Raw genomic sequence first — 259,590 nt, 5'->3', positions numbered from 1 at the left:
AATAACTGTGCCAGTGATCAGCGGGTGACACTGTCACTGTGGGCTGTAGACCTATCGTTAAGAGAAGAGATTGCTTTGGAGTGGAAGTTTTTTATTTGTAATATCTCTAGGATGAAGAAAGTTGCTCATGAAGCTGGCTGGGGAAGCAGGTGGTCTCTGGCATGGCTGTCCTCTGCACCCATTGGGGGTTGTGCCCCATGTACCAAAGCAGGAGCCAGGGACACTCCATGGAGGGTGGTTTGGGACTGAAGAGCATCCTAAATATTTGTGTCATGCTAGCAACCTGTGCTAAGGAAATGTCCTGGTCACAGTGAGGTGTTCCATCTGGGTCATTGGGTCTCTGTTTTCATGGGGAGGGGAAAGAGAGTTCGCAACAGTGCTATCTTACTCTTAAAAGTGTGACTTGTAGAGCTCATGCATGGCAAACTCTACTCACACCAGCTTCTCTGCACAGGCTCAGAAACATCAAGGGATGAAGGGCGGTGTCCAGGACCCTACAGAAAGTGTCTGCCTGGCTTATACAGGCAATGGGGAGGAGAAGGGGTTGAATACAGCCTGAACAACAGTACTGCAACACTCCTGCGCATGGCAGGAGCAGAAGTGCTCTGAGTCACTCCTGTGAGCCACCCACGGTGGCTCCAAAGCACCTGGGAAGGAGCTGCCCATGCAATTTGAGCCTGCAGAAGGTTAGGCATGAGTCTACATGGTTCCCCTTGAAAGAAGACATGCCTTCTCCATGTTGTGTCTTGCAAAGAGGCAGCCTGAGCTTGCTGGGGGAGCTTGCGCTGGAAAGGTCATTAAGCTTGTAAGATGGGAGCTTCTGCTCGAAGATCGGGTCTCGGTTAAACACAAATCTCTGTGCAAAGGTTGAGGTGGGGGAAAGGCGGTGATGCCATGTGGGTTCTGCAGAGCACCTGCAAGACCAGGGTGAATGGGTTTCTAACAGCCCGTAGCTGAGCTGGATCACTCCCAGGGCACCTGTGCGAACAGCATGCGACCCTGGTGTCATGGGACATCTTGGGTGGGAGCTAGTGACAGCTTAGCTCAAAAAGCTCTGACACCCAGCGGCTCACCCTGCTTGTCTCCCCCTCCTATCCAGCCAGTGGAAACTGCTCACATGAAATCTAAAGCAAATGCTGCAATACTTGTCTTTTTGTTGTGAATAATGTCAGGCCTTTTTTTCTGTGTGCTATTGAAGCAGCAGCTGTATTTCAACCAGCTGGCAGCGCTCTGGGAGGAGATCAAGTGTTCTTAGCAAAGTTGGGCCAGATCTATGGCTGATAGAAATCAACATAATTCTGTTTGACCTCAGCACTGAGCTGCTTTATACCAACTTTGAACTGGGCTCCCAGACCGACGCTTTGGGGGATTTTTGGGGGAGGAGAAGTGCTCTTTGTAGAGGTGAAATAGTCATGCATGCTGTTAGCGGTGTCTGTTGGAGCAAGAGGGTGAGGAGCTCGGCTGTGCAGTCAGGCAGTGGCTGCTGCTGGACAGGATTTTGGTTGCGTGGGGAGGTCTCTGGGCACTTGCTCTTGGATTGTCCTCTTCCGAAGCATAAAAAAAAAAAAAAAAGACGACTCTGTGTCCGGGGCACTTGCAGCTGTGTATGTGTAGACTGCTACACTCCGCCCGTGCATGCTGCAAGAACAGAGCACCAGCCCTGCCAAAACATCCAGCCCTTCTGGGAAGAATCCACAGCACCGTGTGCTTGTGCCACAGGATATGCTGTGCCTCCCCCTGACAGATACCATGGGGCAGGCACCAGCCCTTCCTCTGGGCTCAGGAACAGCTTGTTTTGAACGTCGGTGGCAGAGAAAGCAGAGAAAGCAGGAGCAGATGTGCCTTTGGGCACCGCTGGCCCCTCTCCCTGGCATGGGCAGGAGTCATTCCTGTGGCACTGGTGCCTGCAGGCACCTGCCCCTGTGCTGCTGACCCCCAGGACATGCCGGACCCCCCTGTACCAGCACTGCCCCGTGCTCTCAGCCAGACCCCTGTCCTTTGCACAGAAGGTCTTGGGCAGCAAAGCTGCTCTGTGTGCTGGATTAATTAAAATAGTGTCTCAATGCTCCGCTCAACCCTCCCATCCCTCTGCTCTGTCTATCCACTAATGGGAGCTCAGTGTGGAAGTGGGTTGAGAAGGATGTGGGGGGCTGGAGGAGGCTGGGAGGAGTTGGAGGGGAAGGAACATGCTCAGATGAGAAGTTGTTTTTGGTTTTGTTTGTGGCTTTTGTTTTTTTGTTTTTGTTTTTTTTTCCTTTGGGCCATTTGTTATATTCTGGTAAGACAAAACATGCAACCTTTCTTGGTAAAAAAACCCTGATTTCTTTTTTTTTGGCTGCACCCATATCCTTGTCAGAGCCCTTTTCTGTTATATTCAGAGATTTGTTCTTAGTCCTGAGGAACTGAAAGGACCTTTGCTGTCAGAGGCACTGTGTCCATCATCCTGCTACTATCAGAGATTTCCCTCTGCTTTGCACCTCCCTCTGCCCCTCACTGAAAGAACAAATGTCTGTCCCAGCCGTGCCAGTCCCAGTACTTGTGCTGGCTAGCTCCAGCTTGCCATATCCATGGGGACTGAGGTTGCTGTTCCAGAGCAGCTGGATGTGCCCTCAACACAGCAGCAAGTGGAAATAGCAGTGACAGGAGCAGTGGGGGTGAGAGGAAGGTACTGAATAAATTATGCCTGTGGATGGCTTTTTCTGCCTGACTTGGTTTCTCTTTACTAGGAGCTGTGCAGGGTTTATTGCACTGCACACTTCTGCTCCATCTCTTGGTTTGGTTGGGTGTGCTGGGCTCATGACTCATTTGCACGGGTGCACTTTTGCGGCTCTGGTGACATCTGCTGATCTCAGATTGCTTTCTAACCATTAAACCCTATGTGGCAAGAGAGAATTGAAGGAGGGGGAGACACCTCATTAATTTTTACTCCACCCTGCATCCTTCCCATCTCTTTTCTCTTGCAGAGACAGGGAGGAATATTGTTTTGCTCACCCTAGGGGGAAATGAGATGCTATTTAATTGCCTGCCATCACGTAGCATGGCTGTTGGAGTCAGGGGCTAAAGGATACTGTGCTTGGCTATCACTGCATGGCACTTCAGGCAGGATGGTGCATCCTGAACTTCAGCCTAGCCTGTGTCGAGGCTGCTCTTCTGATTGAAGCAGAGTGGCATTCAGGCAAGGTGTGTTCCTCCTGCTGCCTGGATTACTATCCTGAGCAGCTGAGTCCCTGGTGTTGGTCACAGTGAGCCCTGGCTCCTGTTTCTGCCTTTGCTACCAGAGTCATCTAACCAGCCTTCTGGGCAGGCTCCCAGTTCAACCTCCTGCCTGCCTTGGTCCTGTGCCTTGTGGGATGCTCGCACAGGGGCCAGCCTGGTCCCTGCTCCGGGTGGCTGCGGGTCCCCGCAGGGGTGGCTGGGCACAGGGAGGTTCCCAGAGGAGGAGGACCGGGAAGCGCTGAGTAATAAGGCCAGGCAAAGGGCAAGCTTGCTTCTGCAGCCTGTCGTCAGCGGGAGCGATGAAATGATTAACTTGGTGGGGAGGTCAGGGAAGTGTGGCTGCCTGGAAGAAGTCTCTCGCCCACTGCTGGAGTGAGCGCTTGTGAGCAACTGGCTGTACGCTGTGGTTTTAACCCCGGCCAGCACACAGTGTTCAGCCCTTGCTTCGGCTCCTCCTAACTACTCATCTCCAAGTCAGCGGCAACCCTTGCCTCCTAATGCCCAGCTGTGTGCAAGGCGGGCTGAGCCCTAGGCATCCCCCCTGCTTCCAGTTGCAGTTCCAGAAATCAGCCTCCACAGGGTAAATTGTGCCCTAGCAAGGCCATGCCCCTTGGGGTTTTGGGGTTTTTTTTTTAGTCCGGTGCTATGCAGGTGGCATAGCAGAACACTGCTCTGCAAAGCAGCTCTGTATTTAAAAGCAAAAGTGAGGCATAGGACACGTGTTTTTAGCATCCCAAACATATTGAGATCAAAGGCAGTTTGCAAGGAAAATTATGATTACTGCTACCTCCCAAAGTGCCAGCACAGCCTGGGATCTGAACAGCCACATGGTGCACAACCCTGCTGGGTCCCAGCTTGGCTCCTGCTGCTCTCCTGGGCATGGGACAGGGATGGGTACAGCCAGGAGCTGGCTACCTCAGGAGCTCATTCTGGTGGGGGAGGCATGAGCTTCCATCGTAGCCCAGCTCACAGTTTCCAAACTGCCTGGCAGTGCAGAGAGCAGCCGAGCAAGACTTGGGCAGCAAAGTCCTCCACTGATGGGCATCTACTTTCCTTTTCAATGCCCCCAGCTGATGTTTTATAGGAGCTGCAGATGTTTAATATCCAAGGGCATTTTTTTTTTTTCCAGGGTGGGCTTCTTCTAAGCAGGGAGTTGAGAGCACAAAAAAAGCACATAATGCTATTCTAAAACTGGTCATATTTTGCTGTAGCTAAATCTAGCCCTTGTGCGGGAGATTTACTTCTCAATGAGATCATCTGCAGGAAGACAGATTGTGCTTTCTGAGCAGTAGTAACGTTGTGGCTGCTGGGCTGGTTTCAGGTGATGGGCAAGGCAGCGTTTGTCAGGAGAGGTAGTACTGCTGTTAGATGCATTGGATTGCTGGAAGAAAAACAGGCAACCCGCTGGCACAAGGGAAAGAAAACAAGAAATGTGTAAGCAGACATGTGGCCAGCTTCAAACTAGGTATGTGGGCTAACTCTGTTCCTGGTTTGTCCTTGGTTTGAAGATTTCTTGCTCCATCTCAGACCTAAGATGGATTTGAGCCAGCATCTCTTTGAGGTTTTCCTAGCTGTCTCACTAGAAGATAATTCCTTTTCCTACAAACTTTAAGGACTTGACACCTGTAGTTTATCCGTCTTAACTTTCCTGTGTAAACCAGGCTGAAAGAGAGAAGATAAAATGCGTACGGTGCTTTTCAGAGCTTCCCACCCCATGGCGCTGGGGAAGGGGTGCACTGGGTGGGAGGTGAGCCTGGCTCTTGGGGAGACAGGCAGAGATGGGGATGGGAGTCTGCTCCAGGAAGGATTAATGCAAACACCTGGCAAAGCAGATAGCAGCTGAATCCTGCCTTGATCGCTCCTGGCTCCCCTACTCCGCCCCTGGGTTGGTGTCTGGGGAAAGTGGGGGGGTGATGAACTCAACCCTGCTGTGGTGATGCAGCATCCGGGAAACGCAGCTGGAAGTTTTCTGTGGAAAGATGACTCCACCTCATAGGTGTCACACCAGGGCTGGGGTGAAGCAGCAAGCGGGCAGGAGAAACAAAGATGCCTTTGTCACAGTTCCCCTGCCCTGCAGAGCTGCCTGGCCCTGTACCAGCAAGGTGCCTGGCTTGCTACCAAGATGAGAGGTTTGGGGGAGGCTGGCTGAGCAGCCGCAAGCTTCCTAGAGCTGAAATTTGGTGGTAGTTGCTCTCTCACCTGGAGATGCAGCCTCCCTCCCAGCAGCAGCATAATGGGGCTTGGATGGGGTAACCCCTGAAACTGCTGATGGGGCCAGCACCTTCCCTTCGCAGCCTGCCTCGATACAGCAGAGATGCTTATAGCGGGATGGTGGCCCCTCAAGGTACATCTGTGCAATGCCTGGGGTGGCCTTGGCGGGCAGGGGGATGCAGGCATGCCTGTGTAGTGCGGAGCGAGTGGGCGCAGGCAGGCTGCCTCCAGGAACGGGGTGAGCGTCAGTGCGTGGGTCTGTGGCGGGTGGGTGTGTTGCCAGCTCGGCGCTGCCTCTAATCACTGGCGCTCTGACCTCAGCCAGAGATGCCCTTGCTCCTGCCTGTGCCAAACCAACCTCTGCCACGCAGAACCACCCCCTCACCAGGCTGAAGGGAAAGCTCAGGGACCCACGTGCGTGGGTGTCAGGACTGTATCCTTTGCTCTGGAAGGGGAGGAGATGAGTCCCTCCAGGTCTAGGATTTACCCTTAAAAATGCCAAATTCTACCCAGGGGATGGAAAAATTCCCTGGGATCTCCAAGCAGCTTGTTCCACCAGCATGAAACCCATTTAAAATTCATCCCCTTTTTGGGGGTAGGAGAGGATGCATCCATCCTCATGTACATGTTTTTTCTCTGGTTCATTGCTGCAGGGCGGGTGGGAAGCAAGATTTGCTTGTATCTCCCCCTTCCGCACGATGCCGTTCGTATTGCACGTTGCTCCTCCTGTTTTGGAAAGCCCCTGGGACTGTGAGAGTTAATTCTTCATCCCAGCTGCTTTCCTCCTAGAGCTCAGCAGGAAGAGGGATTGTGCTAGGCAAGGGGCACCACTGCGTAGGGGGAGGAGGGAAAAAAAAAAAAAGTGTTCAGACCTTTTACCTAATTTCCAAAGGTTCAGACCTGAGGGCCATAGCAACCGGAGCTGCCGTCGGCGTGATTGGAGGTGGTGGGCTGTGCCGGACTGCCCTTCCCAGCCAGCATCCTCGCTGATGGGACACCTCTGCCTCAACCAGTATCCTCACTGATGGGACACTGCCAGCGTCGAGGCCGGCGTTGTTGGCTTTCTGCCTCCCCTTCCCCTCGTCCACGGGATGAGCTCGAGGCATGTGGTTGTGGGGTTTTTTTTTCATTGTCTTTGCTCATTTCAAGTGCATTTTCCCTGGTTTCTGTGAGTTGTTTAAAAAGTTTCTGGCACTTGTGAAATCAGGTGGCATCCAGGAAGGACTGGTCTCATTTCTCTAGAAATTAATAGGGTGGTAAAAACCCAGACAGTTGTCGTATATATTTGTATAACCATGTAGAAGTGAGAGGTGGTGGCACTCTGCAGCGAGAGAACAGAGTTTGGCCCAAAGGAGCTTGAGTCCAGCAATACTTTCCTTTTACCAAGGTCAAATAAGCCTTTGCAAAAATACCAGGGATTCCTGCAAAGCGAAAGCAAAGATGTGACTTTGGGCAATAAAGACTGAGACGGCAAAATGTTCTTGTTATGCCTATAGCTTGCTAATTCTCCTTTAGGATTTATTAGTGTCCTTTAACTATCAAGTTCATCTCCAAGTGCAGCCCATCCTGGAGAAACATCACACAGTCTCTGTGGGGAAAAGGCCCGATGAAGTTTGGATCTGCTCCCTGTGGGTTTTCTGAGCAACAACCGCTTGCTTTGGTGGCACTGTCCCCTTTTACTCCTTGGTAGCACTGCAGAGCTGATGCAGCTGTGGGCTCAATTTCTGCGCATCATTGAGATCAAATCACCTGCAACACTTCCACGGCTGCTCTTCGGAGCAGAATTGCATTTTAATCTGAGGATGGGGGCATTTCTGACAGTGCCGAATCCGTCACAGCAGCAAGTCACCGGAGAAGGAAGCAATGTAAATGGTTAAAAGCAATAGCGCTTGCTAGGGAAAAGATGGGGATTGTAGGAGCAACTGAGCTGATTTAAATAGAGCTAACCTGTGTTCCCCAGATCTTCAGGATCACTCAAAGCTTCATCAGGGTAGATAAGTTTGATTGCATCTGTATTACGGTTTTCTTGTGCAGCAGGCGGCACCTTCCTTCGATCCTTGTTCCTCAATGAGCCACAAGTTTAGCAAAGCATATGCTTTGCCTTTGCTCACTGAATCCTCTTAGTTCTCCTTACACTGGCACCAAGTTCCCTTTGTCACGGGGAAAAGTTTTTCAACACAAAGCTGGCTGCATTTCTGCTCTTCCTAGCTTGTGCATGGCAGCCTGTGTTTACAGTTCCTTTCCTAGAGAGAAGCACGTATTTCTGTGCATGTTACATATTTATCTTCAAGTCAGAATTAGTTTGTAAGAATAAAGAAGGTTGACATACTCCAGACAAAGCTACCTTTTGTGTTTTCTGGAGACTTGCTGTGCTCAAAAGCTTTCTGTGCAACCCTGCAGCATTTGAGCCCTGCCACAGAGCAGTGAAACACAGTTCATCCCTAGGGAGCTGTGTGCAGAGACGATCAGCTTCCCCTGGATTTTAATAAGCCACAGAATTGGGTATTCAGCTGTTCACATTATTCTAGTACTCTAATTTGTGTATAAAAAAATTTGCCATTTTTAGTCCATTCATCTTAAAGAAGATCTATTGTGATATTTCTATTATTAGATGCCCTTTGAAAGTAAGGTTGTCTCTTCAGTGACATCCTACTCCAGTGCTTACCAGCCAGCTAATGGTCACATACAGCAGCTCTGAACAAATCCAGAGGTCTGGATTTGGGGCTGAATAGCTTTTTGGGGGAAGCAGTTGGAGGAGAGCTGCTGTATGAAATGACCTTGTGTCACGTTATGTAGGAGCATTTCCCCACCATTCCCTGTGCCTTCCACCTCATTTAAAGGGTACTTCTCATGTACCACTGGGTTTGTGCAGAAGAGCCTTGAAAGCTTGGAGCATCTCTCTTTTCCCAGGTGTCTGAGGCATATTTCCCCTTGCAGGCACTGAGCAGTCAAGAGCTGGATTGCTCACTTGCATTCAACTTTCTGTTCTTAAGGAATCATTGGAATATGAATAGGATCCTTATCAAACCAGGTTCATCCAAAGGACAAGGCCATATTAATTGTTTGCAGAACTCCGGCAAATAAACAGCATTCCTCCTGATTCCTTATTTGCCTGCTTTAACTCCAATGGCCAACTCAAGCAGAGACCACAGAGCTCAGCAGCGGGGGGGTGACAGCCTTTGGCAAGTATTGGACTGTGCCCAGCTTCTCAGGTGGTATGATCAAGCACTATGGAAACAACTTCTGGGTGGAGCTTTTGAATTATGTATTTGGGAGAAAAAAAGAGTGCCCATTGCATCTGGGAGTGTAAATGTGGAGGAGAGACCTGCTGTGAACAAAGCTTTTTTCCTTGAAGCTGTTACCGTGCTCTGGAGTAAGGTGGGGAAAATGGATAGCAATAACAGTGATAAAATAGAAGTGTGGGGCTTAGCTCCCTTCCCAGGCAAGGACTGACATCCTAAAGCTTAAGGGCCGGAGTGCAAGAGGCCAAAAGCTCTAAAAGCTTTCTGTGCCCTAGTAAAAAAGCAGGTGACACAGGGCATGGCCAGAGCTCTCAAGGCCTGACATCTCCACTGCTTCTGGAGAGTCCTCTGTGGTCAAGCTGGTCATCTGCCTAAAAAGGAGAGAAAAATTTGTAAGCATCTTCCTTTGTCTCAGTGCGGACTTGATGGCCCAAACCCCTTGTTATTCTGACCAGGCTGCCTTGTCCAGCCATTGCTGCTCTCCAGAGCATGTCTGGGTGGTTTCTTTGCTGATGGACAGCCAGGGGTCTGCCCCACAAAGCACGTCACTGCTGGGGCTGGAGGCTTGGAGGCTGAGCACATGGGAATGGAAGGGTGCTTGCTCTGCACACTGCATGGCAAAAGCTAGTGTTGATGCTGGCTCACCAGAAGGGCTCATGTCTGCAAAATTTCAATCTAGGGCTAAATTTAAACACCAAAATGCAGCGTTTAGAAGCCCAGAAAATAGCCCAGCCCTCGTCTCCAGTGGCTGCCTCTAGCCAGCCCTCCCTTTGGCAAGGAAGAAGCTTTTGTTTTCCCTGGACTCCAGACCAGCTTGGAATAATAATACCAGCAAAACCCTCCCTGCCCCAGCACAATGAAGCAGCGCTCTCAATTCCCCAATGTGCAGGAGGGAAGTGCCCAGCATGCCTCCTCCTGATGCTTCCCTTCCAGATGTGGAGTGGCAGGGAGCCAGAGGCAGCCTGCCGCCGGCTGGGAAGAGGGCTGGGGAGTGGGCAGTGGAGTTTTCCTCTGGAAACCCTCTGGATCTCACTGCTTGTGGCCAGGGGAAGCGGTTTGGGCTGCCCTGCCAGCTATTCAGCTGGTTTGCAACAGCTTGAGCGGGCTCCTGTGCTGCAGCGAGGAAGTGTCCCTCCGGCAAAGGTGAGGATGTCTTCCCTCCCAGACATATCTTCATCCTCAAAGAGCCCTCAGTCCCCATCTTCTCCTCAAACAGCCCTCGGTCCCCATCTTCTCCTCCTGAGCAACACCAGCGAGACTGGACTCTATTAAAACCCCTGCAGGCAACTTGATGGGATAAAGACCCATCACCAGGAGACCCATCACTCTGCTCAGTCCTCATGTCCCAAAACAGAAGTCAATGTGAAACCCTCTCATGCGTGAAGCCTCGTGCCAAGATCATGTCGGGTGAGTCCCAAATGAGCTAGTGGCCCTGCAGGATGAATTTGGAGGCTGGAGCCTGTTCCCCTGGGATGAGATGGGGGGTGTTTCAGCTTCAACTGGCCCATGAAGGGTGCCTTTTTTGACAATGCCCTGGGCAGAGGGATTCAGGGAGCGTAGGAAGGTGCTGCTCACGGGTACGGCTGCCTCTCAGTGCCGGCAGGCAATGCAAGCCAGGGCCCCGCATCGTGTGACCTGGTTTGGCTGTACCTACCCGGTGGAAAATTCCTGCCCATGGGCAACGTCCTTCTGCCTTTATTTTTAAGCAGTTCGCTAAGGACACAGCTAATGCACGGAGATAATAGGTGCTGACAGGAGCCTGGCTGTTAATTGGGTTTTTGCCTGGGCTTACACGATGTTTGTAATTAAAGGAAGGTGGGAGAGGGGTTTGGTGGAAGAAGGGGACAAAAACATACAGATGTGATGGGAGAAACTGAGCTTACAGAAGTGCTGAGGCTCTCCAAGGAGGCCGCTGGAAGGGATGCTTATGCTAAAAGTCAGTGTCGAGATTACTCATATCCATGGCATCAGCGTGGGTTCCCTCCCAAATTGTCGGTATGTCGAGGAGGCTGGGGACAGGGTGTTCTCGCGTGTGGGATGGAGATCCAGATCCCGCATGGTGTCAGAGTTGATCCATGCCCTTGTGGCAACAGTGCTGAGCATTGGGAGAGGTCACCTTAAATTTGGGCGTGCTCACGGCATTTCCCTTAAGCTCTTCAGAGGATTTCTGCTCTTCCTTTTCACATCCTTCCCTTCCCTTTCTCTTTTCCCCTTATTTTTATGCAGCAGTACTGACCACCCATGATCCCAGAGCCCACCCAGTTGGGGTGGATGCTGTGCTGACCCTTTTGAAATCCAACCATTTATTTCCAAATCTTTTTTTTCCCAAATTGAATTTTCCACTGGGTAGCAAAGGTGCTTTTTTTGGCTCTTTGTTTACAAGGGAAAAATGCACACCAGAAAAAAGCCGGTAAGTGTAGGTTAACATTCATCTTGAAGCTGTTTCACTTGCCATGAAGGAATGGTGCAGGTGTCTCAAGTCAAACACATGCATGAGTCTTTGCAAGATTAGATCTTGTAGTTTGTCTTCCTGAATGTGTAAATATATCCGAGGGAAACCTTTGTGCTGGTGGCAACTCAGGATAGTTTCCAGCCTATCTCAAAAAGAAATCTTGAATAAAAATAGAAATATTTAGACACACAAAACCCTCCAAAAGACATAAACAATCTGTCTTAAGAAGGGATGTATTTAAAGCAGATCGGTGAGCAAGCAATATCAGGAGCCCTATGGAGATGCTGGACGTCTGAAATCTCATGCTGGAAGATGTTACGCAAATAAGGGTGATTCAGGTGGAGCACCAGGTAAAGCCTAGCTATAGGTGAAGCTGTTCCAAAAAGGGAGGGAGAATAAATGCTTTATACCAGGCTGTAAAGCCAGGGCTGTCCTCCTGACTGTGGAGCTGCTTGTTTCTTGATGCTGGATATGCAGTCCCTGTCCAGAATGGCTCATGTGCAAACAGGGTATACAGGCTGAGGAGTGCTTTGAACCAGCATCTGTAAGCACTCAATTCCCTCTGCCCTGCACCGCTGGCATCAGGGGCACAGAGGGACTCGGGGAAGGGGGAATGTGAGCAGGCTAGTGGCGAGCTGTGTCCTCTGCATGCCTGTGAGTGCTGAGGTGGATCTCAAAACAGAGGTACAGTTCCCAGCTGGGCCAATCTTTCCCATTTCTCAAGGGTGTCACTGGGATGTTAACGGGCTGGCTGGGAGAAATCCAAGCAGTTGCTTTTCCCAGGCTGCCCAGCAGCGATGTGTCTGCCCAGTCCCAGCCCTTCTGCTCAGTGTCCCATCGCGCTGCAGTGGCATCCAGCGAGAAGACAATCCCCAGCGAAGCAGTATTGCCAAGAGGTGGGTGGCAGCCTCGAGGCACCCTGCCATCTCGACGAGTTGGCTGGCCCAGATATGAAAGGACAACAGAGCTGGGACCTATCGACCCAGGAGCTTCTACCCCAAAATCTGATGGCAGGGAGAAGACATGTTGGTAGGGCTGCAGAAACAGCCTCTCCTCCATCTGAGAGGATGCCTTCAGGTGCCACGCAGGGAAGATTTCCAGGCTGAGTTTCTGCGTAGCAGTGTGGTGTCTGAGGTGTGCAGTGTGTCTGTGCATAGTCCAGGGGAGGCAGGAAAATCTTCCTGCTCTGCCTCCATCCCTGTCTGCCACATGGAGGGAAGGTGTTGCAGCATCCTCAAACCCCAGTGCCCTGTGGCTGGAGGCTGCTGTCCTAGCACCTGGGTTTGCAAGTGATCCTCAGGATTTGTGACTGACTCAAACCCTGTTTCCCTGCATGGGTAAAGGGTTTATACACCACTTAGAGAGGCTGGACTCCAGGTTTTTATTCATATCAGAGTGGCTGGCTGGGGCTCTGGTGTCACCTGAGCAGCCCGATGGCACAGGGCGGAAGAAACTCCAGATTTAACCATCCCATGAGAGGTCTGGAGACCTCTGGCATCTCCAGCAGGGCCACCACCTCTGCTTTAAGTTAAGAGACAGGAAAAGTTAAACAGAGTTAAGACAAGAGGAAAAAGAATAAAAAAAGGGATGGGGCTAGTCCTGTGCTGGAGAGAGGAGGCGTGCGGCCAGGGGAGGAGGAGGAGAGCGAGGAAGGGGGTGGCTGCTCCCTACCAGCTGGTTGGGTAATATCGCGGCAGTCACATGCAGGGATCTGCTTTCGGCATAGCCCATATGTTTGTGCAGCACGGGGAGGGGGTCCGAAATCAGCTCCTGCTTCCAGGAATCCTCCCAGCACAGGATATGCGGCAGGGAGCTGGTAAACATGATACAACCGCTGGCCTGTAACTCAATCGGCTCCCTGCATTAGCCGCTCCCTGTGCAGGGACCTCACTAGCGTGATGGCTTCTCTGGGTGTCAAGGCACAGGACGGTGTGTCCCGGACCACACAGCATTGCCGTCAGGGGGTCAGGACTGATGGGAACAGCGGGGGGAGCTTGCACTGAGGGTCTGGGGACAGGGCAGCTTCTCCAGTCCAGGAGGGTGGATATTCCTCGGGTGCAGCCCAGGTCCAGCTGCTGCTTGCAAACCCTTTCCAGCCTCGGCCGCAGGCTCCCGAAGTCAGAAATAGCCACTTGGCTGAGGAGCAAACATCTTCCCCGACCTCCCCTTCCCCACCTCCCTGTCCCAGTGGCGGTGGGGCTGCGGGTAACAGCCTGCACCCATTCACAGATAACACCGGCTCTCCTGCACCAGCTGCCAGCATGCCTCAAGCTGCTCCTAATCTGCCTGCTCACAAAAATACATCTCAGTTGCGCTTTTTGACCCCCTCCCTCCCGTGCCGCTCGGAAGAGCTTGTTTATTGCTGGGCGCAAGGAAACCGTGACCTCCGCTGCCTGCCATCCCCTTTGGCTCCCCATCCCCGGGAGCAGCGGCGGGCTGGCGTGCCAGCTGGGGACATGTGAGGGGATATGCAAGAGGACACCTGCTGCTGCACGGGGGCAAAGGCAGGGCGCCTGGGTCCTGATTTCACTGTGTCCCCCGGCTGCGAGAGGACCAGGGTGGGAAAGTGCTTTCGCAATCACAAGTTGCATTAATTAGATCACTGCCGGGCTTACGGATGGTTTCTGCTGACAACCTCAACACAGGGCCTGAGTATTGATGAGACCAAGCATAAGACCTGGGGAGGTAGGAAATGGGGTGAAATTAGTTAATACACGGCATAAAGCCACGCAGGTGAGGATGGGGAAGATGAGCTCCTGCTGGTGCTTCGGAGCTTGTCTGAAGTGGCAGAGGAGGAGATGACTGGGGACAGGGTCACCATGAGGGTGAGATGCTCTTGGTGGGTGGGGACAGGCTCCCCATGGCATGGGGGACCACTGTGTCCCCTGCACCCAGCGTGGCCTGCCTGCAGCAGACAGTTTTGGATGAGAGGGTCAACGGGGTGGTCAGAGGGATGGGAGAGCCCAGGAGAGACAGGAAGAGCTTGGCTGGTCTGGCTTAGCAAACAGGGAGCGTGAGGGGGACACAGAGCCTGTCTCCTCCTGACCCCACGCCCAGGTCTTCAGCAAATTGGCCCCAGTCGATTTCTAAATATATTCTTCAGCTGAAACCAGGGAAGAACAGGATCTGGCCTTTTGGTTTTTTAGCCCTCAGTTTGATTTGTTTCACAAAGGAGGGCACAGCCAGGGGAGGCAGGGCCTGGCCAAGCAGTCCTCTGTGGGAAATGGGGTGGGTTTCTTGCCACCCGCTGGTTTATTTGTATTTTTAGAGCACGCCACAGGCACGAGGTCACCAAAGTGAGTGAAATTCCACCCTGGAGCCCAGAGCAGCTCCCCTTCCCCATCCCTCTCCTCATGGACGGGCTGGAGTCAACAGCTGAGCCACAGCTCAAGTGTCCCAGCCGTGGCAGTGCCTGGCTGAGGCGAGGGGTATCTGGGTGGGTGGGTGCTGAGGCTCCATGTGGAAGAGCTGGGGACCAGCAAGGCGTTGGGCAGAGGACAGCCCTCCTGCTATTATCACTCCTAGAAGAGCCCCTGGGAGTGAGGGTCTGACCGTGCCATGCTGGAGACCTTGTCCCAGGGTGGCACAGGGTGCCTGAGGGCTCTCAGTGCAAGTGAGCTCAGCGGGGGATTTGTTTGGTAGGACAATGGGTACCCTGCCCCAAGGGAGCTGGGGGCATGGGGATGCTGAGATGAGGCTGGGACAAACTGGGGAGGTGGAAGGAGCTTGAATACCTCGAGGAGGAGGCCAGGGCGTACCATGCTTGCTCAATGTAGTGATGAGTTTGGCAATGTGGTGAATCAAAAGCTGAGGAAGGGGGAAAAACCTAGTAAACAGGAATGTGTGGGGGCTTAAAATGGCACAGAACATATTCTTGGGACACATCTTGGGTCTCTTCATCATCTCCAGCAACAAGTGATGCAAAGCATTTCGCTGGGCTTTGGCTCAACAGTGAGTGAGTCAGGAGGGCGGGAGTCCCACCTTTGAATCACCGCTGGCAGCACTGCCAGATGCAGCCCTTGGTCCTGGGACTTCTCTCTGCCTGCTTTCACTTGCAAGGGGTGAGGGAGTCACAGCCCCCATGGGATGGCTGCAGGGGAAAATTGTCACTTTATGGGCTAAACCTGAAATAAAGAGAGAAACTGTCCCCTGGGATGCTGACCCAACCAGAAAGTGTAGCAAGAGATGATCCCAGGAAGAGCAGAAAGTGTCAGATCCTCGCTTTAAGGCAAGCAATTTGCCTAGCAATTTGGACAATCAAAACGTGCTGAGAGTCGCTGTTTGAGAGCTGCTCCTCGCAAGGTGTGAAACATCTTCCTCTGCTTTTTCTGATGATCTTTTGATCATGGTTTGATGGTTTTCCCTGCTTGAGCTACCCAAATGCTTGGCATCACCCAGTTCAGGTGGCCCGAGCACCCAGCAGTGTTCACATATGCAGTGGGCCAGTTGCTTTCATCCAGAGATACATACACTGGTGGGAGTCAGTAGAACCAACATTCAAACCATGGCTTGAACCTCAGAGGTAGTGACGAGGAGCCCTGCAAGAGGGAGCTGAACCCCAGGAGAAGGGGCTGCAAAACACTGTTGTTATTGCTAGAAACACAGCGCAGCCTTTGGCTGCCAGGGCTGCTGTGTGGCACTTTGTGGGCTTGTATCAGGGAATAACATACCCTGTTAGGCATGGCCTGTCGTTTCATTAGCCTGCCCCCACTGCCCTTTTGATCTCAGACTTGGGGACTGGGATCTCTTTTCTGAGCCATCCTTCCCTGGTGTGGTGGCACAGGATGATGTGATGGGGAGAGGATGACTGGCTCTGCAGGGCAGTAGAGTGGGCAGGGGATGCCCCAGGGGCATGCTGAGTCCTTCCTGCCTGTCCATGCTGAGAGCAAAGGCTCCCCTCCACTCTGTGCCCACATCTCGCCTGCAATGCGCTACAGTTTTGGGGTGATTTTTTTTCCTCTCTAATACACAACCCAGTGCCTGCCTGCACCGCCCAGGTGTCATACTGCCAGTCTGTGTCTCTGCTCCAGGGCATCCCCTCTGGTTTTTTTTTTCCAGGCCTTTTTCTCAAAGATTCATCCCTTTTTTTCCAAAGCAGGCGGTTTCCCCTAATAGCAAGCACCCAGCCGCCAGCAGCTGAAGGCTCAGTTGCTTTGCCTTATGCACAAAACTTTCCACTTGTGCTTTCCATCTTTCCAGCCAAGGGAAGCGCCTGCTTTCCCCAGCCTCTTGCCTGCAGAAGCGTGCGGGAAACGTCTGCCCTCCTGTGTTCAAAGTCCCCTCCAAAGAGAATCCAAGGGTGCACTGACCTCATAGGGTAAATATTTTCCATGACATCTCCTTCTGACATCTCCTTCCAACATCTTTTGGGCTCTGTACCTATAGCTGACCCAGCTCCAGGTTTGCAGCCAGCCTGCCTGAGCTCTGCTGGTGCGGGGAACGGGGTTGGATTCTGCCCTCTCCTTGTTTCCCTACATGTCCCCATGAAATGTGACTACCTGAAGGTTTCAGTGACCTCTCTGCACCCCCCCTCCAGGGACTCTGCTGGCAAATGAGGTGGCTCGTGGGCCAGTGCTGCTCCCTGTAGACACTGAATGCTGCCGGCTTGCTGTGATGGTTTCTCCAACAGCTCCCCTTGCCCGCTCACAGCTATAACACACTTGTGGTTATGGGCTGCTGCCAAGCCAGCTGGGATGCTGGAGGCAGCAGCCTTAGAGCAGGCGTGAAGCATCCATGGGCCAGAGGTGGGATGCAGGGTGGTTGTTTTGAAGTGGGAGCAACTTGTCACCAGGCGAAGGGCACTTATTGACTCCATATCCTTGCTGCTCACTCAGCTGAATGAGAAGGGATGAATGATCCAACAGCTATTTTCCACCTCCAGCCTCTTACTGCTCTTGCTGTGTTGTTCCCCTACACACTCCTTCCCCTGAGAGTGCTCTTCTCAAGGGGACAGTCACATCTGGTGCTGATCCATGATGGGTCTCAGCAGCTGGATTTACAACGCAGGTACTGCAGAGCCCAGGGCTCTTCATGGATGAGGTCTATTTTATTTGCTTTCCCCCACCATTGGTTTGCTAAGAGGAGGCGACCGTTGGTTTGCTAAGAGGAGATGCTGTGGTTATTCTCCTCCTGGGGCTTTTCAGACCATGTGCTGGTTCCCAGGCAGTCTCCCAAGGGGGACTGGGGCATTTCATGCCACTGAATATAAGATTGGATCCCTTAAGGAGTGGATCCCTACTACCTCCCCTCTTGTGGAACAGGGAGAAAACACAATATGCTGCCAGAAATAATGCCAAGCATGAGGCATACACCAGGAGGTGTCAAAAGATACCTCGTGTCGCCCCCCGCCCCCCAGGCAGCCCTGTGCCTTCTGCTTTGGTCATGTAGGGAAAATTACCCAAGCAATTTGCTGTGGGTGTTTCAGAGCCCTTTATTTCTAGGGCCAGGTCTCACCTACAGCAAAAGTGCCTCTGCAGGCCAGGTGAGAAGAATAGCTATGCCCTTCCCCCTGGCAGCTCCTCCCCAGTTTCTACAAGAGATACCAGTGTCCCAGTTCTTCTGCATGGGAGAAGTGCCGTTCTTATCTATAGGGTTATTAGTGCTAGAGAGAAAATGAGTGTTAGACTTCTATTAACCTGGGTGGTTTTAGGCGTTCTTTTTTGGCTTTTTAGCAAGCTTTTTATTTGAGCAGATCTCTTTTTGGCAGCCAGGGAAGTGCTCTCCACTTGCCCCACAGCTTGCCTGGTGGTAGCTTCATGGGAGTGCTTAAGGATGCAGTGGGGTGCTTGGCTGGACCAGCCTGTGACTTCCAGATGTTGTTGTTCACCTGCTGCAGAGCAAATGATGGACCTCCACCCTCCACCTGTGCTCTTGAAGAAATGTGTGTGTATGTGTGTGGTGCCCAGCACTCCCCTACGGCTACAAACCTCAGTGCTCTCATGCTGAAGCATCAAATGCGCAGGCTGCTTTCGATGAGCTGGAAAAGAGGGTGAGCTCACTTGCCCGTGCACAGGAGGTGCATGTGTCGCTGGCACGTTCTTGAACCTATTTTTGTCTGCTCCTTGCTGTATTCTTGCTGTTAAGCAAGTGCTGTGCTCCTCCTTGCAAATATCAGGGTGGATATCTGCTCCTGGGAGGACGTGAAGGCTGTTATGGTGCATCCCACCTGAAGGTGACATCTCAGTGTTGGGGCAAGTGGCTCTCTGCTGGGAGTAGTCTGCCCGTTGGACATGGCAGGCTTTTGGGGGGGGGGGGGGGGGGCATGTTGCATCATATGTTGGATGTTGACACTTAGCTGGATGTATAAATCTTGGCTTTCCCAGAGGCCTGGGTCTTCCCTGGGGCTGCTGCTCTGTCTTCTCGCATTTCTGGGGAGAGGAAGCTGTGGCTAACCTCACTGCAAACACAAATTACTTGTTTTTTGTTGCTTTTCAGGTTGGGTTTTTTTGTGTGTGTTCAGTTTGAACAATAAAACATCTGTTCCTGAGCCCAGCAGCTGGACCAAAATGAAATGACGTTAGCATCAATTATCCTCCGGGATGGGGAGGCTGACGGCAGAATGGTGCACATTTCCTTAACACTGAATAACAAATGAGAACAACAGCTTGGCTAGGTGGCTCGTGTTCCCGGAGAGTCTCCAAACAACCTGCCTGCTCCAGCCCTTGCGTTTGGGCGCCTGCTGTTGCGCATCACTGCTCTGGGTACCAAGTATCAGCTGTGGGGTGAGTGGGGGATATACTTTTGCAGCCATTGGAGAATAAGACCCATTTTTGGTGGAAGGGTTTGTGGATACTGTGGTGGCAGAGATTCTTCTGAATGCACTAACGCAATACAAATACCCTGGTACAAAAATTAAAGTGGTTTTTTGTGGGGGCTGCAGGGTTGAAGGTGCGCCTACCTCCTGTGGGGCCAGCCAGGACAACTACTGCGGAGGGCAGGGGCAGCCAGCCTGGAGCAGAGCTGGGGTTCGCAGAGGGATGGGATGATGCAGAATCACGTTCCCTGGGTACAGAAAGGGGCTATTAATGGGGAGGAAGCGGGGGGAGCAGTGGAGCACAATGGGTCTGATTTGTTGGCAGTTGTGACCTACAGTCCCTGGCAGCACCTCAAAGCAGCTGTGAAGTGCCAGTCGGTGGCGATGCTTCGGCGCGTGATGCAGGCGCCTGACCTTGGGACATGGGCTGCCCTGTTGGGAGGGCACAGACCCAGCTTCATCTCCCTGGGGCCCCGCAGAGGAAACCCAAGTGTGCTTGTGATGGGCTGAGCGCTCCAGGGACATGGTGGCTTTGCTTTCCAGGGCTCTTTCCAAACCAATCTGTCCTACTAGCCATGCCTGGATAAACTTTACCTCTTACAAGACTGCACACACAAAAAAAAGTCCTCTCATCTCATCCTGAACAAGCTCACTAGAAGGAGGTTATTTCCTCACATCCTGGTAGCAGAGAAAAAACATGACTGTGGGAAAACTCAAGGAAATTATCACAGAGCAGCGTTTTTATGAGCGAGCTGCTTTATACCTGCGCAGCCAGGTGCCTGAATAACTTAATGCAGGCTTCAGGAAATAATTTGGGCTGCTGCAATTTTGAAGTCTCTAAAATAGCTTTCCTGCTCCCCGGGGAGCTGTGAATTTTTAGGCCTGACAGCTTCCAGTGCCCCACAGGTGAGGTACAGATGCTCATCGCAGACAGGCTGTGGGGCAGGGCTGGGAGAAAATGGGGCTTGTAGGGCTCACTAACTCACGTGATGCTCATTGCGATTTTTGGAAGGAAAGTGAGTGTTTGGGGTGAGCAGCAGGAGAGAAAGGGCCTGTTTGAGAATAACAGCTTGCTCCGAACACCCGACATCATCAAGCACCCATTTTGTCTGGCTTCTTCCTTGAATGCTGCGGGCACCACCGTGGGACAGCGTGTCCGTGACCGGTGCGTGCCCTGGGCTCTGTTGCTGTACATCTGCACACCTGGGTGCCCTTCAACCCTATGGCCCTCGCAGGAGCATCACACATATCACCCAGCAAAGACACTACTGAGAAAACCCCCTTGCTGGCTTGCACAAGCTCTTTTACTCTCATCTCTTATTGCCTTTGGCCTCCAGCCTCGGTTATATCAACAAGCCACACTGGGCCAAAACCGCCCTAGCTGTCACGTCTGACGTTCATCGCCTCTCTGCTCGGAGCCTGGGCTCTGTGGGCACTCCTGCCCTGGCCTCTCCTACCAGAAAATGGAGTCCAGCTGGGAAAATCCCCAAAATCCTTACTCAGAAGACACTTGGCAGAATCAGGAGCAAAAGTAAAGGAAGCTTTGGCTTTAAAAAAATAAAAAATCACATTGTCCCAAAGCGACCAAACTTACCCCAGTATGTCTATTTGTTGTTATTTTACGTACTGTACTTCAGCCTGTTTTCTCAAGCCTTACAAAAGTGAGTGTGTCGTCATTCTGTTTGCCTGTCCCTTCCCTCAGTAACACGCTGAACTGGCTGATTTTGTGTAGGTCTGGCAAAAATTCCTCACCAATATTCAGGTCTTTCTGGCTGCAGGAAAATACATGCCAGTGCTGGAGGCCGGGCTGATCTCTTGCAGAGAAAGGCTTGTTGGATTCCCGGTTTCCCGAAAACTCCCAGCTGGTGGTGAACCCATCAGCTGGATCATCGGGCAGCCGGGGAGGTGTCCAAGTTGGGACGCAGCAGCCTGGACAGGAAAGGGAGCAATCCAGGATGCCCTGTGCAGGACGGGGGTGGGCGATGGATTAATAATAAAAGTTTCCCCCCCTGCAAGGCTGGATTAGGGAAGAGTTCGTCAGCCAGATGCAAAATTTGGTAATCCCTTTGTGCCGCGGTGAGGAGGGCTGTGCTGAGACGCTGGGGGATGCATGTGGGATGGGGCTGCCCTGACTCCAGGCATCTCTTCCCTCCTAGCCTGGCAGCAGAAACAGCCTGGAGAGACCCTCTGGTGCATTGGGATCTGGAGGGATGGAGACGAGATAAAGTCTGAGGTCCCTGCACCCTGCCTGATTCTCTGGTGATCCATCCGTGGTCTTTCTCTTTCTTCTTTTGACCCAGTTTGCAGTGGCCTGTTTTTCCCAACCTGCTTTGTAATCCTAAGTAATAGGAGGCAGATACCTAAATGACTCTTGAGGAGCTGGACCTTAATCCTGGTCTAGGATCTACAGCTGGACCTGCAGCGCTGGTGCTCTGGCTCCCTGTAAGCCATCTCACGTCTGCAAGGACTGGGCCTCCCATTCATCACCCTCCCCTATCCAGGGCAAAACATGCCCTGAGGAGCATGGAGCAGTGGGAAACAGGGTTTTGTGGTCACCGGGCGAGGAGCCAGCGGGGCAGGGCTGGAATATGCAGCAGCCACCTATGGATCATCACCCGGAGGAGGCTTCAGAGAGCTGGATGGGACAGAAAATCCCAGCACAAGGCGTGTGCAATGCAGCCGCCTGCCTAGAAAAAAGGAGGTGAGGTAGGGGAAGAAGGGGAAAAGCAAGGAAGGAGCAGCATGCTGTCTGCCACACAATGTCCGAGACGCTGGTGGGATGGTCTGCGTGGGCAGTGACCGCGCAAGGGATGCACGGCTCTGCCTTGTCCGGGTGGCTCTGCTATGCGGCTCTGGAGCTCTTCCTGCTGCCAGGATAGGTCATAGTCTCAGGCTGGGGCTAAAAATGTAATAACATCTGCATCCCAGCTCGGTGGGGGCTGCATGCTCTGCAGGGCTCCTGTTCAGCCCTGCTTGCCTGGGGGCTGCCTCCACCCCCAACCCAGACTCAGCATCACTGCCTCAGGCAGCTCTGGGGGGGCTGCAGGGCCGGGAGCTCTCCTCCCCCCGGTCCCCCTCACCCCTTCATTTCAACACACCCCTCCACCTCTGGCTTGTTTGCACAGCTCAAAATGTTCCGAGCATTATCAGTGTTTGCACTTTTGCCACTGTTTGTGCTAGTTGCACTTTAAAGGCAATAAAGTTAAGCTTTGTTTGCTTACAAGGAAACTGTATTTTTTTTCCCTCATTAGACAAACCAGCTCTTGCCCTCAAACACAGTACCAACCTCCCCTGTAAGCCCTGGGCCTGCTTGGGCTCCTGGGGACGATGTCCCCGGAGGAAAACGGGGTTTTATCTGTGCAAACACGCTGGGCTCACACCATGCATCACCCCATGGCTCTACCTGCCCGGCTTTACACTTCCCGGGGGGGGCTGAAGCCAGCATCCCCCCACCTTTCACCTTTTGGCTGGTCCCCTGAAGCTGGTGCCGAGGTATCCTGGGTCACACAGCCCCAGGAGGCCCTTTTCCAAGTGAACCAGCATTACTCCCGGCAAAGCCGCTTCACCCTAAGTCCCAGGGCTTAGAGGAGCAGTGTGTGAGCCGGCTGCTGCTGATGACACGGGGCAATGCAGGTCCCACCGGTGCGGGGAAGCGACCTCGCATGTGCCCAGCCACCTGCTGCCGTCCCCGCACGCTCCCGCTGCCTCCCGCCCGCTGCCTCCAACATGCTGTCCCCATCCAGTGGGTTAAACATTAACAGGCTGGGGCCAGCGCAAGACCAGATGAGCCTCAGAAGTGACTCAGGGAAGGATGTTGTTTCTGGAGAAAGCAATGCTAAGAAAGTGCCCTCCACTGTGCTGCTCAGTCACCCTCTCCCATCCGGCTGCTCCTCCATCCCTGCTCATGGAAAACCTTCCTCCACTATCCTCCTCAGCTCCCCACCTGCTTTCTCCATCTCTCATTCTAGTCAAGCAGGGGCTTGCTGAGCTGCTCAGCACATGGCTCCGTGGGCAGGGTATTTCACGCCCTGCCTAAGGTTGCGCTGGTCAAGGAGGAACTGCTGGGGTGTGTGCTAAGCCTCTTGGGGTGATGCCAGCTCTGCTGCTGGCCCCACTGCCCCCCCCCCAAGCCCTTGGTACCACTCCAGCACCCTCAAGATGGGGCAGACCCCATTGCAAACCCTGCTCTCGGCAGCCCCTGGGGCTAGGTGGCTGGAAGGCAACTGCAGCTGCCCATTTTTCCTGGAAGGGCAACACTTCTTGCCACTGATGTCGATTAACGTAAGGTATTTTCTTCACCCCACCGGGGCACACAGCACCTCTCAAAAGAGCAGCCACGAAGGCTCAGCACCAGGAACACGGTGTAAACAAGGTGACTGCTGGCCCCCTGCTCTGCAGGGACAGCCTGGGGCTGGAAGGGGCCAGAAAAGGCACAAAATGTACAGCTACAAAGTGGGGTTTAAGCTCCCAAAAAAAGAAGGGCTGTTGAAAAAGCAACACTCTCTCTTGGCTGGAAACAATGGCAGCGGCCGGGTCCCCGTGTCCCCAATATATCGGTGCTGTGCTGCAGTGCGTGGCGGCTAACCCTGCCCTCTCCTGGACACCAGCTCGCTGGCAGCCAGCCCCCTTTGGGAAATTTCCTGAATTTTGAAATGCCCCCTGAGAAATGCAGCTGTTTGAGGGGTGTAGCTCACACAGGCCTGTTGGGTCAGAGAGGCTGGGGGAGGATGGTGGCATCTCGGAGTGGATTTAGGATGTGAGCTGCACTCCTTGGAAAAGCAAGAAGGATATGCAAGAATGCTGTCTGCAAACCAGGACTGAAGCACAGGGCTTCCCTGAGGGGGACCAGGGTACACAGAGAAGCCCCACAAGCTACTCGGTGGGGACCAGAGTGGGGATGAGATCCTGCGGCTGTGGGACACAGCCACGGGGGCAGGATGCGCCCGACCGAATCAGCATAACCCCTCTGGTGTGCCAGTGGCACTGATCTAGGGACACCTCTCGCTTTCCTGCAGCAGTCACGTATTCCTGTTCAATGCCTGGTTCCATACCCCTAGGACCAGACTGGGGGTGTTTTCCACCCCTGCTGCCCAGGGAGGAGTCAGTGCTGCTGGCACAGCGGTGCAGGGAGCCTTGGGAAGGTGACTGCTGTCCCACCACGCTTTGGCCCTACAGCTGTTTTTGCCTGGTGTTTCATTTATTTTTTTATGACTGCTGGTGTTACCTATAAAGAAAGCAAACAGTGTGCCTGAGTCAGCTTTAAATCCATGTGCTGTATTTACTGAGATGGCCATGAAATTTGGGCGGGGATGACTAATGGGAAGCACAGCTGGGACAGGGAAAGGTACATCACTTTTTGATGCATTGTCCTGATGCCTCCTTGGCAAGTGAGCACCAGTGGCTCCCTGAATTCCCCATTTTTTTCATGGAGACCATTTTCCAGACCAGGAATGAACAGTCTGCCATGTTGTGACTTCCAGCTGCGTTATCCATCTCGGAGGGGATGGACGATGCAAAGCAGAGCAAGGCTGCAGCAAAGCCTGGCTGCCTGCAAACCCAGCACTGCAGGCTCCGGCCTCTTAGTCATGCTTGGGGAGTTATTTTGCAAGCCAGGGTGTACGCGACTTGTTCTGGGGAGGAGGCAGCTGCTGCGGCTGTAATTCACAGGTCTGGAAAGCGGCCTGGAACGTGCCTGGTGCTGCTTGCTCCCACCCAGCGTGGGCTGAGCCGTGCAGGTGGGCACAGGATGCCTGGCACACGCTGGCGCTCGGGGAGCTCGTCCTTGCCCAGCGCAGCCTTGGCTGCAGCTCCTGTTTCCATCCTGCCTCCCCGGACCATCTTTACCCCACCTCCTGCCTCTGCTGCCAGCTTTCCCCCTCTCGTAGGTCCAGACCAGCACCCCTTGGAGTCTTCCAGGGTCTGCCAGTGCTAATTTCCCTAAGAAACTGTTATGCCAACATGTTGCAGGCCCTGCAGTGTGGTGCAAGCTCATGGGACTAACCCTGCCTTAGCCCAAACCCAGGGACTGCAGCATGGGGTGAGTTTGGGTAGGAGACACGCTCTCGTCCCTGTAACACAGCCCAAGCAGGGAGCATGGAGTGACACGAACATACCCATGGTGCTAACTGCTGCCTGTAACCCCAGGATTATGCTTTACTGCTTGTTATATCCCTCTTACGGCTCCCAGCTCTGTTCCCTACCCCAGGCCAAACCAGAGCACAGCAGGCCTTGGGATCCTCCTAATTAAATGCTATTATTTTTTTTTTTTTACATTGTATTTTTTAATGCAGTTTAAAACACATGACATAAAGACACAGAGACCCACATCTTTTTGCCTCCCAGCCGCCAGCACACACAGCGTGTCCCTTGGGATTAGTGACTGCGTGGTCTGGACCCCCCCGAGCCCCATCACCTGGGATGGATATAAAGAAAGGGCCCTTTTTTGGGGTGCATCTTGAACTGCTTGGGTCCATCCTGCAGCGCTGGGCAGAGCAAAACAAACCCCCACTCACACTCATCCCAGACAGAGCAGCCGTCTGCGGCATCTGTCAACATGCAGGCACCTCCTTGGGAATGGCCGTATTTCATCTCTGGATCCAGAGCTGTTTATGAAATTATCAGGGCTAGACGAATGGCGATTTTTGTTTCAGCAGACACTTTGTGCGCCACGCACCTTGCAGGAGATAAATCTCTGACCCAGTAATCATATTTCTCCTCCTTCCTCCCTCCCTGGCTTCAAATAAATGGGTTTAAACTGGTCCCAGCTCCCTGGAGAGGTGGTGCTGAGAGGTGGGAAGAAAGGAGAGGGAAAGGGCAGCAGAAGGCTCTCCCAGCCCAGCGTCTGGAAGGTCCTGAGGGCCTCCTGAGCAGTTTCACCTTGAACCCAGGTGCCTCTAAGATGCTGCAAGGGACTGTGTCTGCTCATGCTCTTCCCTCCTTCCCACCTCCATGACAGAACACCATCGAGATGGTCTGCTGAGGTCAGGGAGGTGGAACTGGACGAAACCTCTCACCAACTCTTGCTGCTCTTCTGCAAACGCCTTTCTGGCACCAGCAACAGCAGCCGTGCTGTAGCTTTTCTGCCTGTAGCTTTCTTGCTTTATTTGACTTTACCAGCTCTGGTTTTACTGGACATTTTTGCGTGTTATGTGTCCCAGTTCTCAGAGCAGCTCATTTGGGAGGATGCTTGGTCCATGCAGATCTCCATGGATCGTATAAAAGCAGAGGATAAGGGAACTTGGCTTATGTAAGTGAGAGAGAAGTGGGAGGATTTGATTTAGACTCATGCTGTGGGCAAGATTTTAGGACCTGCTCAATACAGGCTTGCAGCTTTTAAAAGGCTTTTGAGGGTGTCTTGCTTGCAGGTCAAGAGTCCTTTTGAGCTTTGTTTTCAACAGCAAAGAACCCATTGGGAATCTGCAATGCGAAGCCATACATATACCTGCCTAGAGTAGGGCTTAAATAGTGGGATTTTTGTACACAGCTTTGTGTTTTCCTGCCTGTCTGAACACTTGGCAATAGACTGTTTGGTCCATGGAAGTTTTGTCCATAAGAAAGCAAACTGGTTATGTTTGCAGAGGTTTACTGAAGAAGCATGAGATCAAGGACAAGCGATCACTTCATGGCAACGGCTGCCTGCCTTGGTGCTTCCTTGGTTTGGCCATGCTGGTTAACTTCTCAAATTATGAAAGTTTTAGGAAGCACTTCTCTTAAAAAAATAAAAAATCCATACATTGGTATCTTTTGCATAGCAGTCGATGGACATAAGCATCAGTTTTCAGCTCAGAAAGGCCGTCAGGGTGCGTCTCTTCTCCCTCTTCCTCCACATGACAAAAATTATTCGAATTCTTCTCATCTAATAGCCAGCTAGCGGTCTTGCACTGTGTCGGCTGAAGAGCAGATGCAGCTCTGGCAGGCAGTCAGAAAAACACTAAATGAGCAAGTTTTTCTTCTGCTTCTCACATCCGTACCATTCCTCAGTGCTTGCAAGTGCGTGGTGTAATCATCCTCAGTTTGTTTTTATGGCTTCAGCTCCAGAATAGATGAGAACAGAAGCTACAGTAAACTCTGCTTCTCTGCCGGCAGCCACGAGAAAAATGGGGACGAGTAGGGTGCAGTTATTACTCTGCGCACTTGAGCTTCCTCTGTTAAGCACTTAATAACTGAGATACCCCAAATCAAGCCTAGCAGGTGCCAAATGGCAAAGGTGCCTCTAGATAAACCATGGAAAACACAGAGATTTGCTATGATCTGAATATCCATGAGCTCAGCCTGCTTCTCTGGCTGATTTACTTCACCAGCTAAAATGTATCACCCTTCCCGACTTCCCATCAGCTGGAGAAGGGAAAGCAAGCTGTATTTGCCCTTATGCAGAGCACTATACCCTAAGCAGCCTGGGAGCATTGGTGAGGCTGTCGGACACCAACCCTACACCCCGAAAACACAGACCTGGGACAGCACAACATGCAGAAGCACAAAGTAAAAGGTTTCTTGCATGGAAAGGAAAAAACCCCAACACTTCTTGCACTAGGGATTGGAAAATGCTTGAGGAAAAAACTTGTATTTTTTCTTTTTAGAAGATGTACGTAGTTCCCCTGGTAACTGTGCAGTGATGGAGAGTGTTGGTGCAACCCAGGCACTGAGGACACGGTGCAAATATTGCATGAGCAGAAGGCGGAGGGGCTCTCCACTCTTACCTTTGCACACCCTGCTCCCTCTCTCCGGGTACCACCACACTGCTGCGGACTGGCTCTTTGGGCTAACTCTCCATCACCTTCCCACCAGGACAAGGATAGCATGGGGGTTTGCTCATCCTCCCACACCAACTGTGTTACCTGCCCAGCACAGCCACACTTTGCAGGCGCTCTTGGCATGCCAAAAGCGAGCTGTCTGCAAACACACACAGCCAATTTCCTCATCTTCCAGTGATTTATCTGCAGAAAGAGAAGCTAAGCTCAGCCTTGATGTCCTGCTGGTTTTTTCTACTCAGTTTTCTAGCCAGGTGATCCAGGGCCCTAGGAGTTCTATGAGTGTGGCTGACGCCAGACCACAAATCAGGGCTCAGTCAGCCCAGGCGTGCGGGAGCCTCCCAGCTCAACCTCCCAGCTGGGGACTCCTCCAAGTGATTTATTTTTTGCTTGCTGTTTCCTTATTTTTAGTGCATGTGCTTGAGTTCCTCGTTAATTCCAAAGAGCTTATTTGGAACTCCCTGTCCCCATGCTGCAGGGTCAGTCGTAGCCTTGCAGGGCAGTCTGGTCCCTGCCATGCACTGTGGAGTGGGGCTGGAGGATGCCCAGGGTCTCCAAGCGATGGAGGTGCCTTTGCTCTTCTGACTGCCATCCCTAAGCAGCCAGACACCAAGGAAAGAGCTGGGTTTTCCTTTGCATTGCCCACAGCAAAAGCCCCCAGCATCACCCCAGAGCCACCTTTTAGCTCTGTCAGACCACATCCCTCCCCGGCACTCAGGGAGCAGCCACAGCTCCAGTGTTTCAAGCCTCCTGCTTGTTCATTGGGGTGTTGGGATGGGATGGCTCTTGGGTTTTTCTCCCCTCCAGCAGCAAGCACCAGGTCGGGCTGGTGCCATGGTGCATGGACTGAACACAGGAGCACAGCATTGCAAGGAGGTGAGCAGCCAAAAGCCCAAGAGGGTGGAGAGAAGCTCCACATGCTTGTGGGACCAGGGTCTTTGCCTTGACCATTGCACAGCCTGAGCCTTCAGGTGATTCATTTTGCCCATCCTTGCCTCCAGGCAGGTTTATTTTGAAAAGGTTCACCTTTGGGACAGGGGCTGCCCAGCACAGATACAGCTCTGACCATGCACTAACACCTAACGACCAGCAGCAGCAGTTCATAACGCCGCGTTACTCCAAGCACAGCTCCACCACAGCCTTTGCATGGGAGCACAGTTAATTTTAGCTCATCTGAACGTGTGGCGTGGTTGCAGAGCCCAGATCTACTGCAGTTAAAAAGCTCAATTTCTTAACACTTTTCATCATCCTTAAGTCCAGCTAACAAGGAGCTTTTTGAGTGCACCCTCAGAGACATCCTCTGGACTCGAAAAAGATGGACACAAAGAAGATGGTGTCTTGACAAGCAAGACCTGCGCAAATTGGAGGTTGACATTTAGCTGGGTGTTGGTCCATACCCAGTGCTGCTCATTATGGGTGAACAAGCATCAGAGGGAGATCATTCTCTGGGTCCACACAAATACCCCCAGGCCGAGTCAGGATGAGCAATGGGGTTGCCTCGCTCCCTGCAAGGGCAGAAAGGCTGGCACCCAGTGTTGGCAGGGTGGCCCTAGGACACAGGCTGTGTCGCAGCCGTGGGGCTGACGCCAGCGCTGGACTTTAGCCAGCTGCGGGAAGGTGTTTACTGCTGCCATAATAATGGCAGCTAAACAGCCAGCTGCTTCCACGGAGCCAGCACCCCTCCTGCCTGCTGGGCTGCTGGGGGGGGACAGGGACCCCGATGGACAGAGCCTGCAGTGGGGGAAGGTGGAGAGGTGGCTTTGGGGAGGTTGGCGGGGCCCTGGGGTGCCCTCAGGGTGCTGGGGCAGGGAGCTATGCTTGCAATAGGGCTGGGGTGTGCATGGGGGGCTTCTGCACCAGCTTGTGCAAACCCAGGGTGTGTGGCAAAGCTCGTCTTGGTTCTTGAATGCAGCTTTCCTTGTGATACATGCTCTGGGGTGGTACCGAAATGCCCCAGCATTGCCAAAAGTGCAGAGCGCCTGCCTTGCTGGATGAACAGAAAGGCTGGTGGTGCACAGATCTAGCAGGGACAGCAGCCTGGCCTATGATAAACGGCATCCCCCAGTCACTGAACCTACAGGGCTCCAGCTCCAGAGACAGCCAAGATGTTATAAGGCAGTTTAAAGATTTCTTTTTCCAGTTCCTAGGCTTGCAGGGACTGACGACTGTGTGAACTGCCCCCTCTTCAGACAGAAGGGTTTAAGACCTTCTCCCCAGCCCCATTCCCCCAAATCAGAAGATTTCAGTACACTACACTGCTATCAAACACAATTTGAGGTGTGGGAGGTGGGGTTTCTATTTGTGGTGCCAAAATTCTGCCCTGCAGCAAAGAGCCACCATGGTCCCCTGGAAGTGCTGGTACCGATGGGTGATGCTCAGCAGGACTAACGCTGCTTTATCTGGGGTTACTTTGACCTACAGGGCCCATGGCTGGAGCCCTTAAAGTTGTAACTTGATTCTGCAGCCCTATAAATATGACTAGTGCACCCTATAAATATGACAGGTGCAAAACAGTAACAGTAACTGCAGTAACAGTCTTCTAATCTGGTTAAATATAATGACTATTATCCAGCAGATTAGCTCAGCCTGGATGGGGAGTCATAGGGACCCCAGGAGGAGTCTCTGCCCAGTGCTGGCTGTACAGTGGGCAAGAAGGAATGCCAGCCAGCTCTTTGCTGATGTGAAAACACACCAATGATGAATAGTTTCGCAGCAGTGGAGATGGCGTGTGGCCATGCAATGGTCTAGTTCCTAGAGAGGGCCATGAGGAATTTGCTATGTCCTTTTAGGTCAGCTCCATGTTGCAGCACAGAGGTTGCTCCATACCTGTTAGGAGCATAGTCCATGTCTGGCGGTCATTGGAGACTGACCTCTCTCTGAAGCTACCGTGCCCTGCCACGTTACCAGTCAGAAGCTCATTAGCTGCCTGGGAGCTGCACAAAATGCTCAGTTGGTGCCTCCCTGGCATGATCCACCCATCCCATGGTATTTACACTAGGTTTTACACTGTTTCTTCCCTTTATGTAACCCACCTAAGCATGGATTTCTACACCAGTGATCAGGTGACACCAGGATGAGGACAAAGGGGTTGCAAACAGATGTTTCAAAGCCGCCTCCTTTTTTTTTTTTTGCAAGAAACAGGAGGCTTGTAGCCACAGGCAGAGAGAAGCAGCAGAGACACCTCCAACAGCAGGTGTTTTCCAGCCAGAATTGTCCCTCTGTCACTTATCTCCCTCTTAAGATCCCTGCTTGCCCCTTTCTTCTGGGTTAGTTGGTGCTAAGGTTTCAACAGCCTGTGAGGAGACATAACCCTTCATCTGAGACAGAACAACAGACCCTAAGATGCCACAGCCCCATAACACTGACACAAAACAACCTGGTTTAGGGTGTAGGAGATGACTGCCAATGGCTCCCTCCTCCCTTTATAGCTCAACTTTCTGCCCCTTATTGCCCACCCTTGGCAGCATCACCAGACAGGAACTGGCAATGGCCGCTATTGCCTTGCTGTGATTTTTGCATCGGAGACTCAAACTTGATGAGGAATTGCTCTGCACAGCAATGGCAAGGTGTTTGTCCTATGGAGGCTGAGCATCCAGGCTGTCTTAGAGTGCAAGCATAGGCAGGTGAGCCTGAGAACCAGTGTTTGAAAGCCCGTGCTCTGAATTGCATTGACTATTTGGGAGCTTTGAGTCTTTCTTTGGGGGCACTGAGAGTGGAGATCAGTGAACGAGACTTGGACCAGAGCAGGGCTCTCATGCATGCATCATGGTGGAGATCACAGGACCATCTGTTTGGAGCTAATGTTGGTGAGGAATCAGAGGGAGGGTAAGTGTCATCTGCTTCTCCAGTGGCTGGAGAAGACCAACCTGGAGGTTGTCAGAAGGGCCCCATGTTGCAGGGTGCTCCCTGGCCTCCCCCAGGCATTGCCCATTGGCAAGAGGTCTGGGCGCAACTGGGAATGAATGGGGACCAGGGGGACGCAGGGGCTTTGCCATACCTACCTGAATAGGTACCTGCATGCTTCCAGGGAAGAGGAGCACGTGGGGTAAAGCCGTAGGGCATGGACATTTCCCAGTTGCAGCACAAACCACATTTTCCCTTTTTTATGACTGTAGAAAACTTAATTCAGAAGAAAATATTAGAGCACATTGCCTGGCTGGCTCTGCAGAATGTGGAAAACAAACAGGAGGGATAGGAGCAGCAGGGAGGAGTGGGCAGACCAGAGGAAAACCTCCCCCCAGGCAGAACGGTGCAAGGGCTGGGGAGAAACTCTCTGCATGCTGTTTGCCAGAGTCATCTTTGCAGTCCTGGAAACAAGCGCCAGGTCCTGGAAACGCTGCTGGATGAGAGGCTGTACCATGAATTTAGAATGTAAGGCAGCCCCGAAGAGGCAATAAATATGTTTGCATGCACATCCACATGCCAACCTTCTTGCCTCTTCCCACTTTAACACCCAGACATGGTATCTGACCTCTGGGATACACCCTGCCCCATTACCAGAGGCCCGACCTGAGTCCTGTCCAGCATGTCATTCCCAAAGTTCACCCTCCTGTTGATCTTATTTCCCTCTCTGATCCTCCTGCCCTGCCCAGGTTGGCTCATGTCTGAGTGTCCAGGGCAAAAGATGGCAATCAGGAGGGCATGGGAATCATGGGGCTGATAGCAGTAATTTATAGCTCATACTGCAGTGGATCTGAGTTCAAGGGGGGTGGCTGGAAGGGCAGTTTAATGACGTGCAAAGGAATGGGCAGCATGAGATACTGAAGGTGGAAAAAATACCAGCCTACTACTAACTAATTTCCTTCTGACTAGACATGTCCAGCAGTCTCTAAATCCTTCTTCCAAAGGATTTAATAAATCCCCTGCTTTCCCCATGCCCCCCAAACTAGACACTCCTGTGTGGAAGGTGGATCCATCCCCCCCTCGTGTCTTCCACAGTCCACAGCAAATAGATGGGAGCTGGCCCTAGGGTCATCCTGGTGAGTCCATCATACTGTTAGCCAAGGAGGAGCAGGGAGCAATGTCCCAGCAAGGTCATGGGGCATGGGGATGGAGATGGGGAGAGCCGCTTGTCCAGCTTCTGAGTTGTTTTGCAAGAGAACTGGGATGGAGATGAGAAGCTGGTGCAATGAAGGCACAGCAGATACCATATGCACCTTTGATCCCATCTTGCTTCCAGTTCCTGGAGGCAAATGGTCTAGCAGACACTGATGGGATCCCCCTCTGCCGATCAGCTTCTTCCGATCCTGCCTAGCCCATAAATTAGACTCAATGTCATAGCTGTGGGCAGCAGTTTCCAGGCCAATGGGGCAGATCCAGCATCCTTATTCTGACCTTTCTTTGTGCCTGTGTTGGAAGGAAGGAAATGTGAGTGGCTCCTTTCCCCATATGCACTGAACGGGGAGGTTGTGCAACGTCGTGGGACAGTGGTGGTCTCAGCAATGCCCCTTAAAAGCCTGAGCAAACTGGAGGCCCTTCGGGGCAAGCACCCGGGGCACTACTGTCAGTAGACACAGCCCAACGCAGGCAGCGCTGCTCCTGCTGCTCGCTCCTTGCCACTGCCTTGCTTTATGCCTTGAATGGATTTCAAAGCCCTTGGCACCACCTCTGAAGAGCCACAAAGGCTCAGCCCTGGAACAGGGCTGTGGCTAGAAAAGCAGATGCTATATCACTCCTCTTTGCTGAAGAACGACTGGGAAGAGGAGGCCCAGGAAATGAGGGTGTATTTCATGTTGACTTTGCTATTTGGTGCAATGCCAGAGTATTCGGCAGTGGGGGAGGAGGGGAAGATTATCTTTTCTGAAGAGAAAACTGAGTTGCTCTGCCAGGGAAATCTCCTCTGAGATTTAAAAACCGATGGGACAGTTGCTCCAGACTGGTGTGGTGTGTCCTGCTGCAAGGTCGCTGCCCCGCAGTAGGTACAGCTCAAATCACCGGCAGTGGGGGGAACTACCATAACCCCAGGTCCATGCTGCAGCTAACACCCTCCTGAACATGTTTTCCCTCCCATAACCCTGATGCAAAGCTGGGTGTCCTCCCCTTGCCCACTCCCTGCCACCCCTTTCCCATCCTCCGGGCATAAAAGGCTGAGCTCGAGCCCAACCGGCCCCTACCTTAGTTGCCTCATGGACACCGGGCTGCCCTGTAGGGAGGGACCCTCATCCTACTGCTAAGCCCATCCATAGCCCTAAACTGAGTCGGGGAGGGAATGAAACCACCCCCTTCCCTCTTTTCTTTGGACTTGGACAAAACCAGCCCATTTCCTACCACTGCAGCTCTTGCAACATCTGATATGAAATCCAGCTCTTGAGCTGTTAGTTTGGCTGATGTTTTCTACAGTGAGCTGTAGACCATGTCTGTATCCTATACCATGATACCATATAGGATATCCTATATATTGTGCCTGCATCCTACCTCTCACTCAAGCCTGAGTCTGAGTGAGCAGGTGCCTGGGAGGACCAGTTTGCCCAGTGGATACCATAACCAGCCCTCTCCCTGGCTTTGCACCCATGGGTGACCAGAGCAGTGAGTTTGCTGGATGAACCTCTATCCTGCCTATGATCAAGTCCACCAGAAGACTGTATCTGTCCTTCATCCGTCTGACACCAGCCATCCTCCCAGCTCCATTTTCCAATCTGTCCTCGCTGGCAGGGCCCCAGCTCCTCTTCCATTACCTTGCAGGGATCGTATCCATGGGTGTAATTCAGAAGGGCTGTAAGGCTTAAAGCTTGGGGCTTTAAATCTTCCAGCGCTCCTTCTCTGGCTGTGTGCTGGAGGTGTGCAGAGCCAGGAAGTGATGGTGGTGCTGGTTATCCATGCAAGATGTGTGATTTTCAGGCCAGATAGTCTATGTCCTGAGACAATTCAGTGGCGTCAATGAGAAGGGCAGATGCTGAGAAACAGATCAGGGAAGCAGGGCACGGGAGAAAAAGATTCTGAAGCCTTTTTAAGAAATAACACCTATTTATTGATATAGACCTCACTAGTGCTGCCTGCCCCATCCCTGCAGAGGGAAGATCCCACATGGCTGAGCTGGTCCCGCTCACCCAGCAATGCCCTCACTCCCTTGGGAGCTGTAATTCGCAGTGTTTCCTGCAGGCAGATGCAGCACGATCCCTGCCCAGCTCTGGCAGCTGTTGCAGGAGAGCTGCCACGGGACATCCTGAGCTGCTCCATGCCCCCAGGCACTGGCTTTCCTCACCCTATGCAAACAGTTTGTGCAAGAAGCCCTGGGCTCAGCCTCTCCCTAAGGTGGAGCAGCACCAGCACAGGGACATGTTGCCCTCACCAGCCTCTCCCAGCCACCCCCCAAAGACTGGCACAATTTTGCCTGCCGTTCCCTGGGATGTCTGCAGTCCAAGCTCTGTTCCTGCAGTTTACCCAATTGCTGCACACAGTGCCTGCAGGATCTGGCCTGCCTGCTCTCCATTTGTGCCTAGGGCACCAGCTTGCCACAGTTGTCGTTTTCTCCCCAGCCATTTAGGCCCCTGAAGCCAGGAGGATGTTTGTCCCGTCCTCCTTTCAGCCAATGCTGTGTCACAACACCCAGAATGACCAGGAGAGCGTGACATTCCTTGGGAGGTGGCTGCAAAATGTTTAGATGTCAGGACAATCCCATCTGGCTGGTAATATCACTGGCAGCAATTTCCCCGCAAGACATCTAAGCTGTGTGGTTACTCAGCTTGCTGCTTTCCACCCTTTGCAACAAGGCCACTACCTTCAGGCTCTCAATTTGTTGAGTTCCCACCAGAATTTGGTTGCATTAAGCCACTACACCCCTTCCTGGGCCAGGGCTTCAGCAGGATGCAAATCAACAGAGCATCACTGCCATCGACTCAGTGGCGCTTCTCCAACTCTGCAGAAGAGCAGCCATCCATGAGCTGGCCTCTGCCTCTCATCAGGCATTGCTGCGTCCCAGCACAACTGTGCAACCCAGTAGGCAACACAGGACACGTTATCCTGCCTGCCCTGCTGGTCCCAGGTCCAAACAGCCATCCCTTATGTCAGGGATGGACACTGGGATCATGGACATCCCCAATACCGCTGCGCTTTTAAGCGCACCTTGGCAAGCTTTTCATAAGGTGCTGAACCTTGGCAAGCTTGTCATAACGTGCTCCCCCATGGACATGCCAGAAAAGACCAAAATGTGTTTATTATTTTGCACCTTGGCAAGCTTGTCATAACATGCTGCCCCACGAACATGCCAGAAAAGACCAAAATGTGTTTAATTATTATTTTGTGCCCAGTAATTGTGTGGCTGCTAAGCCCAAAGGACCTGCAAAAAGTCCTGATGCATGGAGGAGGCACAGGGACCAGCAGCTCCCCTGCAAGGCAGATGAAGTCATAGACTCATAGAATCATTTAGCTGGAAAAGACCTTTAAGATCATTGAGTCCAACCATAAAGTCTTTCAGTTAAATCTCCTGAAACCCAGTGTATTCAGTGTTTTAATCCCTGCACCTAGTCCAGCTGCTTCCCAGGGAGTTTTGGAGGGCAGGAGGCTGGAGCCCCCTCAGCGACTGCTATCTATCACCCCCCCGCAGTGCCCCAGGACCGCTGGATTTACACCAGCCCAGCCTCCTGCTCTGCAAACACTGCAGCTGCTGCAAGCATGGAGTCGGAGATGAGGCAAAACAGCAAAGAGGAGGGGAAAAAAAACCCCTTGGAGCAGGCAGGAAAGCCTGAAAAGATCTGGTTGGACCTGGGGAGGACAAAGCCTGGTTTTCCTTGCTCTGCCCCCCCCTCCTTTCTCTTTTGTCCCACCCCCAAAAAACCCGCTGATCTGCCTGCGATTATAAACAAGGCTTCCTTGAGCAGCAATGGAATCTCATCTTATTTTTTTTTTTGGGGGGGGGGGTAGGCTGTGTTCCTGGGAAAGGATGGGGGCTGCCTCCAAGCTCCGACCCACGCCTCCCCTCCGGCCCTGAATTAAAAAACAAGCGGCTTCGGAGGAAGAAGGGGAGAAGGAAAACATGCCGTTCCCTGCAACTCTACCAGCTCCTGCCCCTCGCATCTCGGCAGCGGAGGCCCTGGCCTGTTGGCAGCGTGCGGATTGGCCGTGGGGGGGGGTGGGAAAGGGAGCCCAGTTTGGTGTTACTGGGCAGACTTGGAGATTTTGGGGGGATGGAGGGAGGGGACACACACACACACGCGCCTGCGTCGGGAGGGAAGCGTGCACAGGGCTTGTTTTGTGATGCTGGATTCCAGTTCGCCTCCGCCAGCGCGCTGGGACACGGCGTCAGCTGCTTTCTGTCTCACGCTGCTATTTGGGAGTTGGTGATAGGGGGGACGGGGATGGCGGGGGGGTCTCTGGCTCTGGGGTGGTGCTGGGCTACGTGGTGCCCGCCTGAATGTCCCCATTGTGCTGCTGGTGAGGGAGCAGGAAGCGCTGGCATCGCCCTTCTGCATGCCTTGGCACCTCCCCGGCACCCTGCCAGGACAGGGGGACCCCGAGAAAGGGGCCGTGCCCCCAGGGGGATATTTGGGGGAGGGAGGGGGAAATAGGAGGGGAAAGAGAAGGGGGGGGGGGGTGGGGAACAACAGGGTTTGGAAGTGGAAAATGTCACCGTGCAGAAAGGGGATTGAAAGGAAAGGGAAAAACACAGTCCACCACTTTTGCCTGCTACACTTCAGCATTCAAAATGGCATTTTTCAGAGGAATGGTAAAAAAATCCCCCTGCCACTGCCCCAAAATGCTAATTTCATCCCAAAAGCTGGGTTTGCGTAGGTGGCTGGTCATGTGTGGGGCTAAACTGATGCCAGCAGAGAATACATCGAGATGTTTCACCTGGGTATTTGTGGTCCCAAATGCCACCACTGACTGGTCCCTGGAGCCACCCCTGTGCTTCACCTCTGGGGCTCTCCCCATTTCCTAGCCCCAGCCACCCACACTGCCCCCTCTCCCTCCCTGCTGGCAAGATGGGTGCCAGCCAGGGGCACCCTGGGTGCCTACACCTATCTTGGTCCTGTGCAGGTGTAGCTGAGCTGAAGAGCCTGGGTTCACCTGGATGACATCTCCGCTGTCACCAGCACAGGCTGAGAAACTCCAAAGCTGCTCAGCAATCCCACGCAGCTTGACAGCACAAAATTAAGCCCGAAAGCAGGAAACAAAAACTTAAATGGCAGCAGGAAAGGATTTTCTTTTTTCTTTCTTAAAACATGTGAAAGCCAATTGATTTCTCTAGGCCAGAGCCCAAATGCAAAAGTAAAATCCTTTCCCAGCTCGCCGTGCCAGATGCCTGCTTCATCCTCCTGCACAAGGGTCTCGGGTACCTCTGGACAAAGTCTGCTGCGCTGAAGGAAGGATGCAGGAGTCAAGGCTGGATGCATGGAACCGACAGGGGCTTTTGCCCCCCAAAAGCTGCCTAAACAATCTTAGAAAAAAATAAGAGATTTTGGAGTGACGTTTTGAAGAGCATCTACGTGGCTTCAGGGCCCTGGTGCTGTGTCAAGGGGTAACACAGGCTGGTAGGACCTTCTTGTTGGCCTTCAAGTGACAAGTTGTGTGGCTGGCACCCATTCAGCTTTCTTTATAGCTTAATTTTGCTTGCTTACTAGCGTGCAAACCAGAAAGTCCACCACCCCATCCTGAGCAGAGGGAATATAAATAGGCCCACAGGGCTGGCACCATGGAAGCAAACAGGACTCGTTCCATGTGAACGACAGGGGAATCCATCCTGGTTCCAGTTTCCTGGCACTTACTACATAACCTTTGCGTTAATTAATGGGCTTTGACATTGGGAGGAGCAGACACTCATTCATTAGAGTAGCACCTGCAGTTACAGCACTGGTGGGGAACGCCACACATGAAATAACGTGCCTGCACATCACAGGCAAGCACACGGATAGCAACTTCCACCCAGGGAAGACCAACCAGGGCCCACCACATCCCCCTGAGGGGGTATCTCACCCTCCAAGGACTTTGCTTATCCATGCCACAGTCATAAACATGCAGGGCCACTGCAGGTCCACCTTCCTGGTGGCCATCAGAGAGAAGATGGGGTAGGTGACAGCAGCTTGGAGCCAGCCTGGAAGATGCAGCCCTGGGCACCTCTGAAAGCCAAGCAAAGCCCAAGCCAAAAGCATTTGGAGAGCCACGCTCATTAAAGAAGAGGGTGAGGTGTTTTTCACTCGTGTGATGTGAGCTTGTATTCATGGTTCCTCATTAGGACTCAAACGACCTGTGGACCTATCCCAACTTTTGGTTGGCAGTATCTACGCTCCTATCAGCTTGCAATTGTCCATCGGGCAGGCCACTTGAGCGGGCGGGGGCGGGGGGAAGCCCATGCAATTATAAACCAGGTCCTTCCTTGTGTTCAGCCTCAGCTCGGTGGACACTCTCCTAGGGTGACCCAAGACACTGACCTGGGCCTTCTGCCCTCCTCCCATTCACTCCACAGTCTGGCCAAGGCCAGTACCAAGGGATTTTAATTAAAACTTCTTTCCAGCCACAGTGGTGGGCATTTTGTCTGTTAATTGCAGAACAGACAGCCTCTCAGCAAACCAAAAGACTCTCCAGTTGGCCAGCGTACACTTTCCAAGCCAAGAGTTGGGAACATTAGCACAGAGCACAAGAACAGTCTTTCATAGTAAGGACACATACAAAACAACAAGTAAATGGTCATCATCATCATCATTAGGAGGCAAAAATAAGAACATTTTCTTCTGCTGGGTAGGGGTAGAAACTGGGCTCAGAGCCATCTTTGCCATGTTGAAAAACCAAGATGGGAGAAGGACAACCACATCTGACCTTCACGCCTATTTCACCCTTGGAGCAACCAGGACAGTTGATTTGCTTTGCACTTGCTCCACTCTGACTTCTTCTAGGGAAAGGATGATCAGATTTGTGCCCACTGTTCCAGTGGAGGTCTTGGTGGCTCTTGCCCCAAAGGTTTTAAGGTCAATGGAGAGGCCTTCTCATCAGAGTCCTCTAAAGGTGCATCTGCATTTTGCATGACAGCATTCAGGCAGTGGCTCAGAGGTACTATGTGAGATCAGTGGGTAGTCCAAAGCCCTTCTCTGTTGCCTCCAGAAAATGTGAAGTCCTATCTTATCATATGTTGCTGCTCCTCAAGCTCAAAGACTTTGTTTTATACTGCTGAGCTCCATGTTGTTGTTGTTGCTCCTGTCTTCCAGGTCATCCAATTTTCTTTTTATAATACCTATAACTTCCTATACTATTGGTACCCCCTCAGCTCTGCCTCTTTCACAGATCTCAACATTGCTCTTCTACTTTTTTGGGTCATTCACAGAAATATGAAATAAGACAAGCCCTAAGGCTGACATCTGGGTAGCTTCAGGGGAAACCTCCCCTTCTGCCTGACGCTTCCCCTTGTAACACCAGCTGTGGCCACCTGATGTGCAGTCAGCCCAGATCCACCTTCATCCCATTCTCCAACCATATACAGATAATTTATTTCTTCAAAATCCATTGGAGATCTTGCAGCCTTCCCTGAGGGAGAACAATTTGGCTTCTCCACTGCAGTCCAACCATCCACAGCAAGGATGGGCATCCTCTGCATCAGAGGACAAGATTTCGAGGGGATGTCAGAGATGAAAGGAAACCTTCCAGCTATGGCATTTCTCTGAAAACAACCCGAGGCACACATGTGGTAGACTTGGGCTGTGCTTGTTGACGCAGCATCCAGTTCCTGCAGTGTGGAGCAGCATGCAGGCAACCCACACCACCCTTGTCAGGAAAGAGCGTAACATCACTCACCGTAACCGCCCACCTGGGCTGGACACCACCCAGCTGCCAAACCCACTTCCCTTGAGCTGTCCCCTCATTAGGCTGATTATAATTACCTGCCAACCTAATTGCACCCTTTCCTTCGGGATAAGCTCAAGAGATACTGCTCCTAGAGAGCAGCAGAGATTTGGCAGCATGCTGGGAAGCTACTGGTAATTAGAGGGATATTTTTATAACCTATACTGAGTGCCTTAAATCAAGAGAGTGGATCTAGGCATGCAAAAAGCTGTGGTGTGTATCAGTGTGCTGCTCACGCTCTTCATGATTAAACATCATCATTAGCACGATTCGCTTAGCACACAGGAAAAACCCAGCTTCTGCCTTCATGCTCTGCAAGGGCTATAGCTTCAAATGTGACATGATTTCAAGGGTGTCCTCATTGGTTTGCTTGCTTAGAGTTTAAGCCTGGCTTTGCCTATAGCGGGTAGCACAGAAAAAAGATGTGTTCTTTACTGACAGCACAAAAAAAATTCACCTTGAAGATAAAAAGATCCCTCCTCTCCATTTCTAAGCATGGCATATGCTTCAGGAGGCCATATCTTGGTCTTTCTGCCCTAAAATCATCACCAGCTTTCCCCTAGAAAACAATACAACTGTATTTGTAATTGAAGGATGTTGAGCGGAGGATGAAAACAAGCTGGTAAGGAAAGTTTTCACTTTCAAATGCTACAGCTTTGCTGTTTGGAAACTTTCTCTATTTCATGTTCTCCTTTCCAGCCAAATCACATTTTGTTTCAATCTTTACAGCCCCAGCCAGGCACTTCTGTGCAGAGCTGTTGTTAGTGTGTCATGGATAGCAACACATACCTAAGAGAAGGAGTCAACGTTTGCTGGAAACGGGCCTGGCTGAACTCCCTTTCCCCCTTCCTAATCCAAATGGCCCCCAGCTTTGGAAAAGTTTGCCTCCAACTCTGAACTCGCTTGGCCCCAACTGCTATAAATAGTTGGAACAAAACCTCCCGGGCCAAATGCCCTGAGTGTTTAGAAAGCTTTGATCCTGCACTGCTTTTTGAGAACTTGAGCCTTTTCAACTTGTGCAGCTTGAGTCCATATTGTGGTTCAAAGTGGGGCCAGGGAGACCTGACTGGCAGGCTGGGAAGCAGGAGGGTGTCAAGCCCTGTGCGCATGCCGAGTGCGGACCCTCCTTGTCTCTCCCATGGTGAAACAGCATCAGTGCAAGACCACAGGACAAGGCGCCAAATCGGAGCCACGATACCCGCGTCAAGTCCATGGACCTCCCCAAGGAGAGCCGTCCCTCGGCCAGAGCCGGCAAGCAAACCCTCCTTGCTCCCAGCCACCGTGTTTGTTTTCTGTCCCCGTTTTCCTGCGGGTTGAGGGTGCTTTGCTCCTCCCTCTGGGTGTGCCTGGCTCTTGTGTCTTGGCACCGCTCGCCTTGGCCAGAGACGGAAGTGGAAAGACACAAACATCAGGGAAAAAAAAAAAAAAAACAACAGAAAAAGGGCTGCTCTTGCAGTATTTCCAACCCATCAAACCCAGAGTGGGAATCCTATGAGAAAGCTGGCTCTCACAACTTACAAAATCCCAGGCCAAGAGTTTTGGATAAGCGGTCCCAGGGTTTGCGTACCCCACCACCAAGATCCTGATGGTCTCGGAGGAGCACAGCTCAGCTCCACCAGCGCATACAGCAGTGCTCAGCACCCACAAACTGGCAGCCAGAGCAGGCACCTCGGCATCCTGCTCCTCAAGCCTCCCTTGCCCAAGGCTGGTGTGGCTGCACAGGGAGGCAGCCCCTCATACCTCCTCAGCCTTCACCAACCCCAGCCTTTGTACAGCTCCAGCCACCAGCTTGTTCTTCCCATCTGGGCACAAGAAAGGGACCCTGAAGGCCACCCCAGCCCAGCTTTCCAGGCTCAGCACTGCAGCGGGCAGCACCTGCCTTTCCTACCTCTGCATTTCCAATGGGTTTTTACGTGTGCAGCTCAGAGCCCCCCAGATCCCAGACAGGAAAACAGCTTTCTGCCCAGGTGGCTTTTTCCCTGCCTAAGCTCTTCCTTTTGGGAGCAGAAGTCAGCAATGCCACTGCATGCAGTGGCACGAGGAGCGTGGCAGGGCTGGGACAGGGCAGCTTGGGATAACTCATGGGCAGCGCCTTGGAGGAGAGGGGACTTTGCTGCCCACCATGGCCAGCAGGACAGACAAGCAGGATAGGGGTACAGCACCTAACCACCCTCCCTTTGTGTTGCTTTAGCAGTGATAGCATTTCCTAGTAGTTTTGCTGCAGCCTCACACTTGGCCAATGGTTTTCCCCAACCAAGTGACTTCAAGGTAGTTACAGGACACTTTGCTCCGGAGCAAATCCCACTTGAAACTCTTGGAACTGTTTTAAACCCCAGTTTGCTCCCTGCTTTCTCACCTTGCCCTGCACCAGGCTGGCAGTGGTGAAATCCGTGTCTCTGTGGAAATGCAGGGGAGCTGGCATGGGCTTGGGCTGGCAGGGGACCAGCCCCATAGCTGCATCTCTGGGGAGCCAGATTAGCTAATACTGCGTTGGAAGAGGGCTGAGGTCAGCCCCATCACCCTCTGTCACTAGCAGGCATCTAACGTGGGGGCAAGAGAGCCTGGAAATTACTCCTTAGGGGAAGTTATAAATAAAGCAGCCCAGCTTTAAGTGAGCAGTGAAACCCCATGTACAGAGCCCATTACAGAGAGAGGACTGGCATTCAACCCCCTCCTTGCCCCGCTGCATTCCATGGTGCATCAGATGGCGCTCGGTCCCACTGCCTGGGACTGCACCTTGTGGGGCAGCCAGGTCATAGCAAAAGCCTTGCAGGGTACACCCAGCCCAGCTGGTGTCCGCACAGTGTCCAGCCTGGAGTCACTTCTGGAGCACCCATCCTCAGCTCTCTGAGGCCAGGGGTCTTGCTGCCTGAGCCCTGCCAGGGAGCTTTGTCCCCTTTTTCCTGCTTGCTGCTCACCAACGCCATGGGGCAACCCTCACCCAGCCACAAAAATGGCTGCGGCACCCTGAAACCCCCCTGGGTGGGATTCCATAACCTCCCTGCATCCCAGGCTGCAGCACCCCGGATGGGGTGGCTGCTCCCCAGGGAGCACACCGGGAACAGGCCGCCCCGCAGGGTGGTTGGCAGCACACTGCCTCGGAGGCGAGAGCTGGCTCGGGGCTTTGTTTTATGTCCTGTTTATTCTGCCGAGGGAAACAGAGGAGTTCAGTGTGCAGGAATCTCGCGCCCTCGCCCTGCTCCCCCACTGTATGAAAGCTGCTGAGCAAACAGGAGAAAATCAAAGGCGATTGCGCCCCGCTGGCAGCCCGCTGGGTTTCCGCACCGCCGTCCCCGCTGCCAGCTCTTACATAAGCTGCTGGCTTGGCCCGGTGCTGCACTCGGGGCTTTTTTCTTGTAAACCAAGCAGCTGCCCCAGTGGAGCCTCTCTGGGACCCTGCAGCTGCACTGCCCCCTCTGCTCATCGGGGAAGACCCCTCTCCTGCCTCCTTGCCAGCCTGTTGGTTTTATTCCCCCCATCAAATAAGATATGAGACCCAAGCAGCCTCTCAATACACAACCATGCTACATTCAGCTGGTTGTTGGCATGGCAGGGCATGGGTGGTGGGTGACAGCCAAGCTGGGCTGTCCCCATAGCATCCCGCAGTCCCCAGACTCAACCCAACACCATGAGCCTCCATCATCTTGTCTTGTCTTGTCTTGTCTCGTCTCGTCTCATCTTATATCATCTCATCTCATCTCACCCTCTTCAAGACTCAGCACTGGGATACGTTACCTTCTCCTGCTGGAAAAAGGAGATGCTTCAGCCCAAATCTGAGCTCCATAACATCAGACCTCACTTCTCGCTGCTTTGCATCCAGAGCATCACAGGGGCAGTCACAAGAGGTTCAACACCAGTGGCATGGTTGTGCATCCTCTCCACCAAGCAAAGCCTGAAGCACCAGGACAAACTGTAAGGGCGTCTTGATCCTGTCATCTTTGGCCGTCAAGCAGTCCCCAGGTGTAAGAGCATCCCCAAACACATGCCCTGCATGGGTTACGAGGACTCATTTCCCCATCTCTCCTGGGCATGACCTCTCAGCAGAACAGGAATGAAAACCCTGTGGACAGAAAAAACACCCACGAAAGAGTATTAAATCCTCTATGTATATGCCCCTCACCATCAGGCATGGCATCACCTTCCCCTCCAACACAAAGTTATTTTCTGATTTGGCAAGGTGACAGCTGCCAAAGGAGGACAAGAAAGAACGATGTCACCCTACTTTCTCTTTTCATCCCTACCCCTTTTTTGCTCTCTTTGCACACCTTTCACTGTGGGAAAAGGAAGAAAGCAAAGTTTCATGCTTTGAGAGGTCACTGGGAGACAGTGTGTGAGCCAAGGTGGCTCTCAAGTGCCCCATGCCCCCACCCACCCATCCAGCCACACCAGTCCCCCTGTCCTGTGCAGTACCCCGGGAAGAGCTCCCCAGACCATTGCTTTAGCAGCTCCATCCAACACCGCCATCCATCAGTCTTTGACAACACACTATCATCCTCTACCATGCAAAAGTATTCTTACTTCTCATTCTTTTTTTTACTCTGTTTAATAATTTCTGACTAAAAGCAATTTAAAAAAAGTATCAAAATACCAGTTTCCTGGGTTTCACCATCACACAAACCTCTGTGCTAACAGCATGGCAGCCCTCTTTACCTGCACGCTCCCTGAGCCCTCAGTAGGGAAGTCATCACTTTCCAGCATGCACAGCACAGTGATTAGACCAAATTAACTCATATGTGGAGGTGCGGAAGGATCAGGCAAATCCTGGCTTGGCTATCTCTCTTTAGACTACATCTTGCAAACAGAAGGGCTGGAAACAATTTTGCTTTAATTGCTTTTTAAAATGCAGCTAGCAGATGGTTTGGTAACCCAAATTCATTACTTTCCACAGCTCCAGGCTGCTGGCCTGAAAACCAAACCCAAGAATGACCCAGGTAGTGAGGGACCCATCCTGCCTGCTTTACCAAAGTGCTGACCATGATGCCCAAGACAGGACTACCCAGGCTGGCTGAGAGGGACACCTCAAGGCTGCCAGGCCACCAGCTGCCTTTGTTGCATGACCTGTCTGCAATCCCTAGCCGCCAGCACCAGCGGAAAGATATCTCCATTCCTGGCTCTTGGTCTCAGCTCAAAAACTAGCCAAATGGCACCTGGGCAGCCCAGTGCTGGCAGGGATGTTAAGCAGGCTGGTCTCTGGTCCCAAGTGGTATTTTTGGTTGGAGAGACTCTAGGCAACAGGCTGGCTGCTCCTGAAGAGCACTCGCTCAGCATAGGATAGCCAGAAATAAGGGACAATTTGCAAGTGCACCACAGCCTGCAGTGTCAGGGCCACCATGCTCAGAAACACCCTGGTAAGCCTGGAGAGCCCATGAGTATAGAACATGGTCTGCAGCTTCCCTGGAGAGAACAGCATGGTCTCTCCAGGGCACAGGGTGGGGACATGCCCTGCCCACACTTCCCTTTGCTGCCTGATCCTTGGTGGCTGCTCCCATGGACCCATGCCTGAGAGCATCCTAGCTGCTCCTGAAAGACTCATGGGTTAGGCAAGCAGAGTCCTTTTCTTGCTGGCTCTCACCCTGACCTGCTGTGTGACTTCCCACTAGTCCCTTCACCTCTCCTTCTCCATGGCAGTTACAGGATTGCTGGGCCAGTGTCCACAATGTCTCCGTGACCATCAAACTGAGAACAGGAACTGACAGGGCTACACACTGGTTGCAGACTTGTGAACTACAGCAGGGTTTTCATACATCCAGGCTGACTCTCCTGACCCAAGTGGTTTATTCTTCACATGTAGTCCCCACCTCTCTACAAACACCTACGCGCTCAGCATCCCAAGTACCCAGCTGCAGAGCTCTGCCCCAAAACTAGCCACATTACAGTGCAAAGGAATTAAGGCAGTCCCGAGAACCTCACAAACGTTTCGTGAAGCAGGCTTGTTTTTCTGTTACAAAGTAATTTGAAATTCTTGGAAGGCAATCAGGAAAGTACAAAGTATTCCAGCTCAGGACAGCCTGGGACTCATTCCTTAGAGGCACAATGGTTGTTTACTCAATCCCTCATACATTAATATCTAAAAATTCATGAGTTCAATTGTAAACAAGAAGTACTGGCTTTACAGTGTTGTCTATTTAACAATACTGGTTCCAGCCTGAATGCTGATTTTGTTATCTTCTTTCTTCTGATCTTGCTATCACAGAGTCAAGATCTTGCAAAATTATGGGAAATATTTCAAGCCCATTTATTTCTGGTTTTGAAATACATCCCTCTGAAACCCAAGGCCAAAGAAAGACTATTTCATAGAATCACAGAATCATCAAATCAACATTGAAGAGTACAGGCAGGGAGAAGAGCTGTTTGTGCCAGCACTGTCCTCTGGCTCAAGAACAAATTGGGAAAAAGCTCGCCACAGATACATTTGTGCTGGAAATTTGTAGAAGATTCCTAACAACCAAGAGGGAAGGTCCCCAAGGTGGTCTCCTTTGTGGACACAAAATAGCCCAACCCAACCTGTTTCCAAGACAAAGCACAACTGGCTTCTGGAATCTCGTACCAGCAGGTTGCCTGTTGTGAGCAGCAGTCTCATCTGCATTCATCAGTCCAAGGACTCTAAGCCCAACAGTCCAGAACTTTTCCTAACACTATCTGAGGAAAGCCCCTGAAACTGCATCCCAACAGCAAGCTGGCGAGCCCAGCACCCTCTCACAGAAGGAGCCATGGGGGGTGAAGGTGGAGAGCCTGCAGGATGGACATGGTCCAGAGCTCATCGGAGCTCACCTCCCCTTCCATCTTTGCTGACTGGCACTGCCACAGGCCCTTCTCATGTCAGGTCTGTGCAGCCTCGAGCTCCCGAGCCAGTTCCACTTACAGACCTCTTTTGCTTTTGGGTCTGATGCTTGCCAGAGGGAGCGAGCTGAGACCGTGACTGTGTGCTCCAGGAGGTTCACCAGGACTTTCACAGCTAGGCTCGTGGCATTTCCTGGCTCCTTTACAGTCCTACATAAACACACTGCTGTTTCAGGCATTATCATGCTAGGGAATGTGGTTTTTAGCTCAGCTTTCTCATCTCTCCTCCTGAGCAACAGCTACTTGTTTAGGTAGCCTAAAGAAGATGAGATCCATCCCTCTTGCTCACAGTCAGAGCAGATCAGCCAGCTCCACCCCAATGCTTTCCTCACACTTGTGCAGAGCTCAGACACCTCCACACAAGCCCTTGCTCCAAGTGGGTGAGGAGAAACAGATCAGAGAGTACTTTCATGGGCAATTAGGGCTGTGTGTGAAACCCCGGTTGCTTCTTCTGGGGACAGAGCCTCAGGCCATGAAGCAGCAGACTGCATGCTAATCTCAAGTAAGCGGTGCAAGAGGAGGAGGGAGCTGCCTTGAGGAGGAGGTTCATGTATCTTTATCTTTGCTGCTGTCAAAGGGCAATAGCTGAGATCGCAGTGTCTTGGAAAGCCTCCACGCAAGCTATTTCCTGAGGACATCAACAAGTCTGGAAAATCACCTTCACTCTCTTGATAAAGGTTTCAGTGAACAAATGAACTCCAAGGCAGGTTCTCAAGAAGCAATCACCTCTACTGGCTAGAAATGCATCAGCTCACATTTGAGTGAAGCCTTTGGCTTGCTCGAACCACAGGTATCACCTGGAGATGCACAAGCTTGCTCTCGTGTTGGGATTAACCACTGTTTCAGCTGTAACTTCTGCCCTGCGGAAACCAGCCAGACAGGTGGGGTTTATGGGGTGGTCATCCAAGTGCTGCCAAATTGCTATTCAAGGGCAAGAGCTCTCAGACAAGCCCAGATTTCAACCACTGAAGAAACTGGAGAGGAAATGCTCCACGATTCAATCACTCTCCCTTCCTGCCCCATGAAAGCCAGTAGGACATGCCATCCAAGAAAGTCCATGAGCCTTTGATCTTTACTGCTGCCTCTTCAGCCAAAGAGACCTCCACTGAGGAGAAGTTACTACTGCATCAAAACCTGCAGTGCTACAGCAATGCAAGAGGTAGCATCTGGCTCCCTGTTCACTCCAGCGAGCAGCTACTTTCATGGGCACTATGGCAATGTCCCCTTTGGGACATTTATCTCTACGTTTGCTCACAAATATTGTCATTGGAAGAGCCCAAAGCCTGTCTCCAAACCTGGCCCCCAGCCCACCTCACCAAGGAGAACGATCTGGCTGGGACCATGCTGATGCCACTCAGGCTGACAAAATATCATGTTTTGATGAAAAAAAATCCATCAGACTGCCTCAGGCTACGGTGAGACAGGCTCCTTCTGCTCCCTGCATGGGCTGGGGGTACCATCCTGCACACTGAGGGCAGGGTGGGAGCTCTTCCCTGACCGCCTGTGGTAACTGCAGTGGAGCACAAAGCCAAACTGCTTTTACGGCTTTGCCTGCCCAGATCCCCAGCTCTCGCCCATCCTGCTGGTCAGCCAGTCTGCCCCAGAAGGCAGGTCCGTGTTTGTCTTGGATGACCTCCTGCCAGACCAGAGCTTTCCACTGTGTGGCTCTTCTGCACTGCCGGAGAGCGGATTTCCTGCTGTTTGATCTAAATTTGCCCGTCATTTCACTGAGTGCCTCCTGGTTTCCTTCATCAGCCCTGATCTTTCCATCGGGGAGGCAGCCCAGCAGCCTGGGGCTCTTTGGCAGGGAGCTGGGGGAGAGGCCTGGTGGTCAGAGAGCAATCACTGCTGGGCTATGCCTCTTCTGGCCCTGGAGCTGGAGGGGTGGAGAGGACCTTCCCTCCCTTTCCAGGCAGATGAAGCATGGACATGCAGTGCCCTCTGCTGATCCAGCCACCAAGGGAGATGCAGGAAGCAGCAGCACGCCGGGCTTTGCAAACCTCTGAATGGGTAGCCAAGCCTCCAGCCTCCCTGCCAGCTCTTCACAGGCAAGGCAGAGAAAGGACCTTTCTCTCTACTGATAAATTGCCATTAATCACAGCTCTTGGTGCAGCTGTTTGAGAAGCCCAGCTGGTAGAAGAGGCCCAGGTGGTCCCATCAGCCAACATGACACCTGCAGGTTTAGCTACCTAAAGAAATCAGGACATCCTCACTACCCTCTGCAGTCCCACCCACGAGGCTTGAGCAATGCTCTCTTTCTCCATGCAGTGGGGATGGGGGACCACCTGGCAAGACAGGCAGAGCATTAGGGAGAAGGAGCCAGTGAGGGGGACAAGATAATGTTCCCTTTCCCCTTGACCAGAGGCTCCCTTTCCCAAGAGAAATGTGATGCTTTACCTTGAAATAGTGGAGGGAAGCAGCCACACAGGGAGGATAGGCTGGTGGTCCAAACTGTCTTGGGGAGCAGAATAGCCTTACCAGGAACCTCACGGACCAGGTGTGAAGCAGAGACATCACCCATACCAGGACCTCAGTGAATTACTGCTCTTCCTACAGAAGCCTTCCTGGGAACACAAGGATAGACGTTAATTAATCAAAGGCCCAGAAAGGTCCCTTGCGATGTTCCTTCTCCCAGGACTGTAGGTGAGGTTAGCTGTAGCCCAGCATTGTTAGCTGCAAGTCCACTATCAGTGGACTTAGCTGCTGTGACAAGTGTTAGGCATAAGAGTGCCTCTGCCGAGCTCTCCTGAACCAGCCAGGGGAACTGCAGAGCGAGGACAGCTTCCTACTCCAAACTTGGGCAGAAAGAGCATCCCAGCTGGTTTGGCTGGAGTTTATAGAGCCCTACTGAGGCCCTGCAGGTATGAGGGACCTGGGTTGCTCGAGCACAGAGGAAGCCAAGAGCTTGGCACAGCCCCCAGACCACTCTGGATTCCCACTATTACCATGGAGCAAACCTGGAGTTGCTCCTGAAACAGTGCCCAGCTATGGGGTTGGCAGGACACCCAGAGCTCAGAGCAGCTCACGTTAGAAGAAACTACTTTGTTTTTCTTTTCCTCCACCCTGTCAAACCCTCTCCAATTCGTTTGAAGAACCCCAAGCGAAGTTTAAAGGCCACAATACAGGCAGCAAAGTCCACTTCTTATTCGTAAGATTCACTTTAAGAGATAAGGCCTATAGGCATCTGGAGAATGACAGAGGTTTACAACTCTGGCAGCAATCTGACCCCCAGCAGGTTGACGTGGCACAGGCAACGTCCAGCTAGATAGTCACCTCCTCCTGGTTCCGGACTGAAATCAGCTCCTTCCCCTGACTGCAAAGACTGCATATTCCTTATCTGTGCTGCAGGGGAAGGTCACCACTAACATGCAATGCATTTGTATTGGGTTTACATGGCAAGGTTTTGGTAGTGGGGGGGCTACAGGGGTGGTTTCTATGAGAAGCTGCTAGAAGCTTCCCCTATGTCCGACAGAGCCAATGCCAGCTGGTGCCAAGATGGACCCATTGCTGGCCAAGGCTGAGCCCATCAGTGACGGTAGTAGCACCTCTGGGATAACATATTTAAAAAAGGGGGGGAAACAATGGGACACAAACTGCAGCTGGAGTGAGGAGTGAGAACATGTGAGAGGAACGACTCTGCAGACACCAAGGTCAGTGAAGAAGGAGCGGGAGGAGGTGCTCCAGGCACCAGAGCAAAGATTCCCCTGCAACCCATGGTTAAGACCATGGTGAGGCAGGCTGTCCCCTGCAGCCCATGGAGCTTAACGGTGGAGCAGATATCCACCTGCAGCCCATGGAGGACCCCACGCCAGAGTGAGTGGATGTGCCCGAAGGAGGCTGTGACCCCATGGGAAGCCCATGCTGGAGCAGGCTCCTGGCAGGACCTGTGGACCCGTGGAGAGAGGAGCCCATGCTGGAGCAGGTTTGCTAGCAGGACCTGTGACCCCATGGGGGACCCACGCTGGAGCAGTCTGCTCCTGAAGGACTGCACCCCGTGGAAGGGACCCATGCTGGAGCAGTTCGTGAAGAGCTGCAGTCCATGGGAAGGACCCACATTGGAGAAGTTCATGAAGGACTGTCTCCTGTGGGAGGGAACCCATGCTGGAGCCGGGGAAGAGTGTGAGGAGTCCTCCCCTGAGGAGGAAGGAGCAGCAGAGACAACATGTGATGAACTGACCGCAACCCCCATTCCCTGTCCCCCTGCGCTGGTCAGGGGGAGGAGGTAGAGAAAATTGGGAGTGAAGTTGAGCCCAGGAAGAAGGGAGGGATGGGGGGAAGGTGTTTTAAGATTTATTTTTTATTTCTCATTATCCTACTCTGATTTGACTGGTAATAAATTAAAACTGATTTCCCCAAGTCAAGTCTGGTTTGCCCATGACAGTAATTGCTGAATGATCTCTCCCTGTCCTTATCTTGAGCCACGAGCTTTTTGTTATATTTTCTCTCCCCTGTCCAGTTGAGAAGGGAGTGACAGAGCGGCTTGGTGGGCACCTGGCATCCAGCCAGGGTCAATCCACCACAGCATTCAAGTTTTGATTGCTTTCCCCTCTCCACTAATTTTTCCAGGACTTCTAGGTGATCAGGACACAAAGCAAGTGGAGAAGGATCTGGCTCAGTTTTGCACTTGATTCCAGGGCACGGTTTCCTTCCTCCTCATTTCTAGCCACGGCTTTTCTAGCACTGCCAGTCCCCTTCTCTGGGTACCTGCACCCGCACTCTGCCATCGGTCCCCACTTGTTACATACCACACTTACCATCCTCTTGGACAGAGAAGACCTCTGTGCCTTTGCACTGTGCCTCAGCCTCCTTGTTGGTCCTCCAGCTGAGACAAGTGTCTCAGCTAAGGGCTAATGTGAAAAGTCAAGTCTCTCCTGCAAACCAAAGCATAATTTCAGAGGGAAGGAGCACATGAAACCACACATAGCATCAATGCAGAGCCCAACTTGAAAACCTCAGTGCCCCTCTCAGGACCTCCCATTCAGTCTGATCTCTCTCTCATGAGCACTGTTTGTGATGTTTCATGGATGTATCAACCCAGGACACTCCTCCTTCCCCCAAAACGCAGCCACTGCTGCAGCCGAGCCTGGCCACTGTCTAATGGATGACAACAATGCCACGCTTTAGGTAAATGCAAAAAGAAAACAGAGCCACACAAATTCTCCTAAGAGGAAGAAATTAGGCTCAGGCCACACAGACCTGATGCCTCCTGACATAAAGCCTTAATTTTTTTAAGGAGCATCCCAAAACCAGCACCTTCCAAGGTACTCACATCCTTTAGCACAGAGGCAGGGATACAGCTGAGGGTTGGTGACAAAGGCACCACGAGGACCCATCCCTGTTTCCATGACCTTTTTGCCAAGCCCTTGCCTCTGGCCCCGGCGTGCTGAGAGTGCACAGCCGGTATCTTTGTATTGCACCTAATCGGGAGATTCTATACCCTGCCGGGACAACTGCCACCGCTCTGTGCATAGTATTTTCTTGTTATCTCACACCCGCTGTAAAGTGCTGGCAGGAGAAATGCTGGATCAGGAGTGCTCAGCTGGAAGAAATTAATTTGTTTTTTAGCACTGGCATGGCCCTGTGCCAATTCGAAGCGTTCCTGCTTGTGGAGCAGAGGATGGCCCCAGTAAGCGTGGTTCGGTGCCCCGCTCCCTGGAGAATAGCTTGGTCCCAAACCAAGACGACATGTGCTGGGGCCAGGTAATGGGGAGGCCAAGGGGACCCACAGTAAACCTTTTGACAACTCAAAATTATTTCTTAGTACCTTCTGGCCTCTCCTTCACAGGCCTGCGATGAAGTGCCTTGGCTGCTGACGTTACTTGCAGTGGCAGCACCCGGGAGCTCCCACCTGCACCCAGGGCCAATGCCAGCCCAGTTTTCTGTACCACTGATGCAGTCGCCAGCATTCTGTTAGCCTGGTGAAGTCAGCAAAACCCACGGCCGCTCCTCAGGAGCCTGCCCTGAGCAGACAAACAGCTCCCATTTCCCTGAGCTCAGCAGCCCTGCCTGATAAAGGATGAGATGGAGCTGCTCAGAGAAAAGGAGGAGAAAATGCTTCCAGCACTGGCTCTCCTCCCATCAGATAGAGGGTGCACGGCCGCGCAAAGTCCCCGAGGTACGGCTCTGGGACAGCCCTGTGGCCCCGGGATGTGGCCAAGCCAGGCAGCAACAGCTGCAGGGAACAGCCCGGCTCTCCATCCTGCCGGGGCTCTGTGGGGCACAGGAGCGGTCCCTCTGCACGGCGAGGAGATGGGACCATCCGAGCCCCCCAGCCTGCTGCACCCGGAAAATACCCACTGGCACCGGGGTGAGTCGGGGAGAGGAGGCATGACACCCTGCCGAAGCTCGTGTCCTGGCCACACCAAGCCTTCACCAGGTTCAGCTGTGGGAGCAGCTTCACCCCACTGCTAAAAATGACAGCCGACCAGCTCCATAGTGTCTCCAGTACCCATTCACAGGCACTCTTCCTGCCTCAGTTTCCCCAGCTGTCAAAATCATGCCCCTCCAAGGCCTGGCAAGAGCCAGCCTGGGCTATTTTACATCTTGGGGCCACTCTAACTGTGACCAGCCTGGTGTGAGCAGCCCCACAGCAGCCTCTGCCAGGCAGGACAGGGGCAGGACACCCCTCGCTCGCCTCTCCCACCTGGGTGGCCACAGGGAGCTGAGCTAGCCCAGGGCCAAGGAGCATCTCTACCAGGCACCCAACGCTGCTTGAAGAAACTACTCTGGCTTCTGCAAAAGAAGCTGGAACCACTGCCGAGGGAATCACTTTGTCCCCTGTCCACAAGCTGTCAGCCCAGCAAGCATCTTGACAGGACAAGGAATAACGGATTTAAACTAAAGAAGAATAGATTTAGACTAGACATTAGAAAGAAGATTTTTACAATGAGGGTGGTGAAGCACTGGAACAGGTTGCCCAGAGAGGCAGTGGAGGCCCCATCCGTAGAAACATTCAAGGTCAGGTTGGATGGGGCTCTGAGCAACCTGATCTAGTTAAAGCTGTCCCTGCTCCCTGCAGGGGGGTTGGGCTAGATGACCTCTAAAGGTCCCTTCCAACCCAAAGCATTCTATGATTCGATGATTCTATGATTCTATGATCTACCTGCATCCATCCCTGCCTGCCTGCCTGCCTGCCTGCCTCCCTGCCTGCAGCTCTTGCAGGGCGACATTGCCATCTGCTGCCTGCTGCTCGGCAGGACACGCCAGCCTGCCTCTGCCACCCAGGCCTGGCCCTCCTCCAGGTTTACCCTACTCAAGGGCTGTGTACGTGGCTGGTACGCTCGTTTGCAGCTAATGAACGTGCAACTGCCCAGCAGCATGGGGACGGCAGAGCCGTGTCCCAAACTAGGGCTGCAAACCCTGCCGATAGCCCGGCTTTGCAAGCGCCAGCCTCACCGTGCACTCTCTTGGTGGATTCATCAAAAACCTGCCATGCCAGTACATTTTAGGAGAAAGATAAGCTGCTCCCTCAAGCTCCTCGGCATATTCAAAACTGGCAACTACGTTTTTACAGGTAAAAGCAAAAATATAGCATCTTGGAAGCCAAGTGACAGCAGTGTCTGCACTCCTGACACCCTGTGGGTACTCAACCTGCCAGCCGCTCCAGCCTGAGGTGGCTGCACAGCGGTCAGCGATGAGATGTGACTGTAGAGCCTGCTTATTTACAATAAACAACTTACAAAATACCTTAGAAATTGATCTGGACAAAAATTGCTGCCTTTGGGTCAAATCAGTGCCCCAAACTGCCATGGAGCAAGACCCCGGCACTGAGCGCTGCCCTCGGCTCTGCTGGTGACTCACCCGCTGAATGGGAACACGCACCTCCAGCTCCTCCACCTTGGGTTCTTCATCTGGAAACATAAAGATGGTATTTTTTAACTCACAGCCATACCAAGAGATGTTCATTTATTTTAAACTTTAAAGCACCTACATACTGTTTCTACAGCTTAAGATAGAAGATGCCATCAAAGGGAGGAGAAGAGTAGTAATTATCTGCAGTTCAGAAGTTTAACCTTTAGAGAAGGAATTGGGTTTCCAGCTGTACTTGTTAAATGCTTTTAAGCTGATCTTTTCGAAGAGGCTGTGCAGTTTATAATTGAGATTACCCACCTGAGACAGGAGGTTTCCACAAGCAGGCCTGAGTTTATAGTCACCGACACAGACTAAGGCTGATCTTTGAGAGGAACAGGGCCATGGAAGATGGCATGGTAACATATTGCTGAAGGTCACTGCAGACAAAAAACAGAGGAGTAATGTGGATTCCCCTTCCCAGTTGCTTACATAATGGTGGGGACTATCCCCAAAGCCTGGCTGAAAGTCAATAAGAGGCATCACACAATATGTCTGCTGCGGGGGTCTAGATGACTTTGTACGTGGACCTACAAACACAGCAGTGCTTCTGTAGGAAACAGTGTACAACATTATTTCTTGCATTAACTGGTGGAGAATGCTGGGGGGGGGGGGGGGGGCAGGTACCAGCATTTATTGCTGGACGATGCAAGACAGGGAAGGTGTACAAGCAGGCTTTCTGTGATCGCTGTCATAGGAGGTAGAAAGTATTGGATGCAAGGGATTGCTAACCTTTATTTTGAATAGCAGTGAGGGCTGAGGAGAGCTCTAGTGTGAACAGATGCGATCCTCATTATCAATTCCTGCTTTGTATTTGAACAGCAGTTGGGTCCACCTGCCAAAATACAGAGTGCTTGAGGACCAGCCAAGCTCAGCAGGCCCAGAAGGCTGAGGGCTCTGCTTTGAAATTCACTGGTAGGATCTGAGACAAACAAGTGCTGAGCAATACACTCAAAAAGCTATCCAAGATGCGGGACCCAGACCCTGGACCAAGGGGGCTTGCTTTGTAGGTCAGCTGCCATGGCAGAAGTTGGAAGCTAGAAAGGACCTCAAACAGAGTAGGAGTGTCAGTACCAAAACAGTCATAAAGAAAAAAAAAAAACCTAACAATCTAATTTTAAGGTGTTTCTCCATCTCCAAACAAGAGAAACTGCTTTTCGCAGTGGGGATGGATATATCTCCCGTTACGAACAGTGAGCACAAATCTAACGAGTGCATCTGCCACCCCCACTTTAGGGCTGGAGTGAGTTATCACAAGACATTGGTAATGTTCACACTCCAGGATGCTGAGATTAACTGAGGTGTCTGAGCTCACATTGCTCTTGGGTCCTAAAGGGTGCAGAAAGGCACAGTCGAAACCAGCACAGGATCGCCAATCTAACTGTGGCCCGGGAGACTTGAGGGAAGCTGAGAGCCAGTGACCCTTTTCCTCTGTGTCCTAGACAGACCGTCTGGACACGCGCTGACTGCTGGACAGGCCACTTGGCCATGACCCTTGGTGCTGGTGTGCACATGGCCATGAGGGAGAGTGTGAATGAGTGAAATCAGGCTTGTTTGAAAGCAAAGTCACCTTCCCCTCCTATCAGGTCTGGCACTGAGATTTGCTGTGCCATTGCTAAATGCTGCAGTATTATTTCCTGCATTTTCCTCCCGCGTGGCCTCAGACTCATGGTCTGCCCAGTAGCTGCCCCTAGATCCCAGTCCTCCCAGTTGCTGACACCTGGACGTGACACAGCACCAGTGCAGTTGTGGCACAGATCCCCAGGAGCTGGCCTTGGACATCCCCAAAAAGCAGAGACATCAGTGCCAAAAGCACTCAGGAGAGCTGCTCCAGCTCCCTCGTCCTGATGGCCCATGGGGCTGGGGGGTCTCCTGAGACAGCCCTAGGGGAGCCCAGCCATGGTGTTACCTCCCCTGAGCCTGTAATTTGGGTTCCCATGTGCCTTTGTGACTTTGATGGCTCCTGCGATGGGTCTGGGAGCAGCCAGGACAGAGTATTATTTAGGCTCCCCCCACCATTGCTTGTCTGTGGGCATGCAACATGACGTTTATCCCATAACCTAACACTGGTAACCAGAGCAAATACTGGGCAGATCTCAGATCAGTCCAGAGACTGCAAGGAAAAAGGGAGGACTTCACAAAGGAAAAAAAAACCAAACCCAAAACCGTCCTTGCCTGCATGCTATCGATTTTGTGACATCTTTTTCTTCTTAAATCACCATTTTCTCACCCAGGTTGTATGACTTTGTGCTTTCTTAGTACATGGCATCTCATAAGGCTTTTTCTTGGCTGCATCTTCAGCACAGAGCTCTGCTGCAGTAAGAAACCAGCCCGGGAGAACACGTTACTCACAGACCTGAGCGGGGAAGACAGCTTGTTGTATTTTTCCCTGACAACATTTATCCCCTATTTCAAGAGTCTGAAGGGAAGAGTGATATTCATCAAAACTACCTTTTTCTTCTGCAATATTCTTTTTCTTTCAGGCTGGTCATAGCAGGATGCCTGTCCTGGACAGGGAAAGAGCTGTGCATGGGGAGGGAGCGCCCCCAGATACCCCAAAACACCCAGCATGGCTGGAGGGTTACTGGAAATGCCATGGTCACCATGGGACCATACCAACCTATCCCTACTTTGGCAACCTGTGTTAGAAAAGGAGCTCCAGCCCTGGTCCCTGCTCTCTTTGTAGCTTGCAAATGGGCTTCAGCTGGCCCCGACACTCCTCTTGCCATAATGAGCTGAACCTGCCTCCAACCTCTGCAGATCTCTTCCTGTGATTTTCTCTTGCCCTCTGGTTTTTAAACCATCCCCAGCTTGTATTCAGTGACAACTTCCCCACAGGTTCAAGTCCTAACACTGTTCTCCAACCCAAGCGAAACCCCTCTGCTTTGCAGAGGTGCTGCCAAAACCAAGCAAATGCTTTTTGCTGATACGGTGTGGTTTGCTCCAGGGCAACAGGAGGCTACATGGGAAGGACCATGGGAATAAAGCTATTGGGAGGAGGATTTCAGACTTTCAGGAGCAGGGATGCTAACATATGGAGAATACTGTTTGGAAAGCCAGTTCATTTATATCACATCCCTGCAAAAAATAACAGTTTCAGCCCCTAGGAGAGCAACAGTGTCCTGCTGAAGCAGCCTGCTCACAGGTGCTCACGTATGCCATCACTCAGCAGCAACCTCATGGCCTAGTTGGCTCCGACTCGAGAGAGAAACGGGTTTGCATGTCTCTGGTTTCCTGTGGGCGCCGCAACATTAATTCCTTCGAGTTATTGGATCTAGAGCCGTCTCCAAGACACATGCTCTCATTTACTGCATGCAAGTTGTCCAAGAGAGGGAAACCAGAGGAAATGAGCATCCAGGGAGCAGGCAGTGGGATGGCAACAGCTTTGTCACGCATCCGCCTGGCAAGTGGTACTGCGCTCTGGACCATCTTCAAGATGCTCAGAGTGCAGCCCGGGGGTAACTACCCCTTCCCACGTGCACCCCCAGTTCCTGAAAGCAGGATCGTATTCCCATATTTGCACATGCAAAGCCCTGATCAGCAGTGCAGGACTCAAGGCTGCTCTGCTGTGTTTTTGTTGAACTACTACCTGTTCCCAGGACTTTTGGGGGTTTTGTTTCTTCTTCTCATTGCCAAGGCCATCTTCTCTTTGTGGCTGTCTTTGGGATTCAAGGGCATGATCCTGCACATAGTAAAGATCCTGCATATAGTAAAAAAGAAGATCGGCTGCAAAAGATGTAGTTGTGACACACAGTGTGGGCCTGGGGGCAGGTGGCAGTCTCATGATGCAAGATGGGGACACAAGCTTGAACTGGTCTCACCTTCCCCCCACTTCTCCCTTCCCTACTCTGCAATTTGCTGCCCTTGGTTGTGCTGATGTGAGGGGCTGCTCCCTCTCCAGGCACAAGCAGCAAGTGCATCTGCTTCTGCTAAGCCCAAATAAAACAACTATAGGCAGAGTCCTTGGTGCTGAGATTGCCTATGAAGTCAGTCAGCTCAAAACAAGTTTGATTCCGGTGCCAGAGAGGAGACAGAAATCCCCGCTGTGAGGAAGGGAAAGCCAAGCAGTGCGTGTAAGACAGGCAGTAAGAGAAGCAGAGAGGAAATATCCCTGCAGGAAAGCTCCCACACCGGGAAGAGACAGAAACACACACACGGGACTTGCGAGGAGGGAGAAACCCCTCATGAGGTAGCCAAGGAACAACCAGAGGGTGACAAACACATCTTGAAGTGAAAGAAAAGCAAGGATTTACTGTAACGCACCAGAGATGAACTGAAGGTCACAGCGTGAAGTCCTGGGAGGCAGGCAGGGAAAAGGCACCCAGTGAGTACTACTGGTGCTGGGGCTCTCTCCAGCAGAAGGGGAAACAGCATCTAAAAGCCAGGAGCAGGCAAAAGCCTCCTGGTAGGTGCAGTGGGAGGCACAACTCAAGCGGGCGGCTGGTGCTCTCCGTCGCTGGCAGGGAGGAGAGGCAAAGGGCTCAGGCAGGCAGGGCAGACCTGCTGCATTTTCCAGGCTGCTCTCTGCGATGCAGGCAGCAAGGTTGGGGTGAGGAAAGAGGCCCCACCTCCGGAGGCTCTGCAGTTGCTCTGCTGGACATAAAAGGGTGAGCCAGATACTGGCACAGGATGCTCTGCGCCAGCCCCCCTCGTCTCCCACACAGGGACCTGGGGGGCTGCTCCTACCGGGGCCGGCTGCCCACCCATGCTCATCCATCAAGGAAAGGCTCTGCCAGTTGGAGCTGGGAGCTGGGGTGGGGCAGGCAGGCAGGCCTGAGGGTGATGGGAAGCAACATGGGTGGGGGACCCCAGAGAGGACACAGGCAAGAGGCTGTTGGGGTCTGTCCCCTTCTGCAATGAAACCTCCGAACACCCCTGGCATCACCTGGCAGACCAAGGGTGGATTAGTGCCTTTGGAAAGCTGCTTCGAGGAAACAGGTTCACCCTTGCGGTGTGTGTGAGCAGCTTTCCTGCAGGTGCTCTCCCACCTCTCTGCAGCAGTGGGCTGCAGCAGGCTGGACAGCCCATACGCAATTGTCCATAGTTTTGTCCTTGGGGAGCAAGAAAATAGATAAAAGCAGTGTTAGCATTTCTCAGTGAGCAGCAGGCTTGTTCAGGCTCAACCAGCTGGCTTCAATCTATCCAGCAGCCTCTGAACAAGGGTGCTGGGGGATACTAGTACATCAGCATTCAAAGAGGAATTCACTGCACCTCTCGTCAGCGAAAGGAATGGAGCTTCTCCCTTCTCTGTTGGGGTTTGCAAACAGTTTTGCTTTTCTGAGAAGTGACTGCTCAGATGCCCTCCTCCCCATGCCTCCCCGCAGCATCAGGAGCAGATGCACATTGCTCTTCAGGCCCCTCATGCAGCACAAGCTCCTCAGGCCATTTTACATGTGCACATGAGAGCAGGGCAGAGCCTGCAAAACTTTGCAAAACTGCAAAGAGCACTGGTGAAAATAAAGCTGTCACAGGCCTAACCTCCCCTCCTTGGCACTGCGTGTCCCATAAACAGCAAACCCACTGGTTGCTTGCTGCCTCTGGCTTGTGGTCAGGCTCTGCTTTTAATTCTCTTTAAATGTTCTGCATAAAAAAGGGGAGTAGAAATGTGGTTGCACTGCTCTTTCCGTGCCTAGGGGCAGGAGGCAGCTTGGCTTGCCTGCATCTGCTGTCAGCAGCACACAGGGCATCTGCCCTGCTGAGCCAGCCCAGAGGGCCTGTCAGGCAGCTTTCCCACCTTCACCGTCACAGCTCCAAGAAGATGTCCTTGGTTTATCACACTCTTGCTATTTTTATTTCTCTGGAAATGCTCTGTGTCCAGGTGACCTTTATTAAGATCACTTTTTTTATACTGCACGATTCTGCATTAACATACAGCTCTTTTCTCTGCTGGGCACTCCAGGAACGGGAGAAGCAGCTACTGCTCGCCTGGCACTGTAACACGTGAGCTCCTTAGCCGTCAAGAGAAACAGCCACTGGATCTGAAACCTGGCAAAGCATCAGAGCCTCTGTAACTAATAACATCTGCATTTTGTTTCTTGGTGGTTCTGTATTTAAAAAAGCAGAAAAATAGTTAAGAAAATGTAGAAAATAAAAATCCATGCTTTCAAATAAGCATTGTAGCCATGAGAAGGAGGAAAAAGCCCATGAGATCTAAGCATAAATCAACGTGACCAAAGACAAAACCAGCTATACATTAAGAAACAGCTGCCTGGTTGCTTTCTGCTCCTCACACCTGTCCCATCCTGGTCCAAAATCCAGGTCCCCTACAGCAATGGCCCTGGGGGTGGAAGAGCCTTAGAGATGTCCATGCCTGATGCAGGCGAGGAGCACGGCAAGCCCAAAGCGCCCCGACTGCCTGGACCAGGAGTACCCCTGTGGCAGCCTGGAGGAGAGGAAGGGTGTCCAATGTGCACTGCCTGAAGAGGAGGATGATGGCAACGCCGATGAGAAATAAACCAAGGAGAGCAATCATAGCGGTCCAGGGAACAGCCCAAGGGAGGACATGCCTGGGGACCCACTGTGCCAGGAAGGTGAGATCTTCTACAAAACCTTCACCCTCATCAACGCTAATGGTGAGGTGTCCTGGTTTCGGCTGGGATAGAGTTAATTTCCTAGTAGCAGGCATAGTGCTGTGTTTTGGATTTAGTAGGAGAAGAATGTTGATAACACGCTGATGTTTTTAGTTGTTGCTAAGTACTGCTTATACCAGTCAAGGACTTTTCAGCTTCCCATGCTCTGCCAGGCGCACAAGAAACTGGGAGGGGGCACAGCCAGAATAGTTGATCCAAACTGACCAAAGGGCTATTCCATACCACATGACGTCATGCTCAGTATATAAACTGGGGGGGGTTGGCCAGGGAGCAGCGATCGCTGCTTGGGAACTGTCTGGGTATCGGTCGTCGGGTGGTGAGCAATTGCATTGTGCATCACTTGCTTTGTATATTATTATTACTATTATTATTACATTGTTATTATTATTATTTTACTTTATTTCAATTATTAAACTGTTCTTATCTCAACCCAGGAGTGTTTCTCACTCTTACTCCTCTGATTCTCTCCCCCATCCCATCGGGGTAGGGGGAGTGAGCGAGCGGCTGCGTGGTGCTTAGTTGCTGGCTGGGGCTAAACCACGACATGAGGCCAGGAAGCCGAAGCTGCTGGTGAGCCTTCATGCCCTGGGTGGAGAGCCCAGCCACGGGGAACCCCTGTACCAGCAGCACCCATGCCGGGCGGATGGCAGGGCCACTGGGCTCTGTGGCGCTGCGGACACCGCAGTGACCCTGGGGAGCAGCTCTAGGGAGGAGCCCGGAGACGGCCACTCCAGCCATGTCACTCGGAGAGCGTGAGCTCTCACCAGTGCAGAGGCCATCAGGCCAGGGGGTTTGCAGGGGTCCACCTTGCAGGAGTGTCCCTACAAGTGCCCGCAGTGCGGGCAGTCCTTCAAGAAGCCCAGCAACCTGCTGAGCCACTGGGAAGCACACAGCGGGGCCAAGCCCTACACCTGCGAGCTCTGCAGCAAAGCCGACTCGCACCAGGGCACGCTGCAGCAGCGCTGCCGCCTGCACACAGCTGAGCGGCCCTGTGAGCGCCCAAACCTACACCTGGTCCTCGGGCAACCGCAAAGCACATCCACACCCACATGGGCAAGAGCCCGACGGCTGCGCCGACTGCGGGAAGGTCTTCGTCTGCTCCTCCGACCTCCGCAAGCATCAGCACAACATGCGCTGCAATGACAAGCCCTTCCCCTGCCCCTGCACCTTCAACAAGCCCCTCTCCCTGCTCTGCCATCAGCGGGGACGCTTAGGGGCCACGCCGTTCCCCCACCCCAAGTGCAGCAAGGCCTTCGCCATGGCCCACCTCGCCCACCACTGCCGCACCCAGACCGGCGAGCGACCCTTTGCCTGTCCCCACTGCACCCACACCTTCGCCTCTGCAGCCACCCTCAAGTGGCACCAGCAGCTCCAGGGTGGCCCCCTGCACCGGTGCAGCACCTCGACGGCTTCCCCGGCAGCACCCCACCAACCCCAACAGCCCCTCTGTATGGACCACGGTCTCTCCCAGCACGGTGTGGAGGAGCCCTGGCCTCTTCGGCATGGCCGGGGGAAAATCACACGTGAGGCTGCGAGTGCCCCTGCACCCCAGGGAGCCCCTGGCACATGGCCGTCGGGGAAGGAGGAGGTAGTCAGTGAAAAGCCAGTTGCCCAAGCACATGGGAAAGAGGCAGAGCTCAGTCACTCATGCATTACTTATTTCTGAGCGCTCTCCCTCCAGGAAAAGAGGATCCCAGTTTGGCTGGCATGAGATCCATCTTCCTGCCCCTGGCAAGGCTGAGCACTCTGCCCTGGCCGTACAAAGGTGCTGCACGTGTTTCACAGGACAGTGAAAACCCCAACACCCCCGCGGGTAAAGCAAATACATACTGGGTTTAAATTCCATATGGAGATGGGCAAGGAAAACCAAACTGAAGCCTGAACCCTCCTGTGCTGCCAATGAGATGAGTGCTGCAAAACACAACCCTTTCCTTTCACACAGAGTACGCTGGATACAGTAATTACAGGCAAAATATTTGCACCCCTTGCTCTCCTCCTGGGAGAGCCCCTTTTCGAAGCAGAAGTGCACTGAATGTTTCTACAGCAATAAGCTGCTTTCTGAGACCAAGAACAGGGACTAGACAGTTGGTAAAAATGGCTTTTCTCAGGTACCTGATAGCTGATAGGCAATTAAAAGAAAATTAAACTGACATTTCTAACTTGCACTGCAAAAGAGATGTGCAGTGGTGAAATAATTAAAAGTTACTGCTGGGAACATCCTGTTCTTACCCATCTATTGCGAAGAAGTAAAGGGCAAGAAGCATTTTTGGCTTCCCCCCCCCCCCCCCTCTTTCTTGATAATGAATTGCTAGTTATTGCTGTGCCCCCAAATGCTAGAACCCAAGGGTTTTCCAAATGACAGTAGAGATATTTAGTGGTTGGTACCTGGTTTATCCAGCCTCACTTGGTGACAAACAACATTTTGCCAGCCAGATCCCCCTGCTCAAGTCATTCACATGAAGGGCTCAGAGCTTCATTTTCTGGTTTACAGCACTTGCCTGAAAGGTCTTTCCAGCAACTGCCTGGGAGCAGCTCCATGATGGGACTGCAGTCTCCTCCCTTGCTGTCTCTTACTGTCCAGCATCATTTGTTTCCCCACCAGTTACACTGGTGTACAAGCTGCATCTGAGCCTCTCAGGCAGGGGAAGTGGTCCTCTGGATGGGAACCCACCTTGGAGCATCCTCATGTAGATAGAACTTACACTGCCAGCTCCTCCCCAGAGCTCAGCTGGCCACCTCTGGAAAGGGACTTCCCAGCTATTTTTCACAACTCCATATACCGCTGCAGAGGTACCTGCAGCTACCCTGGCAACACAGTGCTCGGGAAGGAAGAGTCACCCCCCACCCAAGTGCCTCATGGAAATGGCCAGGGGACACAGGCAGATGTGCCTTGCCGACCCTTTCATTGCAGCAAGGGCCCTGGCATGTGTGAGAAAACAGAAAGCCCCTTCCACCTTTCTCATTAGCTAAAATAAAAGAGTGGTATTTATTAAGTGCCTGCTCACCAGATGCTGGCCTGGTCAGGATCCAAGTCCCAGAATGCTCTTCACATGAACCTCATGCTTCTTGACACAACCCCAAGTCATCCTTGCCCTCATCATTACCTCCAGCAGCCGTGTGCTGGGCTTACACTTCAGCCCATCACCCAAGGGCACCCCTGCCTCTGGCCCTTCCTTCCACCCCTCCTGCTATGCCAGCCCCAAGCCAGGTTCATTTGCAAGAGACAACAACAGTATAGGAAAGTTTCTGATGTTTCCCGAGTCAGAGTATCCCTGGATTTTAGTCTCTCTCATGCAGAGTGAGGCTGAGTATACCCTGGGCTGGCGTTTAGCACTGACCTTCTGAAAGGGAGAACAAGGGTCTGCGTGGTTTTAGGACCAGCATCCCCTTCACCCACAACATCAGCAGGTGAGGGATGAGGCCCAGAACTGTAGCGGGTGTATGCTGCTCCAGAGTCCGCATCGCTCTGCTTCAGCCTGTCCAATCTCCTGCATGCAAGCTCTTCCAGGAAGGGTTTGGGGACTAGTCTGGAAGAATAAGGAAGGTGCATGCTAGGCTGATGCCATCTTTTCAACTGCCAGGAGCGGTGGTCATGTTTTATAGGTCTGTACGCAGTCAGCCAGCAAAATCTTTACAAGACAAGAGAGAAAAGTCACTTAAAACTCTTCCTCAAGGGTGTTTCCTGATGGGAGAAGCAAAAGAGCGATTATAGCAAACTGTGAAATAAAAAGGAAGTCAGGTCAAAAGACAGCCAAGTGCACAAGGCTCTGCACGGGAGATTGTTAAAAGCCCCCCAAAATTGCTTCCCCCTTTTAAGAGTATGAATAAAACAGATCAAGATAGGCCCTTCCTCACTCAGAGCTGGCTGTCTCCCTTTGCAATGGCAGCCAAAAATCACATCAATTTGAGGGAGCACATCCAAAAAGAGAGCTGTCCTTGTTTCCAGTTTGGAGAGGAGCAGAGGTCGCTCACCTTGCCGCCTTAGAGGGTTGGGCCTTTAAAACAACATTGCTGCCAGCATGACACCCCTGCACTTTGGGAGGATGTCCTGCATTGCTTGGATGTTCCTTCTAGATTTCTTATTCTGTCCTTCACAGTGGTAAAAAACTGCTGTAGAGCTGAGCCCTGGTCCCAGACCACCTGACCATGCAGTGCTATTGAAGGCATGTAAATATATCTGTAAATGATGATAATATAAATGTGCTTATAATAAATGGGCTTGTATTGTTGTCCTGGTTTTGGCTGGGATAGAGTTAATTTTCTTCCTAGTAGCAGGCATAGTGCTGTGTTTTGGATTTAGTAGGAGAAGAATGTTGATAACACGCTGATGTTTTTAGTTGTTGCTGAGTACTGCTTATGCTAGTCAAGGACTTTTCAGCTTCCCATGCTCTGCCAGGTGCACAAGAAACTGGGAGGGGGCACAGCCAGAATAGTTGATCCAAACTGACCAAAGGGCTATTCCATACCACATGACGTCATGCTCAGTATATAAACTGGGGGGGGGGGTTGGCCGGGGAGCAGCAATCGCTGCTCGGGAACTGTCTGGGTATCAGTCATCGGGTGGTGAGCAATTGCATTGTGCATCACTTGCTTTGTATATTATTATTACTATTATTATTATATTGTTATTATTATTATTTTATTTTATTTCAATTATTAAACTGTTCTTATCTCAACCCAGGAGTGTTTCTCACTCTTACTCCTCCGATTCTCTCCCCCATCCCATCGGGGTAGGGGGAGTGAGCGAGCGGCTGTGTGGTGCTTAGTTGCTGGCTGGGGCTAAACCACGACAATTGTAATAATACTGTAGCTGCCAAGGACTGTCCAGGACAGGGGAGCCTAGCTTTATTTTTTCACTCTTGCAGTGATTACTGTCTGATCATTACAAACTGGATGTCGTGTCATAGTATGTGAACAGAGAAGGAAATAATGCACTTAAAATTGGGGATATTCATTATGTTTACATGAACTCCCCAGGCCTGCAGCTATTTTAAAGGTGCTGTTATATCTCAAGTGAATACGCTGGAAATAAATACTCTGTATCTCCTCATGTATGCCATGAACAGTCTACAAGAAAATCTTGTGCTTTTAGCTCACATGTGCTGCTGTGGTCTTGAGTAAATGCCTGTATTTGTACAGATGCATAGCATATTTCAGTGTCTATTACTGTATGCAAAGATTGTGCATCTGCACATGTCCAGAAGTGAAGCAGGACATGAGGTCTTGCAACTACTCACTGATATCTTCCTGTACCTCAACCCAAGCCTGCAGGTATCCCTAGGGGTGAGCTTTGGTACGTGAGAAGCAAAGGCTGGTGGAGGCTTCGCAGTGAGTGCGCAGGCAGCCGTGTCTCAGCAGGTGTTCCACCTGTGGGACCACAGTCACAAACATGAACCTCGGCCTTCTCCACGTGCTGCAATTCTGTCACGCTCGCACCCTGCTGTGCCGTAATGGGGAGCTGACATGCAGGTGAAGACGGGACCAACTAACCATCTGTACTCAGGAAACGCAGCCCCCAACCTCCCAGCTCTCTGGGAAGGAAGAACCTCCCAAAGCGCACTGCACCAGGTGAAAAACGTGCCCAGTCCGCTGGATTTGGCACCAGCAGCTGAGGCAGTGTGGTGTTAAGTGCCCAGATTTTCCCACAGTGCTCCAACACAGCTGTGCTTTCTGGCACGGTCAGCTTTCATCCAGCAGATGTAACACTGTGCCAGCACAAATACTTCTGTTGGGTTGCGCTGTACCACGTTACAGAGTACAGACTCTTCTCAATGCAAAAGTCAATGCCTTCTTTTTTTCAGGCTCCTGGGGCAAACCATTTTACACAGTCAGCAGACAGCCTTCTACAAGCGAGTTTATCTTCTTTTTAAACAAGTAAGGTATAAATATGAAATCTAGCTAACAACTGGTCCAAGAGCTTCTTAAATGCAAGTATTAAGACATACATACTAGCAATCTTCCTAAGAGGTCCCTAAAGGAAGGTCAGTTAGATCACTCTCTAATCTTGGGGTCTGGGAGACTGAACGCTGTATCGTACCTTCTCCCAATTCCCCTTCCCAAACAATGAGAACAAGTCATCCATCACTCACACCACTTACCAAGCAAAAGTCTTCAGACCAAATCCTTTAGTTTTATAACAACTGACGACACCTCAGGTTTTAGTAACTCCTCTTTCTAAACTGCTGTCAGTCCACCAGGCAATCCAAAAGAACCCACCGAAGTCACTAAACCATCCCTGCTGACAACACCAGCAGTATTTTCAGGAGCAGCAACAATGTTCAAGGCATCGAGGAAGAAGAAAATTAGCACAACCTCTTTCAAGTAGGAAAACAGAGGCTGGGCAAGCAGGCCAGCAAAACATGCTGACTCTTTTGGAGTAAAACTTACCACACTCAACAAAGAACATCCTTCCATCGAGGAAGATGCTTCTTTTTAAAACATGCCAGGTAGTTATCAGGAATAGCTGTTAAATGTCAAGCTGGTGGCTAGGCTACTTTCCTGTTACCTGTGCATGGTTCTGAGCCCAGGGACCTATTCCTTCAGAATCCCTTGCAGCCAACAAGATGTGTGCTGGTAGCTTGTACAGAAACAGACCTGCTCAGAACAAATCACTACTCCTGCTTTCAGATTTGAAGCACGTAAGCAACAATTAAGATAAAACCCTTAATGAGAAAAGGAGTTGATAGCTCTGATGCTTTATTCTAGCAGATAAACAAGAGGAAAGCCATTACATGAACTGCACGAGCACATTCATTTGAGCATACCCTCCTCTGGAAAACAACATTCCCACGTAGTAGGAGGCAGTTCAGCAGCACAGCCATCCTACCGTGAGTTTACAGGTGGGCTGCACTCTGGTGCAGAGACCTGTATTACCCGCTTCGTGGGCTAGCTCCCATTCAGTGATTGCTCTTTTACGATGACTCTAACCTTGCACAAGCCCACAGGTTTTTAACTTCTCAAAGCATCAGACACAGCTGGGAACACCAAAATAAAAACATTGTTTTCCTTTCTACTTCCAGTAAGTTATGCTAGTGAAATGCTATTGATCTGCCATTCTGTTGGTGAGACCTCAGCCCCTGCTCATTTTCAGTCTGTAAGTAGGAAAACCACAGTGGGGGCTCCTTAATGCCAACAAAAACTTTACAAGATCAGAGGCAGATCATCACATGACGAAGCCTCACTTTAAATAAAAGCTGCCTACTCCAGAGATTTCAATGCCCTTTGCTCAGGTTAATTGACAAATGATGGATTGCTTAGTGCTCCCTGTTTACATCAAAGACTCCTACTTCAGACTCCTCCCTGCCAGGAGAAGGCAAACAGTGTAAGAGGAGGATGAGGGTATGCAAAGGAGCAGAAAGACTGTACAGTAGTAGCTTTTCCTTTGTGCAAGGTGCTACACTCCACAAGCACAGGCTTATTTACCATGCAACACCTTTGTTAACGAAGTAAGAAAATAGTACCGTAGCTGCCAAAGACTGGTCAGTGATTCCAGGTCACTGAGGGCCAGGAGTCTGCAGACTTCTTAGTCTCGAGACAATTTTCCTGTGATGGAAATGAGTTGGGCAGAAGTGATATAGTGAGGGGACAGGAATATTAGCAAAGAGCAAAGGGTATTTCTGTGTTCTACTGTTCACAAACACCACCCAGCCATCAAAAGTACTTGCACAACCAGGATCCCCTGCCTAGCTCAGAGCTCCAAGCCTGTGCCTGTGTCCAAGTGCTGCCTGTAATGCCCTGTAATGCAATGAGGGCCTGTGAGCGACTCCTCTGCACAGCACAGCATCAAAGGGAATGGCTTCTTCCATGGCCTTTACAGACCAGATACACTGGCTACTCTGAACAAAGAAAAATTACTTCTGCTGAAACCACACACTTCAAAACCTCTCTAATGAAGTAATGCTGTAGAGCAGGTATATTTGCTTACTAACTCTCTTCCTGTTTCAGCTAGGTATCGTGACTGGCTATGTCTGTTGCAGGCTATCAGCAACCCAGACTGGCACTGTGAGAGTGTTAGGGCCTGGGAGAGATTTCCAAACCTTTATATTAAAAATGTAAAGTGCAGAAGTGACGATCTCTGGGTTAAATTAAGCTCCAAGGGATTTCCTGTAGCTTGCACAGGAGTTAGTGGAAGTTTCTTTGAAGAGGGTTCAACACGCTTTTCCCAGAAACCATCACACATTTTAATTACTCCTTTCACACATCCAAGCACTTTATATGCAAGTCAACCTTGCAGGCAAGTATCTTTTTAATAACCTTTTAGTTAAGCCTAGTAGTTTTCATTTCACCAACCATTTACTCTTCCCATTAAACAGACCTTTGTCCAAAACACTTTCACCATTATGCTCTTACAGGTACAAATTCCACCAACTGCTAACACCAAAAAGCAGAAAAACTAGATGTTCCCAATTACCATAACTGTCTAAGCAGAACAGTCACACAACATAAAGGTGCACATAGTGGTGCAGTTTAAATGGATATTAAAACTCCCTACAGCAAGAGCACCACATACCTGAGGGAGAAGCAGGATGCTGAAAAGGGGAGACTGTAGCTGACAACTTCAAAATGGGTTTAGAAGATAAGGGTGGAAACTTAATGCATGATAGCTTCTGAAACGGCTTTGTCACCTTGCTATCTGCCCTCTCTCCAGGTCACTTCATTGTGTTGAACAGCATGGTCCCCACAGAACAGCACTGATGTGCTCTTTGCAGATCATTTACCACCATCTCCTTCCAGCCAGGACTTTCTCCATGCAAAGATCTTTCCTTTTAGAGAGGCTAAGCAGCCCTCAGATAACACTGACCCCTTTGCTAAGAGGCCCCATCAAAATCCCTTCAGAAACCTAAAACCGTACTGGAACTACCTGCAGAGGGGAGTTTGGAGAAGTCTCACTCACAGCTGTAGTGCAGGGTCCAGAGCCATCCCAGCAGAGATATCTGCGTAACAAAAGTACATCATTTCAGAGACAATGTAACACAGCCCTAAGAAGTGGGATGCCGATCAGTTCTCTAATCTGGAGACTTCTTTGAAGAATGAAATTAAAATGACCCATTAGTGAGGCTGGGAGAATTAGTCTCCCATTCACAATCAAGCTGCAGTGTTTCTGAGGACAGTGGTTCAGCTTGATCTGAGCCAAGGACCTCACATCAAACACTTCAGTACCCACAACTGTAAAACACCTGCTCAGCTGTTGCACGGGTGGAAGGTGCTGAGCAGCCATCACCATTTTTTACTCTATGAAATATGCAAACAAATGGCACAATCAGTACTTTACATTAAATAGCCTGGTAGTAAATGCAAAGGTACATTACCCTGAAGCTTTACTTTCACTCTGCTGCACAACTTCCTGCTGAAAAGGCAGAATGCATTAGAAAGAAATTAGTGAAATTATGGCAGCTGGCAGGGGAAGGAAGCAAAGCTTTCTGACATGGAAGGGAAATTAGGGCTGCAACGTAAGGACAAACTAGATGCTTCTACCACAGTGGTTAACAGTGGATTAAGCGTCATTATTAAGTTTCGAAGTTAAAAATCCTACTGCCATAACTGAGGCAACACATACCTCTTTGGAAGTTACAGCCTTGGGGTATTTGGCAGCACATGCCTGAGTCTGCAAAGCTAGTTTCTAAGGAAATTTTTCTTCATCAACCATTTGAATCTAAATCAAAGTGAAGAGTCTAGGAGACATAGTTTTGTTATGAGAAGCCTCCTTATGTATGAAAATATTTAAATGAAGAAGATTCTTATGCAATGAGTAGCAAAGGTGGCTTAAATGTGGTCTTCTGCTCTTTGAATTTCCTACTGTATTACTCAGCAGAACAGATTTAGAGGGCACGGTTCCATCAGAGACACAAATGTATTCAAATCCTTCACCCCAAAGAACATGCACCATCATAGTGAAAATAAAAGCTTTTTCCATTATTAACAGGCATTCAACTAATCACACAGAAGTGCATAAGAGATCAGTACTCCCTTAGATAGAAACATTTATGAAATACAGCTGGTACCTGTTGAGTTTATTAAGGAACTGTTTTGTGGTGGTTTTCTTTTTTTTTTTAAATAACCAAGATGATACTTCCCCTCCAAATGAAAAAAAGGAAAGAAAAACTCATCAGAATACAAGGAGAGAAGGGATAGAGGGACAACTCTGGACTGTTCTGACTTAGCAAAGACCTGCAACAACAGGTCTCCAAATCCAGTGCCAAAGACTGCAGAGAAGTCTCATAGCCTGTGCATCCTTGCAAAAAGCTCAAGCTGATGCATCGTCAGTTCAGCGAATTGAGACAGTGCTAGCACACGTCAGTGATTTCAGTCTTCTCAAGTCTCACATTTCATTACTCAGTGGTAATTAGGTTATTTTTTCATACAAAGCCCGTTTAAAGCCAGTGAGTGCAATCTCTACGAGTACAAGTTCCAGAGATCCCCATGATACAGTGTTCCCTATCAGCTACTGCTGGGAGCAGGTCTGGACTGGCCAGAGCACATGCAGTGGAGTGCTTTCTGCAGCCCAACCGAGCAGACCTCATTCAGGTAAGAAGTAACCAAGGAGACTGCAATCACAAATTAACTAAGAATTAAGATTTGTCCAATTTGTGCGTGCGCTCATGCCTCCGTAGGGTACCTGACTCGGTGAAGGAATGACCACAGTAATTGCAGGAGTAGGGCTTCTCTCCAGTATGGATGCGGTGATGGCGCTGGAGCGATGCCAGCCGGGTGAACGTCCCTCCGCACTCCTCGCAATAGAAGGGGCGCTCCCCAGAGTGAGTCTGCTGGTGTCTTTTCAGCCTGAGCAGCTGGACGAATGCCATGCCACATTCCTGACACTTATAGGGCTTGTCTTGTCGGTGGATCACCTTGTGTTTGGAAAGCAGGTTAGGCTTATCGAAACCTTTGCCGCACGTTGGACAGGCATAAGGTTTATAGTCGTCTTCCTCAGACTTTTGGTTTTCTGCACAAGGCTGATCAGTGTACTCAACAGTGTGTTGGTTACGGTGCACTATCGACCAGGGGTTCCTAGCCATGCCGTTTCCCAAGATCACCATGGAGCGCTCTATCTTGTGCACATTACGCAGGTGCCTCCAGACATCAGCTGTGCGAATGAAACCCTTGTCACACTCTGGGCATTTGTGTGGCCTGTCACTAGAATGAATGAGCTTGTGCATTCGCAAGTTTGCCGCACGGAAAAACTCTTTGGCGCAGATGGGACATCGGTATGAGTTTTCCACAAGGTGAGTTCGCTTATGTTCCTGCAGCTCACTCATACCCTGGAAAGAGGAACCACACTTCTTGCACCGATACGGCAAAGCTCCCTCAGAGACAGGCTCCAGGTCCTCATCAAACACATCAGCAAGAACGGTGTTTTCGTTATCATCACATAGTCTCCTCCGTGGTTTCTTGGACCGCTCAGAGGAACAGCGCTCTAAATCTTTATCTTCACAATGCAGGTCAAAGTTGGTACTGGAGGGGACAAATACCCCAGCAGTACTCTCACCTCGTTTCTGGTAGTAGGTCTCATAGGTTTCTTTGTCTTCACACTGCAACTCTGCAGGAAGTTCCTGCTTACCTGAAGGTCCAGCAGAGTTGCAACGAGGACTGCATGTCTGCGAGTAATTCATGTTTACCTCCTTCTGGAGGCTAGATGTGTGGCCCACCTGCTTAGTGGTCTTTCTGGAATAATTTGAATGCTTCTCACCTGTGTCACAAATGTTATTCTCAGAGTCCCAGTCCACATTCACATCCATCCTCTGAAGTGTATGCTGTATTAATCTGCAGCTCATCGATGATGTGTATACCAAGAGCTTCAGGTCTTTCGTGGTAAGTCCATCGCATTCTCAGCTCTCTTTACACTCCTCCCTAGAAAATAAAACACTCATTTTATCAGTGATTTTTCTGATATTAACATAAGATAAAGTTATCACAGTGAAGATTTTTTCTGATTAAAGGAATGGGACAGGCTATTAGTTATGCAGTAGGGGAAACAGAATCACCTACTATTATATATGTAGAAAATACACATTCAGCATACAAAATGCAGAATACGTTTAATGAAGTTAAATCCTCCATCATAATTCAGCCTTCGCTACAAATATAAATTGGTAATTTCCATTTTAAATTCACCTAAAGATGAGAAATCTGAACTTCAGAAATCTGGGGTGCAAACACTTTTCGGCAAAGTCCTACACCACAGCTGCCCCCCCCCCGATCTTTTTCCAAGGATTCATGCTTAATCCTTGGTTTTACCTTGCTAAATACGAACGAGGAGCACCAGTCACAAGGTATTTTCTTTCAGAAACTAGTTAGGTAACGCAATGAGTCCCAGAAACTGTGTCAGTCAAACAGCCAAAACCAGAAGCAATGTACATGAAGCGGGGTCTGGAGAGCTCGGGAGTGCCTTTGGCCTCCCATCCTGACCAGCATTTTTGTAACCGTCTTAAGGATATTTGGGGTCCCTGTGCCACTACCAGCTAGCACCAAGACATAATGCAAGGAAAGGCATGAAAGAGCTGTCCAGAAAGCTTACTGATAGTCCTCCCAGGCTTCAAAGCACAGCTAGTAATCCTCCAGAGCTGGCCCACTGAAACAGCTTCAAATTCTCTGGGTAAACTCCCTTTGCAGAGCAGCCTGGCTGGCAGAAAATATGAGCAACAGTAATTGGTCAGAAATACCTGTCTGAGTCACAAACTTTATTGTGCATAAGATGCTTTTGTTTATGCCATACCAAAGCATGGATTCGCAAGAGGTTTTCTAGACTTGTCGCAGCAGCCTCTGTTGACAGCAGCTCCAACAGGGAGCTTTCACTCACCTGGTCTAAACCTGCATTCACACTGAACTGCTAGTCTAAGCTCAGAAATTGCATTTTCCCCATCCTGATGGGTACATTGGCTGCTCCTCCGACCCCCACCTTCTCCTCTGCACCCACTTTTCATATTCCCTTTACTCCCACTGTTTCTGCACTTTCCTCTTAACTGCTTTTGTCTGTGTAAGACTTCTCTGAATACAAGTGCACGTATATATAAAAACACATATATGTAAACATGTACACACTTCTGTATTTCCATGCGTACACAAATATAAAGCTTGTCGATTTAGTTTCAGTAGGTTTAAATAGTTATAAAGGCACTATAGCAATATGCATTGAGTGAAAGGTCTTATTCACATCTCAGAAAGGCCAGCTTCATTCGAGACACAAGCCGCGCTTTCTTCTGCTGCGATACAGAAAACAAGCGGAATTAGTCTTCTTCATTAGTCACTGCCTGGAACAGAATGGCTCAAGTCACCCCCCAACTTCAACCATTCCCATTAATTTAATAACGCATGGCGCAGAACAGGAACCTTTCCTCACCTCCTGCGAGGGGCTGAGCACCTCCAGCAGCACACCGCCGGCTCCCGAGCCGTCTCACCCATCTGCTGTTCCCTTTGTTGAAGAAAAAAACTTTTCACGGGAGGCTGGCACTGCTTGGCTCAAGAAAACTCCCTAACAAAGGCCCGTCCGGTTTCCACGGGGGGGGGTGGGGGGGTGGGGGTGGTAATATTTAAATCACGACGTAGGCTTAAAAATATTAAATAAAACCGAAGTAAATGAATCATAAAAAGATATTTGTTTGTTCCAGGCAGGATGAAACCCCGAACTTTTCCCGGTGGCGCAGGGGGGGCCGCCCCCTCCGCAGCGGCCGGTGCCGCGCACGCCGCTCCCGCCCCCCCCCCCCCCCCCCCCCCCCCCCGCTGCGGCGCGGCCGCCGCCAGCTCCCGCCCTACCGCGGGGCCCCGGCTCCGGTACCGCGGCCCCCGGCCCCCGGCCACCCCGCAGCCCCTCGCGCCGGCGCGGAGCCCCCCCGGCGGCGGCGGCGCAATGGCGGCGCGGCGAGGCCGGGCCCGCAGCGGCCGGCGGCTGCCAGCAGCGGGGCGGGACCCGGGCAGCTCCCCCCCCGCCTCCGACGCCGGCCCTGGCTCCGGCAACGCCGACCGGGGGTGGGCCGGGACCCCCCCCCCCTCCCGGCTCCGGCGCCCGTTTCGAACTGCGGCGGCCGGCGGGGCCGGGAGGTGCGGAGAAACATCGCGGGGGGGGGGGTGGGGTGTCAAGAGTTGGCCGACAGCGAGCAGGTGCCCGTCCCACCGCTCCTGCCGAAGGGCCCTCCCGAACCCCCAGTGCCCCGGGGGACCGGAGCCTTCTCCCCAGCTCCAGCCTGCAGCTGGTTTGTTTTGTTTTGGTTTTTTTTTTTTTCTTTTTCCTCCCCAATGGCAATAACTGTGCGTCTTCCCGCAGAAGTTTGGCGGCGACTGGATTCGCTTTCAAGCTTTGCTCCGTCGGAGGAAACGGGCTCTGCTCTTGTAAGGAAGGCTCTGTCCACGTCCCCCAACTTCTGTGCCTCACCTCCGACTTGAGCGAGTATTTCTTCACCCCAAGTGCCCAGAACTGCACTGTGTATCTTCAGCAAAGTCTCACCAGGGCCTTTCACAGCGGCACTATTTCCTTATTCCTAGTGGAAATCCTTTGCCCGGCACATCCTAGGAGCCCATTCGCCTTTTTCAAAGCCACAGTCCGTAGGCCTTCGCTGGCTCCCTTCCTCCATCCCTTATAGCTGATAACCTGCCAGTTTGGAGCAGAAATTTTCACCATTTCTCTATGGCCATTTCTGGAAGACTTCTCATTCTCCTGTGGCTCTGCAGCCCTCCCTCCTGTTCATACTCCCTGTCAACACATTTCATTCCCACATGCCCATTTTTACATTCCCATCATTAACATAACTGTTCAACAGCAGTCATCCAAGGTCCAATCCCCCAGGAGCACCGTTGGGAAGCTCCCAACAGCTTCTGTTCAACTACAACCAGTGGTCCCTGACCCAGTCCCCTCAGCACTCTGCATTTGTACCCCCGTTAACTGTACTGACCAGTTCGGTGCTTCCTGCAGCCGAAACTACTCTCCAACACCACCGTGCAATCTCACAGAGGTTGCTCCTGCTTTTAACGCTGCAGTTACGTTGCACACTGGACAGCTAGGCAAAACTCTCACTTTTGGAAATGGGCTTCTACAATTACCAGCAAATACAGAATTGAAATTAAAAATGAACAAGAGTGTACATTACTAGCAAAATATGCAAATACGGCATATAAAAACACTCAATGTTCTGCTTTTTTGTGATCTCACAGATCTCTCTAAAAATAAACACAAAACCAGAAACTACTCTGCTGGGAGTTGAGGGTGAGGAAAAGAAACATACCTACTCCTTTCACACAGAAAAGCGAGCTACTTTTGAGAGCACAGTAAGTGGCAGTTCAGTTTCTTCAGATTAGGCAGTTAAAAAATAAATTAGCAACATTCCTTTAATGACAGTCCTTGAATCCATGAGAAACCCACATGCTGCTTAGTATGGCAAACCTTGCAGGGAAAGAACCGTCTCATTCCAACTCTCACAAACTAGGAAAAAAACTCAGATGATTTTCATTATTTTTATTATCATTTTTCTGAATTTAAGATTCTTAGATGTTTCTTACTACAAAGCAGTAGGCTGGGCAGGGTAAAGGCTTTCTTCCACTGAGACACAAGACCCACGGAATCAGATACCCCTTGCACCTCCCTTATGGAAGACAAGCACACAACCCTGCTCTTGTTCATCAGTTCTCGTAAAGAAAACTCAAGTAGTATAGAAGCACATACAGCACCAATACCTCCACAGCCAAGCATGCTTGTGCAGGGTGCAGATGATAAAGAGCCATTTTTTAAAAATCCAGATCATGGTTTATTACAGCTAATGCATTAAAACATGAGAGGACGTATGGAGAAAAGAGATGGATGAGTTGTTCTGGCCAAGTGGGCTGTGCAGCCTAACTGACACTTCTGCAAATCCAGCACCAGAGGATTGTGATAATCTAGACAGCAACACCATAACTTAGAGACCACAGGCGCACAAAAGCTCTAATTTAACATGTCAGTCTTACAAGTGTAGATGCCCAGATGAGTCCAGCTAGTCTTGATCACATCCAACAACTGCACACCTATTTTGACTTCAACTGATACAATGGCAGCATTTCCTCTTGCAGCTGCCAAGGAATGGCCTAATGCCAGCAAACAATGGGCTTCCTCATAGGGATCATGGAGGAAATGATCAAAGCATCTCCAGAGGTGGGCTCCAGATCTTCGTCCTCCTCAAAAGCATCAGTAAAAATGATGCTTTCATCATCCTCACTTCCTGAGGTTCTTCAGCCTGTTCAGAGGAAAAGCATTCTAAGCATTCATCTGCACACTGCTGGTCAAAGTTGGTGGGTTGGTTGAATTACGCTTCTGGCAGTAAGTTTCAAAGGTCTCCTCTTCTTTGCACTGCAGTTCTAAATGGATTTCTTGTCAGACTGAAGGTCTAGCAGGATGCACCCAGGATAAGAAGGTGGTGAGTAATCTTCCTCCACCTCCAGCTGCAGGCTGGCTTTGTAGCCCACCCTTTCTGAGGTTTGTCTGGAATCACCTGAGTGTTCTTCACCTGCATCACAACTGTCATTAACAGAAACCAAGTCCGCCTCCATCCTATGGTATCATACAGTGCTTACTTGTTAGTACTTGTGGAGACAGGCAGTACAAATTCCTGTGACCTTTCATGGTTGGCTTCTTTCATGTCGGCTTCCTTGGAAAAGAAACAAGAATTTCATTATCTGCCAGGCAAAGCTAGCATTTAAGATGTCAGTTTAATTGAAAATACTTTAGTAGTAATACATAATGCAGAACACTCCAAATGGTGTCTCATGGGTTAGATTGAGGACCCAGGGCAACTCTATTCAGTACACAGTGTTTTCTGTTATTGGTCCGAGATGAGCCAGAAAAGGGCTTCTATGGCAGGGTAATAAAACCAGCATGTACACACCCCAACACTTACACCGACAAAAGTGTCAACATGCTCATAAAATTCATGACCACAGTCCCCAAACTAGCCTCTTGCTTTCAGTAATGAAGAACAGGCCGCTCTACTAATGTTTTCCTTTTAACCTAAAATAAAAAATGAAATTCAGAAGTCTTATCTCATGTACATTGGTCTTCAGACAAATATCCTTAGCTCTATCAAGTTCCACATATTTTAATTTTTCCTCCTAATACTGAGGTATTTAAAATGTACTCTGCCTCTATTTCATATGTTGCATTTATAAGCACATGATTTCATTAAATTCTGCATTCTAAGCCTTTCCCATCTGCCTGGATGAGTTATTCCAGCACGCACAAAAAAATAGCTGTAATCCTCAAGAAGGCGGCAGAAAAATAAGTGAAACACCTATCTCTTTACCATATACGATTCCTATTAAAATTACATTATTGGTGCTTTCTACCCATCCTACATCTATATTCCCAGCACGCATATATGGATCCCAAATCCATCTTTTTATTTATGCTACCTCACTTTTATGTGTTTTAAATGTGAAGAGTTTGTGAGGACAGATGAGTATCTGTAATCTATTTGTCAGTTAGATCTGCTTTGGAGTAATTTTTAAAAATTTTTTTAGACTCTGCACTCCCATGTTTCTGTTAAATTTGCTAAAAAGTGCAAACTTGCTTGCTGTCACAATGGGGGCTTAATATATTTTATGAAGGGTTTAAAAATCACATCCCATCAAATTTGAATTTTTATTGGCCATACAGGTTTCTCCCCTGACATCTGGCTACTTTGCTTTAGGACTGCCATAAACGCTTTAAACATCTGAGAGCTTCAGACTCTTTTACATAAACAAACAAAAAAAAACCAACAAAGTTTTCTTCTAAGTAGGAGCGGAATTCAGAGAGATTTAACTGATATGTAGCTAAAGCTTGAACTTTTAACTCCCCAGGGGAAAGATGGGCTCCCTTTAGCACACTGAACTCTGGTGAAAGACTAACAATAGCTGCTTATAGATATACTGAATTTTGCAAGACCACCATCACAGCACCCAGCAGCAAGTGGTCTCTTACCAAAGCTGATTACACCACATGCAACACGCTACAGCCACAGAGAGGGAGAGCGAGCAGCCAAGACTCCAGCAGTACACTGCTGAGAGTGAGATTAAAAGAAGGTTCAGGATCTCTGATACTGTCATGTCTCAAATCACCTGGAGCAAGGAATCATTCTACTATCTCTAGGCAGCTGCCAGGATCTTCTACGTCTTTGGGTCCCAGTTGACTGGCATCTCATAAACAAGGCATTCAGAAGAAACAAACACATTGAAAAAACAAGTCCTAACTACAGTGAAAGTCAGATACAGTTACAAAATCCAGAGTCAAGCTGTAAAGAACATGGAACAATTAACAGAAGGAAACTAGCTGAGGACTGCAAAGAGCATGTTAGAGAAGTAATAACTGTCTGGCATACTCTTGTTTCTCAAACTTGCGTTTTCCTTTGCACATATTGATCTAGATCGCCAACAAATCTCCGTGCAAAACTCTTGTGGGATTTTGCTAACACCCCCAGCCCAGCTCTGACAGCTCAATTCCAGCACTGGACATGCAAGGCTGTAAAGGAGTCTGCAAAGCAATAACCTGACCCTTCTAGTGCAGGACAGAAAGTGCACATGAGCTATGGCTTCCTGTAATGATGGGCTGCGGTTTTAGAGGAGACGTATCTGTTATCTGCACATGTACCTTATACATGCTTAACTTTGAAAACCTATAAAATGCATACACAAGCTTGTTAAAGAGTTAAAGGAGAAATCTCTACCTGCTGAACAATTCTCTCCATACCCTTGATTTGTACTCATTGTTTTTATTGTAACTCTTGGATTACTAGGTTGACTCAGAAAAGCATTTGATAATCTATTCAAATACTCACTCAGCATAAAGGATTTTTACTGGAGTACCTGATCAAGAGTTAAGTGGGACGTTTTTAGTGGTGCCCCAGGAAAACACACACTCTCTGCAAATTCTTTTTTGATTAAAAAGGAAACTGAACGAGCAGCTCTGACTGAAACACGGCACTTCCCTAGAGCCACCCCAAAACTCCGCGACGGGAGCTTCCCAGCCCTCTCCCCGCTCACCCTTCGCCCCTCCCGGGGCAAAAGGGGGATGGGCGGGCGGGAAGCTCACAAAGCCCGCGGCCCGGAGCAGCCCTCCCCGCAGCAGCCCCCGCCGCCCGCACCCCCTCGCCGTAGGCGGCGGGGCGGGGCGGGGCCGGGCCGGGCGCTGCCCCCCGGCGGCCCCGGCCCCGGCCCCGCGGGCGGAGCGGCGGCCGCCGCGTTCCCCCCGCGGCGGGCGAGGGCAGCGGCACTCAGAGGCCAGCCCGGCCGCCCGCCGCCATCTTGTGCCGCGACCCTCTGCAGGCTTTGTTTCCCCCGCTGAGGACGCGGCCGCGGCCCCGCCCCGGCCTGACGGACAGCTCCCGCCACCAATCGGCGGCCGCAGCGCCGCTGTCGGGCGGTGCCGCGTCACCAACCCTGCCGCCCGCAGGGCACCGCGGCGCCGAGGCCGGCCCCCCTCAAAGCCGCCGGTGAACGACACAGCCGCAGACCGGCCCCCGTCACACCTCCCGTGACCGACACAGCCAGAGGTCCCTCATGGGGCTGACACTCAGAGACCGGCCCCCGTCACACCTCCCGTGACCGACACAGCCAGAGGCCCCTCATGGGACTGACAGAGACCGGCCCCCGTCGCACCCCCGGCGGGACTTTCACAGCTGGAGACTGGCCCCTGTCACACCTCCAGTGTGACTGACACCCAGAGACCAGCCTCGTCACACCTGCACTGTGACTGACACAGCTGGAGGCCAGCTCCTCTCACAACCCTTTGTGTGAATGACATACTCCTGTCACATCCCCAGTGTGACTGTCACCGCCAGAGACCTCCCCTGTCACACCTCCAATGTGACTGACGCCACCAGGGACCTCCCCTGCCACACCTCCCGTGTCACTGACGCAGCCAGAGGCCGCCCCTGTCACACCTCCAATGTGACTGACACCACCAGAGGCTGGCCGCCCCTTACCCCCCCAGTGGGACTGACACAGCCGCGGACCATCACCTGTCACTCCCCCAGTGTGACTGACACCCAGACACCAGTCCCTGTTATTCCCCCAGTTTGACTGATACAGCCAGACACCAGCCCCCATCACATACCCCCTGTGACTGACATCTGGAGACCAGCTGCCGCCACACCCCCAGTGTGAGTGACACAGCTGGGGACCGCCCCTGTCACACCCCAGATGTGACTGACACCGGCAGGGACCGCCCCTGTCACACCCCCAAGTGTGACTGACACTGGCAGGGATCAGCCTCTTCACTCTCCCAGTGTGACTGAGACTCTGAGGCTCCACCGCTGTCACACACACCTGACACAGCCAGGGACCAGCCCCTGCTCCAACCCCCAACGTGCCTGACACACTGAGACCACCCTTGTCCCCTGACACATCACACTCCCATGAGGCTGACACAACCACCCCCAGTGAGACTGTCATTCGGAGACCAGCCGTTGTCACCGCCCAGTAGGTCTGACACAGCCAGAGTCCAGCTCCCGCTACAGCCCCTCAATGTGGCTGACACACCTGGAGACAGGCTCACCTTTCCACAGCTGTAGTCTGACTGACACCCAGGGCAACCACCCCATTGGCACCCTGTACGCAGGCCCAGAAAACCTGATGGCAAACGATACCAGCACGCCTACCACTCCCTCAGTATGCCTGACAGGGATCAGTCGCCTGTCACAGCCCCTCATGGCCGTGATGTCCCCGCTCCTCACACAGCCAGCGAGCCCAGGCCACGTCCCTCCATGGGGCTGAGGAAGCCATGCGGCAGCCTCTGCTCACTGGGGTCTTGCTAGACAACAAAAAACACACAGCACCGCCATGCTCACAGGAGGAGCACACTGTTCTGTAGGGTCCTTAGCCATGGAAAACACCTGGTCAGAGCACAAAGGACTCCAAAATGGAAAAAAGTGCCCTATCTCCATTATATGTTTAAGCCCAAAGCCTACCTGCTCAATCCTTCTCCAAGACACACCCTTCAGACAGGAAGGATATTTGTCTGCTGGAGGTCTTTAAAGTAAACACCTGACTTGGCCTTACGCTGGTACAAAGCCACCTAAATGCCCACAAATTCCTTAGCTGCAGGGGGAAAATCATTGGCATGCAACTGTAAAGGGTTAGGGATGCTGAGGCGTGGTGTGACACAGCTCCTTTTCCTGCACCTCATCCCAATTTCCTGCTGACAACCTACACCCCAGCTTAAGACACCCCCCCCCCCCCCAAAGAGTCTTAAATAGATTCAACAATTCTAGGGACAATTTATAGTTCCTAATCGAAAGTCATGGCATTTGGAAGACTGAGCACTCTCCTGGGGACATCAGTTCCACCAGTTTATCGGAACAGCCTTCATCACTGCTGTTACACACAGTCAACACAAAGGTTTTCACATAAGCTCTTCCAGCTGTACATTAACACACATTTTTTAACAACGCGGGATATCTGGATACAGTGCGGACGTCTGGATACAGCAGAGGCCATGCCCCCAAGCCGGGGTCTGCCACGCCTGTTGCACACTGTGATTTATTCCTAAACCAGCTGAGCTGCCCACAGGCAACGGAAAAATGACTGCACGAGGGAGCGTGAGTGCACAGCATGTGTGTGTATATGAGCAATCCCCTAAATATACAGGCTATATGGGAGAAGCCTCCAGATCCAGGACTCTCTGCTAAATCAAGTCAGGGGTATGATGCCTCTGCTATGCAGATGAGCTGTCATATTGTCTCCCACACAAGACCGTCTCCAAAGGAACCTACACCTACTGCAAATATCCTGCAGCATATGGACATTTATAGGTCAACCTGGAAAAAGTGAGAGTAATGGTTGTCCAAAAAAAGCAGGAACCCAAATAATTTTCAGATGTTATTTTGGAAAACGCAGACATGGAATAGGCTGAATTATACATACCTGAGAGCCATTAGAAAATGTCCGATCACCTCTAAAATGCATTAGAAGAAAGAAAAATGCCTCCAGCTTTCTTGTGCAAGAAGAGAATACAGTATGTAAATAAGATTCCCTAATAAAAATCAGTGCTGGAATAAATTTGCAAGCATATTCTAATCCTCTCTTCTGATGGGGACAGAGTCCGGGGTTTTGTCCTAACAGCCAGAAACATCATTAGGCTGAAACTCTGACAGAAGAGCTGCACTTTCATTACATGAGCAACTATGATGTATAATCCAGGATCTCCTCCTGTAACGATTTCAGAGCAAACCCAGAATATTTGTTAGCTTTCTCTAAATTGAGCAGGAAGGGGAAAAAAACTTCTGGTGCCAACTCTATGAAAACAACACATGTGTCTTGACAGCATACTGCTAGATGATTTAAAATTGAAGACCAAGCAACAATGCAATATTCTAGGTGTTGGGGGAGAAAGGGGACTGGCAGACCCCGAAATCTGTTTGCATTTCCAAACTCCCAGTGTTCACCTCCAGCATGTACCTGCCACATCTCCCAGTTGTATGCACCATCCTCAGCATATTTTTCCAAAGCTTCAGCCTCTAAAAAGAGCCAAACCCTCTGTTGACTGACGTTTCTGCTGGAGAGCTGAGTTTTCTATAATTAGCATCAAGAGAGAATTTGGGGAGGGAGCTGTCTCTTTTTTTCTTTTTTTTTTTTTTTGGTGAATTTGGATGTTGCACATTTTAAAACAAAACCTTTTACTTAAAACATCAGCACATCAGTTCATAATTGCAGAGTGGGGAAGAGGAGTGTGTCAGTAGTTGAAAAAACATTAAATTTGCAGGGAAGTGACTGAAGCATTTGCACAGAAGGGGGCAAATGGAGATAAGACAGGCAGTCTGCTTGCATTCAGCTGTCGGGAAACTTGTACAGTAGAGACTTACCCTTTGTAAGAGAAGCAAGGGGAAAAAAAATTAAAAACTATACAAACACCTGCTTTCCCTTCTCTCCTATGTGTGCAAACTCTCATTAGATGAATTATTGGACCACAGCTTGATCAGCTTGCCACCAGAATGGATTCCTCTCATGTCTCTGCTGGGATCTGTACACCCACTTGCAGGACTGTGCTGGGGACAGTGTTCACAAAGGTCGCGTCATTCAAGGGAGAGAATCCCTCTGCCCTGAACGTTTTGGTCACTGCTGGGATGACCAAGGTGCCCGTCTTTGCACGTTTGTATTAATGCCTTTTCATTTGGCTCCTTTTTAGTTTTCTTTGTTTTAATCCTCAGGAAGAGTCAAGACATAAACATCCCTTGCCAACAGGCAGCTATTGAGCCCAGACTGTCCATTTTTTAGCCACTGCAGTTTGTCATCTCTTATGAAAGAGAAACTTGGAGTGAAAAATGGTTGTGTGGGACTAGGCACACTCGGGGTAGCACAGAAGCTTTGCCTTCAGCCCTACAAACACTCCATAAGAGCCTTTCTCTGACAGGGAGATGAATCTGTACTGTCCCATGCATACGAGGTGGCCGTGGCAGTACTGGCAAGGTTCGTGCCAGCATCATAGCTTTCCAGGCTGGACTGCCCCAGCAAAATCTCTTTGCACTGCCCACAGCTACGGGCTGCAGGAGAAGGACACCCAAATTATATTAAACACACAAAAATCCCAGCAAAACTCCTCTAACCTACGAGGCACAAAAGGTCTGGTTTGATTTGCATTTAGCAGCCTTCCTAATCTGAAGTACAAGTGCGGTAACATCTTACACCGGGGAGGTATCACAAAATGCTTACCTGAAATAGAGGCGTCTATTCTCCATCTGGTAGGAAAACAAGCTTAACATTTAAAACTGTCTGCAAGATGGGAGCAAATGAAGTCCTGAATGAGTGCAGAAGGGAACAGAACGTAATAAAACTAAACAGGTAATCGCTGATAAATTATCTGGAGACACAGGCTAACGCCAAACAAACCAGGACAGAGAGCTTAAAAATAACTGATAACCGAAGTACTGCTCCAGTGCAGAGTGTGTTAACAGGCAATCTTGTTCTTGACACCTCTGTATTTGCTTTTTTTGAAACTCTGCAGTTATTCAGATTAAAAACCATCACTTGCATGAATCCAGCTAACGTTATTCACATCATTTTACACATATATACTCTACAAGTGCCTCTGTGACTTCGCACAGTAAGTAAACTTTATTTTATATAAAGCGATCGACTTGCCAAGTAAAATATAAGTTGCCCTACTCTTTTTTTTTCCCCAGAGAACTGAAACTCGAGCTAATGAAGCAGAAAATGTAAACCGATCAGAAAACACCTGGAAAAAGAAGTTAAAACAGTTATTCTTGTTCAGCTGAAGAATCTATTGGTTATCTGTTCTAGATTTAATTAGTGAAAACCACAAAGATTGGCTAGCTCAGCACAAAATTTCTGACCTGAGCCAATTTCATATTTGACAGGATAAAATACTGCTACTTAGAAGAGCTAGCTGAACAACAGCTACAAAGCGTGAATGCTGATGAGCTTTCAGAGGGGAAATGGCTTTACAAACCCAACCCCATTTTGAGGAAACATATTTGAGAGATTCAACAAGTGTGAGGAGTAATCAGGGCACAGCCTGGGTTTCTTTGGGTACCCAGGACTGCCCTGGGGTGCAATTCCAGCTGCTGTATCCTTTTGGGTGACTCTTAAGCCAAAGCATCACAGGCAACGGAGAGCAGCCAACATAATCAAAACCACTGTCATAGGTAATAACTTCAAGATTCCCAAACCGCTTATAAGTACATGGTACCATATAAAAATTAATGACCCATTGACTGCAAACAGCAAAGTACAAGGCAAAAACAGATTTGTTGATGTATGCATTTGCCATTTGCTGCCTGTCCTCACACTAAAAGTGTTTCTGGTTATGGTTACTGTTAATTGCTTTTTATCTAACAGTGGAGCTAAGAGGTTTCAGCTGAGATGGGGTTTCACAGTGTTAGGCAATTACACAAACATCCACACGCACAAAAATTCCCTGATTTGTAATCTGGACAAGGCAGAACACAGCAAGTTACCTTGGGACTAAAAAGAGGTTTCTGATGTGGTAAAAAATATCTGACTGTCCAAGGAAGCATCAGGGAAGGTGAAAAAATGAATCACTGCCTCCTTGTGCTTCATCTGTTACAGCTCACAGATTAAAAATTCAGCCACGGTTGCCTGAATTTTAACTCATCAACAGGAACACACAGAAGCATCATATTTTCAAACACACCACATCTTCTGAAGACATTCCTCCCAAGGAGGGCTTCCTTGTGCGGTGTCATTATCTCCGACAGATCTGCTTTGGAAATTTCCTCTCGGGGCTCCTCCAAGTTGACAAGTGAATTCTCTGCATCAGAAATATTTGTTCAGAGGCTGCCAGGCTCATCAGTCACTTCCCCAAGAAGGAGGCAGTCCGGGGGGGATTCTGCTCTTCCCCCTCCTATTGCCCCTGCAAAAATGACATTATTGAGGGGACAATGACTACAGCCACATGCCTGGACCACTTATGTCTCTGTGAGGCTGCTCATTTCTCAGTGTCAGGGCTGGGAACAACACTGCTGGCTGGCCTTGGTCCTCATGGCCAAATCACAAACACACCAAAGGCGAGAGAGTAACCTGGATTGGCCTGAGCAGGACGTTCAGCCCCTTGGGCACCCTCCTACTCTGGGGGTTAGGAGGGCTAAGACATCCCTGCCAGCTGCCATCCACCGACACAAGGCTAATTATTTGAGACCTATCCAAGCAGAAGGGAAAACCAAACATCCCACTGCCCCCCCAGCATGGGATTGTTTAACACGCACCTTTGGTCTGATGGTGATTCTTCATGGACTGTACAAGTGATTTATGGCATCTCCATGTAGCATCATGGGTGGACAAGGAGAGGATGGCTGGATCTCAAGCAGCATCTAGGCTGGTGGGTTAACCAAAGGCCTCTGACAGCTCCTGATTTACTTAATGAAGAGCTCCTTCCTACAGCTCTGGCTGCCGCTTCATCATTCATCATTAATGAAGCACTTAGGTGTCTTATCTCTGAACAGTGAGATTTCTTGTGTACACATAAATCAGCCTCTCTCTAGCAAGAAAGCTCAGTTTTCACCTAGCCAGCTCTTTTTGAAAGCAAAGGCTCTGCCAGGAGAAGAAAAAATACCTTCCCCTTTTCATTCTCACACATACTACATGACAGTCTTTTCCCTTTCAAATGTTATTCACTACTTTTCCTTCCATGTTCACCAATTATGAAAATTATTTTGCTTAGACAGAGACAAGCAAAGTATAGTGTAGTTTCTTCTTGTTTTTTCACCTTCTGTGTTTTTGTCACACAAGTGAAGATTTGATTTGGTCTCTTTGAAAGATGGCTAAGGACTCATTTGTCATGATTATTCCACTTTCAAGCTGGTGCTGCTCTGCTACACGTCTGCAACCAGGTGAACCCAGTGGTGAACATCAGGTTTTGAAAGGTGTCACAGGAGAAAAAGTATTATTAATTCATCCCACTAATAAAGGTATCATGCTGGATTTTCAGCCTTACTGTTACTGCTGTGTCTATGGTTTCTGAAGCCAAAAGATGAAACTTCATTAATTAACAAAAGAAGCTGGGAGATAATCTTGTGATTAAGTTATTGGAGTGGGACCTGGGAGAACTGGGTTGATTTCTCAGTCCTGGACTGGTTGCTATGTGATCTTATTCAAATCACTGCATGGAGATAAACACAAAATGTTGGTAGTGCCAGCTCCCCATAGGCTGTAGGCACTGTGGGCAGGGGCTGCTGCACATTATATTTTTCATTATTACCAGCTGGAGTCAGTTCTGCTGTAAGACAAATGGAAATAACCCCCCCCAACTCTAAATGCATTTCGTGTTCTGCAACTGGCCTTTGCTCAAGCTTGCTGTTTTTCCAGAATCTCCTGTGACTGACTAAATGACTCCTTTTAATGTTTTTCCCCCTTTCTTCTGTTTCCTAGTGAATGTCTTTACCTTCTGTCTGTTGCAAATGTGAACAGTTTTAATTAGGTGCTGTTGAAATGTCTTTTGCAGTTTGGCATCCTGTTTCGTTTCGCATCTCTCGTTCTCTTTGCAGTTCTGTTGCTTCCCACATTGCTTATGTTTTCTTGTTTGTGGAAGCTCTTCTTTATATGCATAATTTAATCATGCTGCACTTCAATTTTGTCTCTAATAAGCATAAATAGGGAAAAGGGCATCTGAAGCCCATCTCTCCAGATGCTCCTTAAATAGTCCTCTTTTCCTCTAGCGTGTCCCTCAAATGTTATGGGTTTCCAGCTGACCTCAAGGACAAAGCACTCAGCTCAGCTCAATGGATTTGTTGTGTTTTCAATTATATTCCTAAATTACTTCATTTCTTCTACAACTTAGAGATCATATTGAGTCTACACCTTCAACTGAAGTCCAGAACAGCAGGGAACTGCTCAAGAAACTCAATAAAGACCAAAACCCCAGGGGTGGTGCTATTAAAACCAGTTCCCAGCCCCACCTTTTTCTGCTCTAGGGTTCAACTACTGGATTTCATTTTTGCTCAAGTTATCCTTAACGTGGCAGCAGCAAATCTACATGGTCTTCTTTCCCCACAGAGATTTGCTATTGGTGTCTTGCCACTCCATCCTCAGTGCTCTAATATGTGAGCACTGGATATCTCAAGTCATTTTTCTATATTAACCAGATCACTGTTGATCTAGTTACATCCAGCTTATCTGGGGAAGTCAGTAATTTCAATTAAGCTGTGTTATGCATTTACTTCTAGTTTTATAAGAGAAGACAGACTTTCCCTTTTATTCTTCCTGATCTCCACCACCAATACCATAAAAATCGTAAAAAATACAGCTGAACTGAACTGCAGAGGTCCAGCAGTTCACCTCTCTAACACAAGGGCACGGTCATCTACACCAAAATCCACTCCAGAAAGGGAATTTTAACAGGCTCCACACACAAACTTTTCGGATGCAGCCTCTGTAATCTCTCCCACAATCTGTTCTAGCATTTACCCTATACCTATCATGACCATGTTTTCTTTCCCTCTTCTGTCATGTTCAAACTGCATCTGCTTTGCTATAGCCTACTACCTCTTCTCCCACCCAGCCCGTGTGTGGTGAGCATGATTTTTCACAAACATGTAGTCTGTTATTAGATCTCCCCACTTAACTCCCTCAACTTCTGACCTGTAGAGAAGTGGCAGCGGGCAGGCAATGCACCCTCTGAGCAGCCTAGGTTTGGGCTGAAGTCCACCCCACCAAAAAAAGGTGTTTGAGAAGCAAGGGTTAGCAAGATGAATTTTATGAGATGTAGATAAATTAATAGCGACACTTCTTTAAAATTAATTTTTCTGAGGTTTGACATAAGCCAGTCAGGCGATCGCATCCTATCATGTTATCAGCGACAACTGCCTTGCTGCAATGAAATCATTTAGCCATGCGTGGAAGAAGAGAGGATTAGACAGAAGAAGACTTGGTGTGTGATGAATGGGATTTACAGGCAAACCCGCACACTGCACAGTCACTGCCCTGCCTCCATCCATGGGAGGGTGACGAATATGGGGCTGATCTCTGGGGTACTTCGTCCTGGTGCTGATTGTAGTCAAAAGGTAAACAACATTGCCAGGCTCTCCTTCGTGCTTTGGGGTATCAAAAAACCCTTTGAAGGTGCTCTGGGGTGGGATACTTGGCTTTATCCTGACCTTGGGAAGTATCAGTACCCAATGAATAGCACCTCATTCACAGAGTGCTCCTAGCTCGATCCCGAGGGGACACCTGTTGAATTTCATTCCCTTCTGCTCTTAACCACTTACTGGAAAAGCAACAGCCATGCACTGCAAGCTTAGAGGTCTGTTCTGGGCCCACAGCAAAAAAACCAGACTATTAACAAGTGAGCTTTCAGCTACAGCAGATGAAATCTTTGCCCTGAAAATCAATTCCTTCAGCTGCATTTTTCAGGCTTCCTTTGGACACTTTGGAGGATTCAAAGCCTTGATCTGACTTGTGGCTTGAGTCTTTTTTTCCCAAATCCTGCACATGTCCTTTTCAACTCAGGCTCCTGCCAGAGGAGCCAAACTACCGGAAAAGGTTCTGGGGATGGGATGGCTCAGACAGGAGCAAGACACTTTTCAAGAAACCCTTCTCAGCACAGCTTCCTGCTCAAGTTTTCAAACTCAGCATTGAAGTCACCTCCAAAATTATCTAGCATGCTGTTTACCTAGCATGGGCTCTGACACATTATAGGTTTGCTCGTGCTTAATTGAAATAAGAGAAGCCTTGAGTAACTTTGCTCTGACAGGCACCGTGACATTTTCTTTCTACAAGGGGAAACCTCAAAGACACTCATGCCTGATAAGGTCTGACTGTTTCCACAGTTCACATTTACAAAGGAAATAGGTAAAAATATCTACAGCTACGGGAGAAGAAAAGGAAGCCTTTTTACTGTGTGAAGTGGAAACCCTAGCTTCAAAATTGAGGCAGCTAAAATCACTAGTTACTTTTCAAAATGCTGGCCAAACAGCTGCTGTTTGACATTTGTGTGTGCAAAGTTACTGTACAAAAAAAGGAAAGAGGAGAGACATGTTTGGAAGCACAGCAGTAACTGCATGCAGAAGAAAACACATGGCTCCTTCCAGCCTGGATTGTGTCATTTAGTGTGCGTCTGGATGGTGGAGCTGAAGGCATCGCATCCGATGCGCTCGCTGGCTATCGAAAAAAACTCTCAGGGTAAGGCAGGTCAGTGGTGTTAATGCTAACAGTGGGATCACCCTGGCTGCATTGCTGGACTGCATCAGCTTTTGGTCATCTCATGTGCCTCCCATCAGTGCAGGAAAGCTGAAGAGAGGATGCTGCATAATATGGATGGTTTTTTTTCTGATCCTGGGTTGAAGCCAGGACTCCTCCAGCCCTCATGGTGGGTCTGTTCAGCGTCACCATGTCTACAGGACCAAGTTCACTTGTGACAGTGGAGATGCAAAGGGCAAGCTCCAGTCTGATGGCGGGCCTGAAATGTTGCACCATAAGAAAATCAGCAGCCAGGGCAGAGAGGAGGAGGGTGCCAGCAGTATTAATATAATGGTGAGGGAATCCTTACAGATCAGGATGACGTGGTTAGATAAATTCAGGGTGGTACTGCAGATTAAGTGCATGCCACTAAGCTAGTGAAAGCGCAGCCTGCATTTCAAGAGGGCCTCATTGCAGTGTCAGCAATTAGCTCATTTTTGCTGGTCAAGATAATGGTAACGGTGGGGCAGCAATACCAGCGAGCAAGAAATACTCTGAGAAATGGTGACAGATGATTTCAGGAGACCCTTAAAATAATGCTAAGATACTAGAGCAGGAAAGAAGCGTAGCTTAAGCTATAAAAGCTGACCTGTTGGATGAAGCCCCTTCTCCATCACAGCAGAAAGTCCCATGGTCGCCAAGATGTTCAGCTACAATGAAACAAGCTTGATAGGAGCTTAATTAGAGTGAAAGATGGGGGAAATAAATAAAAGATGAAGCCCTTTGAATGAATGGACAGCAAACCCCAGCAAGCAGGGCCCTCTAAACCTACACTGGAGAGAAAACAGATACTGCTGATTTGGCAGCGGAAGAAAAGCAGGGAGGAAAGAGTGCCGGGTGCTCCAGACACACCATGAGCTACATCAGTACCTGGAGTCGGGCTTCTCCTGCTGCTTGCTCCTGGGACATCAGGTCTATCCTCTGGGAATGGGAGGCTCGTCCTGGCCGTGGCAGTGGGGTGAGGCTGTGCAGCTCTGCTCCCATTCAAAGTTATCCCCGACTGCCAGCTAGAAACCAGACACCGCAAACTCCTTAGCTTACTCACCTTCATCAATGTTTTAATAGATATTGGTTTTTACTGTAAGAGACATCACTTCTTGTTAATTTGAGTGCTGGAGTGGCACTGGCAGGCAGAATACCTTGGCTCCAAACAAACCCTGAGGGGAAAAGGGAAATAAGTTCCTAAGAACAACAATTGGAAAGAATCTAATTCGATAATAGATTTTGTTTGGTATCATTCTGGCACCAGCAGTCATCTTCCTGTTATTTTTAGGTTCTGATGACGCCAACAGGTTTTGTTTTTTTCTTTATGGGGTTTTATTGTTGCTGTTATGCAAAAAAATCCCAAGGAGAAAATTTCCATACTTTAATCACATTGAATGAAATTGCAATTATTTCTGGAATTTAAGAGTTTGTACCTCTAGATCCTCAGCAAAATATGTGGAGGTTTGCCTGAGTCCAGCAAGGAGGATAAGGACTTCTTGGTTGGCTTTTGGGGAAGGATAAAGGGATGGGATGAGGACAGAAAGCAAACACATGTTTACCTAGTGAGAGACTAACAGGGTTTTAGATGAAGCATATTACACAGCCCAAGAGGCAGAATTTGTGTTTATAAATACAAAACAAACATCAAAATCATCTCGTTTCATGTGACAGCCTCTTTCTTTGTGTTTTTCTTTCCAAGGGATTAGTCACAGAAGTATTTATTTGGGCATATTAGCTGCAGTAGCTGTACAAACCAGGCACCAAATGTTACGAATGCCTGGTCCAGTATTGTTTGTGCTTTCCGCTAGGTTGTGAAATTCTTGATCTGTAAAAAATGTGTGTTTTGAAGAGCTTTTCCCTCTGATTTCCTTTGCTTTGTGCATCACGACGACTTATTTTTTTGTGCACTAAGTGGCTTGATAGCCGGGTGGGGATTGCAAATGCAGACTAAGTCAGGAGGGGGTCCCAAGGAGAGCAAGGGTGAAAAGAAGCATATCAGCATTAGCTGTGCAGCCCCCCACTCGGGGTGCTGTGGAGGGGAAGAGGTGCATCTGCTGAAGCCCAAACTCCTTATTACCTTTATTGACTCTGAGTTCAGGAGCTGTCACAGATGGACACAGTCGATTGACCACGACGGGGCGGTGCGGTTCCTGAACCGCGTTGCCTGATGCAGATGCCCACTCACCGAGGTGGCAAAGGGATGCTCACCTGGCTGTAAGCACACCCGCAGCACAGCTCAGGGTCACAGTCCAGCTGAGATACCTCCATCCTCTTTTCATTTACTGCAGATTTCTTATTCTTCAGTGGAAAAACCTCTTCTCAAGTTTCATTACACGTGTGGAGGAGGAAGCAGGGAGGGGTTTCACTGAACATCCCCATCTCTTCCCAGGACTGCTTGGTCAAGGGAAAAGCAAGAGGGAAGCAAAGACCATCAGATAATTCTCTTGGGAGCTGCATGTCCCCTTTGAATGGTGACAACTTCCAGACCGAGAAAGGACATTATTGTTCCAACGCTGGCCAAAATAAGAGTTAACCAAACCCTTACAAATGAGGGAATTTTTACTTAGGGACAACAGGATCCATATCCCCTTACCACATTTACTGCCAGGCTTGAGGCATTTCCTGTTCTTACTTGAGCACTTGGGATGAAGAGATGTTGGTTATAAAACTTCTTGGCTATGAGGAATAAGATGCAAACTATGAAGTTATGTTTTTAAGAGTTTGCTCAGCTTAGATGTCACTTCTGGGCTCTGAGTTATACAAAATCCCATATTTTTCAAGGGTTAATAACTGGTAAATTCTTTCTGTGGTTTTTTCTTTTTTTTTTTTTTTTTTTTTTAAATTTTTACAATTACAAAAGGTATTTCCAAAATTTTTTTTTTTTTTCCCCAGATAGCTTCTGGCTGTTTTCAAGCTGAAATCTGGCAGTCATCATGCATTTCTTATTCAATATCAGCCACAGATTCTGCTCTTAAGACTTGTGGTGGGTACAGACCCAAGAGATTTTTTTTTCCTTTTCTTTCAGATCTACATTAGAAATCACACATGAGTTTTTTATTGTTTTTAAAGCAAAAGCTACAACAGAAAACCCTAGGGTGTGTATTAACAACAGTCAATTAGCCACATATTGCCTGGGCGGCTCCTGTAGAAAGGATTTTTATCAATAATGAAGTCCTGGAAGCTGATGAATTTTACAGTGGAACGATTTAATATTGGGGAACCAGATTGCCTTGGATGGAAAACAGAAGTGCAGATGCATGGCTTTTTGTAACTCTTGGCACTTGTCCAAAGCCAGCCCCCATCAGCCCTGCCCTGGTAGTTTTACCGGTCAGTTGGGGTTTGATAATGGGTGCCCATGGGGTGAAAGATTTGGGAGAAGGACGTTCATTAGCATTGCTGGAGGAGAACCCCTTGGCTGATTCTGGTCCCTCTGGTCTTTTGCATTCATCACCTATTTCCCTGGAGGGACGTACATCAGAGAAGAGGGAAATGTGCACATCTAATTTTAACTTTGAAGCAGGGGAAATGGTGGTGCTTTTTTTCCTGGAGCTCCTTCTTATTCCCCCCGAATATCTTTGCAGACTTTTTAAAACCTAGTTGGTTTGAATATGCACATAGCGCTTGCTCGGACCAGTGCCTTTGGGTAGCTTTTTGAAAAACATGAGAAATTAACATTTGAAAAGGTATTCCCACACACTCTCTGAGCAGGAAATGTGGCTTCCTTCTCCACCTACTTTATCACTAAGCAGCTTGGAGATAAATAATGGAGACTTTCATGGCCATTATGGTTAAAAACCATCACCTGGTGCTAGGATGAGCATGTCTTTGCTGAGCAGGGAAATTGGACAAGGAGCTGCACCTAGATATTCATGTATTGTCTCTCAGCCATTGCAGACAGTCTCCCACAGACCTCTGCTTAAAAGAGGGTAAAACGGGAGATGGAGTAAGTCAAGAAAGTCACGTCCAGAAACACTCATATTTCAGCCAGGCTAGCCTTTGCCAGGTATCTGTCACTGGATACCGCAGCAGCCATTGGCACTTGGTGAGGCTGGAGAAGATGCTCTGTTGTAGCCTGTCCTTCTTATATACAATCTTGGGTCCAGACACACAACCAAGTTATTGGCAGCTTAAAGCTAACTCCTGGCATCCGTACTGGCAGGTTGAGCCTGCCCTAGGCAGAGCAGCTTGCTTTAAATCACTACCCCTTAGGGTATCATCACATGAACATGCTGAGTTTGGGTCTAGGACCCAAGTTAGTATCCTTCCTCCAGCTATGTGTCTTGCACTGACAGACCAGCTTGCTTTGGGGTAGCATGAAGAAGGGACTAAAGGCCTTGCAGGAGGGATATGCCTTGAGACACCAAGTTCAGGAAAGGGTCATTAGAAAGCTTTATGGGTAAAAATCTAACAAATATTTTTAGGTGACCTACTGCACCAAACATGGAGACAAAATTTAGACTGTTGGAGTGCAATCTCTAGGAGCCAAAGCTCTCCTGAAGGGCACATTTCAATGCAGCTGTAACCACGTAACTGTGAGCAGCACCTTCACAAAAAAAAGAAAAGAAAAACAGACCCAATTTGCCATCCAGGCCTCAGTGTTTTCTTGCCCATTTTTGCATGTGCACCAATCTGCCAAGCCAGATGTACAAATGTGTTGTGTGGGCAAACAGGCACTTGTATGGGCAAACATTGCCTTGATGCATGCATTCTTGTGGGCATGAAATCAGGCAGTGCACAGAGGCAGTGAGGAGAAGTGGGGCTGGGTGAAGGCTGGCCCCTCTGCCTGGGCATGAAAACCTTTCCTCTACTCCTTGACACCAAGAGGCTGGGATAACTAACCTCAACAAGGCTCAGAAAGGTGGATGATGTTGCAGGACCTCCTTTTGACCAGTTTCCTCAGCAGGCTGAACCATCCCACCTTGCCAGCATTGCCATGGGGTTTGACAGGCTCCCATGCCTACCGTGAAAGCTGTGCTTGACTGAATCACATCCAAGGCGATGTGATCAGCTTGGATGTCAAATGAATAGCATCAAGGTGCTTAGCTCATCTCACATATGAATCCCTGTCTTCCCCAGGCTAAGAAAGGACACCCAAGGAAGTAGGAAAGTGCTATACCACCCCAGTATCACATGCAACACTGTTTATCTTCTACTGTCTATGAATAACCTTGTATAAGCCATTAAAAACAGGTGTGAAGTAATACATTTGCTACGCTTTCACAAGCTAATTGGGAGCATTACAACAAATGACTAGGTAATTAACCAGTGTTTCAACCCCAGTAATCACGTATTGTAATTCTAGGAGAACCACAAAGACTCTGTAATAGTGACTCCTTTGGAAAGAAGCACCATTAGCATTACAGTCTGAATTTAAGAACTAAAGCAAATATAATTCTCCCAGAAACAGCAGTGGGAAGGGAGCGTTTTCCATGCTCAGTGCCCTTGGAGCAACCTGGAGCTGGTGATCTCCAAACATCAGTCCTGACAGCTCCAGCAGAGCAGCCCCTGGGCTATGCTTCTTGGCAGAGCTGGTAGGGAAACGGGTGACATGGATTTCATCTGGAGCAAGCCCTACCTGCAGGGTAGCTACACATGGCTGATTTGGGCTGAACACAAAGAATTACTTAAAGAAAAGCAGTTGCGGGGAGAGATACCTCTAACAGCACATCCTTCTATCCTCTGTGGGCCAAGGAGCCTCTGGCCAATGTGATGGGCAGCAGGACCAGCTCTCAGTGGGGAGAGGACACCCAACTCTTGTCAGGGTGGAAGACCCTCCTTCCAGACCCAGAGGGCCAAGTGCCACCATCATCATCGGCCACCACCATTGCGCCGCTATCTTTGTGCCAAAGGCCAATTACGTCCGATTCAGGGCCCAGTTCACTCTGGGTGGAAAACAGAAACAGCTTAGAGTGTCCTAATAAAACCCAGGATCTCAGTATTAGTCTACTGCAGGTTGCTTTGGATTGAGTAGCCCCCGCAGCCAGTGCAGCCCCTGGAAAGGCCCAGGGTTGCTGAATATCAAGGGTGACTTGCAGCAGAAGGAGCTGACAAACACAGCTCCCTCCTGCAGCTCTGAGCGCGCTTTGGTGTGCTGCTCTGTCTGATGCAGAGGATGCCAATCTGGCACTGAATTCCTCCTTTAAAACATTCCTCTCTCAGCTCCTAAAACATGTCCCTCCCTCCCCAAAATAAACAAACAAGTTAGAAAGCTCACGAGCCTGGGAACAGGCTGCGGGCAGGAAGCTCTGCGAGATGATGGAGCTCCAGCGTCCCACGAAGGCGGGGGCTTGTGCATCCTTCTGTCTCATGGTGGTTTCCGGCCCCTTTGCATCACACGCCGCAGCTCCCGCTCCCCCTGCACGGCAGCTAGTGTGGAGGTGGCTCACACGTATCCCGTAGCAATGTCACGGTGGGTGCTGTCAGGACGCCGAGACAGGACTAGCAACCAGGTGACCTTCAAGAGAGCCAGGGTGCTGTAGGGCTGGTAGCTCAATGGGGAGACGTGAAATCTGCATTATTAACTATGGGCAAGAATGATTTACCCCTCATTCAACACCACAGCACTCCCCTCTATCCAACTGGGACAGGAAAGAGGGCTGTGTAAGCCAGGCACCAAGTCCTCACCAAAATTGAGGGAGCCAAGAAGGGGTCTGGTTGATCTTAGCCTCCATCTCCCATCAGTGAGGGCAGGACCAAGGGATGCTAAGGCTGCTCCCATCTGTGCCAGAGGCCAAGGCAGCTGAAACATCTCTCCCTGCCTAAACCCGTTCTGCCCTTTATAGGTCTCTGCCCCCCTCCTTCCTTGAGAGCAGCGAAGCAAAGTGAAAAACAGAGGCTTTGTTACAAACAGTACCTGTTTCCATAGAGATTTGCTTAGAAAAATACATGAGACAAAGATGGAGGTTAGCGAGGAAAACACAAGGGCTTGTCCTTGTGCATCACAGGAAATGTCTCACCGGCCTGCGGCGTTCAGCAGCCTCCACTCTCCTGGACAGGGCTGAGTGTGGGTACGTGACAAGACCCCCGTCCCGTCCCCACCGGGCACAGGAGCTGGTGTCCTCTGCCACAGGGAATCTTCTGGCAGGTGCCGGCGCCCCTTATACGGATGTCCCTAGCCAACCCCCTCAGCGCTCAGAGGTAAATGAGAGGAGCCTGGCTGTAAAACAGCAAGAGGATGAGAGGCAGAAACGACACCTTCTTAAGGGAAAGGACGAAAAGATGAGGCAGAAAGCCGCCATCCTCCCACTGCCTGCGAGGGGCCCGGAGAGCGCAAGGCCTGCCTGTCTGGCAGGCGCAACATCCCGCCCCGCCGCTGCGGCATGGCCCTGCAGCACAGCAGCTGCTGGGAGAAACCTTCCTGCATCCTGAGCGATGCTGGGCGACGCTCAGCCTGTGGTTCACCAGCCACGCTCGCGGTGCTGCGTGGCACGGTACAGCGCAGGCCCCATGCCGGTGGCTGCCTCTGCCCAGCTCTCCCTTTGCGGGGTGTCTGCTGACAAGAGCCTTGCCCATTTCTTCGCACGTGCTTGACACAAGCCGGGCCAAATTCACCCCTGGTGCAACTCTGCTGACACCAACAGCGTTATCGACATTGTGAGAGCTGCCGCTTCTGTTTAATGAGGCAGATTAGAGAAGATTCCTTGACCCCGCAGCATCCAGGATTTTCTTGTTCTCCTGGCAAATCGTGATGCCTCGGGAGGAGATAAAAGCACAGATGCAATTAGATTCTCTCCTATTCGCCTTTAATCAGCTCTCTGAGGAAACGGGCTCTGTAGAAAACTGTTGCAAACACTTATTTCCACAGTTTTCCAGAGTAAGGAAGACGAGACAGACCGGCAGGGCAGAGAAAAAGTGGGAAGGGGCAGGCTTGCAGGATCCTACACCCGTGCTCACCACCCATAGGTGATACTGGCTCAAACTGGTAAGAAGCAGCTATTTCCCTCACCAGGTAGGGGGGTTGGAGATATGCTGGTCCCACACAGTTGGTAAAGTACGTAAGGGGGTGCAAGCAAGGAATTAAATAGATGAGACTTTCTTAGACTGTGGTATGTTGTCTCAAGAAAAGGCAAACAAAACCCAAGACCATTGCCAGGGCAATGGCAGTGGGGTCGGGCTCGGGGACACTGGCACCCGGCTAGTGAGGCTGGACTGCCTGGGCCAAGGAAGAGGCGTGCTTGTACCAGGATGGGGTCACAACCTACACCGCCTTCATCTGCACGCCTGCTCCTCTGAAAGCAGAGATCCTTCCCCTGCACATAGACTGAATTTTGGGACCCCATGGCTTGACTTTAGGCCTTGAGGAGTGCCTGTTTCTCTGATGGGGAACCAAAGATGGGTTTTATTGCCACGCTCAGCTGCGTGGAGTGGTCTCTCACACAAGCACCAGGCTGATCCACGAAGGTGTAACATTGCCTCCCAACAGTACATCCCTGGAGAGAAGTGGCCATTTTTACGGATCAGGGATGTGTGAATGGCAAACAAATTCCTCAGCTAAAGAAACCCACTGATTCACAAGAAGAAAATTACAGCAGTCTCAAGAGGGACACAGGCTTTGCCGCACAGGGAGAAAGACCATTTGGGGGCAAACCAACCTTCTCCTTGAAGAACAGCAGTGACTCAGCTCCACCAGCCAGGAAAAATAACCAGGCGGAGCTGGGCATTTTCTCAGCACAGGAAAGCCCCACCAGGGAGGGGGCAGGAGCCAGCCACCACTCGTATCCAGTCTCTGTGAGGCACACAAAGAAGGGAAGCCAAGTGTCCTGCTGCGCCTTCCAGACGGTGGGTCAGCCTTCACCGTCACAGCACTAACGCTCTCCCGGCCACCCTGGAGCCCTTGATGTCACTTTGATCCCGCCGCTCCTGGCAGACAGAGCGGCAGCCTGGGTAAGCCCAACTGCTGCTAGTGCTACCCTCCAACAAGCATGTTCACAGGCACACACCACCCACAGAGGGGGAGAACAGTGGTGTATCAGCTTTTCCCAACAGGGCTGGGAAATTAAAATGCAAACAAGATTATTCAGTACTATCTTAGCTGGGCACATTGAGAAATCATCTGGGTTTTGCATTCCTGCAAAACAAGAGATGCTCTCCACTGGCAGGGCCTCACAGCTGCCTCTGCATAGCCTCTGTTTGAAAAGAAAGAAATTCATCCACCCTTGGCTCAGTCTGCAAGATCAGCGCCCAAGTAGACACACAGCAACAGATACCTGCAGAGTGATAGAGCATCGCTGCAGAAGGGGTGAGGACAAGCCGCTCTGCACATCCCTGCAGGCTTATGATGCCCATACAAGACAACAGTGGCATCACAGGGACCAGACCAGAGACTCAGGCCACTTGGTCCTCCAGGCAGCAGCTGGTGATCCCGGAGGATGAGAGCCGTGAGTCTGGGTCACCCATCCGTAACTGTCCTAGCATTTACCAGAGACATGGGGAGAGCTGGAAGTGCAGTAGACCAAAGGGAAGAAGGAGCAGATTTCATTTAGAAAACACGGACATTGTGTTCACTTGAACAGTTCAGTTGAAGTGACCAAAGCCCAGCAGGATCCACACCTGGATGAGCAGGTTGTCAGGCACACACAGTGACTGCTGCTGTGATTCAGCCAGGAGAGCTCCTCTTCCTGACTCAGTGCTGAAAGATCACTGCTGAAGAGCCATCGGAGTCCCTGCAGGAGAGGCTGTTATGAGACTCTCATGGCTGTGGCTGCTGCTGAAGAACTTACAAAATGCCAGAATCCCCTTTTATGGGTGATCCTTGCCCTGAAGCTCCACGAAGCCCCTGCTGGGTGAGCTCACATGGCTGCTGCAGCCTCATGGAGCACCTTGAGTCATCTTTTCCAGCCACAGCTGCAATGCCATTGCCATGCAGCCTCTTTTGTTGACTGGGGAAGCCACACAAACTTCCACATGACAGAAAAGCCACACTGGGCTTTTCTGACTGGGACACGCTACATGCATCTCCTGAGATGCGGACCCCTGTGACATCCTAGATTTGACCGAGTCACAGAGCACAGCCTGATTGCTGGCTGTACTTTGATTAGCTGTGGAAGGATTTTTAGACTTCATCAAAATATCTGCAGCCATCCTCACCCTGGGGAGCATCACACCAGCCAACATGAGGCATGAGCAGCCAACCAGGCATGCAAACAACCAGTCTGGAGGGAGTCAGCCCTGTGCCAAGCAAGCTCAGTCTGCAATGGGCAGGCAAGGCAGGCAACCGCTGCCTGTATGGCGAGCAAGCAAGCTGCCTGCTGGCATCTGCTCTAACCAAAGGCACACTCTCCACTGCTGAGACCTCATGTCATCAGGTACCTCATGCTTAGAGCTAGAGCCGGGATGCTCAGGGCTTGATAACCACCTCTAGTAAATACTCCTTCTTCTGTTGATGAAGCTATTCGTGCCTCCATAAAACAGGATTTCTTCTCCCACCCTGAGCTGACATGTTTCAGGGAGCAAAGGCTGTCTCCTCCTGGGTGTCCAGATGGCACCACCCCCAGCAGCCTCATCTCCACTGAGAGGCAGGCTGTCACTGCAGCACATGGCAGCAACAAACCTGGGGCTTCTTGACAGCATCAGAGGAGCACTGAGAGAGCTTTTGGTGCAAAAATGACAACACCTTGAAGACATTTGCCACCGTGACCGTGCGAGCCTTACACACGAGCTTTGCGGCCCTATGGAGAAGTGTGAAAGAGCAGCTGTGAGGTTGCAGCTCCCTCCTTTTATTTTCTCTAGGAGTAGTTCATCCTCATGCTCCTGGGGACTGTGTTTCTTAGGACAGGGTCTGCATGGGTCATCTCCATCCATGCGTCTCTCTCCCCTCTGTTTTTTTTTTGCCCTCCCTTCCTTTCTACACCCGTCACCCATTTGATTTCACAGTAATGTTTAATCCTGTGTCACAGCCTATTCAACCAGAGGCACCGAAGAAGTCAAGCCAAGCTGAGGTTTGGATTAATAGACCAAAGCCCACTAAAAAAATCCCACCAGCTGGTCCACCCCCCAGTTCCCAAGCCACTGCTTGCAACCAGCACTGCTGTGTTAACACCAGGAGAGCTACTGGGTCTGCCAACTGCCCAGATTGCCCCAGCAGGTCAGCAATATAGAAACTCATGGCCACTTAGTGCATCCACTGCTGAGTACACCACAGGACCCAGGTTTCTGCCAGAATCCTAGAAATGCAAATTAAATCATGGCTGTTCAAGGGAGATTTTGCTATTCCCAGTCTCTAAACAGAGCCACATTTCACATCTGTGCTCACATGCCGCAGCATCAGGCACAAAGCACAAGGATAGGCATGAGATAAAATTCCAGCTGCATCTTGAAAGAAATCTATCTGCAGCTTTACCACTCACCTCTCAGCTGTCCCCTTGGTCCTGCCACCATCTATCTCACTTCTCTGGCTGCCAGGACTGAAGTGTGGTGGTGGGCGCTGCCAGGGAATGACCCTGTTCAGAGTAAATCCTTTCTCTGGGGGTGCAGGGAAGCTGCTGGAGTAAATGGTGAGGAGCAAGGGAACTGAACAAGAGGAGGATGCCAAGGAGGGTCCCCCTTGGTGACCCTGGCAAAAAGAAGCCCTCCCTCCTCCCCGCAGCACATCCTGGCAGGGGTCCGTGGCATTGACACCTGGGTGGGAGGTTGGTGGCTTGGCCACCTACATAGCCTCTCAGCTTTATGGCATCAAGACAAGGCTCCATGCTGTAGGACCAGGCAACACTGGGCCCATTCAGTCCAGGTACCTCATGGGAATATCACTGCCATCCCCTGTGCCTGCCTGCCTCCTCATGACAAGGATGCCAGCACACCACGGCTTGGCTTCCTCTTCTGTAGGACCCAGCCTGCGGGCAATAGGGCTTGCTCCTGTGCTTCTGCTGTGCACACAGGAGCCCTGGCTTTGCTTTGCGCTTCTGGAGGTCCTTATGATCTACAGAGAAACATGAATTTATGGAAAAATACAAACACTAAATAAGCTCCTTCTGCCTAAGCCCCTGCTTTATATTCAAGCTATCATGACAGGCGTTTGTCAAGAACGGAGGATACAGCGTTCTCCATCTGCAACATGTCTCCTTATGGCAGCACTGGCAAAATCAACAACTTGTTCTACTCATGGCTGTGAAATTCAGCCTGGGAGGTCTGTCTAGCCCTTCTGACCTCCAGCTTCCCAGCTAAAATAAGTTTTTCTTGCTGGGAGAAGAGCCAGACTCCCTCCCAGCACTGCTGGAGCTTCTTGCCTGCCCCAGCCTGTTTATGGGACAGCATCCTCCGAGCTCCCTTTTGTCTGCGGCACTGTGCAGGAGTGGCAGAGCCATCCCCCTGCACCATGAGCCAACAGAAGGGGCAGAATATGGAAAAAAGCTTATTTTCTGGCCTGATTTCAGCCAGGAGATGATTGTAGAACATCATTTACCCACTTCCTTCCCAGACTGAAACCTGACCTGTTCTCATGGCCTGCAATAACATCTCTGAGTTAATTCACTGGAGCTGTAGTCATTTGTGTCCAAAAATATGGCTTAACCTCTTTCCCTAGATGCAGAGGCTGTTCTGAGGGGTAGGTGAGAGCCCCAGTGGCAATGGGGGCAGCAGCTCAGCCCCAACAAGCACAACCCTGGCTGAAAACTTCCTGATTGCCTACCAGATAACCCTTGCAAGCAGAGCAAAAAGGGAGTTCTACAGGGAGAAACTTTAAGAAACATGATTAAAGCATTCAGACAGCAAGCACCAACTCCTGCCAAGACCAGAGGAGCAATGTCTGACCTGTTAGGAACTGCTATTCTCAGCCCTATGATCTTGTGCCTCAGTTTCTCCACCTGTGAGCAGGATTGGACTCAGGAACAATGAAAGCCTGTCCTGGCCAAAGGACAGACCCATCTCTGCAGTGACTGGCTGCAACTCCCCCACAAGAAGGGCAGGGAGAGCCCCTCAGCCTCATCACTGCTATTTAAGAGATGACTCATGGGCCACATCTGGGCACTGCTGCATCTCCACCCTGCACAGCTGGGAACGGGCATCGGAGCTTGGAGCCAGCACCAAGCCCTCTGCAGAGCATCTCATGGGAAGCCCAGGGGTACACCCAGTGCTGGCACCTCTGTCTCCAAACCGCACAAGCCTCACAGTGGCACATGTGTGTTGGCAGAAGGTGTGTGCACGCAGCAAGTGCAAACAACAGGGTCTGGGAACAGCTAATCCCAGCAAGGGCTGCAGATTTTATTTGCACAATCTCCTTCTGCTATGGTCTTCTACAGTCCGCTTGCTTTGGCTGAATATTTTGAAGGGGTTGCTCTAACATGGTGGTGTGGTGGAGGCAGAGGTTCAGAGGGCAGCAACAGCTTTACAGTCAGAGGTGATAAGTAATCATAGAACAAGCCTATGCTGGTATTAGTTGATGTGCAGCACTCAGAGCTGGTGGCTAACTCCAGCTTTGGGCCAGCCTTCTCTCTTACCCCTTTTCCTTGGGCAGGTGTGCTCAGGGAGCACACATGAAGGAGAATAAGGTCTAGCGAAAGCTGCCTGCTGTGGCTGAGATGACTCCCAGCCATTAGCTGCTGTCACCAGAGCGTATCTCTAAAGCTCTTCCTAGGCCAATGATCAGAGCAAAGAGAGCGATGCAAGAGAGGGGCAAATTAGCAAAGGCAATTAGGCAGGTCAACCTCTTTTTGTCATGCAGGTGGTGATGGGCTGCATCTGGGACAGCATAAACTGGGGTGGGAGTGGGCAAAGAAGCTGCAAAGGCCTTTCCCCTGTGAGCTGCTGGGATCTCCAGTGCCCACGGAGGCTTTCGTGCTGGGATGCTCCTGGGTTGCGATGCAGGGGAAGGCCAGCCTTGCTCAGAAACGTCCCGACGGGCATGTTTAAACACCCACCAGCCTCTCACAGACAGCAGGAAGACGCTGATTATGTCAAGCATCAAATCGCTATCGCTAGCACAGGCTGAAAACCCACTCAAGGAGTTAATGCAGGGAAAAAGAGGCTAAGACGAAGAGAGTGGTGGCACATGTGACTGATAATCCCATCTGCCTGTTTCTCTGTCAGCTGTAGGTCTTCATCCCCGCCGGTGCTGCTGAGACATTGCAGGTGTGGCAGAGCAAGCTGGTTCTCCACAGCACTGGTCCACTTGGTGCAGGGTGGGAAGATGTCCCTCTTCCCAAACCAGCACCAGGTGAAGCAGGGATTTTCCAACACTCGTCACAGAAATGTCCCCAAGCAGCAAAGAGGAGCAGGTGGGCATGGGTGGCTTTCTCAGTCAACCCAGCCTCGCTGCACCCTCCGTTGCTCTCCTTCCCTGCTACCTGCTGGGGCATCTTCCACCCCTAAGTGATCACTGAGATCTGGGGGCAAGGAAGTTTGTCCTTGCAACAGGGGTCCATCCACCATGGGACATGCACAGCTGGAGACACCGGGCATTTAGGGACACGGGGCCACAGTAAGGCCCGTGTTCCCAGGACCAGTATGGATAGCCTGGGCTGTAGGTGGCAGACTGGCTGTGACCCAAGGCTGTGTCCTTGAGAGGATGCAAGGATTCACGGCCTGTCCCATTGCCCCCCCTCCATTGCACACCCTCTGCTCTCACTTCTGCTGCAGAAAGCAGCTCCTATTCCTGCTAGAAGGTGTAAGACAAGGCTTTGCCAAGGGGCAGGGGAGGCTTTGCTAATTCACAGCTCCTTCGCACAGCTCACGCTGGTTTCCTAATGTGCTCCTAGCTGCTAAAGGAGGTGAGACTTGCTAATATAGTGCAGTATCACATGCTGGAAGAAGAGGGGCTCAAGCTGGGACAGGTCCTTAAAAAATTATGGCTGTGTAAATGAAACCCACCCTTTGATCAGTGAGAAAAACCTAAAAAAAGCTTGATTGCACTTCCCCCCACCCCCAAGTAAATTAGCAATGAAATAAGGCCATTTGCGAGCCCCTGTCAACACTTCAGAGGTCAAGGGAAGGGGGCAGCTGGGAGCTGTGGCTCTGGCTGAAGGTCCTGCATGCTCCGTGCTTTGCCCAGAGGACCCAGAGGTGCAACACTGTGGCCCGAAGCTCTCATGTTTGCCCAGGCACCGTTTGCTGAATTTAGCATAGGATTAAACTCCACTGGGAGGTATAATCCTCAGGTTTATTTCCTTCCTCTGCTCCTCCCCTTTTGGAAAGGAAAAAAACCCCACATCATTCATGATGGCCATGATGCAGATCTGTGAAAATCAGCCTGAAAATCACATCATCTATGGCAGATTGCTCCATAAGTGGACTGACTGGGTCCCAAGGGAGGGCACATGAGAGGGAGAAAAAGCCTAGCTTAGGCCTGGCTTTGGCAAATAACTGCACATCCTTAACTCTTATCCTTATTCCCTCTCCCTTGTAGCCCAAGTGGCACCAGTACCTCTGCTGAAGTCTGCTGGAGCAGCCTGCCAGGTGCATCGCATCCGTGCCCTGGTCCTTACGGCAGCTCGCTTGTGCGCTGGGCCGCTGCAGAGGCATCCAGCTCTCAGCCCTGCAACGGCTCTGAGCTGAGTGCATCGGGTGATTTTGGCTGCAGATTGCCACTGCTGGGTTTCCATCCACTTGCCCAGCCCTCCCAGCACCCTGCTGGCATCCTGCCTTAAAAATAATCTGGGGAGCCTTTAAGGAAGAGCCAGTGCCCGCAGAGTTACAGATGCACCCAGTGCCATGTGCTTTCATTTAGCTTTGCAGGGGGCAGTAGGAGGAAAGCAGGGCAGAGACAGAGAGAAAAAAGTCTAATTAGATGAGGCTTCTTCCTGGGAAGGGTCTTTTCCCGGGAAGAAGAGCCAGGTTACAGGATGATGATTTGCAGCAGTCCCAGGAAAAAGGACTGTTCATGTTCCCCAGGTACCTGGATGCAAGACAAGCACAACACTTGCTGCGACGCGGGTACTGCAGGCAGGGACTGTTCCCACAACCCAGGAACCTGCAAGCTGCCTGGGCAGCTCTGCCAGGACCCAGGCTAGAAGGGCCCTGGAGCACCCAAGGGCAAAGTGAGGGGAGCACACACAGGCCAGGTTTTGGTACTTCTGGTGGCCCTGTCCCCTGCAGCTCCCCAGGCCCTGCAAGGAGCAGCAGCCCCAGCACTTTTGCCAGCCGCACACCAGCAGCATCTGTTTCTGGGGTCCTTTTGTTCCCGATTTATCCCCTGTCTCCTGGAGCTATTATAAGCAGGTACAATCTGCATTGCCATTGTTATTCAGATGATGTACAGATAATTTTAACCTTTCTGTTCCATTTGTCAAGGGGCTTTTTTTAGCCTCTGTGCCTGCCAGGCAGAGCACTGGCTTTCCAACAGTGAAGGCTCCCCGTTTTGCAGCACCAGTTTCCCTTGCTAGGGTGAAGCTCTGCCTCCCCTGTGTTGCTCCAGGTATCTTTTTCATGGACTCAGATATGTTAGGGGAGTTGGGAAAAGGCAGCAGGGGAGTTTAAGCACTCAGGTAGCTACATCCATCACCAGCCTCCCAGGCAGGGCGCCATGGGGTGTCCATCAGAGACCTGCACACTCAGTCCTGCTTTCAAAACATTTGGGGCAGTACAAACTTAAGACACTCACTTCAAAAAATGTTAATGCAGGACTTCTGACCTGCACAGGAGACGGTTCTCTCCTTAAACTGCTTCCAATGCCAGTGCAAAGCCCTCAGCGAGGAAGAAAGCATCACCACCCTGCAGAGCCTTCCCCACAGTCAGGTATGCAGATCACTTTTTTGGCTGTAAAATGGAAATGTGCTTCCCAGCCTGAAAAATCCTGGGCTTTTCCTCCAGCCCCTGGCTGTCACTGCATCCATCACATGGGCAAGTGCCCTCAAAGGTGGGCCACCTCCTGGGCGATGTCCCTATGGAACCGTACAGTTCCCTCTGAAAACATGCTTTTTAGCACTTCACAAGCGAAAGAATTGAAAACCAAACCTGACAGCATTTGGGAAATAAAGGGAAAGATGCATAAAGTGAAGCGCAACAAAAAGCCAGTTCCTTTAGGTCATGACACTTGGACTTGGTCCTTGGTGGCACCACGCACAGAGGGGCAGCAGCACATGGGAGACACACAGGGTAAGCTCAGCTCAAAGTGGTCCAGATGAGCAGAGCAATTGCATTCATCCTTCCCTGAGCTCTTCATGGCACAGCACTCTGCCTTCAGCAGCAAAGAAAAAGAAGGGTCCTGTTGAAAAGCCATAAAATATCCTTGTCACCCGTGCTCAGCCTGCAGACTGCCACAGGCTGCTGACTCGCCTCTGACTGCCGGAGAACTTTTTGTGCTTTAAACAGCTCTGCAAAAAAGAAATATAAGACCTGACTTCAGCATCTTTGCTTGACAACTCACCCATGAGCTTTGGACCATGCAACAGCATCTGAATCCACTTGACATCTCCCAGGCACAGGCGTGGAGGGGTTTCCAAGCTGTTTGAATCCCCCAAAGCCTGGGATCCCAGCAGGTTTTCCAAGCCCTTGGTTTACAAGCTGGTGCTCCCTTGTATTTCTCTAGCAATACGATGTCACTGTGATGCTTTCAGCTTCCCCTGGCCAGTTTGCTGCAGTGCCGCCATTAACAGGTACTCCAGCTCCTGGCCCTGGCCCCTCCCCAATGCCCCCAGACCCCCAGTGCCACCCAGCCGGCGTGTCTGGAAGCAGCCAGGCGCAAGCCACAGCTCCCCTGCAGTGACAACCCTTCCCAAATGTGCTCCCTGCCTCTCTCCTTCTCAGCCCCCCACGCTGCCTGGGTGCCAGGGCAGCATTGTCAGGGGAATGGCCCCTGTGCCTACACTGGGGAACACCCCACCCCACGTGACAGGGCTGCCCAGCACAGGCTGTCTGTCATTCCCTCCCTGCCATGGGGACCTTTTGCAGGGGTCCAGCATCTCACCTGAGGTCCCTGCGGCCCCCCCAGTGCAGGGAGAGGTGCCAACAAGATGGGGTCCACGGCAGTTCTTTACAACAAGGTTTTATTTTTCCTTCCTTTTGACAAAAAACATTGAAGTTGTACATCACCATCAGTCGTTTTGGTTCCCTGTTTGGGTCCAAACGAGCATGTTATGTTACAACATCTCGCCACAGTGCCTGGGGGATGAAGGCAGAGCATTGCCCACCCAGTGTCCCTTGGCCCCAGGAGCTGCCAGCCCCACACCAGGGGGGCTCTGCCCTCTGAGGCCTCACGGGGGGGACAGGAGGATGAGGCTGGGACAGCCAGCCCAGAGGGGACAGAGGGTCTCCATGCTCTGGGGCTGCCTCATCTCCCCGCACGTTCTCCGTGGCCCCCCCAGGAGCTTTGCAGGGCTTTGAGCCCAGTCCCAGCTCCAAACTGGGAACCAGTTGCATGCTACTGGTGAATTCCTGCCTGGGCAGGGGCTTGTCTTCTGCAGGCAGAGGTTGAAACACATCCCCCCCCCCCTTTCTCATCCTCCCTCCCATGGTCAAACACGGACAGCAGCCACCAACAGCAAGCGCAGTGGCAGATTCCAGGTGTCCAGGAGGTGAAGGATATGTCCAAAAAGCCACAGACGAGAGATCATACAGCAGCAAAGTGAGTCCAGCGCCTTGAAAAGCGAGACACAGGCTGCAACGGTGCCTCGGGGCTGTTTTTCCTTCCCCCTTGGTGTAGTCTTTTCCGTGGTTATCCTGGGGCTTGTTTTTGGTTTCAGAGACGTGCTTTGGAGGTGCCACCTTGTTCTCACAGGTCCCTGACTGCCCTCCTGCTGCGGGAGCAGGACTGCGGCTATTGCAGGAGAGACAGGAGCAGGCCATTTTTGCCCTCCCCCCCGGCAAAAAAGGGGCTCTGGTTTGCTTCATACAGTTTCTGTATGTTAGTAAAACACAGGTCTTTCACATGCCAAAAAGTTCAGGTTCAGACATTGCAGCCCACTGCCACGTGTGGGTGCACCCCAAGGTGCTCTGCCCCGGCCGGTACCACCACTGCAGAGCATTGCTGCACACCACTCGCTGGCCCCATTCTGGGGCTGAGGAAAGCAAAACGCCCAAAGCTTGAAATCCACATGAAATGTGCCCCCCCTTCAAGAGCATCCCTCCCTCCCTCCCACCCAACAGGCACAGACACAAAAAGCCGCCTCCTCCCCTCCCCACAGGCTGTTACTCAGAGCCCAGTGTATTGTCAGATACCTTTCTACATTTAGAAGTAGACGATGCCAGCATCTATATTTAGAGCACGTACGGCATCGCCTCCTCTGGCCCCCAACACCACCGCATCCCTGGCCCTGGCCCCCACGTGGTCCCACGCTGCCCATCAGGCCTGGCTCCCCCAAACTCCAGCACAGGGAGCAATGCTCCAGCATCTTCAGCTTGAAGCCATGAACAGCTCACAGATGGCTGGAAGGGGACAAGTGATGCCCAGAAGGGGACAGAAGATGCCCATGCTGCTAGCCAGCACCCGGAACCTTCCCCACAGCTGCATGGGGCATGGCTTGCCCCCAAGCACCGAGATGAGGGATGCAGGAGCTGAGCCAGAGCAATCGAGAGGGCTTCCTGGAGAATTTTTGGATCATTTGGCAGCTGGAATTGTCTGTTCAGGAAGTGGGGGGCCAGCAGGGCCAGCAGAGGTGCCACCCACCGGCAGGGACCAATCAAGGCAGCAGGAGGTTTTGGCCCCATAAGCAAAACCTGCTCCTCAGGTGTGCAGAGGGCAGCTTGACCATTAGAAAGAGGGGTTTTGGTCCATGACTGAGCCCAGGCTTGGGCAGCCTTTGGAGCTGGTGGGATTTGCTTCTCACAAAGCAGAGCTCCTCTGGGCGAGCTCACAAAGCAATCGGGGCAGGAGCTGATCTGCACATGCAGGAATGGGGATGTTTGTGCCCATAGCATCTTTTGGTCAGGAGAAGACATGGGTTATCCAGGACCAAAGCAAAGCCTGGCCAGAGCTGCTGCTTGGCCAGCCAGAGGGGCTGGAGAACAGCCCCAAGGACCCTGACCACAACCCACAGCAGAGCAAAGCCATGGGCAGGAGGAAGGGCAGGACGAGAGCTGTGCCACCTCCCTCTGCCCAGCCCAGCGGGCTGAAGGCCACGTCCCATCTGCACACAAATGGCCATGCATGGTCCAACCACACTGACCAGGCCCCCAGCCCATGGAGCAAGCCCTTCCCTGAGGCTCCAAAGGCACAGCACCCTCCGGCTCCCCAGGACCACGCTTGGGGTGAAGACGGACACAGCTCAGCAGAAACACACCAGTGTTTGCCAGGGTGAGACACCCATCACCACAAGGCCACCAGCACCTCCTCAGGCTGGCAGGCAATGCATCGCAGCCACAGCTGAGGGTGCATGTGGATTGTTAGAGCTGACAGCACATAGTTGCCAGATTAATGAATGACCGGTGCTGGAAGGTGGCCCTGTACTACATTTTCAGTATTTGCAGGAGGCATGAGCCACCCTGCTCACCCCCCCCCAGACCACGCTCCTCTCCCAAAGCCCCACCAGCTCTCAGACACCCACCTGCCCCCACGCCGGGGCCATGGGGTTTGCAAACCCAGGCACCCCCATGGCAGCCCCCCTCCAAAGGGGGTGCCAGGTCCTGGGAGCAGGCAGGGGCCATGGCTGCAGGGGAAACCAAGGGAGGGGAGGTGCCGAAGCCGGGCTCCTCTGCCGGGAGGACAGATCTTAGGGTACCGTCACGCACGCACAACATCTTCTTTCACCTGCCGATGTGGCAATCTTCTTTTCCTGGGAAAACACAGCAAAGAGGCCTCTGAGAGGTTTGCCATCACCCACTTGGCACCGCTGGCGCCAAGCGAGCCGTACCCCCAGGGACAGCCCCGTCCTCATCCCTTGGGCATCCCACTCCCACAGGCACCGCACGGCACAGCCAGCAGCAGAGCTGCCTGAAGACCCCGGGCCACAGCCATGTCTAATGGAGAAAATGCAATTCCCACCACTGGAAACATCAGGGATGGGGCGAGGGGAGCGGGGTGACGTTCCCAATGTTCTGCTACAGCGACGGGTGCACAGCAGTGGGCAGTAAAAACCCCAAGGGGCTCCCCAGCATTGTCAGATGACTAAAACAAATCCATGTATGTGTATATCTTTATATATACAGCATATAAATATATATACACACACATACCGTATATACACACAGGCACACCTAGAGTTCTCCGTATATAAATAAATATATGTTGGTGGGAGACAGGATACATTCGGCAGCACTGAGCCCCCCCCCCCGCCCTGCTCCCGCCTGCCCCAGTACAAACCAGTTGGCTTTGGTTTTGCCCCCTCCCCAGCAGGCAGAGCCGCTCCGGTCTGCCTGGTGCACCCCGACCCCTTGGCCCACCGCACCCCGCCATCACACCTTGCCCCTTTTCTAGGCTGGATGAGACCCTCAGGGAGGGAAATTCAAAGCCACAGCAGCACAAGCCCAAGCGACAGAGCAAAGGGGGCCCCCGGTACCCCCTTGCTGGGACTCTCTGGCTTCGGGGAGCAGAAAACCATCAGGACGAGCCTTCCCGGGGGTCCCGCTCAGGACAGAGAGCGGGGCCGCAGCTGGGGAGGGCTCTCACTCGCCCCCCAGCATGCGCACCCAGCCGGGCTGCTCCACTGCCCATCAAATGCTTCTCTGTGCAGAAAAAAAAAGTGATAATAATAAATGAAAGTCGACAGATTTTAATTTTTTTTTTGCACAAAGACTTTTTTTTTTTTTTCTTTTTTTTCTCCCCCTCCGTTCCGGTCAGTTTGGTTTTCTCCTTTTCCCCTGCATTTGTTTTTGGTTTTGTTTCATTCCCAGGCGTGGCGAAGAGCATGCATTGGAGAGGGGCAGGGCGGTGGCGGGGCAGGGGGGAGCTGAGACAGGGTGGGGGGCAGCTTCTAGCACTTGTCGTCTTCCTCGGTGTCACTGAGCACGTCGATGCTGGCCCCGCACATCACGCCCTGCCCTGCCCCTCGCCTCCGCCGCCGGTAGTGCCCATTGGGCATCTGCCAGCTGTGCCGCAGCGGCGGGGCCGAGCCGATGGTGTTGGAGCGGCCGAGGCTGGTGGCGACGGCCGCCTCGAAGGTGAGCGTCTCCTCCTCACCGCAGTCTGAGGCGTGCGAGTCGTCGTGCAGGGCCAGGTAGGGCTCCGAGATGTAGCGTTGTGGGGTGGACTGTCGGCTCTGCTTCCCCGCCGGGGAGCTGGAAGACTCGGTCAGGCCAGCGGCGTTGGGCTCCAGGGTGGAGGAGAGGAGCGGGGACCCCCCCTCGCTTTCCTCGGCGGGCGGCGAGGCGTCTCCGGTGTGCCGCAGCATGGAGGCATAGGAGAGGAGTGGACGTGGCTTGGGGGGCACCGGCGGGAGCTGGCGGCGGCCTCGCCGGGGTGTGCTGGTGTCCGAGATGGAGGGGATGGAGCTTTCGCTCAGGGAGCCCGGTCCCTGCAATGCACCAAGACACGCTGGGGAATACAGGGGCAACGGGCAGTCCCCTGCACCCACTCACCCCCCACCCTGCGCCTGGGCTCCCCGGAGCATCTTCCTGCTTGGATGAGACCCTGCTGCGCCCTCGCCTGCCCCATCCCTGCCTCAGGGGCTGCTCCAGGGATGAGGATGGTGTCTGCTCTTGGTGGTCAAAAGTAAAAAGCACCCGCAAACCCGCTGTGGGAAGAGCTGACAGCTCACCAGCTGCTGGTACAGACCAGATGGGCAGCATCTCCATGGGCTTCGAGCACACTCAAGCACTGGCATCTCCAGGCTTGTGTAGCTGGGACACCTTGACCTTGGCAGTGACTGGATGCCACAGCGGTAAGAGGATCAGTGTGGAGATCCACCCCTCTCCCCAAATGTTCTGCAGGGTGCCTGAGAGCCCCAACCTGCTCAGCACACAGGGGACACAAAGATGCCACCATAGGGAGAAGACACAGTGCAGAGCTCATGGAGTTGGGGCTTATCTTCCCGGTTTTGGCAAGGGGCTTTTTCTACACCTCCCTTTGTGCTTAGGAAGGGGTTTTTGTCACCCACCTGCCTGTTGGGTGTCTGCGACCTGCCCTCGCTGGGTGACCGGGACTCACGCCGCCGCTCTGGTGACTCGTCATGCGCCTGGGGACTCCTCTCCTCAGAGTTGCAGCGGGAGATATCAGGGGACAGCAAGTGCTTACGCTCTTTGGATCGGCCCCGCTCCCTGCCGCCCGAGCGATGCCCATCGGACCGGTGGCCTGCAGGACATGCCCATCAGTCTCCACCATCCCCTCCCCAGGAGTGGGGAATGCTTGGCTGGGGGGTTTTTTGGCATTGGTGTGGGATGGGGCTCACCCGAGTCAGCATTGAGGCGCCGGGCGGAGAGCTGGAGCGAGGAGTGGTAGCTGCGCCGGCGGGACTTGTAGGTGTTGTCGCTGCTGCGCTCCATGGAGAACTCATCCAGCCAGGAGCTGTTGGTGCGCTTGTCCCGGATGGTGGAAAATGATCGCCGCATTGAGCTGGTGTCCGTCACCACCTGCAAGCAACCCCGGCCGGCCGGGGAGCGTGTTAGTGCCGCACAGGGCTGGGGGGGATGGCGGTCGAGCAATTACCAGTTCACCCATTATCACTGGCACACCAACCTCTGGGATGGGGAGATTCAGGGTGGTGGCACGACCAGCCTGAGCACAGCCCCCCAAATAATCTCTGCACAAATCAGGGGCGGGAGCAAAGTGGGGTTTAGCTTTTGTGTTTGTGAGCTCCCCTGTCCCAGCAGGCTGGGAACTGTGCTCCACAAGGAAAGCCAGCGACTGTGATTCAAGCCAAGGTTCTGCGTGTCAGGGAAAGAGCAGCAGCATCCTGCCCCGGGTGTGGGGAGATGGGGGGTACCAGGCCATTGCCCCCCAGGCTGTCTCGGCATCCCTCCCCACCTTGAAAACAGGGTGAGGTGGAGCAAACAGAGACATTGAAGAAGAAATCATTGACAGAGAGGGGATTCCCCAGTGCCCCTCACTCAGTGTTTATCTTCCTGGCCGCTGCCACTTTTCCAGACCCCTCCCTGGTCCTCATTTATTCCCATGTCCCCATCCCCTGCACTCCTTCCCTCTCTCCCTGCTCATGCTCTTGTTTTATCTTCCCTCTCCTTTTCTTTCTCCCTCCTATGCTTCTCCTTTCTACTTTCTCCCCTCCTTCTAGCTCATGTTCTCACATTTTGTGGAAAACATCACATCCTTCTATATTTTCCTTTGCTTTATTCTAGCAGCTTTTTGCTTCTGCAATCTCAGGCCATTCTCCCTGTCTTCTCTCCTCACACTGTACCCTTTCTGCTCCCATCTTCTCATCATCTCCCCTGCTGCCAAATGGTCCATAAAGCCCACAAGGCAAAGACTCCCTTCCTCTTCACACCTCCCCAAAGTGCCACGACATGTCACACCAGCACCGACACCAGGACCTCTGTGAGAAAGCAGACCCAGAGACTTCACAGCAAAACCAAATCCTGTAAGAGCATCTGTGTCTTGGTGGAGGCTGAGTACAAGACAGAACAACAGAGAAACCAGGCAGACAAACGAGGAGGTGAGATGTGGCCTGGGTTCCCCTGGACAGACGGAGAAGCATGTGTGTTGGGACAACAGGAAAGGAAGGAAAAGGTGTTTCATCACCTGGGAGATCATCTGACAGCCAGGTTGGGACTCCTTGAACCTCAGCCAGTGCCCAGGGCTGGAGGAAAGGAGGGGTGTCCCACTGCAGGGTGACCCTGCAACCTCCCAGCGTGGCCCTGCTCCACCATGGACCTCCCACATGAGCCTGGAGACCGATTCCCCTGGCTGCTCTCTGCTACCAGTGTCACCCATGTAGGGGAACAGCAGCTCTCCTACTTGTGCAGCACCCCAAAGATGGAGAGATGTTCCAACATTGGGGTGCTGGGGAAGCTGTGGGGCTCGTGGGACTTGCTCAGCATGAAGAGAAGCCCCAATGTTACCTGGTGGGCTTTGCTTGGACCTGGCACCCGTGGGGGCTTTGCTTGGTTTTACCTGGGGATCCACAGTGAGACGAGGCATGGAGGAGGCCCTCCCAGAGACAGCATGGTCCTGAGTGTCCACGGGAAGGCAGCTGCCACGGTTAGAGGGCTGCACTCTTTGAAACTCCCTAACCTCTGGCTCCTGGAAATAAACAGACAGCCAAGCTCTTGGGATGGGGTTGGAGCAGGGCAGCATGCTGCTTCTGTCCCATTTGCAGGGGACAGCCCTGCTCGCTCAACCGGGGGCAGAATTTAAGTGGGACAAAAAGGGAGTCTAAGACATATCATCCGTCACGTCACCACTGAAAAATAGTCACGATCCATTGCAGGTGAACCCAGATGTGGTGCTTCAGGCTCGCCTGATGACCAATTCATCTTGTACCTCTTCAGTGGCAGTGGAAATCTTGCCTGGATCTGGGGATGCCATGACTGCCCAGGCTTTAACTCCTCCTCCTTTTGCCAGAAGCAGGCAAACATAGGGGATTTTGTCTCTGACCCTGCTTTAAAGGCTTTCTGGCCACATCCCCATTAAAGGAAAGCATGCCAACCATGGCACCTTTGCACTTTCATTAATTCCCAATTTAGGGGACTCTTGTACAGGACATGGTGTCAAGGAGACGGGCAGGGAGTCACCCTGGAGATCTGCTAGGAGGTGACTTTATGGGGAGGGGGGGGTCTCATGTGCCACCTCCCTGCCAGCAGGACAGTGGCGTGCTCGGGGTGGCCAGGGCAGGGTACGCCCATCTGCGCGGTACACAGCTCACACAGAGTACTACAGACCCTGGGGACATGGACCAGGCTGGAGATGCACAGTGGTACAACACTGCATCTGACAAGCATCGGGGTGGTGCACGAATGCACACACAAACATGGAGAGAGATATATATAGATATGTATATATACACACACACACACACACACACAGACACTGCTGCTGCTGGCCGGCATGTGTGTGAGGCCGGAGGGGTGTACTCCCATTGGAGACAGTCTGACAGCTTGGTTTGGGACTGGGGACACCAGCACTGACAACAAAATGAACATGAATCCGAAAACATCAGATACCATCACTCAGCACGGGGTAACCCACTGAAATGAGCACTCAGTGGAAAAAAGAGCAGCCTGTGAAGAGAAGGATATTTTACTGCAGGACATTGGACCCTGGTCACAGCTCTTACCCCAAAAGTGCCTACCACTGCCTGGCCCCACCGGCCAGGGCTAGTCCAGGGATGGCTGCGTCCCCAGTGCCCAGACAGAGCATGAGGGACCAGAGCCCCAGCTGGGGGACACCCAGGGACATTTGTCCCCTGCTTTGGATCCATGCGTGACCCAGCAGCTGCCATCCCTTTGCTGTGCTCACTGCCACAGGGGCAGGGAGCAGCGTTTCACTACTGAGCCAGCAGCCACACACCTCCCTGTGCCCACCAGCATCCTCACTGGGACCACAGGTGAGCACCCACCAGGCAGTGCATGACTTTACCAGAGACTGGTGCTCCTGGAACTGCCCGTGGGCTGGATCCATGCATGCCAGCTGGAAGATCTCCTGCGGTGAGAGAGGGCTCAGCGAGGGGAACCCGCTCCGGCTGCTCCTGCAAAGATGGTCCAGCTTCAGGGAGGCCACAAGCTGAGTGCTGCCATCACTTGGGTATTGCCTCCTCAGCAGCTCAGAGCTGGGGAGCCCCCGTGCTTGCCCCCCAGGCTGTCAAGGCTGAGACCTCCAGGACAAACATCATGTTCCTTGGACAGCTGAAGCGGTTCCTGGGCAGGAGAGGACACCAGTGCCCCAGGTCCCACGGCAGCAGTGGGACATCCCAAGTACAGTGCCAGCAACTCCCACCATCTCATCTCAACTCCCAGCCAGGGTGCTGGGATCCCCCACCAAACCTGCACCTCCCAGGGACCCGCTGCTCAACTTCTCTGGAGGTTCAGGTCCATCCCAGACCCTCCTAGGTAAGAGAGCTTGCACTTAGTGCCAGGATGGTCCTACAAGAAGAGCATCCATGCAGACACCTGGCCATCCCCTTGGCCACCTCTGCTGCTATTGGTGATGCTGATGCACACCAGCTACCTGGGATCCTGCAAAAGTTTTGTGCTGGGAGCTTTCTGCCCAGAGCTTTCTGCCCAGGACTGGGTCTCCCCAGCTCTTGGCAGCTCTTTAACCCTACGTGCATCCCAGTTCCAGCTCCAAAGAACAAAACAAGGGCTGCAGGAACAGAAAAGAAACAGCAATACCTCCCCTCATTTATTTACTCATGTATTTACTCACAGGCCTGAGAGGGTGTCCTGCTGGAGGTAAGGCAGAGCCTTCGCGTTTGAGATGATTTCCTGCGGCAAGGAGGACGGCTCCATGCGCTGGAACATGGGGGCATTTTTCTGTATTGAGGAAAGGAAGAAGCTGAGGCTGTAGAAAATGCAGATGAACAACCAGTGCTTCACCATCCAAGCCCCCACTGCTTGGGAAGGCGACGGCATACTCGTGTTCGCTGTCAGGGACCGAGGATGCATGTATGCATGCCTTGTAGTTACCAAACCCCAACCTGTAAAACCACCTTCATCCCTCAGCTGCATCCCATGCAGCTGGCTGCAGGTTTGGTCGGGACATGGTAGAAAGCAGCGAGAGTGCTCTGAACTCCCGCCTCCTGCCCACCACGCGGCCTTGCTGAGCCTCACCTGCTCCTCCAGCTGCTGCCGCTGCTTCTTCGCTTTGCTCTGCTTGTAGTAATCCATGATCATCATGGCTGCATATATTTTGCCAACAGTCAGGTCAGAGGCTGAGAGCATAAGAGGGGAAGGAAGGTGGGGGACACTTTTGTCTTAACAGAAACAGCAGATCTGAAGGCACCAGCGCAGATCTCGGGAAGAGCCCTGCTGTGGGATACCCTGGTGACCCTCAAAGTCTGCTCACTGCTCCAAAACAGAGATGAACATCCAGACACTCCAGGTGGAGATAAAATGGATGGCCATGGCTTGAAAGCATCATCATAAACCACCAAGACACACATCTTCATCACATCATCATATGTAACAGAGCAAGTGATGATCAGCCTCCTGCCCTTAGATGCTCCAGAGATGATTTACAGAAGACTCTGGGTTTGGCAGGAGTAGATGACTGCAAACTGGGCATTTTTCAAGAGGGTTCCCAAGCAGCCAGGCAGAGCAAGGCAGAAGCCAGCCTGTAGCAACACAACCCCTTTTCCAACTTCTCCCGCAGCTGGGGACAGGTCTGCCAGGTTCCCACCTCCCTTTGGGAAGAAGCTGCTGCAGGTATGATGGAAACTTGGCAGCGATGACAGCCCTGCCAGAGACTCACTTTTTGGCATGGGTACCAACAGGTCAAGCATCTTCTGGGACAGGTGAGGCCAAATGGTCAGGATCTCCTTTTGAAGCTCAGAGTCTAACTGCTGCCAATCTGCACCACCTTGAACAGCGGGCAAAAAAAAAAAAATGGCCCAGGTACGTCAAGACCTGACACCAGAATCCAACTAAAACCACCCCTTTCCCATCCTGAAGTGAGGTTCACAGGCAGCAACCAGCTCGCTCTGGGCTGGGAGGGCCATCTTGCATCAGCGAGCCTGGTCTCCTGCTCTCACAGGGAAACTTTCCTACCATCCCCTCCATATGTGCCTCCATCTCCCCATCCCCTGCCCTCCCACTCAAAGCTGCCATCTTCAAGCTCGCCTTGGGTCCATCTCTGCGGCTCCAATCCTACTCCAGCCCACACACACCTGCTGCTGCCCCACTTTCTCTTTTCTGGTGAGCAGATCATGTGCTGGTGAAAGAGCAGCTCCACTTGGTTGAAATCCTTAAATATTCGGTGATGCTGTGCAAGGATAGCAGAGCTCTCTGGCCAGCGGTGAAGGGATTTGCTGAGCTTGGAACCCAGGCTCAAAGGGAGCTGTCAACACATGCCAAATGGAAACACCCAAGCCCGAGGCAACTCTGCCAAGCTGTAGGAGACCCAGGTTCAAATCTCTGCTTTATCTAGAGGGGCTTGAACCCAACGAGCTGTCTCAGCACTGGGCTTTTGCTGATATCTTGCCCTGGGTTGGGTTTTCTACCACCAGCTGAGCTGTTCCCAGGGGACATTTTATTGAAAATGGCATATTTCTGCAGAAAGCTTTTGATCTGATGAATCAGAGCATTTCCAACAACAACAACAAAGCAGGTTTTCCTGCTCTGAACATTATATCTTCCCTGAGAGATTTCTGTTCCCCAGCCTTAGAAAGCCAAGCACATGTGATCTTTTCCTTCCTTGGTTTGGTTTTGTACATGGGGAGGAAGGGGAATTCTCTCTCCTTTACACAGTAGACATCAAGCTGTTTCTGCTCTCTAGAAGCAGCTAGTGGAAAACTGGCCGCCTTTTCCCTAAAGAAATAGATTTTTTTTATAGAGAGCAGCAGAAATTTGCCTGTTCATGGTAATCACTTCCACCCACATGCCAGACTCCGGGTGGCCAACCCCAATTTGGCTGTGATGTCCTCAGCCTACCCAAAGGATGTGCTGGTCACTCTGAAACCCTCCTGGCTCTGTCCCCTCTCTACCCCACTGACCTTACCTTTGGCAATTTTGATGTCCAAGGCCGTGCGTATCAGTGCCATCAAGGTGGAGGTAAAATGGACCGTCATGTCTTCGGCCACGGGCATGTTCATCAGCACCAGTCTCTGCGCAAGAGAGAGAAGAAAACAGCGGACGGAAAACAATATCGAAAAACACATCGACCAGGCTGGAGGAAAAAAAATTAAACATTAAACAAAAGGGAAAAAAAAATTAAAAAATAAAAAGCAACAAAGAGTGTCAAAACAGCACAGCCAAAAAAGAAGGGCAAGGATCACCCCTCCACCCCCCCGGCTCCTTCCACCCCAGGACACCGGCTCACTGCCTTCCAGGGCTCCTCCTGCGCCCCGGGAACAGCCCCTGAGCCCCCCTCCACACGGCACCGGGGCTGCCACAGCACCCCCCGGCACTTTTGGGAAGACACACCTGATCCGTCAGGGATGCGGGCGTGGGGAATGCTTGTGAAGGGGAGAGGGGGCTCAGGTTTCTGTTCCCGGGTGGTTTGGCTTTCTGGCTCTCAACCCTTCCCATCTGGGGCAGGGGAGAGGAGGGTCCCTAACCTTCAGGGACTTCAGATCAGCTGGATTCCTCTAGCATGCTACATCCTGGCGCTCCCTTTTTGCGTCTTTCAGAGATGAAGGTTGCCAGCACATGCACAGGGTCCAAATTATCCAAGGGTGGGGAAGGGAAGGAGGGGAAGAAAAAGTGCAGAAGGAAAGAGAGAAGGGCAACCAAGGCAGGTTAGACACGCCATGCTCCTGCCCCACCCTGGCCAGGCGGGGTGCAAACCGAAGTGACCAGATCCACTTTCCAGAGAGTATATTTTGCTTTGTGAATACCTTGGGTCATCCCTTCCCTGCCCATTCCTTTTCCCCTGGCTTCTCTTGTCCTTTCCCTGCCTTCAAGCCTCCCTTTTTCTCCTGGAAAAGTGCGATGGTGGATGTATGCATGTGTGAACAAATACATGTGAGCTGGAGAGGGTGGCAGCACGTTTGCAAGTGTGCAGAAATCCCCCCTTTGCTAGCCCTGAATGCTGCTGAAAGAGCTGCAGGCAGCAGCCTGTGGCCAAGGAAAGCTTCAGTTTGCTCCAGACCTGGACAACACATTGCTCTGTAGCTCCGGGTTCTGTCCTAGCAGCTGCTGCCCTCAGCAAAGCCACTCAGCTCCTACCCCATGTCCTTCAGGGCTTCCCACATTCCTGCTCCATGCCTACACAGCCAGGAGCACACTGCGTCTGTGCCATGAGCTGACTGCTGGCCACTGCCCCAGGAGGAGCACGGGGGTAAAACTCAGAGCCACTTCTTGAAGGCACCTGGCTTTGCCCTGCACAAGCCATCCTTGGCATAGCTCATGCCAATGCACCTGGCTCCTCACGCACTGCAGAGCTGCTCCTTCAGGATATGTCCTTGCTGCCCACCTGCTTCCCATCTCCATGGGCTTTATTTAGCCCTGTTTCTGAGCTGGCTGGGACAAAGATGGTTCCAAGCCCAGGGTATGAGCTTGGGCCAGTGAGCTCCCGGGGACATCCTACCCTCCCAACTGTGCTACGGGGTCGCTCCTCACCTCATTTTCTCCAACCCTCCCACTTCCACACTACTGCTGATCCTGCCCCTCCTCTTCCACTGGGGTCTTCCACCCCAGAGCTCCTCGGGCTTGTGAGTGACCATGGCAGCGTCACATGTGTGGGCAGTGGAGACCAGCCAGTGTGGCCAGGACTCTTCTGAGCACACCAGGCTCCCCAGGAGAAAGCTAAACACATGTTGTATGCCCCCAATGCCTCCCCAGCTCCCTCCAGCCCCACCTCCCGCAGCTCCCTCGAGCCCCGGCTCCTGCTCGGCTCTAGCCCCCATAGAAGGAAGGGTTGATCTACCTTATAGGCCACTTTGGAAGGACATCTCTTGCCGAGGCCTAGCGGTGGTGACATAAGAGTCAGCATTTCATACATCTCAGTGTAATGGATTCGGCCACTGCTCATGAAGGGGAAAGGGGAGGGAGGGTGATGCAGAGAGAGAGGAGGCATTCCCAGAGAGCAGAAAAACGTACAAACAAAAATAGTACAGGAAAACAGGAGAGAAAAAACAAACGGACAAACAGGAAAAGAACAGGAAACCCGTTAATCAAGGCAAATCATACGAGAGACTGTCCTGATGTGGATTTATAGCACTGCTCACACAGACCCAGGAATGCTGGCAGAAAGCAACTCACTCCTCTACTCTCTGCTGCTGGCCTCAAGCGCCTGTCTCACTAGCAGTCTGGGAGTCCTTCTCTGGTCTCAACCGCTTTCCTAAAGCCCTCCAGCAGCCCCCAACTTGTCCCACAGGTTCCAGGGCTGTGTGTGAGTGGTATAAATCAGATACACGGCACTCAAGCCATGGGTTATTTGAGATAATGGTGGTTTGCACCACAGTGCTCTGTGGCCTCCGTAGCGTCTTCCCTCCGGTGGGGGGCCTGGGTATTGCTTTGCATTGCCACCTAACCCATAGCCAGAAGGCTGTGTATCCCCAGCTCATAAGGTCTATGCAATTGGGAGGCAGCATCTTGCATAGAAGGCAGTGGGCCAGGGTCACTTGTCAAAGGAAGATGCCCAGTTGCTTCCGTCTGGCTCTGCGGATGGACCACTTTCCCACCATGCACCAGTGCAAAAGGCATGCTGAATTGGCTGAAAAAAAAAAAAAACGGGAGGAAAAGTTGTACATGCCATGCTCCCGCCCTGGCTCTCTCCCACATGCGGCTGCAAGTTCCACCAGGTTGGAGTTTAAAGAGTCTCAGCAGAGGCAGCTGTTTGGGCCTTCCAACATTGGGGTTCATTTGGGTTTCCCAAGGGAGGCAGCTAGGATGGACCCCCACCTCGCGCTCCTCTGCTCTGTAAGGACTCGCCTAGGGTTGCTGTAGTGAGGAACGCTACCAAAAATGGGCCACCCGATGACGCCTTGAGCCCTCTGCCAGGCTGAGATATTTGGGCTATGCCTCCCTCTCTGTGCACATCCAGGAGGCTGCTCAGTACATGTCCCAGGGATTCTGGGCTCGGCCACCTCTTCTTCCCCTTGTGCCAGGCTTCCGACCTGCACTGCAATGTTCAGGGTGGTTAATGGGCACAAGCAACCTCGCAACAGCAAAGGCATTGACCCTTACAGCTGGGCTGGGAGGATGCTGCTGGAGAGGAACCCATCTCAGCCAGGGTGGCCTGGGAGAGAGGGCACTGCTGAAAAATTAAGCACTCCCCGTGGTATCCTGGCCAATTCCCTACTCGTGTGCTGAGAGCAGTGTGAAAAGGGGAGAAGACACTTCCTCTTCTCAGCGGGTACCAGATGGTTTGGAAGCAGCCCCTTGGCCAAAGAGGCCCCCACCAAGATCAGTCCTGACATTTTGGATGTGAACTAGGGATGATGATGACCCACAATGGGAGCTGTTTGGGGTGCAGGCACAGAGAACCAGCTGGGCAAGCTAACCCCTTTGGGACCTGACACACCTAAATGAGTTGGAAAGAGGATTGATAACAACACTGGAGACTATTAAGTGGGATGATCAAGAGGAAATATCCAGGTCCAGAAGTCCATAAAGCAGCACCCTGGTAGAACTGGATGCGCACTGACTTCAGGTGTCTGAAGGGGAGAAGATGACTTCAAAATTTTCATCCTCAAGAACTTTGTCCAAAAAAAGAAGCAAGACAGTGATCTTCCACCCACCCTTCCTGGCAGGGGGGATTTTAGTGTACCCAGCACATATCAGACACTGTCTTTCATACCGAAATTCTCTGCACGATGAAGGAAGAATGGATTCCAATGAAAAGAAGAGTTTGCATCAGTGACCAAGAAGGACCACAGTCTGTTCTCACAGACAGGCTGCATACTTTGCTGCTTCTCAGAGCCGAGACCTTAAAGCGTCTTGAGCAGCACAGCAGTGCCCAGAAACCACATCCCCATGGAGTGAAGCGCAGGAAGGAACGTGGAATGACATCCTTCTGAATAGGATGGCTCCCAAGAGCTGGTCCCAGCACCCGCTCCAGGTGGATCCTTGATGGGAGAGCTGGCCATCTGTCCTGTGTCTGGATGGAGATGTGCCCTGTGGCTGTGCCCTGTGTAAAACTGCCAGGCACTAATGGCTTGTCCTGGTGCTCTGAGAGAACCCTGTGAGTGATGGAGGGGGAAATCTGGGAGACGTCTTTCCTCCTGTGGTTAGGAAATAAGTACTGTGTCATACCAGGCTGTTAGGAACAGAGTACCAGAACAGCAAGTGATGTGAGAGTAGGTTCAGGAGCAGGAATTCTCCATAGGGACATGAATGTCTGGAGCATTTGCCTGACCCATGACTGTCTCAAGGGCTATGTTTAGGGGGCAAAAGTGATGCCTTGATTCATTTTTGCATGACTGCTAGAAGCAGAGGGGATGAAGAAAGGTAGAGATAGCCCCAAGGAGTGGAGCTGTCTGCCAGGATACAGTCCCAGCAAGATTTGGTTACAAGACCTGTTCTCCCCAGCATAAGGACAGAGTGTGCTGGACTTCCATGAGAAGCCTTCCTGCATCAATGCCCCTTTGCTAGCCCACCTGCAGATGACCTAGCAGGTACGCTTCCATACTATGCTGCACCACTATGCTGCATCCTGAACTTGCCCAAGAACCATCTCTTCCAGAGCAGGCTGTCCACTACTCCATAAACACATTGGTGGTTGTTTCTGCAAGTCATCATTGTTGCATTGCCTGGTAGGAGAGGGGTGTGGGCTCCAGGAATATGAACCTGTGCACTGTGATCTGAAGGGCAGGCTCACCAAACTGAAAGGTGAGCAAGCTGGGTTGGCATTTTGGGATCTGGACCATGGTGGCAAGATGCAATGACAACGTGGGTTTTCTTTCTTCATCAGTTGCCTTTTGGGAATTGTTCCAGGGCATTAGGAATTCCCGAAAAATCTCTCATGTCCTTGAAATACCCCATGCACAGGGAGGAGGAGACCAAGGTAACACAAGGAAGAGATGGGGATGGTCTCCCTCACATGACTGCAAAAGCTGGTCTCACTCTCTCTGCCTCCACCGCCTCTTGAGTTTATCCACCTTCACTGCTCTGTCCATCCCACAGAGTCAGCAGAAGGCCCAGACTGCTGCAGGGCTCTCTCTTCCCAGGAAGCATTACAGGTACCCTTCTCAGCATCAGGTGATCAAGCCTAGGAGAGCAGAATTTGCCAGTGAAGCCCTGATGTCAAATGAGAAAGACTAGGACTCTCTCTTGAAGGTGTCTTCTGTCTGCAAGGACCTGAGCAAGTGCCCTTGGAAAAGCTGCCATCCTTTGCCAGGGATGCAACAAAGAGCAGAAAGACTGCAAGGAGTCCTTCCTTGAATGGATGAGCCATCTGAGATTCTTGCAAGAAGTCTCCTATCCCTAACACCTCTTCATAAATGAGATGACCAAGAGTCCAGGTCTTGTCTCACCTGCTCTGCTTTACTTCTCATGGTCTACTTCAAGATTCCAAATGTGTGCATCATCCCCGTGACCAACTGTGGAGGGTGACAGACCCGCTCCAGGGATGCTGGCTGGAAGAAGCATTTCTGATGTGGCAGGGAGGATGCCACAGCTACAACACAACATGCCAAGGAACCCTCTTCCCCTGCAGAGCCAAGATCACAGGCTGGGGGCATCTGAGCTTTCCTCGTACATCTCCTCAGATGCTGCAAGGGATGCAGAGGGAAAAGCGAGCTCTGTGGTTCATCCTTTTGTGCCATGAACACAGGCATGGGTATTGTGGCACTTCAGAGAATACAGCAGGTGCAGGATTTTGCTCAACTGTCACTCCAAAATATTTTTTTTTTAAAATGTGCAAGTCAGAAAGACACAAGGAAGCCAAACTGCTGCCATGGACTCATGGCCAGCAGCTGGGAGCTTGGCTCAAGCAGAGGGAGAGGAGATGTTGAGCTCCAGAAATGTGCCCAGGTGCCACCTCCTCCCAACACATCTGGGAAGCCAAGGGCAAGACTAGCAAGAGTCCTGCTCCCCAGAGAGGTGGTTGTGTGTCCTCTGAGTGCCACACTTGCAGAAGGGTCTGTTGGGCACAGCACAGCATCCCCCAAAGTTAGGGGTCACCCTGGCCTCCCCACCCTCCTCCCAGTCCTCACTCTCCAAAACAACAGCAAAGTCCCCAACATCCTCCTGCCTTTGGTCCCCCTTCCCTCCCCCCCAGGAGTAAACCACATCTGAACCCCCAAAAAACTCCTGCTCCCGCGTGAAGGCACTTTGAGAAGTTAAGCAGGGATGGTGGCATTTGGCCCGGCACCATTCAGGGGCTCTCTGCGCCAATGGAGCCGGGGTTGGGGGGCTGGCTGGGGGACGCAATTTGTTGAAACCCACCCCAGGAGGCTCTGAGCCCCTTTTGGCCCCACTCATGCCTCCCCTCGAGGAGGACAGCTGCTGGCTCTGGGAGGCCGCGGACCTCTTTAAACTCGAAGGAAAGCAACGTCAGGGTTCCCTCGGGAGGCGCAGTGGTGGTGGAGCAGGGGGGGAAGGAGGGGTGGATGGTGCGTCCCGTGGCCAGGTTGTGGCGGAGGACTGGGAGGCAAACCTTGCACGCCACCCTGTAGGGGCAGTTCTCTCCTAGGCCCAGAGGAGGCGAGATCACCCGTACTAATTTGTACATATCCTTATACGAGATCCTGCCGCTGCAAAGGAAGCACAGGTGGGTTAATAGGACACTGAGAGGGTGGAGGGGAGGATGGAGAGCTTAACGGGGGAATGCTGGGGCCATCCGTGGGGCAAGATCCTTGGGGGTGCACAGCTCTTCTCCTTCTGGCTCTGTCAGACCCAGAGAGGGGAAAGCTGTGGGCATCAGCTACTTCTGCACCATGAGTCAGCTCATACCTCCTCACACTGACCCATCTTGACCCTGGAGAAGGACAGTTTTGGTGGTGAACACCACCCCATCACCCTTCCTCATTGTGCCCCTGGCCGTCTGTGCCTGGTGGGAGAGGGCTGGGATTTTAGGCAGGGTGAGACTGCAGCTTGGTTGGATTCTCGCCACCACGAGCCCTTTTGATGGAGTTGTGTCCCATCACACCACCAGAGAGCCTGCCCTTGCATGGCCAACTCTCTGGTCCTCGCAAGGTCCCAAGGAGGTTAGCAGCTGAGTCCCTTGTATCTCCAATATCTGGGGAACCTGAGATGGGGAGAGATAATGTGACCAGCTGGTGACTGGTGGCTCTGGCACTAGCACCTAGGTCTCTCGCAGTCCAGTCCTGTGCTCTGACCACCAGACCACGCTCTGCCAAGGGTACACATTATCAGAAGCAAACCCTCCCATACACACACCCCTTCTCACCCACAGAAGCACACCTCCCCAGACCCAGGTGCAGTCATCGCAGGATACGGCCTGTATCCCTCCTGCACTGACTGAAATAACAAAGCCGTTGAGGCGGAGAGCTAGCAGGAGAGGGTGCAGGGGCCACCGGGTGCTGAGCTCCCCACTCCACTCCAGAGCAGACCCCCTCGGGAAGCAGGACCGTGTGGGGTGGAAGTGCTGAGGTGCAGTGTGCTGCAGCCTCCTGGGCATCCTTAGACAAGCTTGGAGGGAAACCGCACGAGGAGGCAAGATCAGCGTTACCGTCCTACCCGGCGCCTTTGCCTCTGGTTTCTCCTTGCTCTCCTCCCATCCCATCTGCATCGCTGGCCAGAGTTAACCCAGTCATCTGGGCAAAACCCATCCCTGAGCTCCCCTGGTGTTGGGCAGCCTCCCTGCAAGACCTTCATGTGATGGTGTCGGTGTCAGGATGCAGAACTGCTGCCCCACTCAGGTAATGGGACCCATTCAGATGTACTCACCCGTTCCTCACTTAGCAATGGGGGCCAGGGCTGCCCCCACAGGCCCATCACCACCAGCGCCTGTGCACGTCCCCTAATCACTGGCTACATGTGATGAAAGAGCACGACTTGCTCAGAAATCAGAGGAGTGCATGGCATCAATAGGACAGCTCAGGCACTTTTCCAGTGACTGTCCTGGAGACCCAGGCCACCAACATGCGGGGTGAGAGTGAATGAAGTGCCTGGTGTGAAGAAATCCTTCCCAAAAGACACAGGTGAGAAGCCCCACAGCAAGCAGCTGGGTGTTTCTCTGCTCTCGCCTCTCTCTTCTCTAGTTGTCCATCAAGACATCTGCTCACCCATGCTGACCTCTCCCCCTTGCACAAGGCACAGTCACCCGCTAACAAGCAAACCCACCTGCTCATGGGGGCCTTGCAGAGCAGTGAGAGTGCTGAGGGAGGCCATGCGGGGAGGAACCTGGCCAGCACTGAGCTGCACAGGGTTGGACAGAAACAGTGGAGGAAACTATGCCAGGAGCTGATGATATTAGCCATAAATAATATCTTGGCTGGAGCTGGTCTCTCGAGGGGCAGGACATTAGCAGTGGAGGTGAAGAGTCTACAAAGGGAGTGTGTGTGGCTGCCAAGGGCTCTCGAGCTAAGACTGCCCATGCTCCCCAGCACACTGGTAGTGGGTAATGGCTCCAAAGAGGCTGTCCCTGGTCTGGGGGAGGAATGAAGGGGCCACACAAGATGCCTTCATGGAGCTGGGAATGAGTGTAGGGCAAACATGCTCCCAGAGCTGCTGAGGGCTCCACACTGCTCTAGGGATGCTCCAGACCATGCTGGGAGGAGCAGCACAGAGCAGCTCCTCTGCACAGCAGTGGGAGCAGAGCCAAAGCCTGGCCATCCAGGGTATATATGGCCACTGTGAACCCATCCCATTGCTGGGAACAGGCTGCTGCCTGCAAATGGGAGCCCTGTTCGCTGGGGTCATCAGCAAAGGCATGAGTGCAGAAAACAAAGTCCTCCTGTCTCTAGAGGGGTGAGTGGGCTGGCCAGCATAGGAACACAATTTCCGAAGCCCATCAAACCCATTTCACAGGTGACTTGGCAGGAGTCCAGCAGACCCCCAGTGTCTCCCCACAGAGACACACTCAGCCCTGCTCTGATGGTGAGCTGTGGGTGCTGGGGACCAGGCAATGGAGCCGTTCTCAGGACAGAGGCACCCAGCTGGTGCACCGGGACAGGGAAGGAGGCTGAGAGGGACCTGCCTGCTGGCCGGGGAGGAGAGGAAGAGCAGGAATCTCCAGCACTCAGGATAAATACCATGGCAAACAGTGAACATCACCCAAGACACCTGTGCCACCAGGCATTGTAGGAACTGGCTGCTGCCGTTGTAACAACTGCAAGTGAGAGTAGCCCTTCCCTGACCGTCCCAGGCATCACAGCCCATTTCCAATTGCAGAACACAGAGACACCTATTTAAAACCAGCTCTGAGAGGTTGCTCAGGAGAGAAGGAGCTGGCTACATACCACGCTGCTCTGTCATACTCTGCCCAGATCCGGACAAACTCATCTAGGTGGTGAGGTCCCAGGATGGAGGAATCCCGAGTCAGGTATTCAAAATTGTCCATGATGACCGCCACGAACAGGTTGAGCATCTAAGTGAAAGGGAAAAAGGCAGAGAGAAAGGAAAGTGGGAGGAGAGGGAGCAGAGAAGGGAAGGGAGAGAGAAAAGGAAGTGTAATCATGGGAAGATGGAAGATGGCAGATGACCCTACGGCAGGGGTGCAAGTTGGGGGGGCTGATGAGAGGGACCCCCAGGGCTCTCAGGGGGGAGGAACTCACCAGGAAAGAGCAGAAGAAGATGAAGGAGACGAAGTAAACATAGGCCAGGTCAGTGCCACAGCGCTCGTTCTCGTTCTGCCCAGATGTCGCCGTCGTGTCCGGCTCACAGCCTTTGCCCTCCAGGCAGGACAGCATGATCTCCTGCCATGCCTCTCCCGTGGCACTCCTGTGCCCAACACAGCCATGCTCAGCAGCTCGCGGTGGCACGGGATGCAGCAGGATGTCCCCAAGAGAAGCCTCACAAGAAACTGTGCAACCCTCTACCCAAATTAAGTACATCTCCAGCGTGCAGAGGAGCGAGGCCCTGGGTCAGCAGCAACTGAACTGGACCCACATGAGTGCAGCCATAGGGGTGTAGCTCCTGGCACGCAGGGACAACTTCACCCAGCCAGGCTGTCCAAAGAGATAGGAGATGGCCATCCCTTTTGGGGCAGGGTGAAAAAAAAAAAAGAGTTCCTGTGTTGCCCAGCTGCTCTCTAGCACCAAAAGCTGACCTCCACCAAACAGCCTGCGGTCAGAACCTCCCCAGCCCAGCTCCTGGCACATCTGTGCCCAGAAACGCTGCCAAAGGAGTTTTCTATGGTTGCTTACCTGAAGAGGAGCATGAGGGAGCCCAGGAAGCTGCGGAAGTTGTTGTGACGGTTAATGTGGCTTTCCTCATCTAGTTTGATATTGCCAAAAACCTACAGGAGGGAGAAAAAGGGCTCAGTTATTCAGGCAAGAGCTCGTCAGCTGGAGGAGTTGCTGCATGTTCACCTTGGCTCACAGGCATGCACTCCTGTGCTGCAGGGACCGATCCTGCCCCAGGTCCGTCACCCTCAGCACAGCTGGCCCCCAAAGCAGCCAACACCCATCCGCTCTGTGCAATCCCCCATGAAAAGCACCACAGCAAATGCACACTGGTGCACAGCCAGCAAGCCGAGGAGCTGGCGCTGAGCAGCCATTGGGGAAGGAGACTCTCCTCTCCTTAGCGGGGATTTGCAGTGGGCGGCAAAGGCTGCGAGAGGCCGAGCTGCCATGGAAACAGGAGCACGGACGACCTGGGAACAACCGAGTCCAACCGCTCCACATCTGTCCCTCTGCTGTGCTATAGGCAGCATCCGAGCACCGCATGGTCCTGAGCGTGCCAGAGGCCCAGGGACGAGTCACACCACCTTGGGTGGGTGCTGGGTCACAGTCCTGGAAACTCCCAGGAGCTTTTCCCTTGGTGGGGAAATGGTCCGTGATGCCAGGGTTGGGTACAGCAGTGCAAACAGGGTGGGGAAGGGCTCAGTGAGGGAGGGACAGACCGACTGCTAACCCACCATGGACAGCCAGACACTGGGGACTACCATGCCCAGGGCCAAAAGAGGCAACAAAGCCCCAAACGTGGACAATATCCTAATAATGACCCACACCCAAGGCCATGGTAGGTCATAACAAACATTCATAAAGTGCCTCAAATAGGAAAAATGTGCTGTTATTACTGTTAAATAAATATTCCACTTTCCATGAACCTAAAAATACACTAACTGCGGAGTATTTTTTTCCCTGTACAGGTTTTTTGGAATGTGTAATTGTAGAATATTTTCTGCCTCCAGCTATTTTGCTCAAATAACGCCCACAGACTTTACTGCTTGGGGATTTGTTCACAATGGTGTGAAAAAAAAATAAAATAAATCAAATACTACCACACAGCAGGGAGGGAGGCTGAGTCAGATGGCGGCTGTTTAGTGCGGAGAACACCTGGAGTCGGTGCCGACATGTGTAGGACAGAGTGGCCAAAACCAGCCACGTGACTCTCGGGGTGGGAGAAATAGGGTGGAAGAGACTAAACACCAGCGCTGCCAAGCAGCCAGAGCAGGAGGCCACCACGCTGCCCACTGCCTCCCCAAAATCTGCCCATCCTAGCAGCGCATGTCGGGCAATGGCGTTGGGTACTGCGGCGGCTCGCTCATCGGGTAGCTCCAGATCGCGAGCGTTCGTCGTTGAAGATGCTTTGTCAGATCTTCAGTGTGGGATTTAGTCACTGCAGAACTGAGCCAGCCCTGCGGCACGTGTGGAGCTGAGGGTTTTAGCTCACGTGCTTCTTATTTACCAGCTGGAGCCTGCAGAGCTCATGTCTTCCCATGTTCTACAGACCTCCCACCCATCTAGTAACTCATCGCAGGTCCCTAAGCACAAGAGCCCAAGCAGACCATCAGACCATCCCTCCACAGATGGACAAGGTGCACAGCGGGATGCAGGGATCACCACTGTGATCCAGCCATTTGGATGGGAAAGGCAGAAGGCTGCCTCACCAGGTCCCCCAGGCATGAAATCAATCTCTGGGGGCTGCTAGGGAGTTGGGGTGTCATTTCTAAAATTAAAGTGCCTATGAAACAAAGGGCTGGTGATTTGAAAGCAGCTGCTGCACAGGATTCCCAGCTGAGTCCCCAAGGCCACATCTCCAAGGGTACAAGTGGGGAAGGCGGCTGTGGAGCTTGACTGATCAAGCATGTGGCAGCTCCCCCAGGGCATGCAACTCTGCAACTCCCAGACAAGCTGTTCCACCCTCAGGACCTTCCCAGACACTGTGACCAAGCGAATCAATGACAGGCAGGCACAAGGCTGGCTGCTGTGCATAATGCTGAGGACATGCCGGTCCAGCCTGTCCGTGCCAGAGGGATGCACACTGAGATATCTGCGCTCACCTGCATCCCAATGATTGCGTAGATGAAGAAAAGCATGGCGATCAAGAGGCAGACGTAGGGGAGGGCCTGCAAGAGAAGCACATGAGTCATCTCATTTAGCACAGGTCCAGCTCCAGAGGAGTACAAAAAGCACAGCAAGCATGTAAGCTGTGCCGATCTGTCTTTCCTACAAGCCAACAAGTCAGCAAGACCTTGGGAATAGCCTGCATCTGGGAGCAGCACCCCAGCACCGTGGCCTGGGAGGAGACCAGGGCACGTGTGACTTACCTTGAAGGACTGCACGAATGTCCAGAGCAGGATGCGGATGGTGTAACCCTGGCGCAGCAGCTTGATGAGCCGAGCAGCCCGGAAGAGTTTCAGGAAGCTCATGTTGAAGCTGCTGGTGTTCACCAGCTGGGAGAGAGGAGAGGGTCAGAGGGAGGCAGGAGCCACCCACTCCACAGCAGTTCTCCCCACTGCTCCCAGCCCCTGCTTCACCTTGGTGTCCGTCAGGATAATCTCTGTAATGCTGCCGATGACAGTGATGAAGTCAAAGATGTTCCAGGTGTCCCGGAAATAATTCTGCAAAGGAAGGAAAGAGGGAACGTGGATTTGAGCTCGGGGATGGCAGGTCTGAAGGGCGCTGGGCCACGGGCCAAAGCTGCTCATGGACAAGAGCAGCAGCAGCAGCAGAGACCTTGCTGTCCATCTGTATGCAGCCACAGTCTAGAGCACCGTCCTGCGTCTGAGACAGTGGCAGACCCGAGCATGTCTGCAGTGAGCAGCTTCTCCTGGGAGATGACTCACATCTAACAGGCCACCCTGGTGAATGGGAGTGGGAAAAGCAGCCACAGACAGCCCTGGTCAGGCTGCAGCAGCTCATCATGCCGACCCTTGCAGCCACAAGGCTGCTTTGCCCTCCTCTTCGTGGGCACCCGGACCCATCTCAGCCGCTGCTGTTTGTGCAGCAGCTGGTGCAAGACCAGACTTGGCCATGGCTGGTGCTGCTGGGAGCAGGGAGGGTGGCTAGAAACCCTCCTGCTAGTGGACCTCATCTCCCAGTATGGGTTAGAAACAGGAAAGAAACTATAAAAGAGCAAATCCAACAGTTGCTTATAAGCAGCAAAGAGTAGCTGAAGAAAAGGCAGTCCATGGCTTCAAATCTTAAATGAGCAGCTGGGGACTTGAGGACTGTGAATTAGGCAGGGAGTTCTCATTGCTGTGCTGGTCAGGTCTGGTCCAGCTGATACAGCCCAGGGACAGCAATGCACCAGCATCTCATGGCTCCTGGGGACAAGGGACTGCAGCCACCAGTATGATTGCAGCAACAGTTGGTTTTAGCAGCGCAGCTGTACAGCACATACATGTTCCAGGCACCAGAGTACCGCAGAAACTAGGCAAAAAGTAAAGCAATGGTGTGGCTTCCCCCACCCTTATCCAGTAGTAGGAAGTTTAATGAGAACCAAAGGAGCAATTCCAACCTAAAAGCAGCTCTCAGGCTTGCACCCAAAATAAATAGCAACAACTTTACATTATTAACACCTTCCCTCTGTAATCTGTGTGCTGCCAAAGTCCAAATTAACACCCTCATCAAGAACAGGAGCAGCCACTCACCAGAAAGCCAAAAGCGATGATCTTGAGGACACACTCCAAGGAGAACACCATGGTGAACGCGATGTTCAGGTACTTCAGGGCCAACTCATAGGTGTATGGAGCAGAGTAGTACTGATGGAAAGAGAGAGACATCACTAGGCAGGAGGGGGCCTGCCAGACTCTTGGCTGATGACTGTCCCAGGGAAGACCAGTGGTGGTCCATGTTCCTTGCCCTGGGTGCCTCAAGACCACCTCCTCCTTCCCCTCTCCACCCTTCTCCCAGGACAGCTACCACTCTTTCTAAGAAGGAAGCACAGAGTAAATCCAGATCTTTCTGCAGTAGTTAAGAGGTCCAGATCATTTGGGTCATCTTGCTTAGGGAAGGTCTCACCTCCAGTTTGGGGCATGTGGTGTTTCAAGTGAGTGTGCCAAGGGAATACATGCTCAGACTCTGTCTCAAAGCATCTAGAAACAATCAAAATACCCTCCAGCCCCATCCTGACCAATCCTCCTTCCCCCCACTGCCCCAAACAGGACAGGCTCACTCTGACCATCTCACCTTCATCATCAGCACCACGGTGTTCAATGCTATCATGGCCATGATGGTGTACTCGAAGGATGGGGAGACCACAAAGTGCCAGACCCGGTACTGGAAGGTGTGCCGGTTCTGAGGCATGTACCGCGTGAGGGGCTTGGCACTGATGGCAAAGTCAATACAGGCCCTCTGGAATAAAACAATGTGCATCAGACTCTGGCTGATGGTAACGTGAGGGATGGTGGCTGCCACACTTCTTTCCTTCGTGGGCTGGGCAGGCAGGTGGCTCATGGGTTTCTTACACCTTTTCAACATCTAGGGAGCTCCAAGCTCCCAAACTGCAGAAAACCCATGGAAACGTCCTCTTTCCCCCTCCTCAGACTGTACCTCATTCTTCTCCAGACTGCACTCCTCCATCATTTTGTCTCCTTGCTCTTGGAACGTAATGATGATGAGAGCCACGAAAATGTTGACAAAGAAGAAAGGGAAAACCACAAAATAGACGACATAAAAAATGGACATCTCCATGCGGTTGCTGCGGCTGGGCCCGCGGTCCTCCTCCGTCACATCCACCGAATGCTGCAGCACCCTGTGGGCAGACAGGCAAAGAAAAGCAACCAGAGATATGCCCATCAGGACTGCCACCACGAGGCACTTCTCATGGGACCCACCTTACACAGCCAGCTCTGTCTGTCCACACTGGTAACAATGATAAGACAAACCTCTGTCTTAATCTGCTTTACAAGGGCAACCCATCTAACTGTCTACAGCCTGTTTTACGGTGGTTTGAACTGTGCCTCTGACAGAAAATGGATTTTCCAGTGCTCCACATACAGAGAAAAAATTTGCCCAAGCTCACATAAGCATGAACAAAGGGCTAGTCCTATGGTCATCTCTAAAACTGAGCTAAAATATACCTCAGAGCCACACAGGAGAAGGGATTATCCATCATTCACTCCCTAAGCAAGAAGCTAACCCCAGCCACAGTCCCAGCCTCATACAGGGCGTAAAGATCTTTTGTCCTGACATAATTTCTCATCCTTCCTCTCCTCCTCCCTGCCCAAGATTTCTCTCTCAGTCCCGCCTGAGTGAGGCCAGTTATTAACCCAACCACCCCAGTGGGGATATGCCCACCCCCATTCAAGGTGGGAACGAAGCAGAATACTCACTGGGGCCAACCCTCGCCAGTGGAGACTGTGAACAGGGTGAGCAAAGCCCAGATGATATTGTCGTAGTGAAACTCATGGCGTTTCCACTCCCGGCACTTCACCTCCATCTTGTTCTTCTCATGATCCACGTAGTTCCCTCTGCAAGGTTTGGAGAGAGCAGTGACCTTGCTTTTTATGCTGTCAGGCTATGAGACAATGGCTTTAAACCCTGGGGGCAGCCTGGGCGGGGGCGGGGAAGGGGGCACCTCTCCTCCTGCAGGGCTGGAGGGAGAAATAGGGAGAGGCTGGATAACAACTGGGGGGAAGCAAAGAACAGGAAAGCAAAAGGGAGGAGAGAAGGAGGAAAGAGAACAGAAGCAAAATACAGGGCTCTGCCATCCCGCACCCCGTGCAAGGATGCACAGTGCTGGCACAGCAATGGGGACAGGGCTCAGCCCACGCCGTCCACCTCAAGAAACTACGGTCAAGAGCGAGTCATGACAAAGGGCTTAACTGGGAACCCAAAGACAACATTACCCAGCACCCTGCCTTTGCCAGAGGTGTCAGCAGCATCGGACCTACTGAACAGGGCACCTACATGCAGTCCTTCTCCGTGTCCTTAGAGCTGTCAGTGCAGTAGAAAAACTTCCCCTTGAAGAGCTGGACAGCAATGACAGCAAAGATGAACATGAAGAGCTTGTAGACAATGAGGATGTTGAAGACGTTCTTGAGGGAAGTCACCACGCAGTCAAAGACAGCCTGCAGGAGAGGGCATAGCTCTAGGGAACCGACAGCCTCGGCAAAGGGCAGGACCAAAGCCTTCCTCAAGACTACTATGGGAAAAGATATTTCCTACTCCTGGGATGGAAAGCAGGAAAGAACTGGGCATTCTCCCAGGCAAAGGGCTATTTTATGAACAAGTTTAATACCTGGAGTACCCCTCAGCACACACATAGAGACACCAAGCAGGCCCTGAGACAGCAGCAGGGATGGATATTTATATCCTCCAATGTTCTCTGCAACCAGGGCAGCAGACAGGGGACGGCCCTGATGATGCAATTAGCAGCACTCAAGACCAATTAGTAAACAATTCTTTGTTTCGCATCACCCCAAATAACAAGGCAGAGCGAATACCTCCACCTGAAATAGCAGCACCTCCCCAGTCTGTGCTCTCAGCCCTAGTTCTCACAGCACTTTAAGAAAGAGAGGAATGTCCTTATCTGTGCTTCATGGTGAAAACAGAGGTGTCCAGAAATTAATTGACATAGGCTGAATCCATCCACTGATTGGGAAGAACAGCTGGGGTCAAAACTCATGTCTCTGGGGTGCCACCCTGGGCTTCATCCATCAGACAAATACCGCCTTGTGAAAAAAACTCAGGGCTCCCTCAGTCTCTTATTCCTTTTTGGCTCTATACCCCATCAGCTAAGGTAGGGAAATCCATAATCCTACCTGTGCTCATAAATAATCCCTCTATTCAGACAGGAAATCCCCCTCCAGTGCAACACCATGACAGCACAGCACACAAAATCCTGAGCTGTTTGCAAGCGGCTCCGGTGGGAAAGATAATGAACTTTGGAAAGAGATTTGAGCTCTCCCAAAGCCAGGGCAGCCTATTTTATCAGGAGAGCATCCGGGCTTTGCTGCCTCGTGTCCACTCCAGCCCTACTTTCCCTAGCAGAGGAACTAATTCTTGACACCTTGCAGAGATCCAGGCTTGCTTTTAACAACTCATTACACCTCCAGATATGAAGCAGCCTGAAGGGCATTGTGTTTGAAAATGGGGCTCCTAAAACACAGCAAATGCTTTGAAAACTACTTGTTCATCGCTCACGAGCAAATTGATACACGTGGTGCCTGCACCCACTGGTCCACACTGGAGAAGACAGATGTAAGTAAGGCAGGATGTGGGGATCGTTACCTTCAGCTTGGGCAGTCGCTTGATGGTCTTCAGGGGCCTCAAGACCCGGAGCACACGGAGAGACTTGATGGTCTTGATATCCCGGCCCTTGTTGGTCCTACCGTGTTGGAGGGAGGCACACGCACCCAAAAATGAAATGCAGAGACAATAACCTTGCACACCCGAGGCTGGATGCTCTGGGGGTTTCAACTGCTGACAAGCCCCCCCAGCACATGTGAGAATGGGAACAGGAGGGCCACAAATGTGTGACTGCTGAGCACTCAGCCCACCTAAAGGAGTCTCCTCCAACATACATGCTGACAGCTGGCAGAGATGAAAAATAAAGCAATCCTCTCCTCAGGATTAGCACCTTTCCCCTTCACTGGGGAGCAGCAACCTTAACAAATCCCCTTGCTGTGGGAAGCAGTGCGATGCCAGAGCTGGGGCAGGTGACGCAACAGTCTCCCCAAGCAAGGACCGCTGCCCGAAGGGCACTGTGGCATGCTGCCCTCCCCATGTCCCCAAGCCACGCCACTCGACAGGGCCAGGAGGTTTGCTTCCTTGTTGCAGGCATGTGCCATTTGCAGACAGGGCTTGCAAAAGGCCCCCGCCATTGCAAATTGTTTTCCACTGTTACTACTGGTTGCAAGAAATTCATAGTAAAATGAGGGAGATGCACTCAATGTTGTCTACATGCAGGTGTCTCACAAAAGGTTTTCCATCCCAGTTTAAACTTGAGATTCATGGTCCTTATATTCACCTAGAGAAGCACCTTCTCTGTGCTTGGTTTGTTCACACAGATGCTGTCTCTTACAGCTTTCTGCCTTATTCCATCAGTGCTACCCAACGTGGCCAGCCTGGTCCCCTATCTCACATGCATGTAATGTCTCAGCCCTCTCTTTCCTTTCCAGACCAGGGCTGCACTTGCCTCCACTGCAAGTCCCCTGAGGGAGGCAGAGCTTACCAGTAGAATTATTTAGAAAAGCCCCCTTGTAACCCTCATGTCTTGAATATGATGATTAATCCCAACCGCAATATCATTTTTTTTTCTTGTCTTTTAACTAAAAAAGGGCTGGATCCCAGGATGGAGCAGAGGTCCTGGTGAAGGTGGCACAGTTTGGATCCACCAGGCACCCTCAAAAAAAGTCAAAGAAATTACTTACAACAACAGATGCTCCAAATTACACAGCTCCTTTGCAAGGGTTTATGAAACAGGGAGCACAATAATGGGCTTAATCATTAAGAGATGTAAACAAACCCACTAATTAATAGTCATCCCTAGGAGCACAGCCCCACAAATGCATGGGAAGCAACTGTACAAACAGCCCTGGGACTCATTTTGCACCTCCCGTCTCCTGCTTTGCTCAGTCTCAGTGCCTGGGTAAGTGGCTGGGGCATCTGACTCAGGGCTGGGGTGAGGATTTGAGGACAGTGCTCAGTTGGTGCAAGCTGCCACCAAGGGCAACTCAACTGCAGTGGTTTACATCTGCTGAGGAGGGACCTCTTCAGACCTCAGGAAAACTCCTGTGGATTTGCTTGGGATGCAACACAGGTATGGGATATAGAGCTGGATAATGCCTGGAGGAAAGCCTGGCTTTGCTGTGTCTATGGCTGAGGCTGAGCTGTCCCCAGCCCCCTGAGTTTGGCAGAAACCACATCCCATGCCCTCGGAGGATGTCAGGGCTGAAGTCCCTGCAGCGCTTCAGTGCAGGCAAAACCCCTGCCAGGGCAGAGCCTTCAGCTCTGTGGCAGACAACACTTCCCCCATGCCCTCCTCCCCTGAGTGTGCTTCACACCATCTCGGGGTACTGCACAGACACTGGGATCCAGGATGAAAGGACCCTTCTCCGAAGGCAAGGGATTGCAGTGCTGGCAAAGAAAATCCCACCTGCACTTTCCCGCAGCACACCACCTTTAATGCATCCTGGGGCAATGTAGGGGTGCGTGCAGAGCAACATAGTCCAGTCTCTGCAAACGCAACGAAGGGTCAACACGGATGTTGGACAGACAGACACTGCCTGCGCCCATCCCCCCGCCCTCCCCAGGGTGGCACCCTGCGGCAACCCGAACAACATAGTTACCCCAAAGCATTCCTGTCGGCGATCCAGCCCAGCAACCACCAAACAGCACCAATGGAGAGAGGAAAAAAGAGAGAAGAGAGGAAGAAGGTAAGAAAAGCAGTGGGGGAGCTGTGCGGGGAAGACTGCAGCCTCTCAGGCAGCAGCGACCCTGTGGCAGCCCTCCACCACCCCATGCCTGGGTTGAAAGGTACGATGAGTAGACCAAGTTGTGTCCTCCAGGATGGGGTTTATCTCCAGGGAGAGATTCATCCAACGAGCCAGGAGCCCCGGCCCTCCCTGCTGGGGGTTTTGGGAGGGGGATGCGTAGTGGAACTTCTGCTGCAAGAGGGACCCACAGAGAGAGGGACATTAGGTCACAGTTGGCAGGTGCGTGGTCCTCCTCCACCAAGAGTCAGGGAGGGACCTTGAGGCTCGGCCCCAACCAGCCAAAAGCAGGTGCCTCCGAGGGAACCTACCTGCAAGGCCACAGTTCCCATCCACACAGGCTAACTTTAGTAAATCACCTCCATCAAGAAATCCACTGATTAAGAGCCTGAGCTGCAGCACAGGATCTCCTGCAACCCAGAAGGACACCCACTCGGACAAGCCAAGGTGGTCTACAAGGTCCCTAGTTGTAACCAAACCTCCGCCCTGGATTCAGCTCAGTCACTGCCCTATGCATGCAGAGGGCTCAGCACTGGGGGCAAGCACAGAAAGTAAAACATTTCTTAAAAACCATAAAAATAACCCCACATCCTGGCTGCATGTTAGTGAAACAGGTGGAAGGTGTGTTGAAAAGGTGATAGTTTAACTCTGCAGCACTTCTGTGATGGGATATCAGACTTCCGTCCTGACTGGCCTCACACCAGGTTTTTTCGCAGTACATAGGGGTCCCTTTTGCTTCCAAACGCCAGTGCTGACAAGCATAAGGAGATGCTGCTCGGCAAAAAAAGAGGCAGCTCTTCTAGGTAACTCTGGGTGGAGAAACTCCTGCCCTTGCTCACCAGGCGAGACAACGAGGGCTACACACTGACCACTGCTCAACCTTTCCACCACTCAACCTTTCCCGCTGCTGCAACCCTGCAGGCATAAGCATCACCACCTCTTGGCAGCTCTGCAAAGCCACAAGCGAGCGCTGCTCCTCTGTGCAATGCTTCCTTGGAGGGTGCCACAGGAGGCAAATGTGAGCAGGGTCTTTAGTTATGGTTCTGGATATTTCAGCTAATTTAATTTGAACTCTTTGGAGATTTACGGTTTTATCTTGGGCTTTTTATTTAGGCTGCATTTGGATTGACGTATTAGCTTTCCAGGCAGAGAGCTATGGATGAGCTGAGATGACTTCTTGCTCAGGATCTATGGGCTCCAAGGGGGCAGTGGACAAGCTGTGACAGCACACAGAGACATGGCTTTACAGGTGGACACTTGCTCATTGGTGATTTTGATGTGGCACTGATGGCCAGCGGATGCTCGTGGCACCGCTGGACCAGCTCAGAGACCTCCTTCTTCACCCACGGCTACCCAGGACCCCCCATAGGAGAACCGAACCGCAGAGGGAGGCAAAAAGGGCAGAAAACCCAAATGGCATGGTGTGTCCCAGCACTTCTTCTACCAGCAAGTGCTGGACCTGGTCACCAGCCGCTCTCAGCCATGTAATCACCACAGCCGCTCCATGGGCATTGCCTTGCCCACCCAGCACCATGAAGGTGAGGAGGTGGAGAGGGAGGACAACTTGCCCCCTCAGCCCCACATCAAAGAGCTCATGGAGGGAGACGAAAAGGAGAGTGATTCAGATGTCATCGCTAGAGTTTTCTTCTCCAGACCAGGCTGGAGGGAGGGAGGACAGCAGGTTGGGACATTTATAGCTGGCAAACATCCTGTGGCTCCGAGGGTCGCAGCAGTAATAGGCTGCCAAGGGGAGAGGCAGGTGTTCTTATAAATGCTTTATAATGCATAAACCCACCAGAAATCACGTAAGTTCCTTTGTTCCCCTCACCCCCAAAGCCATGAGATCATCTCCTCCAGCAGGAGCCACCGTCTGGCGTGGGGGAGAGGAACAATCCTGCAGGTTTACAGTATAAAGAGCCCTCATCCACGACACAAGCAACTCAGTATCTACCCAGCTACAGCTACAAGAGTGGGCAGGCAACATAGATGCTTGCTACAAACGTATGTGGAGGTGCAAAGGCCTTCTCCATGGGAGGGGGTTCAGTGCTGTAGCCAATGGGGGTGCTTGCCCTCGAGAATTCATCTGCCCTGTGCCCAAAGGGACCTATCCTTCCCTTGGGAGGCTAGGTTGAGGCAGGCAAGTGGCAAGTGGGCTTAGAAGGGGCACAGCAGCCTCCCCATGTGCTCAGCACTGGCATGTGGGGACCCTGTCAGTTCCAGGGGCCACCCCAGGAACCATCACCTTTGTGGGGTGGGGGCAAAGGGACAGTAAGCACCAATTACGGTACTGTTAGCGGGAGTGAAGACACCCATCCACCCAGGAGTGGGCTGAGCCATCAACGTTCCCTCCTTCAGCCATCAAAAAGTCTTGATGAAAGATGTCTTGGAAGGAAAAGACTCCCTTGTCCTCCTAAATCCCTCAAACCACCCAGCGCATCTTCAGGCTGCTGATGCCCTTGAGCCCCACCTCCAGACATGCTCTGGGGGGCTGCCGTGGCAGAGGGGGGATCAGCCAGACACCAGAGATGCTCAATCCATCCTCATGGTGGCCTGGGTGGCCTCCTAGAGGCTCAGAGCAATGTTCTCAGCCAGTGAACCTGGCCCATGCCCCTTCCTCATGCCAGGGTCTGCAGTCAGCCACCTGCCCTGCCTAGGGACTGCTTCATCCTTCTGCCAAGCAAGCTGAATTCTTCTGTGCTCTTCCCACAGAGAGAGCAGCAGATGAAAGCACCAGGCAAGGAAGAGGGTGAGGAAGGTGAGGAAGGCAAAAGCAATGAGCCAGGGAGGGTGTAAGTGGGCAAGAGTGAGGGGAAGGAGCTGTCGCCTGGCCAGGGGTGAGATGGGAGGGGTGGATTATGGGCTGTAATCCATTGAGCGACCTTGGGGCTCAGAGCCAGCCATCCCAAGAGCCTTGCACAGTACCTGAGCTGTGGACAAGGACAGGGCTCCAGTATGCGCTGCTGCCAGGCCCTCCCCTCACCAGCATAGCGCCACCGCTGCCAGTGTCAAAGGCACAAAGAGAACTACAGCATGACAAAGGAGTGCCAGCCCCTCCTCTCTTCTCTCCTCTCCCTCCTCAGGTAACAACGGGGCACCACGGCCCCGGGGACCAGGGGGTGCTCCTTGCCTGTGAGAATCCTGTTGGCACCCACTCATCCCTCCTCAAGCTTACACTGCACTGCCTGCCCCAGCCGGCATCATGGAGGAGGGCAGAGCAGCACGAAACTCATCCCAGACACTTCTCCCCTCCATAGCACAGGCACCACAGACGTAGAGCCACCCTGCACCCACCTGCAGAGGAGGACCCCCAGGTGGCACAAGCTCAGTACCAGAGCCCATCTGCCACATGATGCCCAGCAGGAGCATGCTGCAGACCAAGCACACAGCACCCTGTGTGATGCTGCAGAGGATACGGCCACAAATCCCAGTGGCCGCATTCCCATCCCTGCAGGGCTCCGGGTCAATGCTCCCCCTTGGAGCAGAGGAAAAGCCACCAGCCAGGGGTACCATTTCCAGCACAAACATGTTCAGAGGGCAGGTCCACCTGGAAGGCTGCTGCTTTTGCTGTTTCTGTGTGTCCCAGGATGCGTAGCAAGGCATGTAACTCCAGCTCTGCCACCCTTAGGTCTTTTTCCCTCTCTAACAGCCCCTTCTGCCCTCTTTCAAATCCACTTTCACCACCAACCTCTTCCTAGCATTTCCAGCTTGCCTTGCCTTGCCCCCTGCCTGCTTGCTCACCAGCATTTGACAAACAAGAATACATACATCTCTGGAGCAGACACGCACCACTTCCAGGAGCTATCCCAGAAGCAGAGCCAGAAGGGTGCAGAGAAATATGAAAAAATCAGGGTCTAGTAGCCATAACACACAGTCACATCCTCCTCCCACCCCAGCCAAAGGAAGGCAGGGAGCCAACAAGGACAATGGCCACTTACGCCAAGGCGAAAGCCACCAGCGCTCCCACCACCACGATGAAATCCAGGATGTTCCAGAGGTCTCGGAAGTAGGAGCCATCCTGCAGGATCAAGCCCTGATCGATCATCTGAGAAAAACAGGCAGGTAATGAGCAGCTCAGCCATCGAGTGGAACAGCCGTAGGCGGGATGTTCTGGGGACAGGGATATCACTGGGGAGCAGCGGACCAATCCCTGCGCCCCAGGTACATAGCAAGGAGCATCATATTTCTTGGGAGTCTGGAGCCAGAGACTGACAAAAGTGGTGCTGAGCATTCTCAGCTCCCACTACTAAGAACTGTAAAGTCTCCATCATCCAAATTTAGGACCAGAACCAAAAAGCTGAGCTACTTCCCACCAGCTGCATGAATGCTGCAGGACTCGGCACCCCCAGTGCAGCCAGCCTGCAAGGTGTCTTACCTTGATAACCATCTCGAAGGTGAAGACGCCAGTGAAGACATAGTCAAAATACCTCAAGACCTGTGGGGAGAAGGCGCAGGCGCTCTGCAGCTGGTGCCAAGCAAGCAGGCTCACTGGCACCCACCCAGACCCCATTACTGCCTCATGCCTGGTGCTCACCTGGCTCAGGTGCAAATGGAGGGTCAGTTTTGCATGCCCCAAACCCAGCCTGTCACCTAAGAGTTCAGGACAGCCATAAACCCAGCCTGTGTAGGCGGGAAAGAAACATTCCCCATGCATGATGCAAGCAGCTCTGAAATCACGCTGCAAGCCAGAATCATGCTCCCCCATACCGGTCCCTATGCACATCAGCATCTCCCCAGTTTAAGTTACTTTACTATTGACAAGGTGCCCTGGTCTTCTCCCCAGGCTCTAAATCCCATGTGTGGGAGGCTGAGAGGGATTTCCAGGATTTATAAAGGAAGGCAATGGAGGAAGAAGTCAGATCCCATGGAATGGTGCAAGCACTGCCACCAGCTGCCCTGACCCGTGTCCCACACGTGCCCCACCATGGAAACTAAAATCCTACAGGACATCTGCCTGCGGGATAGGGGTAGCAGGGGAGGTTTGCAATCACTTTGTTGCGGTCGGAGTTGGTGAGGACGGGATCCTCTGCCGCGAGGGCGATGCTGCTGGCGGCGATCACCAGGAGGATGCACATCTCGAAGTAGCGCAGATTCACGATGTAGTGGCAAGCCCTCCGCACCCTGCAGGGAGACAGCCCACACCCCGACCTGTGAGCCCCTGGTATGCCCCAGGCATGCCCCAGGCATGACTCACGTGCAAAACCCACCCCACATCACCAGCTTCCAGAGCAGAAAGATGGGCAGCAAAATCTGAGGAGCAAAACAAGGGAGCCCGAGGGTGGTTTGGGCTTGCTGACCCCTTTGCTTGGCTGTCCTAGCCCCCTGGACAGCCTGTGGCCAGCCAGGGAGAGTCCCTGAGAAATTGGGGGCCTTATTCTTCCAGGCTGCTGAAGCTGGGAAAGAGCTACGGGGGAGCAGGCAACTGCAGAAAAATGCAGCAAACATTGAATAAAAATCACAGCTAGCAATCAGGAGTCGGGAGAGAAAGCCACAAGTGTAGCTGGCACAGAGGGAGAGTGCTCCTGGGGTTTGGGGAACACTGTGGCTAGTTATCCAGGATCTTTAGAAGATATTCAGCCCCCTTCCCAAGGGGGTCTCCTGTTTTCAGTGACATTAAGGGGTCCTTCCCCTTGCAGCCCTCCCCAGTCCCGGGCTCCTACAGTCCAAAAAATGTCTCACGGGTTGGTCGTGCTGAAGATGAACATGGAGCTGTGTGGCACCATCGCTTTGCCTGTCTCACTTTTCTCCTTCTTCCGCTTCTTCTTCTCCATCTCCTCCTCATCCTCTTTGGTCTCAGCCTCCTTTAAGGGGCTGGCTTCGCCGTCTGTCTTGTTGCTAACTGCAGGAAAGCGAGAGCCTTTGCCTGGTCTTGCACCCAGGCAGCACCCTGGGATGTCCCTGCCACCCAGGCACGTGCAACCCCCCCGGTTTCTGCTTTTCATCCCTGTGCCATTATGGGGAGAGGAACCAGAAAGGAAGAAAAGACACGAGCTGCCAGGATGAAGCAGATGAAAGAGGTTTTAACAAGGCCAGCTTTTGTGGTGTTGTTTAATTAATAACACCATTTAAAGCGGCTCACCTTGATAGCAAGGATGCTAGTAAGGGGTTTGAGCAGCAGCAAGCTGGGCAGAGGCTGCGGATGTGTTAGGAAAAACAGGGGATGCGAGTGTTTTGCCTGGATGGGAAGGAAGGGGGAAGGAGGGATCAGGCAAAGGGGTGGGTGGGAAGGAGGTGAGAAAGGGATAACCTCCCCAGGGGACAGCAGCACATCAGCACTGCGTTTGGGCTCCCCTGCAAAACTGGGGTGCTGGAGGGAGGTGCTTCAAGGCGCAGCAAGGAAAGCTGCCCCCCCAGTTGATGGGCACGGATAGGAAAAGCTGTGCAAGCGGCTTTCCATCCCTCCCCAGAGTCCTCGAGGGCCGGAGAGGGGCTCAGGAAAGAGAGATGGGTCCTCACTCTGTACCACAGCAGAGTCGTGGACATCGATCATGATGGTGGTGCTCTCTGTGGCCTTCTCGGTGTTGGGGGTGATGGAAGAGAGGTCGGGCTCGCTCCGGCTGACGGTGCGGCTGGCCTCCAGCAGTGCTTGCTCACTGGTGTCCAGGCTGCTGCAGTCCTGCTCCGTCAGGCTGCCCGTCTTCCCCCGGGGGGGCTCAGGCGCCGCTTGTGGGGGGCTCCCCTCCTCAGCAGTCGCAACCAGCTCGGCATCGCCAGCAGGGACCCCATTTGTCCTGCGGGAGGGGGGTGGGATGAAAAGAGGTATAAGAAGATAAGGGGAGAGGACAAGGAGCCACGGGAACTGCAAAATGCCCTCCCTAGGTACCAACCTGATGGACTCTCCACTCGCCTCCGGCTCCCCCTGAATCAGCGCCTCTGCTGCGGCCGCGTCCCCACGCTGGTCCCCATCCTGTGCCCCTTCCGTGGGGCTGGCCTCCTCCAGACCCATCTCCTGGCTGGCTGAGCGGCTCCCCAGGGCACCGGTTGGCTCCTTCCCCTCCATCCGGGCTCTGCGGTGCCGGCTGCGCCGCTGGCTCTGCCTCATCCTGGCCCTATCCTCGATGCCTCCTCCTGCCCCATCCTGCTCGCCTGACTCGCAGTTCCCGTGGCACGATTTCTGGTGCCACGGCTCCTTGTCTCGCTTTGCCCGGGGCGATGGGCTCCTCCTGTCCTCACCACTGCCGGGGTTGGCCCCCAGGGCTGGCTGCTCGGGGCCTTCAGCCGACGGCCGCTCACCCTTGCCGCCCTGCTCCTCGGCACATTTCTCCAGGGTGACACCATCCCCGGGTTTTTTCCTGCGGAAGATGCTGGCGTGGGGGTTGGTGAGAGACGGCTCATCCTTGTTGATGCCCTCCTGGCTGGACATCTGCATGTGCCGGCGCAGCTGGCTGGTGCGCTGCTCCCACACCGACATGTGGTGACGCCGGCGACGCTCCCGCCTGCAACAGGGGACAGTGAGGGGTTGGCGTCCCGGACACCCACCCCACTGCTGGTGCTCCACCCCCCCCGGTGAAGCACCGACCCTGGATTTAATCTGGGAATCCCAGGGAGAAGTAAATGCCATCCCCAGGGCTATGGGCTGGGCTCCTGCCTCATCCCCAGCCTTCCAGCAGCCCTCTGGAGCAGGCAGGTGCTGGAAGTGGGGCTGAAACTGTACTTCTGCCTCTTCAGACACGTCAGGCTGATGAAGGACCAGCCCCAGCAGTCTCACAGCTGCCCTGAAGCTTTCAGGCAGCACGCCCAGCTTGCTGGGAGCAGCCAGCACCCCAGCTTGCTCCATCCCAGCCAGGCAGTGACCACCTTCCTCTTGCATGATTGCCTGGGAGCACTTTCTTAAGTATAGGCAATGCCCTCTCACTGCAGCAAGGGATCTCTCCTTGCACTGGGGATGTCTTTGCATTGCCAGCTCCTTGGAGCCAGGCTCCTTTTCAGAGCGATGCTGCCCTAATGGTACCAATGACGGTGCAGGGGACGCTGCTGCAAAAGCCAGCTTGCTGGCAAGGGTGGCAGTCCTGATGGGACGGGGACAGCGAGTAAGAGGGGAAAAGATGCCAGGTACAAGACCTGCCTTTATCAATGAGAGATGGCCCTCTGAGACATTTGCAACAGAGAATGTCACAGGGCGCAGGAGGCTATGCTCGGCCAGGGCAGCCACTCGCCCAGCACATCCCAGGTAGGAAACCTGCACCGAGGCTTGGGGCGCAGCGGTTTTGGCTGCCGGTGGGGGAAGGAGCTGTACTGGGCTTCTCTATGCATCTGCAGGTGTGCTCTAGGGAGGACTGGGCTATGCTGTGAAACCCTTGCAGTGACATAAATGTGTACACAAACACCCTGGAGAAGACAGACGTGCCCTTCCCAACACACCGAGGCACACAGAAATACCCACGAGCACACACGTGTGCATACACATACACTGCTCACCCCCCGCGTGCATGCGACTGCACGTCCACAGGTAGCGGAACGCACCGACACACACTTACTGCGTTGCACACACACACAAAGGGGGTTAGGCACACACGGAACCATGAGTGCACATACACACACACACACACACACACACACACACAAACAGGGGTGCAAAGGACCACACTGAATACAGGGACACGCACACAACCCCCCCCACCAAGGAGGCCAGAGGGGAGCAGCGTGCGCCCCAGCCCCACGGACGCACAGAAAGCACAGGAGCCACAGACGACACGCGCCCCCGCGGCCCACATACAGGTGGCTGCTGCGCGGCTCCCACATCGACATGTGGTGTCTCCTTCGCCTGTCTCTTCTGGGGAGGAAAAACAAACGGGTTCAATCCCCCCTTCACCCCTCCTTCGACTCATGTGGGCAATGCAGAGAGGTGTCGCCCTGCCCCGGGCAGCCAGCATCTCTTTGCCTATCCACCACCAGCTGCTGGGATGCCGGACTACAGCAGCCAGCAGTGAACCTCCTGCACATACATGCTTGCACACCGGCAACAAGCTGCCTGCCGGGCTGCCTGCGCTCACACTCATGTGCTGCGCTTGGATTCCCACACCCCACCGTGGCACGCATTGCTGCCATCCAGGGAGATGCATGCAGTGATGCTTGTTCTGGGGATGCGGATCCATTTTCTTGGGGCCATGGAGCCTTCTCTGCACCAGCCAGCCATGCAGCAGCAGCATGGGGAGAGCAGTGCAGGCTGCAGCCCCTCAGAAGCCCTGGTACATCCTTAGATATTTTAACAGCTCTTTCAAACTCCTCCAAATTCACTTCTCCTGAGCAACATGTGGCAATTTTGCAAAGGAAGTGATGTCTCAGGCCAGCCCCGAGCTGCTCAGAGCCATCGCTATGGGTTGATGCTGCCCTGAGACCGCAGAGGGGAACGTGAAGCTCCCCAGCAAAAGCAAGGCACAAGCCCAGGGCTGAGATGTTGCAGAACCCCTTTCACCTGAGCAGCCCTGACACAGGGAAGCCTAACAGGGCTGTCAGTGCCCTTCACCCCTGCTGACTTCAGGCAGCTGGGGAGATTCAAGGCTTTATCCTTTGTATCAGCACAGAAAAGATTCAGATACGCACAGCTCCAAACAGCCACGAGCATATGCAAGTGTGCATGCAGTGATTTATGGGTTTTGCTTTTTGCAAATGTCATGTGTGTGTGCAGAACATTCAAGCAAATATACTCTAACCACATGGGACCAAGTGCCCGTGTGCACACAGAGCTCACGCAGGTGAGATGGGGTGCATCTCGCTGCCGTCCTGCAAGTGCAATGATACCCTCAGCCCCCGGGTGAGTCACGCTGGTGATTGCCTCCTTATGGCCTCCTTACGGCCACATGCACAGGAACAGCCTGGTGCCACGCTCAAAGCAGAGACCGAGTTGCAGGCACCCGCCGCCATCCCCGCAGCAAGTGGCCGAGCCTTCAAACGCATCCACGCACCATGTTAGGCACCAACACATGACAGCATCCGCATGCGTCCATCTGGCCACCCACTCATCAAACAGCCCCGAGCCATCTGCACCAACGGCACCCATGTACAAATACAATACTCCGATCGGCACCGCAGCCGCCCACGCCAACCTGGCCACGTGGGAGCACTCATCCCCGAGCGCCACCGGACCTCTCTGCAGGCAGGAACGCGTGTACCGAACCTGCCTGTGCTGGGTACCCACATAGAAATGAAGCCATCTGTGTCTGCACACACACAAACGCAGAGACCGGCTCAGCTTCACTGTCCCAAGTTTCCAACAGCCATTTGGTACCAGCTCTGCTCTGGCTTGTCCCTTGCTATGATGTCCTCACTGGCCCTCCCTGGCTTCTGGCATCAGTGTTGCACCACCAAAGGCACCTCAGACCTGATGCTGGAGATAGTTGCCCCCATGGCATCACACCCCCTTCCTGCCCCTGACTCTATCCATCCTGATGAGGGGGAGGAGCTTGAAAAAAGATCTGCAAATATCAATACTTCCCATTTCAATGGCACTAGAACAACAACAAAAGGTTAAAGAGATCTTTTTTCCTAACCAGCTATATCTGACAATGACTAGAAAACTCTAGCAGGGATCTGCAGCATGGGGAAATCCTTTAGTGCCCTAATATAGTCCATCTCTCCCTCTTCCTCTCTTCTACCTGTGCATCCTCCAGCCTCTTCTGCTGCCTATATCACTTTATTCCCTCACTTTATCTGACATGTTCCCACTGGTAGCCAGAGGCAATCACAACACACAGACTCTGCCATCTCTCCCATAACCGCCCTCAGTACTTGGCCAAGCACAGATTTATTATGAACATCCCATCACCCCCAAACCAGGGCAATATCTGTGGCTGCTGGGAGACCGGGCAGGGCTTACAAGTACCCCCAGCTCCTGTTGCCCCTAAAACCATGGGTGATGCATGCAGGATGGGGAACCATCACATCCCACTGCTGCCAAGCCACGGAGCTGGGGCCATTCCCAACGCTGCCCCCAAACCCCCCAGATCAGTGCTCGCCTGAAGACAGCGGTTTCTCTCAGCAAATCTGCAAGAGATTCTGCCATGTACAAGCTTGGCTGGGTTTCAAAGTATAACGAAACCTAAAATTCCCTGGGAAGGGATTCTATAAAAAAAGGAAAAAAAAAAAAAAAAAAATCCTTTCAGCCGTACTGGAATGTACTGTTTTGGGAAACAAATCAAAACGCCTCGTTCCAACGTTGACTTTGAAAGTTTTATGTGATTTAGACCATATGACACTGCAAAATAAAGGGAAAAAAGGTGTCTAGAAAGGAAAAAACAAAATTTTCTTCTGCTGAAACACAGAGACAAGGCTCCTTAACACCATGCCGTGAGTTTATGTGGTTTGGGACTTTTTTTTCTTGCCCAAATCAAATTTCTGTACAATCGAATGTGTTTTTGCAAACCTGCTCCATCTCTCATAACTGTATTTGCTACCAGCGAAGGAGCCCAGGGGAGATTTGTGACACCGCTGCTCCCTTCTCCCCCAGCCCTGGCTGCAATCCTGCAGCTCTGCCATGAAGAAACCCTCCCCGGGAACAAATATCACCCCTCCTCAAGAAAAAACTGAGATACCTTCCTTTTCCCCAGCCTCCTTCCCCCACCCCTAGCAGCAGCCCTGAGTGTTTGAGCTGTACATTTGGGGCAGAAAGCCTCTTTTAGTGGATTTCTGCAATGCCCAAGCTCTGAGGCTGCTTCCTAGGGCAGGGGTGGGAAAGCCCAGGTCCTGCAGGGTCAGCTGGTCCCCGCTTCATCACCTGTCTGAAGGCACTGCTGCTTGTGGGGAGCATGCTCCTAGATCACTGTCCATCCTCAGGAAGACACCCGGAGAGGGAGTCACCCCATGCGGGGACCCCTTTTTATTGCAGCAGCCCTGTAAGCAGCCGTGCCAGGCTCAGCTTCAGCTCTCCACCCTGCTGAGAAGCCCCACTGGGCTTGGGGTCACCGGGGTAGCGGTGAAGGGGGTCACTCACTCGATAGCAGGCATGTTTGGGGCGGACATGGGGCTGACTTCTTTGGCTTTCTGAAGGGCGTGCTTCTGGTTAAAGGCCTCCTCTTCCTCCTGCTCATCCTGCAGACGAAAGAGGGGAGTTGCTTAGTGGGATGCTGGGGTTTCAAGGGAAGATGCAGCCATCAAAGGCAGCAAAGGATGCACGGGGTTACCTTAGATGCCAAGGCATGTGGCAGAAAAGGGGAGCAGGCATCTGTATTTCCAGAGACAGCCTTTGTTTTATTATGGGGTTGCAACTTCCCCACTACACCAGATCTTACTGAAGGCGCCAGTGCTACTTAAATATATGAACCCAGCCCACTCCAGGCAAGAGCCAGGCTGTGCATGCTAGAACAGCCCCAGACGTTGTAGACCAGCTCAGCCCTCCCTTCTTCACAGCCACAGGGGCGAGACAGGCATCCCCCCAATGGATTGGGAGGCAAGGCATCCATGAATGACCCTGGCAGAGACCGTATTGCTTTAATGAGTATGGTTGTGTCTCTGGAGCAAAAAATGTCATTAGGAGTCATTAGCACGCATTCAGCCTTTTCAAAAACTCAGTGCTCTCTTAATTGATGCTGCTGGTACGCCACGGGGCTCTCCCACCCCTCTCACCCCAGCAGCAGCTGGCAGCCCCTGGAAGTGCCACCTGCACCCTCCGTGGGAGGACAGGGACCCCCACACGCACCCCTCAGGCAAATGAGCACCATGCCCCATTTCATTTGCTGCTAACAGGTCAGGTTTACACCAGCATGGAAGCCTCTCAGTAAGCCCCAAGGACCTGAGTAATAGGCATAGGCTCTGCAAAACAACAGGCACCACGGGATCGCTGGTCCCCTCCAAAGAGCAGCAACGACCCTTGCAACTCTCACCTACTCACCATTATCCAGATGGTGCCCCAACATTTTAACATTCCCCAAATATTTCCCAGCATGGTCTTAAAAACAGCTAAGCCCAATAACCTTCTCAAGCACCATCCTAAATTGCATCTTAAATCACGTCCACTGCCCTGTGGGCAGATGGGGAATAAATACTGACACTACTGGAAAGCGCTTCCCACTCCACATCCCCAGAGTGCTTGGGCAAATAACCATCCCCACATCAGACCCCATCAGATAGATGAGGGTTATCTCGACCTGACTGGAGGCAAACAAAACTGGGGAGCTTAAATGGAGAAATAGTTAAGCAACACTTGATAGGAAGCATGGATGTTCCTGGAGAGACACAAGACCAACAGGTTTAAGCAGTTTCCTAGATCAAAGTCTAAATGGCTTTGCCCAGTGATACAGGTTTGTGTTTCAGGGGAGCACCCTCCGTACCCTCCTGGAGGAAGAGCACTCACTTCCAAAGCTGCTCCTTCCAAAGCAGGCTGAACTAAAGGACAAGGTGGCCCCGGCTCTGGAGTGAGGACAGTCACAGGCAATGCTCCTGGTCCCTTTCCTGCTTGCCCCCTCCTTTACTGTCTTCACACCATCAAGAGAAGGAAAAGGAGCAACTGGAATGTACCTTGGTGAGCTCCTGAGCGTTGGCCAGGTTGTCCACTGCAATAGCCAAGAACACGTTCAGCAGAGTATCTGCAAGCAGCTAAGGATGCACAAGGCACTTGTTAAGGACATGGGTGTCTGCCGCCACCAAGGGAGGGTGGCCCTGATGGCTCCTCACCAGCTCAGTGAGGAGCAGCCAGAGGGACAAACTCCTCATCCATCCCATATATACAGCCCCCAGTGCACCTCCAGACAGCTCCTTCTCTGCATTTGGGATATCTAGGGCTGCTGCACGTGTGACGGAACTCCCCCAATTGGGAGAGGAGGAAGGAGCAGTGGGTGGGGAGGGGGGTGCCCCCAGAGAGGGAGATGAGATGGGGTTGTCTCCACTAAAAGCACAGCGGCCAGGTGGATACAGTTTCCAAACAAGGTGAGGACGATGAAATAGATGGAGGACCACATGCCTGAGCGAACACCTCCCTGGGAGCGGATGCCGTTGTACATCACCTCATTCCAGTCCTCACCTGTCAGGATCTGCAGGAAAGCAAGCCAGCAGCTCTGTCACCCGCACCTTCTCATCACCTGGACAGCCCCCTCAATCCATCCCACCAACACACGGGAGCCAAGTACAGAGACCTTGTGCAGTGGGTAACCCAGCTCTACAGCTGCAACGCTTAAGAGATATGATGTTGGACACTGCTGAGGATTTAGGTCTCCTCAGAAGAGTTTTTAAACTCTTCCACCTTTGTAACAGAGGTGGAAGAGTTTCCATCTCTTGCCATCCACTTTGTTATACAGGAGGAGAGGGAGGAAGCATGTCATATCCCAACAGCCGATGGAGGGGAACTTGTTTGGCTTAAAGAGCCCCTTCCAGCCAGTGGGGAGTGAGCATGTGGTCCCAAGTCCCTTTGGTTGTGTCCCCTTGCAGCCCAGCTCCTACCTGGAACACCGTCATGATGGCCGCAGGGAAAGTGTCAAAGTTGGCTGATGGCGTCCCATCAATGAAGTTAAACCTGGAATTGGAACCAGGAGGACATAAATGGGCTGGACTACCAAGGTCATCAAAGCCCTGACTGCTGTGCTGTCAGCTCTCTTGTGCTTAGGAAGACCTTTCCCCACTCTAAGCAAGGTCTTCTGAGCATTTGGTGCCAGAACCCAAAAGGTCTCCTGGCCAGAAGGACCCACACAGCCCAAAGGCACCCCTCGAGCAGGGACTTTTGTATGGGAGAAGTACCACTTAGCAGCAGACTTAGGGGCAAGGCTACAGTCTTCCTAGGCATCTAAGAGGGTGTCATCACTTGGTTTTAACACCAAGAAATTCCTTTTCCCCAGACTTGAAATGACCTACCTGCCTCCAAACAGCTGCATTCCCAGCAAGGCAAAGACTACAATGAAGAGGAAGAGGAGGAAGAGCAGGCTGATAATAGACTTCATGGAGCTCATCAGCGAGACCACCAAATTCCTCAGGGATGCCCAGTACCTAGAAAACAAAGACATTGCAGGAGCACTTGCAGTGACGCTGACAGGGGAGCAGGAGCAACTGGATCTGGGCTGCAGCCACAGTCCAAGATGAAGGGTGACAGCCTCAGACGGTTGGTACGTACTTCGTTATTTTAAATATTCGCAGGAGACGAAGGGCTCGTAGGACGCTGATCCCAAAAGAGGTTCCTGGTCTGAAGATAGCCCAAACCACTTCGAAGATGCTTCCCACTGTGACCTGAGAAGTAGACACGGCCATGAGTCAAAGACAGGCTCAGGATGGGCTGTTGCAGGAAAACTTCACATGTCTGAAGATGAGGCACCCACCACCCTGCCCAAGACCTGGTGTCTCAGTCTGGCACAGGCAGGCTGCAGGTTCTGCAGGAACCCCAGCAGAAAACGTTCCCTTGCCCACTATGAGGGCCACCCCATACTTCTCCCCCTTGGTGCCTTACGCTGCAGACACCTGCCAAACCTGTCCTCCCACACCCACAGCATCTCTGGGACTGCTTACCCCACAGTCAAAGCAGTTGAAGGAAGAATGGAAGTAAAGGCGTGGCCCCATCCCATACATCTTTAAGGACATCTCCAGGAGGAAGAGCCCAAGAAACAGGAACTCTGCATAGTCTGAAAGAGAAAACGCAGGCGTGCTACCCTTGGGGCACTGAGCTGCATGGAGCATCCTGCATGCACCCACCAGTGGCCCATATAGCACACGACAGAGATGGGACAAGTCGAGGACCATGTGCTTCCCCAAGCTCTCGGGGTTTGGGATGAGGGCAGCTTGTCTGTGAGGAGTTAAATTGTGTATAAGAGAGCACCAACCCCACAAGTTAATCTTTCAGGGTAGGTGTACCAGTGTCCCAGGGGTTTCAGAAAACCAGAGATGGCCGGCATGGAGCAGAGCAGCTCTTTAGCATTACACGATAGTGTCTGAGGCATCTACAAAGACATTAACTACACGACACTGTGGGGGAATATTAGCAACCTGGATTTGAATTGTTGCACGACTGGAACTTGGCCAGGGCAACCGAGCTGAAAAGCCAAGAGCCAGTGAAAAGCTTCTCCAGCTATTTCATGAACATTAGCAAGCAAGAGTCTGGCTCTTCACCTTGTCCAAAAGATGCTTCTCACCACGACCAGCTGCTGTAGCACACCATGGCATGCTGGGATCCCGGCAGGCCTGAGCGTGCTAATGCAAATTTGGGCAGGCCCAATGCTTGACGAGGACATTTTCAAGGTGAGTAAGAATAACATGGCTGAGAAAGCAGCACTGTCCCCATTGCAGCAGCTCAGGAGTAACACATGGCTGCCATGGGGTTGACCACACTGCTCTGCAGTCAGCACCATGCTAGAATAGACACGGGTGTACTGCCTCCGAGACGTGACATTGTACCATGGCTCATGATGGGCTGGGGGATGCTCTAGTAACTGGTTTCAAGCTTGGGATCTCCATGCTATGCTCTGCACCAAAACTTTAACCAGGGTGTTCTCCCATGACTAGACCAAAACTCATGCCTTTCCAGCAATTGCTTGTGTGTATTCAAAGACAGATGTCCAGCAAGCTTTCCATCACCACTGTTCACAATTTTAGGATAAACCCATCTGAGACCTGCAGTCTATTTCTCTCTCTTGACAAACACATCAGACCTGAACAGCCATCAGTGGCCACAGGGCCAAGGGCAAAGTTGAATTAAATGTCTGCACACAGTCCTTTTTTTATCAACAGCGAATGTAATTCAGGTTATTCTCCACCCAGCTCCATACCAGCATGACTCTGGTGGGATTCATCCCCACGTGCCCTGGGGCAAGGACTGAGGGCGTGCTGCAACCTCTGGCTGCTGGAGATAAGAAGGTTGCAGGAGGTTTTGCCTGCCCACGCAGTGCTCTCACACCTACACAAAGCCCAGGGACTCACAGAGGAAGTGGGTTAGCCAGGCTGGCTGGTTGTGGTGGACAATGGCCACGCAGGCAGTGTTGAGAGCCACCAGGCTCAAGACGATCCAGTAGAAGACCTGGGATTTCACCATGTGGCGAACGGAGATGCGCAGGAGTCGCTCCTTGTGCCGTAAGTAGGAGGCACCGTCCACTCTGGCGCCTTTGAGGCCAGAGTGACTCAAGGGGTTACCTAGGGGAAAAGAAGGGGGAGAAGGAGTTGGGTCCTCCAGCCTTCCCTGCGACATGAGACAGGACAGACAGCTCACAGACACTGCTCTTATGGGACATGACTTAACCACACAGTTTTTAAATTGTACAGGGGGCAGCGGGTGGTTTGCGCCCTTTGCTGTCAAACTAGCAGAGACGGCTGATCTGTGACAATCTCCATGTGATAGGTGTGACACTTGCAAGTCAATAATCTGGCAGAGGTTTTGGGGAGGAAAGCTCCAAATTGCACTAACCCAAGGTTGGATGAAGAGGTCTTCTCTGTGCCAACCTCCGCTCGCCCACAGAGGAGATATCAACACAGTGCTCGTCGCTCGAGTCACGGTTCATGGCGTCCGTCCGGTTCCTTTTGATGGTGGCTCGCCTGAGCACTAGGAAGGGAAGAGGAAGGGGTGTTGGTGGCCCAACTCTGCCAGTAGCCAGCTCACTGGACCATGACCTGGTGATCTTGGCTAACTCAGGTGTGGTTATCAGATACCCAGGTGACCCTAGTCCAGAGCTATCCCTGTGTGGGACCAGATATCTCATAGAATCATAGAATGCTTTGGGTTGGAAGGGACCTTTAGAGGTCATCTAGCCCAACCCCCCTGCAGTGAGCAGGGACAGCTTTAACTAGATCAGGTTGCTCAGAGCCCCGTCCAACCTGACCTTGAGTGTTGCCAGGGATGGGGCCTCTACCACCTCTCTGGGCAACCTGTTCCAGTGCTTGACCACCCTCATTGTAAAAAACTTCTTTCTAATGTCTAGTCTAAATCTATTCTTCTTTAGTTTAAATCCGTTATTCCTTGTCCTGTCACTTGTCCTGTCCTGTCTCCTGGCCTCCATGCTCTCTTAGGGGTTATGCTATCAATCCATTTCTGCACGCCCCTCTCTCAGGCCACAGACCGTACTGGGGCATCCCCAAACCTCCCTCCTCTCATCGCAGCTACAGGGTTTCAACCTCCAGCTGCAGGCAAGCAGAAGGAAGGGGATGCAGATGCTTAGGCAGGGCATTGCTTGTCTTACCTTCTAAGGCTGAGGTCCCAGAATTTTTGTTCTCTTCAGCCAGCATGACTTCCTCTACGCAAAACACAAAGTTCAGCATCAGGAGACAAGACGCAATTGGCTGAGCACATCAGACCTCACTGCCTTGTACCCAAGCACTTTGCCCAGCCTGGGGGTGGTTGCTCTATGTCGCAAACTCTTGACAAGTATTGGTTGTGTCCAAAAGCAAATTCTGGAGGGTGGCAAGTGGCAGCTACCACGCATTGCGTCAGAAAGAAAAATTACTTGTAATCAACCCTTCTTCCTCCACCCCACTAAAGAAGTTGAACATTGTAGACAGGTCTGGGACTCAACATCCCAACCCAGGACCAAAGCTGAGGTCTGGGGCTCAGGCCTCACTTCAAGCTACCATCCTTTTTCAAGTCTGAACACTAGATGAAAGTGTAGATCTTCCCTTCCCAGAGCTGAACACACTGAACTGATTCCCGCAAAGTGCAAGCAAGGACAGGGGTTGTGGCAGTTTGGGGACCAGGACCCATAGGCTGTTGTGCATGGCTGGGTGTCAAGCAGGAAGCAGGATTGTGGAAACCGCCACCATCCCCAGCCCTCACCCAGGTCCAGGTGGGAGCCCTGAGCCTGGAAACCAGTGAGTGCATCCCCTCCAGTCTGCTTCAGGAGTAGGTTTAACTGGAAAACCACTGTCACCATTTCCTGCTCTACTTTCCCCCTGCCCACCACTGCAGGGCACTCCAGCAAACATCAACAGAAAGGAAACTATGGCAGAGCAAAGCTCGCAGCAGTGATACTCACAGCCTTCCCTAGAGATGTAATATGCCTCATGTTCAAAATATGACAGTTTCATGCCACAGAACACGAGATTTCATCAGCTGTTGGCAATGTCCTTGCTTGCAGCCTGGCCAGACCATCACACCATCTGGGGCCGAGCTCACCCATCCACCCAACACCACCATATGAGCACCTGTGCAACTTCGGGGTTGCACTGGATGATGCTCAGGGATCCCTTCCCATCGCTACCACTCTGTATGACCAGCACCCTTCAGTGCCTGCCACCTCCCTGGGAGCCCCCCCCGGTCCGCCAGCCTTTACCTGCTTTGTCTATCCAGGCCCGGTAGCCATTGAGCTCCCGTTCGATCTGCTGCTGGCGCCGCAGCTTCATGAAGGCTCGGCGGTTCTCCACTCGCTCGCGCTCTTTGGCAAACTCCCTGGGGAAGGGCAGAGGGGAGTGGTGAGAGCATGGCCGGGGGCAGTGGGGTGTGCGGGGTGGCTGGGGGCACCACGGGGCCTGAAGGGGAGGCTGAGACCAAGGGTGAGCACAAACCAAAGGTTGCTGGGGCATGTTGGGGCAATGCATGGCCATCCCCAGTCAAAGCATGGTCAAGGGATGGATGAATGAACAGAGAGGAGGAGAGGCTTCTTTGCAGGAGGAAAGGCACAGAAGCAAATGAGCAAACCCCCTGCTTGGTCACCCAGCCCTGCATGCCCCAGCTGGGAGGTGCTGCTCTTTGGGGAGGATGATCCCAGCACCAGTCGACTCCAGCACCAGTTCAGCTTCTGTGTGTCCCTTCAGGGAATAAAAACCAAGCACTGTGAGGAAGCAGCAAGGGGATGGAGGAGGGCAGGTCCTGTCCCCTGCATTTATCTCCTCCTCTGAATCCTTTTTCTTTCCAGCCCCTCCCTGGAGGATTTTCGGAGGACTCAAAGACATCCCTGTTGTCATTCTCTGGACTTCAGTGTCTCATGCGAATTGTCCAGACATGATGACCAGTCCAGAGGACAACAGCTTGGCTTGGTGCTGTAGCAGGCAGGAGAGCAGGCAGCACCTCATGGGCTCTGCACAGGCAAAGACATGCACCTGCCTGGGGCCAAACACTGAGCAACACTGGCCCGAGCTAATACTGTGCCCACTGCTCATGCAGCTTCTAACACATGTGGTGCACAGATGTACTAGCATCCACATGCTCACATGCACTCCTAAGCACAATCAAAAACACACTCCTCAGTACATAAGATATATGATTTCACCTATAGCCCAGCCCAGAGCTGTGCAAATACATCCATATGCAGCTAGGGCTATAGACACCTTCTCACATGCAGTGAAAACACAAGACCACGCTGGCAAGCATGGTCTGCTTTCTGGTATACACATGCTTGCAGCCACACACAGAAGGCCCATGCAGGCTGCCATACAGTTTTCACCCACCCTGTATGAAGAAGAATCTGAAGCCCTAAGCATGTATGCAAAGGCCATTACACACACACAGAGAAATGGAAATATTTGGCAGAAAATGCAGGGGTGGCAATGTAGATAACCTCCCACCCACTCTACAGGTTATATGGGAGACAACACAGCCAGACCTGCTTCTAGGAGATCCCACACCCCATCCTTGCACACACCACATACCTGGGGCATCTTGACCCGCACATTCTACCTCTATTGATGACCATATTCACACACAAGGAGCATCCCTCACACCAGACATCCCCCAGCACACACTTCCTTCCTTGCAACACCACAGGGATGCAATCTGCTGGCTGCAGCTGCCCATCCCATCCCCAAGCCCTGGCAGCCACAGAGCCCCAGCTGCACGGAGCAACCTAGCCCGTGCCCTCAGCCTCCTCCCTGTCCCAGCCTGCTCCAAGGGAAGCATGATTGCAAAGAACAAATGGCACTGTTCTCTGCAAGACGAACGTCTCTCTCCCCGGAGACTAGCAGCAATCTCCAGCCTCAGAAAAAAATATTCAAAAGAACTGAAAGAATTGGTCTGTCTGCTGCAGAGAGTTCAAGTGCATTACTCCAGCTGAGCTATTACACCCTTAATGCTGTGTGGGCTTTTGCATGTGTGTGTGCGTGTGTGCGTGTTTGTGTGAAAAGCCCTGAATGTTCCCTGCATCTCTCATTTAAGATCCCCAGACAATTCAAGCGTTTTTAATTCCACCCCAGGAAGGTGAAGTTTCCTGCCGTTCTGGCATTAAGCATCAAATGACTCTCCCCCTCCATCGCTGGCTTTCAGACTGAAATGAGACTTTCTTCCTAGGGCAGGGAAGGGGGAGAGAACAAAAGGCAAAGAAGAGAAAAGCAGCCTAAGTGGAGGGAAGGAAGGCAGGAGGAGATGGGGGAGAAGGAAGGACCTCCCACAGTCAACAGTGAAATGTACTCTCAGTTTTGGGCACACCATGCCAAAAAACATCCTTGCCCTAGCTGGAGGAAAGGCAGGACCATTTTGGCTGTGCCACCATCCCTCACAGGCCTTTGTTAGCTAATTTGGGATGTCAAGAAATGAGAAGATACCATTTGCAGCCAGAGTTAGTGGGGAGTAACCTCTCTCCCTCTGGTTTGGTCCATTGGTCCTCCTGTGTGCTGAACCTCTGCTCCATGGGCCATAACCCCATGCCAGCCAGCACCTTGGCAGAACTTTTGCCAGCCAGACCTTGCAGATATATTTTGTGACTGGGAGCACCTGGAAAGCTTCCCCTGATTTACACCAGCTGGGAATCTGGTCCCTCTCTGCCGCCTCCTGCTTGCCCATCCCTCTGTCTTCCAGATCCTCCTCTGCTGAGGCTAGTGTCTCCTTTCGCTGCATGGCAAGAGAAGGCATCATCATGTGTCCACAATGAAACCCAGAAGGACCAGCTGAGCCTCAAATCACCTTTTCCTAGAGAAGGGAATGTGAACATCTTTTCCAGCACCCTCCTCATCGAGCAACATTTCCCCTTACCCAACCACTTGCTCATGGAGCCCTAATTTGCAAGAAGCTGATGCCACACACATCCAGGGACAAGGTCTGTGCAGCTGCGGCAGCGTCTCTGAGGGAGACGTTTCCCACACACTTGATCCCTAATGGAGCTTAATTGCTTTTGTCCATTAGAAGGAGGAAGGGGTGGCAGAGAGGGGAGGAGGGGAAAAAAGTTAAGCTCAACTTAATGAATTATTACATTTCAGAGAGACACGTTACCGAGCAGGGCAGCAGCGGGGGCTGGTGACATCTGAGAGTGGGTAGGCGATGCTGACAGATCAAGGATTGCTCAGAGCCAATTTGCAGCAGCGGGTAGAGATAATACTGTATGTGAGTGAGAACAGGGCCAGCAACGGTGACTGACAGCCTCTTGGGAAGGCTCCAAGTCACAGGCAGGGCAGCATCGCATCACCGAGGGAGCCAGGTGCCTGACACCCATTGAAGGGCTCTGCTCCCTGGTGTGTTTGGGTTACATTGCTAGGGATGGCCCAATTTTGCCTTGCAAAGAACCTGAGGCTCTGCTGTCCCATGGGGTCCCTGCAAGTGGGCTCAGAGGACCCCAGCAGAAAGCACAGTCCCCACTGGAAACACCTCTGTTTGTCCACCTGGGCCTCCTGGCCCCAAATCCCGATGCCTCCAGCATGAAAATGTCCACCCACAATAGTTGAGCTCCACTCATGCCGACCCTGTGTCATTGCAGACCTTCTCTGTCTGGCCTTGTAAAGCTGAAAGCACGCAGCGAGCAATGGAGGCGAGTGCTGAAGGTCATGGTGCAAGCTGTGGAGCAGTGTGCCATCTGTCCTCCTGCACATAAGGGCACCATCCATCCTCATGCCATGGCCAGCCTGCCGGGCGATTGCAGCACAGATGGTTCGCTCCTCCTCTGCCTGCAAATTCTCCTCCACAGCCTTGGCATTCCCCTCACACAGCCTAAGAGCATCTCTGCTCCTGGCAGGAGATCTTGGGGGACACCGCTGTGCTCTGCTGCCTTCCTCCCTGGGCCCCTGCACCCTTGCTCACACCAGGGCAGCGATGCATTTACTACATTGGTGCGCTTCGCTTAAAGGGCTGGGTTTACTGGGAGAAGAGCCCATGTGAAAGCATCTAGCTTGGAAATGGGTCCTGTTTTTTGAAACAAACAATCAAATACGAAACAAAAAACCCAACCACAAAAAAAATTCAAACCCAAAAACCAGCTAAGAAAAAAATATCACAGGTGCTACAAGCCACATGTATCCTTTCTGGAGCTGCTTTGAGTTCAGAGCATTGGTTGTATCAATGTTGTGGCTTCCACACTTTGAAACTACAAGCCAACCATCTTCAAACCCATCATTTTGGCACTTTTTGCCACCATTAAAGATGCCTCCAACAAACCAGTTAGCAAACGGGTCTCAAAATGATAGGAGGCAGCAGAAAGGATGGGGTGGGAAGAGGAAAAGTACTGGATTACATGCTGAGGATGAAGTAGCAGTACCATGCTGCTGTGAAAAAAACATATATAATGGGATGTATAACATCAGGTAATACTGCTGCTCTCCTCAGCACTCGCGAAGTCTCAGCTCATGGCTCCAACTCAGTTTTAAGCACTACAATTTGAGGAAAAACCGCCTCGACTGCAGGAGGGTGTCAGGGAAGGTTATGGGACAGAACTGACAACAGACGGTTTGGAAAACATGGATGAGACAGTTGCAAACCAGGGGGATCAGATGGTATTTACCCAAGAGGTGTAAAGGAACTAAAGAAAGAGTGTTGAACTAACTGTGCAGTCTGTAACCTGGTGCTTCAACTTAAACAGGCAGTGGCAAGCAGGCACAGCAGAATTGGCATTGCAGACCGGGATTACTGCACTGAACGATAGTAAAGGCTAGAGCAGGGACTCCAAAAGGTACAAAAACTTCTGCAGGGGGAAGATGTGCTCCATAGGTCTGCTTTGAAGGTGGCAACAAGTTTTTTGGATAAGGGTAATTGCTTGATTTAAGTTCACTTGAATTGCCAGAAGAAGTCAGAGAAGATTCAAGGTCAGACTGGATGGGGCTCTGAGCAACCTGATCTAGTTGAAGCTGTCCCTGCTCACTGCAGGGGGGTTGGACTCAATGACCTTTAAAGGTTCCTTCCAACCCAAACTATTCTATGATTCTGTGATTCCTTAACAAAGCTGGATTGCCTCAAGCAAGTCTTCCCACGAAGCACTAACTCGTGAAAAGAATAAAAAAAAAAGGAAAACAGAAACATCCTATTTCTTGTATTCCCTTTTAGTGGTGGCTGTTAGCTTTTGATCATCTCTGTGTACTTTGGCGAGAGTTACATGTTCACCACGTTGTGACAAAGCTGCAGCAAGAAACAGAGTGTACAGCTGATGATGCTAAAGAGAGCATATTTATAGAGTGCCGGTAGACACACGAGTTGGGGAATGAAAAGCTGACAAGCTGTTGGCGACATTGAATGGTAAAATGGGAAGGAGCTGGGACATACCAGCCCCGAGATTACTCATTACATCACTGTCCCATTTAAGAAGGGGCAGATGCTGATGGTTACCTTCTACCTTGGAGAAAGCTTGTGTTTTAAATCATATTTTCTTATAGGTACTCACTGATGTCTGTCACTTCTACCAGGTCTTAAAGGGGCTTGTATTAGACAGGATTGATACCAAGCACTATGAACAATTGAGAAAGACCTTGCCATGCTAGTTTGTGTTAAGACCCCACGCTAAGAGGAGAAGTGAACAAAAATAGAGGCAGAAGGGAAAGGCAATGACAAGAAGAAGACACAGGGAGAAGGCAGCCCAAATAGGAAACTGCCTCCAAAACTGCGGGGAGGACAGAGGGGCTCCAGATGAGGAGCCACCAGAAGCAAAATCAAGACTCCCAGCACTAAAGAGCTGCTTTTATAAGCTGGTCCCTCAAAGAGATATGGGCCATCATGGCTCCACATAGGGCCCAAAGCAGCGAGGACAAGACCACTGTTAGCTGTCTCCATTATGGGACACTGCGCTCTTCCCAAGGAGCGACTCTTGTAACTCTTGTTACTCACCTGTAACGGTGCTGCTGCCAACAGGCAATGGGAGGACAGATCAGGCAGTCTGGAGATCTCTTTGGGCAGCTTTGAAAATGAAGTTCAAGAATTCAAATAATTGGCATTTGCTGCAGAGCCAGAGTGGCAATGGAGACACTGAAATGACTCAAAACAGTGAGACTTTGCATCTGCTCATGGGCAATGCAGCCCACTGAACAGCAAGAACTTTAAATACTTCCCCTCTTCTCCCCAGTAATCCCCATTTCTTGTCTACAGTTAGCTTCAGTCAACAGGCTCTCATTCATCCAAAAGCAGGTTCACCCATTGCTTGGGAACGTGGTTGGGCATCAGCTGTACGTTGCTGCAAAGCCTGTCCCTCACCGATGGATCCCAGCAGAGATACAGGTGTCCAGTCCAGCCTCTGCATTTCAGGGTGGGATCAGCTCCAGGCAGTGCAATGCCTCTCCACACACTTCATGTATCTTCTCCAAGAATAAGAAGTAGTCCAAGATCAAGGTGAGAAAAGCACACGTGGATGCTTGCTTTGTGTTCAGCTCAACCCTGCTGTGACCTTTAAAAAAAAGACAGGTTTTCCACGACTCTTGGGCTGGGCCCAGAGCAGCCAACAGTTTGGAAAGCTTATTGTTTTGAGGTAGAGAGAAGTAAATGGCAAAGAGGACAAATCACCGGGAGAAGGGAGCCACCAACATTCCAGTTGTAGAGTCTCAGTTTCAACATTTTTTCAAGGGTAACAACGCTGAGCTTTGCATCTCTGTTCCCATTGCTCAGAGAAGTCAGTTGTTTGCAATGTTGCACCAAAGGCAGCAATAGCTTGGTCAACCCATGCTGCAAGAAAGCTACAGAAAGGTGGCGGAGGGTCTGGTAGCCCCGGCAGCAAGAAGCAGAGATGGAAGCTCTGGATTTTACTTCACTCTTATCAGGCAGGGCTGGTATGAGCAGTGCAGCTTCACTGCTTCAAGAGCCCCGGGCTTTGTTCGCAATCACTCCCACTGGCTCATGCAGTGCTGGGAAAATATCACTCCTCCCCTTCCCTCCTATGCTCCAGTTTTTATCCTCTGTAAGTGGAGAACAGTTTTATAGTCCCCTTTTGCAAGTGACAGCGATCTGCAGATGAAAGGTGTGGGGCCAGTACTGAAGCTGAGTTACAACATGGAAAAAGAAAATCACCAATTTTCAACATTTCATCACGTTAACTTTGGAAGAACTTTCACGCACTCTAATTGATGCCTTCAACACACAAATACAATTAATTCAGAACCAACCATCAAGTGTGAAACCCACAATGCGACTGCTAGATATGTCACTCCACCACTGCAAAACAAACAAACAAACAGCCACCCACAATGTACAAAGAACTGATAATGCTATGTGATTCATTCGGGACATCCTGTCTACTTCACCCAACAGGAGTGCCCAGTACCCTCTTGCAAGCATGGAGTTGCTGATGGAGGAACTGGGCATCTCCAAAGCCATCCGCCAAGTCAAAGAGCTGCAGCTATGGCCACACGATTGCTGTCATTAATCAGGATGACGGAAATTACGAAGATCTGGAACAAACAACTCCAAAAGCAATCTTTAAGCAAGAACTATCTGCCGAGTGCTTTGTCAAGAGGATCAAAACCAAGCCTTTTCACCCACAGTCCGCAGACAACACACAGTCCACAGAGCAGATTTGCAAGTAGGCACGAATAAGAGCAAATCTGAAGCAATTGAGACACACTGGCAAATAATTTGCAAAGAGAAATCAAAGGGGAAAGTCATCGAGTCATCTCTTTGTTGTGGGGTTTTTTTCCATCCTGTCCGGGTGGCTGTAAGTGGAGTCATTATTCCCTGTAACACCGGGTGATACAGCACACCAGACATGCATGTCTCTTGTCAGGCAGCTTGTTTGCAGAGGGCTTGGAGGCCCTCCGCAGAAAGGTGGTACAGCAAAGCCAGGCAGAGAGGCACTCAATGAATATGGATGCCCACCTGGCTGCTGAATATAGATGAAGATCTCAAAGGCTCCTTTGCTTCACTCATGCTCAAATACCACATCGATGACACAAGAGCTTCCCCAGAGCAAAGTGACAGGAGTGGTCATTCACGCCAAGCGTGGTCCAACCAATGTGCATCCCATGATGGTGCTGGGTGACCTGACAGGAGGCATCACATACCCCCCTCCCCATTACACCCACACCTCCATTCAAAAGTGGTTCCAGCTAGTGAATCCCCAAACACACAATGGGCACAGCCATTTTACATCTCATCTGAGCCACTCCCTGAGATGCTACAACCATTAAAGAAAAAAAACCAAAAAACAATGCTTCCAAGCTTTCATGCTTCCAATGCAGTATTTCTCAGGCATGTTTATTGGCATCTTGCTATGATCTCCCCACAAGCCTTCCTGCATTGTGGCGACATGTATCCCTGCTTTCCCCTCCACAAACTGCCTATTTCTGAGACATTAATCCTCTTCCCAGCGTTTTTGGCTTCAAACCACCTGATCCAGCTCAAATGCACGGGGCCCAGGTTTTGCGTAGAGCCGGAAAAAAAAAACCTGCCTCCATTGAAAATGTACACTTGTTCCTTCAACGCCCTTATTATTAATTGCTATAAAACTTAATTTTATTCATCGTTTGTTATGCCTCAAAATTGGATGGGAAAAGAATTCAAATTAAGTGAAGTGAAAAGATTTCAGAGATGGTACAGAAGGCTCCTGAAGGAGCTGAAGAAAACTCTTGGGAGACTGGGAACACAGCACTAACCCAACCTGAAAGAAAGACGATCTTAAGACAAAGAAATCTTGCCAAATTGATCCTTTAATTATAACATTAGTCGTTTCTTTCAAAGGCTTAGTGCAAGAGCTGGGGGTGGGGGGCAGAAAAGAAAGGGAGAAAAGACTTAACATCACCAGAATGAGTGGAAGCAATTAGGAGGATTTAAATTACTCTCTTGTTTGGTACAAGGCATATGGATTTCATTTTTCTTGCCATCGTGCTCAACTTCTTGCTCTGCCATCAGCTTCCAGAGGTGGTCTTCTTGGCAGACCCAAGGACCCAGCCTTCCCAGGTCGGGCAGCATCACTTTCCACTCTGCACCCACTCAGCTATTGCTGTGGACCATGAATACCAGCGATTATAGCAGCTTTGTCACCCTGGAAAGGGGCTGGAAGTACAAGACTGCATAGGGGAAATGAGTCTACTGGCCCTCAACAGGAGGACAGATGCTGCAATGAATGGAAGAAGGTGACTGCAAACCATTTTTTCTCTGCAGGGGCTGGGGAAAGGGAGAGAGTCAAAACACAGCCTGTCTGGTATCAGAAACTCTGCATGAGTCCTCAACGTTATACCTCCAAGCATGGCTTATTTTTTGTCTTCACTCTTTCAACTTCTTGCTCACTGCAGCAAGCTAGTCATCTTCTTGCCAGGAGGGGTAAAACAGGCAGGACATCTGCAGTGGCTAGGACAGGACCAGTGGCGAGCTGTGGTCATTACTGGGATGGCATTACTGCCCCTGCAGCACCACGCATGCCACAGGTGGCGGGGACAGGGCAGCGCGGCTCTCACCTGGTCTCTGCAGCCTGAACACACAGATCCAAACTGGTTTACATGAGAAACAGCTGAGGAAAAAAAAAAAACCAAAAATTTCACAAAAAAGGGAGCGCAGACCTTTACAAATCGCCAGCAAGGGGCACGTGCAACTTCTGCATCTCCCTGACTCAGAGCCGACTGACTGTAGGGCACTGGCCACAATGGGCCATCAGCCACAGGGCAGGAGGAGGTCCCGTCCACCCCTCCTACTCCTCCTGCAGTATGCAATTCTCTCTCTGCACTACACCAGTTCTCCCTGGGAAGAGGTGCAGAGCTGCAGGTGCACCCTGCCCCACCGCAGCAGGGTGCTGGATGCCACCAACCTCAGGCCACAGGACGGCAACAGGCAACACTTGATATGAGTCTCAGCATCTTCCTGAGCTCCCAAATCCACTGGCTGCCACGCGGCAGAAAACAGGGCATTTCAGCTGATGCTCCATCCTCGCTCGCTCCCACTGACTCTTCTGCCAGGATTATTTCAGTAGCTTGTGTAGCTTTAAAAGCTGAGCAGTCACATCTCCTTGGGCTTCATACCTGCTCTCAAAGAGGAACAGGGCCAATATTTTTTTTCTTTCCCGCTTTCAGTTAGAATTAATTGATCCATAATTACACCCATAGAGGGGGAAAGTTAATAGACGCAGTAATAAATGCCAAAGCCCCAGAAGAACTCGCTCTCCAAGCCCCTGCCTGGAGCGACTCCATCTCCTCTTAATAGCATTGCATGCAATTCCAGTGCATGCATGCGTGTTAGTATTTAGAGAGAAAAATCGAGGAGCCTCGGTATGATGGAAATAATTTCTTTTCCTCTCCCACATACTTTGTGCTTAGGAGCAGATGGATCCAGGCTGTTTACATCACGGAGGTCATGCCTCAGCTTAACAGTTGGGGAACTGACTGTTGGGAGAGATGCGCATCGCAACCAGAAGATTGCTAAATCTGGGCTCCGGCAAACTTCTGATGGTGGCAAGTTAAACATACAAATGTCCTCCTGCAGCCTCTTCGCATTCATGACCTGCCTCAGGTGTTTGATTGTCTCCCCAAAGAAAACCACTGCTGAGATGAAGCAAGGGCAGAGAAGTAGCTCTGCAGCAGCTTGTGAGCATGAACTTCGAGAAGGCGGCTAGAAATCCCGAGCAGACCTCGTTATTCGCCAGTGCAGATGGTGCAGTTTGCAAGCAACATGGGTCCAGGTTTCTGCAAGCGGTCTACCAGGGCTTGCTGCTCACCACTGCACCCCAAGTTATGAGAGCGACCATGATTTTAGCTAGCTGGGCACGGCTGCCTGTCTTCCCCCAAAGCAGTACCATAACGCCGGTGACAGGTTTCCTTCGCGTGGAGGTGTCTCCATGGAGCTCATCCCCAAAGTGACCTTCTCCTCCCAGCTCAGCCCAGCCGCGGGGCATGCAGGGGGATCCAGCCAGACACTGCCTGCTCATCCAGCTCAGAGGCTGAGGGATGGAAAGGTCACCCTTCCCCTCCCACAGCAGAGCCAAGTGCTCTCTTCCAGCACAAGAGGATTGCAAGCAGTGTTAAAAACAATAAAAACTAAGCAAGCAAAGTGAGGAACGAAGCCCTTCTTATTGCACTCAAGGACATACATTGTCTGCATGCAGAAGTACCTTCTGCCTCGCATTGTACCCCTCTCTGGCTCCAGCAGCAGCTTTGGCAAGAGGATGCTTCACCACCTGCATCCACCAAGCTGCAGGGGATACCTGTGGCCATGGCCAGGCAGGAGGGCATGCGCAGTGGCCTTGCCATCAGGCAGCAGAGCCCAGCTCACCACCTCCCTTCACCTCACTCAGCCCTCTGGGGAGCTGAGCAATCGCGCTTTTCCCTAGGTATCTGGCACGCCACAAGAGCATCTCCATTGCCAATTAGGCCACCCACCCACTTGCATCCTTCCCCAATACAAACCCTATTAGTGATAAACAAACAGTCGAAATGCCAGCCGGCGCCTGGGAAGAGCCCTAGACAACTGCATCCAATTCGGTGGGCACAGGAATAGCTGCCTCGCATGGTCCCGGTGCAGGCAAGCACCGAGCATGGACCAGCCACCCGGTGCTCCTCCTGCCAGTGGCTGGCTTGCAGGCCAGAGCAGTGCTGCCTTGCTGTGTCCCCAGGCTGCTCTCATCATCACACCAACACCAAAAGCCTGTGTCCACACAAAACAACTACGTTGGCACGAATCAACACTGCATATAAAGGGCTTTTCCAGCTGCCTAGCCCCAAGCTTCCTAACTTTCCTTCTCTGGGCTTTTGTAGGAAAGCTCCTGCTTGACACTGACACCCAGCTGGACTTTGCTCAAATCCCCAAGCTGAATGTGGCATAAGAAATGCAAAAGCCACCCAACACTGCTTGGATGTCTTCATCCTCCATAAGAGCTCCCTTCCTGCAATGCAGCATGAAGCCCTTACTGCAGCCTGTCCCCAGAGCCCCCAGACTCAGTCAGACCCCAGACTGAGAGCTGGGGAAATTCAACCCACCAACAGACCCTGAAGCCCAGCCTGCTGCTCTGGAAGCACTTCTGAAACCACCACCATCACACCTGAACTCACAGGGACACTTAGGACAGTGACAGAGATGACCAGGGCTAGTCTCTACATTAATCCCTGCATCTAAGGGCTTTCCAGCTGGTCAAAGCAGTGCTAGGGTGGCTTTTTTTTTTCCCATGACAGGCAATTAGGAAAAAAGTGACCTGCTGCTGGGCACAGGGTCCCCACTGCCACCTGTGGCAAGGGCAGAGGAGCCCACATCCCCCTCCCAGTGCAGGAGAGGGCATGCTCTCCCCATGCACCAACTCCTGCCAGCGGTTGAGTATGTGCTGATGCAACCACAGTTCATTGTCATGGAGACAAGAAGCCTTTTTCTCTCCAAACCCTGCTTAATGGCTTGGATTAAACCTTCCTTTCCCCTGGGAAGAGCAGAACAGGGACAGCTGCATTGTCCGTACGTCCCCAGCTTGTCCATGTGCACCCCAGGCACCCCTACTCTCACCAGTGTGCATCCCCCCCAGCACCAGGCATGTCCTTGCGGTCACGGCCTGCACAGCATGGAGGTGCCTCGCATCATTCCCACAGGTGCCCCAAACCTATCCCAACCCATGCCCACCACACTGCATCAGCCAGCAAACGCGCACCCCACTACAAACACATCCCAGACTCAAGCACATTTCCATAAGGCTCCCCCACATCTCTCCCCTCCAGCAGGTCCCAAGCAGCCAGAAGATTGACACTGACAATTTATCGCAGATGACCAAAACCACAAGCTCTTCAGCAAGGCAAACAACGAGAAAGTGTCCTCAACGCTGCCCCTTTCCTGGCTCCTCACACAGCAAAGGAGGTAAGCAGAGCCAGGGAGTGATCCCTCGCTGTGGGGCACAGAGGTGTGGACGGGATGGGGGGAGCCAGCTACTGGGGTCGTGGGGGCACGACAGTACCAGGGGCCAACCTTGGGGCTAAGAGACAGGGGACAGGCATGGCCTGGAGGGGAAGGATGGCATCTCGCTTACCCCGACAGCACTCCCAGGACAAGGTTGAGGACAAAGAAGGATCCAATGATGATGAGGGGGATGAAGTACAGCCAGTTCCAGGTGGCTCCTAAGGCATCATTGGTCTGGAGGAGAAAAGAAAAAAACACGTGTGATATTATGTTCAACACCAGCACCCAGGGCAGAAGGAGGGTGCATCAGCTCAGGTGTGGTGGCGATTCTCCCTCCAGGCTGACCGTGCCAGGCTCCTTGGAGTGATGTGACCATGCCCGCTGAGCCTTGACGGGCACCAGGCAGCTGCCTGTGTGGGCAGGTATGCCCAGGCAGGTGCTCCCAGCCAGCAGTGCCCCGATGCCCTTGGGCATCCTGCCCCAGCCACCCTCTCCTCCACAGTCTCCAGCCCGCATTGGGCAGGACCGCTCTCCTCTGCCTACTCCTACCATCCCTGCAGGAACACAGGGGCTGTAAGACAATGGTATACTCAGAGGTGCAGGGCCCTGTGGCCCGAAATCAGGGTGCTGAGGGTGCAGGGGCCACCCTGAGCATGCCCCCGCCACCGGCAGCTTGATTTGGTGCTCCCCTGCGCATCCCACCGACACAGGGCAAAGCACCCCCACAGCAGTGGTGCCTGGTGAGCACAGTGCAGGTTAAGAGGGAAAGATTTATAAAGTGCTTTAGGGCCAGCAAATCTGGCAGCTAAAGAAGAGGCAGCCAACGCTTATCCTTCCATGCACAGGGGGAAAGGGGCTGGTGCAGACAAGCCCCACACCTTCAAATGGGAATTTTGCTGATGGCATCATCACTAATACCCTGCAGACACCCTCCTGCCCCGGGTGCGTTACCCCAACGAGCTGAGAGCAGAGGGTCATTCTAACCACAGGGTAAAGCCCGACAGCTAAAAAGGTTGCTGGCAAGCCCGACTTTATACCTCCAGACATTTATTCATCAAGGCTTTTAATAAAGCAGTGCCCCTCTGTACCTCGCAGCCACTTCCCAGGCCCCATTTGTCCTCCAGTGTCAGGCACGGCGCACATGACGCCGGGCTGGAGAGTGATGCGGCAGAACGTGACTGTCTGGGGGAGGTGGTATCAATCTTGTTGCAATGAAAGACTCTTTCTCTTTTCTCTCTCTTCCCCCTTCTCCCAGTGCTAATTAAGCCCTCATCTTCGTCTGAGTCATTGGCACCACGTCTCCCAGTCGGCCAGTGCAGGAGCCGAGACGAGGCTCTGCAAGGGGAGAAGTGCATCTCTGAGGGGAGAGAAAGCCACCAGGCTGGAGTCTTCCTCTGGTGACTGAGGCGTCAGTGGGAACCTCAGCCAGGCGTCCCCACCACCCTGACGCTGAGCCCAAGGCAGGAAGGGCAATGCCAGCACATCCCGCTGCAGGCATCGACCACAGCACCAGGATGGGGATGCTGTGGGCAGTCCCCAGAGCTGAGGAGTCTCTGGCGCACAGCAGCAATAAAGACTTTGAGGTTGAGGAAAGCATCTGGAACAACTCACTGCCCTCCTCCTTCAGCACCAGGGAAACCACGCACATCTTCTCAAGGTCAAGAGCCCCAGTCCACCACCAGCCCCTTTCCTCGGGGCCACAGGAGAAGTGAGTGCAGGGAGGTGGGAAAGATGCATGGGAACCCCGTATAGCCAACGCTCATCACCACCCTCCAAAGACACCCAGGCCACCGCGCTGTGCTCTAACAGCTCCATTTGCCATGGCATTAGTCTTCAAGGCATTGTGCAACCCCTCAGCTCAAGCTTGGCTGGGCTTCAGCTCCCCGTCAAGATGCCATTGGGTACCTGCCACCCAGGCCAGGATTGCTTGCCTTTGAAACTGGCTCCTGCCCAAAACCCATGGGCTTTCCCCAAGGTCCTTGGCACAGGGGATGCAAAACAGATGAGCTCCTTTCCTACAGGTGAAGAAGACATCTTCCCCCAGGGCTGGGCCATCGCCACCGCTCCTTTGTCCTTCTCCCCTCCAGTGATGTGCAGCAGGAGATGGAGTGGGAGACAGGAATGAGATGATGGAACAGAAGGCAATTTCCCTGGGGTTATCAGCCAGCGATACCACCAGCAGCACCCAGAACACCTCTTCCCACTACAGTTTGTTGACATGGCCAAAGTTTTGCCAGGACCCTCCAGCCCCAAGATAAAATTTCCCAGGGCACATCCCAATGCTCCCTACAAAACCAGGAGCTGGTGATGCCCAGCCAGGCTGCGGTGGCTCCAGCCTGTCATCCGGTACCTGCTCGGCCACTCCGACTGCCAAAATTTGCCCTTTTATTCCCCAAGGAGCTGGAAGAGTTACTCCAGTACTTTTGCAGCACCCAGGCTGCAGAGAGCTCAGCCAGGGGGACAAGGGGGCTTGTTTGGGAAACGCAAGGGGCTTGGCTTTTCACAGGCTCTGTATCTTCCACTGCTTCTCTAGCCCATGGTGGAGAGCATGACCACAAAGCATTCAGTGCAGCAGGACATCAGCATGCATACAAGCCACATACACACGAGTGGATGTATTCCCATCACTCCACCCCCAAAGCTGAAGCACATGTGCCCAGGAAACCAAAGGAACTGCCACACCTGGCTGCATTTGCCTGAGAGAGGAAGCAGACTGCCAGGGTCTTGCAGAATTGCGGAGTCCAGACCCCCTTGCGTCATGCAATCTCCCCCAGACTTTTGTCAACTCTGCCTTAAAAACTCACTATTCCTACTGGAAGGCTCCTCAAGCAGATTCTGTAATGGCTGCTCTACTTTTCAGCCTAAATTTATTTGTGGTCATTTTATATATCCCTCTGTTCTTTTATCAGCATTGGCCTTTGGCTGAAATACCATTTCCCATCTTGATGTATTTACAGATAGCTATCATGGTCATCCCCAGCCTCTGCTTTGCTAGCCAAAGCAAGGTTCCTCCAGTTCTCTCTCATATGACTGGCTGTCCCTCCCTATTTTATCTAGTAGCCCCTTCCCTGCTCCAGTCCAGGCTCAGTTCATCTTCCCTGGACGCAGGAGATCCAAGTGAGTGATCCTGGTGGGTCCCACTCCATCCCTGCATGACGCTACCAAGACTTTGCCATCCTGCCTGCCAATCTCCCTGCTCCTTCAGGTCACCGCTGGCCTGTGGTCACCCTGCAGTCACTCGCTCACCCTATCCTCCTCCACACTGCTTCTTCCCAATCAGCAAGACCTGAGCTCCTAGGAGATATCTTTGCTGTTCCTCAACAAGCACATGGCTTTCCATTTCTCACTGCATCCCACTTCTCTTCCTCCAGCCCTCAAAATCCTCCAGCCTGGGGTGGCAGCCTCTGTCCCTCCAGCTCTGGAAAGCCAGCCGAAGCTGTAAGCTGGAAGCAGGAAAGCCCACAACTCATCCCTGAGGAGCCCTGCCGGTCACCACCAGCCACTACGTCCCCTCAACACCACCCAGCACATCCCGACGCTGCTCACTTCCCTGCCAGCCTCGCAGATCTCCTCTTCTCCTTCCCCTCTGCTTCATTAACACTTTCCCATAGCAAAAGCTTTACTACAAAGAGCAGCTCTACACAGTTTCCAGGTCTCTGATGCCAGGTTAGCCTGGCGTGACCTACCTTTGGCAAACCCATGATTCATTTTCCTCTTTTGCCTTCCAAATCTGTTCCGAAATGGCATGCAATCGAGGTCAGGCTTACAGTCCTATTCCTGCCTGCCTTACTTTTTTCCCCTCCTCCCCCCGCTTTTAAATATAGGCATTGCATTCGCTATTCTCCAGTCAGATGGTGCCTCCCCCAACTCGATGGAGTTGTTAAAAATACTTGTTACCAGACCTGCCATTTCATGTGCCAGCTCCTTCCAAGCATGGGGAGGGGGAAGCCATCCCAAGCACCAGGCTGATGGGCGCAATGGTCTCGGCGCTTGGCTTCCACACCAGCTGCGCTCATGGCTGTGTCCTCATTCCCACTATCCAGCCCTTTTTGCGGCCTCTGTCCTTGTGTTGGCCAAAAGCCAGGGTGAAATATCTATCCGTGCGCGAATCTCCCCAGCGTCGCTTCACTGTGCCTTGCTTCCATCTGCAGAGGTGGGGAACCACTCACTGCCCCTTTGAGCATCCTTCATGAGGTCCATGTCAGTGAGACTTTTGGCAGCTCCCAACTTCTTCGGTGGCAGGATATAGTTGCCTTGACTGAGCAGCCTCTTTTCCCATCCCTTTGGGGCATCATTCATTCTTAATATCCCTCCATAGGCAGTGCTTCATCGCCTTAGTCCACTGTGCCTTCCCACTGGCTTTTTCGCCTTTGCTGAAGGTACCAGGAAGTCATCATGTGCAGAGGTCAGGGTAGACATGGGGATTTTAACCACCAAACTACACGAACACTGTAACTCTTTTAACGAAGAAATTCCTGGCTCCTGCCCCGGGCTCCCTGTGCTGGAGCCCAGGTCCCATTGCTCACCCAAGCCTTTTGGGAAATGGAGTTGCCTGACAGCTGATCTTTGCTGCTTTTTCCCTTCCTTTTAAGACAACCACCTTTTGTTATGCACCCCACCAGCCTAAACCACCACGACCTAAGCTCTTCCACAGCCACCAGACCAAGAAATGTGTTTGTTGCTGCCTCCAGGCATACCCAAGACACCAACACAACCAACATGAAGTCATTGGTGAAGACTAAGGAGCCACAGCTTCCCCAGCTGACTCCACACCCAGCCGTGTTTCTCATGCCGAGGCATTGGTAGAGACTCACAGCCATACCCTGGCAGGAGCTGAACCACTGGACTCACATCTCTGCTGTGGACACAACCTGTCCTGCTGCTGGCGAAGCCTCTGAGCCTATAAATGACACCACCAAGGTGTGGGAGCAGGACCCTCATGCGGTAACAGAGCCAGCACGGCGGGTGCCCACCCAGCAAAGGAGCCCTCACCGGCTCCCGCTTCTCAGCCTCCAGCACGGGGTTATTCTTTTGGCAGCTCTTGTGGTTTTTTTCTTTTTTTAAAAGGGTGGCAAAAGGTGCAGGGAGCTGCAAAAGCAAGTCTCACTCGGGGGGCCAGAAATCTAAAGAAATCTTAAATATATACCCGAGTTGAATGCAAAACACAAGCTCGCAGCCCACACGTACCCTCCCTCAGGCTGCACTCGCATGGGAAACTTTAGGATTTCTTTGCTATAGGGGAAGGGGGGAAAAAACAAAAAAATACCCACAAATTCAGTCTCTCCCACTTAAAAATAAACAGAGAGCATGTTCTGCCTGTGCAGGGCGCCTTTAATGGCCATTCATTGCCCACCAGCTTGGGGAGGGGGACTGGGGACCAAGGCTGTTGCCACCCAACTCATTTGGGGAGCAGCAGGATGCGGGGAGCCGCTGGACTTCATTCAGAGAGCGATCCACCTTGTTGATTCCCTGGTGTCTAGTAACAGGGCTATGGTCCCACCTCAGGCTTTCCCTGGAGGGAGGGGAGCTTTCTGCCCCTTCCCCAGCAGGAGATGTGTCCTCGAGATGCCCACAACCAGCTTGGCCAACTTCAACTTCCCATGCTGATGCCCCATAGGCAATCAAGTCCCCTCTCAAAATCCATCTGCATTAGGAGAGAGCCTCTGTGGGTTTTGTTTTAATCTGGACCAAAATGGCACATAATTAGATTGGGGTAATAGACATTCATTAGTAACCAACTGGCCGTGATGTGCTCAGGGGATATGGCAGCACTGTAATACAGGGCAGGGGGGAAATCCATGGGACCTCCAGTGGCATGGGTGGCCCCACCCTGCTCTCATTGTGGTCCTCTGCCAAGGATCTCCCACCCCACAGAGAGCTCCCACAGAGACCCATGGCTTTGCCTGCATCGCAGGCAGGCTTTCACGGGCAGGGACAGGGTGACCAAAGCATCCCAACCATTGCAGCCAGGAAGGATAGGTGTGCCTGTCCCCCCGGCTGCAATCCTAGCAAGGGGGTTTGGGGATGATGGGGAAAGCCAGGATCTCAGGAGGCTTTGCTCTGAGTGCTGTGCCTGTCTTCCCAAGCACTTTTCAGGGGCTTGCTGCCTGGCGTGGGGACAGAGCAGACCTGCTGGGACAGAGGGTACAAAAACACCACAGCTCCTATGATTGGTATACCAAATCCTCAGCTTGGCAACTCCCGATGGGTTTTGCCTGGTGGTGACATGCACCATGCCCCCACCATGGCTGATGCCATCCCTCCAGCATCACCTCTGTGGCTCCTGACCTGATCCTCCCTGCAAACCACAGCTGCAAAACACACGCAGGCCAGCAGGAACAGCCTCAATATCTCCATACCCCAACAAAAAGGAAAAAAAAAAATTTAAAAAAACCCTTATAGCAGATTCCCTGGCCTAACCAGTTCCCTCAAGACCTTGACACCCGCTGCTGCTCTCCCCAGCGCAGTAACAGATCTCTTTCTTCCCTTTAATAGCAGTAATTTGATCTCCTGCATGCAGGGCCATGCTTCACTCCCTGCCAGCCCTGCCTGGTATCCATCAGTGACCCCAGCACTGGACAAGATCTGAATGAAAATGCTTTGGTTAATAAGGAAATTGGTACATTTCCTTTGCAGCGCCGGGGCTGGCCCGCGGCAGGACGCATCCTGCCACGGCCGTGCACCGGGGTCTCCAGGCAGGGTGGGCACCTCCTGCCCGATGCCCTGCCTGCAGCGCTGCCTTTCGCTGGCCCTGGGGTGCTCTAGGGTGCCGGGGGCAGGCAGCAGGCTGGAGTCCCTGCAGCAGGGCCCAGAAAGCTCAGCAAAGTCCATAGCCTGTGGGCAGTCTTCTGTGCACACATAGGGAAGGGGAAGGAGTGGGGAAACAGGAAAAAACCCAGAATATTTCATTTTTCTGTTTTCTAAATGGCATGCAAAAAATGCATTGCTAGAAGTGTTACTAAAATCAAGTCTTTTCAAAACATTTGATATGGGCATGGAGACCAATTATTGCTCTGTTCTCCTCTGATCCACTGAGAAATCACACCCAGATGCATCCTGACCCCACGTGTGCCTCCTCCTCCTCCTCTCCCCCCAGCCATCCCTTGCTGCGACCCCCCCAGCTGCCCCCACCTCTGCTCCTGAACCCCCACCTTCCCCCTGCCCAGACCCCTCCTGTGCCTTCCCCAGCCCCAGATGACAGCACCCCCTTAACTGCCCCACAGGCAGGATGAACTTTTCCTGATGGAGTATTTGCAAAGCTCCTCAGCCTTCATTAAACCCAGCACTTGGCTAAGGCAGTGCCAGCATTCCCAGCACAGATCCTCAGCATTGGGCTCGGACACATGCCAGCACTGCTGCCTCTCCTGCTGGACCTGGAGCCTGCACGCTGCTGCAGGACATGGTTTTCATGGGATCAGCTTTGGGTTTTTTTTCAGTGGGGCTTGGCGATTGCCAGGCTGGATCCCTGCTTTGTTTCCAGCATGCTGCAAGCCCAGAGAGGCAGCTCAGGCCCCACAATACATTTCCTAAATGAGGAGCATCCCCAGCTGCAATGCTCTGAGACAACAGACCCACGCGCGACCTTGCCCAAGGACCCCAAGTCACCCCAATATCCCCAGTCCAGCCCTGATGCACAGCAGCACATGCACCAGCACAGAGGTGTGGAAACAGCTTTGCAAAGCCTTGCCGGCACAATTTCCAGCACCAAACCTGCTAATGAAATTAGGGACCTTGGGCTTAACGAAGATGAGCAGCGGGGACCAGGCAGCGCCGAGACACCCTGCTGCCTCCTCTCCTTGAGCCTGGAGTGGTTGGGCAGTGCTGGAGCATGGGTGCCAGAGCACCAGTGACTCCAATGGCCCCTCGGCTCCCCCACTCCTGCCGGCAGACAGTCTAGGAGCGAGACTTTCCCGTGCGGGCAGGGAGGAGGGTGCGGGCAGGGAGCTTTTGACAGAACCTGCCTGCAAAGCTGGAGATCCAGCAGACACAGTTTGTTTCTTGCTGTGTCATTTCAGCACACACACAGAGGGAAAAGGAGGGGGGGGGGAAAGGCAGGAACATTTGGCAAGCTGGTGAGGGTCTGGCTTTGCTGAGTGCGGAGAAAGAGATGTTTCTTCCAAAGGGAGAAGCGGATAAAGCAGGCTGGCTGCCGCACACGTGCCCATCGGGGATGGGATCCAGCACCCACAGCTGGCAGCACGCAAGTTGCCGGCTCAGGCATCAACAGGAGCCATTTGGGGAAAAACATCTCATTTTGTTAAGTTAGGAAGGTTTTAAACCTTCAGGGTGGAATTTGAAGTCTCCTCTCTGAAGTCCTCGCTTACTTAATTGCATTTAAAACACTCAGTGTTTAACATTTCAGAGGAAGAAGCAGGAAGGGGTTCTGTCCTGTGATGCCACAAGTGCCGGGGACTTTTGGCAACCCCTGTCCCCTCCCAGCACACAGCACACCCCGCTTCGCCCGCATGGCCGGGAGCCGCCAGGAATAGCTGCAGAGGCATTAAGATCTGTGCTTGCTACCGAGCTGCTAAGAGCACTGGGTGTTGATTAAATTTTCATACCTCCCTGACAGGGTATTTTTTTGTGTTGCGTTTTAATTTAAAACACACAAGAAAGGACTCCTTTTCCCTTTGCAAGTGTTCCAGCTTGAGAGCCTGGCGACGTCCCAGGACATAGAGTCTAAAAAGCCAAGTGGTTTCCGTCTTTTGCCATCCCTCCCATCTCCTCCACTCTCCAGCCTCTCTCCCTCCTCCTCCTCCTCTCCCCAGAGATCATCTCTAGCCAGTGCCGCTCCTTGCTGCAAGCCACCATTACCCATCACGCTCCCAGCTTCACCCTCCACAGTGCCCGAAGGAGCAGCAAGGCAGGCTCAGCCGCCGGCTGCAGGACCACTGCTTGTACTGAGCTCCTCCAGTGCTCTGCCCACTGCTGCAGTGTCAAGGCAAGTGCTGTTTTGGGGGGTCTTTGCACCATTGGCCCTCACTGCAGAGTCCCTACATGCCTCGGCACATGGCTGGCACCGCTGCAGCTCTGACCCTGGGACCAGGGACCCCAGGGGACGGGCACCAATGTCCAAAGGAGCTGCAGCAGCTCCTGAAAGCACCAAGGCTCAGGGAGGTTTCCCAGCTCATCTTGGGTCTGAGCAAACCCCAACAGGAGCAAACTCCTCTCTGGTCAAGTCATTAATTTCACTGGCCCCTGGCTGCCCCACATAAAGCCAGGCACTGCCCTCGCTCTCCAAACGGCAAGAGAAGAAACACACCCCAACCTGCACGGTGCTCAGGTCCTGCACACACTGTTCACACATAGGTGCTTTGGGGAGAGCAGCTGAGTTCTGAGCATCCCAAGGGATGACCGCAACACCCTGGGAATTTATGCCAACAAGTGACGAGCAATTTTGTATGCACGCATATGGAAAAGTAACTGCTTTGAAACAGATTCATCCTCTGAGCCCCTCCAAGGCCACTCAACTAGTGCAATTGGGGACCTGGCAGGGAGCAGGACAGCCGAGCCTTGCACGCATCTCCAATCCGTGCGCTCCAGCACGGCCAACAATTTAACACACCTCCCTTTCCCAGTGACCCAAATCACAGCTGTCTGAACAGCCTCCATTTCAAAAAGGATGGATGTTTCACCACATTTGAAAACCAGGCTCCAGCAGAAGATCTCAGGTTTGGTGCTTCACGGTCAAAATCAGCCCAAGCCAACTTTTGAAAACCCAGCCCCACACTCAGCAGCATGAAACCCCAACCCGTACACGTGGGGTGCCAGCCCTTTTGCACCCCACATTTAGAGGAGAGCCCAAACACCAGGGCAGTGCCAGGCTCCCACAGGGTGGGTTCCCCTTTCACCCTCCTGGCCGCAGCGCCTTGGGCATGCTGCAAGCACATGGTAGTTGAGTCACACTCGCTGCAAACCCCCTTCCTTGCAGTGGTTCCCATTTTGCTGCTGCTCTTGCAGAGTCTGTGGTGCTGAGCGCTGCATGCACGGCTCGTGCTTCACACCTAACGAGCACGTTTGCAACTGCCTGGCTGTTTGCAGGCAGCTGTTCAGCTTTGCATGGGGCTACAAGACCTGCACACCCCATCTCCCCTGAGGCTATGGCACACAGGTCTGCCCACAACCACTGCATTTTGGTAGGTGTTTTGGAAGTTGCCAAGGACTTCGTTCTCTTTCCCCCAGCAAACTCTCTTCTCCTGCTGTAAAAGCACCCAGAAGGCTCCCAGCCCTCAGCTCTGGCATCTCCTAAGGATCCCTCTACCTTTTTGCCCTCCTGCTTCCCTATAGTCCCAAACCCTTTTGCTATGAGAGGCCTTCTGGGTTTATAGCAAGCAGCTGTGACCAGCTAGCTCCTGTTAGGCCTTGCCATGCATTTTTAATTAGCAGCATGGATAATCTTCCAGTGCCGCTTTAATGCATGTGCTTAGGAGGCAAACATTTTTACCTGTCGTTGCTAATAGCCGTGGCCCCACGCGAAGTCAAGTCTGCTCTTGGCATGGCCCAGCTGCATGGGTTGTTGGTTATCACTTGGTTATCACTGCTGTGCAGGCACTCCTGCCTGTCTGCCGGTTGCTCCAACTCTTGGAAGTTTACTGGAGCCACAACATTAGGATCAGGAGTTCAACCTGACGGCCAGATCCATGCAGGAAAACAGGCTTTCCCCACGCAGCAGGCTCTGGTTCTCTGCACTGGCTGAGCTGCACCTGTGAGGTGCTCGGAGCCTCTCCTAGTGGGAGCAGAGGGTGCCTGGGGCCACAGCCGGACATGTGCCTGTGTTTGTACCCGTGGCCCCTTACAACCACATTCGACCTCAGGAACCACTTGCAACTCAACCGCTTTCACCTCATGGCAGACTCCGACACTGCGAGCAGCGTCAGCAGGAAGGAGCAGGCAGCCCTGTCTCCCCGTCTGCATCTGTCCACATTTGCATTGCTCCCACAGCTATAAACAGCAGCTTTCTCCGTGCACTTGTGTTGTCGTTTGTCCTGCACTAACCTAACGCTAATGCCCAACTGGGGGCTGCGGTTCCCATGCCATGTGGCTGGTGTTACCCGCTGCAGAGAGCACAGAGCAGTGCTCCAGGCAAGGGACCCAGCTGGGACAGGCAGGGCTGACCCCTCTCCCTGCAGAGCCCACCAGGCCAGCCTAAGGCCCCAGCACGTGCTTGCCACGGGTGTTTTTCTTCCCATCTCAGCTCCCGGCAGCGTGGGGGAAGAGAGTGGCAGCTCCCAGCAAGCCAGCTCCTCACTACCTGCAAACACAGCGGCTGAGTGCTTCTAAACAGGAAAGCAAATAAACAATCTCGGTGAATACATACAGTCTCTCGAGTTGGCATTTCAGAGGAAATAATGATTTCAAACTCCTCTCCTGTTTGCTCTCCAGGACTGGGGGAGCCAGGCTGAGCATCCAAAGCCACCAGCACCACTGAGCGCCTGTGCCGTGCCCGGCCAGCCTTGTGGCAGGCACCGGCAGCCTCTCACCAGCCCAGCCTCCCCTCCCAGACCCCAGCATCACTATTTAATGACAAAACTGCAACCCTGCCCATGCCAGCACACCAGCAGAGGCAGAGAAGTAGGACAGCGAGCCTCTTTGCCAGCATTATTTTTCCCTCTGGTCCCTACAGAAATCAGGCTTGGTCTCAAGCCAGCCCAGGGAAGGGGCATCTGCTCCAGTATAAGAAGAAAAGCAAAATACTCCTTAGCCCCTGTTTTGGACCACAGAGACAGCCTAAGGAACCACAAAGCTAAAACTGCCGTCTAAAATAAAAAATTAAAGTCCTTCAGGCTCCCAGGGACGGGAGCTGGAAAAGCCATAACCCCCCACAATTTGAGGCTTTTTCTTTTTTTTTTTTTAACCCATACTGTGATTTCTACCTAGCAAGACAGCATTTCACGCAGGCAAGGCTGATGAAAACAAGGCAAAAGGCAAGCACATCCATGAAATAACACGTGGAAAGTACCACGGGGCTGATTAGCTTTTCGTGATGCTATCTACAAATTCCAAGAGCCCCGCTTCTAGACTCGGTAAAATTGTGGAAAAATGGATCTTAAAATCACGATACAGTTACACAGGGGAATATTATAGTAAGCAATTTCTTTGAGAGATTGCTAAAGTAGTTTTCCTGTGATCTCCCTCTCCTTTGTGGTGTTAACCTGCAAGGACGCAGCCTCCCATCGCTTTACTCCAGTGGGAAAGCAGACAGTCCCCCGCCAATTCCCGCAAACCTGGGGCATGTGCTGGGCAAGGTCTGTGCTGGTTAGCAGTGGGATCCTGCTCTGGTTTGCTCCTCCGAGTGATGAAGGTGACGAAGAGCATCCCAGTAGCTTTCCACCCCTGCCCAGCCCTCCTTCAGCATGCCCTGGGGACCGCATCCCCCATGCATATGCCTCATTTTTCTATTAAAAAAAAGGCAGAAACCCATTTTGCTGCCTCCAAGCAGCAAAAGGACTGAGCACCCATAGCCTTTGCAACCTAGAGGCACCCTGTGAGATAGTGCCTGTCCCTGGGGAGGTGCAGTCCAACAGCACTGGGAAGAGTATCTGTCCCTCACCACCTCCCAGAGTGAATCAGCAGCATTTTACTAAACCAAGGCCCCAGTCCTCATTCAATTAAAAGCCAAGGAAGGTCCTTAATCCTTTCCATTATAGGTAAGTAATATCTGATTCTTTGCAGAGGAGCAGGAAAGGGAGGCACCTTACGGTCCTGGCTATTGGGGACACTGTGACAGAGCGCATCTGCCCGGCATTGCAGCCGATGCTGGGAAGACCATTCGGATATTGGGCCTGTGGCTCCCCAAGTGACCCAAAGAGCCCTCGATTTAGCAGCTATGGTGGTAAACAGCGGATCCTGTAGGATAGGTCCTGCAGAGCATGGTTATCAGTGCTCCCAGCAGCATTTCCCACCCTTACCCCCCAGGAAGATCCAGATGGTGGGTCAGCAAATCCCAGATATCAAATGGATCAGCTCCAGAATTCCCAGTAAGGACACCCTAAGTGGCAGGAGACCAGACTTTCTCGGGAACTGCTGGTACAAACGCACGAGGTGGATCAGACTATAAATTTCCCATCCACATAGCTCACTGGCTACTCACACACTGCAGCCGGGCTCTAGCATGGGGACCACTGCTGCTAATTGCTGCAGGCGCTGAAGGATGGGGAGGAGGGGACGTGAGGAGCCCCAACGGAAGCAGCCCCTGGCTTTTGCAGAGAGCCAGTCATTAATGCAAGAAACAAGGTGCAGGGCAGGTCGCTGGTGCCAGTCACGGGCAGTGCTGGGCACACACAGGCTGTGGCACAGTGGTGTGAGCAGGCAGCAGCTGCCCAGCCATGCTAAAGGCAGGGGAACCACATCGCCAGGCAGGAAAATTCACCTTTCCTGCTATACTCAATTATGTCTGGACAATAGGTGCTGTAGTCAAGTCTTTAATCTCATTGATAAGCCAGAAGCAGCCAAGAAATGGTCTTTTTTCAGTCTGAACTCCCAGGTGGTTCAATCCTGCCTAATTCCCCCACCAAAGCAGCAAGATCCAGACACTGCCATCTCCTTTAAGAAGAGGAAAACCAAATCCTCATGGCAAGGTCAGCCCCTTGCCATGAACTCCCCCCTTTCTACCCCAGCCTGGGTTTCATGGTCCGTCTGCCCGTGCATCCCTGGGATGGACGGAGCAGGAGGGAGAACCCAACGCTGGCAGCGCGGTGCCTTCGTCTGGGGTTAAAAACCAGCCTTTCTGCTCATAACGAAGTAACTATCGAAGCATGTTTCTCCATCACAAGCCATCCAATTTGCCTCCTGCAGAGCAATGCCAGTCTGCAAATCTCCAGGCGTTATGGGAACTAGGGTATAAAAACATTCCCAGTGCAATGATGCTGAAATTGATGCTGGAATTAGGCTGGGAACAGAACTGGCAGGGTTGCTTCTAGCCCATAAACTAAAACATACATATACGGCCAATCACCCACAACGATATCGCGCTTTGTGATCACCTGTAGCTTTTTTTCCTGCTTCCAACTTTGTCCCCAAGTTGCTCCCTGCGTACCCCAAGGGCTCGGGCATTGGCAACTCCAAGCGGCTGCAAACCACAGGAACCCAGCCCAGCTTCATCAGCACTGACAGACATTTGCAGCACGAATACCAAAGGTCTCAGCTCCCTGTCAGATACCAAAACGCTAACACTGCCCCTGCCCCAGGGAGGGAGTCCAAGTCCAGCTCCGGGGCTTTCCAAGGCCGCCACAGGGATGCAGGCACATCCACTGCCTGGTCCACAGGGAGAGCAGATGCACAGTGCCCAGAAACCATGTCCACTCTTACAGAGGTGCCCTGGGGAGCACAGGGGGAGGAAGAGGAAGGAAGGAAGGAAGGAGGATGCCTCCCTGCTCCCCAGGGACAGCCCTTGAGCAGGAGGCTTGCTGCAGCCCATGCCCACAAGGTTTTGCTTTCTGCCACAGGTTGCACAACCAGCCCAGAGATGGGGGCCAAAGGCCTCAGAGCTCCCTTTGCCCAGAGACATGTAACATGTGCCTCTTTATTCCCCATCTCCTCCCCAAATGTGACAGACTGACCCTATCCCCATCACAAAGGAAACTCAGCATCTCGCAGGTTTCCAGGACACAGAAATACTATCTCTGGCTCCCCATCCCCATCTCCAGCTGCCCAAAGAGACCGCAGAGCAGCTCTACTTACATTGTACAGGACTGTGGTCCACCCTTCCATGGTAATGCACTGGAAGACGGTCAACACAGCAAAAAGGATGTTGTCAAACTGCGTGATCCCATCGTTGGGACCGATCCACTCCCGGCACTCGTAGCCTGGGGGGCAACCCTGCACCCCACATGGATGGGGGGGGTCCAGCTCCTCTAGTTCACCTGTGAGCAGACAGCAGAGAGACAAAGGAGACAGAGGTAAGAGAGAGGCAGGGGACAGGTAAGGGGAAGAGCCTGAATGCAGATGGGCTTGGGGCAGAGCTGGGGACCCTGCTGGGACTAGCCCTGGCTGCATGCAAACTGCTCCCATAAGAAATTGGGATGTCCTGAATGCAACTGGGTGATGCCTGGTGTGCACAAAGCAAAACGCGGGATCTTCTGAACCCTGGCCTTCCCACAATAGCAACATGCACTTGCCCTGGCTGTTTTCCACCCGTAGGATGTGGTGCAGGTGCAGAGCCCTTCTCCCCACCTGAATTGTTTGTGTAGCAGGCTCGGTGCAGCTTCCCACTGTAAAACTCCAGGCCGATGATAGCAAACATGAGGATAGCGAAAAAGAGCAGCAAGCCAATCTGGAGGAGAGGCACCATGGCCTTCATGATGGATTTCAGCACAATCTGCAGGCCTGGGAAGGGAAAGAGAGCATGGCTCAGCACAGTGATGCAAACCCTCTGCCTGGGGCACGTCCATCCCACCTCTGCCAAGAGGATAACAGCAAGCAGAGAGGATGGACAGCCACCAGACAGATGCAAGAGGCCAGCACAGCCTGGAGGATCTCTTTGGGCAGCTGAGACCATGGAGGAAAGCACCATCGCAGGGGGAGCAGGGAGGGCCAGGCTGCAGAGCAAGGCTCCGGGAAGTCTGGCTTCTGGGTCTGGGGTCCCTCCTCTGATGTCCTGCCTGTCCTTGTCCCACCTGGACTTGGTGGGATGCATCCCATGCAGTTCTGTCCCCCTCACTGCCCCCATGGCATGGATCCAGCACACCACCCAGCCGGTGCCCAGGGCAGGAGGGACAGGAGGACCAGTGCCAGCAGCATCCTAGTTTCTTTATTTATCCCTGTGCCAGCAGATGAAATCTTGCAAAAAAACCTAAAATCTCCCCTGAATAAACCTCAGTCCTGAAAGGATCCACCCACCGCCTTCTGGCCAGGGAAGTGGAGCCGCCGGCGGGCCCCAGCGAGCTGCCGAGCCCAGCCTTGTGTCAGCACAGAGCAGGCTGGGCAGGAGGAAATGCCACCTGGGGACACCAAACACCGCCATCCTAGAGTCCCCTCCCCTGCGCATTACCCAAGGGGTGGCTGGAAAGATGGCATGTACGATCCCTGCTCTGTGGGGAGGTTTGTCCCCCTCTTCCCTGATTGCACCCTACATCTCCAAGGTAGCACAAGGACCCCTCTCACTCTGAAGGACATCAGGGACAGATGCAGACAGCCTGGGAGGAGGACCAGGAGCATCCAACTTACTGGGAATGCCTGAGACGAGCTTCAGAGGTCTGAGCACGCGCACAGCCCGCAGTGTCCGCAGGTCCACGTGGGTGTTGAAGTGCGTCCCAGCAGTGGCAAGGATGCTGCAGACAGACAGGGAGAAAGCAGAGTCACCCCGGGCAGAGCCCTCAGCCACCCCGGTGCCAAGAACCATGTTCTCACACCAGGCTGGGGGGAGCCGTGAGGAGCACCATGTCCCTGGCCAGATACAGAGATTCAACACCTCCCAAAGCCCACATGCCAGCGAGCCCCATTTGATGCTGGCACCAAAGCAACCCAGGGGCCACCCAGCCCTGGCAGCCCCCCATTGATGCTCCCAATGTGCCAGGATGGCTGGGCACAGCCCCACACCGCAGTGTTGGTCATCACCCATGCCATGCAGTCAATGCTGCAGATATAGTGCTCATCACAGCTGCATGGGTTTAAACTCCCTTCCAGGCAGGTGGCACATGGACCAGAGATGGTGCCCCAGAGATGGGGGTCGCTCCCCTGATGATGTTCACCCATGCTCCCCTGGCAGCACCTCCAGCCGTTGGCTGCTCTGGCTTTTTCCACACATGGAGCTTCCTTAGAGTCCCACCTCTGGGATTGCTGAGAAGGAGCTGAGAATCTCACACGCATTCAAAAATCTATAGTAATGAAACTTTGATGACCTTGGAAGGCAACCGGCAGGCACAGGAAGGACTCCAGAGGTTTTTGTTTAAAACACAAAGATTTTTTCAAGCCCATCTCTGGAAAACAAACTGGGGCAGAAGGGAGCTGGTGCACACTGAGTCCATCAGTGGAAATACTCGGGGCCCCTGTACCTGCTGGGGGGAAGGGCATGCTGAGGCTCAGGGGTGCTGGCAGAGCCACGGGAGCACAGACAGCGGTGCTGGAGCTTGTGGCCTCCTCTCCCATCTGGGCTCAGTCCTTGGGGGACTGGCTGAGGAGGAGGAGGAGGGCTGCACTGGAAGAGCAGGGGATGGGAGAAGAGGGGACAGGGGACCTGGAGGAGAGTGGGACAGAGGGAGGCAGCAACCTTGGGGCTGTTTCCAGCAATCCAAAAACCGAGGGAAATTGGGTCATTGTTCCACTAACTCATCTAATTACAGGCCAGAGCAGCTCTCTGGCGCGCTGAGCAATTAGCACTCTTTCTCTCCCCCTCTCCCCGAGGTACGGCAGGTACCAACCTGCCCCTCCAGAAAGGCAGTTGGGTTTCCTAGGATACCCCAGCAGCAGAAACGCTCTCTCATCAGCAGACCAGGCTGTTTCAACTCCTTTTCCTAGCCTTCTCTTCCTCTCTTCCCTGGCACAAGGGATTAGCAACAAAACCCGGTCCCAGCAGCAGCAGCCAGGATGCATTGCTCCAGCATCGCCCACACTCCCCGTGTATCAGGCTGATATATATGGGCACCTTTTGCCCTTGATGGCACTTTCCTTTTCCCCCGTGCCTCAGCCTGTGACCAGCCCCCGCTACCCAGGGGGCTGACAGGAGAAGAGAAAAGGGACTTAATTAAGCCAGGAGCACCCAGAGGCTGGGGAGAGCTGCATTGTTAAATCGGTTGTAAGATCAAAATCAATAAGTACGATAAAGCACAGCCACTCAGCAGCACGTGGGAGAGAGAAGAGCACAGGCGCTTTCATCTCTTTCAAGCAACCTGCCAGTGAGAGCAGGGTAATCCAGCACTCCCCAAAACACTGGCATAGAGGACACGCTGCGCCCAATGCCGTGCTGGAGACACCGAGACCCTCCTTCAGCTTTTGCTCCTCACGTCCTGATGCCTGGTGTCCGACCAGCCTCCCAAAGGGTTGAGGGAAAGGCGTTTGCAGCCCTTGCACTGACTCCAGCTGGGGCCAAGTACCTGCAGGAGACCAGAGATGCTCCTGGGCTGGACACAGACTCCAGCCCTTCTCCCAAGGGCTTGCCAGTGCAAGCCCAGCACTGTGACAAGCCCAGCTGGAAGTCTCCTGGCAGCAGAGCAGGATCGACAGCTCTCTTCTACCACCACGGAGTAGCACGAGCCATGGTCCTACACAGACAGGTGGAGTGATGGAGATGGAGCTGTCACCGCTCCCAGCCCCATGGCACATCTCCTCCCCGGGGGCAGGACCGTCACCTGAGGCACCACTGGTCCAACGTGGCAGAGGGGAGCAGAGCACCCTGGCTGCAAAGTCCTCTGCTAACCCAGATTTGTTTGAAGGACTTAGGAGCCGTCGTGCTGAGCCTTCAGGCAAGGTTCAGGCGATTTCAGGGCACTACTTCCCAGCGCTCTAAATTAGCTGCTAAGAATGGGACTCCTCTGTGGCAAGGTGACATGCTCCTTGTCCTCACTGGGGGACGAGGGACATCATAAGCTCTTTTGGAAGGGGGTTTGGACAGATCACCAGAGTGAGGTGGTTGCACTGCAGATGTGTCTCCCAACCAACAACAGAAAGATGACCGACAGCTATGAAACAGGTGCCTGTGCATCCTTTTGCAGGCACAGCCACAGCTCCCGGTGAGGTCAGATGCACTGGGAGCACGTGCTGCTGGAGCTGCTTCCGGCAAACCCATCCATCCCAGAGCACCGAGGCACGCTAGAGCCTCCGAGCAGGGTCTGAGCAGCCCTGGGCCATTTTTAGACCAATTGAGGTGTCTGGAAAAAGCTAAGCAAGCTTCCAGGCATGAGAACCTGGCTTCTGTCTGCTTTTCCCAAGCCCTTCAGTGGCTCTCAGTAAGAGACATCACCTCTCCCTGATAGCCAGGCTTCACTAGTACACACAGACATTACCACCACATTACTGCTAATAAGTACAATGCTCAAAACACATCCTCCTGCTTTGGGCTTCTCACCTGTTAATTGCTTATTAACCCTCTAAGCATGCTTTTGCTTTTTTGGGGTTTTTTTTGTTTGTTTTTTGGGGTTTTTTTGCAGAGCACCACCCATATCACCCAGCACAACCCATTTCTGATTTATTTATTGACACACATTAAGGTTTTGTAAAGCTCCTCAGGATACACAGTGCAGAGATGGAACTTGGGCTGTGACAGACCTTTGTGCTGACACAGGACAGCAGCTCCGGTATCTGTAGAACAATTTAAACCCTTTTTGAACACTTACAATATCCACGTCTGATGTGCTAATAATTATTCTTTATTTTTAGGCAAGGACCCAAACTAAAATTACATCTCACCATCCAAGTTATTTGAAAAAGCTGCCAGATTGGGCTATAAAAATCCCAATGATCTCATGCTTTTCATCATATGTACTGGAGAAAAAAAGAAGAAAAAAAAAAAAGTGAAGGCGTTTTTATAGGTCACCCAGGCAAAGGGGTTAGGTTTTACTTCTTCAGAGGAAAGGGGGAAGAGACTTCAGGTGGAGAAAAGAGCAGAAAGGAGCTATTGGAAGAATGCAAATGAGAGAGGAGGCAGGATGGGAAATACATGCTAATCCCCAAAGTATAATTGAATAGTGAGCAATCACCGGCAGACAAAAACATGTTTTCAGGGGAGGGAAAAAAAAAAAAAATCCGATGCTTTGTGTTTGCAATCAGGATGATTATTTTATTTTATTTATTTACAGGCTGCGGAGTGAAGGGTGAGCTCCCGCTGGGCCCGCCACACCTGCAGGCTTTGGGGCTGGCTGCCTGCGGAGGGATGCTCAGCCCTCGGGCACCGCTCCAGCTCGCAGCAGCTGAGCAAAGCACACGCCCTCGCCTCCAGCTGAAGACCTGCACCTATGGATTTCTTTTCCCGGGGGTTTAAAAAAAAAAAAAATCACATTTAAAATTACACTCTGCTTTTTAGGACTTAGCGGAATAAACCATGAGCGATGCTTGATGACCCTGCCCCCATAAAGCCCTTTTACTAGCACTGAGCCAGCACCAAATTCGGGTCCTATGTCACACTACAGCACCCACCATGCCTCCGCTGCTTGTGCCAAGGGCTGCACATCGCACCCGCTCCTGTCCCCATTGTCCCATTGGGAGTGGCACCAGCAGCCCTGAAGCCTCAGCCCTTGGGGACAGCACACACAGCTAGGGGCATGCTGCAAAGGGCTTCGCACGAGGGACTTCAAGCAAAGGCTGAACCTCCAAACAATCAGACTGACCTCGATTCAGCCCACACACACCAAACCGAGCATCCCTCGACCATTTCCATCAGGGACCGCTGCAGAGGCACATGCAGACAAGCCGTCCCAGCGAAGGGCAGCTCCGGGGTGTGCTGGGTGGAATCGGCTGAGACAGACTAATCTCAGCGCAAAATCTGGGGCAGGGAGGGTGCTGGCTGGCTGGCTGACGCACAAATTAATATTTATAATTAAGTGGAAAGGCCCCTCAAGGCCTGCACTGCCACCTGACTCTACAAGGGAGACTACTTCATAATTAATACACTGGTCAAACGGCTCATGGAAAGTAAGTTACCTGACGAATTTACCCCATTCTTGCCCTTTGCTGCTGGTGAATCAATCCCTCCCCCCTCTGCAGACAGCCTCTCAACTATCAGGATGGACTCTAGGAGGAGTTGGACCCCAAGAGGGTCCAAACCCTGCTTGAGGCAGGGCCAGCGGGATTGGGTCATCCACCCTGAGGATGCCCCAGCAGAGTGCAGTGCTCCTGCTTTGGGGAAGCCAGGAGACAGGGACACCAGGCCCAAGTCCTGCCCTCGGCACAGTTCAGAGCAACCTCAAACCCTCCATCATCTTCGCTTACTCTTTCTAGGTTTTGGGGCCGTGACACAAGTGGATTGTACTGCTGCAAAGTTGCTGATCCTGCCTTCCCTGGCAGCTTTGAAAGCCCTGAACTGGGCACCAACAACTCTCTGCAAGTTGTGATGAGGGTGAACACAAAACCTGCCTTCACCAGCCTTCAGTCTGGGGGATGAAATGATCCCCTAAGACCATTTCTTCCTGGAGAAGCCCCCAGGATTTGGTATACAATGGAGCATCCCCTCTGCAAGCCCGCCCTGCACCTCCCTCCCGCCTCCAGCCCCTGAGATGCCTCTCGGTGGATACAGGGTTTGGCAGGGGGAGAAGATGCTGGTGAAACTGTGTTTGCACAAACAGGACCTGGTGGAAAGCTAAAGTCATTACCAGGAGGCTGGAGAGCCAGCCCTGCAAAGACAAATACAGCACACACAACCACGTAGCATGGCAGGAGATGGCTGAACTCATGCCAAAGGAGAGGTCCGAGACCTCAGGGATATTCACCCAAGCCTGGGTGATACCACCTCTCCATGTGAGGATGTGGTGGAAAATAACCCCTTTCTCCTTCCCTCGAGCCAGGCTTTTACCCCACAGCTACCCTCCTGGAGCAAGACCCATAGCAGCACAAAGAAATGGTGCACAAGGACTTTGCAGCTTGGCCCAAGGCTTTACCCTCCCTGGGAGGACGAGGGCTTCACCCCAGCCCGGGAGCTCTGCACCCAGCGATGCAGAGCAGGGGTGTCGGGGCTGCGGAAGGAGCCCTTGGGGGCTGCATGGGGCAGAGGGGAGGCGATGCCCCGGGGACCAGCAGCTGCATGGGAGGGACTGACTCACTCCGCAGAGGAGCTGGGAAGGACGGGGCAAAGCACGTGAGCAGCACGCGGGCCGGCTCCTGCGCCGGGAGAAGGTAGGATGCGTGTCTCCCCCAAAGCCAGAGCCACGGGTCTGCCTGCCCAGGGGTCACCCCACATCCCCCCACCACCCATCCCCAGCAGTGCAAAGCCTCTTCCCTCATCACCCACCCTGTTCCCTCGCTGGGGAAATGGCACTGCCCTTTGTACAAGGTGTTGATGTCAGGCATGTCCCATCACCATGGCATATGGCACATGAATCATTCACAAAGCTGGGGAATTAATTATTCATCCAAAACGAAAGACCAAACACTTTACTAATTGTCCTGGAAGGAAAGAGCTGGGAAGGGGGTAGGAGATGAGGCAGACATCAGGTTGGAGACCAGCACCGTTCATGAAAGGAAAAGAAGGGAAGAGGAAAAAAGTCTTGTCTGGTGCGATCAAAGCATTGCTCTGCTTTTGGATTCGGGGTTGTCTCTGTACTGGTTTATCCTATAGGACAACACCCTTACAATGGTACAGGTCTGGCAGAATAATCCTCTTGGGATGCTGCACTTGTGCGCTGATTTAACGTTTGTTCTCCAAGCCTTGTATCCACTCCCCCAAACTTCCTTGCCTGGAAGTGCACTGTCCTCCCTTAGTTAAGAAAATGCAGCTGTCAGTGCCAGGGGAAGAGCCTGTTCCCAGTCTGGGTGTGCATGTGCACGTGTGTGTGTGCTCTGGCACATGCATGGGGTGTCAGGCATGCTGCTGGGGGCCAGTACCCCAAACCATGAGGGGATGCAGCATATGAATATTCTTACACAGACCTTCTGCCAACTCCTGTTCAAGGACACCACCCCTCCATCTCTGGACCTCCAAGACCAAAAAGACCAGCTAAGACACGCAGAATTTGGGTTGTACGAGGTGCACTAAAAACCAGAGGGCAATGCATCCTTGCCTCTGCCATGGGGGAGCTCAGAGGAATTGCTAAAAGGGCACCGGTCACCTTCCAGGACAGTCATTCCAAAATTCAAGCAGCACCACAACAACAACCTTCCTTCTTCGTCCCCATGCTCACGTTGCAACCCCACAGCAAAGAGGAAAGCAGCCTCCTAGAAACCACTCTCTCCTGCTTCACCCTAGCCATAGCTGGAAATCAGGGCACGGGTGAGCGCAGGATGACCGGGAGGTCAGAAGGACAGGCTGGGCTCACAACTGCGCCACTTGCCTTGCAGGGAGAGGACTTTGGTTTTCAGGCCAGCCATCCAGGCTTGGAGAGCTGGGCTTTCCTCTGCCAGCACAGGCTGGTACCCCTCTGGTTGGCTCTGGGTTTGCTAAAGGCACAGAGCAGGCACCACCAGCGATCATTCATTCCTGCCTTCCCTTGGCCACCCTCCACCCCACAAAATCCTGTAATGAAAACCACAGTGCCCAAGGGCTTCACAAAAGACATCCAGGTATAGCGGCTGTTATTAAACCTTCCAAAAACCCCCAATGCCAGCTCTTCCTTTTAGTGACCCCAGTGTATTTATCCTGGTTTTACAGCAGCTGCTTCCGTGGCTCCTGAGCAGCACAACTTCACAAGGGCCTTTTGATTTCCATTTTGATTTTTTCCAGTTGTTAGAAGTGTTCCCCCACCCCTTCACCTCTCACATAACGTGTTATTGTATTACCGCTGCAACTGCTATAAAAAAAAAAAAACAGCGTGGTGCTATGAAGCTCAGGCATTGGAGTGTGTGAAGCACACACCCACCTGGATATTTTCAGAGGGAGTTTAACCCTTCCTTTTCCATAAGCTCCTTCAAATACGGTGTAGGACAAGGCAGGCTGGTGTAGCATCCTTGTTCTCTATTTGTTATGCTAATGGCACCCGGGGAACACAGAGCTGATTGCTGACGGCTGAAGATCCTTCAACCTCTTCCTCATAGGACCACAGATTAAGAGGTCGCCAAGGTCCCACTGCCCCTTCTGACCATTTCTGAGCACTTTTGCCCTTTTTGGTCCAGAACACACTGCATTGAGCCAGTCACAAGTCCAGCTTCAGCACCTGGCCAGGTCTTGTTCATGCATGGGCAAGGCGAGCATCCCCAAGCCCCAGGGGAAACACAGAGTTCCCCTCCCCAGCTCTGCCTCAGAATGAGTGAAGGTATTTTATGCACATTTTCAGAGAAAAATATTTTTAGCTGGGGGAGAACAGTCTGTTTTTTTCAGGCAGCGATGATGATTTGGAAACCACAGGTTATAAAGAGAGCCGGTTTACAAATGTGACTATTAGTTCCCCAGTGGAAGCTTTAGCGTCAGGGAGTTTTAGGTGGGCGTTGATTTCCACCGAGATGAAAAAATCTGGATTTATTGACACAAGAAGCAAACACCAGTTGAAGCCAAGTCAGTGCCATCCATTCCTGCACAGGGTCCTCAGGAGGCCGCTCGCTGCAGTATCCCCTCATTAAGCTAATTTACACCAGGGAGAGTGTGCCCAGGATATCCCGCTGCTCATAGAACCCCCAACGCAGTGTCTGGAGCCATGATGCCACCTGCATTAAGCACCTCTCCAATCAGATATGTGGCAAAAAATAAGTCCAGAAAGGAAGAGTAATACCCTTGGAGGGACAAGAGCCAGTGAGCATGATGCTGGGTTCCTCTAGGTCCCTCAGGGATGGATCCTGGGGTGGGTCCTGCTCACATGGATATCCTCTCTGGTCCACCATCACGGGATGCATCAGCATCCCAAACCGGTCAGCACATCCCAAGGCGAGCACTAGCCTATACCTCTGATGCTCACAACATCCCCTCCACCACAGCCACTGCCTCTTGCTAAGTCACAACAAGATCCCAACAACCATTAATTCTCCCAAGCTCAATAGTCTCTGTCCAGACACTCACATATTAATTAGGCATAAAGTTTTAGTCCGCAAAGATGATCCTGAGCCCGCCAGTCGCCTGCACACGTCCCCCGTGCTGACTTCACCACCCACCTTACACAACCAACACAGCGTGAACCACCAAGTGCAAACCCTCTCCCACAAGCTGTTTGCAAGTCATTTGCCAGCCAAGGATTACTTGCTGAAGAAATTTGCCAATAATTCAGCAGATCAAACAGGCAAGAGTTTCTTGCAAGAGAGGCGCAACCATGCAGCTTTGCCAGCACAGAATGGCAAAAGCAAGAGCTGAACAGCACAGAGGAGTCCATGACCTGGTTCAGCTGATCTCCCAGTGACCTGATCGTCCCCAAAACTGGAACAAGATGAAAATCTGTGGGTTGTTTCCTGTGCCTATCATACAGCAGAATTCACCCCGAAAGCCCGGTGAACCCATGCCAGTGGGCACTGGCACTGCTGGTGCAAACCCAGCGGGTAATCGGGCATTTCTTGGAGAGGCTTTCGTCCTGCTAAAGCAAACATCAGGATGCAAGGGGGGTGACGGTGGTGAAGCAGACCCCGGAGGGCTGCGCCCCATAACCAACCGTGTCAGGGGCACCCGGGCACCTCCCATCGGGGCGGCCGGCGCGGCGCTAACAGCCCTTCACGGACAATTGCTTCCCTGGCACAGGGCCCGGCGCAGCATGGCACTGAAAGGAGCTGGCGAGGCTTTCGCGAGTGAGTAATTGCCGAGCGCTGACTCAGCACTGGCTCGCTTACAGTCAGCTCTCCCGGAGCCACGGGGAGGGCAGGGAGAGGTCCACGGTGAACCCCCCCCTCCCAGCCCAGTGTTTCCCCTTGGCCCAGGCCCCAAAGGATGCCCGGGCCAGGAGGCGGACGATGGGCATTTCCCAGCCACCCGGCCGCTTTCTGCGCACTCAGCCCAGCACTACAGCTGCACAGTGAGGCTGCGACATCCCCTCTTGTTGCTACCGGGGTGACACAAGCTGGTAGTGTCCATGCAATGATGTGACTATGGGGCTATGATGTGACCAGTGTGCACAGTGAGGCTGAGACATCCCCTCTTGTTGCTACCAGGGGTGACACAAGCTGGTAGTGTCCATGCTATGATGTGACTATGAGGGCTATGATGTGACCACCATAGCCCAGCCCAGGAGCTGTGCCTGGCCACTCTCCCCGCAGCAGCGAGCCTGCCTGGCCACGGAGCTCTCCCCTGAGAGTCACTTTGAAGATGCAGAAGAGCCAGCAGCATCCTGTGCGATGGCTGCACCACCCACAGGCAGCCCGCTTGCTGCCCACCGAGAAACATCACCCGACCACCAGCACATTGAGACACCCTGCCTTCACGGGCAGAGATCTCCCACTCCCCAGGGAGGCAGTCCAGGTCTGTGTTGGACCAAGGGAGTCAAAACATTCCCGGTCACGTTCTCCTCAGCCCTTCTCCTGAGCACAGTCTCAACCTGCCCCTCTCCACCACAATCAGCACCTATCACCATGTCCCTGGCAGCACCAGCTCAGCAACCACCTTCCTCCTCCAAACACCCAAACGGGTGTCATGTCCCACGTGGTGCCACCACCCAGGAGAAGGCTGCAAGCCAAGAGACAGGACTGTACAGCAAGCAACTCAGGAGAGACCCCAGGCATCTCGCCTGGCTCCCGTGCCTCAGTTTCCCAGCCAGCCCTGCAGCTGCTCTGCGTGCAGCAGAGCTCATGAAGTGCTCAGAGATCCACAGACACCATCTGTTTGTACACATCAAACCAGCTCTTCTGAATGTGGTGCTTCCATTTGCACTCAAAAAGCAATGGCCATGATCCAGGCACCCCTTCCCTGGGACCCCGTGGTGGCTGCAGGGACCCACCTGCCCTTCACACAGCAAGGGGCCGGGGGGCATCACACCAGGGGGCTTCTGCTCAAGCCAATTGCCAGCGTTGGCTAACACAAGTCCAAATGCCCCTGCTTGTTTCTATGTCATCAGCACAGCCCATCACACCGCAAGCAGGACTCAAATCTGGGCCACGTCCCCAGCAGGTGACACCACTAGTGACACAACCAGCACCCACGAAGCTCTATGCACTACCACCCCCAGCATCACTGCTGCGCGCTAGGATGCTGAGCAAGCATCACCTGGGAACGCAGCCCCACCAAGATCTTGTTCCCAAACCCCCAGCACCAGGCCAAGGCTGGAAAGCACTTGAAAAAGCAAGAGAAGAAATTTTCTCCCTCCCTTTGGGGGCTTTGAGCAAGAACTCTCCCATATCACATCCAGTTGCTCATCAGACTGTACTCCCACCCCATCCCCAGATGGGTGACAGACACCAGGCTACCAGCTGAGGAAAGCTCGACATGATGCCCTCAGAGCCAGACCTCCTCGCCTAATGGGAACCTTGTCCCTCCATCAGCTGCCCACAGAAAAGCCAACGCAGGAGCCTCCAGCACGGGGAACCATCCTCCCCTCCCTCGTTGGGATGAAGAACCACCACCGACAACAGCAAACCAGGGCCTCGCCCCGTGTCCTGGAGCTCGTGTCCCCACCAGGACAAGCCCCCCTGCCCAACCCTGCCAATGGCCCTGCACCACTCAACTCACCCGCTGAGGACCACGATGAAGTCCATGACATTCCAGCCGTTGCGCAGGTATGAGCCCTTGTGGAAAACAAACCCCAGAGCCACGATCTTAATCCCAGCCTCGAAGCAGAAAATCCCAATGAAGTAGGGCTCCGTCTTCTCCTGCCAGAGGGGAACCGGTGACACGGTCAGAGAAGGAGATGGAGATGGAGCAAACACAGCACCAGCCATTTCACATTGGCCCAACTCACATCCCATCCCACATTCCCCAGCCCCATCCTCCCCTTTGGGAGCTTTCCCAGCCCTTCCTCAGCCAGCATCAACCTTGGAAACAAAAAGTAGGGGCTATGACCCACTCAAGTTGCCCAGTCCCCCTTCCCTACCCCACTTTTTAAGGGGTTAAAACTTTCCTGGACCATTTCCATGGAGGAGGAGTAAGTGACAGCAGCCCCAGGAAGGCTGGAGGGGCTGGTCCTGGAGGAAAGCTCCTGCCCTACCACCATGAAACCAGCATAAATTGGCTGGTAGGATGGGGTTGCTCCCCTCAGCTGGTCCCCCCACTCACCCATGGGGCGGAGAGGGATGGACATGGGGTACTTACTAATCTCCGTGACATGGGCGTCTTGTCGTCCTCAGGAAGGTGCTGCTCGAGGGCCAGCACGATGCAGTTGGCAATGATGGTCGCCAGGATCATGTACTCAAAGGGAGTGGAGGGGAGTTAAGGAGCAGAGAAGAGGTGGATGATGTCCCTGACCTGCCAGCCCACCCTTTGTTTCACCTGCTCATTAGCCGCCACCACCGCTTTCCCTGCAGGAACATGCACACACGCAGCGCCCAGCTTTCACTTCCTGCTGCTCCCAGGCAGGAGGGTGAAGCCCACCCTGGTGCTGTTTGGAAATGAGAGGGGTGATGAGAACTGAGAGCCCCCAGGACCTTCCTCACTGGAGATCTGCTGAGCATCATCACCTCCTTCCCAAGGCAATGGGACATTTAACCAACGGCCTTTGCTGGGCTGTGGACTGTCTTGGTAGAGAGATGCTGCTTCTGGTAGGAGCCCAGAAGACAGACACAAGTATGAAGGTGGACAACTAGGCTCTGACCAGGTTGGGCTTCATCTAGAAAAGGGCTTGGAATGGTCTCTGGCAGTGTCAGGGAGGCTCTCCCTGGCATGGCATGCTGGTGGCCAGGGCTGGCACGTCTCTGCGCTCCATGGACCCGCTGCTTGCCTTCTCTCTTCCATCAGGAAGCAGCAGGAGATGGGGCTTGGAGGGAGGTGTGTCATGGGCTATCAGCAGCCCTGGTCCTAAAGCATCCCTGCGGGATGGACTATCTGCACAGCCTGAGGAGGACAGGGCATCCCTGGCAGGTCCTGGGGACTGGACCCAGACCAGCCCACCCTGTGCCCCACGTTGGCAAGCTGGATGTGCCCTGGGAACCAAGGGTCCCTTGCCAAGCACCCTGCAGGTGGCAGGGTGAGCCCAGGCAGCGCTGGGAGCTGCAGAGCACCAGGCTGAGCATTCACAACTCAAGACACTGATGACACCTGGGTCCAAGCTCCAGTTCCAGCAGGGTTGAAAACCCACAGAGACATCCCAGCTCAGCCATGCTTCAGCAAGACCCCAAGGGGTAGCGGCACCTTATCAACAGGATCTGGTTGGACCCATACAAGCATCCTAAATCCTACAGCCATGTCTAGGGCTTATAAACCCTTCTCTGGGAGCAACCCCACGCCAGTACAAGTGGCAGAAATCGCTGGCATCTAAGGACCTGAGTGGGGGGGAGAGGCAGAGGAAAGGGCAGGCTGACGCACAGGAAAGCACCCCAGACTCAGCTCTCTCCTGCCTTTTTGATTCACAGGGGCCGCCAGGAGCAAGGCGGGGGTGTGGAGCTCCCTCCTCCTGCCTGGCCCACCGCCAAGCCTCGAAAACAAAGCACTTGCAAGAGACAGGATGGCCACATCTTTCCGACTTCCCATCCATCTTTACCACATCTTTGCAATAAAAGCCCTGTTGTCCTCAATAACAAAATGAGGTGAGATTCATCAGCAGGCAGCACACCCCTTCTCTGCTCCCTTCATGCCAAAAACCCACAGCTATATTACTGTCACCACTGGCGTCAGCGGCCACCCCGGGAGGGGACTGCCACCTTCCCAAGGCTCATGTCTGTGGAAAGGGAATGTGATCCCACCTGGGATGGATTTGCCTATAAAGAAATCATCCACAGTCCCGCTGTACCAAGCTGGCATGGGGAGCAGCACCCCGGCTGAGCCTTTCCCCACCGCACAGGGCTTCTCCAGACCCAGCAGCTTCAGGTTCGCTCTGCTCAGGCCAGGAGGTGCCACACACCCGTGCCACCACCCCCCCAGGGAAAAGGGATGATTTCCTCTTTTGCAACCTTGCCTTTTGGCCACCAAAGCCACTGACTACAGCGAAGTGCTTTAAACCAGTGGCCCTGAGCACATGGGCAAGAGAAGACACACCGGTGCTGGCCACAAGCATGAGAAAATGGAAACTGTGAAGTGACCCCTGCAGCAGCAACGCTGGCAGCAGCTACCCCATGCATGCTGCAGCTCACGGGCAAGGTGGGAGCGGGGCCGGGCATCAGAACAGGTCCCCAGAGAGCTGGCCAGGAGAGGCAGCCAAGGAGAGCCTGCAGGAGCTGGGATGTATTTAGCCTGGTAAGAAGAGCCAGGAAAGATTCAGCCAAGGCATTTAAAAGGCCACTCATTGAAATTAATGATTGCTAAGTTAAAGGCAAACTAAAAGAGAGACCACTGCAGAGCTCACTGCTGAGGGCTTGGCCCTCGGTGCCAGCCAGGCACTAATTGCGAGCAGCTCCCTGTGCTCGGGAGGAGGTCAGACCCCAAAAGTTTTCCTCCGAGGGTTAATACAAGTGAGGATTTCATTACATGGCTCCTGCGAGAGCCACATACTTTCCCTGCTTCCCACCTCTGGCTGCACACTTCAGCTGATATGCAGACCGCGGCGCTTGGCCCTGAGCCACCAGCCTATTTAGGGTCTTTTTGTTTCATTTTCCTGAAAGTCTGTGAGCAATTAGCACAGGCTTAAAAGAAAACAGCACGTTAGTGGGGCGGTGCAGCCAGCTCCCCAGGCGCTAGGCACATTTGCCTAGATGAGAAGTGTGGGAACAGTGCGGTGAGTCCGTCTGTCTGCCCCAGTGCGGCTGACCGTACCGAGCATCCCACGCTCCTCCCCACTGCGCCCCAGGCATCTACCGCCACTGCCTCCTCCCTCCTGCAGGAAACATCCAGGTGGGAAAAACCCAACTTCTCCAAAGCCAGCAGCACGGGAGCCCTGCTCAGCAGTGGCTGGGGGTGCTCAGGACCACCTCTAATGGCTCTGTTCACCCCTATATTTCCTTGCTGGCTCCAACATCTGGCTCAACAGCACAAGGACAGTGCACATCTGTCACAGCCCCAGCACAGGACTGTGTCCCCACTCCACCTCTGGCGAGCATGTGGCACATGGGTTGGCAGATACCAAGTCCAAGGGAAACAGGGCAATCACTGCCCTAAGCAGTGACCTAAACACAAGGTCGCTGCCAAAAGTGACTCTCCAAACCCCGCTGACCTGGTTTTCTGAAGACCCAAGCCTGGGTTATCGCATCTGGAGCTGGGCGAGAGCGGCAGGGCATCAACCCCATGGAAACAAGCCCCCACAGCTCCAGCTGTGCCAGGTTTTGAGAAGCCAAGGGTAAGAAAACCATCCCCAAGGGACAGCAGAAACATCTGGCTGAACCAGGGGAAATTTTATCCACACACTTCACTTCTGCCAAGCAAGCATCCTCCCAGCCCAGGGATGGAGCCCACCGGACAATGCTCTATCACTCTTTATTTCCTCTCTTAGTAGTAGTCTAATTACACAACCTTCCAGCCACCCAAAATGCAGAGTAGCACTCGCCTCCCTCCAAGCCTGGTAATGAAAGCCCGTCTCCCTCCAGCCTTCTCCTCCTCTTTCGTCTAGCTTCTCCTGGAGGATCATTAGGGAGCCGATAAAAATAGGTTTTCTTATTGATTTATCTCCTTTACCCAACACTCTCTCCCCTGTACCGTTGACTTGTTTCCTTAGCAACTCGGCCGATCCCAGTGCACGCCACACCTGCAGCTCCACGCTTCCCTCCCAGTGCATTTGAGGTGGGGAAGGTGCTCCCAGGCCATGTGGACCCCCCTCAGACCCATGCCCCAGCTCACCCGGAGCAGCTACTGTGAGCTAACTCCATGCCTGCAGCTGGAGCTCCTTGGTGGGTCTGGCAGAAACCGGCAGGGAGCACCAGGGAGATGTCCAGCCACTGGTGGATCCTTGCTTCCAGCTGTGACCCTCCTCTTCACCTCCCTCCCCAGCTGGGAGCCAAAACCAACCCACCCAGAACATCTATATTGCTAATGCAGGGAGTGTGCCCAGCTCCAAGCCCTGAAGATGGATTTATGTTGCTCATGGCACATTGATGCAACCTCCCCAGGAGGCTGGGTACAAGATAAATCCCTCCCTGGATGCGGGCAAGGGCCGGGAGCTGCAGAGTCCCTCTCCATCTCTCCACTTCAGCGACCATGCCTTCTCCCCGCTCCTGGGCAGGCAGGTGGGAAGGAGCAGAAAAGCCAGAGGAGTGAGGCCATGTGGGCATCTCCAAAAGGGCTCTTGAAGCCTACCTCAGAGGGCCAGCAAGAAGGGCAGGAATGATTTAACCCTTCGTCCTGCCTGCATCACCCAGCCCATCTCCAACATATCCTAGAAACTTTTCTCCATTTCCCACTGCTCCCCAGGCTTCCCCCAGGACCTGCTGCACTGAGGGGCTTTCCCTGCTCCCCAGGTGTCAGTGAGAGGGAGCTTCAGTTCCTACATCTGTGGACTACATCTTGCTGGTCCCAGCTCCACCGCTACTGCCTGCCCCACACTGACATGGCGTGATGGGAAGAAAGACCCACCTCTTCAACATCCCCATCCCTAGGATGCCCCAACCCCCCTCCTCTCAGCTCCATACCCCAGCAGGAAAGTGAGCACCTCCTCTCCAAGGCTATTTTCCAAGAGAAACACAAAATACCAAATGGAGCAAAGACCACAAGCAGTCCCAATTCAACTCTGAGGTTCCCCAGCTCTACAGCACCTCCCTGGCTTGTGCCCAAGGACATGGGGTATGTTCCCCTGGCAGGTAAGGCTATCCAGTGCCCTCAAGCAGCCATAGAGCTATGGTACCTTGTGGCTGTTCCCATCCCTGCACCCTGCCACCCAGCGCTCCTGGCCCATCTGTGCTTTGCTGGGATTGACAGAAAGCGATGTCCAGAGGGACAAGGTGCCACCAGACACCAGCCACACTTTGGATGCAAGCCAGCTCCTGCGTGCCCGTTACGCACAGCAAAACAGGCTCAGGAAAGCAAGCGTGGGCTCAGGGATGTGCTCACGTCTCTGTACAGCTCACAGGGAGCACCCAGGCGAGGTGCTCAGCCTGCCTAAATCTCGCTGCATGGACATGCCTCAACTAGGGAGACTCTACTCAGTATCTGTGGCCATAGATGTTGCTGCTTATGACTCCAAAACATAGTGGTCTGGTCTCCATCAGGGGCTAAAACGAAAGCAGTGCCAGCCAGGAGACAGTCCGGGCAGAGCTGCCTGCACTGCTGCCACTCCCATAGGGATGTGGGGCGCCTGCCTGCCACGTGCAAACAGCTCCGTGGAAAAGCGTCTCCTTCTCCCCCACCTCACCCTGCGCTTAAAAACTAGAAATCAAATCTCTCTCTCCTCTCCCCCCCCTTTTTTTTTTTTTTTAACAAAAAAGAACCACATCATGTGATTTTCCTGCCTTAACATCAGTTTTTTAACTTTGGTTGCCACAGCAACAGGATGCAACTTGGCATCACCATGACAACAGCTGCCTCTGTTTAAATTCACCATCTGACAGGCAGCCTCGCTCTCTCCGGCTGTCAAAAAGATGGACCTGCCATTACACCTACTCGCCCCTCCCAAAAAGAAAACATTTTAAAAATCTGATGAATGAAGGGCACAAAAAACAGCCTTGGAAGAAATAAAAAAAAAAAAAAGAAAGAAAAAAAAAGAGATGTTCTTGGGTAGCGCAAGGAGGGAGCAGCCCAAGGACAGCACGACATGGCGCAGCTCTTCCCACGGGGAGGTGAGACCTGTCAAAATCTTGGCTGGGCAGAAGCGAAGATGCAGAAGATGCTTGCTCAGGTGTGGCATAACACTACCAGGGCCCCGAGGGGCAGTGCCCACACAGCATCAGAGATGCCTGGGTCAAACTGGGAGTCATCGTGAGCAAAACAGTTCAGGCACACACAGGTGTGCATCCCACAGAGCAAAATCCCCATGCGTGCCAGACCATGGATGCGCACTGGGGCTTTGCAGACACCCCAGCTGCTCTTGGCCAGCCTAACACCAGATTCGGTCCTCAGAGGGGCTGAGGTAGGAAAAAGCCCTCACTGCAGAGAGCAGCAAGGTCCCCAGAGGACTGATGGACATTCCTGCTCCTCTGCCAAGCCAGGGGGACAGGTACAGTGGACAGTGTGCACCTGCAGCCAGAGGCTATCCTTGGGGACAGAGCCAGAGCCACACAATGTCATCTGGCCTTTCTGGGGCAGGAGAGGGATCTTATACAGGTCAAATGTGATTAAGCAGATGAAGAACCAAGCAGATATAGATGAGCTGCAGCCCATCTCATGTGCTAACTGAATTGCAGCTTTCCAGGCAGCCAAACAAATGAAATCAGGGCTAAAAGCCTGGCCATCAGCAGAAGGAGAGCAGGTAGGACGAGGCTTTGTTTCTAAAGGAGAAGAAGAGTAGATGTTCCTACAACCAAACCAGCAGCTGCCTCACATTTAGAGCAGGACCAGTAAAAAGAGCAGCTCCAGTGGAGGTAACGCACTGGGCTTTCCAGCGAAGAACTCGGCAAAAACTCATCTAGCCACAGAGCTGCATCCCAATCCCAGTTGCTCATATTTCTCCTCCTTCCCCTCCATGCATCATCCCTATTTACACTGGGAAGCCAAACTGCAGAGGCTGCTGGTTATAATTATACAGTTACCCAGCAGATATACAGGCCTGAATCACCAGTTATTTTTAGCCCTATTACCTAGTCAACTGGAGCTGGATAAAGAAGAGCCTCCACTCCTCCCCAGCCCCCTTGGCTTTCCTCAGTGCCATGCCCGCTCCGACCCACAGCACTGGGACCAGCCCATCTCCCTCCTGAGGCCAGCAGCTCTCGTTGACTGTGGCTGAAATCCAACACTCACCTCCCCAAACCACCCTCACCCTTGCCCAGGAGCGATGCCATGGGCTCCAGGCCAGGCAGCTAAGATGCTCACACGTTTTCCCTGGCCCTACCAAAAGGCACCAGCTGCATGTGCCAGGCTACAACTACAAGGATGGGAACAACTTGCCTGGCCAACATCACCAAACTCATCACCAAAAAGCCTTGTCCATCCCCAAGCCCTCGAGAGCTCAAGTAGTGCAGAGGAGCTCCAGGGTGGATGAGTTTCTTGGAAATAGATGGCAGCTAGGCAGGGGACGACCAGGGATGCTCAGCTCCCGCGCCCGGAGCACACCCGTTCCCAGCACTCACACAAGGATATGTCACTTACTTCTGGAAAAAAAATATATAATGAGCCCATCTCTCTCATGCATTGCAAATTCCAGGAAAAAATAATGCTGGGGAGTTTTTACTGCGCAGTGGTGAAGCTCTAGTCTCTAGGAGACAGCGGCTGCCTGGAGATGAGACATCACTCCGGCACGGGACCCCGGCCCACGTGGGGAGCGCTGGGCCAGCAGCAGCACCCCAGCTCCTTCTTGCTTTAAATGAAAGCCAAAGGGGTGAGGGCCCTCCCACACCATGCTGAAAAAGCACATGAATAATTTGGCATATTCTGGAAAAGCAGGCAGGCCAACCTGGCCGCTGCCCTGCAGTCACCAGCTGCCACGTCCCCATCCTCGCTGCCGCACCAATGCTCCTGCAGCTGCCCACCCAGCAGGCACAGCCAGCAGGGGCAGATTTAGGGATGCCACAGGGGATTCAGCCCCTCCGAGCTGCCCCTTCACCCCCAGGTCACCCTCCTAAGCCTGGGGCTTTGCAGATCCCCAGCCAGGACCAGCTCCTGCCTGGCAGAGGCTCGACCTGATGTGTTGGATCTGCAAAAGGACTATTCCCCCAGTGATGTTCAGCAGGGTGGGTGACCTCCCTGAACCTCACCAGAGGGTTTCCCTGAGGTACCTGTTGCACCAGACCAAGGCATTGCTGCTTGGCACTGGAGCAAGCTCTCCCGCGCCCGCCGGAGGAGCCAGCAAGTTAACCAACAAGTTGCAGGGAGAGAAAGCAGCAGCAGCAAGAGCTGCATATAATCACCACTGCAGAAAACGGCACGGGGAGGGTCCTAAAGCCAAAGCGTAGCCACACTGAAGTTTTCAGGCTCGGGTCCTTGATGGTGGCAAAACCCAGGAGGGGTCTTGGTGGGGCAGCAGGGCACCGAGCCCAGGCTGATAGGAAGCTGTGTGCTGCGGTGCTGGGCACTGGCCAGGGCACCCAGGGGCACCCGCAGGGAGGTTGGGAGGAGAGAGAAGCACACAGAGGTGTACAAAAGGATGGAGGAGCTGGGAAAGGAGCAGGGAGGATCTGCACCCTCCACCCAGTCCTAGGAGGGGGTGCCTGGCATAAACCACGGTCCCCTGCACCAGCCCCCCAAGGGGCCATGGGGCACAGCCACAGGTTTTCAACATATTCCCCTCTGCCGCAGGGAGGGGGCAGCCAGTTCCCAGAGCCGCCATATGGGACCGGGGGCTGCAGGGCGAGGATGGCTGTACCCTACCAGGTGTGATCAGCAGCAAAGGGGGCACACGCTGACAGGTGCAGGAGGGGACCAAGCCGCCACCCAGCAGGGTCTGGAGATTTGTGGCCTCCTAGGGGTCCATCCCCAATGGGATGGGTGGCTCTGGGTGGGGTGGGGTGGCAAAACTCCAGCAAGACATCAAGGCACAGACAGAAGACCGTGACCCCCACCCTCCCCCAGCCGCACGCACGCAAGGATCCCTAAAGCATGCGGGGTTAAACCAGGATCAGAGACACCTCCCCTTGCCAGCATGGGGGGCTTTCAAATCCAAGCCTGAGGAGGGGCCGGGGGGGGCTCCCCGTGGGGAGAAGGGGCTCAGCTCCCTGCCAGGAACCGAGCAGAACACAGGAGGGGAAGCAGCAACAGGGCGATGAGAGCATCCCCAGGGGACGGGGCACCCCTCTCCGCACACCAAAAGATAGCAGAAGGCAGGCGCTTACCTGCCAGCTAGTGCCACACGCACGTGTCCTGGGCAGCCACCGAGGCAAATCCGGGGAGCAAGGGGGGGGGGGCTCGCAGGGGGTGCAGAAAGGATATGGCCAGTCGATGAGCTTCTTGGCATATTTCCTGACTATGTTCTCTTCCCCAAAGAGGAAGAGCGATCTGTTGACGGTGAAGCAGTTCTGCCGGACGGGGATAGGGTTGTACAGAGCCATAGTCCGGGCTCTCTGCGCTTTGGTTTGCTTGAAGGCTCCCGGGGTCCCTCCTGCAGGAGCAGAAGCTCCTTGTCGGCTCCGGTTCTGGTCAGAGCCCCCATCTCCAGAGCCCAGCCTGCCGGCCACTGCCTCCCCAAAGCGAGCCATCCTGGAAGAAAACACGCAGGTGAGCTTAAGCAGCACCACCGAGGCAGTGGGGGGGGGGGGGGGGGGAGAAGAGGGAGGGGGGTTGCGGGGTGCAGTCCCAACCACAGCCCCCTCCTCCTCTCCGGGTGATGCTCAGCTCCGTCTCTCCTCCATCCCTCCGGGGGAGCGGGGACCCGCGTGGAGAAGGAGAGGGGGCAACACGCGGCAGCGGCTCAGCGCCTCCGGCACGGCATGGTGGGCAGCCGGCTGCCTCCGGCCCCCCCGACAGCCACACGGGCAGCCCGGCCAGCGGGGAGGGCAGGGAGCCGTCCTGTGTGCTCGGCAGAGGCTGCAGCGGCTCGGTCCCTAAGCACCTTCCGCCACGAAGCAAGGGGTTAAACCCAGCCACATCCTTCCCATCGCTCTGCCTGCAAGCCCAAACCAGCCCCTTTTAGCCCCCCACCCAGCAAGGCGATCCCGAGCCCGGGGACTGCCTCCCGGCAGAGATCAGGCAGGGGAAGGGCTGGGATCCGAGTCCTTCCATCCACCCCGGCGCAAAGGAAGACGCAATTTGGTACAGCACCCAGCGCAGCGGAGGGGAGGCCGGGGGAACAGGTTGCAGCGTGGTCCAGCCTAGTTGGAGCCAAGTGTCCAACTCCCTCCTCCCGACTCCATCTTCAGCAGCCTGCCAGAGCCCGGCCGCCCATCCGCTGGCTCCCCAGGGCAGCGGGCAGGGGTGGCGGGCAGAGCCCCCGGGCAGGCACCTGCGGCAGCAGGGATGCTCGGCCCTTCGCTGCCAGGGCAGGAGCGCGCAAAGGCGACGCCGGCTTCCCGCAGGAGCCGGGCCAAGAAATTAAAGGCTGCCGCGCCTCTGCAGCTCGGGGGACAGCTCGCTTTAATGAAGTCAGTGGCAACACAGGCGCACACAAGCGCGCACACACGCACGCACGCCCGGCTCGCTCCCTCGCTCCATCCAGTGCATTCTTTTGGCAAGCACGGGAGCTGCCGCAAAGGAAAGTCAGAGGCGAGGGGAGGGTCTGAAGGGAACAAAGGCGGTGGGGGAGCCCCCACCCTGCAAGAAGCCCCCCCGCCCCGGCTGCAGAGGGCTTTCCAGCACATGGGTGTTCCTAGGTGAGTGGCTAAATTGGGGGGGTAAGGTGGGGGGGCAAAGGGGGACTCCGCCTGCCGCCTGCCTGCATGGGAGGCAAAAGGCTCACCCCATCTCAGCCCACACCGAGCATGTCTCCAGCCACTTGCACTGTCCCCTCATTCGTGGGAAACTTTGGGGCTCCCGGTTCCCCGCTGGAGCCACCCCGATGCCAGCAGCTGCCCGGGGAGAGCCCTCCTGCTCCCTCGCATACAGATCAGCCTCCTTAGTACTCCCCCCTCCTCGATATTTTCTTTTTGATGCTTGATGTTGGCCAGAAGCAGCAGCAGCTCATTGGAGAGGTGTAAACAACCCTCTCTGGATGTGTCCCCGCAGCAGCTGCCACGGCAGGGGGGGTTGGCCCCGGGGCCAGTTTGGCACTGACCCCGCTCCCCCTGGCTATCCCACAGGCAGAGGACCAGGGACTTGGCTGGTGCTGTGCCCTCGCCTCCGTGGCCATGCGGGTGGCCGAGGTCACCCAGGGATGCTCAAGGTCCCCTGGCCTGGGCTGTGCCCTGGCATAGGGGCTGCCTGCCCACCTGCCTTTGGGGGAACCGACCCACCCTGCCATCTTGCACACACAGGGGACATGCAGTTCCCCGGGGGCATCCCCAATGTGCTCCTTACCCCAACAGGCAAGGCACCAGCCTCACAACTCAGCACGCCCTCACACCTGTGAGCCGTTCACACACAGGATCCCCCACCCCTTCCATTCAACCCCGCATTCGAAGGGCTGCCCAGGGCCTTCAGTGCTCACTACCTGCCCTTCCCGCAAGAAGAGCACCCGCAGCTCCAGCCGGCGTCACAAGACACCCTGCGTCCCCACGATGTTCTTCCCTTGTCCACCGCACCACCAGCAACCTGCTCTGCAAACAGCGGCTGCTGCCCTGTCCCCCACATCTGCTGTGCAGCAGCCAGGAACACTTTGGGCAGCTCAAAAAAAAAAAAGAAATTAAAAAAAAAAAATTAAAGCCCTTAGTCACATAAATTGTTAACTCATTTGGGCAAGGGCTGCTCCCTCTGTGCAGCCTGGCAGTATCTCACCACAGACTTCCTCACTCTCCAGGCACTACCATGACTGAATGGCCACAGGGTTCATTTTTTGGCCCAGGCTCTTACAGATGTATTGCCAGGACCCCTCAGGCCAGCCGGGTGAGGAAGAGGAAGAGGAAGAGGAAGAGGAAGAGGAAGAGGAAGAGGAAGGATCAGGCTCTCCACAGCAAGATAACAGAGGAACATTTGCAAAAGGTTGTGGGATCATTCTCCCAATCTCAGGCAGACACTGAGAGCCCACCAGCTCACCATGATGCCTGCCTACTGCATCCCTACTTGACTTTACTCCTCCAATTAGCCTTATAACAGACATGGGTGTAATTGGGGGGTTTCAGCAAGCCCCCCAGCTCTGCCACCACCACACTGCAGCATGTAGTGGAGCAGGGGTGGGCAGATCCCTCCCAAAATGCTTCCCAGGCCACCGGCTAGCTCCGGCACAAGCCAGAGTGACCCTGGGCTTTCATTTCACTAACAATGGGCAGCGAGGAGGCCACGCCAGCTACCAACTAATTATAGTCCCTTCAATTAATTCCAGGCAAGACTCTGCCCTAAACGAATCAATTATGATTTGTGGCTCATCCCCTTTGCTTCCTCCTCCTCCCCACCACCAGCGCAGCATCAGGAGCGATGCTACTCTTCCCACCTTTCAACCCTTTAAGCCGCTGTTAATTAAGCCCAAGGCTGGGCCGATTGCCAGGAGCAGATCCTCAGCCCAGCAGAGCTCCTGCCTCAGCTCCCCCTGACCCCCCCCCAGCCTTCTCCCATCCCCCTGAGCCTGCAGGCAAGCCTCCACCCTAAATGCTCAGGCTCTGGCTGGTACCTGAAGGCTAAGGAAGATGGGGAAGGCTGGAACCAGCGCTCCCCCTGCATCCCCTGCCCAGCTCGAGGCACCACACCTGCCTCACCACTTGGTCCAAAGGGCCAAGGAGGAGGAAGGCAACATTCCTCCTGTCCCCCTCAAAGAAGGGATGCAAGCCTTACCTGGACACCTCTGCTGGGGCAGCGGGCTATCCCCTGCACCCAGGGGTTCGCTCTCGGCTCTACTCTATATTCGCTGCTGCAGAGCAGAGCGCAGGATGACCCCGCTGGGAGCCTCTCTCCTGCTCAGACTGTGCTAAAGGATGGGATATTTATGAGAAAGCAGCTCCTTAACAGAAGATTGAAAGCAAAAAAAAAAAAAAAAAAATTTCCTGGCTATGCCAAGAGATGCAGGCTCGGTTTCCCAGGATGTTTATTGCTGTTCTCGTCTTGACCCTCACCCCAGCATGCTGAGATCGGTGAGTCAGGGAGAAGCGTGGCTGATGCCCGCATGATTCAACAAGGCACAAAGATTCACAGGCGGCTATGTGGGGTTGGAGTTTGGGTTTTGGTTTGGTTTTTTGGGTTTGGTTTTTTTTTTTTTGGTGAATGAAGGAAATCCAAGAAGACAGGGCAACAGCGGGCGCTGGGACAGGAAGGCACTTGGGATGCGCTGGGTTTTAGAGACAGGCCAGCTCCCCCCCGCCCCTCACGCCGATATTGCCATCCAAGCCTCCTCCCTGCCTTCCCCCCCGCCATGCCACTACCCCTGCACGGCAGGGCATCACCGGAGACACTGGACTACCCCTTCCCGGGGGGACCAAGCGCCCCATCACCTCCGCCGCGGGGCCGGGGCCGGGGCCGGTGCTGCCGCCGCTCCGGCATTGCCATCTAGCGGCCGCCGCCCCCTCCCTGCACCCCCCGCCGCTCACCCCGGCCTCCGGCAACGGGGCTCAGCTTTTCTTCCCCCGGCTGCAGTCGGGGGGTCCGAGGCGAGCCCCCCCTTTGCCCGCCCGTCCCGCGGGGTGCTTTTGTGCATCTGCTTGGGTCCCTTCGCACGGCTCTCCTGTCACCGGAGCAGCCTCCGGCTCACTCTGGGCGACTCGGTCTCCCACCTATGCAGTGCTGGGTACAGGCAATATTGTTAAAACCATCGCTCTTCCGAGCCCCGGGTTGCTCAGAAAGCCGGAGGCTGCTTCTCCTCTCAGGGACAGCATCACGCAGGGGACAGATCCCTAACGCAGGCCAGGCAGGGTCTGGAGAGGGGGGACAGGCTCTGCTTTGGTGACTGATATTCCCAGGAGCTGTGATGGGCTGCACTCATCTTAGAAAGTGGCTTTTGGCATCCTGATTCAATTTTATTTTTTAAGCAGGGCTTTAGCTATGCTGAGAGTCAAAAAAAAAAAAAAAAAAAAAAAAGATCAAATGAGAATCATCTATGGTGCTCTGGCCAAATTTCAAATTGGGACTGGGTAGCTGTGACTCAGAAGCATGTTTATAACCATGCAGGAATGGAAGTTTTTTTCCAGGAACAAATTCGTTACCTGCTGGATTAGGAAGATATGTTTTCCCCATTTGCAAAGGAGAAGCCCTGCCAAGCCAAGCACCTCTGCAGCAGGGAGGCAGAATCCCCGGGCTGGTGCAGCTCACCGATGGACACCCAGGATGCGGGTGGAGAAGGTCCAAGCAGCTCCAGGATGGCATCTCCAGAGGAGGGTACCACACATCTCTGCCTAATGTTCATCTGTGCAGATGTTAGCAGCTGTGGTAGGGGCCACAACAGCCCTGTTGGCATCCCTTCTGCCAACAAAGCCCCGGGCCAGGCACGATGGCCTTGGCTACACTGCAGACACTCTGCACTGCCTTGCAGCAAGGCAACTCTCACCCAAGCCAAGGCAAGTGTTTCCTCTCTGCCATCTGCTCACTTTTTTTGGTAGCAGCCTTGCCCAACTCAGTGCTCCCCACAAGCTGCCTGCCTCACCAGGACGTGCCTTCCTCGGCACTAAAAACAGAGAGGAGCATCATCGTCTTGCAAAACTGCCCGGACACATCCCCAGCACAGACCTGAAGGGCTGACTTCTCAGGGTCAGCACTGTAATTTATTCACCGAGAAATCAGACAGCAGGAAGACTAGTGAAAGCCAGCAAATTTCACACCAGGCTCTAAACTATGCATCCAGATTTAAGCAACTGCCACTACTCCACTAAAATCCTCCCGGTCATTTGGCTGAAGCAGCCACAGCAGTTGTCACACAGCAGCGTGGCAGAAAAACTTGAAACTGCTTTATGCTGAAAGTGTAATTTGCTGCACACTGCCATAAAACATACCCGCATTCACAAATACTGCTGGTTTTACTTACAAGACCCATGAGTCCAACAACCAGTCTTGGCATCTTTAAAATCAATGGGGTAACAATCTTGTAAAGCTCTCCTTCCTGGGATGGAGGAATAACCCTCTGGAAATGGTGGTTTTTGTTGCTGTATCTTCCCCTGCAACAAGCTCTCGCAAGCAGGAGCGCAGGTGAGGTGCAGAAGCAGCAGTAGCATAGCAGCTCTCACCCAGCCTTCCCCCCTGCAGCCCCTTCCCAAGACACAAGATGCAGCACACCTTGCCTTCCCACCCCAGAAATCCCTTTTCCTAACCTCTCTGCAAATGTTTGCCTAAGAGAATCCAGCCCAGAGCATCTTTGGCCCCATTTTTTAAAACACCTGCCAGTTCTCAGCTGCCAAGAAAAATGCCACACAAACCTGAAGCAAAATGCCACACAAACAGGAGTGTAGTTTGCTGTTGGTCCCACTCAAACCCACAACGTCCCACCACACCCTAGCAGGGCCCACCAGTCCCCAGCTTCTCTAGGGGCAAGATGCCAGAGCTGATGGCACATGTTAGCCATGTTTTTTCAGGGAGATCCAGGCAGAGCCTGGAAGAAAACCCGTGGTCCTCCATCCCTTTTCCTCCTCCCCTCGCTGTGCATATGCAGATGCTTCCCAGTGGCTGATCTGTGGTGACATCCATCTGTATGAACAAAGGAGAGACACGATAAAGGTGTCTCCGCAAGTCAGATGGGATGTCAGAACAGGGATCAGGCACTGTGTACAATCTGCTTCTTGTGCTCTCCCCAAGTGTTCTTCAGCACAGGCCAGGCGTACCAAGATGCCAGTACCTCAGCCCAGCACCAGGTCCTGCTCGGGTGGCCCGAGCCCTGGGGCTCGCCACTGCCCACAGTGCCCTGGAATCATAAGCACCCCAAGCTAAACTCCTCACATGCCTGTTGAAGCCACCAAAAGTGCCCAAATGCACCACAGAGCCTTGAAGTTGGATGTTCCCCCACACTGCATCACTGTGGGACTGGGGCAGCTCATACATCAGAGCTACCAATAAGATAGAAGGATGCTGTGTCTTGAATCAAAACGGGATTCAGCAACTAAGCGATCGCAGGCTGAAAGAGCTGGGAAAGGTTTAAAGGACAGCCAAGAAACCTCCGGCCCTGTGAATTTATGGGGACACAGCAGAGCTGTGCATCCAGCCCTGCAAAACCCGCAGGAGTTGGTTTTGGCACTTGGTCTCACTCTACCACCACGAAGCTCAGTGCCTGCACTCACCCACCTCCCCAGGGGGTACGCAGGTCTTTGTACTCTCCAAAAAGCCCAAACCAAAGCCAAGCCAAAGGCCACCTTTGCAGCTGTGTACACCACCAAACAAGCACAAGGGGTTTGCTGACAGCTCAGGCAGAGGCGGGCGAGACCACAACCCTCTCCAAACCAAGGGGCAGCATCACTTTGCCCCAGTGCTGGCCGCAGCGATGCTGTCGTGGCTTAACCCCAGCCAGCAACTAAGCACCACGCAGCCACCTGCTCACTCCCCCTGCCCCAGTGGGATGGGGGAGAGAGTCGGAGGAGTAAGAGTGAGAAACACTCCTGGGTTGAGATAAGAACAGTTTAATAATTGAAATAAAGTAAAATAGTAGTAGTAATAATAACATACAAAGCAAGTGATGCACGATGCAATTGCTCACCACCCGCCGACCGATACCCAGACAGTTCCCGAGCAGCGATTGCTGCCCCCCGGCCACCCCCCCCCACCCCCACCCCCCCCAGTTTACATACTGAGCATGACGTCATATGGTATGGAATAGCCCTTTGGTCAGTTTGGATCAACTATTCTGGCTGTGCCCCCTCCCAGTTTCTTGTGCACATGGCAGAGCATGGGAAGCTGAAAAGTCCTTGACTAGTGTAAGCAGTACTCAGCAACAATTAAAACATCAGTGTGTTATCAGCATTCTTCTCCTACTAAATCCAAAACACAGTACTATGCCAGCTACTAGGAAGAAAATTAACTCTATCCCAGCCAAAACCAGGACAGATGCCATGAAGGAGGGAAGCATCCCCCAGCCTGCCACTGCCCGCTCTCCTATTTCCTGCTGAAACACCCCACACTGAGTGTTTCCAAGGACTGCAGCACTCCTTGGGCTAACTGTCTCTGCCTTAGGCTGTGAGGCTTCACAGCTCAGCTGAAGAGGCCTGAAATAATCACCCATTAATAAATTGCCCAGAGTGCCCTGCTGCTTTATTTAGCCTTGCGAGTCGGGCTCTAATTAGCATTTGCAGCCACACCCTGGCTGCTCAGGGCAGGCACACAGCAATCCTACCTCCCGGAGAACAGCTATCCACCTGCCCCTGCTTTTCCATCAGATTAAAGCAAATTTCCATTTCCTGCTTCCAAATCCTTCTGCACAACCTCTCCCCTCAGCCAAGCATCCCAGCCCCACACTAGCTGAGCTGGCAGCAGGTGAGATATAACCTCTCCATCCTCCCCTGTCTCTGATGGGTCCAGTTTTGGGCACTGCATTCCCAGAGAGGCTGACTCGAGAGAATCCAATGGGAAAAAATAGGGATATTTGAGAATGACCCTGCCAATAGGACTGGGGCTGGGCAGCACGGATAGGAGGAGACCAAGGAGAGGAGGAGCACTGCCCCGGGGGTGTATTTCCCTTCTTGCCACCAAAGACCTGCAAGCACAGGGCTCGAGGGGGCAGATCCTGCCACAGCCAAACACCAAAACAAACACCAAGGTTTATGGGTGCATGGGAATGAGGAGATCGAGCTCGAAAAAGACATCCCCAGGGCCAGCCACAGACAGTCAACAGGAGAAAGCTTATTTCTAGCCTGCCAAAGGGTTGGAGAGGGATTTTTTTTAAAGCATTTTTTCAACGTCTGCACTCCCTGAAGCTGAAGAAATCCCTCACTTTCTCCATCAGTATCCTCATGACCCCTCTGGTGCAGCAGCGTTAGCTCCTGCTAAAGCCAGCGGAAGACTTTCCCCTCCTTAGATCTCCTCTTCACCCCCACAAAAGGCAGGTCCATGCCCGAGGACCATCCTGTGCTTTCTCTGATCCTCTGCCTGCCCTGAAAGGCTCAAGTCAGACAAACACAGCAACCATGGTACCAGTGAGCACAGTGACAATGGAGCCTCCTGCCTTCGGGCTGCAAATATCCCTGGCAATCAAAAGAAAGCTGGACCAGAAACCCACCATCTCCATCCTCAATCTCATGAAGCCAAACTCACAGGCTCAGCTTTCTCAGAAGCAACCTGCTAGCAAACAGGGTGTCTTCAATAAAATTACATTGTCAGGACAAGAGCCAGGAGAAGATGGAGCTGTTGAAAAAATTTTCCAGCAAGTCTGAACTTACTCTGAGCAGCTGATGCTCAAGAAAGCCAGAGAAGCCCCATCCCTGGCACACAGCCAGGAAGGAGATGCTGCTTCCATCTTCCAAACCTGTGAAAGAGAAAAGGCCAAAGAGCAAAACCTCTCTCCAAAAGCTACTCAGTGCTGGGAGGTGCGAAAAAAACGTCCCCCTTGCCGCAGCGACAGGCAGCCATCAACTCGACAGCCTCTGCGAAGGCAAACACCCTCGCCCATCCCCAGGAAAGCGTGGCTGAGTGATATTCCTCAATGGGAAGAAGTTCATTGAAGAATTTTTAGGCTTATTTCCACTCGAGCAAATGCACAGAGAAGACAGTTACAACACGTTAGCTACTGTTTTATTGTCTCACGAGCTAGAGTGGGGAAAAAAGGTCCCCTGTGAAACTCCTCTGATGACACAAAAGGACTTGTGGTTCATATCAGAACTCATGAAGACAACGCATGTTTTGCTATGGCATCATCCACCACGGTGGTGTGCCCCAGGCTCACAGGAAAGCTGCTTTCCATAAAGTAACCCTCATGCAGATGGTTAGCATCGTCCCTGAAAGATGAGACACAACACTGGCTCTTTCGGGTGTGTTTTGGGAAGGACGATGCCACACTGATCTCCTTTGGCACTATGTGGTCCCCCACAGCTGGGGATGAGCACCAGCATGTTCTTCCCAGTTAAAGAGCAAGAGCCTTGCTGGTGTGCATAGTGCCAGCCCCAAACCAGTCAAGCAACAGAAACAGCAACATATTTTGTGTGACCCATACACCTGTAACCCTGCACCAAAAGTCGCAGAGCAGACTTTCCCATTGAGCGTGCAAAAGGTAAGTGGAGACAAGAAATGTATCTCTCCTCTCTGCTTTTCTAAGCAAGATCCTTTGATGTTTCAAAGGCCACCTTGGGAAATCAAGAGTCACATCTGAAAGCTGCTTTAATACAACTTCAGGGACCTTCCTAACTTTTCACATCGATTTTTTTCAGCTCTCATGCAGAGCAAGCAGTCCAAGCCAGGGATTAATGTTCATCATGCACAATGCAGCAAACACCTTCTGAACTAGAAAGGACCAACTGGCAAGTGCAGAAAAGCCCATAATCCTTCAGAGGCAGCTGAACTGAGATCGTGTCCCACACATGCACACACAGTAGAAATTTCACTGTCACTGGCATTCATTTGTGCAGTTAGGTGGAAGTGCCATTTCCATGATACAGATAAGTCCGCAAGGAGCAAGTCTCTCTGCAACAGGTTATGCACTAATGCTCACAGCTGGGTTTTCCTCAAACTTTCAAAAACCTTTCCCAAGTTTGAAGACTGTGCAGTCTGAAATGAAGAAAATACCATTTTGGGAGTGCACAACGAGACATCATCTATGTTTTAAAATGTAAAACGTTGAGTTAAATGAAAAATAAGTTATAGTCTGATTGGACTAGATACCTCCTGGGGTCCCTTCCACCCTCAATTATCTTATTACCCTGTCATCTCTTAAACACAAATAGCATGAGGGGGTGGGGTGTACTACACCTTAGAAACTGTGAATAGAAAATAACGTGAACTATATACACTTGAGAGGCTGGAAAGTACCTCTCCCACAAACATCTCCTGGCTAGCAGACAGCCCCCACATCAGAATCACAGAGGGACAAGCTGGGGGCTGCCGGGGACAAGGGAACAGGTTGGATTATTCCAGGGGAGAGAAAGGACAAGGGCGCAAACGAGTGTTGAATACCAGAAGTTTCACTGCACTCATGCTGCACCGAATCATGCTCACAGTGCAGGGAGATGATATAAAACTGGAACTGATAAAACAGAGAGTTGTGCTGCCATCCAGAGGGACTTTGACAGCCTGGAGAAACAGGCAAAGGAACGGCATGAAATTCAGCTTCAAGGGGAATGCCAAGTCCTGCACTTGGGGAAGAACAACCCAGTACATGGTGGCTGGGAAGCAGCTTGGCAGAAAAAGTGTTGAGGGACCTGGTGGACACCAAGCTGACCATGAGCCAGCACTGTGTTCTTGCAGGAAAGGAGGCCAACAGCCTCCTGGGCTGCATTAGGCAAAAAGCTGCCAGCAGGTCGAGGAGGTGACCCCTTCCCCTCTGCTCAGCCCTGGTGAGGCACATCCAGAGTGCTGCAACCCCAGGACAGGGGAGACATGGGCTTGCTGGAGCAACGCCAGCAAAGGCAACTAAAAGGAGTGGAACATCCGCCCTACAAAGAGAAACCGGGAGAGCTGGGGCTGCTCAGCCTGGCTGGAAAAAGCTCTGAGCAGATCTTATCAATGTGTATGAACACCAGATGGTGGGGAGTAAAGGCAGAGCCAGGCTCTTCTCTGTGGCACCTAGTGACTGGACAAGAGGCAATGGACACAAGCTGCAATAAAAGAAACTCCATTTATACACAGGAATAAGCTTTTTGACTGTGAGGAGGACTGAGTATTTGGGACAGGTTGCCCAGACAGGTTGTGGAGTCTCCATCCCTGGAGATACTAAAAACCTGCCTGGACATGGTCCAGGGCAGCCTGCTCTAGGTGACCCTGCTTGAGCAATGCAATGGACCAGGTGACCTCCAGAGGTCCCTTCCTACCTCACCGCCTCCCAGCAATTCTTCGCTTCTGAGCCCTGGCCAGCCCCAGGGTAAGGGGAAAGCTCTCTCCAAATGCTGGTTCCTGGGAAGCACAACCAGCCCCAGCACAGTGCATGGCTTCAGCGCAGCCCTGAGGTGTGCTAGTGAAGCTTTCCGACACCCACAGCTGCAGCTGAGACTCCAGTGAGGGAAGCAGGAACAAGGCGTGCCAGGATGTGGTGACAAAACATGAGGCAGCAGCTCCTGAGCAGAGGCACCCACCGGGAACCGCCTCATCCTCCACATTCAGCAACCAGCTCCTAACAAGCCCAGCTCCCTGGAAGAGTGGCCTCAGCCGCACAGGAAGGCTGAGACCGACCGTAACTGCCCACCCTCCCGGCAGGCCTTGGGAGGCTTTACAAAATCACCTGAATTAACTCAGAAAGGGAATTCTTCCTCCAGGGTGTGCCAGAAACCCAGACTTTGAGGCAGTTCAGGGAAAGATGCTGCTATTTTCATGCTGTTGCCAGGATATTCAGCAGAACTCGAGTTCATCCCAGGTCAGAAAACAATCTCCTCCCCATGCATCGAAACCTTGGTCTGCACTGAAGGGAAAGGGGGAGAGCACAGGGAGGTCCAGGGCAGATACCTCTAGGAGAGATGCTCCTCTGCTGCTCAAGGCCAGGTTACCATAATAAAAGCTATATTTCACTGCCCCCAGATTTAGCACATCCACAGCCCTTTCCAGCACCTGCATTGCTACTCTTGCAGGATAAAACATAAGCAGGGAGAGTCGTCTTATCTAAGACACACTCATTAGGCTCTTGGAGAGGTTAACTGCTTTGTCCTAGGCTGCAGAGGACTTGCATAAGAGACATGCATGAGTCTCCATAAAGGATGGTGCCAGGTATGGGAGCCTGGCTTTGCCTGTCACTGACATCTCAGGGCTTTCACCCGTAGAGCCCCTGCAGCTCCTGCCAGCTGCCTATGCTGTCCCTATCCCCCAGGCTCCTGGGCACACAGCAGGAGATATCTGAACAGGAGCCCACGGTGCAGAAGGATGCGGCTAAGCTGCCTCTGACAGTGACCAACGCTGCAGAGGCGCTGGAGGAGGAAAGTAATCTACCTCCCAGAGCAGGGTCAGGGAGGGAGGCATGAGGAGGGGTGACAGGCACTGGACACTGGTGCCGGAGCCAAGACCAGGAGGGGATGCCAGGGCACCTTCTTCCTCCCTGGCAGAACTTATGGGGGAGCAAGGGCTGCTGTTTTGTAGGTCCCTCCCTCCCAACATCAACGCTGCAGTCAAGAGCCAAGCACTCTCCTCCAGCCCCTTGCCCCCAGCCTCACGCTGGTGCAGGATGGTACCAAGCAGCCCCCCACGGAGCCCACTTGGGTGGGCAGGAGCTGCTGCACAGAGCAGGGCTGCTGCTTACAGCACAGCAGCAACACCCACTACATCCAACACCTCTCTCAAAACTGCCACAGAGCTACCGGCATCTGTGATGGCAACTCAGAGCTATCCTGGGGCTTGTCCCTTCCCTGCAGATCTGAGGGGGGCCAGGGCAAAGGGCACTGGTCCAGCCAGGGCCACGCAGCTGCCAAAGCAGCCCCAGCCCGGGGGGCATTTCCCAAGCAGCCTTGCTGGCACCAAGGAGCAAGCAGCAGTGCCGCCCTGTGCGCGCTCCTGCCCTCTCCATCACTGCAGCCAATTAAACCCAGATGGTGCGACGCGCTGGGGAATATGCTGGGAAGCAGCGACGAAGCTGGCAGCCCAGTGCACACCAAGGGGTCCCTTTGTCTCATTCAGCACCAAGGAAAAAAAAAATTAAAAAAAAGGATATAAAAAAAAAAGTCAGCTTCATTTGTAATCTGGAATGCAGAGTGTGCACATAACCAGGCAGAGACTGCCAAGTCGTAAAGAGCCCCTGAGATCTGTTAGCAACACCCTGTGCATTTTCACAGTTTCTTCTGTTCTCTTACTTCTTCCAATAAAACTGCATGAAGGCAGAGCTGCAGTAACGTTACACTCCAGCCCAACAGGCTCATCACGATCTGTGTTGCAGGTACAGATCTGAGCGAGCAGCAGAAATCTCTCCTGCCCTGCCGCTCCGTGGACCACAGGCTCACAGATGGGCTATGGGGATCTCACTGCAGATCACACCATGCAAGGGAGACCTAGCAAGCTCCTAGCATCAAAGCCATTAGCTCTGATGCTACAAGACAGGAGATCGCTTTTAACAACCCTATACTTTAGGAGCACTCTCCTGTACCATGGGCAGAGTGCATCGCTTCCCACAGGACACTGAAACCTGCCACCCGTCACCCCTGAGCTGCAGGTACTTCAACACCGAATTACAGCATCCCACCTCCACAGTATCACCTCCAAACTGTGCCACGACCCAGCTTCTTTCCCTAAATTCTCCCCATCTCCCATGCTCCTTTCCTGACCTCTGGGAATCAGGCTTTTCCATGCATCTTTGCTGTAGATATCATTCCAAAATGAGGGCACAGCTTGCATTCCCCAAACTGCACAAGCTAAACGCAACAAATACCCACGCACATGTGGTTTTAAGCCATGCAAGGCAGGTTTGGGTCCTCTCTGTTGCAAATTCAGCTTGAGGCTTTTCTGGGATGTTCCCCGGGTGGCTCTGCCTGTCCTTACCACTGGCTAAGGAATCAGCTGCTCAGCCTAGAAAAGCCACAGGAGGTTCCCCGTTTGCTTATTTTGACAAGGAGCTTTTCTTTTGAGCCAAACGCAGTCCAAACAATGCTGCCACACACACATACAAAGACACCAGTGATTCAACCACGACCACTCCACGCAGCAGCAGCAGGCCAAGCCTTGCTGAAGCACAGCAGATATCTCCATCCCCAACCCTAACATGTGAATAGTGGGATGGAGGGCAGGGCATCAGGCTGGGACACTGGAAAATGGGGTTTAGTGTCTGCCTTGGGCTTAAGTCCCCTACACAAGAACAAGGTGGGCTGGTACATGAACCCTTCACCATGAAGTTAAGCCTCCCACAGAGCCACTGCCCTGCACATGTTTGAGTGGCACGTGGTAGACTTTTCTGCTCGCTGCCTCGGTTTCCCCATGAAAAAACAGGGGAAAGAGCATTTTTCCCCTCCTGTTCTTATTCCATCTTAAGGGGAAAGCGCATTTCACTTGTGGATTTATTCACTGACAAAAGGCAACAGAGATGGAGGCTTGGAATGGATCAGACACGCTGACGCTAACACCGGTGAGTAAGAAAAAGCCTTCACTTCTCGTCCTTCATTGCAACCCAGCACAAGAGCGGCTGCAGGCAAACATCTGGCAGCACACCAGGAATGCTGCATCTCCAAAGACAAAGCTAGCCCAGGGGAGCAGAGGTCTTTTATGCAGCAGAGGAGAGGCACACGTGGCACTCGCTCCCCATGCCCACCCCACCACATGCCACCCAGCCACAGCTGGCAAACAGGAGCCCGGAGGGGACCTCCAGCAGCTACCCAGTCACTCCCGGAGTCCTGAGCAAGGCAGGCTCATGTTGGAAACACGTGTCAGGTTTAACTCGTGTAAGACAGACAGTACTCAGAGCACAATGTTTAACCAAAAACTCCCCAGAAGCCTTGTGAAGGAGGTGCAGACCTCTCTGAACCACCCTGGCTTAACTCATCAAGTTTTGGCAACAAGGGGCGGGGGGGGGGGGTTGGAAGCAGTTATTCTGGGCCTGCCCTGACACTGTGGGCAAGCCGGCCATCCCCCTGGGTCTGCCACAGCTCAAAGCTGAGCAGAAAAGCCATTTTCCTGGTTCCCCATGTTCCATCTAATGTCCACCACAACGCTGGGGCCACGGGAGAGTACCACTCCCACCGATGGCTGAGCTCCATGCTCACTGGTGCTCACTGGGAGTCTTAGCATGAGACCTCCCAGGCAAAAGCCCTTAGGGCGATTCAACCCATGCCCGCCTGCAACATTGGCCCTTCCAAAAATTAAATCACAGGGAATTTGCATTATTACTAATAAAATCATAGATAAGTAAATCAATTTGTTTTCTCTCTCCCACATGCTATCCATCTAGTTCCAGAGAGCATCCATAGCACCAGGGTTACCAGCTCTGCACACTGGCCTGGACTTTGGCAAAGTCTTTGGGGAAACATCACTGGTTTAGGAGTCCGATGTTAAAGCAGGGGCATCTGGCATGTGGGTTTTTGTGGGCTGAAGGTGTATCAGGGCACCTAACTCTGGGAGAGATATGGATCCAGCCCTCTGGGACTCAGCCTGCCGTGTTGAGATCACCGGCTCCCCAGGAATTGACTTGGCCAGGACGGGCAGTGGGGCTCTCTGGTCCTCGGTGGGACACAAGGTCTGCAAAGCCTGAGCGCTGCCGTCCATGCCAGAGCCCGGTGTCTCCCCTGGCAGCAGGGGCTTCTGCAAAGTGCCAGCACCTCCACCTCCTGCAGGCCACAGGCTTGGGCAGCTGCAAGGAGAGCACCCTAAGGCCAGACCCTGACAACAACAAACCCGGGCTGGCGAAGGAGGACAGCCCATCCCAAAGTTCAGGGATGCCTGCCGTAGACGTGATTCCCCATGCACACCCACAAAACCATTGTAAAGCAGGCTGAAATACCAAAACCAAGCATCCAAGAGCTGGGAAATGCAAAAATTGGACCCTACCAGCCTGGGGAAACACACAATTAAACAGGGAGAGGTTGGGATGGCAGCCGCCTGCGTATTCCCATTGCGTTAGAGACAGAAATATTAGGCTTTGTGTTTGAGTTACTGCTAGACGGAGAAGCCGGTGGCAGCAAAAGGGGCACATCCCTCATGGTATGAGCAGGAAGGGCTCCAGTTTCATCTCCCTGCCACAAAATAGAGCTGTAGTCATCCAGGCAGTTAATTAGCGAGCAGCCGTTCTAGGAACTCGCTCTGCCAGCCGACAATTAGCGAGGCCATCCCTCTGCTTCCTGCCCGGCCATGATTTATTCATCTGGCATCCCTGGTGGGTCGCGAAAGATAACAAGGCACAGAGCGCTTGCCGAGCCCATATGTCAATTTATTTCCCCTGCGCAGGGCTTCCTGAGTCACCGGCCAGGAGGTTCCCTGGGCACAAAAGGATGAGGACTGAGCTGAAAGGGCTGGGGAGAGCCCGCCTCGCTGATGGGCTGCCCTCCAAAAAAAAAAAAAAAAAAAAGGCAAGAGCAGCCTCAGTGCCATCACAAACAATTTCATTGTGCAAAGCATCCCAGAGAAATCCCACCTGCTTCAAATGGGCAGAGCACTAACCTGGATCTCACCGAAACAACATGCCACATCTAATTAATAGAGGAGCTCCCAGCTCCTTCACCACACCACTGTTTTATAATACACTGATTATTCCCCAAATAAAGTGCTCAAGGCAGGGAGCTGCTCCAGACCAGCGATATTGCAGCATGATGTTCTGCAGCAGCTTATCCCGGGAAATTTTGCTGAGTAGACACAAGGGGGGGAACCTTACAATTTAAATGCAGTTTGTGCAGCAAATGCTGGGCAAGAGAGAACAGTACAGGACCTGGAGCTAGGTTTCTTTTGCAGCACCAAGACAAATTATGGGAAAAAATTAAAGGAAAATAATAAGTAAAATAAGTGGGTTCTAGCTTTACCAAGCACTTCTCTTCCATTCTCCCAGGTTTGTTAATGTCTCCAGCTTGCTCCGATTCAGGGGGACCTGGCCACTTCCTATGGTTAAATACAAATCCCCTTGCAGCAGGGCTCAAGGCACAGTAAAAGCAGGTGATGGCCCCAAATGCATCCAAAAGCCCCTATGCAGCCAAGGGAAACTTCATCCCAGCCAGTCCTCAGAGACAGAGAACTTCCAAGTTCCCTTTTGCCAGGCTCTCCATCCCACTAACAGCACCGCAATTTGGGGAACCCCCTCACCTGCAGGGGCTTCTTTGCACCATTCCCATCAGATGCCTCCCTCCAGCTCAGAGCCAAGAGAAGCACCTCTAACCATTTCAGCTGACAAATGCTTGCCTCCCGCACACGACACACTGGTATCTCTCTCCATCTCTCGCGCACACACCCCGCAAACTCACACCATCAGAAAAATACCATGGTCCAGCCAGCTCAGGCCAGCCCAAGCCCTGCAGGACCTGCGGAATGTGCTGAGCCCCAGGGCAGGGCAGGATGGGTGCTGCACGAGGTCCCAGCTGCTGGAGGCAGGACCACGCATCCCATCAGTTTTCAGAGCACAGAGACAGGAAAGGACCCAGAAGAGGTGTAACAGAGTGAGGGAAAAAAAAACCCAAAATACCTCATTCCCTCTGTTTCAAGTTGTTCCCTGCCTTTAAAAATCCTCCCTGAAAAACAAACACAATGGGGAAAAGCAGCCCAGCTTAGGAGTGCCAGGAGACTGAGCACGGCTGGTGTTGGCTGCTCCATGGGGGTGACACTGATGTGACACCCCACAGCCCCCCCACAAGCCCCACAGAGGACTGGGAACGCTCCCGCTCCCCCCGGCTGCCCACCTGGGCTAGGGGCTCTCCAGTACTTACTCCCACTCCTTCCTCCGCGCCTGCGGCGTGCTTTGCATCTTGTGCGCCTCATGCGCCTTGATAATGTCCCTCTGCTCGATCAGTCCTCCCCGCCGGCGCTTGATAACATCCGGGCTCACGGGGACGTACTGGCCGAGCCCCAGGTCGAAGGTGCTGCCCATCTCCGTGCCGGCTTCGGCATCCCGGGACCGGGGCTCATAAAGGGCGTCGAAGCTGGCAGCACGCGAGACCAGGGCCTCGGCCAGGCTCTCGGGCTCCAGCAGGTTGCAGGACTGGGTGGTTTGCATCAGGCCAAGCCGGTGCTTGCGCCACGTCTCCTCCTCGGGCAGGGCCAGGAGGTAGCGGGGGGAGGCAGCATCCAGCTCAGCCCCCCTGCCCGGCGCCGGGGTGCTGACGGAGCACGTGCCGAATCCCAGCATCTTTGGTGCTGTTGTAGTTCATCACTCTGGAGGGGCACAAGACAGAGAGGGGAGGCTCAGGGATTTGCTCCATTTGCCCCCCAATTCCCTCCCTTCCTCACACACCAACTGAAAGTCCCATTTGTCCTGGGTTTGTTGGGCTAGACCCTCTCAAACCAGGTACAAGGCACACAGCACTGGACCCCAAGGCTAGGGGAAGGGGTAGCACATCCTGCCTTACTGCTCTCCTCCTCCTTCCCAATCCGGGCACTCTGCACCTCTTGAACCCGCAGCGCTCTGACCCCACAGCCAGCCCTCCCTGGGGTCCCTGGAGCAGCACAGCTCCCCGTGGCTGGACCACAATGTGATGAGCCCCCACGTTGTCTCATGGGCAGGAAAAGAGGAGATTTGGGAGACCTGAATCAAACCACTGCTGTGCTGCTTTTGGGTTTGCATGGGGTTTTGAGGGGGGTTTTGGGGGGTTTTTTCTCTTGGGTTTTTTTTTTTTTTTGCTTTTGAAGAGGGTTGGGGGCTGGCACGGCACAGCTCAGCTGAGAACATGACCTGGTAACCCACAGCACGGTTCTCCCCCTCCAGCCCAGCAGGCAGCCATGCATTCGCCAAAAAGCCAGCCGCTGCCTGCACTCAGCTGCCCACGCAGGCAGGGGCCATGCAAGCAGCAGGCATGCCAGCAGATGGTGCAGTGCCCTCGCATGCTGCCTCCCAGGTGGGCACAGCGCTGGAGCATCCCTGCCCAGAGCATCCATGTGCCCCCTCCAGCCCCACGCTCCCGCGATGAGGGACGGGCAGCCTGGCAGAGACAGGCAGCAGCTTAGGAGACTGGATGTAGGAAATATCAGCGCGGCTTTGACTCGGAAACTGCACATTGGAGCAAAAGGCTCAGGAACGCTGCCAGAAACACCGCGCTGAGCAATGCTCCTTGGCTAAGCAAAATAGATGATGCTCTATAGACAGGAGATGCTTGCATCTGAGAATACACCCAAAGCCTTGTCATGGTGAAATGCTTTATTCTCATGTTGGAGAAGCTCCGTTCAACATGTTATTGCTGCAGGAAGGGCTTCACTCCAGCAGTCCCCGAAATTCACATACACACCCCCCCACCCCAGCCCTTGCCCATGATGGAGCTGAAAGAAGGGACAAGAGAAAAAGAGCAAGGCAGCAGGCGCTTCACACGGGGGCTGTCACCCCCTTCCTAACTACATCCCTGACATGGGGGAAAACAACCCAGCAAGGGAAAGGAGGTTTTAAACCCTCTAAAATATGGCAATAACACAGCAAATTGAGCGTATCGGTCATCTTAACCCCTTCCCAGGGTGTTGTTTGGAGACACCTGAACTGCTCCTCCAGAGCAACAGGGAGGCAAGAACAACGGCCAGGAGAAAGGCTGGGAAATCACCACACCAGGAGCAAAAAGAAATTCAATAGAGGAAAAAAAAAAACAAACCCAAGAGTAACCAAGAGGAAAAACAGAGCATGGGCCCCCATGCTAGCCAAAATAAGCTTGACATCCCCACGCCACAGGGGAAGGGATACACAGCACAGCCAGGGAAGCATCCTATCGCCTTCAGGTCTGTGGTGCTGCATTGCAAATATGCAGTGTCTAAAGTTGCCCCCAAATTTAAACCTGCCCAGTCCAAGGGATACTCACCCCTTGGCAAGCTCTCCAGAAAGAAAAAGGCAACTGCCGTTAAGAGCCTTGGCAAATTAATTAGCACATCGATAAGGAGTTTGGCTGCTCCCGCTGAAAGCTATAAATAGATTCTTCACTACTTTGCTTACCCATGCAACTTATTTTTTCTAAAGGCATTAATTACTTACTTTTTCAATCCAGTCCTGGGTACCTTTACAATTTCTCATTTTCCTAACGTATGCCTTTCCTTCTCATATCACTTTTCTTGTTTTCAACCCTCCCCTGCTAAAGTTTAACTCCTTGTCCAGCCATGCCAGATTTTCTTTGGGGGTTGGGAGCTTTTTCTTTTTGTTTTGTATTTTGGGGTTTGTTTTGGTTTTTTTGGGTTTTTTTTTTTGGGGGGGGGGTGTTTGTTTTCTAAAAAAAAGCCATTCTGCAGCCCTGTTTCTTCCCTGAGCATTTCCTTGGGGAGGACAGGAGGCTTTCTTGCATACCAAGCATGAGCACTCCAGGTTTCAGCCATGGCGTGGTTGCAGCAGAGCGGCGGGGACAATTAGCTAAGAACAAACGAGGACACATCCCAGGGGCAGGTCCAGCATCCACACCAGCACCGGCTCTCCTGATGCCTACCAACACATCTCCCACCAGGCTTGCTCCAGGGACACCGGTGACTCCCAGGCTTGGACACAAGTGAAAAAGCTCAAGCAGAGCCTTCAAATGAAACACTGAGAAAGTTTGATGAAACAAATAGAAATAATTAGCTCTGCCTCCACCTAAGCAAACAGGGCTTATGCTGCCAGCAGAACAAGCCACATTCCCTCCAGAGAAGTGACAAGGAGGATGCCAGAACATTTTGTTAAGGAAAGCTGATGAAGCTACGTGCTAACAAGGGTGCTCACAGGATGCCATGCACCGCGTACAAAGCATCTGACATCAGGACATCTGCCCGTCTTCTAGCCTTTGCCCCCCCTGCCCCTCACACCGAAAACAAACCCACTTTATTTTTTACACAAAATCTGAATTAGTGGGAAAAACACCACATTTGTTCATGTAATTCAGCTTCTGCCAGTCCTGCCTCCCGCAAAAGGGAAATCTATGGCAAGCCAAGACATTGCTGGTTTTGAAAACACAGAGTTGTTTTCTGATCCCGTCAGTGGAAACCCACAGCTCAATATGTGCTGGGAACAGGCTGTGGCCAGAGCTGTGACCACGCAGCCGGCCAGAAGCCCTGCCTCCACACCGGGTTTGCTTAATAACATACAACTCAGGTGCATATCGGTGCCTCTGAACTCTTCCAGCTGCAAATCAGCCTCTGCGTGGGAATAAACCCGGGTTTGCCGCACAGCTCCCTGTTAACAGCTGGGCAGAAGATGGCTTTGCAGCTCTGTTAATGACAATTAATCACTAAAAAAAGTAAAAGACGACAGCGTATCCACCTGTCCAACCCTCCCATGGTACCACATGTGGTTTCCCACCACTGACTCTGGCTGATGCTCACTGTCTGTATCCCTGGTTGCGCGGCCGGGACGCGGCAAGAGCGTGGCACAGAGCCGCACGTGGCTCCCGGCAGCCCCCGCTGTCCCCCGCTCACCCAGCTGCTGCAGGAGCAGAGGACAGCACTGCACCCAATGGTGCATTTGGCTGCATTTCATACAGGAGAGCTGAGGAACAGCTGCTGTTGCGACACATAGCAGGCTTTCAATACCAGAAAATGAAGTTTCTAGAGGCTCTTATCTCCCAAATTTTGGTCTAAAAGTAATGAGTCAGGAAATGTACTGTTGGCTCCTGTAGCAGAGAAGTCATCCAGGTAAAACCATGGCCACAGGGCACTGGGAGCAGTCAAACTCACTTAGAATATGGATATTCAGCTGCAAAAATGCTGGCACTTGTTCTTTCACCTGCGTGGTGGCTTGGAGCAGAGCAATACTCCCAGCACAACCCAGGGGACACTTGAGGACACAGACCACCCAGCTGTGACGAAGCACAGCCGGAGCTCACCCCGTCTAATGGGGATCTCATTAGAGAGATCACTCCCAGCATCCATCCATCCCCTCCTGCAGTGGGACTGCCACAGTCAAACAGGGACAGTGCAGTGAGCATCTCTTGCCCCTTGGCCTGTACATCAACATGGGCTGAAACGGGACACAACCCAGGGCAGCATCCCACTCCACAAACCGCCAAGAACAGCCTTTTTGAGACCTCGGCACCAGAGGACAAGTGATGGAAGAAGAGACACGCATGGGTCCTCTGCAGCATCCTCGAGAGACAACCACACACCGCCAAGGTAACCCTGTTATCTCAACCCAGACCACATGCCACAGCCAAGAAACACAGCCTCTGCAGGCAGGAGACCCTGGGCTCTCATACCATACTTCATTTTTTCGTTCTAGCAGCTCATTAACTAATAAAGACCTGCAGTGAGAAGCAGGTTCCCAGCAGCACCGCTGACCTACGAAGAGGAAATTCCTTTTAGGGGATTTCTCTGTGTATGTGTTTGTGTTACAGTGGCAGCAATCAAATCTTTAGCCAAGTAACTGTGTATTACCATAATAACTACACTCAGCACTTAAGGTGCTGGGTGAGCTTCCATTATCTGAATAACCTTCAGAAAACCCCCAGAGTTAAAGCAGAAAGGCTTAATGCTGTGCTGGCCCATGGCGGCTGATCTTTCCCAGGCACCACAAGGGTCCAGCACCGCAGTGCTGAGCTCCAGCGCTGCCACGAGCCCCAGGTGAGCAGGGAAGCAGAGACCCATTCCTGGAGAGGGCACAAAGGCTCAGCCCAGGATGGGCAAACCCTGGCTGTGTTGTATGCCACAAGCAGCAAAGCTGCCAGCCTCCTCCAACCATGGTCCATCAGCCCAGCAGCCTTCCCTGGGGATTTGGGGGATGATTTTGACAGCAGCATTGGAGCAAGAAGCTGCTCTGATGCTGTTGCTTCCCCTTGTGAGCAAGTGTCCCTCCTCTCTCCTGAATGAGGAAGGAGAGAGCACAACCAGCACAAGAGCAAACCACTCTGCAAGATGTATATATATATATAGGAGAGCATCTAGGATGCTGCCCCCAAGCATCCTGGGGACACCCCAAGCCAGGCAGGGTTTCTCTGCTTCTCCAGCCCACAACGGATGTCTCTTCCCCGAGCTTGGCTAGTCTCCCTGGGAACTCACCTGCTGAGACATCTCAGCCCCGCTCCATCCTTCCTGGGGCATATGGATGCTCCAAATCCCCCCCCTGCCACCCCTTCCCTCCAGCTCACTAACCTGCCTCTCCCAGGCCACGGAAGCCACTTGGTTTTCAGGACAATCAAATGCCATCTGCCTCTCTCCGCTGAGCCGTGCTTACCCCGAGCTGCTAATTATTAGTCCCTGCTCAAGGGGAGGAGGAGAGCTCATGCTAAGTGTGGCTAAGCAGAGCACTGAAGCTCAGAGCGCCAGGAAGAAATTCAGCGTGGGGCCCCTCCAAACAGAGACAGATGGGCTGCGAGAGTGACTGATTCATCCTCGTGGCCTTTTCCTCTCCCACCACGTGCACTTCCCTTTGCAGCAGCCTGGATGCCACAGTGGGTGAAGCCTGCTCAGGCCAGCTCCAGACCCCTCTGGCTCCAAATGTGGTGGCTGGCTCTGCATGGCACGGTGGCTGAGGGAGCCAGCTGGCGAGGGTGAGCTATTTTTAGTCAAGTCATTTGTTACTGGGGAAAAGTTTGTTGGATTAAACCCGCCTCCCATAGACCCTGCCACCAGCAGGTTTGCAGCGGCTCTGCTGGGAAGAGCTGCTCCCAGCGTCCCTGGTACACGCCTGGTACCCAGCAAGAGCCAGCGCTGCATCCCATGCCTGGGAGCTTTGTACCACACCAGTAACACAGAGACTTAAGCAAAGTGGGAAAGAAAGAAAAGAAGAGATATTTACAGGCAAATGCTCCTTGCACAGACCTAGTCCTACGCTCAGCAAAAGGTGCAGGTGGAAGGGGCAGGTCAAAGGTCCTGGTACAGGAGAGTCAGGGGAACACAGCACCCGCACACACCAGCATGTTTGGGGCAGAGGGACATGGTGCAATCAAAGAAGGGCCTCTTGGTTCATTTCTCAAGGAACATTCATTTCTCATCACCCATTCACATATAATAAACTATTGTTTGGGCATTCACAGAGCCAAGACGCTACAACAAAGACCCCTGGAATGACTGCAAAGATCAGATGGAAGAAAGAGCACAGCTCCAAATACCCAGGGGCTGCTTCAAGCCGGGAGATGCTCTGGCACCAGACATCAGACATCCTTTTGTCTGGGAAACGGCTTTTATTCTACCATGCCAGGGTTTTCACACCTGGCATGATGCTCCAGCAGCAAAGCCCACTCCCTGGGGCTGAGCACCGCTTCTGCTTCCCGGGAAAAAACACACTGAGTCTGGATGGGGCCAGGCTGCTGCTCAGACCCCATCCCAACTGGGAGGCATCTCAAAGGCCAGTGAGCCCATGGTGGGTACGAGGGCTCTGCCCGTGCCAGCAGCGGGGTAGCACAGCCCCAAGTACATGAGCCCTCCTGCAGAGCACTGCTCCCAGGGGAATCAGCATTCAGCATATCAAAACATGAAATTATCTCATCTCTCCTTAGAGCAACTGTTAAACAACCCCACTATTATTTATATAAATGTACGTCAGAGAAATCAGCCCTCCATCTCCAGCACAGAGAGGCGGAAGAGCCAGAGACTGCCAGGGGAGGAGGACGCCCAGCTCTGGGACTGGCCACAGGCAGCAAGCCCCAGGCCCAAGGATGCTTTCAGTGCACAGCCAGGGCAGGCATGATGCTGCTGGGGCAGCAGTGAGGGACAGGGCTCTGGCTGGCCTGACAGGGATTTTAGTGATGGGGTAGCACCAGGCATGGACAGCAAGGTGCCCCAGTGCTTGGGAATGCCCATCCTGACAAACAACCCAATACCCAAATTTCTTCCAGCATCACCTTTGAGACCATCTCATCTCTTCACCTCTTCCTGTGCCCCTCAGTGCCAGACATGCAGATGTTTCTGCATCGCAAGGCAAGGTACCCCTCATCGCACGCCCATCATGCCTACAACCTACCACCCCCAATACCAGCACCACACCAGCACCAACCCCCACAAGCATCCCCATTCCCCCCCGGAAGGCAGAGAAAATATGCACGAGCAGACCTGAGAGTGCATGTGCCATCGGCCACAGGCAGAGAAGGGGAACGCAGGATGATGCCTGGCACAGCTCGGTGTTTCCCTTCCTTGTACAAGCTCTTCCCCCCAGCAGAGCCAAAGGGAGAGGTATCACTCCGGCAGGCAACTGCTGCACTTGTGCTCACCTAGCACAGCACCACTGCTCTGCAAACAGCAAGGGACTGAGCCTGGCAATAGAAATAATTGGGGATGGGAAAGCAAGCTGCGATCTGTTCAACAGCAGCGTCTAGAAACCAGCACTGCTTGGAGCTATACATACAAGTAGCCGGAGAGCGTGCCCTTAGGAGTTTGCTTTCCAAAGAAGGGCAGAGCCAGGACTTCTTAAGATAATTTCCAGCTGTAATCACCGGGCCACCCTCCAGGAATATAACTCTGCTCCAGGCTCCTCTAGAGCCACACTGCCTTCCTCCCTCCGGCTCCCAGCACAAGGAGGTTTTCCTCAGAAAGGCACGATGATCCTCCTGGGCTGCCTGTCATTCCTGCAACACAGGGCAGCCAGCCAACGCCAACATCAAGTGCACATATGGGAACAGCCCCAAGCTCATAGGCCTCAAAACCATCCCCTTGCCCAGCTGTGGGCACAGGGAGAGCAGTGTCTCTGCATCCCAGCCCGCCATCCCCCAGATATTTAGCAAGCCAAGAGCTGGTACATGCAGGTAGTCACAGACAGAGCACCAGCATCCCTGAGGACAGCCTGAATTTATGCTTTAATTAGCACGCAGCAGCAGAGCTGGCTCTGCAAGTCACACCTCGGCTGCCCCTGCACCCGGGGATGTGAGAAGCAGTGCCGCCGAGCCTGGTAACTCAGCCAAGCTAGCTCCTTTCAAAGAGGACAAGTGACCCCAAATGACATCAGGGTTCAACATCAGTCCCCATCACTCTCAGTCTAAAAGCAGCTGCAAGAATTGCCAAGGTAGAGAGAGGAGCAGGAGCTGCCAGCACAAGCAGGGTGTGTTAGAAGTTGCTGTGCAACAGAGAAACAAAATGCTTTTTTTTTTTTTTAAAAAAAAAAAAAAAAAAAAGGAGACCGGTCGCTGGGAAACACTGCTGGCAGAAGACAGCACAGCCCTTGCTCCTCGCTTCGGAGCACCTGAAACGAAGGAGCACGTGGGAAGGGGCTGAGAACAGGACATTGCTTTTTATCTAGGAGATCAGAAACCCAGGTCAGCTTGAAACCACAGATACAAAGAGGATTTCACACAAATACGGAAGGGCAAAGCAGGGAGCCATGAAGCATGCAGGCCTTCTGAACACTGGCCCGGGGACAGTTTGTTCCCCCATGCCGAGGCAGGCGCACGGTCCCAAGATGGACCATGAGGCCAGGGAGCTGCTCCGTCTGGGCTCCCCAGAGAGTGGTTGTGGGTCTGGATGGCACCCTGTGCATCCCAGGAATTGCCAGCACATGCCCCAACTCTGGCTTCATGCTACAGCTTACAGCTTCTCAACAAATGTCTGTCTTAGCCAGGAACTGCCTGCTAGGATGGGGCAGGAAGGACACACACACGGCTCAGACTACAGCATCACAGGAGGATGGCATTCCGTGGCCATCTCCCAGGCCAGCCTTCTGGGTTCTCTCCTTGCATTTCACCCCCACCAGGCTCAGTGGCAGCTCTTTCAGACTGCCCTCCTTCCCTCCAGCCAGGAAACTTAACAAAATAACAAAATCCTTGTTTAACCTAGCAAAGCCAGCGAGAAAAAGTTCTTGTTTCCAACGGTGCCTTCACCGAGGTGACTCACAAGCCACAATGTGTGTCATTACTTAATAGACCCACAAAGGCAATTATATGATCATGCAAACATCAGATTCCTGGCACAAGGAGTCACAGCACCCCTGAGAGGTTAAAACAAAGGGATGCTTTAAAGGTGAGCAAAGGCAGGCTTTATTCTTCTTTGACTTTTGTTCTCATTATGTACTCACTGAAAAGGTCTTACTGTTTGTGCAAAGAAAAAAAAGACAGTCTCTTGCACAGATTGCATGGTGAAGAAGGGAAGGGGATAGAGAATAAGTCTGTCCTGCCATGCTGAAGACTGGGAGAAGAAAGTGTGCTATGCATCCTCCGCTGCGAGGTCCTCACCAGCCATAAGAACAAGCCGGAGCCCCTGACAGGGTGGGCATCACACAGTCAGGCCAAATTACTGGGTAAATAGAGCAAGACCTTCCTGATTCAATCTAAAAGGAGGAAAGGCGGGGTTTCCTTTTGCTCCTTCACCCAGGTCTTCTATAACCCTTCCCCATTTACCTTGCACACTGCAGAGAACCAAGTGGATTTGCATTTTACCTTATCCTGGCTTGAGCTGGATAAATGGACAATAAAAAGGTATTGTGCATAACAGATGCACAAATCAGGCCTTGAGGACCCTTTAGCAAGCAACCAGCTTCCCTGCTGGGTCTGAAGGGTAGGAGAGCATATCCCAGGTCACTCAGCTGCTCAGGGGCAAAAGCCTGGGCCTGCCCCTGCCCTTCCTCCCCCTCCGTATCCTCACCTGTCCCTGCCACCCTCAGCCACTCCAAGCTGCACACATGCCCAGAGCTCATCCCCTGAGCCCAGTGTCTCCCTGATCTCTTACGGTATGGGAGATTGGGAGAAAAACAAATATTTATGGGGAGCTAAAAAGAACATTTCGGCAATCCTGCTTTATCTGCCAGGACTAAAAACCAGGCTCAGCAAGCGCCCAGTCCTCACCTCCCACCCAATGCACACACACCCAGGAAGTCCCAAGGGCCCCTCTCCTTCTCAGGGGACACCACCAAATCGCTCAGGAAAACCTGGATGCTTCCTTCTGGCTCCTAAAGACAGCCACGCTCCTGGACCCCGTGGGGAACCGTGGGCTAAGCCAGCCTGGGCACGAGCCCAGCTGCTTCACTAAAGTGCCAAGTGAAATTTTAGCACTTCTGGAAACCATCCAGGCAAGAGGACAGGCACAGAGCACAGCATTTTTAGGTACTGCTCTTTTGGATAAGTCCAGCTGGACCCCAGCTGCCATCAGTGACCTCCCCTCCCTCCAGCTACGCAGCTTTGCCCCCAACTCCTGGTGCCAGTTCCCCCTCCAAACCCCAGCAACAATGGTGCTTATCACCATCTGCCTTGCTTCATTAGCGCCCGCAATTCCAGCACCTTCCTTTGGGATCAAAGCCACTGCCGTATCATCGGGCTCCCTCTCCTCCTCGAAATGTTTCTTCTTTCAACAAGAGCTCTCCAGCTCCGCTTTATCTTCTTTTATCAGTTTGCTACAATTGCTGGCATCGAGCTGTTAATACCATGATTGCTTCCCCTTCTTCTCCTCTTTATTTGTGGCATTGTTTCATCACTGCTGTTTCATCCTTCTGAAGCACGTTACTCAGAGTAATTTCTAGAAAAGCAACCTTCCTGCCAGATAGCTGCTTTGTGGGACACTTATGCACGGCACAAACGAGCTCAAAATAAGGATGAGATTAATTCACAGAGGAGAGGAGAGCAGGCACAGCCAGGATTGCAGCCTAGCTGCAATCACCAAGCTCTGCCCTGCCAACAGCCAGAGCCTGGAAAGATCCAGCAGGCAAAGAGCAATGTACATCCTATTTCTTAAGCTATTCCTTGTATTTCTTAAGACACACACCAGTCCAGCCCAGCATCCTCTGCAGTTCTGGCTGAGCAGCCAGACCAAGCACAGACCTAGAAGGAGCTTTGCTCTGACCCAAGCTGACTGCTTCACTTGTCAGCCCCGTCTCTCTACTGAAATAATGCCCAACAGCTGAATTAGCTCATAACTCTATCATGAAATTGGCCCTTTTACAGCAGTGTGCGTGCTTGGAGCTTGGACTTTACTGTATTTGCAAACATCGGCAATCACGTTGCAGAACGGAGAAGTGGCTGCTAATCGGTGGCCCCCTCATCCGTCCCTCTCTGTCTCTGGGAAGGCAGACGAGGCTCTTCCGCGGGCGGCACGCAGCTCTTTTTACACTAGGAAACTGCCATCTGTAATTTTAGGCATCTCAAGGATGGCTGAGGACCAGCAGTGCAAGACTGCCGGCGTATGTCACTCGGCCTGCAGCCGCCCAGGGGTTTCTCCTCCGGCATGGCATGGCCATCCAGCACTGCCATGTAATTTGGCACTGCTCCCCCTCACCACTCATGCTGTCCAGCTCATGCTGGACACTAGCAGAGACCATTCCGAGCCTCAGCAACTCGGAAACGGGCAATGCTATTTCTGGCAGCGTCACTCCTCCTCTCTCCTCTTACCCACTCGCTCCTTCCTAAATAGTTTAATGCCACTGATTTTTCCCATGCCAGCCATCTACCATCTGCTGGCAGGCTTCAGAGCACCAGCAAGATGTTTGAACAAGCTGGGGTGATCCAAGAAACTATCCTTCGTGGTCCCCAGCCCCCCGACTCCATCTCTCCAAGTGGCAGTGACCAAAATTCATCCCTCCCAGAAGGGTACCGCATTGACACATACACCCTTCCCACACTGGAGTTGATACATGACTCCCATACAACATGTAGGGTTTAAGCAAGGTTATTTTCTGGGTTTAAACCTTGTTTGTGTGTTAGCCACAACAGAACTTCTTGCAAGGGCTCCAGCCTTCTTCCAGTGCCTGTTGGTCTGTCTGGGGCTGTATTAAAATCCCATCCCACTACACCCTAGCACAGAATCACCATCCGGGAATACATTTGTGCTTCCTGGGGTTTTACATCCTTCCCTCTGACCGCAATGGGCTGAACAGCCCCTACAAACAGGCCAGCAATTTGTTACAGTCCCCAGCTGAAAACAGAAGATTCTTAAATCCTGCGAGCACCCCGATGGGATTCTCAGTCTCAGAGAGCACCCAGCACAGGCTCCACAGGGGTCAGCACTGCAGCCAGGACTGGCTTTCCAGCAAAACCAAGGCTTCCCCTAAAGCAGCAGCTGCTGGGACAAAGCTTCTGGCCTCTCCCAGCTCCAAGAGCTGCTCACAGGCTCTGCCTCATGGCTACCCAGCACTGTCACCCTCCACAAGCGATGCTCATCTCATCACCCCCTCCACAAGTGATGCTCAGCTCATAACTTGCACTGGGGTCAAGGAAAATAGGTGAAGGCAACTGGTCTGTCCTAGTCCTTTTCTCTTGCCTAAAGCCTCCAAGTGAAACAACTCTAGCATCCCAATGGGGAGGAAGAAGGCTTTGTGTCCCTCTTCCTCTGCCCTTCCCTTTCTCAGACACAATCCCTCATCGAGGAAGCACCAGTTGGACACCAAGACATAAACCTGTCCCATCTCTCCTCCAAAGACACCCTTGAGCCTAAGTACAGAGCACCTTCAAGCCAAAGCTACTCCTACAAATGGGCCACAACCTTTGTCAGCCAAGTACAGACCAGAGCAGACATACCACGTACCAGCCATCTCTCAGGAGCAACCCACACACCCTCAGGACATCTCCCCATCCATCGCTGGCCTTGCACACGCAGACCACATCTCAGTCTGTGCAAGACAAGCCACTTGCTGGGGATATGCATCTGCAGCGCTCCCAGTATTTGCCCTTCCTGTGCCTCCTGAGACACCCTGTGTCACCCAATGCCGACTGTGGGTCAGGCTGCCAGAGCACCCACTGGCACCCACACCCCTCCCCAAGCTACCCCTTCCTGCTCATGCTTGTGGCTCACTTCTACCATGTTCATTTTTATTTTGCATGGAAATACTGGCCTCAGAAATTCAGCAGCGAGGCTTGCTAACACCAGCAAGTGCACAAAGGAATTTGTCAAGCCAACCATGAAGAACTTTCCAAGCAGTCAGCATCCCCGCAGCGTGGGGTAGGGAAGGCTGGCTGCGGATCACACACAGCCACTGAGGGACTTCTAAACACAAGACTCAACGCAGCTTCAGCGCCCAAGTTACTCCTCTGGAGAAACTTCTCAGAGGCAAGAATCGTCCACAGTTGGTTTAGGCTCTTTCCATCCACCCCAGATCTCCAGCCAAAGTGTTGAATCACCTGTAGTGCGGCGTGGGTCCAAGAGCAAGCCCAGGTATTCACCCCACTGCCGAGAGCCGGGGGCCTCCCGCGCCACCCCAGCAAACGGCCAGGAGCCAAGCCAGCGCCTCTGGGTCAAGCTCGTTTCACCTGTGGGGTTTCTTATCCCATTTGAAAAATCAAAGCGAACAATTCCGATGGGGACCACAGCACTAAGCACACGGCTATCGTGTGCTGCTTGGTCCAGATGTGGCCCAGCACATCTGGAGCCCAGGAAGCAGTGCTATGGGCACAGACCCCACTGTGCAGCCTAACCCCCCAAGCAGGTTTTGACCAAGGATGCTACACACCAAGCAATGCATCCTCTAAAAAGGTTTGGGTGCTCTCTGCAGCCCATGGAAGCTTTAACACAAGGCCAATACAGAGCATTTCTAAAAATCCCTGTCTGCCGCGAGACGTGGAGCACCATGTATGTACAGCCTGCTTGAAACGGCTAACAAATCACATTTATTCCAAGCTTGCTACTTCCATATGCCAGGGGAAAAAAAAGCCCAAAACCAGAGCAGTGATGATAAATTTCTAAAGCTACTGTAGCAAGGGGGAGAAAAAAAAAAAAAAAAAAAAAAACCAAACATAATATAAGCAGCTTCATGCCTTCTCCCAGAAACTCCCTGCACTGCAAATGCCAAATTATTAAGTCAAAAGGAAGAAGAGAAAAAAACACCCTTCCATAATAGATTGCTATTTTGTTTCCTTTCGAAAGGCTAACACTAACCGCAGTCCCTCACTGCTGCTTTCATATTCAGCATCTACTAGAGCAGCTGGTTATTTAAGTAAACCCCGCACCTTCACCCTCAGGTCCAAAGCAGGGCACAGGAACACAGGCTGGCCCCACGCTGCCCAGGCGAGAGTGCAGCTGCAGTGCTGTCACCTAAAGGGACTTAACCAGGGCTGGCAGAAGGGACAAGGGCTCATCCTAAACCCAATAGGACCTGGCCTGATTTCACCCATCCTTGTTGCTGTGCTTCACCCTGGGGACCACCGCGTCCCCCCAGGGTGATGTGCAGGAATGCACAGGGCTCAGACCCACTCCCATGCCAAGTGCCCGGTCACAGCAGTGCATGGCAGTGGACAAGGGACAGGGTCTGGTCACCAGCCAAGCCTGCGTGGAGCTACTGATGCTCCTCAGCATGCCCAGAGCCAGCTCCAACCCAGCCATAAGTTTTCCATCCAGGAAAGCCTCAGGCAGCGAGCCCCTCACCCTAGCTGGCCTCGCGGCAGCAGCACAGCCCCAGCACACTCACAGGGTGCAGGAGGGGAAAGCCCATGGCTGCTCACCTTGGGCTGCACCACCCATGTCTGCTGCGGCTGCACCACCCATGTCTCCTGCGGCTCTTGCCATGGCTCACCCGACCCTCATGGTGTCCTGGGATCCCGTGCCAGCTGCTGTGCCAGAACCGATTAATCCCCTCTGGATCCAAGTGATCCTTGTTAAAAATCTGCTCTACCTATGACTTCCCTGTCTCACACAGGCATCATCACCTTGTCCCCGGCACACTTCCTGACGTGACTAACGCTGGCGGCGTTTGACTAACACCCTGTCCCGCACCGGGGAGGGAGATGGCCCCTGGCAGCACAGGCAGGCACAAGTGGGCGGCCGAGCCACAGTATTTTGGCTGAAGCAAGCTTTCCCCACTCTTCCTCGCAAGGTTTCTCCACACATCTCACCCACCCTGCTGGCATGCACCATCCCAGGCTGGGAGAGGGTCATGGTGGTGCCACCCAACCCGGCTGCAGCATCCAAGCCAGTCCAGCCCTGGTGCAGGGCACAGCACCACAAGGATGCTTTGAGCAAAGCTCAGCCCCCAGCTCCCCCAGCAGATCCGGGGACCAATCCACCATCCCAATCCACCGCTGCGTGCCTGAGGGATCCTACAGACCTAACGAGGTTTTGGTTATTTCTGAAAACCCTGGGGCCTGGAGACAGGAAATGGGGGTCAGCTCTCCCAAGAGGAAGGGCTGGCCCAGCCCCACGCACCCGCTACAAAGATGCAGTCGTGGCTCAGCACTAGATGAGCAGTTGTGCCTGACAATCCCCAAAGCAACCCCAGCCACGGAGGCCTCAGGGAGAAAAGAAAACAAACAAACAAAAAAACCCCAACACCACACCACACACACCAAGGAAGATGCTGAAGAAGTCCAGAAAACAAGCATGATTTGGAAAAGCATGAGTTTGGAGGAAAGGCAGGAAGAAGTGCAGTTGTTTGGCATCAAGAAGATTAAACAGAGGCAACAGCATCCTCAACCATGCCAAGCATCATTAAGAGGTCACCATAATAAAAGTGCTCCCCAACCAAAACAAGACCAGACCAGAAGTCCCTTCCAGCCTGCTCTGCTCCCTCCTTGGCCCCAAAGCTTCAGAAAGCAGAGACACCTGAAAATGTGAAGAAGCACTATTGGTTTTCAGCTCTTTTTTTAGAGCACAAATAATGATTTTTACATGTTTCTATATCCCAATGCAATGTTTGCATCTCCTTGGCTGGACAAAACAGCAGGACACAGCAACCCAGAGCCTGCAGACTTCAACCCTTGAATCCACAAAACTAGAGACCCAAAAAAATGGGGAGAAAAGGGGCTAAAATCCAAGCAAAGACATCTAATGCAACCAGCATGCAAGGAGACATTTCAAGCCACCCATACCTCCCAGCCCTTTGGAAAGACATTAAACACCCCTCAAGACAGCTTTTATATATTGTGCTGGGAACCACGCACAACCCAAGGGAGGTTACTTGTCTTCTCCTCACAGTGATGCACAGCAATAGCTGCCGGCAGCCTGGATGATTTAACAGCACCGGTGCAGGACGTGCACGAAGGCACCAGCATCACGCAGACAGCACCTACTTCTTTTGACTACGTCCACCTGGTCCAGCCTCAGTTAGAGGACTCCCACATCGAGAGAGGGGTTGGGAAGGTCAGCACTCAAAGATCTCCCTCAATCCTCATTTTACACACCCAAATATCGACATACAGATGAGACCTCCATTTGTGCTTCTGACCCAAGGGTCCTTTCCCACCCCAGTATGCCAGTACAATTTAGACCACCACAGCAAAACAGCTTCACCTGGTCAGATATAAGCATTGCTCAATGCAATCCCATAAAGCAATGTTAATATTGATGTGCTACAAGAGCACGAGATGGGGTGATCAGTTCCTGGTGCAGGGTACTTGTGTTTTCTAATAACAAGAATCCAATATCACCTGGAAGGGAGAATTGTCAAGCCTCAGTACTTACTCTGTGGCTCCCGGAGCCACGTTTCAATTATTTGCCTCATCTGGTCTCCTCCAATATATATAAAAAAAACCCCAACACCCACCCCCACCCCCACCCCCCCCCCAACCACTGAATTATTAAGGGAACAATTGAATAACAGAGCAAGATGAAAATACCATAAGTTGCTCTCTCACATCTGTCCAACTTCATTTTTTTTAAAGCATTTAAATCCTCACTTTGACATGACACTGCTCCTGCTGCAGAGCACTCAAATCACAGCACAAGCCTTTTATTAATAAAATACATATTTGATCCAATAGAGCATCTTCAGCCTTTTTTCTCATCGCCTCACCCCAGCTCTCCTGCATTAGCACTGCGGGTAGGATACTCCTCTGAAGATGGCAGGGCTAGAGTATGACACATACGTGTGCACACACATGCTTTCCTTTCTCCCCCTCTTTCAAGCATGGAGAAAAAAGCAAGAATGCCCCAGAGCCCCATCCCCTGTCCATGTCCCCCCCAGCAGGAGGAGCACAGCGCTGCAGAGAACTGACCCCCGCTCCTCACTTTGGTGCAGAAGTGACAGTGTTCATCAGCCCCAGGAATTGGCTCCATCCTCTGCATGCCATTCTCCGGGGCACAGAGCACCCCAGCAGCACCCACACCCCTTGCAGTTACAGATCTAGTGTATACAAAGGTCCACCTTTACAAAAGCAGCCGGTGACACCTTCAAGGTGCTCAGGTTAAAGCATCACACTCTCCTCCATCACCTCCACCCTGGGAGAAGCTGCTTTAGGAGATCCACAATGCAGGAGCTCCCCATCTCATTACCCAACACCTCTTCTGAAAGCCTGGGCCAAGAAACTCTCCTGTTTCGGCGTGCGGGGGCTGCGGCGGGAGCCCCGGTGGGATCGGTGCCTGAGCTGCCCGCCTGCTTGCTCTCCAGGAGCTGCTCCGCAGCCCGCAGCAGCAGTTCGTGTTTCATGCCAGGGAAAGCATCCACGCCTTCGGCTTGCTTCCTGGGGTGAGCTGCACGATACAGATGATGGGAGCAGGAGAAGAGAGAGATCGCATATGAGAGCTTTCCAAAATTAAAAACAGAGAACAGCCTTTGAGGAAGAGGCAGAGATAATTAAAACATTAATTCAGATTGCAGCTTTTGCTCCGAGCGAGCTCAAGTCACCCAAAAATCCCAATGATGGATAGCAGCAGGTCTGAGCCGCAGCCCCATCCCCAGGCACACCAAAGCCCTCTCCATCACCCCAACAGCCCTCTCCGGGGCAGAGGCTGGAAAGCCATGTTCCTCCAGAGGGAATCATGGGGAAAACAAGCTCCAGCTCTCAAGGAGCAGAAAGAAAATTAACTACCTGGAATAACAAGTAGGAAACAGGTGACAGATTTGAGGCTAATAAACCCTCCCAGCAACACTAACAGCTTTCTGCATGAGCAAAACAAGTAAAGTGACTAAAACAAAGTCACGACAGTCACAAGTAAGTCGAGTGAGACATGAGAATGACTGAGTAAGTTTTGGCAGTTGGCTGGAAACAGGCACTGGAAAAGAAAGCAGGCAGAGTCAGCTGCAGCATCTCCGCTGCCCAGCTCCATGTCCAGCTGTAACCCAGCCATGCAGTGCTGCGAGAAGAGCAACACCTCTCCAAAGGTCCTACACAAGAGCAAGGACTAAGGCTAATATTTGCTCATTGCCATAACTCACTGCGAGAAAGGTAAAATCCTGTAGCAGAGTGAGAAATTCTCCCTCCCAGACCTTTAATAACACATGCGAGTGCTGCCAGCCCAGGGTGCAGCGGGGGAGCCATCCACAGGGCAGGAGAGACCTGCTGAGCAAAGAAAGTGTCAACTCCAGAAGTTGCTGAGGGAAAAAAGTGCCAAGAGAAGAGGAAAGGGGAAAAAAAAAAAAAAAAAAGTCATTTGTAGCTAGTGGAAACTTGTCTACTCCAACACAGCAGACACGCTTCATTTCAATTTTGCTTTTTATATCACATCCACCAGAAGAAAAACACCACCAGATTTAAAAAATGGCTTTCAAACCTAAAGCCTTCAAACCCTCAACTTCCTATTCCAACATGCAACATCAAATTTGGGTGATTTCAAAGCTTCTGCCCTCTCTTCACTGCTATTGTTCTCATGAATTTGCCTGGTGCAAACCAGCTTCATTCCACAGAAGCCTTTCAACTTCAATTAAACTGCTGTCTCTGAGGCCAGGGAAACCCCTGTGCGTGGCCACTGGACCACACTGCAACGCACTGGTCCAGCACAGGATGCCTGTGGACTCCCTGGGCCATGAAGCTGCACCATGAGGAGCTGTTTTCCTCCTTTTCTTGCTCAGCATCACCCCAACACAAGAAGGCATTCAAGGGCATCCCTTGTCCCCCATAACACTGCCCTCTGATCACGAAGCGCTCCAAGACCCAGCAGTGCTTTTGATGCCAGAGAGGGGCTTGGGGGTGCACTCAGCACAGCCCCGCTCCAGCTTCTGCCCCAGGAGCTACCGAGGGGATGGTCCTGGGACAGTCCCAGGTGTGACAGCTCTGGGACAGTCCCAGGTTGGAAGGGGACGCAGCCCCCAGAGCTCAGCACCCAGCTGCAATGAGCCAAGAAATTGGGCAGGAGAGGGTTTAAGAGAGGCCAGGCAGTAGGCTGGGGTTAGGGTATAGGGTGCAAGACCAATGGCTTTCCAGCCTGTCAGAAGCAGGTTGGAAGGGGGTGGAGGAGATGCATAGACAGGTACGAAGGTAAACATGGACAAAGCAATGCTCTTCTGTCAGGACCAGCTTCCCACAGCCGCTGGGCCCCATAAGCACAGGGTCACTGCACCCATCCAGACCCAGAGTGGCTGGGGAGGGAGCAGAGCCAACATCCAACCCATTCCTGCTGCCTTTCCACCCCGAAACTGAACTTGGAGACAGCCCGGCTGCTACAGGGAGCAGAGCGACCACGCTCCCCATCTCCTCCAACCCCTTCCTGCTGCCTCCCTGGCAGTTTGCACCCATTTGCAGGGTCCTCGGCTCCTGGAGCAGAAACACAGGAGGTGCAGGCAAGGAGCGGGACCGGCAGGACAGGCAGGGCTGCACAGCAGCTGGCCCCAGCAGAGAGACTGGGGACCTGGAGCAGCCTCCAGGGAAGCACCATCCACTGAAGGTGGAGTAGGGAGGCAAGAATATCACTGAACACAAAGCAAGGAGGACCAGGAGAGAGGCACATAAAGGATTTATAAATCCCCACATAGATGGGAAATGCCACATGAGCATCATCTCACCGGAGGATGCTGGTGAAAGCAGCAGCCGCCACGCACCGGCACAGAGCAAGAGATCACCCCAGTCCCCCCTTCCTCCTCCCAGGAATCTGGCACCCTGGAAAAACCTGTCCAGCCTTTGCATTTTGCAAACTTCAGCTCTAAAAATAACCATCGGTGCAAGTGACACATTTTGAGCAGAGCCGGCGAGCGGCAGCCCACAGAACCAAGCTCACTTAGCATCAGCGGAGATGTGTTTTGTAAACAGTTTTTTTTTTTAAGGTTGCTTACTAAGCTGCTGATCAAACAGCTAAAGCCATTGTCTGATGTGGCAGAAATGAAGGGGGGACCCAACAAGAGGGAAAAATCCCGCAGAGGAGGATGGGATGGGGAAAACTCAAGGGCTGGACCCTGTTTCTCGGCATGTCCCAACTCGCACTTTTAAGATAGAGTTTCTTACCCCGTATCACCCCCCAGGAAGGGTCCCAGCTCCAGCCATACCCATGGTGCCAATGCTCCCTCACTAGCTGCCTCCAGAGAGCAAAATCCCTGCTCATACAGAAAGCAGGGCAGCAGCGATGGCTGGACGGACCACCCCACTGCCGGGGGGCTGCGCAGCATCTCCCACCCTCCTCTCCACACCCCTGGGTAAGCGGGGTGCCATCCTGCCCCAGCTCCCCGGAGGCTGGGATGATTGGCAGAGTGCAGAGCAGGAGGAAGAGTCACCCAAACTGTTGCTCAGTTAATCATGGTAATTAGCCACTGTCTTGAGCAACTCCCATTAGTTACAGCCTGATTTTCTCAGGCACAGTCAGCACACAGGATTTCAGTGAAAACTCACCACGCAGCCACCCTGGCCCACCACAGGGCTCATCCAGGACATGGGAACATGCAGAAGAGGTGCTCCTTTCCTTGGAGGGCCCAGCTTAATTTTAAACCAGGTTTTATTTCCCAGCCCTGCTCAGGAAGCTTCAGCAAATGCATGCTGGCTTTGCAGAGCAGATGCCGTAGGGCTCGAGGGGAGAGGCTTGCATTTTTCCCACCCGCCACAGGGATTGGATCCATGCCCCGAGTGCAGACCGGAGCTGGGGTTTGTCTCTGGAGCTGTGCCTGTGTGCTCCCACCACCGCACGAGCCCCAACTCTTGGCAAGACTCGCACCCCGTGGCAGGCAGGGCGGCACAGGCAGCCTGCCTGCATGCTGCCCTGGTTTTAGGGAGCAGGCTTGCTCTGCCCGCAGGAAGAAGCAAGCTCTCCAGGGCTCTTTGCTAGCAGCACCAGGCTGCTGAGAGCCCTTCACCCCCTTGCACCCATCCCCAAAAGTCACCCTCAAGGAGGGTCAACATCAAACGAGCTGTCCAGCATAAACCAGTTTCCTAAGAGCACTTGCACTGGTGCCATTTGCAGGGCACAAAGCAGATAGATCCCTCGCCGCACCCATGGTAACAAGGGGTTAAAGCCCACCTTCTGCCTGCAGCTTAGAAAAACAAGGCAGGAGAAATGCAAATGCTTTGCTGAACCAGAAAGCTTCATAAAAATATTATCCACAGCTTAATTGGCCCTCTCCAGGGATCTGCTCGCAGGGGTAAGGCTTATCATCACCCAGGCCTGCCTACACCTCCGTGCTTTAAGGCACCTTTCCGGCTGGTTTGGTGCTTATTTATAGGCAGCGGTCCTCAGAAAATTGCAGGAAAAGATGAAGTTCAACCCCTTCCACAGGGAGCTTGACAAGTTTGAGCTTTCTGCCGCCTAGCTAAGCAAGGGGAAAGGGGAGCAGCACCAGAGGGAGCCGAAATCAGGCTCCAGCATCTCTAGCGTCTTGTCCATGCCATCAGGCTGGTGCTCTACACCAGGAGCTCAGTGTGTTTTTAACAGGACCCCCCATTCCCTGCTTGTTAAATGAAAGGAAATAGAGTATTTTGGTACTAAAGAAATAGAACAACAACAAACCTGAGCCAGGCTGGGAAGCATGGATGCTTGTGGATGGCGAGCAGCGCAGCAGGGCTCTGCACCTCCGCAGGGAGCGGGTGTTTCGGTGCCCGTGCTGCCTTGCTTAAACAACTGCCTGGGAAACCCAATATTTGATTTAAATCCACACAAGGTGGGCTCTGAGGCAGAAGGCACATAATCCGGCATGAAAAGCACTAAAGATAACACCTCTCTGTGCTCAAGAGGAGGAAAACATCCCTTCTGAGCTGATAACTAACACAGGAGCTGGACACAGTTGGACGGTCCCCTTGGCTTTGGCATGGTATTTTTGGGGAGAACCCCCCAGCAAAGCAGGGGGGGACCTAGCCCCTCATTTTGAAGATGCCACATCTGAACATCACAGGGGAATTACAGAATAATTCATGCCAGGGGACCTCTGATCCAACCCGCGGCTCAAAGCTAAGTCACAGTGATGCCAGAGATACCGAAAATGGAGAAACCCCAAAGACTTTGCCCCCCGATCCCCTGGCTCCCACCCACCCTGCTCATTTCTCAGCCTGACAGAGAGCTCTGCAGCCTCTCCCTGGGCACAAGGCCTCACGGCTGTGACTAATGGTATGTTTTGACATCCCTGAAATACTCCAGCACTTCATTTCAGCCACGGGGAGCAGGAAGGAAGGAGGGGACACGCTGGTGGGGAGCCAGCACTGGGAGGGAGGGGCAGGAAGAGCTTTTGCAAAAGCAACAGGCAGCAATAAAGCAAAGCAGCATGGAAAAGACGCGGGAGATGGCCGAGGGGCAGGTCGGCACCTGGAGGGCACCCGGGAAGCCCATCTGATCCGCTCCTCACCTGTGCCTTCCCTGGAGCTCTGCAGAGGTGCAAGGCACTGGATTTATTTAATACCCACCCCACCCCCAATTGCACTGCTTGAGTGGGGACACAGGGATGCTGCGCTAATTCCTAGTGAGCCTGTACCTGGTGGTGAGGAATGCGGGATTGCCCCGGTCCCCTGCCCAGGCAGGCAGGAGAAGGCAGTACCCCCCACCAGCCTCCTCCAGCCCCCCCTGCTTTGGGCTCTCTCCAGCGGAGCCAGGAAGGCGACAGACAGCGATCCCTGAGGAGGTTAATTAACAAGCATCTTCCCTGTGTTAAAACAGTCACCTCCGGCCCCAGGGGGGCCAGCAGAGACACAGCCCCAGCCTCTGGCAGGGGAGCAAAGAGCATCCCAGCCACCAGCCGAGCTGCTGGCCGTGACCATCTGCCAGCCAGCAGCACTAGGGAGAGGAGCAGCCGAAGCTGTGGGGGGAATCTGGCTTTGTTCCTGACATCTCTTGCTCATCGCCAGCCACTCACGCTGGGCCTCAGACGCTCCTGTGGCACCCCAGCAGGCTGGGGGAGAGGGACGAGCAGGCTGCCTGGATGGGGCTCCAGATCTCCATGTATGGTCCCCAGAGAGACAGAGGTGGAAAGTACAACAGCCTTGGGAAAACTGGCTCAAAATGCACCCTGCCCTGAGAGAAGAGCCAAAGGATGGCTCAGCACACAGCCAGACTCACTCCAAACTAGCAAGCAGAGCCCCCTTAGCACCAAGGCAGAAGAGCTGTTCTCCAGGCTGCGTCACCCCGGTGTCCACCCATCCATTTCACCCGTGAGCATCCTCAGTGGCATCCATGGATCAACCCAACCACAGGATGCAGAAAGTTAGCAGGAACTCCAGCTGCCATCAAAAGGGTGCCACTCGCAGAAGTTTTCTGGGGTCACTGTGAGCCAGGAGCCCAGTGGCAGCAGTAGTGGTGATGGGGGAGAGGTAGGGGGATTGTTTTCTCTTTTCAGTTGTCACTAAAGTCATCAGTGTGGCTGTGTGTGAGTGATTCACACCAGTGTATGAAAAGCCTGTGACTCACGCACTGGATGCAGTGGGTGGGTGCATTGACTCAACCACGCCGGGGAGGGGGCGCGGGGGGCTGCAGACTCACACGGCCACGGGGACAGTCCTGTTCACAGGGTGTCAAAGGCACCACTGGCCAGGAGATCCCCCACACATGCTCAGATCATCAGTGCCCTCAGCAGCACGGGTGAACCCGAGAGAGACTGTGCACCTCAGCATCAACCTGTCACCTGTCCAAAACAGGTGCCAAGGTGCAATTGGGATGGGCCACGCTCTCACTGCCTTTCACTGGGGAAAGGTTTACTCTGTCCTTGTGACTGCAGAGGAGGAGGAAACCCCCAGGTGCTCAAGGGATGCAAATGCATCCGAAACTACAGTAAACAAACTTTCCAGGTACTCCAGGACTGCTGAGGAGTGAGGAAACTCAGCCAGGCAGAAGCAGAGACCAGAGGGGAGCTCGGCGCCAGGCGACAGCTTGCTGCCACAAACATCTCCTCCACTTCCCAAACCTGTAGACACGATCCAGGGGAGCACAGCCCACCAGTGCCAAGACCTGCCCTGCAGCTCTCTATGCCGCTAGAGAGCTGCGCTGCAGAAAGACCCCCACAAAAGCCGACTGGAGGAACCCCAGATCTCAATTCTCTGGCACCCCACTGGTGCCGTGTACCACCAGTGCTGCACAAACATTTTGGGGAGAGGGAACTGAAGGGAACCCCTCCAAAAGACACTCCCATTTGGATGCCACTTTGTCTCCAATTACTCAATAGGTGGTAGCTATGCCCCTGTCTTGCCAAAGATGCCAGCAGCAGCAGCTGAGACTGCGAACGTGTGTCTCATCTCGCTGACAGCGCCTTCCGTAATGCTGTGCCTCATCTGCCAAACAGCCCCGGCCATGGATCTGGACCAGCCGAGAGTGTCACCGCATCCCACAGCATCCTGAGCCCAGACCTCCCCATCTGCAGCACGGGCCGAGCCTGGTCTCGCGTCAGCACTGAGAGCAGGATGAGATCACGCACCTGGGGGCATGCAACCCATGGGGGAAGGCAGGGTGGTCCAGGGTACAAGTAGCACTTCTCTGTTCAGGACCGTGGTGGGGGGAGTTATCCCTGCCCCCCCTCCAGCCTTGCAGAGAGCCAGCAGGAGCCACAAGCACCGAAACGCACGCTCTGCAAAGCGAGAGCAACAAGGAGATCTGCAGGAACAAGGCAAACCAACCCTGATTTTGGGGACCACTCATTCATCACTGCCATCAGCAACACCTGGGCAGGGACCAAACTTAGGAGCAGCACCCAGACCCACAGAAAGTGGGGACTGGGTGCAGAGAGACAACATGAGACCCTGGGTGCCCAGGGCAGGCAGGGGAGGCTGCCGAGGGCACCCATGCAGCCTGCGCACTGCCGGGGAAGAGAAGAGACCCTGCACCCTTGGGAGGCCTCGGGCTGGCCGAGGAGGACTGGGGATGAACCAGCCCACCGCCGGACACCGCCTCTGCCCCTGCACCCGAGCAAGGCTCCGCAGGGCGCTCAAAGCTCTCAGGTGCCCGAGGCAGGGGAAGGAAAAGGGCTTAACCCACCCCCCCCGGGGGCGTGAGGCAGGGCAGCCCCCGGCACAGACACAGACCCACGCACACCCCCCACCCCGCTCTTTCCCGAGGGCAGCGGGACCCCCAGCCCCACCAGCCGAGCCCGGCCCCGGAGCTTCGGCCCGGCCGCGCCTCCCGGGGCCCCGACGGCCGCCCCCGGCCCCCCTCCCTCGGCCGGCGAGCCACCTTAAGCGGAGCGCCGAGGCTCCCGCCGCTCCTAGGCTACCTTAATAAAAACTTTGTCAGAACAGAGCTGCTCTCCCAGGCACGGCCGAGCCTCAGCCGCTGAGAAACCCTCGGGAAGGAGAAAAACGGGGAGCCGAGCTTCAAACTTGGGGTCCCCTCCCAAAGCGCAGCTCCATCCTCCCGTGCGGGGAGAAGAGCCCCCCGGCCCCCCCGGGGCCGCAGCCCACCTCTCTGCGCTGGCTGCTGCCGGCTCCTTCCCCGAAGCGCCGGCACAACCTGCGCCCGGAGCTCAGCGCATCCCCGGGGCCAGGAGGAGACAAAAGCCGCCGGAGAAGGGAGGGGAGGAGGTGTCCACCGAGACCGAATCGCTCAAGGAGAGGAGGAGGATGGAGACAGCCCCAGCTGGCGGGGACTGCCGTCTCCCGGCCGTCCCCAACAGGTAGCAGCGAGTGGGGGGACACGATGTCCCCACGGCGACAGCGTTTGTCTACTTTGGGAGAGCGAGTGGGAGCTCCCCGGAGCCACCATCCCCGCCAGCAGCCAGCGCCGGCCACCGCTTACCTGGAAATAGAGGCATGGCTCCTGCAGGAGAGCTGGGCGAGGTCGGGATATTATTCCAGAGACATTATTTGTAATAGAAAGGGAGAAAAAGAGCCGGGGGGAAGGAGGGAGGGAGAAAGGGAGGGAGGGGAGGGGAAGGAGGGAGGGAGGGAGAGACAAGAGGAGCAGGGAAGGAAGGAATGCGAGAGGAAGGGGGAGGGGGGGATAAAACGAAATTTAAAAAAAAAAAAAAAAAAAGGGAGAAAATAGAGACAGTTAAAATCTGTCTCCTGCCCACACAGTGGAAAAGAAATTTCTGACAATCGGAGAAAGGGAACTCGCACGTATACCAGAGGGGGCAGACGGGGGATAACAAAGGAGGGAAGGAGCCGAGCTCCGTCAAAGCAGAGCAGGAACTGTCCGGGCACACCCCCTTGCACACACACCCCCCACACCTTGCACACGCACCGGGGGTAAGGACGGGGTGCACAACCGAGCAAACAGCCGCGTCTCTGCCCACCCCGGGTTCAGCCACCCGCCCCGCAGCGGCACCCAGAACCCTGCACCCCGGCTGCTTCAGCAGGTTTGATTTGACCATCTTGGTCCCACACCAGGGCTGGGGACCGGTGGCAAAGGACCCCCACATTGCCCCACCAGCCAGCGTTGGTGCTCCCCAACCCTTCTTTTGCAGCCCGGGTCTCCCCCTTTCTGCACACACCTTGCTCCTGGGGCTCGAGGACCTCCACAGCTCTTCCCATACAAAGCAAGCATGAGTTTTCCAGCCACCACATATCCACACAAAATATAACCCTGCACTCCCTGCCCTTCTCTGATACGAGACCTCCCCTTAACCAGCAGCTAAAGCAAGGGCAGCTGTGGGAATGAGGGACATGGAGGGATGTGGGCCTCCAGATCAGCCAGAGATTTACCCCACAGCATCTGAGGGCTGCCAGTGGGAAAGGATGGCATTCCAGACCTCATATTAAATGATATTTGCAGCCCAGTTTGCAGAGGTGCATCCCCACTGCTCCTGCCCGGGCTTCATTTTGCCTTCCAGACAACCTGAGCAGCACCCATGAACCACTGGACCTTGAAGATGCAGGGTGGAGGAGCTAGAGGGGATACAGGCTCTCTGCATTTCGGTCAAGGAGACCCACAGCACTGCTACAGCTGCCCAGTGGTGCTGCCAAGGGGCTGCTGGACTAAGGCAGCACACAGCTCTTTATATTGCCCCTTAGCCTGTGCAGGGAGAAGTCCTAGTATAGCCCAGCTGGTTTGCACAGGAGTCCCCAGAAGCTTGTCATTGCTGGCTTCTCTGGGAGACAGGCCACTGCAGCCTTGGCCAGGGGGTTGTTTGGGGGGGCAAGATGCCCCCACACACCAATGACCCTCCAGCTCCTCCCTTTCCTCCCACCACACTGCAAAGCATCCCAACAAACCCATGCAGCTCAGCAGTGCCCAGGAGCATCCTGGACTTCAGAAGCTTCCAGTTCTGGACACCGGCAGGGTTGCTAACACTGTCCCAAAGCTGCCCCTGTGTTCATGCTTGCACTGAGTGCCAGCGCATGCTGCCACATGGCACGCAACCCCTGCCCCAGCACGTTCCTCACCCACATAGAGCAGCCATGAGTGGCATCGTGGGTGCACACCACCCCAGAGAGCCAGGGCACCAGACTGTTTGGGACAGGTTGTGTTACTTTTGCTTTGCCAAGACATTACAGCGCTCTGCAGTGCCTCACTGGCACCTCCAGGGCTGGGGAAGCAGCAGAGCCAGGTGCCCAGCCACCCCCTCAAGGGGATGACCACTTGTGCCACCCAGCCTGGGTGCTGTCTCTTTAAAACCTTCATCCCTAAATCTGAATGAAGCTAAGGGAAGAAAATCCTGGAGACGAGTGCTTCATTTAAACATTTCCTCCAGCGCTCCCATTCATTCATGAGCACCGTGAGCGTGCTCCTGCCCCGGCACGCTTCCTCTGCCTGCACCTCAGGGAGGAAGCACAGAGAAAACCTGCAAATACCCATCCTCTTCAGGATGCACAGAAATCCCTCAACTGACTGCCAGGACACTGCACACCAAAATCCCAAATGCAGCCCAAGCATGGCCATCCTGGCATGTGCAGAAGGTAAAAAATGCTGCCAGAGGGTCCACGCATATCAGCAACCCCATTCCTCACCATTTCTCCTATGTCATTGCTACAAGCTCGCACTGGTAGGGATGCAAATACACCCTCTAATGGTGCATCCCTCTGGCCCCCCAAAGTGGTTTTCACACCCTCTCACATACAGCCCTGCACGCACGGTGTTCCCAAATCCTGCCCTGCATGGCCTCCCTGCAACTCAGACGACCCCAGTGTGGCAGCCAGCCTGAACGCATCAAGACAGCCTTCTCAGGGACAAGCCTAGAGTCTTTATTTAAATATATATATATGCTGTTACTTGGGGACTGGTGATGCCTTGGATTCAGATATCTCCATGGTTACCTGCTCATGGTGGGAGCTGGGGGTTATTGAACTCTGGGGGTTCACCATTCATCGCCTGTCTCCCTCTCCCCATCCCCACAGCCCTTCTGCCTTCCCCGGTAAGCGCCGAGGCAAGGCAGCTGCCTGCTAGTGCGGCAGGAGGGGGAGGAGAAGCAAGGCTCTCCCCGAGAACCCGTTACGAGCATAATTTTGCCAGCTCCGCAGATGATTAGACACGAATGCAGATCAGCTTCCCCATGCCGAAAGACAATCCTGATCGGTGCGGAGACAAAGCTGAGCATCTCCTCCCACCACACGGCTAGACAGGAATGAAATATGGAGAGACAGCGTCAGGAGCAGCGCCGACATCCCAGTGCCGAGCTGCTGTCGTCTCAGGGGAGCGAGCAGCAGAGGCGCCCACCCGCCGGCAGCTCTCCCCACAAGCTTGCTCGCTCACAGGAGCCTCCCTCGGCCACGCAAGCGTACGAAGGCATGGCAAGCACCCAGGGTGCAGGTTAGCAGCCCAAGGCACTGGCTGGAAAGAGAGCCAAAAAAATGCAGAACTGCAAAGCCCAGCTAGGGAGAAATTAGCATCTTCTACATCCAGGAGCATCCAACTTCGCTCAACCCTGAGCTTCAGGGAAGCACCCAGAGACTCCCGAGCCCATTGCCCAAACCCAGCACCATTTCATTTGCAGACACTACCTGGACTTGATCTATTTTCACTGCTCGCTTGCTAACCTCTTATTCCCATATAGCAGCACTATGTAGAGCAACTCCGAGGACCTCTAGCTTTTTAATACTGCTTTCTTTCCATGCAGCACAAAAGCCTAACTAGCTTTTCTCCTCCTCCTCCTCGCATGTACAGACACGAACACTTCAGATGTGGACTAATTGGAGACAGTTCAGAGGGCAGTAAAGAGAGCATACAAAGGGCAGCAAAACACAACCTGTTGGGAAAAAAAAGCCCGGAAGAAATGGATTTGTCTAGTCTGGAAATCAGAAGGCAGAAGAGACATGATAGCAGTCTTCAATTATGTAAAAGGTTGCAGGAATAAATTGCACTGCATCCCCACAGGGAACAGGACAAGAAGTAATGGGCTGTAAATCGTAGATTAGACACTAGGAAAAAAAAAAACAACTCAGCAGCAAAGATTATTTAAGCTTTGGGATAGACAGCTGGGGAGCTGATGGGATTTCAGAGCAGGCCAGACAAACACTGATGAGGTAGTCTGGATAAAGCAGCTCCCATTTTGAGACAGGGGAAGGGATCCCTTGCAAGGTATGCTCCTGCCCTGGTTTTTTAGCACTCAGTGGCTGGCTCAAGCTACCTTTGCACTGGTTTCTGCCAAGCATGGGGACCAGCAGCTTTTCTTGGAGTGATGCAGACCACCCCATGCCCCCCCGCCAGGTTATTCTGCCTCCACCTTCTGCAATGCCCATGCTGTTGCAGGTATCGCAGCATCTCAGCCTGCCCTCCCTGGCACAGGCTCAGGGCTGTACTGGGGCAAGAGAGTGCCCAGCTTGTCTGTCTGTCCTGTGCTTAGAACCCACAGCACATCAGGGACCACTGTGCAAGGTACCACCTCCCCTCCCAGGGGAGCTGCAGCAGGGGGACATCACCCACCCTCCACTTGCCAGGAAGGATTAATGGTGTGGTACAACTCTGCACTCCCTGTGGGTCATCAGTATCTGTAAAGTTGACTAGTCTGGGTCAGAAAGTGCAGCTCCTTGTTTTGTTAGACACGTGCCTCATTTCTTGAGTTTCATGCTCTGAATCGCTTCCAAGTTGATCTGTGTATTTTTCTACTAAATAGGCATGTGTGTATTTTAAACAGAGCTAAAGAGACAAGACAACATGAAGCACAGGCCAGTTGAAAGCATCATTAAAAACAAAGGAGCCATGTATATTTGGCAAAGCCTCCAACCCGGCAGAAGACAGCTGCTGGAGGTGCACATGCATGAGCTGCCAAGTTGTCTACTGGTCCCATCAAGTGGTGAGAGGTAGAGAAACCCACCAGAAAGCCATGGACCTCCATGGTGAGCAAGTGCTGCTCTCCTGGAGAGAGGAGTTTGCAATTGCCATAGGGAAGAAAAATTGGGTAAGGGTTGCTGCCTGACTTCCATGGCTGGTGAACTCTTAGAAACCTGTAAAACTGCATCAGGGTGAAAAAGACTCCTTCCAGTAAATGCCAAATACTATCCCCCGATGTCTCCATTAAGGTTTGTTACCCAGGGCCTGCATACACCAAAATACATACTTCTGTTTAACAGGAAAGCCCATGAAACTTGAAACATCTTTAGTAATATTTACTCCCACAATAATATGAACACTGTAATGACAACTGAAAGGGAAAAAATGGCCTGAATCTTAGGGTGTTTACATAAAGTGAGACTAAACTTTCCCAAAGTAGGAACTTTTCCAAAACTGACAATCCTCACTGGGGGTGCAGGGGACAGGACACTACACACACAAAGAAAACTTTTCAGTAACAGAAACTTCCAAGACTGTGCTGCAAAAGAAAAAGAAAAATAACACAGTGCAGTGGGAGGCAGACGAAAGCATGGACTTCTGCCTTCTGGGGCCGTGTTTCTGACTGGCTGAATCACAAGGAAGCTGCATTCTGAATGGGATGATCAAGAAACATTAAATTTGTCTTCTGTTTAAAAAAAATTTCACCCATCAGCTATTGCAGACTGCAAGAAAAAATATGAGCAAATTCCCCCCAGGATGCTCTAGCCAATTTTTGCCAATTAGGTTAATGACCAGAGAGGCAGCAAACCCAGCCTGTCAGTAGGGAAGCTGAGCCCGCAGCTCCACCTCAGACCCATAGTTTATATTCTGGTTACAAAACAAATGCTGCTCTCAATTTCCAAACTCACATCTTTTAACTGAAGCATGTATTTTCCTGGCACTTGTTCTGCTTCAGTACCCAGGGTATAACTACGCCTCTTGTGTTTAAAATGTATCTGCCATCTGGAAAGCACACAGAGACCCATACCCTTGCTTTGCTCCTCTCTGACTGCAGGCACCTGGATTTAAGCACACAAACATTTTTATCCATCTTTTCCCCCCTCACTCATGTCTGAGCTGTTTGACTAAAATCTGAGCCATTTCTCAAGGTCTGTCTCACAGCCCAGTCAACACGGAGGGAACTGGTGCCAAAAACCCATTTCTTTCTGATCTGATTGTTTGTTTTCCAGCCTTTCCAGTTTGGGATTTTTGACAGGGAGCCATGTGAAACCAACTGCTCATTGTTTACTGGGAAGCTTGCAGCTGCGTTTTAGTCATTTCACTTGCAAAAAGACCTGAGGATCCAATGGCAGGTCAATTAGCTCCTTGCAATAGCCTGGCATCTTACAAAGCCGTTTGGTATCCACACGTGGGGGAAAGCCAACCCAAACAAGGGCCCTGGGGTGTCGTTGCTGGACCAGACCAAGGATGTTACTGCTGTGCTGCCCAGTTACCTGTTCCCAGAGCTCAGGAGGCTGCTGGTGCTTACAGCAATGCCCCAGCCAATGTACCTCCCCAGATCCACCCCTGCTCCATATTCAAAACCTGCAGCTGGTCAGGAGGGTTTGGAGAGAGGCAGGACAGGGCCAGAGTCCAGCAGCACTGCTCCCAGGTCCATCATCTGGATGGCACCTTCCCATCTCCTCCAAAAAGCATGCCATCCTCCTCGTGCTTGGGCAGGATGGGCGAGTCCTCACCCTAGGGTTGCTACAAGCATTTAAGAGCCAGAGATCGTCACCCCCCCAATGGCAGTCCAAATATACCAGGTGTCTGGCTGTGTGGCATTTTTCCCAACAAACCTTTAATCATGCTTTTGAATTTGCTCCAAGCTACCTTCTCAGCATCCCCCTGATTGCAGACCAGAACTGGGCGTGTTATTCCATGAGAATAAGTAAAAGCAGTAGCAAAGTACCTCAGCACCCACTGGCTGCTCTTCCCCAACCCCAGGGGGCTCACCCAGGTGGGTTTCAGCCAGGGCTTGGTGGATTTTCCAAAGCAGCCCCTACTCCTCTCCAGGCTGCTGCTTCCCCATACCCAAGAACTGCACAGAACCATGTCCGGGTTACTGAGCATTTGCCATCAGCACTTTGGTCTCCTGTCGTCTTCATTACACACTGCTACTCCATCAGCTGCAGACCTCTGCCAACAGCTTTGTTGTCTTTCACATTACTAAAAATGTTATTAACTAGCATAGCTTAGGGCAGAGTCCGAGATGCCTCCAGAAACAAACACCTTCTAATGCTTCTCCACTTACAGTGATGCTGAAGTGAACCAGACAACTTTTTACCCACTTTAAGTTCTACTAATACCGTTCCTATTCAAGTCAAACATAACTCCTAAATCATTGCTTTCATAAGTATTATCTTTTGTGATGTTATAAGCAACACCAAGTTAGTTCATTATGACCTATTTTCTATGGCCACCTGTTGACTGAAGTGAGGCACACCTTCCCTCAGTCCATGTGCAAGACAAGACTCAGTCATCCAGTGTTTCTTCAACCAAGTTTGATATTGAGAGGTTGACATGCCCCAGTCAGTAACTGGTGCAAACTGCCACACGACAAACATCGCAGTCCTCACTGTCCCCAAAATTTGCACAGAGTTAACAGCCACCACTGTTTAACAGA

At 52.7% G+C, this 259,590-nt stretch overlaps 2 protein-coding genes across 2 annotated transcripts; both read right to left on the bottom strand.

Annotated features, from left to right (window-relative positions):
* Positions 1-72,232: 72,232 nt before the first annotated feature.
* On the bottom strand, positions 72,233-73,399 carry LOC104036154 (uncharacterized). Its single transcript, XM_009489681.1, has one exon. It carries the CDS (start codon positions 73,397-73,399, stop codon positions 72,233-72,235), a length of 1,167 nt encoding a protein of 388 aa, XP_009487956.1.
* A 39,663-nt stretch (positions 73,400-113,062) lies between these two features.
* On the bottom strand, positions 113,063-227,097 carry CACNA1E (calcium voltage-gated channel subunit alpha1 E). Its single transcript, XM_075710071.1, has 49 exons — positions 226,679-227,097; positions 208,671-208,937; positions 199,890-199,995; positions 199,311-199,450; positions 188,324-188,427; positions 187,331-187,483; positions 186,839-187,020; positions 172,290-172,393; positions 159,528-159,643; positions 158,442-158,495; positions 157,673-157,807; positions 157,192-157,401; positions 155,788-155,900; positions 155,399-155,511; positions 155,143-155,274; positions 154,735-154,807; positions 154,211-154,328; positions 153,817-153,884; positions 152,294-152,391; positions 149,081-149,137; positions 147,192-147,800; positions 146,821-147,095; positions 146,044-146,203; positions 145,356-145,485; positions 144,740-144,799; positions 144,303-144,409; positions 140,224-140,235; positions 138,164-138,260; positions 136,841-137,001; positions 136,264-136,401; positions 135,482-135,683; positions 135,119-135,283; positions 134,581-134,691; positions 133,465-133,548; positions 133,255-133,380; positions 132,988-133,053; positions 130,907-130,998; positions 130,316-130,481; positions 130,001-130,128; positions 127,234-127,330; positions 120,691-120,796; positions 119,446-119,553; positions 118,806-118,906; positions 118,402-118,508; positions 117,616-117,724; positions 116,152-116,280; positions 114,476-114,656; positions 114,185-114,378; positions 113,063-113,602 (listed from the first exon to the last, which is right to left on the bottom strand). The coding sequence occupies exons 1-49, from the start codon at positions 227,095-227,097 to the stop codon at positions 113,063-113,065; spliced, it is 7,323 nt and encodes a 2,440-aa protein (XP_075566186.1).
* Positions 227,098-259,590: the final 32,493 nt, after the last annotated feature.

The sequence above is a fragment of the Pelecanus crispus genome, chromosome 5 (genome assembly GCF_030463565.1).
Source record: "Pelecanus crispus isolate bPelCri1 chromosome 5, bPelCri1.pri, whole genome shotgun sequence".
Classification (NCBI taxonomy): domain Eukaryota; kingdom Metazoa; phylum Chordata; class Aves; order Pelecaniformes; family Pelecanidae; genus Pelecanus; species Pelecanus crispus.
The sequence above is the reverse complement of the archived record's forward strand: the minus strand, read 5'-3'. Positions and strand labels throughout refer to the sequence as shown.

Excerpts from the sequence above, each read along its gene's own strand:
- LOC104036154 (XM_009489681.1), bottom strand. The coding sequence starts at position 73,399 with ATGGATGTGAATGTGGACTGGGACTCTGAGAATAACATTTGTGACACA.
- CACNA1E (XM_075710071.1), bottom strand. The coding sequence starts at position 227,097 with ATGCTGGGATTCGGCACGTGCTCCGTCAGCACCCCGGCGCCGGGCAGG. Across the intron at positions 187,021-187,330 it reads CTGCTACACAAACAATTCAG|GTGAACTAGAGGAGCTGGAC; the intron begins GTGGGGAGAAGG and ends GTCTGCTCACAG. Across the intron at positions 152,392-153,816 it reads ACGCTCAGGAGCTCACCAAG|GATGAGCAGGAGGAAGAGGA; the intron begins GTACATTCCAGT and ends TTTCGTCTGCAG.